The sequence below is a fragment of the Mesoplodon mirus genome (assembly GCF_964341445.2).
Source record: "Mesoplodon mirus genome assembly, chromosome: 11".
In the NCBI taxonomy this organism is placed as follows: domain Eukaryota; kingdom Metazoa; phylum Chordata; class Mammalia; order Artiodactyla; family Ziphiidae; genus Mesoplodon; species Mesoplodon mirus.
This window is the reverse complement of record NC_138987.1, coordinates 34,410,033-34,696,041: the sequence shown is the minus strand read 5'-3', so window position 1 is coordinate 34,696,041 and position 286,009 is coordinate 34,410,033. Positions and strand designations below refer to the sequence as shown.

Sequence of the window (286,009 nt, the reverse complement as noted above, 5' to 3'; positions counted from 1 at the left end):
CCGCTGAGCCTGCGCGTCCGGAGCCTGTGCTCCGCAACGGGAGAGGCCACAACAGTGAGAGGCCCGCGTACCGCAAAAAAAAAAAAAGAAGTGGTGGCAAACAGAAAAGCAAGACCTGACTAGGTCACTCAGACCTGGAGGCGTTAACGTGAAATGAAACGCCACGAGTCGGCAAATAATTGTCTCACAGGAGAAAATTATAGGTGGGAAAAGTCAAAACTGAAAAGTGAACAGAGTGGCTGGCTGTCGAGGAGTCAAGTAAAGAGGCGAGTTGAAGCCGCCTGTAAAACGGGGTGAAGGTGAGACGATTGCATCAAGGGACGCAAGGCAGAAGGATGCGAGCGCGGTGATTTTGCTGAGGATCAAGGGGGTGAGAAAGCAGCAGACGGGTGTTCTGCCAGGGCGCTGGGTGACGGAGGGAGAATCAGCGTGAGATTCTCAAGGTGGAAAAGGTCTTGCAGATGAACACAGCGTGGTATCAAAGGAAGCCACGCAGAGCCACCGGTGGGGACGTGGGGAGGGTGCAGGAGAATTAAGGACGGGCACAGAGAGCGTCCAGCACCCTTGGGGGCCCGGGAGGAACTCCAGAATAAATTCCCCATGACCACCTTGTGAAAGGTCCAGGTCTCAGACATGAAACTGTGACATAGATCTTTAGTTTCCAGGTACCAGTTTGTGGGGCTCTTCACTAACAAAGGAAAGCCGAGGAGATGGAGCCGGTGGGTATGAGACGGGCTTAGAGGAGCCAGTGGCTGTTGCCGATAGACTTAGAGGAGAGGCCCTGGGAAGATGGGCCCGCAGTGGTCGCACATGGGTTACCAGGAGGTGGAGGTGGAAAATGTCACTTGGAAATGGGCTTCAGGATGGCAAATGTAGCCCCTGACGTTTTGTTTCTCCTAAATGTAGAAACCCACCCAACTCTCCCCCTCTCCCCCCCACCCCAGAAAAGTACGCAGGATTCTCAGGATGGACGCTGTAAACTCAAAGTGATTCCGTTAGGGAGCTGAGCCTGTAAGTCTGTACCTGGTCACACTTCCTTACCTTCAAGACTTCAAAGTAATTTCAAGTTTGAAAGGGACAGGTTTTCCCCATCGGGTGTGTTTCAGTGGAAGAGTGTCAGTTCTATTTCCAGTGCTCAGAAGCCCTCCTTCAGCTCTGTTACCTTCTGGGTGGGTTTTTGTAGATGAAAGGATTAGCCCGGAAGAAAAGAGACTGGCCGTCATGGGTTTGGAAGATCGGTCTCAGGACCTGCTGCCCTGCCAGCGACCCCGGAGCAAGTTCCCATGAGAATCAAGCACCTTTTCCCTGAGAACTCATTGAGGTTTTCGGTTTCTAGACCAGCGTTCTGGAATGGGAGAGCCTCCAGTCAGCTTAGGATGAAAGTGGTGTTTTTCTTTTACTCTGACCTCACAGGAGACCCAACAGTGGGCAAGACCGCCCTGGCCCAGATCTTCCGCAGTGACGGAGCCCATTTCCAGAAGAACTACACCCTGGTGAGATGTGGGCGTCGTAGGCCTGGCGGAGGCTTAAAGACAAGTGATCAGATAACCCTGGGGCAGTGACTTTCCAAATGTCCTTAAGAAGCCCTAAGAGGCCTGACCGTATGGCCATAAGCCACGGGGCACGGGGCAGTGTGTGGAGCAGACTGGCCGGTGGTCGGCTGGTCACCGTGTACAGCTCGCTCGTGGGCAGGGGGTTGGACGAGACTAGAGCCTCTCTGACGTCCACACCAGAAGTGAGTCCAGAGCACAGACACTTGAGCCGGGGACATGCGTCCCCTTGGGACCCCTGACGTGCGTGTTCTCCCTTTGCCTCCACAGACAACAGGGGTGGATCTGGTGGTGAAGACAGTGCCAGTCCCTGACACAGGGGACAGTGTGGTGAGTGGTGCCCTCGCCCCAAGGGGGCTCAGTGCTGCCCCAGCTGCGCCCGAGGGCTCCGTGGTCACTGTCGTCCTCCCTGGGAGAGAGGCAGTGCTCTCACCTCGGGGACAGCGATTTCCTCAGTCCTTGCCTTCCCAAGGGAAAGATTTCAGTCAAGAGACATAGAACGGTTTTAAGTACTCAGAGTTTTATTAAGCAGAGTGAAAGTACACTCCCAAGAAAGAATGAGAGTGGGCTGTCTGGAAACCAGAAGCAGCCCGCAGTGGGGTAGGGCTGGGCTTTGTAGAGTGGTGGTCCCTCCCTGTGTCCTGCGTCATTTGACTGACAAGTTGATTGACAGCTTTAGGTTCCGTAACTTTTCTCCTAGGGGACAGGCGCTTTGCGCACGAGCACCCAAACCGCAATGCTAATGTATTACACATACGGCATAATGAACCCCAGGTTACCTTGAGGCACCTTTTAGGTCTTGGTGCACCTGCACCGACCTGTGCTGGTCGGTTTATCTTGCTTAGTTCTGATAAGGCTGGTGGTCCTTGACTAGAAGAGGGAGGATCTCTGGGTGGGTTCTGATCACTAGTGTCCAGGTTGGGGAGGGGAAGATGACCCCGTCCAGGATGGGGCGAGACCCACTCATGTCTGACTAACTACCTACAAGTGCCAGGACTTGGCCTAGACTTGTCTGAGCATTCAGGAACAGGCTGGGGGGAACACGGGAAGCATTGTATGGAAGGGATAAGGAAGAGGAAGTGAGGAAGACTGGGCTCTGGGTCTTACCCTCAGAACTTACCGAGTATTGAGGTTCCTAACCTGGGTCCCTCTGTGGGAAGCCTCGACCCTTGAAGTTGAATTGCAAGATGCTAGGTTTGCATGTGCTTTTCTGGAGAGAAGTCTTAAGAATTGCTAGATTCTTAAAGAGGTCCATGAGCAAAAAGCAATTTTAAGTACCTCGGATACAGTGAGAAGGGATAAGATGAATGCACCAACAACCAGTGTGCAAAGCAAAGGAGGTCGCTGACCTTCAGACAGCGTGTGCCAGAGGCCAGAGCCAGCGGGAAATTAATGGGGCAATTAGGGGAGACTTCCTGGAATGGCAGCATTGGGGAGGGGCTCTCACCTGGGCCGGTGAAGGTTCGGACACGGGCAGGAAGGGTCGTCCTGCGCCCTCTGCTAGAATCACACCTCAGCGATCCAGAACCATGACAGACTGTCCTACTTTAAATGCCTTCCCCAGGCCTCCTCGGTGACCTCCTTTAAAAAGGATCGTTTTAAGATTTGAAAATCAATTTGGTTAACAAAGTGCAGAATGACCTTTTGGAAAACAGCGCACTTGTCAGCCTGTCTAGCATTCTGTTCTGCCAGGTGGGAAGTCAGCTTGTTCCCGGTATTTTTGCACTCGGGGTTAGGAGAGGTGAGATGCCACCCAGAAAGAGCCAGTTGGGGTGGGAAACCATTGTACTTGAGCTCGTTCCTCCTCCCACCGTCTTCCTCGTGCCTTGGCCAAAAGACAAATGTGTGTGCACGTGTGCCTGCGTGTGTCACCCCGAAGGTGCGCTGGGAGTCCTATCGGGGATTTGCAGCCAGGGGTTTCCCCGTGTGTAGGCTTTCCTGGGACCTGTCTTTCTGATTCCAGGAACTCTTCATTCTTGACTCGGCCGGCAAGGAGCTGTTTTCTGAAATGCTGGATAAATTGGCAAGTAGCATTCAGTCTTTTTCCTAACAATCACAACCACCTCCTTCCAAAGGTTTGCCCCTTAACAATGCCCTCACAGAAATTTCACTTCACTACAGCCACCAGGAGAAGCTACCATGGCAACGTCCTGTAAGGGGCATTCCTCCCAGCCTTGGGGTTTGTGGCCCCTTGGCAGGTAGGAGCAGCTCTTGCATGTGATTCGTGATTGCTTCCCCCCAGCCCTGGAGTGGCTGGCTCCCAATGCCCCAGAGCTGTGCACCTCGGTCCTCGCAGCCCTCCACTCCGGGGCCTCCCTTCTCTGGAGCAACCCCCTCCTGGGGGTGTTCTTTCAGCCCTCCTCCACCTCCTGGGTCTGGAGCAAAGATTTCCTTCCCCGCTAGGGGGTGCCCTAGAGGCCCCACAGTGAGGCTCACCTTCCCAGCCCACCCCCTGGTCCCACCTAGGTTTGCTCTGGGACCTGCCCCTGCTGCCCCCAGCCTTCCTCTTAGGATCCAGCTTGCTGTACCTTCCAAGGTAACCGCTCCGCTAATGTGGGCCAGTGAGCTACTTAGAAGGTCTGAGATCTCCAGAGCCCTCCCCTGCCTTTCCGAGAACAGCTACATTTTAATAGAAACTGTTTGCTGCCACCCTTTTTTTTCGCCTAAGAGAAATAGATCTAATGATGGTAATTTCACACAGGGCTGACCTCACGCATCAGTTCTTGGTGTTTTCCCACGCGGCTCCCATGTACACTGTCTGGCGCTGCCCAGCAAAGGAGATGATGTGTCTGGACAAGTCAGGGTCACACGCTGCCCATGCTGGGTCCCCTCACTGGGGCCTGGAGGAGGGAGGTCTCTCCTGCATGTGCACAGGAGTGGTCAGTGTGACTCTAGCTAGAGCTCTGTAGTCTGTGGAGTGAAGGTGTGAAGGGATCATCAGTTTAGTCCAAGCTCCTCCCATCCTGGGCACCTCCAGGAGGGGAGCCAGTGTTGCCTCAGGGGCAGGAGGGTGAAGCCTCCAGAGCCAATTCTGGGCTGGCCTTCCAAGGACAGCTGGAGGGAAAAGGATTCTCCCTCACACCCTGGGAGGTGACAACACCCCAGAGATGAACCAGGCTCTAATTGTGCAGAATGGGGGTCCCCAGAGACCAGGGCATCGCCAAGAGTCACACGCACCAAGACTAACCTCACAGCCTAAGCAGGGCTGCCCCGCGGCCCTGTGCCAGGCAGCAGGATGGCCCAGGAGTCTGAGCAGCCCCTGAAGGCACCAGCCCCTGAGAGCATAGCCCTGGTTCTTAATTGGGGCAGCGAACCCTGTCCAATTGCTGGTCTGGTTTGGATTAGGGCTGATACACTGCAGGAGAAGCAGAAAGTGCCCTTTGCCTTTTGAAAAGCCGGCCCTTATTAGGAAAATGTAAGCAAACCAGCTTCCAGTGAGTGGCTAATGAAAAAAGGATGCTCTTTCAGGCCTGCAAAGCAGAAAAGCATATCACCTTGCATAATAGTGGGCCTTCTATGAGAATGAGTAGAAGAATGAGTTAATGGAACCGGGGCAGGCAAAGCGTTTCTGGGTAGAGAAAAGCCTCAGCCCCGCCCTGGTGTTTAAAGCCTGTGTGACCTGGGCAAGTCAGTTACCCTCTCTGAACTCAGTTTCTTCAGCTACACGGTCGGGATCTTCAGACCAGCCCTGCAAAGTTGGGAGGTTTCACGATGATGCACAGAAAATGCCCAGCAGAGAGCCTGGCACGAATGCGAGCTATTGCCCTCGCCATCACCATCCCGGACCTAGGCCTTCCCCGCCACTTCGCCCAGCCCTCCCATTCATTCCTGTGGGTGTATCGCTTTCTTCTGTGGATGTGGCTCGGTTTTCTGATTCACATCCCCTTTAGAATTTTTCACTTCCCTCTGCCCACGTGTCCCTTCCCTTAGAAGGCCACATTTCCTCCCAGTCTAGAAGTCACTTTCGCTGTCAGTGACGTGTCCCCATCCTGTCCCCCTTGCACAGTGGGAGAGTCCCAACGTCTTGTGTCTCGTCTACGACGTGACCAACGAGCAGTCCTTCACCAACTGCAGCAAGTGGCTGGAGAAGGCTCGGTCACAGATTCCAGGCGCCACCCTCCCAGGTACGAGCTGCAGGCATCCGGGGTTTCCAGCAGCACCTCTGACCTTCAAGTTCAAGGGCACAGGGTCACTGCAGACATGGCTGTGGGTGCAGAAAAAGGGTGCCCTGGTCTCTGAGTGTGATGGTCTAGACCATACCCTGGCTCTGCCTCAGCAACCACGGAAAGCTCAGTGAGTTGCCCCACCTCTGTGAGTCTGTAAAATGGGCCTGCTGACGCCCCCCTGACACGGTTATGGGGTGACTCAAGATAATAAGGGGGAAGGTGCTGTGATAGGAATATGAGTTGTTATTTCCGGAAAGCTAACCCCAGGGAAGCAGTCCTCATTTTCTCCTGTATGTGGGGCACCAGTAAACATGCAGGGCCCGTTCTCACTTCTGAATGCTCTCAATCAGTTTATTTTTCATCCCTATGTGAGATCAACAAATTCTCCTCATTAGAGACCAGGGAAAGCGATCTCCAGAGACAGGCTCAAAAATTAGCCACAGCGGATGCAGCTGGCAACAGAACCAAATTACCCCTGAGTGCCTGATGCTGAGCCCAGCCCTCAGATTAGTGTTAATGAGCATTTTGAAAGTTTGCTCCATGAGCTAGGAATGATCGCAAATGCTCACATCAGTTTGGTCCTCGCCTTCACGGTTTGCAGCCATAGGGAGAGGAGGCGGACAGGTACCCAGGAGGTCTAGCAGAGGGGCTGAGCGAAAGCTGCAAGTACAAAGCGCCGGCCTCCCGCTCTGCTGCGGCCCTCGGGGGCCCGTGCAGGGTCGGTGCAGGGTCTCTGGTCATGCTCATCACCTCGGATCAGGGAGCCCCTCTCAGATGAGGTTTTACACACCTCAAAATTAGGCTGCTTGCTCTTTTATCTCTCCAGCTGTCCTCCCAGACGGCCACGGTTAAATGCGATGCTCCGATTGTTTCTCTCGAGTAGGTGTACTGGTGGGGAACAAGACAGACCTGGCCAGCAGGCGAGTGGTGGAGTCGGCCCAGACCCGGGCATGGGCACTGGGCCAAGGCCTGGAATGCTTTGAAACATCCGTGGTAAGTATTTCCGCCTGCACCGTAGCCAAGTCTGGAGCAGACCTCGGCTGGAAGCGGTTTTTCACATGACCTCACATGCATCGAGTTGTTAGTCCACCATATGCAGAGCCTAATTTGGAGCTGATGTTTACATCCTTAGCCCAAGATCTCTTCTCAGTATAGCAAGAGTCACTCGTGTGTTACAAACAAGCAGATCAGCCAGCCAGCCAGCCCTGGGAAAAGCTGGATCTCAATTAGTAAGAAACACAAGTGTATTGTGTTCAGTTACTGTGACACTTGATGTTGGCATGAGACATCTTGGGTAACGGTGTTGTTGGCACATTATTTCATAGACTCTCAGAATCAGCCCCATGATCCAGGAGCTGGCCCCCCTTCCCCACTTTGTGTTGGGGTGAAGTGACTGGCCCGTGCATCACGTTGACTCACGAAGGGGTGAGCCAGGACTAGGATCTCTGACTTCTGGTTCCCGTGCTCCCTGCCCCTACCTTGCCGCAGCCCCGGGGTGACACCAGGCCATAGAGTGTCCTCTGGTCTATTCATCAAGAACCTTGGGAAGGGGGACGGTCAGAGGGGTTTGTTCCCGGCCCCTTCAGTACCCGATAACCATGATTTGGGCATGTTCACGGTATTGTGGGAAGCTCCCTCCTACGTGGGGAGTTCTGAGGTCCCAGCCTCCCTGCAGCCAGGGTGCAGGCACGTGACCCAGGCTACACCAATCAGAAACACTCGTGTGCTACTGTGGAAGGGGGTCAAGTGAAGACACCCCCCTGCGGGAGCCGCCCAGAAACACCCACTTCAGAGCCAGCAGGGACCAAGGTGCCAGCCGCAGTGCCCCTTCCTGGGGTTGCTGGGGAGACTTGCCATGTCTGGCACAGCCTGAAACATCCCTGGTGGTAACTTGGACTTCATTCCTGGCCTTGTGGCCTCTGGCCCCGACTGATTCCTTGGTCCTCCCAGAGAGTCAGTGCGCTAGTTAATAAATAGCCCTGAGGTCGTTTTCTACTCAAACTCTCCTTAAGCCACAGGCACTCTTGTTGTTGCATCTGTGAAATTTGGCCAATGCTGCTATTCAGTTGCTGTATGGATGTGAATTTCTTAAACCCCCTCAAAGCGGCATGCTTCTTTAGGGAAAGGAGCGAGTGCAGGCAGGTGCTCTGACCTCCGACGGTGAATTGCAGGACTAGCTGTGGGCCGCTCGGTGTGTTACTTAACCTGTTGGTGCCCCAGGTCCTTCACCTATAAAGTGGGGATAGTAAAATATATCCCTCATTGAGTAATAAATATGAGAATTAAGTCAGATGGTGAATATAAAAACACTTAGCCCGAAGTCTGAGGCATAGGAAACGCTCAGTCAATGTTAGCTTTCTTAAATATAAACATTCCCTCTAGTCATCTCATTTATGCTATTATTACTCACTAAATCCTTGTATTGCTAGATTGTGCAGAGATAAATGTCAGTTTTGCCTCTGGTCCAATGATCACAAATGCTAAATTAGTGAAGTTCCAATTAGCAGGCTTTTACTATATAGAGGGTTGCCCATCTTGTATGCAGGACGCCTTTGAGCAAAGCAGTAAGCTGTACCACCCACAGCAAACAGTATCTTCCTATTCCCCCCTCCTCCATTCACATTTATGAAGTTGCCTCCTTACCCCAATATCCCACGTTCCCTGGAGCTCTTGACGGAACTCAGAAATTCACACCCACTCCCAACACTTCCATCCCCAAAGGCCACTGGGCTGCATGTTTAAACTCTGGTCAGGTGCTTGCCACTACACGATTGAAACGGGAGGGTATAAATGATGTCTGACGAGGCTGCAGTTAAGCGCTTGGTATTAACTGTGCAAGTTAACTAGTCCCCCACTGAGTTGATGCCAACAAAAGCAGCACCCGCAGCTCGGTTAAGAAAGCTGTAATTAAAAAGGAGACATAACCAAATGCCATTTGAGACGCAGCCAAGTCCTGACACCAAGCCCATCTCCTCCTTTCTTTCTAAATGCAGCCATAATTGTCCTGCAGACCTAAAGGAGATACCTACATGGCCATTTGACTTTCTTTTTTCTTTATAATCCCATCCCCAGAACATACTCATTTTAAAACTTTGACCACTTTCACCCGTTTCTCCCACCCCCATCCCCACCGCCCCTGACAACCACCAGTCTACTCTCTGTTTCTGAGTTTGTTTTTTGTTAGATTCCACACATAAGTGAGAACACAACAATATTTATCTTTCTCGGCTGGCTTATTTCACTTAACATAATACTCTCAAGGTTCATCCACGTTGTCACAAGTAGCAGGATTTCCATCTTTTTTATGGCTGAATAGTATTCGTGTGTGTGTGTGTGTGTGTGTGTGTGTACCACATTGTCTTTATCCATTCATTCTTTTTTTTTTTAATATTTATTTATTTATTTTATTTTTGGCTGTGTTGGGTCTTCGTTTCTGTGCGAGGGCTCCCTCTAGTTGTGGCAAGCGGGGTCCACTCTTCATCACGGTGCGCGGGCCTCCCACTATCGCGGCCTCTCTTGCTGTGGAGCACAGGCTCCAGATGCGCAGGCTCAGTAGTTGTGGCTCACGGGCCCAGTTGCTCCATGGCATGTGGGATCTTCCCAGACCAGGGCTTGAACCCGTGTCCCCTGCATTGGCAGGCAGATTCTCAACCACTGCGCCACCAGGGAAGCCCTATCCATTCATTCTTCAGTGTACACTTAGGTTGTTTCCATGTCTTGACTACTGTCATGACTGTTGCCGTGGCAGTGAAGATGGGGATGCAGCTATCTCCAAGGAAGTGATTTCGTTTCCTTTGGTTACATACTCAGAAGTGGGATTGCTGGATCATATGGCAGCTCTATTTTTAATTTTTGAGGAACCTCCATACTGTTTTCCATAGTGGCTGCACCAATGTTCATACCCACCAACAGTGCACAAGGGTTCCCTTTTCTCCACGTCCTTACCAACACTTACCTCTTGTCTTTTTGATGATAGCCATCCTCACAGGTGTGAGGTGATAGCTCATTGTGGTTGATTTGCATTTCCCTGATGGTTAATAATTATGGGTACCTTTTCATGTACTTGTTGGCCGTTCAAATATCTTCTTTGTAAAAATATCTGTTATTCGTCCTTTGCCCATTTTTTAATCAGAGTATTTGTTTTTGCTGTTGAGTTGCACAAATTCCTTGTATATTTTGGATACCAACCCCTTATCAGATGTGTGGTTTGCAAATACTTTCTCTCTGCAGGTTGCCTTTTCATTTTGTTGATGGTTTCCTTTGCTGTGCAGAAGCTTTCTGGTTGGTGTAGTCCCACTTATTGATTTATGCTTTTGTTGTCATATTCATAAAATTATTGCCAAAACCACTGACAAGGATCTTTTTCCCAATGTTTTCTTCTAGGAGTTTTTTTGGTTTCAGGTCTTAAGTTCAAGTGTTTAATCCATTTTGAGTTAATTTCTGGGAGGTGTAAAATAGGGATCCAGTTTCATCCTTTTGCATGTGAATATCCAGTTTTCCCAGCACCATTTATTGAAGAGATTATCTTTTCTCCATTGAGTATTCCTGACTCTACTGTCAAATATTAGATGACCATATATGTGGGGCAATTATTTCTGGGCTCTCAATTCTGTTCCATTGGGCTTCGTGTCTGTTTTTATGCCAGGACCGTATTGTTTTGATTATTATAGCTTTGTAATAGGGTTTGAAATCAGGAAATGTGATGCCTCCAACTTTGTTCTTTTTCAGGATTACTTTGGCTATTCGAGGTCTTTGTGGTTTCTCTTTGACTTTCTAACACCCCTCAATATTTGACATTTTCACACCAAAAAATTTAAAAGCATTTCTTTAAACAGCAGTTAAAAGTTTAAAATGCATTGTTTATTACTGCAAGAAGTTGGACAGTATTAAATAAAAGCGAGTTCAGGAAAGATCCATAGGGATGGCTTCCCTTGCAGGAAGGTGAGGGGAAGGGAACTGATGTTTGTTGAGCACCTACTGTGTGCTAAGTGTCTTGTACACATTATCTATTTAGGCTTCCAACAGTCCTGCTGCTGTCCATATCTTACTGATGACAAACAGACTCAGAAAGACTGCGTTGCTTTCCCTGGTTGCCCAGCTAACGAGCAGTGGAACCAGAACTAGAACACAGGCCAGCCTGTCCAGCTTGATAACCTTCTAGAAGGGGCTCTGGCCTCCCACAGAGCCTACTTTGGGAGTCTCAGGGGCAGAATTCTAGGCCAGATTAAGCACTAGTCTGAGCCTGCTCTAAAAGATTCTTCACGCAAAGCAGACCTACTCTACAGCTGTCAAACTATGTCAGCAAGATTATGATTCATCATTTAACAAAAGGGTTCCTATCATTGGCAAGCCTTCCTAATGCATTTGGAAAATGGTTCTGTTTACATCTGCTATTTCAGGAGCACTCCGTGTGTATAAAGAGACTTGCCTCCATTGAATTCCCCACTTTTTATGTTGCGTTCTCCGAAGATCTGGCTTTCAAGAGCTTTCAGATTCAGTTAGAAATCCTTGTGCATGTGCTTTGCAGGCCTCATTCTCTTCCCATTCAATGCTTAACTATACTTGCAACCGACGTAACGTTTTGCTATTTGACTTTGGCATAGCCTAGGATGTTATGCTCTGTACAGTCAAAAGTGTCTTGCAAATATAACTGAGTTATTCTTCTTATGTCCGGCTGAAGAGTGACAGCCTTCCGGTCCTTGGCAGTCATGAGTTGAGTATAGACACTCGTCTGGGCCACCAGCTGTCCTCTCATTTCTCAGCACCCTCTCAGCACTGCCACCTCTGGTTCTGCTCTTGGTGACTTGTCTCCTCCACTTTTGGGACAGGAAGTCCGGTAACTTTCTGCAGGAACTGGTTTCCTTTTGCGCGCTTCTGTCACCCCAGCTGGCAGAGTGAAAAGGCTGCTCTTCTCAAATTTGGGGCATCTGAATTCTAGACTGGGCTCTGCGTAAACCAGCTGGGCCACTGCACCCCTGGGCCCCAGACTGCTGTCTATAAAACAAAGGCACTGAGCTTGATGACTTTGTTCCATCCTTTGGTTTGGAAATCCTTCCGTTTTGTTGGGGATATTTCGTTACCTCTTATCAAGGCTGCACTTTTGCCACCAGCTACGGATTGTTTGAAAACAGGTTCTTGTGCATTCATAGTTTGAGCTACTGTCTTGAAAGTAGTGGGTGCTTTCTTCTGCCAACTTATTTCTTTAAAAAAATTTTAAATACCCATGGATGCACACAGAGAGAGTGAGAAACGATAGCTAAGTGGAGAGGGTACCATTTTCTTTCTCCCAGAGCCTGTCAGGCTCACCCTATAGGGCTGGTTCTTCCTACCAGATGAAGAAAATCTAGGGCAAGTTCCAGAACTTTTCTGATCTCTCTCAGATAATAAAAAAAAATCCTTTGGTCACGTTTAGTCACAAAATTATTCATTATTTCACTTATTAAAATGCCCAGTCCTGAGTGACTGTCAAAATTCGTAAAGTCAGCTTCGCCTCCTGAGCCTGCTGTGGGAAGCAGGGCCAGGCTGCTGCATCTGTGTTTCTGGACCTGTGCTTCCGCACCAGCTCACTTCTGTTGGGACCTGCTGTGGCCCCTCTGGACTTGCCAGGTGTCAGAGATGCCCTCCCTGCCCCCAGCAGGGGTGCTGTCTCCCCTGCGGCTTCCACCTCACAGGTGGCACCTCCTCACCTTTCCTGCAATCTCAATTCCGGGCCGCCCATTCTGGTTGGGACCCATCACCCTCCTGGAGGCTGTCCCCGCGGAGTCCCTTTAATACAGCTCCAGGCTGGGCCTCCGCTGGGCCCGCTGCCGGTCCAGGGAAGCGTTGCTGCAGCCCCAGTTTGACAGAGGAGGCGTTGCGGGCCATCCCCCGTCTGCCCTCTCCTGCTTGGCCATCTAGACAGCCAACCCCAGCCTCACCTTGATGCTTCCCAGGCCCGGGTCCAGCACTGGCCTAGGTCCCCGGGCTGCAGGCTTCCTCTTGGGACCCTCCCACTGACCTCAGGATGAGGGAGAAGCACCCGCATCCTGGGGTAAATGCCACAGCACTCCCTGACCTCCATCCTGTCTGGTCCTCCCTCCAGAGTGTGGAGGTCCTTGCCATCTGTTGTTTTGCTTTGACCTTTGGGGCCTCAGTCAAAACTAAGCAAGAAAGAGTCTCATTTTAACATCCCGTCACACACAGAGCAAGAGTGGCTAAAAGTACAGGCTCTGCAGGAACAGGTCTAGGTTCAGACCCAGCTCCATCACGGGCAAGTGTGTGGCTTTCGGCACGTGACCTCAACCTCTCCACGTCTCAGTTTCCTTCTTGTAAAACGGGAGGAATGGTAGTAGCTGCCCTGAGTGGTGGGGGTGGTGGGAAGAAGTTGGGGCAGAGGGCGGAGCACCTGGCAGGAGGGAAGAGTGGGCGATGCCAGCTCTCTGTGACAGTCCTAAAACCAACCAACCGACGTCTTCAATTTGTCTCTCCAGAAGGAGATGGAAAACTACAAAGCCCCCTTCCACTACCTGGCCAAGCAGTTTCACCACCTGTACCAGGAGAAGCTGGAGGTTTTCCAGGCGCTGGTGTGAGGGGCTGGCTGGACCATTCCCCGCGATGGAACCTGGCCGCGGGCTCCGTCTCCTCGGGAGATGGGAGAAGATAGAGTTGCCTGGATCCTTCCAATCTATCGTGACAGCTTTAAATAAAATGAGAAAAATGGAGAAGCAGCAGCTCATTCCGTTCTTGGTCGGGGCAGCCCTGGTGCCATTTTACACTTTGGCTGCTGCTTCCAGAGCAGCCTCCAGTGGTGGGAGCTGGTGCTTGTGACAGTGGGTGTCCTGCCCTCCCCGAAGGACCTCCCCGCAAGAGCCCACCCCACAACTTGCCGTAGTTGAGGTGCTCAGCCTGGAATCTGCCACATGGCCAGGGGGCTGATGGCCCTCTCCTTATTCTAGCAGATTCGACTTTGCTGCCTGTCCCGCTGTCCACCTTGCTCCTTAGCCAGAGCTCCCTGGTGATGACTACTGTCCCTTTGCAAAACAGTGCCCTCTGCCGGCTGCCCTGGGTACCTCTTCTTGATAAAGACCCAGCCCCTCCCAGCTGCCGGGAACCCTGAACTTGGCACCCAGGGAGCCGAGAATGAGGCCACTTTCCTTTAATGACCCTCCTCTCAGCAAGCCGGGAAGCAGTCATAATTCTTTGCACTGAGCTTGACTGTTTTCCATCCTGTCTCTGCTGCCAGATTAATCTTCCTAAAACACCACTTTCATCATTTCACTCCCCTGATTAAAGACCCACGGAAGTTGCTCATTGTCCCCTAACCTCAGGGCTGCGGGCCAAGGTCTGGCATTGAAGCTTGCCTCTGTCTGTCACCCTCACCCGGGGGTCCAGTTTCTTTCAGCTCCAGGGCCCCAGAGGGTCATCACCCTCTCTCAGTCCCCCTCTTGGTGGGAGTTGGGGTGCTGTGCAGGGTGCTGGCTTTGGCGGTAGGCAGATTCTGGGTCTGTCCCAGTGATAGCAGTCATAATGGAAATTAACTCTGGTTGCTGTTTATGACCTGCCATGTCTCTACATGAGCTGAGCACATTACACATATCAGCTAATTTAATCCTTACAACGTGGAGTCTCGCTGCCCCACTTTTACAAATGAGGAACCAGAGTCAGAATCATGGACGCCAGAGCCCGGCCCACAGCTGCCGCCCCCCTGCGTCCACCTGAGCTTGGCCGGGAGGAGGAGGAGGTGATGGCTCGGTTGCCCCTTGAGGTCACTGTGAGAAGTGAGATAACATGAAGGGCATCGGCCACGTATCGACCACCTTGGGCCCCTCCCATCCCCCCTTCCTGTCACTTCTCAACACAAACTCACTGTAGCCACAGCCATCTTCCCAGTGAGTCATTTCTTTCAGAAGATAGGGGCCTGCAATTCGCCGGGCATTTTCCTGGGCACTGGTCACATCAAGCTGTGGGTCTCTTGGCCCGTGTTCCGGAAGGGAAGATCTACAATAAACAACCAAGGAGACACGGAGGCCCCAGAATTGGTTACTGGGACCCATGGCTGTGGCCAAAGAGATGCTAAGAAACCCACTTCCTAAAGAGATCACAAAAGGCTGGGGCCACCTTCCCCGGGGCATCCTGGAGGTGCCCCGCCCCTCCACTCCTTGCTCTTTGCTGTTTATATAAGAAAATCGAGTGGTCAAGAGGAGGAGGGAGGGCTTCCCTGGTGGCGCAGTGGTTGAGAGCCCGCCTGCCGATGCAGGGGACACGGGTTCGTGCCCCGGTCCGGGAGGATCCCACATGCCGCGGAGCGGCTGGGCCCGTGAGCCATGGCCGTTGAGCCTGCGCGTCCGGAGCCTGTGCTCCGCAACGGGAGAGGCCACAGCAGCGCAAGGCCCACGTACCGCAAAAAAAAAAAAAAAAAGAGGAGGAGGGAGTGAGGGTGGACAGTGTTGGTGGATGGGTACCACTCCCTCTCCGGCCCCACCCCCAGAACCAGGCACTGGAGACCCCAGGAGAATCCTCCTAAGAAGAGACAGAGGACACTGCCAAGAAGAGGAGGCTGACACCTTGCTCCCCAGCTGCATGCTCGTAGAGCTGCAGGAGCCTGGTGCCAACTGCAGGGACAGGGTGGTGAGGGCGTCCTTGGGGGAGCTTGGCACGCATCCCCTAGCCTTGTGCCTGGCTCCCTCCAGGGGGATCGGGGAGGGGGGATGCAGAAGCCTGTGCCACCAGCAGGGGGAGCAGGTGCTCCCACCTCCGCTGCTCATGGCCCCCAGGGGGCTCACGTGGGGACCCACACAGAGGGTGGGACGCTGAGGGCAAAGTGTCAGTCCCTGTTCTGGGAAATGGGGACTTGGAGAGTAAAACAAAAAGCCCTACCCTCAGGGTGCTTACATTCTAGTGGGGTGAGAAAGAAGTTCACTTAGGGAAATCCGGCAGTCTGATGGATGGTAACAGAGCAGGGCATGCAGAGGGTGTGCCAGGGAGGGCGTAGCGGTATGAAATAGGGAGGTTAGAAAAGATCCCCCTGAGAAGGGGACAGTTCAGCAAGATCTGAGAGGGCAGAGTGGCCCCTCTCGGTGTGGTTGATTCATAGGCCCCTCTGAAGTGGAAAGCCCGCCTTCCACTTTCTTTACCTGGCGGCTGGCACTGGGTCTGAGCTGTATGTATGGACTTTGGGGGGATCTGGAGATGGATGGGACTCAGTGCCTGCCCTAGAATCACCTACAAGCCATAGAAGAGAAAGATGAGCCAACACTTCACTTCTAAACCCCAGTGGAACCCCAAAAGCATAGGCACCATGGTCCCCCACTGCTGTGGACGAGCACAGGAGCTGAGCGCTTCTCCTGCTGTCTTTGGGACATTCCCTGTCCTCCACGGTTTCCTTCTTCTGCGAGGAATGGTCTGAGGCAGGGGCCTGGCCTCTTTCTGTTCACTCCCTGGCTCTGTGAAGCCGACCCTTCTGCGGTACCTTTTGCTGCCTGCTGGCATCACTTGGGTTCACCGACCAAGAGGGCAGAGAAGCCTGGGTGAGTGGGAGTGTGGGAACACAGCGGGACCCATTGTGTTTTGGAGTGGTCGCTTAGAAATATAGACCCCAGTTCCAACATGGGCCCTCAGGCACTTTCCAGGCCGAGTTCTTTGTTGGGGTGCCTCCCTGGAAGAGTTCCCCATTCAGGTGTGGATGGCATGTGAGGCAGCCCCAGGGGCGTGTCCTGGGCCCAGTGGTTCACCCTGACACTGTTTTTGCCATGAGCACCAGCCCTTAGTTTTCCATGACTAAGGAAAACTCTCCTCTTCTGTGAGGAGACTCAGAGAGCAGGAGGCTACCTGCTGTAGCTAAAATACATGCATTCTGGTGCTAAAATGTGTATTTTAAAATGGCATATTGCAAATTAAAAATTTCCTGTCCCAAACTGGGATGGCAGTCAGAGCAGATTCAGTGGAGCCCAGGATGGGAGCTGAGAATCATGCTAACCCAGATCTCTTGGAGGAGTTTTTGGTTTTGAGAGAAGCTTTTGGTTTTGCACCTGTCAGTCCCATCCCTGGGTCCATCTTGGTGCAGGGGCCCTGCTGCATATCGGGATGGCTGAGGCTGTGCCCTCAAGGAACTCAAGTCTCACAGGCAAGAAGGGTTTCCAGGGACCTCGCAGGGAAACACCCAGTGTCAACCAGGGAAGAGCATTCCAGACAAAGGGAACCACACGTGCAAAGGCCCTGAGGCATGAAGCAGGGTCCCCCTTGAGGAACTGTGCGTGAAGCACTGGGTGAGGAGTGAGGGGTACCCAGCTGGTGAGAGGTTGGAGAGAAGGCAAAACAAGAGCATGGAGGTTTTGGTACATAGACCAGAGAAGTTGGACTTTTTCCAGAAGGAAATAGGAAGCTTTAAGGGTTTTAACAGAGGTGACTCACCTGGATTTCTGCTTTAGAAAGATCAGCCTAGGGGAAAATCAGTGGAGGCAGTGGGAGAGGAGGTGCTTGGAGATTAAGGAGACCAGTTCAGAGACGTCCCAGTATTCTAGCCGAGAGCTGATGGGGAAGATGTGGAGACAAGGTTTCACCCATCTCCAGCATTAACAAAAACTTTGTATTTTCAGCCCAATTTAGAATTGTTTTCTCCCCCACCCCACCCTTTTTCTCAGAACACCAACTGATTTTTTTTAACACTTTATCCTTTATTTACTTTAGAGACAGAGAAAACACAGAGAGAGGGACTTCTTTGGGTTGCAAACTGTTAGTGATGGAGCCAGGATTAAGAACTTCGGCTTAGGGCTTCCCTGGTGGCGTAGTGGTTGAGAGTCCGCCTGCCGATGCGGGGGACACGGGTTCGTGCCCCGGCCCGGGAGGATCCCACATGCCGTGGAGCGGCTGGATCCGTGAGCCATGGCCGCTGAGCCTGCGCGTCCGGAGCCTGTGCTCCGCAACGGTAGAGGCCACAGCGGTGAGAGGCCCGCGTATCGCAAAAAAAAAAAAAAAAAAAAAAAAAGAACTTCGGCTTGCCAGGCCTCGGCGGATTTTATGATATTTATGTATACAATGCCCGCTCACTCTTTTGCTCTGCCAGTAAACAGAGCTGATCAATATGAAGAGGACAGCAACGAAGAGCTCGTTTCCATCCTAAAAAGGCAAGAGGACTGGGAAGATTCATTAGGAGAAAATATCGAACAGCCAGTGTCTGAGTTTTACCTGTGATGTGACGGGGGAGAAAGTGCATTTTTGCGGAAGCCATTATGTAACTGTCCTAGGGACAGAGGGGGTGACTCCAGAATGGAGCATGGTGGCAAGCAACCAGGAGAGCAAAGACAGTGTCGGTTCCTAGCAGGCAGGAACCACATCGGATACTCCTTATTGGTCCTCTAGAAGCAACTGGGGTTTAGTGGAAAAAGCAATGGTTTCATGTCAGAAGAATGGAATTAGAATTGCTGCTGTGTGTCTGTAGGCAAGGCACTCACCCTCTCTGATGGCCAGCACCAGCTTCCCTATTATCAAATGGGAATGACAGCATACCTATTATCGTGTGTAGATTAAGATGTGTAAAACCTCCTTCTACAAAGCATGGTATATTAAAAAATCCAGCTGATTTCCAAATTTTCTTTACTGGCTTTTTTATGAGCATAAAAGTAATGTATGGTTATTGCCAAAATAAGGTCAGAAACTATTACAAAATATAAAGAAGAAAATGGAAATTACTCAACTCCTTCCGTCCAGAAATAGCCACCATTAACATTCTGGTGTGTGTACTTCCGTCCTTTTTCCTCTGCATATAAAAATACACACATATTTTTTTAAACCAGAAATGTGATAATGCCATATATGCTGCTTGAAATGTTTCTCCTTTCGCTTAAAAATATCTTGCGGACATCATTTCAGACCAAAAAATACAGTTTTATGTGATCATTTTATTTCTTTTTAAATCATGAAAATTTTAAACATACACAAAAATAAAGAGAACAGTATAAACGGATGCTCCTTTACCCATCAGCCAGATTCAGAACTTGTAAGATTTCGCCTCCCTTGCTTCATCTTCTTCCCCCTTCCATTATTATTGTTGTTATAACAGTTTAAACCAAATACTAACCCTCTTGCAGTGTGCCTCTAAACCCATCTCAAGGTCATTATCACACCTGACAAAATTAACAGTAATTCCTTAAGAGTACCAAATGCCCAGTCAGGATTCAGATTTCTCCAGTGAGCTCCAAAAGGTTCTTTTCCAGTTGGTTTATCACATGATCCTTTTTAATGACCCCCTGTGGATGGATACCAGCTTTGCAAGTTGTCACTCATGAAAAGCACGGAGGGCAACATCTTTTTGCGCATATTCGCGGACCCCTGTCCAATTATTTCTACAGGACAAATTCCTAGAAGGGGACTTTCCAGGTCAAAGCCTATGCACTTTTTTTTAAGGCTTTTAATAGCATTTGACAAATTGCCCTACAGAGAAATTGTACCAATTTACACTCCCACCAGCAGGGACTGGCACCCTGGACGGCTTTGGGTTGTTAAGGAAAGGAAATTAAGAGGAGAGAAAGCAGGTGGGGAGGAAAAAGGGAAAGGAAGAGAGGCCTGGAGGGAGAGGATGCAGAGAGCTCCTCGGAGCTCTCGGTGGCCCCCAGGGACCAGCCCTCCCGCGCCTGAGAGCAGCTCGGAGAACCCAGTGTCCCAGCCCACTGGTGACTGCACCAGATTAAGTCCTAAAGCAACGATTCAGTCGAGACGGAGAATAAAGCTAGAGCAAAGACTCTTCAATCCATCCTAATTAGGAGCTGCCTTTCCAGAGAAATCAGGAATAGGCTGCCACGGCTGAAGGTGGAAAAAAAAAAAAAAAAAAGAAAAAGGAAAAAAAAGCAAAGCTGCAGCCCAGCTGTGCTTGAAGCTTGTCTGTTTTCCGAAAATCCCAAGAAAGAGCTCCATCCATTGTGCACACAATCCAGGGACCCTGTACTGAAGGTTACAGAATTCAGCTTGAGCCAAGGAGTTCCATCCCCAAAGGGTGTGCTGGGCAGGGGGCACTTTCTGTTCTTGCCCTTGCTAAGGGCAGGGGGAGGAGGGCAAGGAAGTAGTAGGCACTTACCTTGTTTCTCCTTCATTTTTGCTGTAGCTTAAAACCTACAATCTATTTCAGGTTTGAGAAGAGGAACTAAATTTAAGATACATTTGAGGCCTGGCTCTACATGCAAATATGGAGACCAGGCTGGTTCTAGTTCTTGCAGCCTGGGTTTACAGTGGAGTTTTGCTCGGTAGGTGGAGGTCATGAGGCTTTGCTTGCCTTTGACTCTCCCCCTCCCGTTTGCACTATGCTCTTCCCATGGCCAGTACAAGCACTCAGAGAAGGACTCGTCCAAGGGTCAGCATTAGCCAAGCTTCAGTGACAAAGCCATTCCAACTGTAAGCACTGAGCATCCTAACATAAGGACTGCAGTGAGTTCAGGGTCCAGAACTTCCTCGGATGCTGTATCATTTGTAAGATGGTATTTAAATTAAGAGCATGCAGGATCCAAGTCATGGTGGATTCTTGCTGATATCGAAGGATGTTTTCAAGCAAAGATCAAGAAACAGCTTCCCCAACAACATATCGGCAATTCACATACATCTCAATTTTATTTTGTGTGCCCACTCTTTGAAGCGGATGTTTTGCCCCCAACTTCACATGAATGTGACATGATCTCCTGGCTGGCGGGAGTCAAGTCTTGAACCTGCCTTCCTTCCACTCAGGTCTCTTTCCATGACCTTGGGCTGCCTTCTCGGCATCTGTGAGCCTTTTTTGTCCCCTCAAGGGTGCTGGGGCTCTGGAGCCAAGAGGAGAGCCTGGTGGGGAGACAGCCCTGTGAGCCCCGCTTGGTGCCAGGATGCCCCCAGTCCCCTTCAAGCCCGTTTCCTCTCACTCAACCTCCACACAACAAACCAGGAGGCTGAGGCAACGTTCCAATTTCACAGCCGAGGTTACCACAGGCCTGTGACCTTGGTTCTGAATGCAGATTTCCAGGAATGCCTACAGCTGCTTTCGGGGATCTGTGAATCTCAGGATACATCTTGGGGAAGCTCGGGTCCCTCCGATCATGCTTCCTTCAGCTGTTCTAACAGCTCCCTCTTCTAACAAGCAGAGGTGGTAACAACTCCAAGAAGCAGAGTGTGCAGCCGTGCGCCTGCACACGGCATTCTAGGCTCTGGGTTCAGGTGTCCACTCAGGCACTTTGTCACAGAGTGACCCTGGGCAAGTCACTTCACTGCTCCAGGCCCTGGAACATCACCTCCCCTTGGATGGTTGCTAAGGATTCACAATATGGTGGTTCTTACAAAACGCTCAGCCCATGTTGGAACAGTACCTGTTCAGGCTTTACTATTACTGTTGCTGTGTGGTCCCCACCATGGGTAATCCTGGGATGAAGAAGTTGAGTCTGCTGCCCCCCGACCCTTCATCCAAAGGAGCTCTGGCCCTGGGAGGCCTGGGTCCCCTATGCGTGAACCCTGGGAAATGGCCGGCCATGGCCCAGAGAAGACTGGAGAGAGACTGGACCAGGGTGGAGGGTGCTAGGAGACCTGGGTTCAAGTCCACCTCTTCCCTGCACTGGACTTTGCCCCTGGGGCATATGTGATGACAAGGTTGGGCTAATGATCCCTAAGAGGATTCGCTGTTCTAACTTCGTTGGTTCTCCATGCCCAGCAGGCAGGCGAGAAGGGCTTAACAACCGCTCTGGGCACAGAGCTGATGCATCTCAATCAGCCCTGGCCTTCTGAGTACCAACCAGGTGCCAGGCCTTGCTCTCGGTGCAGGGTCTTCAAGGCTGAACAGGAGATGTTAGGCCCCTCTCCTTGCCCCATACAGTCTAGTGGGGGAGAGAGGCAATAGGCAATAGCACGTTTATAAACACGTATATAACCGAGTTGTAAAAGCTGCTTAAAGGAAAAGACCAGAGCCCTCTGAACAAAACTACAAAGGAGGCCTATTTTAGGTTGGGGAGAAGGTTGTCCAGCAAAAGCCTCTCCGCCAAAATATGAAGGGATATGAAGGGGTAGGAGCTGGGCGTGAAACAGGGAAATTGTGTGTCAGCCAGAGGGAGCAGCATGTTCAAAGGTCCTGAGGCAGAGAGGAGCAGCAGCCCCAATCCCCTAGCACATCTCAGCAGAGCTTACTTCTCGGCCCTCACTCTCCCAGGGTTTCCACATGGGGGGGACCCTCACCCCCGAGAGAATCGAAGACACCAGATATGGAACAGGTGCTCAGATATGGGCCTTGAGCTAAGGTGGCGGTACCCACTCTTTCCTTTATGGCATGTGCAGCCCTGGGGCTCCACACAGGACTGACCCAGCACCAGGCCCATGCACAGGCTGCAAAATCAGGCCTGAGGGAGGACTCTGCTGAGCCTCAGAGGTGAGAGAGAGAACCACATGGAGCAGGGGAGGCTCCGAGACCCCCAGACTCTAACTGGGCAGGGTGGGGAGGCACCTGCATCAGCCCAAAGCTCCCATTGCATAGATGGGAAAATAAGACAGGCTCAAGTTGCTCCAGCGCACAGCCCAGGCAGCTCACACACCATGCTGCCCTCCCTTCCCTCCCACCCTCCCTGTGAGAGGGCAGGGCATGCGCATTTGAGGACCAAGGAAATCAAGGCCCAGGGAGATGAAATGACTTGTCCCAGCCCCACAGCCAGCCAGGGGGGAAGGCAGAGGAGCCCCCAGCCAGCACCTCCTCTGTGCCTGGCATCTCGCATCCTTCACCTCTCTTAATCCTCAAAACCACCTTTCCAGGGGGGTGTGGTTTGGCTCATTTTACAGGTGAGGAAACTGAGGTTCAGAGAGATAAAGCCAGTGACTCAAGTTCAGCCAGAAAGTGGAACCCACATAGAGCCTGTGCTCTTTTTGTCACCAAGAAGCAGCCCCGGTAGGCAAGCAGGTACCCAGGAAGGACACCGTGGCTAGGAAAGTTTGAGGACAGGCCGGCAGGGAAGCAGCTGTCCTGGAGAACTTGCAAGGAAAACCCACATAATAAACACTGTGAGCTCTGGGAGCTGGGGAAAGGCCCCCCAGGAAGGGCAGAGGTAGAGGGGATGAAGTGTTGGAGAGGGGCGGGTAAGAGACCAAGGTCACACTTACTGAGGCCCGGGCGCACAGTAAGGTCTCAGCAAACCTGAGTTCCCTTGACCGCCCCAAGGGAGGTCCGGCTGCCACCACAAGCCACCCACTGAGGGTCATGCACTCCCTGAGGCATCTGTAGGGTGGCCCACACCCCGCCCCGCACCCCGCTCCTCCCCCCGCACTCTCCTGCCACCCTCCCACCCTCCAGTCCTGCGTCAGCTGCCCCAGAGCCCTTGGGATCCACGTCTCCTACACCCGGGACTGCTGGGCATCTGGGCCATGTCTCATCACACCTCACCATGCTGCGCAGTCCTGGGCAGCCGAGCTTGTCGGCTTCTCCAGGACAGCAGCAAGGGCAGCGGAGCCCAGCGGAGGCAGAGACAGACAAGATGGGACCGGCAGACCCTCCTGACCCCATTCAGACAACGCTCATTTCCAAGACCATCTGCTCAGCCAGGCGCAGGCCACGCAGGGCACTGGGGCAGAAAGAGCCGGCACCAGGCTGGCCATGTGCTGGCCTCCGGGGCCTGCCCAGTCAGAAGGCCCGGCTGGCCTTTCCTCTGCAGCTGCCAGCACTGGCCAGCCTGTAGGGGCGCCAGGCTCCAGCCCAGACCCTCCCTGACAGAGGTGCCGGGGGTGGGAGGCAAGGAAGGACTCTGTGACCTAAGAGGGTGGGACAGGGGCCTGGGGAGGGGTGGAGCTGAGGCACCAAGTGTGTGTCCCCCCCGTGAGAGATGAACACTGCAGGCTGGGTGCAGGGAACAGAGTCCCTCTGATGCCCAGATACTCCCTGGCCTTCAGGGTGACCCCAGAGCTCCAGAGACCGATGAGTGCCCCCCGAATGACTGCCAGAGCCCCCACCCCTCCCCTTTCATCTGCTCGAGCCCCTCTAATCCTGGTTTGCCTCAGTCACCATGGTGACACTGTCCCGGCATCAATCAGAACATGTCACCCCATCTGCATAAAGCCCTTCAAAGGCCTCCTATGTCCCTAAGTTAATGACCCAAATCCTTGTCCTGGCCTGCACACCCATCTCAACTTGTCCCATCTTGTCCCATCTCAGACACACACACACACACACACCACTGTTGGTGTTTTAGTTTCAAAGACCTTTTTTCAATTCTACGTTTGCAATTCTTCCGTGCCTCAGTTTCTTCACCTGTTAAATGGGGTACTTAATAGTGTCTTAGTTTTGGTTACTCCAAAAACAGCCCTGGAGACAAGTGTTCAGGAGCAAACAGTTATTTTCGAGGCGACCTCAGAAGCACAGTGTGGGGAGGGGGAGTGAGACAGGGTGGGAGAAAATCTGAGGAGGTGCACACTGATGGCGGTACCCCTGCGGCATGGGGCGTCCAATCACCTGGGGCTTCTGAGAGGCAGTGTCAAGCTGCCTCAGAGTCGCCCACTAATGGGGAGGAAGCCGGGATATTTATCCTCCAATTCCCATCAGTTATTGGCGAAGGCAGTCCTGGGAAGTGTAGACTCTCTGGTACCTCCAGCCAACAGAAGCTGCCAGCAAATATGAGAACTGTCCTTAGAGGACCCCTGGGGTGGGCAGAAGGAATACAGGCAGGGCATTCATGGCTTCTGCGATTGGGAATATCTCTCTCATAGCATTGTACAAATTAACTGACATAATACTTATAAAGTGCTTAATACAGTGTCTGGCACATAGTAGGTACTCAGTCTGAGCTATGATAATATTAATGTCATTATTGTTGTTGTCACGACTGACATAAAACTCTCTCTGACCTCAGGGCCTTTGTCCAGGCTGTTCCCCGTGCCTAACACACTCTTCTCTGCTCATCCTCCCTCCACTTGATTAACACCTGCCTTGCTTCAGGTCTCAGCCCAAATGTCACCTCCTCAGGGAAGCCCTCCCTGACCACTGGATTAGATCGGGTTCTCCCTTAGATGTGCTCAGAGCACCTACTCTGCCCCTTTCTTTCAGGGGGTTTAATTATTGTTGTCACTTTAAATTTATTTGCACGACTGTTTACGATTCTCTGATTCTCTGCTCATTGCTGGTCTCTCCCGTTGGACTGCAGGCTCCCTGAGGACACAGGCTGGGTCTGTTTCGTTCACAGAGACAACCCCAGGGCCTAGCACAGGGTTCCTGCACAAGAGATGCCCGCAAACAAACTGGTGGAGTAGAGAGAGGAATCTGAGTGGGGAAACAGGTACAGAATGAGTAAAACACAATGATGTCAGTGCCAGACCAGAGGTATTTACGAAGAGCTCTGGGAGTGTGCACAAAAGACAGATTCATTCCTTTCTTCAGTAACTGTCTCTAGAACACCTATTCTGTGCTGAGCACGGGGCAGGTGGTGCTAAAGAAAACAGGCACTGTCCCGGCCCTCTGGGATCTTCCCATCCCATGGGGGTAGGGGGCATTCGTGCAGGGAGCAAAGCGGAGTAGGAAAGGTGTGGAGGGACAAGGCTGTGTGCTAAGCCAATCCTGCTTCATCTTCCTCCTGAGCACCAGAAAGACTACATTTCCCAGTTTCCTTGCAGCTCGGTGGGGTCATGTGACTAGCTGTCACCAGTGGAATGTGGGAGGAAGTGAGGTGCAGCACTTCCAGGCCTGGCCCATAGAAACCTCCCTCCAGATCTTCCACACTCCCTTCATAGGCCTACAGAGCCCTAGAGCAAGGGTCAGCAAATGTTTCTGTGAAGGCCAGAGGGCAAACATTTTAAGTTTTGTGGGCCGTCCAGTCTTATGGCAGCTATGTAGCTAGTGGACGTGGCTGTGTCCCAATAAAACTTTATTTACAAAAACAGGTCCTCGTCTGCCAGCCTGTCTCAGAGGATGTCTTAGCCACTGGACAGAGGAACTGAACTCCCCCATAGCTGTGTGGAACAGAGCTCACCTACGTCACCCCAGCCAACTTTGACTCAACTGTGCTCTGAGTGAAAAATAAACTCTTGTGTGTTAACCACTGTGGTGTTGGGTGTATTTGTAACAGATAGCAAATACTAACGAACATGGAAGGCTTCACAGAGGAGGTGGCACTCATCTTTGTCTTTGACACTGGAGTAAGGCACTCTCCAGGCTGGCAAGATGAGGAAGGGCACTCTCAGGGAAGACAGGACCCCTGTGAGCCAACTCATTGAAGAGTGGAGTGTGAAGGATATCATAGGGCTTGTGCTGCAAAAGGGACATAAAAAGTGGTCCCAAGGGAATTCCCTGGCGGTCCAGTAGTTAGGACTCCGCGCTTTCACTGCCAAGGGCCCGGGTTAAATCCCTGGTCAGCGAACTAAGATCCCAGAAGCCACGCAGCGCAGCCAAAATAAAATAAAATAAGAAGAACTTCTCTTTAAAAAGAAAGAAAGAAAGAAAGAAAGAAAAGTGGTCCCAAGGGACTGAGAAGGAGGAACTGGATGTTTGGAGATAAAGCTAAGGGGAGAGGGATAGAAAGCAACCACACTCTTGGAGCCTTGCTGTTCCCTCCACACTGTGTGTTTCCCCCATTTCTGTGCCTTTGTTCATGTGGTACCCCTGCCTCACATGCCCTTCCTTCTCCCACCTGCTTTGACCCCACCCTTCCTTTAGAACTTAATGAAGTCCCTGGGTGCCCCAGTGTTCAAAGCGGCAACAGAGTTTCTCAACAAGAGTGCAGGCTTTTAGAACAGAGAGTCCTGGGTACAAATCCTGCCTCTGTCAATAAGAGAAGCCAAAGAACAGACTGTTCAATATAGAGGAGCCAGGACTTTCTGGGTTTGAAAACTTTTCTCATTCCCAATCTATCCACATGACAAATAATTCTCAAGGGAAGAAATGACACCCAGGCAAAGATTAAAGCCACCATCAGGAAAACGGTGTAAACATGAATCCAAGGTGTGACTATGAAGTCTTTTTTAAGACCTGAGAAAAATTTCGAGTGCCTCATAGACCCTCTCAAACCCACAAAGTCCTTCTGAGGATCTTAACAGCATATGCTCTAGACCCTTTCTGTTAAATAATCGAAATTTGAAGAATCTCAAGGGCAGCCTTGCCAGGAGCCCAAAGTAAAAAAGAAATTTGTAGGTGTGCCTTTTGTCAAATGGAATGAATTACAAATTGTTTCATAGGAAACCCACAAAACTTTGAAAGGAATTGTTTGGGCTATGAATGAGTGGGACAGAGAGAGCACCAAATGAAAAGAGAGCTCTTTAGACCCTCAAATCTCTATGGGTAGGAGGCAGGCTAAGAAAATTTCTCAGCTGCAGACCCTGGTCATTTCTTAAGGAAATACAAGAACGTCTCAGAGAAAAGAAGCAAGAACCTAGAGGGCAGCGTCAAGAGCCACAAGAATCATTCTCAGGTAGGTGGACTGAGCACTAATCAAGGAACTGGCAACATGTTCCCAGATGGATTTCAGAATTGCTATGGTCCAGTGACTGCTGTGTGCCTCCTGCATCCCTTCTTTTAGTGGGAGTGTCTATGATGGTTGTCCTATGCCTGTGTCACCTTTGTTTGCTGGCTGTGGGGCAGAGGGCAGAGAACTTGTTTCTTTAGCTCACAGATCTTCCTCTTGAGAGGAGTGGTGCTCAAGGATTTGTACCCAAGGAACTCCACCTAAGGAGACATGTCCCTACGTGCGCCTGATTTAGATGACAAGGTCTTGGGAGAGGAGAATAAATATTTTTTGCTTGTGGAGGTATGTATCAGTTTGCTATAGGGCTGCCACAACAAAGTCACAGACTGAGGGGCTTAAACAACAGAAATTTGCTTCCTCACAGTTCTGGAGGCTAGAAGTCCAAGATCAAGATCTTCCAAGGGCCATGAGGGAAGGATCTGTTCCTGGCCTCTCTCCTTGGCTTATGGATAGCAGTCTTGTCACTGTATGTCTTCACATTGTCTTCCTACTGTATGGGTCTGTGTCCAAATTTCCTGTTCCTATAAGGACACCAGTCAAGTCCTATTGGATTAAGGCCCACCCTAGTGACCTCATTTCAACAGAGACCCCATCTCCAAATAGTTACATTCTGATGTACTGGGCGTTAGGATTTCAACATATGAATTTTCCAAGTGGGGTGACACAGTTCAACATAACAGCAAGGAATATGAGTTGTTATGAATCATTCTGGCCAGAGGGTACATGACAGCACATTGTATTTTCCAAAGATCCTCCCACATGATCTTCCTACAGGTGATCAGCCAACTCCCCTACCAAGAGGTGGGGGTCTGTGTCCCCTCCCCCTAAACCTGGAAGGACTTTTGTGACTGCCTTAGACTATAACACTATTGCCAATAGAGTACAACATGAGTGACACTATGTGACTTCTGAAGATAGGTTATTAAAGGCAAAACAACTTCTTAGAACCCAGTCACCATGCTGTGAGGAAGCCCAAGCCATATGGAGAGGCCAAGTACAGGCATGCTGGCTGCCAGCTCCAGGTGAGGTCCCAGCCTCCAGCCATATGAGAGAGGAGGCCTTCGGAAGGACTCCAGCCGCAACCCAGCCACCGTTTAACTGTGACCCCATGAGACCCCAGGCAGAAACTACAAAGCCAAGCCCAGTCACCCCCAGAACCATGACAGATAATAATAATAATTAATGATTGTTTTTGTTTGATACACATCCTCCCACTAGGTGCGGGGTGGTTTTTAACGCAGCAAAAATAACTGATGCAACTGGGGGTGAATATAAGAATCAGGGCAGGGCCTCCCTGGTGGCACAGTGGTTAAGAATCCGCCTGCCAATGCAGGGGACACGGGTTCGAGCCCTCGTCCGGGAAGATCCCACATGCCATGGAGCAACTGAACCTGTGCACCACAACTGCTGAGCCCTGTGCTACAACTACTGAAGCCCACACGCCTAGAGCCCACGCTCCACAACAAGAGAAGCCACTGCAGTGAGAAGCCCGTGCACCGCAACGAAGAGTAGCCCCTGCTCACCGCAACTGGAGAGAGTCTGTGCGCAGCAGCAGAGACCCAATGCAGCCAAAAATAAATTAAATAAATTTATTTTAGAAAAAGAAAAAAAAAGAATCAGGGCAATAAGGAAGGGAAGAGGCAAAGATGGGAGGAAGGAAGAGGGAGAAAGAAGAAACTAGAAGTGCCATAGGGCAGGGATTTTTTGGGCCTCTTTCACGGAAGAGGCCTGGCACAAACTAGGTGCTCAGTTAATACTCGTCAACTAAATAAATGAAGGAGAAACTTCCCTGGTGGTCCAGCGGTTAAGACTCTGAACTCCCAATGGAGGGGACCCAGGTTCAATCCCTGGTCAGGGAACTAGATCCCACATGCCGCAACTAAAGATCCCGCATGCAGCAACGAAGATCCTGCGTGCTGCAACTAAGACCTGGCATAGCCAAATAAATAAATTAAACAAATAAATTTTTTAATAATAATAAATGAAGGAAAGGGAGAGAGAAGGACTATAACTCTGAGTGAGCTGCGTTTTTTTTTTTTTTTTTTTTTTTTTTTTTTTTTTTTTTTTTTTTTCGCGGTATGCGGGCCTCTCACCGTTGTGGCCTCTCCCGTCGCGGAGCACAGGCTCCGGACGCGCAGGCCCAGCGGCCATGGCTCACGGGCCCAGCCGCTCTGCGGCACATGGGATCCTCCCAGACCGGGGCACGAACCCATATCCCCTGCATTGGCAGGCGGACTCCCAACCTCTGCGCCACCAGGGAGGCCCTGAGCTGCGTTTTTTTATGCACATTTGGAGACAAACTCCAGGATGGACCCAGGAGAGACTATAAATTCCCAGACAGAGCCCTTAGCTGCACAAGATCCAATGTGTGAAGGTTGAAGAAGAGAGAAATCAAGCCCATAGTTGTGACCTGGGGCTCAGAGGGCAGATTGCACTTGGGCAACCAGCCATAGGACTCCCTGGACTGATGACTTCGGGCAGGATGGGGCAGGCATGGAGTCTGGGAAAGACCCCGTGGAGGAGCCAGACTCTGTGGGCTGGACATGCCTGGGCTGGGCTCCAACCCTGCCCAGTTCTCAGAAGCTGGTCCACAGCATCGCCCAGATCTTAGAGGCTGGTCTACTCACTCTGCCTAAAGACCCCAACTGCCCCGGACCTGCTCAAACTTGCTTCCTGTCTTGTTGACCAGCCCTTCCTCCCCAACTCTCTAGCCTTGAGGTTTTGTATACTCTTGTTCTGTTTCACGTTCTCTATTTCCAACAAACAGCCAATCCTATCTTGCCGGTGGTCTATTTCATCCACTTTTCATTTCTTTGTCCCCTTCATCCTATTCTTCCTCTTCCAACAACTTTCTTCCAGGACTCTGTCTCTTCTCTATTCCATCCACTTACTGTTCTTTCTAGGACTTTCCTTTTGTTCTTTTCAACATTTTAGTCCCTCTAACCCTGTGATCACCCTTGAATCTCTTTTGCTAATTTGCCTTCTCCCCCCTGTTTTGGCCCCTTTCTCGCCCATCCCTCCACCCTCGCCCTTTCAAATGCGTGAACATCTGCCTCACTCTCTCCCTGTCCCAGCTCCTCCCTGCATTTTCTCCTCTTTCTTCTCTTCCTCAAACTGGGTTGTGAATACCATCTGCCTCGGAGCAGGACACGCTGTAAAGCCGAGGTTCCCGGAGGGCCAGGTTGTGATCATTTTATTTTTACCACGTCCTTGGATAGATCGAGGTGTTTCTGCAGGGTGGGGTCGCATGCTGGTGGGAGGGGACCAAGACAGCGAATAGCACTTGAGATTAATATAGGTCACTTGCTGAGCAGTGTCCCGGGGAGAGGAGAACCTCGTCATCTGGCGCCGGCTCTGCAGAGGTGGCCGCAGCGCCGTCTCCAGGAAGATGCAAGGAGGGCCTCCTCCGATGGCTGGCGGGCGAAGGAGCCAGCCTGATCTCACAGCAAACACAGAGAACCCTTGTGCCCAGCTCTGCTGCTGTGTTCTTGGGCTAACTACTTAACTTCTTTGGTCCTCAGCATCCTCATCTGAAAAAATAGAACTATCACCCCCAGAGCCATCAGGGACATTTGTAAAATGCGGAAGAAGCAACATTTTATTTATAACTTTACTGTACCAGGTACTTCCATACCTTACCACATCTAACTTCCCAGCCTAAGAGGCAGCCCAAGTGACTCTCATTTTATAGATGATGAAATCAAGGTTTAAATGTCCTGAGGGCTGAGCTACATGAGATTAGAGATCTGAAAAGAGCTCTAGAACTACTCCTGGTTGACAACTGCATGATTCCGTCTCCTTGGCTCTTTCCAGCACAGGACTGGAATGGGCAGTTTCGGGCATCTTGGGGAAACGGCAGGAAACATCTTCATTTGTTTAACTGAAACTGTCGAGTGCCCATTGTGTGCCCGGCACCGAGCAGGGGGACAGGGCTATGATGGTGGGCAGAGCAGACAAGATGCCTGTCCTCACGCAGTCTCTGGAGAGACTTCCAGAAAAACCAAACCACATACACAAGTAAAAACACTATGACAGATTATACAGGGTTAAGGAAACATACGGAGTGCTGCAAGAGAGAAAAATCAGGGGACCTAATTTAGAGAGAAGGCAGAAAGAATCATCCCTGAGAAAGTTTCTGTTGCAGTCAGAAGGAGGAGCTGGTGTTGCCCAGGTGACGAGCATAAGAAAAGTATCTTCCAGGTTGAGGGGTGAGTATGTGCAAAGCCCCAGGGGCAGGAAAGAGCATAGTATGGTGAAAGAATTGAAACATGGCCAGGGAGCTGAAGAGAGAGAGAGCTAAAGGCAGGGGCAGTGACGAGAGGTGGGCCCTGGGGGAACAGGAAAGGCCACGTCACAGAGGGTACTGGGGATGTATGTGAGCCAAGCTAAAGGTTTTAAGCAAGGACTTGACATGAACTGATTTCTGTTTCAAAAAAATTCCTCTGGCTGCTGTGCAGAGAAGACGCTGCAGAGGAAGGAGTGAGAGCAAAAAAGAGAAGACCCCTAAGAAACATCTAAGCAGGAGATGACAGCAGCTTAAATAGAGAAAATACTCAGACCTTTACAGTTTGTAAATCTCTTTCACTTGCCCCTGGGGGAGCAGCATTATTGTGCCCATTCGACAGATGAGAAAACTGAGTCTTCAAGAGGTTAAAACGGTTCGTACAACATGACTCATCTAGTGAGTGCTGGACTGTGGATTGTAGGCCCAGGTATTCCCATGCCGTCCACACCCCTTTCCTTTCTATTGAAGAGTTAAATGTGTGCCAAGTGAGAGCTCAAAAATCAGCTGTTGGGCCTTTGCAATGTGCAGTCTCTGGGCACCCTCCTTGTTATTTTCATATGTTAAGCTTCCTAAGTCTTCCTAAATCTTGGTTTAGCCTGTGAGATAGGGATGATGACCTGCCCTTTCTTCCAGGGCTCTTTTGAGAATTCAGTGATAATGGATGTAAAGGACTTAGGAGAAGGTCTAGCACACAGTAGGTGCTCAATCAATGTCAGATTGTCAGATCTCCTTTCCTTTGAAGAGGACGGAGGGTCCAGCCTGCCTGGCTTCAAGAGCCGGTGACACATGCCCACTGTCATGCCACTGACCCTGGGTGATGGATTTGACAATCAGCCATGCCGCACGCCCAGCACAGGCTCTGAGCACCGGCGGGAAGGCTGAGTCAGTCCTCTGGGTGAGTCCCCACGGTCTGGCCATGAATTTATAGAGGAGGAGCCAGTCCTACAGCTGCCCTCCGGCCAGGATGTCCCTGCGCAGTCCCCAGCAGCAAGCCACCCATGGCTGGTTCCAGATCCCATCTCCTCCTAACCACACGCCCAACTCCTGGGTTCAGCCAACTGCCAGGTCTTTCCCAGGCCCAAGAAATGTGAGGAGCATATGAGAACAGGAAGCCCGTCCCTGCCCACAGGGGACTTGCTCATCAGGACGCGATGAGTCCACGCTTCTACAGAGCCTCGCCACAGAGTCTGCGGGGACAGGCTGGGTCAGGGGCTCGGAGCCTCCTGACTTGCCCTGTGCTCTACCTCACGTTCCTCGTCCATGACACCTCCCTCTCTCCCCACCCCCGCCCCTGCCCAGAGGCACATCCTCCCCTTCCCGCCTGGAACACAGAGCCAGGGTCAGTGACAGCCAAGTGGAAAGAGCCTGTGTCCCTGGGTGACCAGAGGGAGCAGAGCCCCCTCCCCCTCCTCGCTGCTGAATGGACTCTATGCAGTAAAGCAAGTAACACACACTCTCTGCGCTAAGCCACTGAGGCGTGGGGGTTTATCCGTTTCTAGAATTACCCCCAGCGAATCCCACTAGCAACTGCAGTCAAAGGAATAGAGAGCTGCTCAGGGAAGGTGGGTAGGTGAGCAGAGAGGGGGTCAGGGAGGGGCTCCTGGGGAGCACAGATGTTTACGGGATGCGCAGAGGATGAGCCATCTGCAAGGGAGGCTGGGATGGAGAAAGCGAGAGGGAGAAGGAAACCTCCAGAGGGTGGTAGCACGTAAGCTGAGAGAAGCAAGGGGTTCTAGAATAGAAGAGACATCAAAAGGTTCAGTGCTACCCAGAGCGCCAGTGATGGAGGTCTGAAAGCCGTCCAGTGGAGTTGGTGACCTAGAGGTAGCTGCTGTCCTGGCTGAGAGCAGCTTAGTGGAAGGATGAGGAAGTGAGTCTGCACGGAGACAATCGTTGAAAGCCTGGCTTGAAAGTGGTAGCTGCAGAGGGAGATAGAGTGGCAGGGGGCTTGGGGGTGCTCTTGTTAAGGGCTTGGGGGTGCTCTTGTTAAGACTGGGGCACGTTTACACACCAGCGAGGAAGAGGCAGTTGTGGGAAGGGGACGTGTCGTTTGAGGTGCAGGCTTTGTTTTTGCCATATCTGTGCCTTTCATCTCAGGCTGCCTCAAATCCTACTTGAAAGTAGAGTATAAATAAATGATCAAATAATAAGACATTGTTCATCCCCTGACAGCTGGTGACCTTGAAGGGTCTTCAGAGCTGTTTTTGTCCTCTCCTGACTTGTGTCAGATTTGCTCCATCGTTCGCAGTAAACAAACACTGACCAGGCCGCTGCCACGTGCCAGGCCCTGGGCCAGAGACACAGGACCAGAGCCCAGCCTCCACCCTCAAGGAGCACACGGTCTGATGGTGCAATGGACATGACCTCAGGAGACAGCGCGACTCCCGCACTGAGAAATGCACTCGAGGTACAGAAGTCATTTGGAGGGAGGAAGGAGTCTCTCAGGACTTAGGAGGGCGGGAGGGCAATAAAGGACCTCAGGGAAGAGGTAACACCTAACCAGGACTTTGAATGACACCCAGGAGTCCACGGGGCAGAAAGAGGTACTGCATGTGCAAAGGCCCTGAGGTATGGCAGAGCGGGAGCCTACAAGGACTTTGACCTTGGAGGAGCCTAAAAGTGAAAACCAGAGCAGATGAGATGAGCCTGGAAGTGGGGGCAGGGACCAGGTCATCAACCTTCCCTGCAGAATCACTTTGTTTCCTGGAGATTTTAACAGTATCTTGTCCAGTGGAATGAACTTATGCTCTCCAGTCCCCAGTTTTAGGGAGAAGGTTGAGGATCAGAGGAAAACTATAGGGATTCATCATAGAGGGTCCACTCTGAGTCAAGCTCTGTTCCAGAAGCTTGTGGGTGAGTAAAACAGGCAAAGAACTTCACCCCTGAGGAGTTGACATGCTGGTCTCAGGAGTCAGACAATACATGGCAATCTTAACTCACCTTAAGTAAATTGTGTAAGATGTCAGAAGGTGATCCTTGCAGTGAAACCAAGAAAAAGTAGGATAGGGTGAGTGGGACTGAGATTTGAGGGTGTGGGATGTGGGTGATGCGATCTTAGTGTGGCCAGGGAGGAAGGGGTTGTCCAGCAGAGATGCAAAAGAGGTGAGGGGTGAGCTACGTGTGTATCTGGGGCAAGAAAAACCAGCCAGTGCAAAGGTCTTAAGGCAGGAGTGTGCCTAGTATGCTGGGGGACAGCAAAGGGACCCGTCTGGCTGAGCAGGGAGGACAGCGGGGGGACTATGAGATAGGAGGCCAGGTCAGTGGCCCTGGAGGCCACTTCAAACCTTTGATTTTACCCAGAGTGAAATGGGGAGTCACCACCCAGGCTCAGGCAGAGAGATGACACAGCCTGACTTATGTCTTCGAAGGATCATTCCAGCTACTGTGTTGGGGACAGATGGAGGTAGAGCCAGGATGGAAACAGGAAGATCAGTTAGGAAGCTAAAAGGATGATCCAAGCAGGAGAGGATGGTGGTTCAACCAGGGTGAAAGCAGAGAGAAGTGATCAATTCTGAATATAGGATTTCCTAATGGACTCGATGCGGGGTCTAAGAGAGATTGGAGCCAGCGATGACTCCAGGGCTTATGGATGGAGCACAAGAAGGCTGGAGACACCAGGAATCAGGTGGAGGGAGCTGCAGGAGAGGCAGGGTTGGGGATGGAGGATACCCGAGGTTAGGATGTGTGGAGTTTGAGGTGTCTGCCAGATATCCCAGTGGCGAGGAGAAGCCTGTGGGAGGGAAGAGTCCAGAGTACAGGAGGGAGCTCCAACTGGACGTAGCATCATCCATGGATAGAGGGCATTGGTGAGGGTAACACCGTTTGTCCCCAAAGGATCCAGACGTAGTCCAGGGAGGAGGTGAGGTCCCCATTAGTATCTCAGAGTCAGGATAAGTTTTTACAAGGAGCAGAATCAAAACTGTATTAATAGGAAGAGTGTGTATATTTCTCATGTAGATCAAACTGTTGTCTCTGGAAGGATCAAATACTTCTGTGTTTGCCTTGAAGGAAATCAGAAGAAGCCAGGCACAGTCACTGTTGAAGGAGAGACCCTTGGTGGAAACCAAGCACCTTCCACATCTCCCCAGCAACATCCCTCAGCCTCAGCTTACTCATCCAAATTATGGGTGTACGTCTCCTCTTAGGAGTTCCAGGAAGAGTAACTGTGACAACATATGTTGCTGTTACTTCTATGACTAGGGTTGTCCTTACACTCATAAAGGCACATAGTAGGTGCACAGAACAATCACGAGTGTCGCTCTTAATAACCACGCTGATGATGATGTTGGTGACGAGGAGAATGGTGAGTCTGGCCCCTCCAGGCTGAGGCCCCGCCTGCCTATTCGTGAGAGCCCGCAGAACTGGGGGACAAGACAGTCGGCCCCCACCCTAAGGCCCCTGGAACACAGCAGCAGGGATGGCTTCCCACCAACACGCCCACCCAACAACCACCTGAGCCCACTGCCACGCCATAACACGGTCCATTAGTGCCAGCTGAGGTGAGTGGCCATCTGATGTGACACGAGCATCTGCCTGGTAGGAACTGAACCAAGATTTGTCAGTTCAGGCCTCAGGAGGCTCCACAACAGCCCCGAGGCCTGGGAGGGCCAGGTGTGGCCACACACCCTGCTTGGATCCCGGATGTGAACCAGAGCCCAAGAGGAGAACAGTAATAATAACGGCAACGGTCATTCACTGAGTGCCAGCCTGCACCAGGCCCCGTGTCCTGAGTGCTTTATAAGCCAGAGCTCACTGAGACACAGAAAATAGAGGGATCCCATCAGGCAAAGAGCAAAACCCCCCAACACCACCATGCTTAGGGTACCAGACAGGATTATGGAAGCCAACTGTGGCTGACTGCAGCACATCAAATGAGGGGTCCTGCTGTATTTAAAATGGGTAACCAACAAGGACCTACTGTACAGCACAAGGAACTCTGCTCAATATTCTATAACAACCTAAATGGGAAAAGAATCTGAAAAAGAATAGATACATGTATATGTATAACTGAATTACTTTGCTGTACATCTGAAACTAACACAACATTGTTCATCAACTACACTCCAATATAAAATAAAAAGTTTTTAGTAAGTCAGAAAGAGAAAGACAAATACCGTATGCTAACACATATATATGGAATCTAAGAAGAGAAAAAAAAGGTCAGAACCTAGGGGTAAGACGGGAACAAAGACACAGACCTACTAGAGAATGGACTTGAGGATATGGGGAGGGGGAAGGGTAAGCTGTGACAAAGTGAGAGAGTGGCATGGACATATATACACTACCAAACGTAAAATAGATAGCTAGTGGGAAGCAGCCGCATAGCACAGGGAGATCAGCTCGCTGCTTTGTGACCACCTAGAGGGGTGGGATAGGGAGGGTGGGAGGGAGGGAGATGAAAGAGGGAAGAGATATGGGAACATATGTATATGTATAACTGATTCACTTTGTTCTAAAGCAGAAACTAACACACCATTGTAAAGCAATTATACTCCAATAAAGATGTTAAAAAAATAAGAATAGAACATTTTTAAAAATGCGAGTGGAGGGGATTTAGTGGAAAGACGTTGGCTACTTCACTGAACTGTTAGGTGAACTAGGGTCTGGAAAAGGGCAGGAACTGCAAAGGTTCCATGATCCGGAGGCCTGAGCTACTTAACAGCTCATCAGACCGGTGCCGGAGTGAACAGGCGCCAGCCCCTCTTTATCATTTGCCTGTTGCTTTTTGAGGGGGGTTGGGGGGTGTTTGTCTCTGCATTTCTCTGTTCTAGACTGAAGGCCTGGACAGAGGGTCCCATAGAGTTGAGTTTGGGTCGTGTATCTAAGGGGGTGTCAGGGGCAGCTGAATTGACGGTGCCCCCAAGACTGTACCCAATGGGGAAGAGGTAAGTGCCCCCAAAGAAATCAGGGTGCTGTGACCAGAGAATGGGGAATCGATTCTGTGTGGCCCCAAATAACACATACCTACCACTTCTGGGCTTTGAAGACAGGCGGAGGCGGACCTGGGTGCAAATATTGCTTCTGCCACACACTGCCCATGCCGGTTTGGGCAAGCCATTTCATGTCTGAGCCTTGGTCTCCTCACCTGTAAAATGGGGATAATAAACCCACTGTGAGGGATGTGAGAAGCATCAACAGATAATGCTTATCAAGTACCTGGCGCTGTCTGGGTGCTCAGTAAACAGGACTGCATGTAACAGATGCCACGAGTCTAGGGCTCCCCAACCCACATGCCCTCCCTCCAATGGGCTCCAAATGAACATTGTGACTAAATTCTACAGGGCCATCTCAAAGAAGGTCTGATTCTTGGAGTCTTCAGACTTCCCATAGCCCCAGGGGCAGGAGACACCAAGCTGATAGGGCAGCATTTCCCAGCGAGAACTGCAGGGAAGAAGTCTGGGGATGGAGTGAAGAGTGTAGGCACAGCTGCCTCTCTACAAGACCAGGAGTGCCTGAAACGGCCTCATCTGCCCGCCTCCCCAGGTATGTCTTCTCCTCTGACTGTTCTGAGCCATTGAAACTGCAACGCATCCCGTGCCTCCAGGTTTGACAACCTCCGAGTGTATGGAGGAAGTGACAGAGGAGATGGCAGGGCAGAGCAGAGGGTGCCCACAGCTTGGTGTGGCAAAGACTCGTGGGCATCCAGTGGCTTGAACGGACATCAGAGTAGGTGGCAAGGATTTAAGTCAATGTGCTAACCCATTCCCAAGATCAAGGGCCCTGGGAGTCAGAGCTCTGAGACGGACTCCTACTTGCCAGGGAGAACCGAGAAAAAGAGGGAGAGTCTGAGTCTGAGATACATCCGACCAGCACCTGCTCTCTAGAGAGCCTGCCCTTGGGTACCAGCCTCACAGCTACTGTGTATAGGACAGAAATACAGGCAAAACCATGGTTGGGGGTGTGTAGCAAGCTCACCATCTCTGACACAGGGCTGTCTGCAGAGGGAGCAGTAGGTCTGAGCCACCCAGGTGGGCACAGCCCACTCACCAGATGCAATCACAGGACAAGGCAACTTTCTCCTGGACCTGACTCGAGATGATGCACACATGCACATGCGCACATGCACATGAACACACACGTGCACAGTCATGCACACACGTACACACACATGCAACCCCAGGGGGAGCACCGAGTTTCATATGAGATTGACAATTTAAAATGAACAGGATTGAGTCTTACTAACCAAAATGAAATTGTTCTTTTTAATAAAAGAGAGATTGGAAAGTTATGGAATCGGCCTGAGGTGTCCTGAAGGAAACCAGCAAGAAAGATGAAGCTCAGTAGAGCAGAGTGGGAGCAGTTATTAGAAAAAAAATACAACTTTTTCAGTTTACCTGACAAACTAAAGCTTGTCACACAAAGCGGCTTTACTAATTACTATCATCGCCCCATTTCAGGCTGGGAAACTTTCTTGCCATCCTCCCAGTACACAGAGGAAGCCTTCCTTAATTTGGGAAACTGATGTGTAGACCAAAAAATTGGTGATTGGGAGGCTTTTTCACTGCAGCCTAGTCGCTTTCATATCACAAAGTATGTTTACAGAAAAGTTCACCCATCTGAAGGTCTAAAGAAATTTTATAACCAAGTTTCAATGCAGGGGGCCTAGGTTCGATCCCTGGTCAGGGAACTAGAACCCACATGCATGCTACAACTAAGAGTTCACAAGCCGCAACTATGGAGCCCGTGAGCCACAACTATGGAGCCCTGGAGCCGCAACTAAGACCCGGTGCAATGAAAGAAAGAAAGAGAGAGAGAGAGAGAGAGAAGAAAGAGAGAGAGAGAGAAAGAGAGAGAGAGAGAGAGAGAGAGAAAGAAAGAAAGAAAGAAAGAAAGAAAGAAAGAAAGAAAGAATGAAAGAAAGAAACTTACAGGTGTTTTTATTTTGCGATCCCCTATTTTGTGCCTGGCTCCTTCCAGCTGTTTAGACACCCTGCTCTGGAGACCCCTGTGATAACAAATACTCCCACTTCATGATGAATGTCAGCAGTATTGCTCTAACAGCCTCACTGGGATCTGAGATCAGATCTGTCTGCCCTGAGCCTAGGAGCGCTCCTCACCTCCCTGGTCCAGCTCCGGATGCTAACAGGCTGGTTGAGGTCTCCATTAGCATGACCTTCATCTCTCTGGAAGGGACTATACTGGAAGGATGTGCCACTCAGGCGTTTCCTCTGATTACTGCAGGATGAGCCTTCCCCATTCTCTGATCCTCCTGACCATGAATCAAAGCTCGTCTTTTTTTTTTTCCCTCTGCTACCAGCCTTGAGTTTCCGATTTCACCATTAGCTCATTGAACGGTAGCAGCATTCCCGAACCTCATTCAGGAAGACACCATCTTCTGCAGGACACAGAGGGAGAGCAAGGAGGCAGAGCCCAGGGGACTGAGGTGGAGTCAGAATCAGACCACTCCCCCCGGGGCCACCCCAGAGGCCGGGCCCATGTGTGACTGGCTCAGCCTCCATGTCCTCATCTGTGTCGAGGGTCAGCATCCCTAAACCCCAGCAGACACTTCATGATGTATCCACTGTAAAGAACTAGAGGGGTGTGAGGGAGAGATATGTACTGTGTAGAATAAAGGGCTTTGTATGCTGTGAAATGCTACACCTGTGGCAGCCATTAGTGCTTCTGCAAACCCCAGGGAGCTACTGCGTTGTACTTTTCATGATGTCAAGAAAATGCCCCCAAGTGTGGACTTGGCCTGTGAGAGTGAGAGAGAGGGGTGATATAACTATTCCAATTTTGAGATCAAAGACACCGGGGAGTGTCTTTGGGGTCCCTTGTATCCCCAGTTGTGAGTTGTTATTAAATGAGGTAATAATGATGATTATGATGACCACTTGCCCTGCTAAATGCTATATATGCTTTCTCTCATTCTATCCCTGCAACAACACCACTCTGAAGGAAATGGCACAGTCCCCTCCATTTGACAGATGGGCAAGCTGAGACCTGGTGAGTGATGCAACTTTGCCAAGGTCACACCACTAGGGCGTGGTGATCCCAGACTCAGATTGGCCTGCTTACTCCAAGGAAGCCCCCTTAACCTCTGGCTGGTGTGGGGGGAACAGCCCAGAGAATGTGGCTTCTCTATGTTTCCTGCATGGGGGGACAGTGTACGGCTCAAGCAAAGGACATGAGTTTCGGAATCCTGACTCTGCTTTCCCTGGAGGTGGGCTTCAGACCAGGAATGGGGCTACGGCAGCCAGCAAGGCAGGGAGATGCCCACAACAGATGGTGGCAGCAGGATGGAGAGGAAAATGTGTATTCAGGAGACATTAAGGAAGCCCCAGATGTTTCAACAAAAAGAGTCCTGTGGTCACATGACACTGACACCCACATTCTACATCCCTCTCTTGGAGATCTTCAGAGCAAAAAGTCCTGCAGCCCTTGGAGCCTGTCCAGTGGCCTTTAATGCAGGTTCTCGAACTTGATTTGCCACAGAACCCTCCTGCTGTCATTTTCATTTTGACACCCTGGTTAACATCTGGTTCCACAGAATTCACTATGAGGAAGCGAAATATGGGAATAGACTGAGCAGAGTGAATACATGGCTCCATAGCACATGCCCAGCACATGGTAAGTGCTTATATAAATGTTTGTTGCAGGACTTCCCTGGTGGTCCAGTGGTTAGGACTCTGTGCTTCCACTGCAGGGGACGTGGATTCGACCCCTGGTCAGGAGATCCCACATGCCTCGCAGCATGGCCAAAAAAAAAATTTTTTTTTTAAATGTTTGTTGGATGGACCAATGAGCACAGATGAAGTCAGTGGCCACCTGCTGCTAAGGTCCAGGGCCCGATAAGAGACTTTCTGCCACCTCCTCCCTCCTCCCCTCCAGACCTTTTTCACCATGGCATTCATGGTGATGCCATTAGAAGTCTGAATGTGAGAGCTAGAAAGCCATTTTTGCTCCTGGGGTCTATGTTCTGAGAGATGGGGAAACAGAAACCCAGAAGGACCAGTGATTTGGCCAGAGTCGCAGGGCAGAGCCTACCTGGTTACTCTCCCACTGAAATTCACTGTGATTTTCACTTCTAGGAATCTACCCTAAGACAAAACCCAGAAACCATTTATGCACGAAGATGTTCACCTCAGTGTTATTTATAATCATTTAAAATGGAGACATCCTTAATGCCAACAACAGGGAAATTAATCATATTTTTCCCAATCAGACATATATTAGATTTGAGGTCATTAATCTGCTTTCTGCTTTTGGAAGACTCCTTGCCATTTTAAGCCTCTACATCTCTGCCTAACACCCCCTTCCTTTCATCTCTGTCTATTAAGCTCCTATCGCCCTGGCAGTCTAGTGGTTAAGACTCTGTGCTTCCACGACAGGGGGCACCAGTTTGATCCCTGGTTGGGGAACTAAGATCTCCACATACTGCATGGCACGGCCAGAAAAAAAACAAAAAAACAAAAACACACCTCAGCTTAAAATTACCCACGAAGATGAACAATTTATCTTTATATGCCTAGCACCTAGTTCAGACCTGGCAGACAGCACCACTCACTCAATTATCTATTGAACGAAGGAAGGAACGATCTAGTGAAGCAAAGACAAATATGTAGGTCTCTTGACTCTCTATCTAGAGTTGTTTATTCCTTCTGGCTTTTTTGCCTAACACCCAAAACCAAAAGACAAATTCTAATGTCTAAATTTATAGTTTGGCACGACCTTTCACCAAATATTTGGCCAATCTACCATCTTTTCAGAGCAGCTTCCCCTAGCATACTCTCCTTTGAGCCCTGTAGCCTTGTTAAAGCCGTGACCCATGTGGTCCAGGCCACAAAGAGGTGTTAGAGTCAAAGAATCAATCCAACAACCAAAAGCTCAAGAGGACTTAAGCGCCTTGATTATGTTTCTCAAATGCTATAAAGGGACACATCACCTGCAGGGATAGTTCATAAAATCCACCTTTCCATTCCCATCTGCCTCCCTCATCCCCCCTGAAGTTCCTCCAACATGCTTTCCTCCAACACCAGGAAAAATTCCCTCAGAGCTCCCAGCAGACAGCTCCTTGTCCATTTCCCTCTCCGCCTTTCTTGTGGTAGGTGAAGGCTACACTACAAATGTGCTTGTATCGCCAGCCATTTTTCAAGGGAAACTCTGTGCTTGGGTGCATTTTATCTACAGAATCCATTGAACTTGACATTGTCAGATACCTACAAATACAAACTAGGAGGGGCCATGCAAAATATTAAGCACACACAACATGAGTTTGATGCAAGCAGTTACCACCAGCTGCGCCTTTGAGAATCTGCACTGTGGATGCTCCTCTGACATTTGGACCTTTGGGCCATGGGTAAATTCAACTTATCAGAGGTCATCAATGCCTGGTCCACCCTGGTCCCCAGAAAACGCACAGTTTTCTGTCTACACTGGCTGTCAGCAGTCACTAACCACTTGCTTCCTCTGCTCCCGGTTGATTTGGCATTTTATAAGCAGCATAGATCAATTGGAAAAGTGAATTTTCCCCAGTTAGTGACTAATAATAAGATAATAATGTTATAACCATCCAAAAAAGTGTGTAGGAGTTGGAGAAAATGTGGCAAGAGGAGAAAAAATTGAATCAAGTTATGCAAAAATATATCAAAAATGGGTGACTTTGGGACAAGGCAAAGAGCGGTTAATTTGCCTTTGGAATTAAATTATTCCTCTGTTATAGATGAACTTAGCATGGCAAAATGTGGGGAAATGTATTTAAATGATCATTGAGCTAATAAATCCAATAAATCATTTTGATCTCACTGAGATATCCTAGTTCTTTTGTTTGAACCTGTAAACATTGTTTTACTACCGTCTGCAGTAAGGTCTGGTCGGCCACTTTGCTTATACGGCCCTTGTCTTCATCGGGTGGGCTCCAGCCCCACCAACCTATTTTGATCTCAGAGTCTTTGCATTTGCCAGTCCCTCTGCTTGAACACCTGGCCCAGATCTCCACACAGCCTCCCCATCTTCATCCTCACTGAAGGAGGTCCCCACCCCCTGTATCCTCAGTCCCACCTTCTCCCACTAACAGTCTTTCTCTCCCCTACAATCCTATTTTATATCTTCCATAGCCCTTCCTGATGTATGAAATAATGACGTGTGTGTGTGTGTGTGTATCTTTATTGCCCCAGATCAGAGCCCACTTCCCACCCTGTCTCTCTCTCTCTGCATTGTGAGGCCACAGTGAAAAGGCGGCCGTCTCCAAGACAGGGTTCTCACCAAGAACCAAATCTGCCAGCACCTTGATCTTGAACTTCCCAGCCTCCTGAATTTGTGAGAAATAAATGTCTGTTGTTTAAGCCACCTAGTTCATGGTATTTTGCTATAGCAGATCAAGCTGATCTAAGACAGGGCTATTTTGAGGATTGGATGAATTAATAGATGTAAGGCAATTAGAACAATGCCTAAAACAATGAGTTCTGAATGCCTTTTTAAAACTTTTTATTATGGACTATTTCAAATATAAATAAAAGTAGAGAGAATAGTATAATAAATCCTTATTAAACCATCACTGAGCTTCTATAATTATCAATTCACAGCCAAGCTTGTTTCATCTATATTTCCATCCTTTTCTCCCACCCCCTAGCTTATTTAGAAACAAACTCTAGACTTATATAATTTTAACTGTAAATATTTCAGTATTATCTCTAAAAGACAGGGACTCTTTATTTTAAGCATAACCACAAAATCATGATCACACTGAAAAATAATGAACATAATACCATTGTCACACCTTTAAAATCAAGTTTGTCTTGGCTTTGGCCACCACTATATCCCCAAACCTAAAATAAGGTCTAGTATACAATGGGTGTTCAAGAAATAGGCATTGAATACAGGAATGACTTACCTATTTGCTTCAAGGGTCTCAAATATGACAACCTTCCAGTGTCTCAATATCTCTGAAGCTTTCTCTATTTAGTTATACTTGTCCACTCTGTACACATTTTCATGTTAACTACTCTTGGTCTGAATATTACTATTCAATACCTCTTCTAGTCCTGGCGGAAGAGAGATAGGACACATTAGGGAAGGAAAAGAACAGCAACAACATTCAACAAATATCTCCTTTCTCCAATCGAATGTTTGACTCCATGTAAGTTGCTGAGATCCAGTGGTGACTAAGACACCACTGAATAAAATAATTTCAAAGTTTGTGTAGAAGAATGAAGACACAGCAATAACCAGATCGTACTGGGGAAGAACTTGGCTTATTAGAGATCAGAACATATTAAGGCCTCTATAATCAAATCCAAATGCTGCTGGCAAGGAAGCAATAAACAGATCAGTGGAACAGAACAGAGAGATCAGAACTAGATCAACATAGCCGTGAGAATCCAATATGTGGCAGAGATGGCATTTCAGTGCAGTTGAAAAAGGAGTAATGGTTTAATCAATGAAACTTACACAACAGCTAGCTTTTATAAGAAAGTTGAAACCTGATTTTACATTATATACATAAATAAACCCCAGATGGATTAAAGAGTTAACAGCCAAATAATAATAATAATAAATATCTTGAAAGAAAATGCAAAGATGACAAGAGCAGTCTCGAGCATTAAAAAAACAAGAAAATCATATTTAAAAAGAAAGACATTTTACTCCACAAAATTACCTTCATGGCAACAGACATCATTCACAAAGTCAACATAAAAACAAAAAATTTGATTATGATATTATTTGCAACACAGATGTCAAAGAAAAGGTTAATATCTATCATATGCAAAGAGCTCTTACAAATTAATAAGAATTGAATGAAGAGTATTGGAGTCAAGCAAAGGATAAGATTAGGCAGGACATGGTGTAAATTCAAATGACCAAAGGATACAAGGAAAGTACACAAGCTCACTAGTTATAGAGGAACTTGAAATTAAAGTAACTATGAGATTTAATTTTATCCCCATCAAACTGGCAAAAACTAGAAATAATACTAACATCTATTGCTGGAGTAGATGTGGGGAAATAGTAGACTCAAGAATTGTTGGAGAAAATGTGACTCATTACAGCATTTTTGGAAAGCCAACTGGCAACACGGACTGAAATTTAAAAATACATATACGCTTCAACTGAGCAATCCCACTCCTGGGGATATAATCCATCAAAATAAAAACGCCATTGGAAAGGATGTATGTACAAGGATGTTTATTGCAGCACTGTTATAGTGGAAGCGGGGGTAGGACCAAGAAATAAAGTGAATGCCTGTCAGTAGAAGGCTGGATGAAGAAATGACAGTAATTATTCACTATGAAATATTATGCTGCCATTAAAAGAATGAATTAGAGCTATTTCAGCTGACTCAGAGAGAATCCCATGAGTGTTACTGTTTGAAGAATAAAGCAAAATGAAGAAAGGGTGCCTCATAGATTTCCACTTTGCAAAACAATGACCAACCCCATCCTGTGAATGTGCATATGGGTAGATGCAGGTGTGTGTTTACATGCGAATGTTATCTGCATGTGTATTTTATTTACAATTATATGAACGCGTAGAAATACACAGGTTGTTAACATGGGGATGAAGGAGATGGGAGAGTGATCTATGCAGGGAGGAGGGAGACAAGCAAAAGAGAAAAAAAGAAGGTCTGGGGACTTCCCTGGCAGTCCAGTGGTTAAGACTTCACCTTCCAATGCAGGGGGTGTGGGTTCGATCCTGGTTGGGAGCTAAGGTCCCACATGCCTTGTGGCCAAAAAACCAAAACATAAAACAGAAGCAATATTGTAACAAATTCAATAAAGATTTTTAAAATGGTCCACATCAAAAAAGAATCTTAAAAAAAAAAAAAAAAGAAGGTCTGAAAGGGAACTGGTATGTACTGCTTTATCCCAGTTATGCCCTTTTGCAGATTATCTCCGGGTAGATCTACATAGAAACACAGAGGAAAACATGGGAGAATGGATAGCACAAGAGAGCATGGCTTGTCCAGAGAAAGAAGAGGAGTGTGGCTGGAACAGTGTGTATGTGGATATGGGGAGAGTAGGACAGAGGAGAGGGGGAGGGTGAAACAATGGGTGAGATTGGAGGACCCAGGGCCACGTGTCACAAACCGCGTGTAGATTCCGGTACTCCGGTACAGGTTCTAAGCAGGGAGATGCTACGACCTCATACCTTTCCTGAGTATCTATGTACCATACAGTCCTTGGTGCTCGATATAAATTAACCCATACTCTACTGAGGGCATCAATATTAGTTTTCCCATTTCCCAGATGAAGAAATTGAGGCTCCGGGGGCGAAGCACCTTCCCAGGGTCTCTGGGACTCTAACCAAGTCTTCTCACTCCAGACTCCACATTCTTTCCACTAACCATTCAGTTTGGCTTCCACAGCTAAATATAATCCCCTTAGTGGAGGGGGCGGGCCTAGGTGTGAGCCCCGAAGTCCCCCGTGGGAACAGAAAGAAGACAAGAGCTCAGCAGATATCTATTTGACACTGAGTCTCAAGCAGAAGGGAGCAGGCAGCTGACCCACAGAGACTCTCCCCACTCTGGGGTCCTGATTACCTACTGGATGAGGCTGTGCAGGCAGGCAGAGCTGTGTGTAAACTGTGAACCTGCTGTTTGCTGACTGTTTGGCTTGGCATGTTTAACCTCCCTGAGCCCCAGTTTCCCCAAGGTTTCTGCAGCATTAAAGGAGAAAGGGCCCTGGCACGTGATAGGCGATCAGCAAATATGGGACTCTAGATCATGAGAGCCTCAGGGCTGGAATTGACTTTGTCCCCTATGAGCTGTGTAGCCTGGGGCAGAGTGCTTAACCTCTCTGTGCCTTGGGTTCTCCATCTGTGAAATGAGAGCCATGGCAGAACTTCCCTCGAGGGCTGGCTGGGAGGATTACCTGAGTTCAGACGATGTGAAAGTTACCTGCAAACATCACGGGGAGTGGGTGGCCAACAGGAGTCCAGTCATTAAAGAAAATATTATGGGGCTTCCCTGGTGGCGCTGTGGTTGGGAATCTGCCTGCCAATGCAGGGGACACGGGTTCGAGCCCTGGTCCGGAAAGATGCCACATGCCGCGGAGCAACTAGGCCCATGAGCCACAACTACTGAGCCTGCGCGTCTGGAGCCTGTGCTCCACAACAAGAGGGGCCGCGATAGTGAGAAGCCCGCGCACCGTGATGAAGAGTGGCCCCCGCTCGCCGCAACTAGAGAAAGCCCACGCGCAGCAACGAAGATCCAACACAGCAAAAATAAATTAATTAATTAATAAACTCCTACACCCAACATCTTGTTTAAAAAAAAAGAAAATATTATGACTTTTTCTCCTCTTCCCTCTCGTTCCGCTCACCCCAGCCCATTTATCAATGAACATGTATCGAGGGCCTGTTCTGTGCCAAACTCTGGGCAAGATGCAAAGGACACGATGAGGACTACGAGGGACAAGGACCCAGCCTCTCAGAACTCAGGGCTTATCAGGAAAGACACGCAACAACATTTGAGGCACAGGAGGGTGAGGCCCAAGGAAGGAGGTTGAGGGAGCCCAGTTAGGGCACCAAGCCTGGCTGGGTCTGGGGGCAGGGCTCCACCCAGGCCTTCGGAAGCCCCACATCCACCTGGGAGACAGTGAATTCCAAGCAGGCCCTTGGGGCGGGCTGACCGGCTGGTGCCCAGTGAGTTACTAGGCTTGGATCATAGACAGCCCACAAAAGTGCAAGAGACTCCAACTGCCCCTGAGGGGGTATTCAGGCACCCACGGGTTGTTGAAGAGGAACCTGTTTTAGGGGAAGAGGAACTTGGCACCCTGCAGAACCCCTCAGGGGTCAGTAGACAGGGTCATTGTCCACCATCATCAGGCCTGGCCAAAGCAGGGCACAGTGCTGGGTCCCATCCTGCAGGTGCTCAGAACCTGGCTACCCTCCCCACCCACCACGGAGCCCCTTCAGCTGTTTTGACCACTTCCATGAGGAGCCGGGTCAGCCACATTTATGGAATTGGTGGTGTACTTAGCAGAACATATTAACAAATCACTTGTAATGAAAACTTAGGAGAGGAGAGACTCCTCCACCCAACTCAGTCCCCATGACTTCGACAGCCCCATGAAGCCACCATGACGCCCATTTTACAGATGAGTAAATGGAGGCACGGAGAGGTCAGTAACCTGTCCCAAGCTCACATAGCTTGGGAGGGAGGTGTGGAGCCAGGATTGCTAGAGCCCCTGGCCCCATGGTCAGCCTGTCTGTTCTTCCCACATTCTGGTCTTTGGGTCTATACCTCCATATGATGCCAACAGCTCCTTCACTTGCATCCCAGGCCTAGAGAAGGAACTCTGCCAGGCTCAGAACACTTTGCTATTGAGCCACCCTCAGGTACGACTAATGCCCCTTTAAGCCTGCAGGGTGGGGAAGGCTGGATCCTGAAAGCCAGGATGGTGAGCTTTGGGACTGCTATTCAATTGAAGAGGCAAAGATCACTTCCTCCAGGAAGTCTTCCCTGCCTTCCCTGTCCTACTGTGCTCCTGTCACACCATGGCCCTCCCTCTATCACTCCACATTCAGTCTTTGGTTCCTGCCAATAGCAGACTTGGTTTTGTTCATCTTCGTATCCATCGCACAGAGCTTGGCACACAGTAGGTACTGTGCCTGGTGCAAGGTCCTCCCTGACCTGCCCCACCTCCCTTTCCAGCCTGATCTCTGCCAGTTCCTCCAGGCACGTTGGCAAAACAGAATTACCTGAAGCTCCCAGAAGTGCACTGTGGTTGCAATTAAACAATCAACTGTGTAATCAATGACTTGATGTCTGCCTCCCGTGCATGTGTGATCCTGGTGGCACCGGTTTTGTTCACCGATGTGCCTTGACACATAATAGGTGCTCAACAAACTTTTGCTGAGTGAATGTTCACATCCCCTATCTTTGCATCTACTGTTCCCTCTGCCTAGAAAACCCTTCCTGGTCTTCTCTGCTCCTTGTCTTCTGCTTCTCCTTTAAGACCCAGCTCAGCCCTCACCACCTCCTGGAAGCCCTTGCTGAATACCCGGAGGGCATTCCCTGCCCTCCTTCCACTTGCAGGCCTCTCTCCACTCTGATGATTGCTTCTGAGCAACATCTTTTTCATTTTGCAGTTTAGTCAAAGCACATAACAGTCAGTAGGAGCTCAACATGTCGCTAATAATTATTTAGGGCTTACTATGGAGGAGGTACTGCAAATGCTTTTTATTTCATTTCATTATCAGAACAGCATCTCAAGGCAAGCATGCTTCCCCATTTTCCAGACAGGCCAGCTGAGGATTGGGAATGTTTGCTCACTTGCCCGAAGCCACACTGCTAGGAGGCAGCAGAAGTGGCACCTGATCCCCTGTGGCCCAACCCTGCCACCTCAGCAATGCCTCCTTCTCCCTCTGCCTGAAATCCACGTGGAGAGGAGTGCCCTCCCTTTTCTTTCCTACTGGTCACCTCCCCAGGCTCCACATTGCCCAGAAACCTCTGAAACGTCCTCTATTCCTCTCAGAAACCTCCAGCAGCCTCTTCTGAAGATACTGTCAACAACCCTGTGCAGAGTTCCAGGCCAGCTCTCCCAGGATGTCCCAATCAGATGGTCCCCATTTCCTTCCTGCTCTTGCCTGCTTGAGCTTCCATGTTGCTCCCTACTGATCCGGGGATTTTTACTGTGCAGTCCACACATATTTGGTGAGCACCTACTATGTGCCAGACCCCATGTGAGAGGCAGGGAATATAATGCAACACAACCAAGCCCCTACCCTTACACTATAAATAAGAAAATAGGGCTTCCCTGGTGGCGCAGTGGTTGAGAGTCCGCCTGCCGATGCAGGGGACATGGGTTCATGCCCCGGTCTGGGAAGATCCCACATACCACAGAGCAGCTGGGCCCGTGAGCCATGGCCGCTGAGCCTGCGCGTCCGGAGCCTGTGCTCCGCAACGGGAGAGGCCACAGCAGTGAGAGGCCCGCGTACCGCAAAAAAAATAAAATAAAATAAATAAATAAATAAATACATATGTGAGGTGAGAGGTGCTGCAAAGGGTTAAGGAGAGAAATTATACAGGTAAAGAATGAGGATGATGGAAGAGGGGCAGGTGGGCTTTTATTCAGGTGGTCAGTTGAGCAGACTGCTGCGGGAATAAAGGATTGAACCAGCTGCCAGAAGATGAGCATCCCAGGCAGAGGAAGTGTTATGCAAAGGCGCTGGGGTAGGCGTGGGGGCCATGGGATCCAGAATAGGAGTCTGACTGCAGGAGACGAAGGTAAGAAGGGAGAGCATGGAAGAGGAGAAGCTAAGAGGCGGCTGAGCCTGGTCAAGTAGGACATTCAAGACCCATTCTCTGTCCCCTCCCAAACTTACTCACCCAAGTGCACTACCTTCCTCTCACTTTCTCCATCCCCCGTTGGATTCCTTCTCCCCTAAAAGTCACTGGAAATCACGTTTTCTCCCTGCCCTTTAACATTCTGTTTCTTGCTTCTCCTCTGCATCTTTATGTGACCTCTGTATTTTGCTCTATTACTTTATCATCAATTTTCTATCATAATTTCCTTTGCTGTAGCTCAGTTCCTGGTGAAATCCCACACCAACCCCAGAGGTGGGAGGTGGGGGGGAAGAAGCATCGGACTGATTCAGAGCTCAGACCGGGGGTAGAAGTCCCAGTGGGAAGCTACCTCTCTGTGGGAATTCTTGTCACGGGCGCCTCTATGCATGGATTTTCAGCTTCCGGTTCTCACCAGGCTCAGAACTAACCATGCAGCCATGCTCCACTCTCCCAGCCCCTCCAGCAGCAGACACCGGGGTCTCCCTGAGGCTTCCTCGGCTGCTCTCAGCTCTGCAAGGAGTAAAACCTGCCTGCTGTCTCCTAGAATCTCCTTTCCTCCCCATCCCAGAGCCTGACATCCCCATCAGGGCATCTCTGCAGCAGATGCCCCAGTGTGGGGCTGAACAGCAAGGCGGGCTGGAAGCTTCTGGTGATCCACAGCAGGCTGGATGTGCGGACGAGAGAACAGAGCAGGCCCAGGAGGGGCAGCGTGGGGGAACCAGGCCAGTGCTGGCCTCCCAGGTCTGACTCTGGTACTGCCTTATCTCTTGTCTGCTCCCGGTCCTCTCATAATATCTTGGGGCACCTTCACCTTTCCCAACCACACCCCCACCTGCCAAGCTCCAGGGGCTTTTAGACACCTGCTCCTACTATTTTCCAAATGCTTATATCTTGTGTAATCCCCACAACCCTAACCTTATTCATTCATTCAAAAACCATTCACTAAGCACCTACAGTATTCCAAGCACTTTCTAGGCATCAGGGATACTGCAATGGACGAGTATCATTCGAGTATCACACATGTGCTCTAACATCCCGGGGGAAGTGGGCGGCTGGGGACAGACTTCAGATAATAAATAAGAGAATGTCAAGTTGCAACAAGCACGGTGATGAAAACAAAACAGGTCAATGTCATATAGAGTGACATTTTAAATTGTGTGACCAGCAATGCCCCTCTGGGGGTGATATTTCAGCTAAGACTTGAATGATGTGCTAGGGGACCAGCCTTCAGGGCGGACAGCATCCAACAGAGGGGGCAGCAAGTGCAAAGGACTTAACTTCAGGTGGGAACAATCGAGACACCTATCACCCCATTTACAGATGAGGAAGCTCAGAGGGGATTAATCCCAGCCCAAGGTCACACAGAGAGTAAGCAGCAGAGCTGGGATTCAAACCCAGGTCCATCCGACTCCACGGCCTGTTCTCTTCTCACTTCATTGCTCCTGCCAGGCAAGGACGGTGATGCCAATGGATGGCTCGTTACCCCACGCACGGCAGTTTCTCTGGATTCAGCCCCAGCCTCCCTGTCCATCCCCATCAGTCATTCCAGCCTCCTTGAGATTCCTCATCCTACTTCAGGTCTCTGCATTTGCACGTGCTGTTGCCCTGCTTGCAATGCCCTCCTCTCTTCCTTGACCAGTTGTGAGCTTTTCTCCTGGCCTTTGAGGGTGAGCTTGTCACCAAAGCCTTCTGGGACACTGCAAGACAGAAATAAATGTTTCTTGCCCTGGGCTTTCACAGCACGTCTTCATTTTGTTCATTTATTCCTCAGATGTGTACTATGGACCCACTATGTACCAGCCATTAAACAGAAATTCCAAACCCAGAGAGAAGTGCCACAAAAGGAGAAGGGGAGTTGTAGGAGCACACAGAAGGGAATGCCGGACACCCCAGATCTTCCTGGGCCTGGGTCGCAGTGTCTTGGAATTAGCTGTCTGCTTGACGATCTCCCTGATTTGGGTATTTTCATCTCATCTGCCTCCCTAGCACCTTAGCCCATTGCCTGGCACAGAGCAGGCATGCATTTGGATTTTTATATCCACCAAGTAGTTTGTTTGTACAGGGTGCCTGCTCTGTGCTAGGCACTAAGTGTTGGAAATATGAGAACACAGCAGACCAAAATCCCTGCCTTCGTGAGGCTTCATTCTAGCGAGCATAGAATGTAATTGAATGAATGATTGCCATTCTCGATTAATTCATTCACGTGCTGAGAAGACATAGAACGGGAGCAGGGAGTGAAGAGGCAGTAGCGTGGAACAAAACTGTGCACGTGGCCAAAGCAGAATTGTCAGTTTCCCCCGCTCCCCACAGCCCACTCATGCTCCAACCTGCTTCTTCCTCAGAGCGACATATCTCAGCCATGGACACCAATATTCATCAGTTTTCACCCCAATACCCCAAATCTCTCAATTTCTTTCTGTCCCCATTGCCACATACTGGTCTAGCCCACCATTGTCTCTCACTTGCGTCCCAGCCACAGCTGCCTTACTGTCTCCATGCCTCCAGGTTTGCTTCTCACACTTCCTATCCCCCGGTCTCCTCCGGGTGGCTTCTTATGCTTCAGCCTCCCTTCCATGGCCTCCAGGCTCTTAGCCTAAAACATACCCCATCATTTTTTTTTTTTTTGCGGTACGCGGGCCTCTCACTGTTGTGGCCTCTCCCGTTGTGAAGCACAGGCTCCGTATGCGCAGGCTCAGCGGTCATGGATCACAGGCCTAGCCGCTCCGCGGCATATGGGATCTTCCCGGACTGGGGCACGAACCTGTGTCCCCTGCATCAGCAGGAGGACTCTCAACCACTGCACCACCAGGGAAGCCCAATTTTTCTTTTTTATATTTATTTATTATTCATTTTCCTTATTTATTTATTTTTTTTTTTGGCGGCATCAGGTCTTAGTTGTGGCACACGGGATCTTTCGTTGTGGTGAGCAGTCTCTTCATTGTGGTGCTCGGGCTTCTCTCTAGTTGTGGCACGTTTTTTTTTTTTTTTTGGTTTTTGGGTTTTTTTTTTTTCTCTCTCTCTCTCTCTCTAGTTGTGGCGCATGGACTCTGTAGTTTGTGGCACGTTGGCTCTCTCATTGAGGCGCGCGAGCTCAGTAGTTGTGGCACGCGGGCTTAGTTGCCCTGCAGCATGTGGGATCTTAGTTCCCTGATTAGGGATCAAACCCCTGTCCCCTACACTGGAAGATGGATTCTTTACCACTGGACCACCAGGGCAGTCCCCCCCTCATTATCTTTAAATTGCTTAGCATCTTTTCTCTAAAACTGGCCAATCCTCTTTTCCCTCCTGTGCACACTTCTGCACCTTTGCACAGGCTGTTCCCTCAGTCTGGAATGCCCTTCCTCTTCTCAGCTCCCCTCCACCCTCCCACCCCCATCTTAGCTTAGCTGAATCTGAGTTAATCTCAGTTTAAATGTCCTGTCCTCCAGGAGGATGTCCCTCACACCCTAGTTTGAGTTTAGTCTCCCTGACCCATGGCCCTACGGCATCCCTCATCTAACATTCTCCTCACTTTAATGTGGCTCTTCCTCACCTGTCTCCTCCTTCTGCTTGTCTTCAGGTCCTTGGAGGAAGGGACCATGTTTGTCCTACTCAACATCCCCGGGAAATCTACTATGTGTACCTGACACACAGTAGGTGCTTGATTTGTTGAACGAATAGATGAACAAATGAATAAACTATGAAACTTGGATCTAATAGAACTTGAAGCAATGCAAAATGTTCAAATCTCTGCTGTTCCGCCTAACTTGATATATGACCTTGGGACTCGATTTATGACCTCTCTGACTCTCTGTTTCCTCACCTACATGATAAGATAGTAATATGCATTTGCAGTGTTGTTGGAATGGTAAGTGTAAGAACCTGTGTGACAATTTGTATGGAAAAACAAAAGACCCCGAATAGCCAATCTTGAGAAAGAAAAACGGAGCTGGAGGAATCAGGCTCCCTGACTTCAGACTATACTACAAAGCTACAGTAATCAAGACAGTATGGTACTGGCACAAAAACAGAAATATAGATCAATGGAACAGGATAGAAAGCCCAGAGATAAACCCACACACCTGTGGTCAACTAATCTATGACAAAGGAGGCAAGGATACACAATGGAGAGAAGACAGTCTCTTCAATAAGTGGTGCTGGGAAAACTGGACAACTACATGTAAGAGAATGAAATTAGAACACTCCTAACACCATACACAAAAATAAACTCAAAATGGATTCGAGACCTAAATGTAAGACCGGACACTATAAAACTCTTAGAAGAAAACATAGGCAGAACACTCTGTGACATAAATCACAGCAAGATCCTTTTTGACCCACCTCCTAGAGAAATGGAAATAAAAACAAAAATAAACAAATGGGACCTAATGAAACTTAAATCTTTTGCACAGCAAAGGAAACCATAAACAAGACCAAAAGACAACCCTCAGAATGGGAGAAAATATTTGCAAATGAAGCAACTGACAAAGGATTAATCTCCAAAATTTACAAGCAGCTCATGCAGCTCAATATCAAAAAAACAAACAACCCAATCCAAAAATGGGCAGAAGACCTAAATAGACATTTCTCCAAAGAAGATATACAGATCGCCAACAAACACATGAAAGAATGCTCAACAACATTAATCATTAGAGAAGTGCAAATCAAAACTACAATGAGATATCATCTCACACTGGTCAGAATGGCTATCATCAAAAAATCTACAAACAGTAAATGCTGGAGAGGGTGTGGAGAAAAGGGAACCCTCTCGTACTGTTGGTGGGAATGTAAATTGATACAGCCACTATGGAGAACAGTATGCAGGTTCCTTAAAGAACTAAAAATAGAACTACCATATGACCCAGCAATCCCACTACTGGGCACATACCCTGAGAAAACCATAATTCAAAAAGAGTCATGTACCAAAATGTTCACTGAAGCTCTATTTACAATAGCCAGGACATGGAAGCAACCTAAGTGTCCAACAACAGATGAATGGATAAAAAGATGTGGCACATATATATAATGGAATATTACTCAGCCATGAAAAGAAACAAAATTGAATTATTTGTAGTGAAGTGGATGGACATAGAGTCTGTCATACAAAGTGAAGTAAGTCAGAAAGAGTAAAACAAATACCCTATGCTAACACACATATATGGAATCTAAAAAAAAAAAAAATTGTCATGAAGAACCTAGGGGTAAGACAGGAATAAAGACACAGACCTACTAGAGAATGGCCTTGAGGATATGGGAAGGGGAAAGGGTAAGCTGTGACAAAGTGAGAGAGTGGCATGGACATATATACACTACCAAACGTAAAATAGCTAGCTAGTGGGAAGCAGCCGCATAGCACAGGGAGATCAGCTCGGTGCTTTGTGACCAGCTAGAGGGGTGGGATAGGGAGGGTGGGAGGGAGGGAGATGCAAAAGGGAAGAGATATGGAGACATATGTATATGTGTAACTGATTCACTTTGTTATAAAGCAGAAACTAACATGCCATTGTAAAGCAATTATACTCCAATAAAGATGTTTTAAAAAAAAAAAGAGTCTGTGTGAAAATATGTGGAACCTAGAAGTTACTCCCTTAAATCCTTGCCAAATCTGTGGATGAGAAGCAAATAGCATTGGTGTAATATCCTTATTCAGAAAGCTTATATCTTGGGTCAAGGCACAGAGGTTAAGACCTAGGGCTGTTTGCTGGGCTTCTGGGCTAGAGCTCTGCCACTCACTCACTGTCACTCACAGCCTTAGGCTAGATATTTAAACCATTATGTGACTCAGGTTCCTCATCTGTAAAATGGTTCCTCCCTCATAGGACTGTTGTGGGACTCAGCCTAGATCAGTGCCTGGCATGTTAGCTATTGTCATGGTTATTTACACATAACACTGACAACCACACTGCAAGGCTTCTGCCAGTGGCCCTCCTGACAGATGAAGAGAGATTTCCAGAGAGGTTAAGCGACTGCCCAAGGTCATACAGTGAGGAAATGGCAGCCTTGTGCTTCAAGGCCAGGTCTGCTGCGCCCAAATCCCATGTTATTTCCACTCTATCAAAGAAAGAGCTCAAAATAGGCCTGTGGCATTTCAGCTAATTTCCTCTAAGCCCTTACCAAGTCACCAACTGCAGGCTCACAAAGCTGCTCCCCTAAGAGCATCCATTCAGCAGCTGCTAAGTATGTGTGCCTGGTGGATCCAAAGCATCTAATGTGCTTTGCGCCAAGCCAGGTCTTCCCAGGTAGCCTTGCCGGGTCTGCAGAAGGGACCGCAGGAGTAGAGCTAGGCTGGGGAGGGGGAAGGGGAGTGGTACACGAGCTAGATGGAAGAAGAGGCTGGAAACCAATCTGGATGTAAATGGGGGAAGGAGAAACGAGAGGCAAGCCACATTTACTGAGTGCCTACTACGTGCCAGGTACACCATTTAAAACTCACTAGAATCACTCAGCCTTTATTTATCAAGTATCTAGTATGTATCAAGCCCTGCACTAGCTCCCAAAGATACAACGGTGAACAAGACACAGCTATTGACCTCAAAAGGCTCGCAGGTCAGTGAGGAGCTGACACAGGCACAAAATAAAGTGCTACAAATGGGATGGTAGAATCTGAGCAGGGTGGCCGCTGTGAAAAGCAGGGAGTAACTGGGAACAACTTCAGAAAGGGGGAGGCAGTACTATGTGCTTATTTTACATGTGGTGAAACTGAGGCTCTCGGAAGCTGACTTGTTTGAATCCTGCAGTTACCAAGTAGCACAGAGGCAAGCTGTGCCCCCAGGCCTGTTCTGTCTCCAGAAGTGTCTGTTCTCTCCACACCATCAACCTAAAGCTCTTACGTGCCCCCGCACCCACTTTCCTTTACTCAATGATTATCTGGCTAGAAGATTAATCAAATGCTGCTAAAGCTGCAGCCACTGTCAGTGGCTAAGATGTTAGCTGCTTCTGCAGTCAAACAGAAGCTTTTGAGCCTCTGTTAGTGATTCTGTTAGAGCAAAAGATTCAGGGGTTGGTGTGAAAGGGATGGGGGGCTAAGAAGGAGGGTTCTATCTCCAGTCTGAAGGGAGTCCTTGGACAGGTCAAAGGCAACCAAGGTGACAGGGGTAAGTGAGAGCAAGCTTCTCAGGCTCACGTGACTGCGCCCAAACCTCTCTCCACTCCCCCCAAAAGGCCCGTTTAAGAAGGCTTCCTGCTTGCCCCTCACTTTTTTCTCAAGGAAGGGAGCCAAGAAAATCACTCCTCTGAACCCCTGGCTGAACTTGCTAGGCTCCCTGCTGAGTGAGATCAGCATATCAGTGCCTCTCCCATCCCAATTCCCATCCCCATCCTCAAAGGACGAGAAACCAAACAGGAGAAATCCTCGGTCCGCAAAAGTAGCTCTTACTGTATATACCCTAAAGGTACCTTAGCAGAGGTTGCTGTAATCTTGGTCTCGTTCTCCGGACACCAGGACCCTCTCCAAGGTGCGATTACCCCTCACTGGAGTGCTTCCTTTCTGAGAAGGGAAAAGAGAGCGAGAGAAGGAAGTTTCATGGAGGATGGAGAAACAGGTAGTTTTTCTACATCAAAAAAAAAAAAAAAAAAGTATTGGCCATAGCTTCAGACCAACTCTGAGCTAAGGGAAAGACGTTAGGCAATACCAAAGAAAGTCTGTTCTGAATTCAGTCACCTTTTATATACTCTTCGATAATCACCAGACCACTAAGAAATTGTCAAGCAAATTATCTCCAGACAAAAACGGAAGAAAAAAGAAGAAAGTATAGAGTAGTTGAGCTATGAAATTGAAACATCTCTAACCCCCAGCTGACCCATCAGACTCACACCTCTCTCTAGGCTCCTCCCCCCACCCAAAATTAAAAACAGTGCACCTACTTCATGCCTCACGTGCTCTCCCTCACCTAACTAGGAAACTGATCAGAGAGAAATATAATCAGTAGCAGCAGGAATCTGATGGGATTCTTTTTCCAGGGGTCACATTAAGGAAAAGTTGCACAGATAGAAACAAGAGGTGACGCTGTAATTAACACAAGATAACCTTTCTGCTGAGGAAAAGGAGAGAGTTATGATGTGTTTCCTTATTCACAGCAGGGAGGTTTTTATCTCTTCCCATCCAGTTCACAAATGACATGGGAAACTTAGAAGGACTCACATTTCACCCACTTCCCCTGCAAACATGTTTATCCTTGAGATGAAACTCATCGCCCAAGCCCCAGCCGCCAGTCACCCTTTTGCACCCTTTTCCATGAATAATCTTTCCAAAATGTCTGCTTGTAGGAGCAAGATTTGGGATTTCACGGAAAACTACAGAGACACACATACACACCCTGTTAGCTAGAAAGAGACAGAGACGAGACAGAAACTACCAAAGGGAAAACAGCTAACGTGCCAACAAAATAAAACAGATCCCCCAAACAGCAAAGTGCAAAAGATGATTTAAAAAACACATAGAGACCGTGTTTGTAATTACCCATCCAGGTCATATTTTCAGGGCTTCCACGCAAAGAAACGGCTGGTTGAAGTTTTGTGCCCGTCTGACTGTGACGGGAGGGTTGTATTTGAAGCTCTGGGCACGTAGAGATGGAATGAGAAGGAGGCTGAGCTGGAAGAAACAGAGAGGGGGAAGGGAAGGGGAGAGAGTGAGAGAGAGAGAGAGAGAGAGGGAGAGGGAAAGGGAGAGGGAGCGGAGCTATCTCTAGCTACGCCTTCCTCTAAGCTCCGGGAGCCCAGGAGAGCGCTCATTTCAGGATCTGGGAGAGGGGTAAAAAGAGGAAAGGCAGCCCCCGCTCTGCCCTGGCCTTGCCGCCCCCGAGGGAAGGGAGGACTCTGGCCCGCGCCCCCCTCCTGGCGGGCCGCCGGGGGAGCCGGGGAGCGCGCGAAGCGGGCGGCGCAGGGAGCTGTCCACTTCAGCACCACCCGGTAATGCAGTAGGTGTGGGAGCGCCTCCGCCGGGGGCTGAGCCGGCGGGGAGTGGGGTGGGAGGGGGCAGGCGGGCGGCCCATCCTGCAGCAAGACGCCGGCTCCCTTGTTTCCAGGAGCTTTGCAGATAGGGGGAGGGAAACCCGCCTCGATTCTCTGGGAGAAACCCCCTCCCTCCCCCACTTCGCCAACACTACCACCGCCACCAACAACAATAACCGCCGCCGCTGCTCGTCCTGCCACCGCCGCCGCCGCCGCCGCCGCCGCCGCCGCCGCCGCGCCTGCCCGCCCTGCTGCTGCAGCTGCCGCTGCCGGGGCACAACCATGGAAGGCGAGACCCCCGCACCTGTTCAGCTGAAATCAAGGGCTTACAGAATACTGGGAAGTCTGGTCTGAAACGAAAACGCCCGAGACCCCCCCACCCCAAGGAAGAGAACTGGCGAAGCAAAGGATTTTCATGGCGCAGGCCGCAGAGCCGAGAGCGAAGACGGAAGGTTGCATCTCGGCTTTTACAGTCTCTAACTGTCTAGGTCCCGACCATGAGAGATTGTGTTGAGAATGCGGCTGATCCCTGGTTCACTGTGGAAGCCCTCTCCAAATTAGCTATCACATATGGAAACTGGAGACCAGAATTTTAGGAAAAGAGATTAAGGCATCTCACTTGGGGGGGTGGGGGGTGTCTTTTTATTTTTTCCTTTTTTTTTTTTTTAATCACTGCAACTGGAACAGTTTCTGATCTCAAAAGGCAAGCCTCTCTTCCCGTGTGATCTTTATAATTTACACTCTTTTCCGTGAGCTTTCTTACCTCCCTTTTTTTATATCTTTCCATATCCCCTATTAACACATATATCCATTATATTCGTAGTGGAATTATTTTTATTTTTATTTTTTGCTTTAGTACTCGCACCCTCACACACACTCTCCCGAGAACCAGAAGTCGGTTGGGTGTTTATATAATGAAGAATTATGGGGCTGTTTGATCGAGGTGTTCAAATGCTTTTAACCACCGTTGGTGCTTTCGCTGCCTTCAGTCTGATGACCATAGCTGTGGGGACCGACTATTGGCTCTACTCCAGAGGGGTTTGCAAGACCAAAAGTGTCAGTGAGAATGAAACCAGCAAAAAGAACGAGGAAGTTATGACCCATTCTGGATTATGGAGAACCTGCTGCCTAGAAGGTATTTGATTTCCCATCTCCTCCCCCTCTCCACCCCCCCTCCTCTTCTCACTCCCCCTCCCCACCCGCCTCCAAATAAGTTCCCTTTACATTCCACCATTTTCTTACTTCACTCCTTCCACCACAGATCAAGGTTGGTTGGGTTAGTTTCAGAGGAAAGAAAATCAATAAGCAAAAACCATACTCAACTCTCAAGCCTCCACCCCCCCGCCTTCCTTCAAACCTCTTCATTGAAATAATCTATGATATGATGAAAACAACAAGAGATTGTCTTTAAAAGTCAAATGTGCTCCACCTGCTTTGGAATCATTAGGATTTGCCTTTTGATGTAGTATGGCCATCGATGAGGGGGTAGAAAATAACTGCCTCTCTCAACACTGCTCCTCTTTTCGTAATGAAGAATTCCAAAATGCTCTTCCTTTCCCATCCTCCTCCCCTTACTCCCCAAAAGTCCCAGACACCTCATCATCTGCAAATCTCCTTTTTTAAAAAAAATCTGTTTTTTCTAAGAACCCTTATTTGGTAAATCCTAATTATTCCAGGATCGCAAGCTGAGTTCAAGAGCATTTCGTAATGTCTATGAGCCACACATATCGTTCGAGGCGACTGGCTGTGTGTCTATGTGTGTTTTAACGTTTACAAAGTCTAAAAACACGTACGTCTCTCACAGGAAACAGACCCAAGTTCTAATAAACAGCAATTCACTTGCAGGTTAGACTGAGAACCAATTCACTTCCACACAGAGTGACATGTCTATTATCCAGAAGCGTGTAGAATCAGCACTGCAGCCAGCTTGGGAATGAGACATCGTGCAGGGAGGCTGGGAGGGAGACGAGGGCATGGGGAGGTTGAGGGGAAACAGTAGAGAGCAGTGGGTCAGGGGTGTCAGCTGTTTGCCTTGATCTTGCAGGGTCATTGGGACACGTGTGCCTGTGCATATGCTGTGGGCAAAGCGGTCCCCACGGTGGAAAGGCTGGAAGATCAGGGTATGGATGAAAGCATGTGCTTTGAGACACATTAATAAACACAGGGGGGAAAAACTCCTGCAGGTCATACAACCTGCATTTAGCAACAGACTTGAATATGAGGGGCTGCATTTGAGCAGCTACTTACGTCTGTGTGTACAAGCTACAGCCACCCATAGGAAGACATGCACAGAGAGATACATGTTTCTGGGTGGAAAGAAAAGCTTATGTGCTTTGCTTCGGGTATGAACCAATACGGAGGCCGTTGGAGGCAGCGTCGGGAAGCGGGGACTGCAGGATTGTTTGTTAAGCTCAACATGGGATGGTGATGCAGGGAGTTGAAGCCAGGAGATGGGGGAGAAGAGAAGGAAACAGACAGGGAGAGGGAGAACTGATGTGGCCCCAGAGTCTAACCCAAACTGAGCAAAAGCTGCTCTTTGGGAAATGTTTACATCTGGGAAAGAGCACCAATTCCATGTCCCCCCCCAACAATCTTGGTGCAAGTGGTTGAGTGACGGCTGAACATGTTTTGAATAGCTAAGTGACTTCACTGAGCGATGTTCTGTTTGACGCATACTGCATTTGGTGCCCTTTCTCAATCCAAGCCACTGCCTTGAACATAGTCTGCAGCGGAGCTCTATGCTGAATACTATATGCTCTTCCCCAGCCAGAGAATCAATATCAGGAAATTAATAGGTACTGTTTTAAACACACCCCTCCCTTAAAAAAATGAAGAGGCTTTCATGCAGCTAGTCACTAACCGTGGAAAGACTTCCATTTAATTAAACATTTATGGCACGCTTTTATTCCAAAAGAGAAGAAAAGCAAAGTGAATGAGGATTGCTTTAGGGAAACGATCATAGTAGCAATTTGCCTTCCTTGGATTTTAGTTAGATGGATGAAGATATGCAGCCAAGAGATTAGACGAAAGACAGGACATGATTTTAGGAGAAATATTCCCAGAGATTGATGAGTTGGTATAAATATACTTTATCAGGGTTTTATGGGCAAATTCTTAATACCATGATCTTTTAAACATTTTCTAATTCCCTGAAGGGAAGAGGACTAGACAGTGGCTTTGGATCACTTATGCATTAAAAGGCTTAAGTATTTTCATTAAAATTCCATCTGTTTGGTGTCCACATCCCCAAATGTGCTGCCCGCCCCCTTCAGCGTTCTCTCCAAGCCGTACCCACACCTCCCTCCCTGAATCATCCCTAAAAGGGTTAGTGTTGCAACACTTCCCAAGGATTGTGTGATTCGTACAGGAGCTGTGGGTTTGGCTCTTCTCCCCAGGACTGGGGCCTCCCCGCAGTCGGGGGTGGGGGAAGCCTGGGCCAGGCTCCTTTAGGATTGTTGTGCCTTTTCCACCTGTAGCCAAGGCCCAGGCAGGAAGGGTGGGTACTCAGGGCCCCTGGCCTTTCATTTCCAAAGCCTCTGTCCATATGGAGTTTTGAGGGCCTCAGACTCCCCCTTAGGAAGTTGGGCCTTGGCCACTTAAGAAGTGGTTTGAAGGTTCTAAAGCCACATATTTTCAAAGACTGCACTGATTTCCAAAGATTATAAATGCACTTAATTCTGCAGGTTGACACAGATGGTTCTTGTGGGGCGTTCATGTGCTTGCTTTATTGAGCATTCAAAATAAGGTTGGCCTTTATGGAAATCAAGTTGCCAGGTTCCCCCAACCTGTGTTTTTTGTGAGAAACTGGACTTTCAGAAAAGATTTCCCATCACCCCTTTACTGTGTTTCCTGCCCGTATCCAAAAAGTTGTGAACAGATTTCCAATCTTCTCTCCAAGATGCTGCTAATGACTCCACATGAAAAACAACCCTGTCTTCTTCTGATCTCTTTGGCTCTCCGGTTTGCATTAGGGCTTTTTATCTCCTGAGATGATTTTGTTGTTGTTGTTCACTTCTTGATGAAAATAAGAATCAGAAAACATTCCTTTGCCTCTATGGCTGTTTTTGAAATGAATTCCTCTGTTGAGGAATGAGAAGAGAACAGGACCACTCGTTAGGGGTAGACACAGTGGGAAGGGGAGAGGAATCAAGAAGAAACCACAGCCTTTGTTTTCTCCCTCCGCAGAGTAAAGAGTAGTAGTGTCTCTGTGTGTGAACTTGAAACCCCTAGCAGACTACTGTCCTTAGTGGGATTTGAGGGCATGGGGGATGGTCTGCACATGGATCCATGTAGATGGAAAGTGATAGGAAAAGTTCTTGAACTTTTCAGGAAAGCTGCTTTAAGAGCCTCCGAATGGAGAGATGAATTGGCCCTTTCAGAGAAGAATTCAGTAAAATCTACAACAGGACATTAAAACAGCTTGTTCCAGGCGTGCTGTCTCTGGGCCACGCGGTGACTTGCTGTTCAGTATATTAACCTCTGTTGTCACCAAAAGGAATCATCGTCTCCAGGGGCAGCAAGAAATTCACTCTTTGTGTTTATTCTCTCCTACACCTTCCTCCCCTCTGTCTGGGCTCCATGTCCCCCCCAGAGGATTCCCAGCCCTGCAGAGGAGGAGCCAGCGGCAGTACAACGTGGTCCATAGCAGAAATGCACCCTCCCTTCTCTCTCCCTCTCTCGCCCTTTTCCTTGCTGTGCGGCAGAGCAAAAATCTTTCTCTCTGTCCAGATTGTTCAAATCCCTCTGCTGAATTTCTGAGCTCCTCTTCTTCCTGGCTTTTCCTCTCTTCTCCTCCACAACTTGCTTACTCACAGGGGCTCTGCCATCCATTCTCCATCTCTGTTCTCTTTGAGTAAGAGGTGTCTGGGTTTTCCTGAACTATCTTTTCCAAGTTCGTAATTGCATAGCTTTTGCTTGGCCTGCAAGGTGCCCAGTGCCCCATGCCGGGTTCAGCCATGGCTCTCTTGTTCTGCAGAAGGAAAGTATATCTCTTTTATTTTAGAAAGGCGAACTGCCTTCCCTGGACACTCTTGTCTTTACATGTGGAAGAGCTGAGTTTAGAAGTTACTAATGGGCCTTCATACTGTGTACCTATCACTCCATAATTCCCAAGATAATTTGATTCTCTTTAGGTCCTTTGCACACAGTAGGTACAGAAAAAATATCTATCAATGGATTGATTCAGAAATTCTTAAATTATTGAAATTAATTCAAAGATCATAAGGACATGCAACAAGCAAGTAGTTGAGAGAGAGAGAGAGAGAGAGAGAGAGAGAGAGAGAGAGAGAGAGAGAGGGAAGGGGGTGAGGAAATCAGGATGATTTGTTTGTTCTTCCCAGAATTTCTTTTTTATTTTTTTAATTTAATTTTTTATCTTATATTGGAGTGTAGTTGATTTACAATATTGTGTTAGTTTCAGGTGTACAGCAAATTGATTCAGTTATACATACACATATATCCATTCTTTTTCGGATTCTTTTCCCACATAGGTTATGGAATTTCTTTTTTAAAAGAATGAGTCATGACTTCATTGTTGTAAAATGAGAAAATTCAAAAGGAGTCAGTCATTGGGTTGCACAGCTCCTAATTAGCTAAAGAAAAATTATCAATACACTCAGTCTCTATGGGGAAGAAAAAAATTAACCCACTGATTTTCTTCCCTCTTCAGCTTTTAAAGGATACCAAAATCTAGTTTGATCCTAATACTCACCAGAACAGACACTATGGGCAGAGAGCAGGCATCATGGACCCTCCCTTTGTAGCTTCCCCAAAACCTTCCCCAGAATTCTTTACCAAACTTCCCCACCCAGTTCCCAGGACCTCGAGAACTTTGCCTAAGGTCTTAGGTTCTGATCAGCAGTTTTCCATGGAGCCAGGCCCCACTTTCCTAGCCCTTCTCACCTTGTAAGACAAACCTGATTCCTTTATTGAGGAACCAGCCCTGCAAATCCCAGCCCATTCACATTGCCCTCCTGCCCCTCCCTTTACAGGTGCCATGTGTGACACCTCACACCAAGGCCACATGGGCAGGGGATGGCAGAGGGAGAACTTGAATCCAGGCCTCTTGTTTCCACCCTGCAAACATCCAGAGGGCTCTAGGCGTGAACCTTGGCCTTCTGTGGTCTTGTGTTCAGATTCACTGCCAGCACTGGATTCTATTCTGTCTGCATCAGTGTCCTCATTGAGTGCCCAACCCAAGCATGTCAGGACACCTGAGCTCTGACCCACCTGACTCCCCTACATGCCCCTCCCTCCAGCTGCCTGCACCTTGCTGGGTGACAACTCTGCCATAATCTTCTCACTCCCACGAGCCCAAGGGAACAAATACTGAACTTCAGGCTGGACCCACCACATGCCTCTTCGTGTTTGCCCTTTCATTTTGGAAGTATCCTCAATGTAAACTCTCCATGAGTTTTATGTTGGCAAACAGTTTTCAAAGAATAACAAATTTATGTCCCCTGAAGTCACAGAAGTTTTCAGATGCAGCTTTGTTGCATGTGGTACAGTGGAAAGAATTTTGCAGCCACACAGACCTGGGTTCACTTCAAGCACTGCAGCCTTATGAGCTGTGCGATTTGGGGCAAGTCATTTAACCTCTCCAAGCCTCGGTTTCCCTTTCCACAAAAAGGAGGTCTAACAGCCTTCTCACAGGGTGATTCATTGGGATTAAACCAATGAGTGCCACCTTCTTTCCTGATCACCTGGTTTGAAATTACAGTCAACAACCCCTACTCTGTACCCCCTCATAAATCCTCCTGGCCCTGTTTTTTTTTTTTTTTTTTTTTTTTACAGAGTACATCCCACCTTCCAGCACACTATGAAATTTACTCATGCCATTTATTGTGTGTCTGCACCACCAGACTGTCTGCCTCAGGAAGGCAGGGATCTTTGTTCTGCCCATTGCTGTAGCCGCAGCAATTATGATGGTGTAAGAATCAACCCACCTTTGTTGGCAAATGAACAAACCGCCACTGCCCACTACAGGGTGAGCATTGAGAAATAATGATCCCTTCATATCGTCAAAGGATTGTTCTTTAAATTACAAACCGCGAGCAATGGTGGCAGAAGCATCTTTCTTTCTTTTTTTTTTTTTTGACATCACAAAAAATAAATAATGGACTCAACACAGAGAGAAGAGAGAAGGGAAGGAGAGAGAGTGTTTCAACACACAAGGGACAGTAACAAAGATAATAAGAAAGAAAGTGTTTGGAGAGAAAATAAATGCCTGAGAAGAAAGTGCTGGGGGGTGAACATCCTCTAAATAGATACTGGCCATGCTTTCCTCTCTCCACATCATCCAGAGCGTCTGTCACAAAGATCCTCGGGGAGAGTTTCCCATGAGTGTTTGCTTTCAGGTCAGTGGGGGAGGAGGAGATATGTATCCAGACTGATAATGCAGGAGATTTTTAAATGGTTCAAAAATGCAATGGCTCCTTTTAGCCTTGACTATAAGTATTTGGCCAAAAAACCATATTCAGGTGAAATATGCATTTTAAGTTTCCAGGTTAGTTTACAGCCACAGATCAAGCAATTCCTTCACTCATTTATTTTATTTGTTAAATCTTTGATGAGCCCCTGCAACGTGCCAGGTGCTGGGCCAAGTGTTGGGGTCATGGTGGGCAGCAACTCCCTTCAGGATCACTGCCCTCAGAGCCTTCTGGAAGAGACAGACCTTACTTTAAAGACTCTCACTTAACATAATTGTAAAGTAAGTTACAACTATGCTAAGTCCTCTCAAGGAGAGTCACAGGAGACTGTGAGTTTATGATATTAAGATCGTTCTAATCAGAGAAGCCTTCCCTGAGGAGGTGAGATGTGAATGGCTATATGAAGGGTGCATAGAAGTTAACTAGGTGAAGAAGAAACTTTCCAGGTTGGAGGGCAGCAAGTGCAAAGATCAGTGAGGGAGAGAAGGAGCAAGTCCTGAGAGGAGGCCAGGGTGGCTGGAGGACCCAGAGGGAGGGGAGATGGGGGAGGGGATGATGCTGGAGGGTGTGGGGAGGGGGATGCAGAAATAGTTAGCACCCAAGGGTGTGGGGCCTTGCTAGTCTTGTTAAAGAATTTTGCTCTTTGACTTCTGGCTTCTTGCTTATAAGCTGTGTGACCTTGAGCTAGTTAATTCTATCTCTGTGCCTCCTTCACACCGTCTATCTAATGGTGCTGATGATGCCTGCCCCTAAGGCTGTTGTGAGGATTAGAGCACTCTTCCCTTCTCTTTGTCATGCTCTTCCTGATTCCACCCACATCTGAGTGTGGTGGTCTCTTGGGCCTCAAAACTTATGACAGCACAGGGAAGGGAAGAAATAGATTGATTCAACTCCAATCAACAAAATTCAAACGATGCTTAGTGGAGGTGTTGATGGTAGGTTCCAATCCTGCAGTAGACATTGGGAGGCAGAAGTGAACAAGACCCACCCTCCCTCAGGACCCTCCGGGTGAGCCCGAGCAGGGAATCCCAAAGAACAGGCACCTCACAAAATGACTGTGTCTCAGGCCAGACACTCGACACAGCCTGCTGCCACCTCGCCTTGTCACCCTCCCCCCAACTCAGAGAGCTTCCCGGCGTCTCTTACGATCAGTTAGGATCTTTGAGGATTTGAGCTGGAATGGCAATGAGGCTCAGTTAAATCCGCCAGACTTTTTGAAAATAGGAATGAGAGTAGAGGGATGTGAACTGTGCTCCCCAGTGCCAAGAAATGCATGTCAGCCGTTGTGGGATCGTGGCTGAACTCTATGGCCTCGCCGGCATCCCGGTCCTTTCTCCTGGGTATATAAAGGGCTCTAATCTCCCAGTTCCATCTTCCCTCAGTTCTGATGCCATTGATTATAAAAATGAACTATCTACTTAAACAGCTTTCAAGACAGGGGAAAACAAATTTCATGTACATATCAGTTGTAAAACATACTCTAATTTCAGAAACCTTAAAAACTTAAAATTTGCGCCTTGGAATCAAAGGAAGATGGAAAACTATCTTGCTGGCAGAGAGAAATGCAGGCAGGGTGTTGAGAGAGCCCAAGGGATTTCTCCAGGTCTCCCTTAGTGCGTGTCCCGTGACTCAGGAAACAACATGGGGGAAGTGTGTGGTCTTATGAGAACCTTTCTTGACAAAGAGAGGGTGATAGTTGATCTTTGTTCCACAGCTTTCCAAGTCCTTGCCAGGTGCTGGGTGAGAGTCTAGGACAGAGGCAAAGTCTCCATCTGCCCTCAAGGAACTTCTAGTCTAGTAGAAGACAAACCAGTGAACAGACGATGCTGATGACACAGTGGGAAGCATAAGCCCGGGGAATTCTGGGAGCAGAGAGACTGGGGAGGAGGGGATGCCAGGGAATATGGGGTTCTGAGGGTGCATAGGGGTGAGCAAGCTGGGGAGATGAAGCGCACTTCAGACAGAAGGAACGGCATGTGCAGAAACACAGATGCCCAAGCAGCCATGCCAATGGTCCAGTGAGGCTGGAAGGTAGAAGGCAGGGAGGGGGAGTGTGGGAGGCAGTGGAGATGGGATCCCAAAGGGACAGAAATGGCTCTCACAGAGCAGTTTGTGTTTCGGCGTGGGAGAAAAGGGGGGTCCAGAGAGGTGGGAAGCAAGGGAGGGGCGCACCTGGCTTTGTCCATTAGTGAGATCACTGGCTGTTCGGACCCTGATGGATGGGAGCTGGGGTCGCCGGAGCTGGTGTGATTTAACTGGGAAGAGGCTAGCACAGGACGCTGTGGCAGTGACCAGGTGACTCGCCCTAAGTCACTTGTAGTGAGCAGAGAGTAAGAGGGGGAAGGAAGAAGATCGTAAGCGATACACAGTAGAGGTGCTTCAAGGCGCTCCCTTCCCAGCAGAACGAGCCTTTATTGGCCACACACAATGAGCTGGGCGCTGGGGTGACAAGGATGCAGACAAGTCTCTGCTCAGTACCACCGTCTTGAGGAGCCTTCCTGACTGCCCCGTCTAAAGTAGCTCCCTGTCCAGTTACTCGATTTTATTTCCTTCTTTAACATCTTAACATTGACTTCTTTTCTTTTGAGCATTTATTTGCTTATGGTCTGTGTCCCCCTAGAAGACTGTGAGCCACGTGAGGGCCGGGGCGTGTCAGCCTTGGCACAAAGAGTGTGCTTAGGAGCTAAATGTGCAGTGAACGAGTAAGGCAGGGGTGCCTGGCCTCAAGGAGCTCCCATCAGGGGAGGGAGGTGGGCTCTTAAAAACTCCCTCCTCTTGACCAGTCATCCCTCCAAAGTGTGGCTGGAACCGCATCTGAAAGATCCTTGAGAACAGGCAAGGGTTTCCCTGGCACCCCGCAACCTGGGATGCTCTTTGGGTGCCTCCTGGGCCACAGCTTTGCCACAAAGCTTCGGGAAGCTGATAAGCCCCTGCGGGCCTGTTCCCTCCTGGGCAGCCGTCACCTTTTCTCTCAATCCAAACCCTCATATGTTATCGCCTGGCTCAGAGGCACTGACTTGGGAGCCCTGAGTCGGCCTCTGAGGAGCCGCCTCCCCTTTCTCCGTGTTGACACTATATTTATTCCTTCTTCTCTGAACGTCCTCGACCTTGGGTAGTCTTCCAGCTGCTAACAGGCATGCCACAGATTAGGTACGGGATCCCAGGTGCACAGTTGCCATAGCCTCATTGAGTGGGGAATTGGCACCTTGCTTTGCTACACCATCCACCATGCAATGTACATGCCCCAGTGCCAGCCTCTCTCTGGCCTTGTCATCGGGAAAAATTCACTGGTGACCAGAGCTTGCTGAGCCCCAGACCTTGCTTTTTTTTAACTTTTTATTTTATATTAGAGTATAGCCGATTAACAATGTTGTGATAGTTTCTGGTGTACAGCAAAACAACTCAACCATACATATACTTGTATCCATCCCTAGACCTTTCTTTTCTTTCTTTTTTTTTTTTTTTTAATCAGATTCCTAACTGCTTAGAGAAGGCTGTGACTGATTTTTTTTTCTTTTTTGATGTTGGGGGTAGGAGTTTATTAATTTATATTTTTTTGCTGTGTTGGGTCCTCGTTTCTGTGCGAGGGCTTTCTCTAGTTGTGGCAAGCGGGGGCCACTCTTCATCGCGGTGCACGGGCCTCTCACTATCGTGGCCTCTTTTGTTGTGGAGCACAAGCTCCAGATGCGCAGGCTCAGTAGTTGTGGCTCACGGGCCCAGTTGCTCCGCGGCATGTGGGATCTTCCCGGACCAGGGCTTGAACCCGTGTCCCCTGCATTAGCAGGCAGACTCTCAACCACTGCGCCACCAGGGAAGCCCCCTAGACCTTTCTTTATCCCAGTTTTGCCCCAGGCTGTTTTTTCTCACTTTCTCTGCATAAAGGATCATTTATTCATTTCTGCCACATTTTCCCCTCAACCTGGATCTCTGTCTGCACAAGTCTTATTCTTTATCCTTCTTGAATTCTCCCTATGGTTGAGAAGTCTCCTCCCCAATTCTCCTCCAACGTATTTTGCAAAGAAAGCAACCCTGAAAATGACTATTCTGGCATCATTTTAACACTAATAATATGATAATAATAACTAATCATTCATTGAGTGCTTCCTTTGTGCTGAGCACTGTTTAGATGCTTTCCAGGGGTTAACTCTTATTTAATCTTTACAATTCTAAAGGTATATGCTATGATATCCAGTATGTCCATCATAAGAGGCTCAGAGAAGTTAAGTGACTTGCCCAAGGTCACACAGCAAGTAGCAGAGCTGGAGTTCTAACCCAAGCCTGTCCAACCCAAAACTGTGCACAGCCTTCTATTACATGAATTATATTTACAATTTTCCCCTGGCCCCAAAATCTATAAATAAATTTCTTTGAGAATTTGAAGGCAAAGCTAAGCAGAAATTGCTGTTTGTGTTCTACGTTTGATGAAGTTTTTAAAACTTTGAAGCTTCAGTTAGGATATGCTCCTTACCCAGAGAAGAGTAGGGAAAAGTGGAGGGGCTACCAGGTTTTCCCACAGCTCTGAATACAGAAGGATGCCTCAAAATGCATAGACATCCCTCTCTTTGTAGTTTGTGGAGGGGGAGGAGGTGAATACATACATATATTCCCTCTCCCCAGCCCTCTGCCTAGAGGGCCATTTCCAACCACATTCCACTTGTCTTCAGGACTCAGATGAATTGTCACTTCCCCCAACAGCTTTGCCCCCTCCCACCCTGCTCCCACCTGGCTCACGTTCCCTCCCTCTTTCCTTCCACAGCATCTCTGCATGTCTCCGACGCAGCATCTTCCATCTTTTTTGTTGCCTGTTTCCATTTCTGTCTCCACCTCCAGACCATGAGTCCCCCTGTCCATTTCTTCAACAAAATGTACTCAGTCACTGCCATGTGCCAGTTACCATCTTAGGCTCTGGGTTTACAAAGGCGAAAAGACACAGCCCCTGTCCTCAAGGAGCTTATGCCCCAGTGGGGGATTGGAGGACCCATGCAAGCACATCTAGGGGTGGAGAGATTCTTCCAGGAAGAGGTGTGAGAGAGCATGCGATGTTTGGGGGACCACACAAGTTTCTAGTATTGCTGGAGGATCAGGTGCAGGAAGGGAGGTTGGGGAAGGTGTTAGTCCTGAGGGATGAGGTTAGACAAAGACCACGTCATGAAGGGATGGTTCATGTGTAAAGAGTCTAAAGAGGAGAATTTTGAGGAGGAAATGATATGATCAGATTTGCATTTTAGGAGGATGGCTCAGGAAGCCATGGGAAGTAGAAATGGGAAGAAGAGGAGGACAGAGAAGGGAGTCCAGGGGGGAGATGGTTGCCCAGCCCAGCAAGTGATGAAGCAGCTGACCCAGGGCAGGGGGCAGGGGGGCTGTCGAGCAAGGGAACAGAATCAGAGGATCCACAGGATCCAGGACTGTCACTTGTGTTGAGCAAGGTGTGACAGTGAGTGACCTTCACTGAGACAGGGGAAACGGGAGAAATTTGCAGGAAGAAGATGGTACCTTTAATCTTGGGTAGAGTGATTCCACACCTGTGTTTCCAGGGCCTGGCAAGTAGTAGCTGCTCAGTCAGTATTGAATGAATGAATAAAGAAAAAAAAGCTTTACATTTGAGATTATGATGCATATTGAATCTCAGATTTTCCCCAGCATCATCATAATGAAAGAATGCATTATGTTCTAGCCAGGCCTGTAGTTCGTGTCAGCTCTGGCATCTGACAGCCTGGGTTCAAATCCCAACCTTATCACTTACCAGTTTTGTGACCTTGGACAAGGAATGTCACCTCTCTAAGCTGGTTTTCTCGTGTCTAAGTGGGGAAAATTGTATCTCACGCATGGGTTGATTGTGAAAGTTTAGTAAGATGCTCCATGCAAAGTGCTTAACAAGATGCTGGTACATAGTAAACACTCTCTAAATGCCAGATGCTGTTACCCCTAGCATGTTTATTATTGATTATATCAACAGTTGCAAACAGTGACCTGTGAGTTGTCACTGTTTGGCAACTCAAAATATTCTACAAATCGAGAACTTTCCTATTTAAAAAAAAGCCCTGTCTTTGGCTTCCTTTGGGGGAAAAAATCAGACTTTTGTAACCCTGAGCCCCCTTCCTGCTTGGCAACATCGGAGCAGGGCAGCCGATGTCCCTTCAGGTATGGAACAGGGACATCCTGTATGGCAGGTACGGCAGGTTCTCTGCAGTTCCCCAAAGTCCCCACCGCTCCCCGAGTATCTTTGGAGGCTGCTGGGCTGCTTTGGCCTTCCTCTGGCCTCTGTCGGCATCCGAGTTTGCAAACGCTCCTCTCTGCCAATGACAAATTACAGGTGGAGTCTCTGTCTTCCAAGGGCTGAAAACGTAAGCAAAACACCACCAGCCCAGGCAGAGTGTAGCAGCTAACAGAGTGAATAAAGCCATGCATCTGGAAATACATGCATAAACATCCAACATTCCCAAGCAGTGCTTGCTGGTAAGACTCAGGTGGAAGGCAAGCTCACCTACTTTTTACTCAGCAGCTCTAGGGTACGTTGCCGCTTTTAAAAAAGAGAGACTCTCACCCATTTTATGCTACCTTCAGAGCTTCTCTTTTAGAAGTTGACATTTTCTGACCTTGACCCCAGTTCGGGGAAATGCACCCTGTCGTGCTGACCACGTGGTGTGCTTTATTCAATAACTAAATGGCAGACGCCAGGGAGATGGTCCGCGTTGTCCGTGCTGGCTGAAGAGAGAGAGGCAGGGGATTCGCTGGAGAATGGGGGATTCTCTACTTTAAATTTTTACCTCGGAAGACTTCATAGAGAAGAGGGGAATTTCAGGAGTTTCTTGGTAGGAAAAAAATTGCCTAGCAATTGCTCGGAAAGGACATGAACTTAAAGACATGCAGTTTGATCTGGGAGAATGGTCAGATCTGATCCAATCTGACAGTTTTTGAATGTTTGATATGTCAGGCTCTATGCTAATTTGTGGGGCACAGAAACAAGTCAGCTCCTACGGGGGGTGGTCTGCCCTGATCCCCCCCAGCTGACAGCAACCATCCTCTTCCCAGTCTCTCTTTTCTTCATTTCGTGTTCTCCTAATTTGTCTACAGTGTTTATTATTTCTTTCCCAACCAGAATATAAGCTCTGAGAAACCAGGATCTTTTCTGTCCTATTTACTACCATAGCCCCAGGACTAAGATCAGACCTGGCACCTAGTAGGGTGCTTAGTCAGTTTCAATGTTACTTGGATGACAGAAGACATACCATTGCTCCAAAGGAGATCAAGGCCTAGAAGAAGAGATAGGCATGTACCGAGACTATTACCAGTGAACTCACGCACTGTGAAGGCCTGTGTAAGGGCCAGACAAAAGAACAACTCTATGTGGGGAGGTCCGGAAGGGGTCCTAAGGAAGTGTCCTCTGCAGTGGGTTTTGGAGGATGAAGAGGAGTTTGCCAAGTAGAACAGAGGGGAAAGGCACAACACAGATGAAGGAAATGACATCACTGGAGGCTGCCTCCCAAAGAATAAGGTCAAGGAGATAACAGAGCATTACTGGGTCTAGAGCAGCACTTCTCAAACTGGGATGTGTACCCTAATAACCTGGGGATCTTGTTGAACTGCAGATGCTGATGTGGGGTCCAGGTGGGGGCTGAGCCTGTGCTTCTAGCTCCCAGGTGAGGCTGATACCACACTTGGAGAAGCAAGCTTTTGCAGCATGGCCAGTGGGCTCTGGTGAACATGGGTCTAAATTCTACCTCTGCCACTGGCAGACTGGGCCTGCTTTCTCACCTCTAAAATGATGATGACAACTTTTCTCCCAGACACTGAATAAATTCAGAGTGCGTGAACTTGGTAAAGCCATCAGTTCAGTCCTGAGCACTTCATATCAATATGTTTCAGCTATTATTGTCATTAACGGCTAAAGGCGATTGTATAGAGGTGTGAGAGGAAGGGATGATTTTCCCTGAGAGCTAATGTTGTTTGAGGGTCTCCTGTGTGTTGGGCCCTGTCCTATGGACCACTCAGTTGTCACCTTCCTTAAACCACACTGCACTCTATAACATAGGTGTTATATGATTCTCACTTTGCCAGTAAGAAACCAGAGGAAATGTGTTCATTTCCCATTGCTGCTGTAACAAATGACCATAAATTTAATGGCTTAAAATGACACAAACTTATTGTCTTACCATTCTGTAGGTCTGAAGTCTGAAATTGGTCTCAGTGGGCTAAAATCAAGGTGTCAGCAGGACTGTGTTCCTTCTGGAGACTCTAGGGGAAAATCTGTTTCCATGCCTTTTCCAGCTTCTAGCGACTGTCCACATTCCTTGGCCAGTGGCCCCTTCCTGCATCTTCAAAGCCAGCAGCATCAGACAGAGTCTTTCACATGGTGCAACTCTGTAATGCTAATTCCTCTGCCTCCCTCCTCCATTTCTAACGATGTTTGTGACTACATTGCCCAGTGCCTGGATAATCAAGGATAATCTCTCTATCTTAAGGTCAGCTGATTAGCAACCTTAATTCCATCTGCAACTTTAATTGGCCCTTGCCATAACATGTGAAACATATTCACAGGTTACAGGAATTGGGCTGTAGACATCTTTGGTAGGTTATTATTCTGCCTAGCACAGGGAGTGAGTACTTAAAGAATTCCCGTAATATCACAAGCTCAGAATGGCTCCCCTGGAAGGGATTTTTTTTTTTTTTTTTTTTTTTTTTTTGCTGTACGCGGGCCTCTCACTGCTGTGGCCTCTCCCGTTGCGGAGCACAGGCTCCGGACGCACAGGCTCAGCGGCCATGGCTCACGGGCCCAGCCGCTCCGCGGCATATGGGATCCTCCCAGACCGGGGCACGAACCCGTATCCCCTGCATCGGCAGGCGGACTCTCAACCACTGCGCCACCAGGGAGGCCCTGGAAGGGATTTTAGAGCTTGTTTCAGGAAGGATTAGATTTGACAACAAGCAACAGAAAAAGAAAATTAACAGTGGCTTAAATAAGCCAAAAAGTTTATCCTTTCTCAAGGAAACCAATCTGGAGACATGAAATACAAGGCTGGTCCGGAGGCTCCACAAACTGGTTAGCAAATGCAGACTCCTACCAGCTCCCTGCCCCACCATCCATAGTGTATGGCCTTTAACCTCACATCTCCAGTGTGACTGCCAGAGCTCCCGCCACTGTCTTCACATTCCAGGCATTAAGGTGGAGGATGGCACAAAGAGACAAAGGCAAAAGGCACCTGTTACATGGCTCTTAAGGAGGTTTCCTGGAAGACACCACACAATATTTTTGCTTTGGTCTCATTGGCCAGAAGTTTGTCATGTGACCACACATTAAAGATAAGGAAGTCTGGAAAATAGAATCGTATTCCCAAGTGACCACATGCATGGTGAAAAATTAGGGGTTCTGTTGCTACAAGGAAAGGAAAAAAGGAAAGCAACTAGCAGTGTATCCAGGGAGCTCACCTAGTCCAGACCCTCACCTTATGACCCAAGAACTTGAGGTCCAGAGAAGGAAGGGAGCTGGTGCCATGGAGCCAGCTAGCAACAATGCTGGGACTAGGACCCACGCACCCCAGTCCCAGTCCAACATTTAGCCTCAAGCACCTAGCACGGTGCCTGGCACATAGTAGGAGCTGGGTTATGCTTGTGGAACTGAAGAGAGTTTGCCATTCCACTGCACCAGACGTTCCCCTCTGGACCATACACTCTGTTGCTGATGCTTTAAGGCAGATGAAATCCCACCTTTTGGAGGCCCAGCCGACTGCACTCCTGGGTCTCTTTATCCTCCTTCCTCCCAGCTTACATCCCTGCTTGTACCCTCAGATAAGCTCTGGGCTTCTCTATCTGTCCCACAAAGTCACATGAAAGGGCAGTAGGATTTGGCAAGAGAGAGGCCTCAAATAGCACTGAGAAATGGACAGTTTTCTCCTCTTTGGGATTTTCTCTATGACAGGGAGACGTCTGCTTAGAGATGGGGCTTTATATCTGGGGTGGATTGTGACAAGAAACCATTTCTACTGTCTTGGCATTTCACAGTTTTCGTTGTGACACAGTGATAGGAGGGATGGGGACTGATCAAAGCCAGAAGCCACGTGGCAACTCTCAACTTTTTCCCACGGGCTGCAAACGTCAAAGGAGCTCCACAGTCGGGCATTTTTCACTCCGGCCAGTTCAGACGTACAAGATCTGGGCACTCTCTTGTACTTTGTTCTCAAACCTTTGTCCCTCCAATGGGACAGTAAGGGTCTTGAGACAGGAGGTGTCGGGTTTGCCTCTGTGCCCCTTGCCTGGCATGGTGTCCGGCACGTGGCAGGCACTTGGTTAAGAAATGGGGGATTGGTCGATGCGTCAAAATGAAGGAGCTAAGGCAGTGTCTGGCACGTGGTGGGCTCTCAGCACAATTTTTCAGTGAAAGAAGGGAAAAAAAAGAAAAGAAGGACAGCTGGAGGAAGGGAAGGAGAAGGAAATTGGTTTGAGTCTTGGCTGGACGTGGAAGCAGCAGCTCCCCAGCTCTCCCGGCCTCGGTTCTGGAATAGCGAATCCCTGCCCGCTGAGTTCACAGGCTAACCAGAGACCCTGGCCCCGAAGTTCTGTTTCAAAGGGCTTCCCCTCCAGCTTGGGAGCACTGTGCCTTTCAGGCTTCCCAATGGGCCTCCGTAGCCACGGTACCTGGTGCCAGGGTTACAGGGATGTGGCCAGAGGTAGAATTGGTGGGGTGGCTGGTGTGAGGGAAAGCGGGATACAGAGGGAGAGGAACTCACCCCCATCCCACATCGAAGAGAGGAGACAGGGATGGGCAGAGGCTGCCTGGGCACGGAGGCTGCCCCCTCTCGGAGCAGATGGAACTCAAGGGCCAGAGAGTCCATGACAGTTGGTGGGAGGGAAGAGGACCCGCAGCAGAAATCAGGGAGGGGCCTGCCTCCTGCCCCGCCCCCCAGGCAGGAACAGACACGCCTTCCAGCCCCAGGAACACTGCTGAAGGAGAACTCGATGAGGACCTGGAGATCAAAGAGAACTCCCCGGTAGGGGAGTAAATGCTTGTGGACTGAGCGAGGAAACCGCAGAGCCTGTGGCCAGGACTCGGGCTAAAATTACAGGCCAGATGACAGGACCACACACCGGGGCAGCCTAGGACCACAGATTTTCCCTAGAACCCAACCACTGCCTGCCCTAGTTTCTTCTGGATTGATTGGGCAGCAGGATCCAGGAGAAAGAGCCCCTTTTGGACATCAGACGGGCTTGGGTTTGAAGACCGACTAGCTCTACAACCTCAGGCAGGGTGGTTAATCTCACTGAACCGCCGTTTCTTGCCTGCAACAGGCAAGAAATAATATTGCAAGGAATAATATTGCTTATCAATCAATGTGTTATAAAAATTAAAATAATCTGTATAAAGGATTTGAACACAGAATAGGGACTCAAAAGCTGGCAGATGTTGTTTTAAATCGAGATTTCCCATCCTTCAGTATTGGGGTACCACCTGCATTATTTTTGCCATATCCAGGGACCACCTACATTGTTATTAATCAAACACATATCTTTAAATTGATCCCATTTTAGCCTCATCCTAAGCAATAATATCTAAGGAATCACTGATTTAATGCACTGGTTAAATTTTTGACACTCATTAATAATACTCAGCTTACATTTGTTTAAACATTCATCCCTCTACCAACTAAATTCATCTCAGATACCACAAAAAGCCATCATTCACTTTGCCAAAGCGCCATCGTGACTAATAAACCATCCACTGGATTTGAAAGAGATGCAGAGACTGGTGTTCCTCCATCCCCATTACTCATCAGCTTTTTTCTTTAGACGATAAAAGGGCAGTGGGATGGAAAGTGAAGAGAAGGTCAGAGGCCAATCCACAGAAATTGCTTGGACTCCAAGAGCCGCTCTGCGGCATCAGGAACTCTCGGCTCTTGGTTATAATTTGACAGATTCTTCCATCTAGAAAGGACAATGGTGTGGACTACAGCCCAAGGAAAGGGGTAGTGAACACGTCTCCCTTGTTGACATGCTGGCTTGAGTTGGAGGGTTTTCCCTTTGTCTTCCTGCAGGGTCTTCAGGAGATGCCCCTTCCCAAGACCACCAGAGTGAGAGCAATTAGCTCTTTCCACTGCATCTACCAAAGGGGAAGGGATTTCTTGCTCTATGCTAGAGTCTTTCAAACCTAGAGGGATTTGCCTCTAGTGTGAAGAGGTACTATGAGATTTCTCAGTAATGAATGTGCCCCGGCGGGGGTGGGGGGGGGGCAGAGGGGAGGTGAAAAGTCAGCCTTTTAATAATAGTAATGACTATCTCCCATGACAGTAATGGCAGAAAGGATTTGGGGAAATATAAGAAGGGTTTGACATAAGGTGACACACAAGCCCAAGAGTCTCAAGGGTAAGGAATCCAGGTGTTGGGTCCGAGCGGAGGAACACAGGTATTACTTTCCCTACCTTTGTTCCTGACTGAGTCACTTCGTTTCGTGGGCTTCAGGCCCCTCAGCTATAAAGCATGCTCTGAACTTAAGTGTTGAACTTCACCTCAAGCCTGTTTATCGTGAAGATCCAGCACTGTCTCGTTAGAGCCTAAACCGCTGAGAAGAGACAGTTATTTCTTAAACAGTTGAATGAATCAACACATTATTGAGATATAAACTAATTTCTGGGTATTAACGTGGGGGGTTGGATATGAATCACAGGGTCTGTGCAGCTGTGAATGGAGAGGCCAGGAAAGAAAAGCAGGATGCCTCAAAGGAAGAGTCGGGAGCAGCACACCTTCCTTTGGAGGGTCCTGAGGTATCATGAACTCGTCGGCTCCGAGAGCCCCCTTTGGGATGGCAGGCAGGGGGGAAGTAAGCGTTCTCGCAATGACGCTGATGGGATTTTAACAGCCAGACAGATGGTCTGAGAAAAAAGGAAGATTATTTTTTCAAATGAGGGAAAACACTTCCATTGCTTCCCTTCAATTAAAACAAAGTGAGAGCCCTTCGTGTTGGGAAGATGTATCACCATTATTAGCATTGTCAGTTTGGAGGTCTTCTTTTTAATAATTGAATGATTGAGCATCAATAATGAGCTAGGGTGGTATTTTCAAACACATTAGAGGGTGTATCTGTCCACTGACTTTCAATGCAATTATTATTACTTTGGTTTCATTTGATCTCACAGTTTAATAATGATCCCCAATAATTCTGCTCTGCTTATTTATGCAATCAAACATGTATCACTTAATGGATTTTTTTAGTGGCCATTGTCCTAATGACTGCAGGTTCCATACAAGCCACTCATGAGCACCCAGCATTTCTCAAAATCTGTATCATGAAACCTGGGAGGAAAGGGGAATACATAGAAAAGGAAATCTTCAAAAAGAAAGGGGATAGAGAGGGAAGGAAAAGGAGAAAAACAGCATCTCTTGAGCACCCCCGTGGGTGCCAAATGTTTTTATTTTATCCTCAGAACAACATGCAGAATCTGCTTTAGGATCCTCATGTAGCTGATGAGGAAACTAAAGAGCTGAGAGATTAATACCTTGCCCAAAGTCACAAAGCTAACAAGTGCAGAGGTAAGAGTCAGGTTCAGAACTCCCTCTTTGCCCTCCACTCCAGCATGGGGCTTCCATCTTTAAGTATCAGCAGGCTGTGGAAACCTGTGGAGATGGGCTGTCTCGTATGGCTCCTGCAGTGAGTAAAGGGACACCAAATTCACATGGGAATTCTGCCTCCTGGTCTGTCTATGTCACATGTCCCTCATCCAATTATCAGAGTTGCCTAATGGCTGAGCATCGTAAAGATAAGCTGATGGTAGAGGGAGAGCTGATCCCCAAGAGCATGCAACCCAGGCATCCTTTGGCTGTACCAGAAATGGACACCACAGAGAGAAGAGGAAGCAATATTCCACATGAAATGTACAGGTACTGAGCACACACCTACCATGCACTGAACACACTGGGAGCTACCGTATAGACCTTATTTCATTCCATTTCCACAACATTTCCTGTATGGCAGTGACTACCATTGCACAGATGAGAAAACTAAGAACTTCTTTTGAAGTTAAATGACTTTTTTCAGGCTAATCATTTGTGGACTTGGAATTTAAACCCTAGTCCACCCAATGGATTCCAAACATTAATGGTTAATTTTACTTTAGCATCTGGGTCATGAATTTTGGTAAAAGACAAAAGGAAGAAGTGGGAGAGATTGGGGATATGACCTGAAAATAAAGGATTATGACTGAGAATAAAGTGGCCCAAGGGGCCATGGATTTAATTCCCTTCCTGTGCAAAAGCTGACACTCATTCAATTCAACAAGCATTCACGGGATGTCACCAATGTGCACATCATGGTGCTAAAGTACCAGGGGCTGATCAAAGATCTGGATTTACTGCCTTCTTCCATTTTAGAAACCTCTTCTCTGAATAAAGAGCTGTACTCTTTTTCCCACAAAAAGATAACGGAATTTAGTTACTCTTCACCATGCTGTTTCTAAATATGAACAGTCTGGTATCTCTACTAGGGCGCTGGGAAGCATTTTCTATATTTTCAGGTGCTGTGTCAATTACTTTAGGCTCTGAGATCTAAACCAACTGTAAGTGATGGTGGAGGAATGAAGAAAAAGAAAAAAGGAATAGTCACAGAAATACAACCAAATATGGAAAGAAAATGATTAGATAGATGATAGATAGAGAGATAGAGAGAGAGATAGAGGCAGGTCTTGAGCTTCTAACTTACTCACGAATAAAACAGATAAAAATTCTTAAAATAAAATAATAGAAAATAGGAAATGATTTTTCATTCTTATTCTTTATAAAGGATAAACTTATAGCTAAAGAGTTTGACAGGAGAGAAGAATTTAAGAGGTAAAGATCAGGATCGGAGTTGTTCAGATACAGTGGTAGTGATCATGGTGGTAACGATGAAGATTGTGGTGAAGATGGTGGTGGTGATGGCGGCGGTGGTGGTGGTATTGGTGGTGATGACAAAGGTGATTATAATTGTGATGAAACTGGTGGTGATGAAGTTGGTGGTGATGATGGTGACAGTGATGAAGAGGTAATGATAAAGATGGTGATAATGAAGGTGGTGATAACTGTGATGGTGATAGGGATTGACATCATAACAATGACTACCATTTGGAACATTCTTCACGGTATCCGAAGCCTTTCAACTTGCATTACTTCATTTTAGAAGAAAAACTCTGTTCACAACAAGATGCTAGATTTTTCAAAACAACAACTATTTCTAATCCTAGTTCCACCCTGAGTGTCACCCCAACTCAACCAAGTTCAGAGAAAAAGGAGTGTGGTGGGCTCTTTCCCCGTCAAACATAAGCGGACAGTTAGACAAGGATGAACGGACAGTTATGGAAACTAGGGCAATGCCACAAAAGCCCTCTCCAGTCTTCCCTCAACCAATTGCTCCTGCCCCAAGGTTATACATCCAAATTAGTGCCCAAGGGCTTCCCTGGTGGCGCAGTGGTTGAGAGTCCGCCTGCCGATGCAGGGGACGCAGGTTCGAGCCCCGGTCCGGGAAGATCCCACATGCCGTGGAGCGGCTGGGCCCGTGAGCCATGGCCGCTGAGTCTGCGCGTCCGGAGCCTGTGCTCCGCAACGGGAGAGGCCACAACAGTGAGAGGCCCGTGTACTGCAAAAAAAAAAAAAAAAAAAAAAAAAAACAAAAAACAACACAAATTAGTGCCCAAAATTAATAGTACATAATGCCCTTGTCACCTGATAGCAGTTTTGTAGCTTTTATAAAATGCATAAATGATTGTGGTCCGGTTCCAGTGGATGAATAAAAATCATTTGTGATAACTGAAACATATTTACTTTTCAATTAGGTAGCAGCAAAGAACGAGGAGTCCGTGGAGATCCAACTCCCATAACCTCTTAAGGAGTCCTAATCACATAGCGAGAGGGGTGCTTGGTGGCTGATGCATTTATTTGTTCTTTCCCACATTTTCCTACAAAGGCCTTTAGCCCTTGACTGTCAGTCCACTCCACTTCACCAGAACTATTCACACATCATAGTTTTTTAAAAAAGAAAATTGAAAATGCTGACAGATATGCTGTCAACACAATAATTTCTTTAAAAATAACCTAATAACTGAATATCAGATTAAGGCACAGGCAGCTGTGCAGTTTCCTCTGGCCATGCCAGGTGCCACAGTAATTGCCTGCTCTGGGTTGTGCTACAGACTTTCACTGGGAATGTTGACTGTGTCAGAGGGCTGAACATTCTGGCAATGACACAGACACAATGTCCTTGGGAAGAGGGGGTGTGAGGAGATGGATGACCTGAGCAGGGTTTGAGGAGTGGGAGAATCAGGTCACATCACATCCCTGCGCATATTCCTGAGGGGAGAAAATGTTGCTGTGCAGAAGTTGAAGCTGTGTCTTCAGTATTTTTAGAGAAGGGGCTGCTGGCCCGTGTGCAGGATGAGAATGTAACGGTTCTGGCTCTGGTCCGTTTGGGGTGGAGGGTGGGGAACAGGTGTGAATGACTAGCCTGGAGGTGGAAATTAGGTCAGATCTGTAGTGTGGGGAGGTGTAGGGGGAATGTTATCGCATGTGCATGGGGAAGGATAGAGGCAAATTGGGTCATGTCTTTGTGGAAATGATGAGAGAATTGGGTCAGAACTGTGGGGGAGAAGGCTCGAGAATTGGGTCGAGTCTTTGGATAGAAGGGGGAACTGGGTCAAGTGTGGATGTGTGTGGAGGGAAGGTAGTAGAAGGTGATATAGAGAGTGGGCTGATTCTCTGAGATCGGAGGGGAAGGGAAATGAGGAAGCAGCTTGCACCCACATAGGGGTTAAAACTTGAACTTCTCTGAGTTATGGTCATTGCCTCTCAATTCCATTGACTTGCAGGCTTCCTTCATGTAACGTTAGACAAAGTAAGGCTTTCCTACTCCTATCCCAAATTAGGTGTCCTATGTCTCCTCCAAGACAGGGTGTAACTCATTCTTCAGCACTTTGCTAGCCAACCCAAATTGGCATTTGGGGAAGTAACAGTTCCATAACTTGATGTGGCCTCATTTCACCCAGGACGTAAGCCCGGTGAGCAACTGCCCTCCCTTTGGGTTTCCGCTCATCAACAAAGTCAGCACCAATTCTCTCTTCTTCCCAACCACTGGCATCATTGCATGATCACCACGTGATGTGGAGCCTCAAAATATATTTTGTAAATAAGAGCTGAGTAATACGTTCATTTGAGTGGCCTTCAAACTGACTTTGTTCAAATCTCTGGTATTATGAGGCCATCAAACCACAGCAATACTCAAAATTGAACTTAAAAGGAATGTACTTTTATTAATTAACTGTGCTCCCATTGGCTACTTGGTTGAATAGAACTACTCTCAAAGCCAAAACAGAATGTGCAATTCACAGCTCTGTCTGCTGTGACACTCTACAGAGAAAATTGATTAAATTCACAGAAGTTTATTACGATTGAACAGAGCCACAGGGCCAGCATACACCAGTGTATATTCCTCTGGTAATTTCAGCTTCATTTATGCTCATGTGGGTTAAGTAGAGGTTCTGTTGAAGCACACAGTACACCCATGACTTGCCATGTCCTTGGAGACCTATGTAAGGAGCTACAATGAATCTGCTCAGGGCCACATTGTTTAAATCTGCATTTCGGCTTCTTCTGAGAATTCCCTTCTATTGATACGGATCACAGTGATTAATGGGATAAGCCTGTAATAGGCTTCTGTGGCATATGGACCACACTGACCCATCCCAGAGGGAGATGCATGTGCAGGCAGTACAGTGGTGAGGAGACCATATCGTTCCCCATGGACCAGAGAAAGCTTCAAGGAGAGACTACAACATCAGTGCTTCCTATTCTTAAGGTGAATTGGTGGTATTTTGGAATTACCAGTATAGATACCTAACAAATACATTTTTAGATCAAGTAATTTGACTCTGGTTTTTCTTGACTCTTGGAATCTTTGGATGTAGAAGGATCTTGCAGATTCTGAAAGCCTTTGCCAGGAAACGAAGAGAAAGAAGAACTAAAAGGGAGTCATTCCCTCTGCAATTCAAATCAGACCTTCAGTTTCTTCAGCAGAGTTATTTTAAGTCATTCATTATTATTTTTGCTCTGAAGCGGAGGCTGTTTGATACTGCTAGATTTACCAGAGGGAGTAAAGAGGACACTGAAGTATTATTCCTGCCGCAATTTCAAATGAATTTGGTACTGACAAAAGATTTTTTTAATACACACATGCATGCATTTGTGCACACACACACACACTTCATATTAAAAGAAGCAGAAAGAGAAACGAGTCTTTCAACAGGCAGCTGAGGGAAATGAGGTCCCTGCCGTTTTTCCAGGGTACTCACCAAGGCTGTCCCAGCAGCTGTTCCCAGCAATGGGGTAGAAGAAGTGGCACCGGATGTGAAGGCAGAGAATCTGGGCTAGAGGCGGGTACATCTTCCACTTCTGAGCACAATGACCTTGATCAAGTCTCTTCACCTCTCCAAGCACCCATTTCTTCCTCTGCATAACAGAGGGAGTGGATAACACCTAACGTTTCAGGAGCAAGTCACAGCTTCCAAAGCCCCTTTCCAGGTAGCCCCTCACGTTAAGCCCCATAGAAGCCCCATGAGGAAGCGGGTGTTGACACAATACTCTAAGACCTGGGTGGGTCTGAGAATTGAATGACTTAAAATAGGAGCCAGATGATGACCTTAGGCCGGTGGTTTAGCCCCTCTGAGCCTCACATTTCTCGTTTGCAAAATGAGTGCTGTTGCTGTTTCATGAGATCCTGTGGCACATAGTAGGGACACATAAATGGCAGCCATGTGCATTAGTTACAGATGGCAAATGCTCTTCTACAGAGAGGGTCATGGTCCCAACCAGAGAAGGATCTGCTGCTTCCAAACAAGATTTGGGTTTGGAGGGACTTCCAAGACAGTCATAATTAAAGGTCAAAGTGCAGCTCCAGGGAAGGCAAGAGCAACTGTGTCTGTGAAAATGCACATGGGGCAGCAAATGTTCTGTGTCTAGCCTTCCCAAGAGGTAACGTGGGATAGAAGGTTGGAACCACCCAGTGGCCTTGAAGTCCCACAGGCCAGGTATGACTGGTAAGCATCCACCACTGCCCAGCCCTGTGGACACAAATCTACTTCACCTCTCTGTGCCTTCTAAAATTAGGGGTGTGGCCACGCCAACCTCCTAGGGTGGTTGCAAAGATTCAGCTTGATCTTGCCAATGGCACACTTCCGTAAAAATAGTGGCTGCTCCTATCACCCTGTTATAATTGTTGATAGTCACTGTTGTTAGCGGTAGTAACAGACTATTACAAGCAGCTTTTCTTTTCTTCCCTCTCTGTCTTTCTCAAATATCTCCCTATGGAGAGAGAAAAGGAGGAAGAGGATGCTATAGTAACAAGGAAATAGGTGGAAGGCAAGAGAGAGGCACAGCAGTACAGGAGCTGTAAGCTGGGCACCTCGGAACCCTGGCACTGCTGTGACAGCCATGCCTTCCACTGGCAGGGTGACGTCAGAACTTTAAGGTAGCCCAAAAGTCCTATGGTTGTTTGATGAGACGTAATTCCTACAACCATTATCCATACAATGAGACTCACCATCTTGGAAGTACTCCCAGCTCTTTGAAAAAAGTCAACATAAAAAAGTGGAGGGCTTCCCTGGTGGCGCAGTGGTTGAGAGTCCGCCTGCCGATGCAGGGGACACGGGTTCGTGCCCCGATCCCGGAAGATCCCACATGCCGCGGAGCGGCTGGGCCCGTGAGCCATGGCCGCTGAGCCTGCGCGTCCGGAGCCTGTGCTCCGCAACGGGAGAGGCCACAGCAGTGAGAGGCCCGTGTACAGAAAAAAAAAAAAAAAAAAAAAAAAAAAAAAAAGTGGAGTGTGTGCGTCATAGGATGAAATTCACTCCTGCCTGGATTTAGCATCGGATCAGAGCTTACCTGTTGGTTCAGAGAAGAAAGACAGGGGGAAGGGCTATTAATTTTTGATCACCCACCTCATAAATTTATTCCGTCCTCCCACCAAGCCTATGAATAATAAGAGTGAGAATTTATCGAGCACATTCTATATTCCAGATACAGTTCTAAAGGACTTATTTGTGGGACCTCACTTTATTTCTCAGAATGACTTTTTAAGACAGTTATTATAATTAAACTTGCTCTACAGATAAGGAAACTGAGGCTCAGGAAAATGAAGTAACTTGCTCAAGGTCACACAGCCAATTAGCAGAGAGCTGGGATTCAAGTCTGGATCCAGAGCGCCCACTCGGAGCCTCTATGACCCCCCTCCCCTGCAGCACGGCACAGCGGATCAGAGCATGGTCTAAGGACTCCAACTTCCTGTGTTCAATCCATCTCTCTGAGTGGCCTGAGCTAGTGTCCCCATCACAGGCGTGATTTAAGAATTAAATGAGAATGAGTGAGTGTATCGCAGATTTATCCTGAGGAAGCAGGTGCTGGAGGAGGTGAAGTAGCTTTCCCACAGTCACCCTCCCCCTGCTCAGAGGTGGCAGAGCCAGGAACACAGCCTGGCCTGAGCCTACCACGTGGCACCATCAGCCAGGACCAACATTAGCCCGCAGCCATCAGCCGCAGTGTGGGGACCAATCTCTTCTATCTCTCCTATCACCAGGGCAGACTCAGCCAAGCACGGGGACCCCCAGACCTGTTTCCTACTTGATCATGAAGGAGGGACAGCCATCAGCTTCCCCAAGCCCCACGACCCACCAGCCGTCAAGTGCAATCTGCAAAGATTCACATGGGACCCCATTACCAGATCACCCTGTCCCCCTTACTCACAAGCGTGTCCACCCTCTGGATGTGTCTCCAGATGCTGCCACTTGTCCCACTCGCCTGAGTGTTTTCACCTCCTGGAAATGAAAAGCAGAGAGGATGTAAGTGACAACTCCATAAATTGTTAGGTGCACTGCTCATGCATGGTCTTGGTACGGAGGCTGGCACCCCTGGATGGAGTCCATGCACTTCTTCCCCTACCTGCACTCACCTTTCTCCAGTCTTTCAGCAACAGTGCAGCAGAAAGGTGGCCAGCTCCCCTCTTCCCTCTTCCTGGACTTGGGGCCCAAACTTCTCTCCCCCGTCCTGCCTCTCCATCTGCCTATCCTGCTCTGGACTGTTCTTTCCACTGGAATGACCTCTCCATGGAGATGCGTTTTCACAGCATTTAAGAATTTGTAAAGGAGATCAATATGTATGTCCTGCAAGATGTCTTTCTCATAGGCAGGCTACCATCCACATAGAAGTTTTACCACTGGTTCTGACATTATTAGAGTTCAGAGAAGCCGGCCACCAGCCTTCTCTCTCTTCTCCTAATCCTTGCAGTGTACTCAAATTGATTGATCGCCCCCTTTCCTTCCCCTGGACCACCTTCCCCGCCCCCATCGTCTTTGCTTCTACAGAGATTCACGAGGTCACTCCTTCAGTGTGTATCTATTAAGGTCCCATTAAGTGTCCAGCCTTGCGCTTCAGAATAAGAACAGTCAGCAAGGTAGACGCTGCTGAGCCCACGCACCAAGCTTACGGTCCTCAAGTTTGCCTCTCAGACTTCAATGTGCATGAATCACCTGGGGTCCAGTTCAAATGCAGATTCAGGTTCAGTGGGTCTGGAGTGGGGCCCTGCTGTAGGGAACCCAATGATGTACGTTGACAGTGATGACGCAGGAAGCAGAGGGTTTGCTGGGAGGCTGGGGAAGGAGGACTGATCGTGTGAACTGAGAACTGAAATTGCTCCCAGGTTCAAGGTCACCCGAACAAGCTGGGGAATCGGACATCTTAAGACCCAGCTAATTCGAGTGGCTGCTATCCCCACAAACCCTGGCTGAAGCCAGCCTGTGGAAGAACCCTCATTACCTGTGGTTTCTCAGCCTCCTCCCACCCTATTCAGAAGGTAGCCCCACCTCGTGCCCCTTCCTGGCTTCCCTTCCACGCTTTCCCAACAGGTGTAGCTTCGAGGCCTGTGTTCACCTTCTCTCTCTTACCTTAGGTCCGAGGAAATGTCTTTTCCCTTTCTGAGAATTGGGTCTGTTTCTTTCTTCCCATCATTGCTTAGTGCCCCTCCTCATTCTTTTCTGTTGAAGTTACCACTGTCTTACCCCTCCTAGCCCCTCCCCCCATCCCTAACCTCTTATCTCCAGGAGTATACCTCTTTTCTCTTCTCTTCAAAAAGCCTGGCCACTTTGCCCATAGGGGAAATTTCTATCCCTGACAAGTGGCTGGTAGAAACTGGAGTCCCCCTCCTTAACTGCAGAAGGTCTGAGTCATAGTGAGCCTCGAAAGGTGACAGAAGCTCTGAACTAAAGGACGAGAAGGCAGGGGTTCCACGTAGACCCTTGGAACAAGCAGCTCCAGCCAGATCTGTAACTTAGAGCACAGATGTCTCCAGGTGTCCCAGGAAACATGGTCAACCCTCTCCCTTGGGTCGCAGGGAGGCTGAGGATACACATATGTTCAGAATATCCAAAAATTGCTTTACAGAAGGGTGAGATCCTAACAGAGATTTGCCTTAAGATGCTGGGGGAGGTGACAGTTTGCGCCTCTTTCTGGAACATGTCAGCCTGTAATCTCCCATCAGTCAGAGCCCTCATCAGGCAAATGCCAACTCCAAACAACAGGTCTCACGAAAGGCTACGAATTATTTAAACCAATCAGCTGTCAATGAGTGGAACAATTAGGGGGGTCAAATCCAAGGGGAACAGAGTGGTATTTTTCAGCCTGCTTGGAGATTGTTAGAATAATGTTCACTTATTTATTTCTGGCCTTACAGAAAATGTATTACTACAAGGTCAAACTATCTCTCTGCGTCTATAATTTTAGAACTCAGAAGTAGAGAGAAAATAGACTTTGGACCTAGCCTGCAAATCCGGCTACCCTGCCCCTTGGGCAAATGATGTAAACTTGCTGAGCCTCTGTTTTTCCTTCAGAGTAATGGGTATGAGGACGCCTGCCCTGGGAGGGTGTTCTGGACATTAAACACATTGTAAGTAAAGCCTATTTTAAAAGCTCAATTATATAGCTATTATGATAATTATTCTTTCATCACAGCCCAGCAAGATTGTCCTGTTATAAAGATACATACTTAAAAATATATCCCTCCAAACAAGCCAACTAGTCAGAAGATGCTGAGCTATATAATCTATATGTCTATTTCATATTTAATTTTATTTGTAACCGACAGCATCATTTGGTGTGTCAGGTCAAATTTGAGACTGTGGACCTTTGGGTTTCAAAAATTGCACGGGCACTAATCTATTGGATTTTCCTTAATTCCCTTTTCACATCACTCATCAACAGTCAATCACGGTCTAGTCCAGCACCCCAGTGCAGGGTGTGGTGTCTAGTATACAGTAGGTGTTTAATAAATGTTTGCTGTTGATTTTTTTAATGAATGAAATCTGTAAGGAGAATCTTACAGTTAGATCAGTGTTCTATTGAAGCTGAGAGGCAGAGACTCGATTCCTACATCCATATGGTTTATAATCTCAACATGGAAAGAAAGCGATCCCACGAGCATGCACACACTTGCACATACATGCCCACTCAGGCGCGGACAAGCATGCACACCACCCCTGGACCACCAAACGTTAAAGCAAGTGGTTTGGGACCCGAGTGCAACAGGAGTACAGAAAGTACTTTCTGGCAGAGTCTAGACAAAAGCCTTGCCTTGGAGGATGCCTGGCGGGGTACAGACTGGAGACAGGCGGGCATCCTGGGGCAGGCTTGCGAGAGCATAGGGAGCCAGGGCCCCAGAACACCATCACCCTGGAGCCTGGGCTCGTACCTGGGAAGCCACATGCCCCACATGACCAGGATGAGGAGTGAGGGTAGGGCCTGGGAAACAAGAATGGGGAGGGAGAGGGGGTCTGAGAGCCACGCAGAGGTGCCAAAGGCCCCGGACCAGGGAGCCTCCATTCCCTGCCTGTAACCTGGTGATAGTAGTATCACCTGCCTCCTAGACCGTGCAGGGATCTGAGGAGTCCGTGGGCCACTTAGAACGGCGCCCAGCCCCGGGCTGGAGCTGGTGCGCTTGCTGTCTGGTGGCGTGGTTACCATCATCCCTGAAGTCTTGAGAAGTAATGGTGTGGATGGACTTTTTTAGGAAGGCGAGTCCGGCAAAGCAAAAAACCAAGATAATTACCGGATATTTAGGCCAGAAGAGAACTGATTAGCATAGCTCTGTAAGGCACACTTAACAACACCCAGTGACCTAATTTCTCGAAGGAGAAACACCAACCTTCGCTTTATTCCTCCCAGTTCCGGAGGCGATGTGCCCGCAAAGGCAGCCTTCCCTCCCCCGGCTCTTCGTCTCAAGGGGTTTTAACCAGGGAAATAATCTGAGCAGCTTTCAAGGTTCTGTGTGGACTTAACATTTCCCCATCACTAGGCATGTGCTTACTTTATAGTAATAACAGGTCACGGAGGCCCTTCTGGCCTGCACTTTCTCCTTTTTTAACAGCCAAATCCATATTCTGCAGCTGCTGACTAAGGCACAGTGCTAAGAACTGAGCAGAACAGGGAGTTCAGGTTCGGCCGAGCCTGGACCCTAACTGTGGAGTGGTGGAGGCGGTCATGTGAACATCTCAGAACAATGAAATCATGAGGGGACTGGGCCAGAACCTTGGAAGGGCTCAGTACAGGCACAAGGGAGGGAGCAGTGAATTCCAGGGTGGACGAAAAGGGTCAGAAAGTTCTCTCCGAGGTGGGAGCTGAGTCTTAAAGCTGACTCGTGTTGCATATGGGCAGTGGGGGGGTGGGGGGAGCCGGGGGGAGGTCCCTGCAGAGGAAGAAGTACCAGCAAGGCCCAGACGGGGAAAGAGCAAGGTGCTGGCAGGAGCTGTTGGTCACTGAGTCCAGTGGGAAGGCAGGGATGGACAGAGGGAGCTGTGATACAGAAAACTAGATGGGCCAGCAGAGGCCAGATCTCAAAAAGCCTCAAATGCCAGGGTTTCCTCTGAGGGCAACCAAGAGGCTCCACCCATGGTTTTTAGAAAGGTTGTACTATACATAGATTTAAAACAAAGACCGCACCTCACTTTAATTGAGCGCCTACCACATGCCGGACACTATTCTAAGTGCTTCGTGCACATTCTTTCATTCCATCTTCATGACAACCATGAGTCTGGCACTACTTCAAGCCTCACTTAGAGATGAGGAAATGGGTGCCCAGAAGGGGCAAGTAATCTGCCCAGGGTCACACAGCATCAGAAGGGACACAGTGGGCTTCAAAACTAAGCAGCTTGGCTCCAGGGTCCACATGCTCATCACCAGGCTCTACTGTTGACAGAAAAATCACTCTGCCTGCCTGTGAAGGTGGACACTGGAAGAACAAGCAGGAGACTTAGAGAGGGTCGAGGAGGTGTTTGAAATAAATCCAGCGGGTCATCCAGATCTTCACTATCGTGTGCCTCCACCAACTCTCCTACCTTTTAACAATTCTCTTCTCATCAGCCTCTCTGCTCCATCCTGATATCCTTCCAGTGGGACCTCCCATCCTTGGCATCTCCCTCCAGGCACCAGCCTGGTCTTCCGTGGCATGCCAGCCTCTCAGGGCACCTGGCACCCCTTCATCAGTGCTGAGTTGTATAATCAGGAATCGATTTCTTCTGGGTCTATTCTCTTTACATTTCAGCCTAAAACACATGCTTTCTCCCTGGAAATTCCAATCTTAATTTTGCTTTCTTGTTCTGTACACATTAGAAGATGAAGCTTATGAGAGAACTCCGTTTTATTACATTGCAGTCTAGCAAACATAATCGAATTAGGAGATGCCTTATTTGAGCGCACTTCAGCCGCATTCTTCCTCCCAGATGGCCCAGTCCCTCTCAGCTCAGTTTTCTTAGTCGGCTTTGAGCAATGAGTAGAAAGAGAAGGGGTCCAGAATCTAGAATCAGATTCCAGGTCCACAAACTTGGACAAGCTGACCTCCCTGAGCTTAGATCCCTTGTCCAGAAAGTGGGGATTCAGGTGGTGTCCGCACCCATTGCATAATAATGTGGCTTTAGTGAGATTAACTCTGTGACATCCTGGCTCCTGGAGAAACTCTCCCACTAGAAGACTGAAATGAGTTTAAGTTCTAGTGCAACAAGAACCTTAGCGGTCCTGTGCACTGCTGGACCCCCAGTGTCCAAAACAGTGCTTATCACCGAGTGGATGATCAATAAGTATTTTTGAACAAATGAATGTCAAAATATGCCTCTCCATTTCTCGGTGTGTGTGTGTGTGTGTGTGTGTGTGTGCGTGTGCCTGACCCTGCAACATTCTTGGTTCCTGAGTTATTACTGTAAAACTTTTCAGTTCTGTTGTGCTTTCTTGAAACTACCTTGCAATTCCTGACTCACTAAGTCAGTGGAATGAGGTCTGCATGATATCAAGTTACAGATTTTTTTGGCCACCCTCCTGCCATGGCCAGCCACAGGGAAGGAGGCGTGGGAAGAAGCATTTAGCCAGGCAATGAAGAGCAGAGCTGTGGGTGGAGATGAGGGTGCCGGTGATTGGGTGCGCTCCTTACTGAACTCAGGCATGACCCCTCCTAGGCATGATTTGTGCTTGTCCCTGCAATGAACAGCCTGGTTCCTTCTAAGCCTCTTCGGGACATCTGTGCCCTTGGTTAGAAGCGGGCCCATGTGACTGAAGCCCGTGTCCTGAATTTCTCTTGTCTTCCAGCCCCCCACAGATGGGAGCTGGGTTAGAGCTGCCTTGTTCTTGCCCAGGACACAGCGGGTCCCCGTGACGTGGCCCTGCTAGACTCTGAACAGTATCAGACAGTCATCTAAGGCACCCAGGGATGCTGAGGACTGCAAGCGATGCAAACTCTTTGGATGTCTGCTTCCCACGGCTTGCGGGAGAGGCCCCCTTGTGATACATTAATAAAGATTAAAGGTCCCTCTAGTCCCTGTGATCTTCACCATGTCAAAGCGAAAGAGTCATTTTTCTAGGCTTCTCTCTGTCATTTATTAATATTGCAGGGTTTTGCTCTAAAAAGGAAAAACTCAGGATGTCTGGGGAAGATGGGTATTCTGAGCGCTGTAACTTTCATACCGCTTCGTCATTTCATTTCTTGCTTATGAAATGCAGCAGTCATCAGAACTCTGATTTCTCTGCCTTTGGGGAGAGTAGCGATCTCTCTTTCCTCTACGTATCCCTTGGCATAAGCCAAAGATTGTTGGACTCGGGGGCCTCACAGTAGACTGGATCCACAGACAGCAGAACCATCTAAGATTTCACACATGAGGGAGAAACGCACCTAATTATCAACTCCATATTTCCTGAGCACTTCCTCTGTGCCAGGCACTGGAATAGACATGCATCTGCCCTCCCAGGGCTTACCCTCCTAATAAAACTTGTCTTAAACCAGCCAGGAGCCTAGGAACAGGGGATACTTAACTGAGATCTGCTTTTTTAAAAAACTATGATTATTCCAGAAACACATCGTGAGCGCTCAGCATTCATTCAGTAACTATTGTTTGAATCCCTGCGTCTCTACATGGCATCTCACAAAGACATCCGCAAGAGGGATATAGTTATGCTCATTTTCCAGACAAAGAAACTGAGGCTCGGAAAAGTTAAGGGTCTTGTCTGAGGCCCCACAGGGAGTGAGGGCAGAAACACTGTTCAAATTCAGTCAGTCCAAGTCTCAAGCCCATCAGGCCACTTTGAATCCAGTCCCAGAAGTTTCATCCTCCAATAAGTTCTGGACCAGGTCCTCCCAACCTAGGGGACCATCAATTTTGGTGTCCCTTTCATTTGGTGGCATAAAGTGGAGCTCGTTCCAAAACAGCTCTGCCTCCCACCGGGGATACCCCAGTCCTTACGCGGGAGAACTCCGGGGCTTCAGAATGCCAGCATCACTGGTTAAGGTGCTGCTCTCAGGAACAGAACTCGGTTTTAAACTCCACACCCCAGGCTCCATGCTAAGCCTCTGACACACAAGACCACACCAAATCCTCCCGACTCCCTTAGTGTAGGTGCAGTTATCAACTTGATTCACAGATGAGGACGTTGGCGCAAGAGACGTTGAGTCCCCTGTCCCAGCTAACTCAGCTCAGAGGTGGCAGAGGTGCGATGCCAAGGCAACATTTTTCCTCTTCATCGGATAATATCCAACTGAGTAGGCAATATGTTTCCAAATGAAATATGTTCTCAGGAACCCAGCATTTAAGGTTTCCTCGAAGGCTTCCCCGGTGGTGCAGTGGCTGAGAGTCCCCCTGCCGATGCAGGGGACGCGGGTTCATGCCCCGGTCCAGGAAGATCCCACATGCCGCGGAGCGGCTGGGCCCGTGAGCCATGGCCGCTGAGCCTGCGCGTCCAGAGCCCGTGCTCCGCAACGGGAGAAGCCACAACAGTGAGAGGCCTGCGTACCGCAAAAAAAAATAAATAAATAAAGTTTCCTCGCTATCTACATGGAAGGACAGGAGAGAGCCACACCTAGGCCAGTCCACATGTCAGCCCAGCCCCTCATGCCATTCCTCAACACTGGAGACTTCATTCAATTTGCTCTCAAACTGTGTACCTGGGAGGGTCTGAGAACGAGAATGATTGGTTTCACGGCCATGGGGTGTATGGCCGAGGAACATAGTGCCCTGCGAAGCCCTGAGCTCAGAGAACACTTGCTAAGGCTGGTACAGGACCTCAGCATCACAGCCAACAGCTCCTGAACACGCACTGTCCACCAAGCACTGTGCAGAGATGTCACTAGGTCTCTTTTTCTTGCGGGGTGTGTGTGGGGGGGGGGAGTATGAGGACATTCATTATGGCTTTATTTAAAAATGAAAAATGGAATAATATTCTTTTAAAATCATGTTCTTAACGTTTAAATATATGGAAAACGGGATCTATACAAGTGGGAAAAAAGTTTACAATACAGCATATATAGTATTGTTGCAAAGTACGTAAGCTATAGATATGCATACATTCTAAAGACTATCAGATATAAAACAAGTATTAAGAGTGGTTATCCCTGGGTTAAAAGTTGACATATTTTATTTCTTTATACTTTCTGTATTTCCCAGTTTTCTCAATAAACATGCATTAATGTTACATTCAGAAAAAAATAAATGTTATACATTTTTTGAATTGACATTTTATTTTATATTTACAGTAATTTGCAATCACATTACATTATAAATGTACATTACAATACGTTTCCATTCTTTCCTTTTGGTCAAGTAAAGTAACTTTTTGGCACCATCCTACCATCATGTTAACCATATCTCATTTAATCCTCATAACCATCCCGTGTTATGACGCCTCCATTTTCCAGATGAAGAAACAGAGGCACAGAGAGAGTAGATTATTTACCCCAAGTCACACAGCAAATCAGAAACTAGAAGGAGGCCTGATTTAGAAAACCATGGGCGAGGGGGCATGAGTAGGGATTGGGATGTGGTGACTGACAGGATTATTCCCACTGGGCAGCTCACGTCCATGTTTATTTCACAGCCCACACCTCCCGACCCTGGGTGCACCCACCATGGGGCACCATGTGGGTGAGAACTGGGCCATCCAGGCACACACGCTGCCCCCTCTCTTCTGGGCAAGGCTGGAGGACCAGGCTGGCAGAGGGAAAGAGGCCACCGAGCTGGAAGTGGCAAAGTCTTTGTCTGTGCAGGAACTAGGGGTCATGTGCTCGATTCTGCTTGAATCAGTTGGCAAGAATTCCAGGAGCAGTGTGGAGTTTCCTTGTGATTTTCCAAGACAGAAAGTGAGAATGGGCTGGAATAAAACCAGCAGTCGAAAGCATCAGAAGGAAAACAATGCTGAAATGTGGCAGATGCCTATGCGTGCTTTGCATGGAGGGCTGCTGCATCCATTGTAGTGAGCACAGCTCACAGACTCGGTGATCACGGGACTCTGTCTCTACCAGGATCATCCCCAGGCAAGGATGGGGGCGATTTCCTGTTCGATTCAGAAGGGAATTCAACAAATATTTGCTGAGCAGCCCCTACATTGTGCCAGGTCCTGTTGTGGGCACTGGGGACAGGAGATGACTCAGGCGCATCTCTGCCCTGCAAGAGCTCACAGCCTAATGAGGGTGACACGTTAACATACAACCACATAGAATAAAGCGGTACAGGTGTGTGCTGGCGATTAGAGGCGACCTGGGAGGCTGAGGCTTCTGCAGGTACCAGGATCAGAGTCGTGATGGGATTGTCCTGGTCTGTCCCCCAGAGGAGGCTGGGCAGTAAGACCAGGCTGGGGAGGCACGGGGCCACCGGGCCACTGTCCTCCCTGCAACTCCAGTGGCAGGGAGCCAAGGTGAATGAGTCAGGCTCTTCTGGGGGACTGCTTACTCAGGCCGCCAGAGGGAAGAGAAGCTGTAGGGGCTTGGGCGGGGGGGGGGGGGGGGTGGCAGGCGCGGGGAGGGGCAGCGGGGGAGTTGGGCTCTTTAAGATGCTCCCTTTAGCTGCTAGATTCTAGCAAATGGCACAGGGGCGATTTGAACACAGGTCTCTCTGATCCCGAAAACAAAGTCCACCCCAGCACACCAGAGTTGTCCCCTCACCACCACTCCCTGCCCCCCCCTAGAATGACCCCCAGGTCCTACTCCTCTGGTCCCGTCCCGCCCCAGCCCACCTGATCCGCTGCCCCCCAGCCTGGTTCACAGGGAAGAACATGGGTTTGGAGTCAGGAAGACATTCACACCCTTAGTAGCTGAGTGAGCTCGGGCAAGTTACTTTAACCTCTCTGAGCCTCAGATTCCCCATGTGTAAGACAGAGACAGAGAACCCTCTAGGAAGTGAGGCACGTGAAACAGGTAACACAATGTTCAGGGCAGAGAAGCTTTGGCCGGCGTAACCTCCCTCCCCCTCTCCTTTTCTGGTCCCTGAGAAATGCCATCGGGATCTCCATGGTGGGTGGGCTCCCAGCCACACGTGGCCCCCAGCCTCTACCCACCCCCACGTGGCTCCACCCCAGCCTCGTCTCTGATTTGGGGTCAGAGCTTGTGCTGTGGGAAGACAGGTTATCATCCAGGACCTCTCCCTCCAAAGGGTGGAGCCCCTGTTTCTGTGGCCTTAATAATGCATTAGGAAGCTCTCAGCGGCACTGTGTCTACACTTACAGGAAAACAGTTGGTGTTTTCCCCCCACACCATCCCTTACATTTCCAGAGGCCACAGGTTTCCTACCCACTGTATAAAGTGGTATTTCCTCTTCTGACTGGACACCCTCTTGCGAAGCCACCTGCTAGCATGAGGAGTGCATGCGCTTTGGAGGAACACCTTCAGACTCTCCCTCCCCTCTGCTCACTCCTCTGCCGCCCCCCAGGTGTTCTCTTGGCTCCCATGACATAAAATGGCCTTCCCTCCCAGCCCTGCACCCAGCCCTTCTCATGCTGGGCTCCATCTCATCTTAAGTCTCTGTAGAAGCTGGTCCCTGACCTCTCAGCCTAGGGAGGCTCCACCCTCACTTTCTCTCCCATCACTGCACCCTGTTTTCCCTTCACAGCAGTCACAGTCTGTGACTGTCTCACTGGTTTGTTACTTTGTTCGCTGTCGACATCTCCTCCATTGATTGGAAGCTCCACGAGGGCAGAAACATTCCTGCCTGGGCCACTGCTGGCTACCCAGTATCTGAGCAGGGCCTGACACCCAGAGGGCATTGGATATGAATGTATCAGAGGAAGGAAGGAATTAAAGAAGAGATGGAAGAGAAAGACAGGCTTAGGTGCGAGCCCCAGCCCAACATTTAGAAGCCATGAGACAGTCAGTAAACTGGTTTCTGAGCTTCATTGCCCTAATCTGTGAAATGGGGATAATAATAAGCATTTCAGGATTTCTAAGGTGCTCTCATCTGTGAAATGCTTCGTCTGTAGTGAGTGCCACTATCTGCTCATCTCCCCTCCCCCAGGTCCCTTAACAGTCTCCATCAGTCTGTCCGCTGGTACCTGTCACTCCCGTGCCCTTTCTGGTGAGGCAGCACGTTCCCTTAACGTCAAGGGAAGCATCTGCCCTGATCTTGGTTCTTGTCCTGCTTTGAAATTCACAGCCCAGGTCCCATCTTGCTCCCAGTCAAGGTTAGGCTGTTTTCCCTTTATCCCTGCCTGCACTTGGGTTCACTGGCCAGTTTTTCTTTACTCCTGTGGCTACGTGAGGTCTTTGTTCATAAATGTTGCCCCTGTATTTGTTCAAACGACTTAAGGATCCCCATGGACCACGCTGGCAGCCCTACTGCAAACCAGTACATGCTGTAATACTCCAGGGTAATACGCTTATATCTGACAATCCGGAGGAATGTGCTGGACAGCCCTCTAGGAATACCAAGTCTACAGGCTCATCTCCCGAAACACAGAGTCCCTGCTGGCCCACTGTCTCAGTAAACCTCTCTAGGGCCTCTGCACTCAGAGCAGTTGGACGTGGACAAGGATTAGAGAACGGCTTTGAGCCCCCAGGCACCAGAACCACACCAGGATTTTACCGCCTGCTTGGTTCACTAGAGCCCCAGAGCCCTCTGTGCTGCTTGATATTCTGGAATCAGAAGCTTCCGGTCCCTGGGTCATGGCAGAGGAAACGCACAGACCTCAGGACATCCTTCCTCATGATGGCACTGCCCATTCACAGGCCAATCTTTCTATGTCCAGCAAAAAAATGTTTTAAGATTTACGAAAATGAAAACTTTATACGGGTAAAAAAAAATTATAGGCAGAGTGTAAATCCAGTGTCCAGCCCCATCTGATTTAGAAAACAGAATCTTATAAAGATAAACTACACAATCCAGGGAACATTCATCCAATAAAGGCAATACCAGCCGAAGGGTCCCACAGCCTGACTTCTAGAGCAGCTTTCGCACCCCTTCTCCTCCCAGGCAGAGGCTTCCTGAGCCCAGGCCAGGCTTCTCTGTCCTTGACATGTGAGCCACATGTGTCTTCCAGGGCCGGTGGTTCTTTTCCTCTGAGGCTGGGTTCTGTATATCCCCAAGTCTAACCATAAAACATAACCTTCACTGGTTTCCATCTCCTATTGAACTGAAGATGTGGACACCTGGGTTCCCTTTTGCTCAGCTCTCCTTGCATGCCCAGAGCCACTTGATCTCTCCTGAAGAAAGCACAAAGGCAAGAATTAAACATTCATCCACAGTAATTAAGCCACAGGCATTTCACACATATACACAATCATCTCTGCATGATCGTGGCAAACCTCAGAAACCCAGGCACATGCCACACGGAAGCGACCACCCATTGCTGGTGAGAGCTCTTGGCGTTTATTTCACAGACACAGTCAGGCACTCCTATGTGCCAGACACCATGCCAGGTGCTGGGACACAATAGTGGACAGAGAAAACAAAAGTCCTTACCCTCATGAAGGGCCCTCGTTCTACTGAAGATAGACAGTCAATAAACAAATCAAAAAGCCAAATGTAGGTCAGATGGAAGTAAGTGCTATGGGGAAGAATTCAACAGGGAAGGGGGCCAGGGAGGGTGGGTGAAGGACCTGCAATTTGTAGGCCAGGGAAGGAAATGAGGGAAAGAGCCACAGTGATATCTGGGCCTCGAGTAACAGGAGAATAAAGAATGTGCTCAGTGTGTCTGAAAAGTGCAAGGAGGCCAGTGTCCCTGGAGCTGGGGAGGTCAGGCAGGCAGCAGGGGCCAGACTTAAAAGACTTTCTTTGGTTTTTCTTCTGAGCATGTTGGAAGCCATTGGAGGGCTTTGAGTGGAGGAGGGTCATGATCTGGTTGGTGGGAGGGGAACAGACCCCAGGGGCCAGAGTGCAAATAGGGAGACCACTTAGGAGGCCATTACAATAGTCCGGCTAAGCAAGGACGTGGCTTGGGTTAGGGGGGTTGGGAGGAGGTGATGAGAAGTGGTTGGATTCCGGCTACACATTGAAAGTAAGGCCCACAGGATTTGTTAGGGACCGAATGTGGGTTAGGAGAGGAAGACAGGAGTCAAGGATGAGTCTAAGTTTGGGACCAACTTAGTATCACTGACAAACTCATGAATGCATAGTCTCTACTTTCCCTGAATCATTTTTTTTAACATCTTTATTGGAGTATAATTGCTTTACAATGGTGTGTTAGTTTCTGCTGTATAATAAAGTGAATCAGGTATATGTATACATATATCCCCATATCTCCTCCCTCTTGAGCCTCCCTCCCACACTCCCTATCCCATCCCTCTAGGTGGTCACAAAGCACCAAGCTGATCTCCCTATGCTATGTGGCTGCTTCCCACTAGCTAGCTATTTTACATTTGACAGTGTATATATGTCCATGCCACTCTCTCACTTCGTCCCAGCTTACCCTTCCCCCTGCCCGTGCCCTCAAGTCCATTCTCTATGTCTGCGTCTTTATTCCTGTCCTGCCCCTAAGTTCTTCAGAACCTTTTTTTTTAGATTCCATGTATATGTGTTAGCATACGGTATTTGTTGTTCTCTTTCTGACTTACTTTACTCTGTATGACAGACTCTATGTCCATCCACCTCACTACAAATAACTCAATTTTGTTTCTTTTTATGACAGAGTAATATTCCATTGTATATATGTGCCACATCTTCTTTATCTATTCATCTGTCGATGGACACTTAGGTTGCTTCCATGTCCTGGCTATTGTAAATAGAGCTGCAATGAACATTGTGGTACATGACTCTTTTGAATTATGGTTTACTCAGGGTATATGCCCAGTAGTGGGGTTGCTGGGTCATATGGTAGTTCTATTTTTAGTTCTTTAAGGAACCTACATACTGTTCTCCATAGTGGCTGTATCAATTTACATTCCCACCAACAGTACGAGAGTGTTCCCTTTTCTCCACACCCTCTCCAGCATTTATTGTTGGTAGATTTTGATGATGGCTATTCTCACTGGTGTGAGGTGATACCTCATTGTAGTTTTGATTTGCATTTCTCTAATGATTAGTGATGTTGAGCATCCTTTCATGTGTTTGTTGGTAATCTGTATATCTTCTTTGAAGAAATGTCTATTTAGGTCTTCTGCCCATTTTTTGGATTGGGTTGTTTGTTTTTTTGATATTGAGCTGCATGAGCTGCTTGTAAATTTTGGAGATTAATCCTCTGTCAGTTACTTCATTTGCAAATATTTTCTCCCATTCTGAGGGTTGTCTTTTGGTCTTGTTTATGGTTTCCTTTGCTGTGCAAAAGCTTTTAAGTTTCATTAGGTCCCATTTGTTTATTTTTGTTTTTATTTCCATTTCTCTAGGAGGTGGGTCAAAAAGGATCTTGCTGTGATTTATGTCACAGAGTGTTCTACCTATGTTTTTCTCTAACAGTGTTACAGTGTCTGGCCTTACACCTAGGTCTTTAATCCATTTTGAGTTTATTTTTGTGTATGGTCTTAGGGAGCGTTCTAATTTCATTCTTTTACATGTAGCTGTCCAGTTTTCCCAACACCACTTACTGAAGAGGCTGTCTTTTCTCCACTGTATATTCTTGCCTCCTTTATCAAAATAAGGTGACCATATGTGCGTGGCTTTATCTCTGGGCTTTCTATCCTGTTCCATTGATCTATATTTCTGTTTTTGTGCCAGTACCATACTGTCTTGATTACTGTAGCTTTGTAGTATAGTCTGAAGTCTGGGAGCCTGATTCTTCCAGCTCCATTTTTCTTTCTCAAGATTGCTTTGGCTATTTGGGGTCTTTTGTGTTTCCATACAAATTGTGAAATTTTTTGTTCTAGTTCTGTGAAAAATGCCATTGGTAGTTTGATAGGGATTGCATTTAATCTGTAGATTGCTTTGGGTAGTATAGTCATTTTCACAATGTTGATTCTTCCAATCCAGGAACATGGTATATCTCTCCACCTGTTTGTATCTTCTTTAATTTCTTTCATCAGTGTCTTATAGCTTTCTGCATACAGGTCTTTTGTCTCCTTTGGTAGGTTTATTCCTAGGTATTTCATTCTTTTTGTTATAATGGTAAATGGGAGTGTTTCTCTTTCAGATTTTTCATCATTAGTGTATAGGAATGCAAGAGATTTCTGTGCATTAATTTTGTATCCTGCTACTTTACCAAATTCACTGATTAGCTCTAGTAGCACTGATTAGCTTCTGGTAGCATCCTTAGGATTCTCTATGTATAGTATCATGTCATCTGCAAACAGTGACAGCTTTATTTCTTCTTTTCCTATTTGGATTCCATTTATTTCCTTTTCTTCTCTGATTGCTGTGGCTAAAACTTCCAAAACTATGTTGAATAATAGTGGTGAGAGTGGGCAACCTTGTCTTCTTCCTGATCTTAGTGGAAATGGTTTCAGTTTTTCACCATTGAGAACGATGTTGGCTGTGGGTTTGTCATATATGGCCTTTATTATGTTGAGGTAAGTTCCCTCTTTAGCTACTTTGTTGAGGGTTTTTATCATAAATGGGTGTTGAATTTTGTTGAAGACTGTTCTACATCTATGGAGATGATCATATGTTTTTTCTCCTTCAATTTGTTAATATGGTGTATCCCATTGATTGATTTGCATATATTGAAGAATCCTTCCATCCTGGGTTAAACCCCACTTGATCATGGTGTATGATCCTTTTAATGTGTTGTTGGATTCTGCTTGTTAGTATTTTGTTGAGGATTTTTGCATCTATGTTCATCAGTGATACTGGCCTATAGTTTTCTTTCTTTGTGACATCCTTGTCTGGTTTTGGTATCAGGGTGATGGTGGCCTCGTAGAATGAGTTTGGGAGTGTTCCTCCCTCTGCTGTATTTTGGAAGAGTTGGACAAAGATAGGTATTAGCTCTTCTCTAAGTGTTTGATAGAATTCGCCTGTGAAGCCATCAGGTCCTGGGCTTTTGTTTGTTGGAAGATTTTTAATCACAGTCTCAATTTCAGTGCTTGTGATTGGTCTGTTTATACGTTCTATTTCTTCCTGGTTCAGTCTCAGAAGGTTGTGTTTTGCTAAGAATTTGTCCATTTCTTCCAGGTTGTCCATTTTATTGGCATGTAGTTGCTTGTAGTAATCTCTCATGATTCTTTGTATTTCTGCAGTGTCAGTTGTTACTTCTCCTTTTTCATTTCTAATTCTATTGATTTGAGTTTTCTCCCTTTTTTTCTTGATGAGTCTGGCTAATGGTTTATCAATTTTGTTTATCTTCTCAAAGAACCAGCTTTTAGTTTTATTGATCTTTGTTATTGTTTCCTTCATTTCTTTCTCATTTATTTCTGATCTGATCTTTATGATTTCTTTCCTTCTGCTAACTTTGAGGAGTTTTTGTTCTTCTTTCTCTAATTGCTTTAGGTGTAAGGTTAGGCTGTTTATTTGAGATGTTTCTTGAGGTAGGATTGTATTGCTATAAACTTTCCTCTTAGAAGTGTTTTTGCTGCATCCCATAGGTTTTGGGTCATCATTTTTTCATTGTCATTTGTTTCTAGGTATTTTTTAAATTTCCTCTTTGATTTCTTCAGTGATATCTTGGTTATTAAGTAGTGTATTGTTTAGCCTCCATGTGTTTGTATTTTTTATAGATTTTTTCCTGTAATTGATATCTAGTCTCATAGTGTTGTGGTTGGAAAAGATACTTGATATGATTTCAATTTTCTTAAATTTACCAAGGCTTGATTTGTGACCCAAGATATGATCTATCCTGGAGAATGTTCCATGGGCACTTGAGAAGAAAGTGTATTCTGTTGTTTTTGCATGGAATGTCCTGTAATATCAATTAAGTCCATCTTGTTTAATATGTCATTTAAAGCTTGTGTTTCCTTATTTATTTTCATTTTGGATGATCTGTCCATTGGTGAAAGTGGGGTGTTAAAGTCCCCTGGTATGATTGTGTTACTGCCAATTTCTCCTTTATGTCTGTTAGCATTTGCCTTATGTATCGAAGTACTCCTAGGTTAGGTGCATAAATATTTACAATTGTTATATCTTCTCTTTGGATTGATCCCTTGATCATTATGTAGTGTCCTCTTTGTCTCTTGTAATAGTCTTTATTTTAAAGTCTATTTTGTCTGATATGAGAATTGCTACTCCAGCTTTCTTTTGATTTCCATTTGCGTGGAATATCTTTTTCCATCCCCTCACTTTCAGTCTGTATGTGTCCCTAGGTCTGAAGTGTGTCTCTTGTAGACAGCATATATACGAGTCTTGTTTTTGTATCCATTCAGCCAGTCTATGTCTTTTGGTTGGAACATTTAATCCATTTATATTTAAGGTAATTGTCGATATGTATGTTCCTATTACCATTTTCTTAATTGTTTTGGGTTTGTTATTGTAGGTCTTTTCCTTCTCTTGTGTTTCCTGCCTAGATAACTTCATTTAGCATTTGTTGTAAAGCTGGTTTTGTGGTGCCGAATTCTCTTAGCTTTTGCTTGTCTGTAAAGGTTTTAATTTCTCCATCGAATCTGAATGATATCCTTGCTAGGAAGAGTAATCTTGGTTGTAGGTTTTTCCGTTTCTTCACTTTAAATATGTCCTGCCACTCCCTTCTGGCTTGCAGAGTTTCTGCTGAAAGATCAGCTGTTAATCTTATGGGGATTCCCTTGTATGTTATTTGTTGCTTTTCCCTTGCTGCTTTTAATATTTTTTCTCTGTATTTAATTTTTGATAGTTTGATTAATATGTGCCTTGGCATGTTTCTCCTTGGATTTATCCTGTATGGGACTCTCTGCACTTCCTGGACTTGATTGACTATTTCCTTTCCCATATTAGGGAAGTTTTCAACTGTAATCTCTTCAAATATTTTCTCAGTCCCTTTCTTTTTCTCTTCTTCTTCTGGGACCCCTATAATTCGAACATTGGTGCGTTTAATGTTGTCCTAAGACTGTCCTCAATTCTTTTCATTCTTTTTTCTTTATTCTGCCCTGTGGTAGTTATTTCCATTATTTTATCTTCCAGGTCACTTATCTGTTCTTCTGCCTCAGTTATTCTTCTATTGATTCCTTGTAGAGAATCTTAATTTCATTTATTGTGTTGTTCATCATGGTTTGTTTGCTCTTTAGTTCTTCTAGGTCCTTGTTAAACGTTTGTTGTATTTTCTCCATTCTCTTTCCAAGATTTTGGATCACCTTTGTTACCATTACTCTGAATTTTTTTTCAGGTAGACTGCCTATTTCCTCTTCATTTGTTAGGTCTGGTGGGTTTTTACCTTGCTCCTTCATCTGCTGTGTGTTTTTCTGTCTTCTCATTTTGCTTAACTTACTGCATTTGGGTTCTCCTTTTCTCAGGCTGCAGGTTTGTAGTTCCCATTGTTTTCAGTGTCTGTCCCCAGTGGCTAAGCTTGGTTCAGTGTGTTGTGTGGGCTTCCTGGTGGAGGGGACTGGTGCCTGTGTTCTGGTGGATGAGGCTGGATCTTGTCTTTCTGGTGGGCAGGACCACATCCGGTGGTGTGTTTTGGGGTGTCTGTGAACTTTTTATAATTTTAGGCAGACTCTCTGCTAATGGGTGGGGTTGTGTCCCTGTCTTGCTAGTTGTTTGGCATAGGGTGTCCAGCACTGGACCTTGCTGGTCATTGAGTGGAGCTGGGTCTTAGCATTGAGATGGAGATCTCTGGGAGAGCTTTTGCCATTTGATATTACGTGGAGCCTGGAGGTCTCTGGTGGACCAATGTCCTGAACTCGGCTCTCCCACCTCAGAGGCACAAGCCTGACAGCCGGCCAGAGCACCAAGCCCCTGTCAGCCACATGGCCATGTATGTGGGGGACTTTCTTGCCTTTTGGGAAGTCTGAGGTCTGCCAGTGTTCAGTAGCTGTTCTGTAGGGGTTGTTCCACATGTAGATGTATTTCTGATGTATTTGTGGGGAGGAAGGTGATCTCCACATATTACTCCTCTGCCCTCTTGAAGGTCTCTCCCTCCCCTGAATCATTTATAAGAAACAAAATTAAAGGGCCCAACACTGTTTCCTTGGAACACATTTCCTAATTTAAATCAGCTCCCAGAAGTAATCAATTAGGGTCTATTCATCAGACCACTCCATCCTTTGCTGCCTGAATATTTTCAGTAGCCCTTGATGTGAACCTAGTTAAAGAGATTTGAGAGGCTTAAGATTTGAGAGGCTTAAGTCAATCACATCCATTGGGAGCCTCATTCATTTGTTCAACAAACATTTACTGAGTGTCTAGTATGTGCCAGCAGCTGTGTTCTTAGCTATGAGCTGAATCCATAAAGAGCAATAAAACATAGTTAATGTCTCTTTTCCAGAGCCTTATGGCCAAGGAAGGGAAACAAACATAAATTGATAAGTTGCCATACAGGGGAAGAGGAACGCTACAATAGAACCAAAAACAAACTGGTGTGGGGGTGTCAAGAAACTATCTAACTGCAGAGGAAGAGAGGAACGCTTCACTTGATCCAGACTTTTGTCACTTAACTAAGACCTCAGGTAGAAGAGTTGATATTCTCCTTACAGGCACTATATTGCCATAAACCCACTAACCTAAACTTGTGTAACCCTAACAAATAATAAAGCTCCAAGTGGTTCAGCTCTGCAAAGAGTCGCTATCAAGAAACCAGCCAAAGAGTAACTGAAAAAGAATGTCAATCCAATCTCTACTCATGATCCCTAAAGAACATTAAAGAGGATCCAATTCAGGGACTATCCCTGGTGGAGCAGTGACTAAGACTCTGCGCTCCCAAAGCAGGGGGCCCGGGCTCGATCCCTGGTCAGGGAACTAAATCCTGCATGCATGCTGCAACTAAAGAGTTCACCTGCTGCAACTAAGAAGCCCACATGCTGCAGCTAGGACCCAGGGCAGCCAAAATAAATAAATATTTTTTTAAAAAAGAGGATCCTCCAATTCATAACCCACAGAAACATTTCTCACTTCTAGAGCCTCCTACACCAAATACCAAAATCTTCCAGCCCCAGACCCAGCCTTCTATTCTCTCCTCTCCCAATCACCTTTAGTTGAGATGACCTTGGGCTTCCTCGCTAATCCTGTCCCCTTTCTGTTTGCCTCTCTGATTCTCTCAACGTTTTTCCTCATTCTGCATCACAAAGACTCAGACCCCAGTTTAGCAAAAACTAAGTTGAGATGGGGAAGAGGAGGAATATGTCCCATCACATTTGTGTAAGGAGGTTGAGATCCTCCCTTGATAACCAGAGTGCCCAACACGGAGAAGAAACTCAAGCATCTAAAGTTCTAAGAGGTCCTTCTGAAATTCTTCTAAATGAAGATCACTCTGACACTATAACAGGTCTGAATTAAACTAGAACATTTTTTTAATGCTGAAGTTAAGACAGCACTTCTTAATGGACTGTTACATCTGGTTTTTGACTTTTGATTTTTGAAAGGCTTGGCTTTCTCCAGTCTCTCCAAATACACGTAACAATGAGCAGTGCCCTAACGCAGACTTCTTCTAAGTATGGGTTTTAAAATCACAAGAAGAGGGACTTCCCCGGTGGCGCAGTGGTTAAGAATCCGCCTCCCAATGCAGGGGACACGGGTTCAAGCCCTGGTCTGGGAGGATCCCACATGCTGCGAAGCAACTAAACCTGTGCACCACAACTGCTGAGCCTGCTCTCTAGAGCCCGTGAGCCGCAACTAGTGAGCCCGAGTTCCACAACTACTGAAGCCCTCGTGCCTAGAGCCCGTGGTCCACAACAAGAGAAGCCACTGCAATGAGAAGCCTGCGCACCGCAGCAAAGAGTAACCCCTGCTCGTCACAACTAGAGAAAGCCCACACGCAGCAACGAAGACCCAACGCAGCCAAAAAGAAAATTTTAAAAATAAAAAATAAAATAAAATAAATTTTTTAAAATATCACAAGGGGCTTCCCTGGTGGCGCAGTGGTGGAGAGTCCGCCTGCCGATGCAGGGGACACGGGTTCGTGCCCTGGTCCGGGAAGATCCCACATGCCGAGGAGCGGCTGGGTCCGTGAGCCATGGTGGCTGAGCCTGCGCGTCTGGAGCCTGTGCTCCGCAACGGGAGAGGCCACAGCAGTGAGAGGCCCGCGTACCGCAAAAAAAACAAAACAAACAAAAAAAAAACATAAAATATCACAAGAAGAAATGGGAACATGCAGAGTAAAGCAAATGCAAATTCACTTCTTAGTACCAACAGATGGAAGAAGAAATGAAAAACACTCCTGAAAGAGAAAAGTTAATGCTCTTCTGAGAATACAGGAAACACCATTCATATGACGCAGGTATGAGTTTGGCCCACAGCTTTTGCATGTAAAAAAGCTGTGTTACTATATTTGTTCTAAAATAATTAAATCTAACTCTCAATACATGCAAACACACTGTTCTTGGAGCAACCAAAAAACAAAAATTCTGATATCTGTCACATTTTTGAGAGGCCCCTTTTCTTTCCCTGTCATCATGTAAGAAACCTTGAGGTCTTATACCATCAAGAACCTCTAAGAAATGGCCTGTAGTCTTCAGGTCATCTCCTTGTCTGGGTCCTCCTGGTCCTGAAGGTGGGCAGCTCCATTGCTTCCACAAGCTTGGATACAGGGGACTGGCCCAAGCTGGAAGTTCAGTTTCAGGGTCCCCCACGAAGCCCAGAGCCTTTAGAGTCTACGAATACCTCTGGCCTCTCCAGGTTGTGTCTCCTTGACCTCTCACAGCCCTTGGAGCCCTTCTCATTTTAGATAACGCAGCTCTGTGGTTTCCATAAGCCAAGGCTGGATGCTACCACCTCCAGTACTCAGAAAGGCCAGATGGGTAGCGTAATGGAGGAAGCATTCCAGGTGGGGACTGCGGGCAGCTGCAACACACAGGACCCAGCCAAAGCAGCCCCAAGTCAACTCCAGTCAGCTGACGTACTGCAGGCCCAAAGTTGCTGGATCTTTCGATTTTTCAGAAGAAGCCAAATATTCAAATTTTTATGCTAAACCTCTCAGCTTCTCAATGCTAGCAACCCGTCCAAATTTTTTGGAAGGAAGGAAGGAAAGACCATGTGGGCCAACTCTGTGCTTGCCAAACAAAGCATCTCTGCATCCCAGCCCAGGCCCTCCAGCATGGGGGCAACATTGCATCTTGGCCCTACAGCCTAATGCCATTGCCCTACCCCTGAGGTGTTTCTGCCTCCTTGGGATGGAGTGTGAAAACCAACTACCCAATGAAGATTCAACCTAAATTAATTGCTCAGCAGGGCATCCTGCCACACGTCACTCGCTCAAGAGCCATTGGAGGGTTTGGAGTGGAAGCATGGCCTAAGCTGACCTGTGTTTTAACATCATGACTCCAGACTCTGAGTTGAGAATTTAAGGAAGGGAGATGATGGCAATGGGACAGAGAACAAGTAGAGAAACAGAAAGACAAGCTGAGAGGCTATCCGCATCATCCAGGCAAGAGTTGGAGGTGGCTTTCACCAGGGTGGTCCCAAGAGAAGCTGTGAGAAGTGGTCAGATTTGGGGCACCTTCTGAAAATGGAGTTGACAAGACTTGCTGGTCGATTGGAAACAGGGTGTGAATTAGAGAGAGGAGTCGAGGTGACTCCAAGTTTTCTGGCCTGAGCAACTGGAGGGATGGAGCTGCCATTTCCTGAGAGGCAGAAAGCTGGGGGAGGGACAGATGGGGGGCTGGAGGGGATCAGGAGCTCAGGTGAAGACATGTCAAGTTTGCGAACCCTGAAGTGAGGATGTTGAGTTGGGAAGGCCCTGAGGTGGGGACAGCAGTAAAATGAGAAAGACAAGAACCAACTCCCATAGGGCTTGGGAGGTCACAGAGGGGAGCCTGAATATGTTTCTTTGTGAAATTGGAAACGATAGAAGAGTTTTAAGTACTACCTAATGTACTTTCAGAAGATGATGCTGACCACTGAGGTGAGGTGGAGGCAAGAAGGCTCATCGGGAAATCTCTGCAGAGAGGATGATGATTACAATTAGGACAATAGAATTGGAGAAAAGGAACAGATTTGGGACAAGATTTGTTGATGAATGGGATATGACTGCTCTTGGAGAGAGGAGAAAGAAGTAAAGGTGAATCCCAGGGGTCCGTCTTGAGCAAATGCGGGGGTAGATGGGGCCATTTACTGAGATGGAAAAGGGGAAATTAAAACTGCAGTTGGATATGGAAATGTTGGATAAGGTGTTACTTGGGCAAGGAAATGATAAAAGGATGCTCACCCAGGGGATCCTGGAGATAGAAGCGTGAAGAGGGAGGAGGGAAAAGGCCAGACAGTTTGAGGCAGAGGGAACCACGTGTTTTCAGTGTGGACTTGTTTGGGGCACTCTGAACAAGGCTGTGCTAGAATATAAGATATGAACAGTGGATGGCAAGACAAGCTAGAAATGCCAGCAGGAGCCTAGTGAAGGAGAGTCATTTATTTCATGTTACCGAGAGCTATGGGTCATGAGGACACTCTACATCAATGGATTCTTCGTTATCTATTTCACTAATAAAAAAATCATCATTGTTTTAATATATGGTACTATATTTTTCTGTTGCTTGATTTAGAAATCATATGGTCTTTTCAAATTTTTTATTTTCATTTCACTATGGGCCTCTTGGACACTTGCCACGACTTGATGGAATCATTTTATAAAGGGCTGAACTTACACTGGGAAAAGAATTGCATCATTTCTCAGGTTGATACCAAGGACTTGCTGATAGTAGAGCTGGGTGATGCTGCTACCTGGGTGATGTACACCTTCCCGGCAATTGGAAAATAGACTTTTGAGCATACAGATTTCTCCTCTGGTTTTTGCTTTATTAGATAAAGATCTTAAATTTATCCCAGAGTTATTCATTCATTCATTCAACAAAATTTTGTAAAACCCTACTTTGTTCCAGGGGAGCCTGAGCTCTGGGGATAGAGTGAGGAGCAAACAACTGAGCCGGTTCTTAACCTCATGAGGCTTAGACACACACACACACACACACACACACACACCTACAAACTGTGCTAAGTGTTATGAAGGAAACGTACTGGGAGTTAGAGAGTGTGTAACCAGAGATTTAGCTAGCTTTAAGGGATGACATGGTAATTAGGTGAAAGGTGAGGAAGAAAAGAAAGTTTTAGGCAGAAGTAACAGCATATGCAAAGGTCCTGAGGCAGGAGAGCAAACTGAGACAAAGACCAACAAGGAAGGCAGAGTGGCTAAAGCAAAAAGTAAAGCAAGACTTGTGGAAGGCAAAACCAAGGCAGATGTTTATTTTTATCCTTAGAGCAATGGGAACCACTGAAAGGTCTTAAGAAACTGAGGATTGATGTGATAAGCTTTGCATTTTAAATGGTCCCTCTGGGTACGTGCAGATGAAGAGATAAGAAGGAGCAAGAACGAATGAGGGCAGACCTGTGACGAGGCCACTGCAGCTGTGCAGGTGAGGGATGATGGTGGCCTGGACAAGGATGGTGAGTAGAGAGGGAGAAAAGTGGAACGATTTGAGAGGTAAATCAATAAGACCGAATGCAGTTAGGTAAGTGACAGCATCCATAGGAATTTTAAATGAAGATATGCCAGACTCGGGGCTTCCCTGGGGGCGCAGTGGTTGAGAGTCCGCCTGCCGATGCAGGGGACACAGGTTCGTGCCCCGGTCTGGGAAGATCCCACATGCCGCGGAGCGGCTGGGCCCGTGAGCCATGGCCGCTGAGCCTGTGCTCCACAACGGGAGAGGCCACAACAGTGAGAGGCCCGCGTACCGCAAAAAAAAAAAAAAAAAAGATATGCCAGAATCATTTGACTTATTGATCATTTGCAATAAGGCTAATCCACTAGGAACAAAAGCTTTCTGGAGCTATTGTGAGCCTATAGTGACTGGATGGTTTGAATAAACAGCATCATTGCCTGCCCCCTGCAATCAGACCACCATACCAAAGGCTATAAGAAAATATAAAATGAAGACCCCCCCCACCTCATGAAGTAACACCCAGCTCATTCATCTATTCATTTTTTCTCTTGTTTACTATTATTGTGAGAAATCTCATAAGATATAAAAGAGTATGGAAGCCCAGAGGAGAGAACACCAAGGTCTGGAGCTGGGAAGGGTGCGGCAGGGGGAAAGAAAAAGTAAGGAAAGCTGATGAGAATCCCAAACGGAATAAAAAATCATAACACTGGAAAATCTAGGAGGTGTGTGGTGTGACTGGAGCTCAAAGTGTTGAGGAATAAGAAGAGGGCCATTACTCTAGATATGGGTTTTACATTTTATTCATAGAAAAGAGATAATTATTTGCTCCATTTTACGGACTAAAATAGGCTTCTTAGATTTTATGGGAGTTTAAAAAGCAAATGTAGCTGATGGCAAATCAATTTTTGTGAGGCTGTGGATAAACTTAGCTGAGGAGCTGCTAATAGCAACAATGATAGGATTCTTATCTGATTCGGGTTTCACCACCACTTGAACAGCTCCCAAACAAAGTCTTATGTTCTTCCCCTCTGTAGTGCTAAAGTTTACCTCCAGTGAAACTTCTTTTTGCAGTATGCCAGGATTGATGTCATTATCTCAAACTTGAGTTAGGAAACAGATACCTTAAAGTAAATGGATAAGTTTCATCTAACAGTGGCCAACCATACTTATAAAATAAGTATTTCCCTATAAAACAGAGGGAAATAGATAATAAAGGGGAAAGAAATGCACGTATAACCATGGAAAGATCTTTCTGAGATGTGAGCTTGCTATCAGTCGTTTCACACTTTTTTTTAAATAAAATCAAGCCCAAGCCAACATTTTTTATTCTTTTCAGGATAAGAAGCCCAACACCTAATTTTAATCAGTGTTTACGTCTATCCTTAATTCCTTTGTTTCCGCTTTATATTTTTATTTCAACTTAACGTTGCTCAAACTTTAGCATAAATTAATGGGAAGGGTGTTCTATTCAGAAAAAACTGACTCTATAAAGGAAATTTTATGTAGAAACATGTATTTGGGCTTCTTAGGTTTGGATACACATGGTTGCTTCTTATAATGTTTCTTTTCACATTTGTTATACTGTGAAATAGGAGTTGAATGAGGGGGAGGGTACAAAAGTGAAAGAAGAAATGCTTTATGTACATTTCCCATTATGAGATTCCTGTAACTCTAGAGATACAATGTTTCCATAAAGTGATTTAACATCCATAAATGCCAGTTGACAGAACATTATCCACTGCCATCAAGGAAAAAATATATTCTCCCTCTTTCCCTACCCAATAAGTAAATTTTGAAAACAATTACGAGTACCTGTAATGATAACACAGCAACTTGCATTTCTATAGCAACTTTCACTAGAGGATTTCTCAGCGTTTTGCAAACAGAAATTAATTAGACCCCCTAACATCCCCATGAGGGAGCCAAGAGATGTGGGTATGCGTTAAACAACTCCCAACACTGACTCGCTGTCATCTCTGGGGTGGATGAACAGCTGTTGTTTAAAAACTGTATAGCAAACAGAATTCAACATTTTAGAAAATTATTGGAGTCAGAATTCCAAGATGCAACATAAAATTGGATTTGGTGCATGATTTTTGTCTTGTGTAAGTGTGATAAGAGGCATGATAGCAAGATATTGTTTTCTATGTCATCTGCCATCACTGCATCCCCTAAGGCTAGATTCACCTCTTGGCATGAAGTAGCTCTGCCAGGTTTATCATCCCAGAGATGACCCCATTACCAAGCAATTTTGCCTTAAGGAATGTAACAGACTTTCTTAACAAACACATATACAGAACTTTTTGGGGGCCAGGCACTGTTCTAAGTGCTTAGTAACTTATAACTCATTTGATCCTCACAGCAACTCTTTGGGGGATTGTTGTTGTTGTTACCATTTTACAGATGAGGAAACTGAGGCATATGACCCAAAGTCACTCAGCCAGTGAATAACAGAGCCGACATAGTCTGGTTCCAGAATCCTTTACGCTACCTCTCAGGGTTGACATCACTTGAAATAAACTTGAACTCTTGAAAATTGGCACATTTTCTCAACTTGGTCATGCAGGTTGTATCTTTTTTCAAGGAGTTTTTTTGGTTGGTTGGTTGGTTTTTTTCCCCCAGTCATATGGTTACCAGGAGTAGTGATTCAGAGGCAAGAACCCAATCTGAGAGAAAGAAAAATAACCTCAGCTTGCTTCAGCACCTTGGAGAGTGCCTTCCGAGTGTTTCCCCTCCAATACAGCAGCTCTTGGAGGCTAATGAGGTTCCATGATAACAGGGTGAGCCTGAGTATAGGCAGGAGCCAAGCTAACGGGGATTGTTTTTACTCCTTTTTCTTACTAAGATCATCCCTTTAAGACAACAGAAAATAGGTGCAGGATTGTCAGGCCAGTTTAGCCCCGGTCATTTCGAGCCTGGGACCTGACAGCTCTGGTTTTCCCATTCATGGACTACTGGGGTGTCTTGGGCCTAAAAGCTGATGAATTTCATACTTAACATCCAATTTTCCCACTGCATATGGATTTGCTTCTCTCTCTCTCTCTCTCTCTCTCTCTTTTTTTTTTTTTTTTCTTTTTTCCTCCCAGATCCCTGGCAGGAGACTATCTCCCCTGGCAGATAGGCTTTTGCCCAAGGACTATTGATGTGCTTTTTCAGATTACCCTGCAGGAAAGGCAGTGAAGTATATGGTTAAGAGCACAGGCTCTGAATTTAAACTGCCCAGAAATTTACTTCAGCCCTGCCACTTTCCAGTTGTGACTTTGGGCAAGATCCTCAACTTTTTTAAGGCCCAGTTTTTACATCTGTAAAATGGAGCTAATAGTGGTCACTGAGTCACAAGCTTGTTCTAAGGCTTACATAAAGTAACATGATTAGATAACAGATTTTATTATGTGGAGAAATAGGGAAAATAGTGATGTCTCTTTCTGAACAATGAGATTCATGTCACTGACATACTTTCCCACTCTGCCCTGGCTATCAGGGAGCTTTGGGCCAAAGTTCTCACTTGTCACTGGCAACTTTTTAGGACCCTATGGACTGCCCATTGGCATTTCTTTTCTTCTCCTCTTGTGCTGATCTTCCCTTCTGACTGACCTATTTTTGATCCTGATTCTTGTTTTGATTTTATTGTCTGTGTCATTTCAGGTCACTGCATAAGATGGGTAGAGAGATGTAGATCATTAGACTATAAGCCCCAAGTGAGCAATGAGTTTCGTCTGCTTTATTTGTTGCTATACTTGCAAAAGACTAGGACAGCACAAGGCAATCACATCTGCCTATAACTGATGCTTAGAATAATCTTTTTACTTGGATTACTACAATCACTAACCCAATAACTTTGCAGTGGTGCTGGGTTAGCTGGCTGACACAACTTCACTAATTATCCATGATTCCAAGAGCCCTTGCCAAGCACACAAGCTGCAGGGGACTTTTCGGTGAAAATGCTATCCACAATACAGTCTATCTTTCCCCTGTTGTTTAAGGACATAAAGTGAGGAAGCAGAGTAGGAGGCTTGTTATGGAAATTCCTCTTTATCAAGGTAACTAATACTGAGATCTCAGCTGATGCAGGCTCTTTCCCTAAAAAGCTAACAGGATTTAACCAATGAAATAGAAACAACAGTAGTAAAATCAGTCACAGCAAAAACTTGCCCTTCTGGCTCAAGAGACCCAGTGTGTGGGCCGGGATGTGACATATCTGTGATGGCGAGATTCCCCTGGGAAGCGCTGGATCCTTCTTTGTGACACAGCCAAAGTCTTCAACACTGTTGCTATTTGGGACAGATTATTAGGCAACCTGAATGCACAGGGGGGCTGAGAGAGGAGAGACATGGTCAAATCCCCATCCACATCACAGCAGCTAACACAGCCTCCAAACCCTCACAAGCTAAATTCAGTTCTAATTCAATTGATGTTTCTTGAGTGCTTACTATGTGCCAGGCCAGGGAATTACTGGATGCAGCAAATTTTCAGGCATTTGGTTTGAACATTAGGAATTGGAAAAGATGCTCACACATTTCCCTCTCTCCTCCACTTCCTCCCCTTTGTCTGTCAGCCTTGGTCTTAAGATATTAACACACTTCCAAGTTGGAATCAGCTTCCCTTCTGAGTTTTGGAAGGAATCCAGTCTACCCTCTTCTCTCTCTCAGCAGGTATTATACACACAGCAATTCCAACCAGGCAGGGAACGCTTTTCTTTCTCCCTCTTCAGGAAATCTTCCAGTTCTGGTCTTGTTATAAGAATCTTGCATTTGAAGCCGCCCTGGGAATAAACACACATTTCTGATAACTCTAAAGATTAAGCCAATGAAATAAAAATTCATTTTTGAGACATAAACTGTAAATGACCAGGATTTTTCACAGAAATATTGGCACTTTGGTAGAGGCACGGCGGCCCTCAAGTTGACAGTAATTTCCTGCAATGTGCCAGGCAGTCCTGAAGTCGTTCAATAGAAAAGACATCATCAAATACCACATCTGAATTCTGTTCATATTATTAGAATGAAAAGGGTAATGCAATTCAATTGCCTGGAGAATCATTGTACACACAGACATAAACAGAGCTGGCCAGAGGCAAAATTGCTTAGCGAGTAAAGTTCGTGGAGCCCCTGGCTTGCCTTTCTTTACCCTCCCAACCCAGGCCTCCCTTTTACAGGAATCCCATGTGAATTTAAATCAATGTGCTGCCCCTCCCACGGGTATTTGTTTTTTTAATGTTCTTCCTAGTTTGATAACGAGGGGATTAAAAACTCTCATTTATCAAACACCTACCATGGACCAGGCACATTTTCACAAACAATGTTAACTCTGGTTGCATATTATGCAATTGTTCATTCAAAAAATACTTACTATTTACACCGAGCCAGACATGCAGTTGGGTACTGGAGATCCAGCCAAGGTAGAAAAGTCAGACCCTCCCCTCATGGGCTCTACACCCTAATGGGAAGAAAGAAGTAATAAAATAACAAATACATAAACATTTGTCAGGGGCTGATAAGTGTTATGCAGAAAAATAAAGAAGCGTAGAGGATTTTGACAGAAAGGGAATGCTCTACGAGATAGGGTGGCTCTGGAAGGCCTCTCAGAGGAGGTGACACTTGAGCAAAGCCCTCAAAGGAGATGAGTGAATGAGCCATGTTGATATCGGGGCCAAACACCTTCCAGGTTGAGGGAATGGCAAGTCCAGAGACCCTGAGATGCTCAGCATTTCCAGATGGAGGCAAGTGGAAGAGAGCAGAGTAAATAAGGGGGAAATGGAGGGAAGTGGGGCAGAAAAGAAGTGGGGGCCAGACGCGGAGGTCCTTGTAGAGGCTAGGATGAGGATTTCACACTGAAGGACATCGGAGGCCACTGGAGGGTCTAAGGAAAGGAGCGACATTCCTTGTCTTTGGGTTTTCAGAAGCTCACTCTGGCTGCCGGGTGAAACATAGCTTGTATGGGAACAAGTGTGGAAACAGAGGCCAATTAGGATAAAGTTGCAGAAACTAAAGCAAGCAATGAAGGCAGCCTGGACAGGAGTGAAGCAGGGAGGTGAGGCTAATCAGTCAGACTTAACCCTCTGATGTGGGGAGGATGGTCCCCATCCTGCAGGTAAGTAGACTGAGGTACAGAAAAAGTAGGCAATTACTCATGGCCAGTTGGTTACTAGCCAAATCAAGTCCTACAGGCTGCCCAGCTGCAGAGGCCTGACTCCCTTTAGTCTGCCACAAGCTTCTCTGTTACCAGGTGATGAAAGGCAATCCTCCTTGGTGAATAAACTTTATTCAATATAGAGCAGGAAGAAGCAGGATTTGGGGAAGCTGAGGATTTTTCTGGGCCCTTGTAATCTCACTCTAGTCCTTGCTTTAAAAGGGCTCCCCCAAGAGTCAATAATAATACTCAACACTTACCAAGCTATTACTATGGACTCGGCAGTGTTCTATGTGCTTCTCGCTTGTTACTGCACCTATTTCTCACAGCAGCTGCCATAGAAGAACTATCTTCATTCCCATTTTACAGATGAGGAAATGGAGACACAGCTATGTTAACTGGTCCAAGGTGATGGAGTGTGGATGTGGACCCTGGCAGTCTGGTTCCCAGTGCCCCCACTCTTGAACATCATACTATTTCTTCCTTGAAGAGATGTTTACTTTTCAGTACTTTTGTACTGAATTTGGGGCTCGGAGACTAAAATTCACACTACTGACGCACATTTGAGCTGACGTCCATTGACATGAGCTCGGGGGTCATTGGAGATGTCCAGGCAGGGGTTGAATGCCCCTCCTCAAGAGTGCTGCCAAGGGCTTCCTGTCCAGGGTGAAAGCTGGATGAGGTGGCCTCAAGGCCCCCATCCATCTCCAAGTTGTTGACAAATCTCTCCTCGTGGATCACTGGCCTGTCCATCCCGGGGCACAAATCTTCCAGATGTTGGGAGAGAAGAATTGAGTAGTCATTAATAAAACCACAGCTGCCAACTCCCAATTTTATTTGATGGATGACAGACATGTTTCCAACCCTTCTTTCTTCCCAGTTTTAAGGGGAAAGAGGTAACTAGAGGTACAAGCTAATACAGGGAGGACAAAAATGGGAACAGGGTTGAGAGTCAGGGAGGAGGAATGGATGGGGGGGGAGGGATTCCCAAAAGACAAACTGAACTATTCTGGGAAGGAGAGAGGGAGAGGGAGAAATGGGAGAATGCTGATTCTCAAAATACCACAATCCCAGACTCCCCCAGAATACCATTTTTGCTCTCACTCCAAAAACATTTCCTTCTTTATCTACCTTCCCTCAAGAGCATTTACTCATTTATAAGAGCCTCCTTAATCACCCTCCTTAGGTAGAACTGACCAAACTCCTCTTTATGTCACATCCAAGTAATAAAAGCAAACAAGAATAACAACATTTTCTCTTTATTGAGCTTTGCTTTTAAATACTTTATCTCATTCAATTTAGCGTCAAAACAGCCCTGCAAGATGCATGTCGTTATCTCCATTGTACAACGAGACACTCAGAGCTCAGAGATATGCCGTCACTTGCCCAAGGTCACACAGTCAATGAGCTGAAGTACCAGTAATCCAAACCTGGAGCAACTTGACTCAGGCCTTTGCCCTCCCATGTTTCCACATCTACCCTAGTTCACCCCCAACTGAGTTACTGGAGGGATGGCACTTTTTCTCATTCCCTTTTGCATCCTCAGCACCCAGTTGGTACTAAGTAAATATTGATGGAGATGATTCACAGATGAATAAATGGATGAAAACGGAGTTACAGTGAACTGGCTTCTATAAATATGCTCATATGTACTTACATTGCCAGAGACAATGCCAACAGTTTTTGAGAACCATTTATTCATTCAACAAATTTGAAAAGTGCTTATTGGAAATCTACTGCATACTGGGCTGGTGAGACTGTGGGGAACAGAACCAGCCAGGCCCCTAATGTTGAGTTGCTCATAAAGTAAAGGGGGAGAAAGACCAAAGACAAGCTAACAGCCAATGATGTCACAAAGGAAAAAACACTTGCAAATTGATAAAGGGAGAGTACAGGATACTAAGGACAGGGTTATGGTTAGACAGGGACATTCTCTGAGTAAGAAATACTTAAGGTTGAGTAAAAGTCATCCAGGACATATTTGAAGGTCCTAAGGCAGGACTAAGAGATTAAAGCCTTCCAGAAAGTACAGGAAGACCAGTGTAGATAGAGCCAAGAGTAGAGGAGATGGAAGGAGACAGAGAAAGAGACACAGACAGGGCCTTGTCGGCCTCATTAAATATCTTGGATTCTAGCAAAATGGCGATGGGAACCCTTTGAGGGGTGTGAAGCAAAGACGTGACATCTTCAAATCTGATCCTGCTATGTGAACGTGGGGACCAGAGAAGGAAGCAGAGAGACTGGTTAAAAGGCTATTTTAGTCATGCAGATAGGAACCACTGGGGCCAGGCGTAGTGAAGAAAAATGGATGGATTGGAGATCTCCTTTGGAAGCAGGATATTGAGCACACAAGACAATATTTACACAACTTGGTCACTTCCACGATGAAGTAAAGGACCCACGGTGTACTATAGGCAGTGTGGACTTAGGAAACAGGCAAGATTCTAATCCACCATCTATCTTTTATGGTTATGTGGTTGTAGGCAGGGCATTGAACCTCTTGGACCCTCAGTTTCCCCAACTGGAAAATGAGGATATTCCGGAGAAAACTCTAATTCAAAAAGATACATGCACCCCAATGTTCATAGAAGCACTAGTAACAATAACCAAGAATGGAAACGACCTAAATGTCCATCGACAGATGAATGGATAAAGAAGGTGTGCTATATATACAGAATGGAATACTACTCAGCCATAAAAAGGAATGAAATAATGCCATTTGCAGCAACATGGATGGACCTAGAGATTATCATAATAAGTGAAGTAAGTCAGACAGAGAAAGACACATGTCATATGATATCACTTATATGTGGAATGTAAAAAAAAGGTACAAAAGAATTTATTTGCAAAACAGAAACAGATTCACAGACATAGAAAATAAGCTTATGGTTACCAAAGGGGAAGGGGGAAGGGATAAATTAGGAGTTTGGGATTAACATATGCACACTACTATATATAAAATAGATAACCAACAAGACCTACTGTATAGCACAGAGAACTATACTCAGTATCTTGTAATAACAAATAATGAAAAAGAATAGATTTTTAAACTTTTTTATTTTTTAAAGATTTATTATTTATTTATTTATTTTATTTTTGGCTGCCTTGGGTCTTAGTTGTGGCACGTGGGATCTTTGTTGAGGCATGTGGGATCTTTCGTTGAGGTGCACAGGCTTCTCTCTAGTTGTGGTGTGTGGGCTTTCTCTTCTCTAGTTTTGGCACGCAGGCTCCAGGGCACATGTGCTCTGTAGTTTGTTGCACGTGGGCTCTCTATTTGAGGAGCGCGAGCTCGGTATTTGTGGCACGCAGGCTTAGTTGCCCCGCGGCATGTGGGATCTTAGGTCCCTGACCAGGGATCGAACCCATGTCCCCTGCATTGTAAGGTGGATTCTTTACCACCATATATATATATATATATATATATATATATATATATATATATATATATATATATATAACTGAATCACTTTGTTGTACACCAGACACTAACACAACATTGTAAACCAACTACACTTCAATTAAAAATTAAAAAATAGAAAGAAAGAAAATGAGGATAAGAGAACCAGCATCCGGAGAATGCTGTCATTAAATGAGACATGTGACAGTGCAGAATGTGATGACCCTCCCCCAACAAACAAGCATCCCTTCGCCACCTCCAGATACTGGTAGTCTGACTTCCCAACACCCCTCCTTGATTATTGGGCTCTACTGCCCCAGTAAATATTTTTAAAGAAAGAATTAATCCCTGTATACTCCATGCCAAACAGAAAATGCAGGGTGGCCTTGCATCAGCCTGCCAACCTCATGCCACTGATACTTGTCACTGACCACAGCCTCTCATTGCCTTAGCAGTAACTCAATTACCAGTTCCTGGGCACCTTCAGGCACAAAGCCTCTCCCATGGGTCCTCACTGTTTTCCTGAGAAGCCCAGGACACAAGTCAATTTCTTGGTCCTAATGAAAGCTTTTCAACACCTTACAGTAGCTATTGAGCACGTGCTAAGTGCAGCCTTAAGGCCACCCAGGCTGCCTCCCAAGACAGAGGTCCTGGCCAGCCAGAGGGTGTGCAACAGGGGCTCTGGCATCAGAGCCTCACACAGCAGATCTTGACACCTTCAGTGCCCCAATTATGATGTTAGCGCCCTGGACATTAATCCCTGGGTCCTTGCCAGCCAGGACCTGCTCGGCTCTCTGGTTTAAAAACACAAGTCCTGGGGCTTCCCTGGTGGCGCAGTGGTTGACGGTCTGCCTGCCGATGCAGGGGACATGGGTTCGTGCCCCGGTCTGGGAGAATCCCACATGCCGCGGAGCGGCTGGGCCCGTGAGCCATGGCAGCTGAGCCTGTGCGTCCGGAGCCTGTGCTCCCCAACTGGAGAGGCCACAGCAGCGAGAGGCCCGCGTACCACAAAAAAAAAAAAAAAAAACAAAAAAAAAAACACAAGTCCTTTGTGGGGATCAAGGAAGAGTCTTGGGAAAGCCATGCTTTCAACTGCTCAGATTCAAAGCCCCATTTCTCCTCTGCATCATATTCAAGGCCTGAGTCAATGCCCAAGGATTTCAGCAGCATGAATGCCAGCCCTGAGCCACCACAGGGCAGTCAGCAAGGATCGTTATTGCAACAGAGACCCAGAAAATTAAATGTCTTACTCAAGGAAATAAAACACATTTGCAGGAGTTCCCTGAATACAAATTTGCTTTCCCGATACCGGGTTTTTGAAATGTGTTAAGTAAGTGGTAACTTCCACAAGAGAAGGGGAAATAGCAGAGGGTCTGGCACATCATAAATATTTTTGGCATAAATGACCAGCCCTGATTCAAATTCAATATCAGAATTATGCTCTACGGCTTGACACTGAGTCGTATAAAGGAAGAATATCCAGTCTGTATCATCAGTGATGAGTGTTTTTTTAATTTCTGGCTCCTTACCATCCAGAAGTCCCTGAGCCACCTTCTCCTTTGCCCGTATAAGCTACGAAGCAGGTCCCGAAGGAACCTGACCTAGATGCAGGACCATGGACAGCATTTTTGAAGTCATTGAGTCTATGAGATCTGGAAGACATGTAGACATGAACCTGGCAAGGGTGCATTTGGAGGCAGAGGAGTGGGTTTGGAAAGTGAATTCTGAGCAGAGAGAACAGCTGTCCCATATCCTGTGGCTAGATTGTGGAGAAGGAGGTAGAGAAGAGTAGAAAGGGTGGAGAGACAGGCAAGGCTCAGACAATGAGGTTTTCAGTGGGCCGTATGAAGAACTTTGGTCTTTATTCTAAAAGCAGTGGGAAGTCATTGTGGAGTTTGGGGGGTGGGGGGGAGGAAGAGCAGAAGTGACATGATCAGATGTGACCTTGAACAGACTGAAAAGGAACCTAGTTTGCAGATGGGAAGCTAAGCCACAGTCCAGGTGAAAGGAGATGGCAGCTTTGAACAACGAGGCGACAGCAGAGATGAAGAGAAGAATATGGATTTAAAGATATTTAGGACCTAATAGATTGGATAGGAGATGAGAGAGAGAAAGATCAAGGATGATTCCCAGAATCCTGACTCTCACTACCGGAGATGGTGAGGCAGGAGATGCTGGAAGAGGGGCAAGTTGGAGGGGTGGGGAAGGGGTGTGAATCATAAGCTCAGGTCTGGGAACACTGAGTAGGAGATGTTTTTGAGACATCCAAATAAATACATCCTGTAGGCAGCTAGAGACATCGGTCTGGAGCTTGGAGAAATCAGGGCCAAAGTCATAATGCAGGGGTCATTCTGTGCAGGTGGTAATTTAAACTGTGGACTTTGATGAGATTTCCTAGGGACAGATTACATCTAAAGAGTGTGCCCTGATTTACTTAAGCATTCTCCCCGTATTGAACATTTGGGTTGTTTCTGATCATTTGACATTATAAGTGTCCAAGTAATGAGCATCCTTGTCCTAATTTATAGCTTTCTCCATATTCTAGGTTAATTTTCTAAATAGCCTTCCTTGCTAACATAGTTAACAATGGATAACTGCTAAAGGAATGAATATATCAAGTGTTCCAAATGAAACAGAAATTCTGTTTTGATTGCCCACTATTTGTGGCGACCTATGTAACTGCTCTCTTCTGATATTGACTATTGTCTTCCCTAACTAGCCCAACCAAAGGGACCTTCTTTCTCTGAATTCTACTGATTAATACTAGAGACACTCCCTCCATTCTTGTCCTTCAGAGGCCTCACATTTTAGGATACAGATACACATGACGGGTAATTGTCTTCCCCATTGTACGTATCTGGAACTAGAGATCTGGGACTATATTTTACACTCCTTATATCTCCTTGGGGTCTAGCAAAACCCTCACAGGGTCAATGTGTGATGACTATTGTAGATTAACTAGGCAAGAGGATGGTAAGAACCAATAGCTATTAAACCCCTGCTACATACCAAGACATTCTGAGAGCTTTAAACAAAATATATATCAACCCCTCCAAAAAAATCTTTATCCCCATTTTACAAAGGTATTAGGGTAATGGTATCTGATATAACAACTAAACACTCAAATCCCAGTGGCTTAATACATGGAAGTCTATTTCTCACTCGCATTTGTTTTTCACTCTGAAAGTCCAAAACAGACAGCTCTCCTCCAAGCACTGATTCAGAGACATATGCCTTTCCACCTGTGGTTCCACCATTTTCAGCACATGGCTTCTGAAAGCACCAGGCTCCTCTGCCTCAAACCAGAAGGGGAAGGAGCATGGCAGATGGCCCAGGAGAGGTTCTTATGGTCTAAGCTTGGAAGTGACACACATCACATTCGTCACATTCTACTGGCCAGAACTCAGCCATGGGATCATGCATAGCTACAAGGAGGGCTGAGAATTACAGTCACGCTGAATGCTAGACTACAGGCAAAACAGATTTGGGTGATCATAGCAGTCTCTGCCATGTGATGATAGAAACCAGAGTCCAGAGATGCTAAGTAACTTACCTGATGTTACTCAGTCTATACACAAGAGAGCTAGGTTTCAAACCCCAGTCTGTATAACTCCAAAGTTCATGCTTTCTCCACCATGTCCTGCTGATTGACAGCAACAATTGGGGTGCTGTCCTTCCAGGGCCTCTAAGATGCGTCTATTTGACTCACTTTGGCAATTGTTTGATTTCACATAAACCCCAACTCAAATGGCAGTGATAGTGACAGATTCACCCTAAACCCAATTTTCAGGGGTATTTTGCAGATTCAACTTCTGTTACTTCCAAATATGTTACTGGTGCCCTCCTTCAGCAGTCAATCAACTAGCTGACATGCCCTCACATTAGATAGGAATATATTCCTGTTCTGAAGTCTTTGCCTTATAAACTTGACATATCCAGATGCTATGGCTCTTATCATGAGTAAATTAAAGCTCTTAAAGTGTCAGAATGTTTTTGTTTCATTTGACATTCACCATAGGTCAAAATGCCTCCAAAATACACGTGCCTAAATGGCTGTCTAACCATATCGCTCAGGATGGCTTTTCAGGAAGTCTAGGACATCCAGGAGTGTGGTGATCTGAGGCTCTTTAGCATCAGTAATTCTGTTTGGATCTTTTCCCATATAAGCAATTTACAGAGCATCCACTGTGCTACAGATCCTGGGCTAGGGAACCTGAAAGGGATCTTGGGAAGTCACTGGCTCTCCCTCTTGCTTTAAACCATAGAATCTTAAAGTTGGGAAAAATAATGACATTAGTAATAACAGTAGCTGTAACCCTCAATGAATGCATTCATTCAATAAATATCTATTGAGAGCTCACTTTGTGCTAAACACAGTTGTAGAAACTGGAGATAGAACTGTGGATAAAACAAGATCCCTGTTCTAATGGTGTAAATGCACAAATATATATATAATGCTTTGAATGGTGCTGAGTGCTATGGAGATAGATTAAGGAGAGATGATGAAAACTGATAAGGTGTGGGTGCTCTGGGGTTATACGAGGTGGCTAGGGACAGTTTCTCTGAAACAATGACATTTGAACAAAGACCTGAAAGAAGTAGGGTTGTGAGACTCTAGGTAGAGGGGATAGTAAGTGAAGAGGCTTGAAGGGAGAGTGTACTTGGCATTTTCCAGGAACAGTAAGGAGACCAGGTGACCTGGGAGAGTGGTAGGAGAGGTGCCAGATCAGATTGGAGAGGGGGAAAGATTGGCTAAAGCCTTATAGCCCATGATAACGATGTTGGGCTTTCTACTTGAACTGGGATAAGGAGACTTGAGGCACTCCATGGTTCAGGGAAGATAGGAAGAACCAGCAAATATCCTGAGAAGGAGTAGCCAATGAGGTAGGAAGACAGCCAAACAAGGGAGTGCCCGAAGGCAGTGAAGAAATTCAAGGAGAGAGTGGTCAATCAGATCAAACACCACTGATTGGTCAAGTAAGGTAGGACAGAGAATAACCATCAGATCCGACAAGCAGAGGTTGCTGGAGATGAAGGCCTGATGGGGGAGAGATGAAGAGAGAATAGGAGAATAAAGAAGCTCTCTCTCTCTCTCTCTTTCCCTCCCTTCTTCCCTTCCTGTGTTACCCGTACTATTTTCTGGACACAGTGCAGGATTTTTATGAGTTTCCCAATTTCATTCACAGGACAACCTTTTTTTCCTCCATTTTACAAATGAGACTTGGGGAGACAATGCAGCTCCAACGTGTGAAAGCTGGACTTGACCTTCATGTGTGCCAGATCCCAAAGCTCCCATCTTTGTCCTCTGGGCTAGCCAAATCCCTTAGAGGTCGTCTGGGGCAACCAACACAAAATGAATTCCCACTTTTTAAAAATCTCAGAAAATAGGTCATTCAGCTTCTCTCTGAACAGTGTCTGAATCATTTTAATGATTAGCATCTCTCTTTTGGATTTTTAATAAAAGAGGTTCCATAATCTACCTCTGTACACTACCACACCATGGAATGTGTTCTTCAAGTACATTCTTCCTTTCATTACTCCACCTCCTTCCTTGTTTTAAAAAAAGAATAAAAAAGCCTTATTTGGGTAGGAAAACCATCCTATTAATACCAACTCTCAGAAGAGTGTGAGCATTAGAGTTCTTTGTCCATCTCAGACCACAGCCTGATCTCCAGGTCTAGACAGAAAGCCCATGTGCCTGCTGGAAATCTCCACTTGGATGTCCCACTGCCCCTTGTGTCAGTTTAGATGCTCTGAGCTGCAAGTAAGAGAAAATACAACTCAAACTGGCTTCAAAATATGGAAATGGGCTGCTCACATAACTGGGTTGCTCCAGCCCATTTGCCTGTTTCTCTCAATATCCTCAGGGTGATAGTGAGACAGCTACAGTGATTTAGGGCTACACATCCTCAAAGGACAACACCCAGAGGACCAAAGAGAGTCACTTTCAGGTGCTTACAGGGTAAAAGCAAGGAAGTTGCTTTCCCAGAAGCACCCAGAAAACCTCTCCTCCTATCTCCATGGTCCAGTCAGTCACATGACTGCTCTCATGTTAATCATTGGCCAGTGGTGGGTTACCTGCCTAAACACAAGAACCATCCCTGGAGCTGAGGGTGTGGTCAGCTTCCCCTGAAGGACATGACTGTACGGAGGAAGGGGAGGGAGGCAGTTGTGAACAAAGTCAGCACTCAGTGAGGAAGGAGGAAGGGCCGATACTAGGGGAGCAGCACACCGTATCGATTACACTGGAGTCCATAACTGCACTCTTCTTCTCCTCAACCTTCCCCATGCTCTACTCTGCATTGCAGTGAATGGAAACACTATCTGTGAACTTAGAAACCTAGAAAATAAGACTTCACCCTCTCCCTCATCTCACACATGTGAGAATGGGTGCCTGGAACACAATAAGAGCTCAATATACGTGTTGAATGAATGAATGAACACATGGTTATTCTACCTGTCTGGCTTAAATGCTTATCACCTGGCCCCTTTTACCTGCCTAACTCCTTCACATCCTTCAGACTCAGCGCTGCCAGTCATCAGCTTGTGCGCAGGCACATGCTCACACACACACATACATACACAGAGTTGCCTCTCCTCTATCTCCCACAATAATAGCCAGCATTTGCCCCATCACTGTATATAACACCCTGAATTATAGCTATGGCTCCTCCCCCAGTGCTCCAGGCTCCTTGGGGATGGGTCCTTTCACTCTGCATCTCCATCACCCAGTTCACACCCATCACAGAGAAGGCACTCAGTGACTATCTAGTAAATGAGTGAAAGAATGCATTCTTCACTGATAGTTAGGGCTTTGATTGTTCCTTAAGAGATAAAATTAGACCTGTATTACTCATTTCTCTCAATCAGCCTCCAAGTTTGAGATTTGGGGGGCATCCTAAAGTTCCTCCCAATGGCCCTTTCAGTCTATACTCTTGCTGTAACAGGCTAACACTTCTCTGAATTATTTGGGAACTGGAGCCTCCCTCGACATTGTATTTCTGATTGGCTGCTATTTGTTTTGACAGCTGTCGGAATTTTTTATTTAGACCAAGCTCTCTCTGGGGTTTAGTTTACTGGATCCTCTCAATCTAACACCTAGAAAGAAGAGAAAATGACTTAACTGTAAATCATTTTTTATTGAAGATGTACCATAAAACAGACCTTCTTTCACCTCTCCACTCTCTCCTGAGACTTAAGGATTCTTGGTTTTTATTGTTGTCTTTGCCACTCATTTGGAAAGGACAGAGCAGTGGGAGGCTGGAGAGGCTTATTAGCTCCACCCAGGAGGGACTGGGGCTCCCAATCTCCCTGCCAGTGGACCCAAACAGAGGGAGCTTTCAAGGGAGTTCTTGACAGTTTCTTACCAGAAACACATACCAAGCTGAGGGAATGTACTATATGACACACATCCACAGAGCCAAAATTACAGGCCATTTTCTCCTACCTGTCTCTTCTGTTTGATTTCTGGCAGATGTCCATGGGCAAAACCATCAGTTTCCAATGGGAAACTGGGGTGTCTAAAGAGAGAAACTTTAAAAAAAAATTTTTTTCTTTACTTTTAACATTTTTTGGCTGCTCTGCATGGCATGCGAGATCTAAGTTCCCGGACCAGGGATCGAACCCGCACCCCCTGCAGTGGAAGTGCAAAGTTTTAATCACTAGACCGCCAGGGAAATCACGAGAGAAACTTTTTCTTGCTCATTTTAACTGGTGTTTCCACTCATAAGAGATGGTGCAGAGTTGAGGCATTTGCAGGAAAGAAATATTTCACAAACTCAAACATACTCCCTGCCAGTTCCTCCACCCCAGCCCCCAATATCCATCCAGACTAGAACGTTGATTAAGGTCAATGAGAAATTGCTTAATACTCAGCTTCATTTTGTCTCTGCACATACAAGTCACTGTGTATTTCGAAAATATCTCGGTCCCAAACATCTATCTTTTTTGAAAATAGCATGTATTATTCTTTGTCGAAGCAAAACATGTTCATTACAAAACTTTAGTAAATACAGAAAAATATAAAGAAGACAATTAAAATAATTCACCCAGAAATAAACAGATAACATTTCAGGAAAAATACTGAATTTCTATGTCTTTTTTTCTGTGAATGGGATATCTCCTTTTATTAAGGTATAATGGATGTACAATATTATATAAGTTTCAGGTGTACAGCACAGTACTTCACAATTTTTGAAGGTTATATTCCATTATAGTTATTATCACATGTTGGCTGTATTCCCTGTGTTGTACAATACATCCTTGTAGCTTATTTATTTTATACATAGTAGTTTGTACCTCTTAATTCCTACCCCTATCTTGCCCCTCCCCCCTTCCCTCTCCCCACTGGTAACCACTAGTTTGTTCTCTATTGTAGATACATATCTTAAGCAAGACTCAGATCACATTGGATACATACTTCTATGTTCTCTTTTTTCGTAATATCATATCAAAACTTTTCCCATCTCCTTAATCTTTGAAAACATGACTTTTAATGGGCTAATTTTCTTTTGTTAGCTTTACAGTTCTTCTTAGATAAAATAAACCCAAAGAAGTTATCAGGTGACAACAACCTGGCTATCCCAAAGTGACAAGTGAGTTTAAAATTTGAAAATCAGAGTTATTCATGTTAACTGTTTTCTGGAGGCAACTCACCAATAGGCAAGACCAAGGTGAGTCTATGGTAGCTAAACCTGGGAATGTAGAACTCAAAGTCCAGCCGTGGGTCACAGTTATCTCTAGATTTGGGGATAATAGGCTGTTTTCACTTTCTTTTTTATTCCTTTCTGTACAGACTAAATTTGTTACCACAAGCATGCCTTGCTTTTAAAATCAGAAATAAACCATAATGCTATTTTCATTTTGGAAATAGACAACACCTAATTATATATTTACCCTGGTTCTCTCATCCTCATTCTCTCTCTCTATACAAACACACACACGCACACACACGCAAGCACAGCCAGGAACCCCATTCCCACCTCCCATTTTCCAGGTGCACAACCTCAACCCCTCCTCATCCCTCCTCCCTCCTCCCTCTCCCCTGCCCCTCCAGGATCCTGGGCAGGCAGGAATGGGAGTAGGGGGCTTTCACCTGATCCCTCAGTCTTGTCCTGTCTGGCTCCAATCCACTCATCTGGAGCCTGATGTCAGGAGCCAGCATTGCTCAGCAGAAAGGAGACAAACTTTGATGGAAATAAGCTTTTGATGTCAGAAGGGCTGTGCCACTTCCTGTCTGTATGGCCCTGACCAAGTCACTTAACCTCTCTGAACATCAGTTTCCTCATCTGTAAAGTGAGGATGATATCTAGTTTGCAGGATTATACCACAATTAAATGATGTAATCTCTTTATCATACTAAGTGAAGTAAGTCAGACAGAGAAAGACAAATGTCATATGTTGTCACTTATACGTGAAATCTAAAATATGACACAAATGAGCTTACCTATGAAACAGAAACAGACTCACAGACATAGAGAACAGACTTGCAGTTGCCAAGAGGGAGGAGGTGTAGGGAGGGATGGAGTGGGAGTTTGGGGTTAGCAGATGCAAACTAGTATATATAGGATGGATAAACAAGGTCCTACTGTAGAGCACAGGGAACTATATTCAATATCCTGGGAAAAAACATAATGGAAAAGAATATAAAAAAGAATGTATGAATATGTATAACTGAATCACTCTGCTGTACGGCAAAAATTAACACGACACTGTAAATCAACTATACTTCAATTTCAAAAATCTCTGACAAAAGCTTGCACCACATATATGCCTTCATCATAGGCTCACTGACCACCTCTGGGGCCTTAGTTTTACTCTGAACTTGTCCATCCTTCCTCAGGCCAAGGCCAAGCCCAAGACCTCCTTAATCAGCCAGGACTTTTCTGCTTGGAGAAAGGGATACATTTTAACGTTGCAGCTGGAACTCTCACAAAGGGCTGGGAATCTGGTTTTAAAAGCAAAATATTGAGTAGATGAGAACCAAAATATCACTCGACTCTTAAGAATGCTCTCTCCTGGTTGGTTGAGGTTCTCAGCTTGCCTTTGCAGTGAAATCCACAAAGCTCTTCCTTAAATATTGCCTTCATTGATAAAGAAGGGAACAGACCAACAAAACCCTGACAGTTTCTCTTTTCTAATCCCACATTTCATCCAATAGAAAAATAAGAAAGAAGAGACAGGGTAAAGGAGGAGAAAGAGGAAGGAAGAAGAGGGGAAAATGGGGAAGAGTGATATGGATCTCTTAGATGAGTCTTTAAATGACAAAAAAGTGGGGATGGGGAGAGAAAGAAACAGTGCATAAGAAGGAAGTAGGTCGGTGCTGTCATCTTGTGCCAGAAGAGCAAACTGGGGCTGAGCATTTAAATGACTCATTCAGAGGCTAAGACAAGTCAGGATGAGAAATAGCATTAGAATTTGGAGCTCTTAGTTGGTCTGCAAGTGACACTAATTTTAAAGATGTCAATGAAAATGTATAACCAGGTTTTAAGACGGCCAGCTCACTCTGCTCAATTTTTCCTCTTTGTACCTTTAAATTCCCAAGCAGCATTGCCTGTTACTGAGTAACACTTGTTTTCATTGTTTGCTTTTCTCCAAGAAAAATGACTGGAGGTAGAAAACTCCAGATTGTCAAATTACTTTCAGAAGGTTTTACTAGAAATTATTTTTTAAACTGTAGTTAAAGATAAACACAATGTCTCCGAAGCTGAGCTATTTTATCAAGTCAGACAAAACAGAATACAGTTGTTTTTTTTTTTTTTTTTTTTTTTTTTTTGCGGTATGCGGGCCTCTCACTGTTGTGGCCTCCCCCGTTGCGGAGCACAGGCTCCGGATGCGCAGGCCCAGCGGCCATGGCTCACGGGCCCAGCCGCTCCGCGGCATATGGGATCCTCCCAGACCGGGGCACGAACCCGTATCCCCTGCATCGGCAGGCGGACTCTCAACCACTGCGCCACCAGGGAGGCCCTACAGTTGTTTTTTTTAAGAACCCAGATTAGCTGCTATCGTGGATGATTATCTGGATGTAATACGTTACCATGTGCAGAATGGAACAGCCTACTAGATACATTTGAGGCATCATTCATTCATTCTACAGTACTGACTGAACACAGAATTTATGAGAAGTGCTGTCTGGACCCTGGAAACACTGACCAAGGCAAAGGAGGGGTACTGGTGCCCTTCTGGAAGGACCCTGCCTTCCAGCAAGGGGGTGGGCAGGTACACAAGCATTTGGAAGGCAGAATGTGATCTCCAAATTGTAGAACCAAGAAGGATCATCTCATCCAACCACTGTTTAAAATGAGTCCCAGAGAGGGGAAGGGACTTGCCCAAGGTCATACACAGAGAGTTACTGGGGGAGCAAGAGGGGGTTTTCAGACTCCATATCCAGTGCTCTTCCTCTGTATAAAGAATAGATTTGAGTTTAATTTTTGAAATGTGCTATAACCCCACACCTGGGATTGTACAAAGCCTAATGGAGCTGCAGAGATTCCCCTGTTAACAGATTTTAGGACCCTCGTCTCAAAGAATGTTAGATCCAGAAGGGACCCCAAGGATCATCTGAACTTGTGTTTCATAATCAAGAGGACACATCACCCCAGAGCTACCAAATCAGAGTCTGGCGGTTGGGTGTCTTCACTGCTTCTTAGTACCTTGAAGGTGCTTATCAGATCTTTCCTGGGACACTAAGAGCAGGTTTGGAGAGAGGCCAGCAGAGTGAAGGGACAACTAGGAATCAGGGGAAAGTGGAAGAAATAAACATGGAGAGACAGTTTAGGGTGGTGGTCACTAATATGGGCTTGGGACACAGACAAGCTGGGGTTCAAATCCTGTCTCTGACCCTTGAGCCAGGTGGCTTTGGGTGAGCAGCCTGACCTCTCCGGACCTGTTTTCTCATCTGTAAAAGGGACACTTTCTATGTCCCTCCATCATAGGCTCGCTACACAGGCTCAGGGAGCCCAGGGGGATGTCGTGTGGCATCTGGCAGGCAGTCAGCGCCACATAAAGAAGGGCCATTACTTCCACCACCGGGTGGGCAAGAGAAGGTGCCAGAAACCACTACCTGGTTCACAGCTTCATCTCAGGCCATCCTGCCACCTCCCACACAGAGGTCCAGAAGTTAAAAGTCCTGCATGGTTTGGGAATGATTCGTGAGGTGTCTAGAATTCCAAATCACAAGTTCCAGGGCGCTTGGCCCTTTGACACCTGAAGCTCGAGGGAGAGGAGCTCCCGGCTCTGGGGATCCCAAGGCTTTAAGAACTGATGTGTCTTAATGATACGGGTTGAGGAGCCACCAGGTAGGAGCAGCACAGCCCTTAGAGAACATTGAGGCCAACCACACCTTGGAGGCCCAGAGAGGTCAGGCAACTCACCCAAGGTCACACAGAGTATTAATGAGGCCAGGGAGAGACTCAGTCTCTCCCTCCTGAGAGCAGAGGTAATAACTGCGATTACTGAGAGGACACAGTGAAATTTTGCAGTAAAGCATTTTGCACATGACTGGCCCACAAATGTCTCAATGAGCAATACCAGTATCTATTATTATTATTATTATCATCATCATCATCATTATCATCAGTATTATTACCATGTGTTTTTAAGCAGTTCCCCAGCCCCCAGACTCTCAGTCCAGTTCCCTTCCTGCAGCTTGAACCTCACTCTTTCAGTCTTTCTGTGCTAACTACCCATTAACAAAGTCATTGACAAACTTCGGGCTAGGCACTGCTGTTCTAACTCACTTGGCCCTCACAGTGAACATTTATAAGGTAGGTCCTCTTGTCACCCCATTTCTCAGACAAGGGAACTGAGTACAAGGCAATTACATCCCATGCCCAAGATGACATGACCAGGAAGGGGCGCAGCTGTGACTTTTACTGAGCTGGTCTGGCCCCAGCATATGAATGTCAAGTGTTCTATACTGTTAACACTTCAAAATCTTCTCCAAAGTTATGCCTCTGTTACTTCTCCAAATTCTGAAGACTGAATAAGGAAGATGTCTTGCCTTTGAAGTAGTGTAGTGTCAGAGCAGGGCTGGCATATAAGAAGGGGCTAAAAATTGTTCATTCTTCCCACTTGAGTTCCAGAGCTGAATTTCTGTTCTCACTGGACAATTTTTGGCCCCGGCCCAACCCACCGATAGCTTGTGTCTACATACATTGCTAGTATCGCTTTTCCTATTCTAAGAGTGAGGGAGAAAGATTTAGACCAATGGCTCTCAGAGTGCATCCCCAGACTGCCAGCACCTGGGAGCTTGTTAGAAAGGCAGATTTTCTGGCTTCACCCCAAACTCACTCAGTCAGAAGCTCTTGGACTGGGGTCCAACAGCCTGTATTTTGACAAGCCCTCCAGGACATTCTGGGGCACACTGACGATTGACAGCTACTGATGGAGTGATTTGTACCACACCTAGACTGTGCCCAGTGCATAGTGGGGACTCGGGAAACATAGTCTGAGCCAACTGGCCAGGTCTGAATCCCTCACCTGCACTGACTAGCTAGGCAACCTTGGGCAAGTCACTTCACCTATGTTTGTTTCCCAGTTTCTAAACAGGGGGTGATAGTAGCGCCTGCTTTATAATCATGTTTGGAGGGTTAAATGAGATCATAGGTATAAAGCATTGAGTAGAGTGAGCAGCAGATAGCAAGTCCTCAGTAAATGTCACCCGCTGTTTAATTGCTGTCGTCGTTGGCAAATACATGAACCAACATGCATATTTAACAAGATGGAAAACACTGTGGCTTGTCTTGCAAACCTGCAAGTTTGTCTTAAATGGCTGGAGCACCAGTTGTCTTTTTAATTCAGCTCCATTCAAGAAATATTTACCGGGACTTCCCTGCTGGCGCAGCGCTTAAGAATCCGCCTGCCAATGCAGGGGACGCGGGTTTGATCCCTGGTCCGGGAAGATCCCACATGCCGCGGAGCAACTAAGCCCGTGCGCCACAACTACTGAGCCTGTGCTCTAGAGTCCACGAGCCACAACTATTGAGCCCGTGTGCCACACCTACTGAAGCCCGTGCACCCTAGAGACCGTGTACCATGACTACTGAGCCTGTGCCTAGAGCCCGTGCTCCACAAGAGAAGCCACCGCAATGAGAAGCCCGCACGCCGCAACAAAGAGTAGCCCCTGCTCGCTGAAACTAGAGAAAGCCCGCGCACAGCAACAAAGATCCAACGCAGCCAAAAAAATTAATTAAATAAATAAATTTAAAAAAAAATTTTTTTTAAGAAATATTTACTGAGCATCTATTATTTGCCAGTACCTTTTCGATTCTGTGATGCCAGGATGAATAAGACACTGTCCCAGGAGACAAATGCAGCTGTACTGTGGGGAAAGGAGGGAGACAGGCATGTGTCCCAGCACCTGTGGGTGTGTGGAGCAAAAAGGGAAAGCTCCTGGGGGGGCGGGGTGGTGCGCGCACATGCACGCACGTGCACAAACTCTACTCAACCTTTGATTTTTTTAGTAAAAAGCACACATGGACACTAGGGATGGAAGTCATTCTGTTCTTATGACTTCTTTTTCAATTTCAAGAATGATTTCAATACCTATGCCATATCATTATTAGTCATTAGGCTGAAGCCAAAAACAAAATCATCCTTGCCCTCAAAGTGCTCCCATCTCATAAGATGAAAGATTCTTAAAGATAAAATATGTGACCAGAATAAACAAACTTGGACTGGGTGGCAAATCCAGCAGCCAGGAGTGGGCTTGGTGAAGAGAGCTCTCACCCCGAGCTTCCGGAAGTGGGGAAGGCTTCCCAGAGAAGGTGCAACACAACTCAGCCATCTTGAAGGATAAGGACTTGAACAGTAAATACTGTATTCCTTCTTTTTGGAGCTCTTACTGGCCTCTGGCCAGATAAAAGGTGGTGAATAATGCAGATGTGATCTTGCACTGGCTAATGGACTCAATGATACAAAACCACACACTGAGTATTTAATATTCATGCCTCTTGTGAGCTCCGTAACAAACCTGGTAGGTGGCTACACATTACTATCAGCAGCATTTTACAGATGAGCAAAAATAGGCACAGAGAGGTTAAGTAACTTGCCCAAGGTAACACAGCCAGTAAACAGCATTGCTGGCATTCAAATCCGGGACACCTCACTCATAAGTCTATACTCTCAAACACTCCATGACATCATAGAACAAATGAACTGGCAGAAGAGGAGATTTTGTAGGTAGCAATTGTTTAGTTGAAGGAAAAGAGAAAAAATTTTAGAATCCTTTTCCTCCAAGTGCATCCATGTGAACACATTCCTTTCCATACTATAAGCCTCACTCTGCAGTGAGAATTGTGCTATCACTTGGCTGAGAATCATTCAGTTGCCTCCAAGGGGACCAAGACCACCTGCCTTAAATTCTCCTGCCAGTAAGGGAATGCTTCTCTGAGCCACTTGCTGTCTGCAAACAGACTGGGAAGATTTCTGCTGAAAGGTGAATGTCCCATCACTTGTCTTTACTAGTCTAATCTGAGCTCAGTCACAGGGGGCAGGGGAGGATTTCCCAGAGTGAAGTCCTTCCTAGACTCACGGTCCAGGCTCTGTGTGTGTGTACGCCCACACTCGTATGCATTTTCTAGCTGATGATAATCTTTTAAAATCCACTTATGCATAACTGGCTTATATGGATCTGAAGAGGCCCCTTTGAACACCATTTCAGTGCTGGAGCTTGCCTTTGTGTTCACACAAAGCAACCACCCCAAGTGACAGCATTTAACTTTTTTTTTTTGTGGTACACGGGCCTCTCACTGTTGTGGCCTCTCCCGTTGCGGAGCACAGGCTGCGGACGCGCAGGCTCAGTGGCCATGGCTCACGGGCCCAGCCGCTCCGTGGCATGTGGGATCTTCCCAGACCGGGGCACGAACCCGTGTCCCCTGCATCGGCAGGCGGACTCTCAACCACTGCGCCACCAGGGAAGCCCAGCATTTAACTTTTAACAGGTTGATAAACATGTCCAGCTGCCACTAGAGTGGCAGGTATGTCCAACTTTCAAGCGACAACAATCGGCCGTCAGGATGAAATCTTTTACATTACAAAGACTGAATTTCTCTCTTGCTGTGGTCTGTGGCAATGGCAAATCAGACTCGTAGAGTATCGCTTTCACCTCTTAGATTATTTGATAAATTTAATTTTACATCACAAAAGTAGTATCACTGGGCAGGAAATTTACTGCCTTAATTGTCACAGACTAAGGAGAAAAGGACAGAAGCAACGTGGATGACAGGCTCCTATGAACTGAGGTGACATGATGGTGGTCTTTCTTTTTTTTAAGTATAGTTGATTTACAATGTTGTCTTAGTTTCAGATGTACAGCAAAGTGATTCAGATATATATATATATATATATATATATTCTTTTTTAGTTGGTGGTGATATTTACATGTTAGGGTCTTGAGTTAATTCACAGTGAAAACATTGGTAGATAAACAGAGTAATCACTTGGCACGTACTGGCCAAGGCATAATGAACTCAAAAGAGACTCCAGCAAGATAACATCATTCATCACATTAAATCAGTGTTGTTCATTTGAATTCAATTAGTACAGTACCTCTGTATTTCCTTGGTAATTTTGTTTATGGTTTAAAATTGTATAAGAGCTCTAAGCTTATATGCTGTGAGCATAAGAAATTTGTTTTTACATTATAAACATCAGAATTTTTTTATTCTGTCATCCTACAGAGCCATAAGAATTATATTCACTTAATACACCCCCTACGCTACTCAAGTTTGAGAAATCCTGACGCAGTGGGATGAGCACAGAATTGGGAGGTGGACAGAACTGAGTTTGAATCCTGGCTCTGGCCCGTGGCTGCTGTGTGAGCTTGGGCAATCCCTCATCAACCTTTCTGGTTCTCAGTTTCCTCATCTGAGTGGTTGGCTGTGAGAATTTTAAAAGATCTTTTATGGAAAGTGCCAGGCCTGTAGTGGGCACTCACTAAAAGTGAATTTCCTGCCCTTTTCTCTAAGTGTTATCTCCCTCTGCATGTCATTCTGTTGTTTGACTCCTTTCAAAACTGGAGGATAGTCCTAGGAGAGCAGCCACATCCACTGACAGCGACACCTCTTGCTTAATCACGCCCATTTCATTCTTTCTGGTTTGTCAGGAGCAGGAAGGAGCAGGCAAGCCTCCGTGGCCATCAGGATGACAGAGAGGTGGAGAGGGACCAAGAACACATAGCTGCCACCTGCCTCCCCAGGAAGGGGAAAGCCAGTCACTCGTGTGAGGGCAGAGAGCAGACCTGGCAGCAAATCGGGGCAGCCTCTGCAGCCTGGGATGTGACAGTGGAGCAGCTGCCTCAGAGGGGCCCCTGCAGGCACACTTGGCTGCTTTCCTCTGGGTTCCACCCAGGTTCCAGCCCAAATGAAGTCATGGCCATATGGCAGCGGGCTCCTCTTCGGGAAGAAAGAGGAGGAAGAAAGAGGAGGTCAGTGCTTCCAAGACCCAAGGGAGCAAAGTCACAGGGGAGAGACTGGCAGTGTCCCAGACCCGAGTCCTGGGACCCATCCAAAAACCACCAGGTGTCACCAGCACACGACTCAGAATTCACCACCCACCCCTCCCTTCTGCCCTCTGCCTCTGCCTAGGACGGAGTGTAGCCACGTAAAATCAGACAGTCGTTCAACACATGTTAATTCGTCAGCTACTATGGCCAGATAGACACTACAAGGCCTTCATGTTTATACTCTTGGCAAACAGCTAAAACATGTCAGGCTTCTACGTTTTACATTGATGACTAACAGAGTTACCAGACCCTAGAATGGGATAGGTGTTCAACATAAATTATCTTGATGAATCTTCTCAGAAATCCTCAAAAGCAGAAGCTATTAATCCATTCTATAGGTGAACAAACAGTTTCAGAGAGGCGATGAACACAGAGTTCAATCCTTGTCTGATTCCCAAGCCCATCTCCATCCCACCACACGGTATTGCCTTTTGAACTGAAGAGGGACAAGAGACTGATGTTTTATTGAATACCTTCTAGGTGCCAGGGATAGGGATTTTACATAGATTTCTTCCTTTTATCTTCATAATATGCCTATGAGGTAGATATGATTATACATCTTTTTTTGGGGGGATGAGGAAATTGAGACTCAAATGGGTTAAGTAAGTGACAAAGCCAAGGTTCACACCAGGTGTGTCCACTTCCAAAAGGCCGTGAACTTCCCCTCCCTTGGGTCCAATCTCTGAGCAACTTCCAGATTACAACCTTTTCAACATGACTAGATTGATATAATAATCCTACCCATCATCAGCTAACTTACATTAAGCACCTACTTTGCTTTCAGCCCTATGCTAGGCTCCATAATAATTTTTTTAAAAATAGTTTCTGCTCCTAGTCCCCAAGGAACAGCCATCCTGGTAGGTAGATAAGACATGAAGCCTGAAGAGTGATAAATACACCAGTGCTCTAACAGACTTGATGATGGGGAAATATCAGTCTCCCCTTTCCCTGCCCTCTGCCCAGCTAGTTCCTGGTCATCCTTCAGGTCTCCACGTCAACACAGATTCCTCAAGGAGGACTTCATTGAACACCCAGACTGAGTCATGTCCTAGTTACACATCTCTAGGATTCTCAGAACTTCTCTTTCCCTATACCCCCCACATGTACCATCACTCAGTCAATATCTCTGTGCCCCTCCCCTGTGTATGTTGTGAGCACAAGGATGGTCCCTGATTCATTCCCTCTGCCCCAGTGCCTTGCATCCCTAATGCCTAGCACAATGCCCAACACAGAGTAGAAAATAAACCATGATCGAATAAATGAATAATGGATTCATCAGGACAGACTTCATGAAGGAGGAGGGATTTTAGTTGTGCCTTGAAGAACGTGGGAGACTCAACTAGATCATGAGAAAGGAGATGCCAATCCAGGCAGGGAGTACCTTATGAGCCAAATAAGCAGGACTGTGCCAATTGGATACTCAAATGGGGCTGTGCAATTGGATACCCAATTGGGGACCAAATGTATCTCAACCCCTACCTCACACCACATGGGAAAAAAATCAATTGCTAGCAAATTGCATATCTAAATGAGAAAGGGAAATGTAAACTTCATCCAGGTCTCTATTAGCAATACTCTATATTCTTCAGGGACTTACATTCTCATCGGGAAGACAGAGCAACAAGAACAACTGGAAACAATAAAATCCAGTGCACCATAAAGCCCTGCTCAATATGGTGCAGCCTCACGAGGATAGCGCTCAAAAATAAAAGACAACTGTTTAATAGAAATCTTACCTACAATACAACTGCATGAAAAATACATCCGAAACTCAAGGATAGAATTTTAATAAGGGAGAATTTCAATTATAATTCAGTGTTAAAATGGCTCAATAATAATAACTAACAGTTAAAGGGTTCTTGGAATGTGCCAGGCACTTCCCTAAGCACTGAACCAAATTAACTCCTTCACAGCAACTCAATGAGGCATTTACTTTTCTTATCCCGGTATCACAGATAAGGAAACCAAAACAACAAGAGGTTAAGTAATTCGAGGACATTGTCATTCAAGGGATATGAGGTTTGGAATCTTCGGGGCAAATGACTTTATTTTTCTGAGCCCTGGGTTAGAAAAATAGAAACTGAAAATTCCCCCTACCTCCTAAGTAGTTGTGAGGAATAAATGGAGGAATGAACATAAACACACTTCCTTACCTTTCAGTGCAGTTTGCCAGTTAAGGTCTTGGTTTTTTTACCTGATACCCACTGTGACATTGTTTCTTTAGAAAGAAGAAGGCTAAATCAAAGCAGGCAAGAGATTTATTCAAGTAATCCGTCAGTATTTGTCAAGCACCTTCTATGTGCCAGGCACTGATTTAAACACTGGGGCTGCAACAGCGAACAAATCAAAGCCTTGCCCTTGTGGATCTTCTATTCTAACAAGAGAGACAAATTAAAATGTGATGAGACATCAGCTAGTGATTAAATAAGAAGAAAAAATAAATCCTGCTAAGGGGACATAGGATGGTCATCGGACGATTTTTGTTCAGAGACCTGAATGAAGTGAGAGAGGCAGCCACGTAGATGCTGGATAAGTGCACTGTGGGTGGGAGTCCCAAGTGCAAAGGTCTCAAGGGGGAAGCCTGCCTGATGTGTTTCAAGACAAACTAGGAATCTTATGTGGCTAGAGCAGAGTGAATGGGGGAGGGTGGCAGTTAAGTGTAGCAGTCATCACAGACTAAACCAAGCCTGGTACCTATGAGATATACAAAATGTGTACACTGGGCAGCAACTCATGCAGTTTGCTCACTGGTCTTCTCTGTATGAGATTCCAGCCAATCACTACAAACCTTGTGCATGCACTTTTCCTCCTACGCAATCCAATGGAACCTTATATGCTGTAGCGGTCATATGGCTGCGAACACATTCATTAAATTCATTCATTCTGCAGAGCACCTGCTATAAGCCAAGACCCTCACTGGGCACTGGGAATACATTGTGAATAAAACCTCTACAGTCCCTGCTCTAATGGTGGGCATCCTCTTGTGAGGGAAACAGGAAGTAAACCAAGTCATAGTGCCTGGTGACAAAGACCCTTGCTGCCAGTCTGGCATTGCTCAGCGGGTGAGGGAAGGCACAAGAGAAGCTGGGAGAGGAGAAGTCAGTTCTCCCTCCAGGTTCCAGAGCCCCTCTCCCCTGTGCAGCAAGTCAGGCCATATGTCAGTACTGTCAATTCCACATCACAGCTGGTAATGGGCAAATGGATTGTTGCAAACTGCAGAAAATCCCCAAACCTCATTTAAGTCAATAGTTGCAATCTCTTCCCTCCACAAGCCTTTCGCTAGCTACATGAACACAGGGAAAGTGATTGTGGCATCATAGTCCCCACTACCTGCTGCTCCCAACTCCCTGCTGCGCCCTGGCAAGGGCTGAGATGGTGCTTGGGCACATCTGGAGACACGAGGAGGTGGGCAGACTGCCTTTTGCCTAAAGACATGATGGTAAACCCAGCAGCTCTCTAAGAGGCAAGGAAACAGGCCAATGTACCATCTCAAGGTGGTGTGGGAAGTGTTACCAAATGGGAGAGCATGGTGGGCTGTGGGAAGAAGAAGAGGGGTCAGCCCATTCTTTGGGGTGATGTGGAGGCCGGAGCAGACTTCAAGGTAGCCTTCCTAGAGGAACTGATGAGTAAACTGAGAACTGAAGCACCAGTAGGAGGCATGGGGGCGGGGGGGCAGAGAGGAGGGAGTTGTAGGGAAGAGGGAAGGGAAGTACGTGCAGAAAGGATGTGGGGAAGTTCGAGGTAGGAGCAGGCACGTGGAGTGGGAGTCAGGGCAGCTCAGGGTGGCTGGGGCATGGCTTCTGGAGAGGGCTGAGGCTAGAGATTGGAGAGGCAGTCAAATTGTGCTGAATCCTGGAGGCCTTGCCAAAGAGCCCTATCCTGTAGGAATGGGGAGCCACTGAAGGTCTTTAAGCAGAGAAGAGGCAGCCCAGATTTCACCTTTTGCAAATCACAGTGGCTGCAGGGTGGAGGGTAGATTGGAAGTGGTTAAGAGGAGAGCAAGGAAGCCAGTTGGGTGGTGGAGGGTGTTGTAATAATGCACAGAAAGTGGGTAGTAGTCTGCACTGAGGCATGAATGATTCAAGACGTGTTAAAGAATTGGCAACTAGGGCTTCCCTGGTGGCACAGGGGTTGAGAGTCCGCCTGCCGATGCAGGGGACGCAGGTTCATGCCCCAGTCCGGGAAGATCCCACATGTGGCGGGGCGGCGGGGCCCGTGAGCCATGGCCGCTGAGCCTGCACGTCCGGAGCCTATGCTCCGCAACAGGAGAGGCCACAACAGTGAGAGGCCCGCGTACTGCAAAACAAAACAAAACAAAACAAAGAATTGGCAATTAGACAAGAGTGAGGATGGAGAGGTAGAAACCAAGGATGACCCCGAGATTTGCAGCTTGGGAAACCGGCTGGATGAAGGCATGGTTTATTCAGAAAGAGCCTCTGGGAAGAGGGTCTATGTAGACAGTGGGCAGTAAGTTCAGGTTGAGGTGCAGACATCTGTGAGATGTGTGTGAGGGGAAGCCAGTGCACCATAAAGTCAAAGGTAAAAAGACAGGTTTGGGTTGGACATAGAGACTCATGGGTGATCAGTATGTAGATGAAAATTGAAGCCATGAGATGAGATTCTTGGAGGAACTTACGTAAAATGAAAAGAGAAGAGGGTCAAGGGGAGAGCCCCAAGGACACCAAATGAACAAGACAATCAGAGGAAGAGGAGCTTGCACAGGAGTCTGAAATGAGCAGGAAGAAAACCAGGCAACCATGGGGTCCCAGGCATGACGGGAAGAGGGTGCCTCAGGAGGGAGGAGTACTTGGCTGGGTCAAATGGTGCCAACAGGGCAGAGCAGAGGCGGGATGTTGTAGGGACATGTGTAAAAACACCTCCCGTGCTAGCACTCAAGGAAAAAAAAGGTGTTGGAAACCTCTGTACTCTACTTTTTCATTACCCTCTGCTCTGCATGAAAGCATAGGTGTAAAATCCAAGATTCATTTAGTGCAGTGTCTCCCAAAGGACAATCTAAAGGATCTAAAGAATCTGCCCCATGATATGAAACACACACACACACACACACATCTCTATTGAAATGAATTTTTGGAAAGGTTGTGTACTATGTTCCCAAAGGTGATTTTGAGAATGCAATTAGCAGAGTAAAGCCTCAGAAAAGCCCTACAGTAAGGAAACGTATTTAACCCCATTTAACCCAGCATTGCCCCAACTTAAAGGAACCCCATCATGATGTATCTCTTACTAGCATCTCTTGGGCTGGCATCAGCAAAACACACTTTGGAAATCACAATATTCATGGAAAAGGGCATGTCTAACTGATGAAATGTCTGCAGCTGTAAACCACTGGTTAAAAACATCCTCTCCCAAGTTTAGGATGAAAGACTTCCTTGATCCGAATTCCCTCATTATTCATTGATTTTAAATTTATTGGTTGCCTACTAAGTAGCAGCATAGCCTGGAGGGTGATGGACATGCTACTTTTAGGGGAACAGGATAGAGGAGACCTGGGGGAGGGCATTCTTTGGACCTGTAGGCTTGTGTTCATTATATTACGAGCCAAATAACCTGGCAGATGCTGGCCAGTTGGGAGGGATGAGGGAAGAAGCATCACCATGAGATGGTCTTCTCTCTTCTAAGAAGTTATGAGGTTTGGGGGAACAAAAGCCGTGCAAAACATTGATACAGGCAGTGAAGAATACTGGTAAGGACCATTCTCAAAAGTGGTTGTAGTTGTTACCATGTATTAAGCACTTATTCTATGCCAGGCATTTACATAATATAAATATAGTAACATTTACTGAATTCCTACTCTGCACCAAATTCTCTCCTAAGTCCATTAGCTTATTTACCCTTCCAACAACCCCATAGATATTTATGATCTCATTTGCCAGATAAGGAAGCTCAGTGAGAGGTGACATTTCTTGCCCAAGATTGTGGCTAGTAAGTGGCAGAGCTGAGATTTGAACCTAGACAGTCTGCTCCAGACATTATATTCTTAAACTATACATTCTACACCCTTTAAAAACATCCCACTGATACTTGAACTTGGATTTCTGGAGTATGAATCTAAAGTGCTAACCATTATACCCAGGAACCACCTACACTATTTATGTTCTTTGATTTTTACAGCAATGTTTTGACGTAGGTGTTATTAACCCCCTTCACAGAGAAGGCTCAGAGAACTAACACAGCTCATAGGCAGCAGTGCTGAAGCTCTTGAATTCAGTGGGCTCTGACTCCGAAGCTCCTACTACTAGGTCTGTAACCTCTTGCCGCCCAGACTGCTGTCCCTTTTAAGGCTGAAACTGGGGTGATAGCATTTTGCATGACTGCTGAGACCTAGACCCTGACCAGGCAGAACGGAGGCTGGCCATGGCGCTGGAACAGCATCTTGGAGACACCTGCATCAGGCTCCAACACTTTAGTAGCTGGTTGGGGAAACAGTCCAGCAGATCCTAAAGGGGGGCCAGTGTGGCCAGGCAAGTGGGGAGAAGGGGGATTTGGGGGTGTTTGGACAGTATTCTCGTTACTAACCCACATATGACAACCAGTCTAGTTGTATCAGTACATATCTGCAAAACATCAGCCCTGGCTAGGATCGAAAACATGATTGTTTACCAATGTCCAGCAGCCTGGACCTTCTCTGCCCCTGGGGTCAGGGCCAAGTGGGCTTGAAGACAGTTCCTCAGTCCAAGGAGTCCTCGCCTGACCTGGGGTCATGACCTTGAACCTCACATAGTTTAGGGTTCATTTGCGGCGTTCTACGGTTACTGCTGCAGCCCCAACCCTAGCAAATGTAGGTTTCACACAGAGTGGGCTGGAACCCTGCATTACCTCTACTACAGCTGCACAAAGCAGTGCCCTTGAACTAGAATCTGCAAATGGCAGACCTCAGACTTGAAAGTGCCATCCCAGCCCATGCAGTACCTCGATGGCGCTGGAGATTCATCAGAGCAGACCCCGAAATAGGTCCTAATTGAAGGGCTTGAAAAACCCTCTGTGCTTTGTTGATCTAATTAAGTTCTGACATTATATCAAACTGAATCCTTTTATTAAACATTTATCTTCAAATTCCAGAGTGTCACAACACCACATTGTTTTAAGTGACAGAAATGCAAATGGCATTTGCCTTCCCAGTAGCAACCAAAGTGCTGCTCTTAGCAGCCAACTGCAGTCAGAGGCACTGGCAGGGCAGATCTTCCCAGAGCCCACTCTTCTTCAGCGGGGTGGCAGAGGCTTTGGTGGTCCACCCACTTCAGGAGCTTGCCTCCATCTCTTCCATGCACACCTGGCAACTGGTGCAACCAGCTCCGCCTGATCCTTGTCCTCGCTGAGCTGTCTGGGTCAGCTACAACTTCTCTCAGTAATTTTCCTCATCCCTCAAGAACCCCTTTCCTCTTGCAGATTGTGGTGAAAAGGCAGAAGGCAGGCAGCCTGGCTGTCTTGTTTGCACCTCTCTGAGTACAGGCTGGCTTTGTGGGGCTGAGGCTCACTGGGTCCACCCCTCCCCCAGACTACGAAGGCTTCAGAGCAAAGATTCTGATTTTTTCATCCCTATGTGCTTCCCTAGCAGAGTGCCTAGTACAGGGAAGTCTGCCAACATGTTTTTGATCAATCAATTAATCAATAACTGAAGACCAAGTCTTGCCCGCAGCTTTGTAGTTTTTGTTTTGTTTTAGTTTTTTAATTCTAGAAATAGTTGCTCAGGGTTTTTTTTTAAATATTTATTTATTTGGCTGTGCCAGGTCTTAGTTGCGGCACGTGGGATCTTTAGTTGCAGCATGTGGGGTTTAGCTCCCTTCACCAGGGATTGAACCCAGGCCCCCTGCATTGGAAGCTCGGAGTCTTAGCCACAGGACCACCAGGGAAGTCCCAGCTTTGTAGTCTTGAAAACTCTTTTGGCAATTTCCCCAGCGGTAATCAAGTTCTGGGGGATGGATTCCTGCCAATTAGACTCATGAGATACTCACGTTTCCATTTCTACAAATGGCTTCTGGGCAGGAGTCTCTCTCCCGGGGAGAGGGACAATTCTGAGAAAATCACAAGCTCTGACAGTGAGTGGCCCCGTCTTCCCACCTGGATGACTGGTCCAGATTTATTTAAACTCCGGGAAATACTAAGACTCGCATTCTGATCATTCTTTTTTCTAGATATGACAAGTCTCACCACTCTTTTGATAACAATGACAATAGAAACTAATAACAGGTAACATGTACTGAAAGCTCATGACATGCACTGTTCTAAGAGTTTGACATGCATGTTAACTTATTCAACCCTCACAGGAACCTGTGAAATTGGAGATGTTATTATCCCTTTTTTTTTTTTTTTTTTACTCCTGTGGCATGTAGGATCTTAGTTCTCTGACCAGGGATAACTTAGTTCTCCGAACCCGTGCCCCATGCATTGGAAGCACAGTCTTAACCACCGAACCACCAGGGAAGTCCGTATTACCCCATTTTATAGTGAGGAAACCGAGGCCAGAAGCACTTAAGCAATTTGCTGGAGGCTGCATACCCAGGCAGTCTGATAGCATCAGTCCTGAGTTTCTATTAAAAAGAGTAGCTGATATTAATCAAGCTCTATGAGCCTCCAGTTTCTCATCTGTAGAATGGGCATTAACAGAACCTACCCAAGGGGTTGATGTGATAATTGAATCAAGTGAGGTGTAAAGTATTGGCACAGAGAAGATTTTTAATAAACATGAGAGAGGTTCCCTCACCTACTGAGAGAGAGAACAGAAAGTGTACAGTTCAATCCTTTTCCTCAATGCACGTGGAACGTTATTAGGAAAATGACACATACACTTGTGAAATTTGAAATGACAAGACGGCAATACCAGAGCTGTCATGAGGCAGCCTGTGGTTAATTGCCAGATGAGTGATCTTGGAGGTGAAAGCAGAGTTGAAAGAAAGGAGAAGCAGCTCTGAGCTGTGGGATTAGGGAGGGCTCCGTAAATCCTAGCTTCCAGAGGATGGAAGACCTCAGAAGCGCCTACTCTACCTCCCAGCTAGTACAGAAATTACCTCTTCAGCATCCCTAAGAGGCAGCTGACCACCTTCTGATTGAACCCCTCCAGTGACAGGGAGCTCACTACCGTGGGAGTTCTGAAAACCACAACACCCACCCAGGTACTAATCTGACATCTCCCCTTCACTGGGCCAGGCTAGGACAAACTGCAAAATTGAAGGAGGTGCTCACTGCACCTGCACGACCCTGAGGGTGAGTGCCTCCTTAAATTGGACCCTAGGCACCTGACCCTAGTCCCGGTCCTGCCTGTACATTCCTACCCTCTGGAGTGAAACGGACATTGTTTCAGATGGAGAAGAGGGGAGAGCTTGGTTCAGCAGGGAAGGAAAGTGTATGCAATGGTGAGGAAAGGAGAAAGGCAAATGTTCTCCTGAGTCCAGCGTAGCTGGGAGACAAGAGTCAGAGCAGATAAGGTGGGAAGCTTTGGGTCCAAGTGGACACGGCTGAGAATCTGGCTCTGCCGTGATGTCTGCCCTTTGTGCTTCAGGTAATGGGAGACTTGAAGATTTCTGAGCATGTTTGGTTTGGACACAAGAGTGTGGTTAGATGGGCATCCCCAGGCCTATGGATTCTCATCTCATGGAACATTTCCATCCTTGTGGGCCAGTGGTTTCGATGGCATTTGACCACTTTGGCCTGGATCTCTGCCATGAAATTGAATACACCTAAGCAGATGAAAATGAATCAAAGAGGGTTGGGGAAACTGGTGGTCAAAAAATCAAGGCAGATTATGCAAAGCGGGAAAGGCCATTGGCATTTTCTCATTCCATGGAGACATGTGGGCAACATGTTGAAGACCTTCACAAGATGCTGCCTGTGGGACGCAGTCTGGCAGCCAGGCCCTGTGATCTTTGTACACAGAGTAGTGGAAGAGATACTAGCTCTGGAAAGATTTTTTTTTTTCTTTTCTTTTGCGGTACGCGGGCCTCTCACTGCTGTGGCCTCTCCCGTCGCGGAGCACAGGCTCCGGACGCGCAGGCCCAGCGGCCATGGCTCACGGGCCCAGCCGCTCTGCGGCATGTGGGATCTTCCTGGACCAGGGCACGAACCCGCGTCCCCTGCATCGGCAGGCGGACTCTCAGCCACTGCGCCACCAGGGAAGCCCCTGGAAAGATTTTTATTTCCTAACACTTCCTATGTGGCAGGCATAGTGTCAAGTACTCTGCACCTTATCTTATTCATTTTTACAACATAAACACTTTTACAAAGGAGAAGATAGAAGTTGAGAGGAGGGGAAGTGACTTACCCAAGGTGGCACAACTAGTGAGTTTTAGAGCAGCAGTTTGTCCAGGGAATAGGAGGTATATATATGGAGGGAGAGTTGTTTGGCCCCATCTCATTCACTGAAGGATAACTGCGCTAATCAACCTGCACCTCTGCGCAGAGTTTTGCAATTTACCAAGTGGGTTTATTAGCTCTCAATTTCACCTCATTTCATCTATTCAATTACACCCTCAGGAAAGCAGAACTGGCCCATTTCCCATTTTACAGATAAATAAATCTCAACTGACTTCATATCCACCCACATCTCTCTATCGCCACCGTCCTGACCCTGCCTGAGCCACGTCCATCTCTCACCTGGACCACTTCCATCGCACTGATCCAGGCAAGAGATGCTGGTGGCTTGGACTGGCCTCATGGTTTCCAGGCTTGTCCCTCCAGTCCACTCCCCATGCAGCCACCAGGCCCATCATCCTAAAGCACAAGTCTGGTCACATTAACCACCTGCTTAAAAGCCGGTGGCTCCCCACTGCTGCTAAGTCCATACTTTGCATGGCTTATTAGGTCCCAAATAATCTGACCACAGCTACTATCTCTCTGGACTGGTTACACACACAGGCTTATATCCAGCCCAACCATCTGTCCTTCAGACAGACCAAAGCTCTTGGCCGCAGGATCCCATCTTCCCTTATTGGTTAAACCTTGCTCTTCCTCCCAGCACCTCCCCACCCTCCCGCTCCTCTGCCAATTTCTACTTATCCTTCGTGGCTCATCTGAGATGGAGCTTCTTCCAGGAAGCCTTCCTGACAACCCACCACCACCCAGACGAAGCCAGGCACCCTCCCGCCCACCCTCCACCTTCCCGTGCTCTGCTGTAACAATGTCACCTAGTGGTCACTAGAACCCCACTGCCTGGGGTCAAATCCCAGCTCCTTCGCTCACACTGTGAATCCTTCAGTGCATGTCTTCACCTCTCTGTGCCTCTATTTCCACACCTTTAAAGTGGAGACAATAATAAAAGGGTTTTTTTAGGATTAAGTGTAAAGTGCTTAGCCCAGCACCTAGCTCGTGGCATCTTCTCCAAGGGACCAAAACTGTGACCATCCCCGCCCTTGCTGTTGTTTTCACTCTGGGTCAGATAAGTTGATTATTTGTCTCAGTGTCTCCTAGACACCATTCTTGGGGATGGCGACTCCTGCTGTACTGATCCCCTCTCTACCACGGCACCCAGCTCAACCACCATAGCTAGTGGGCACTCAGTAGATGTTTGAGGACCAGCTGAAATATTGAATAAATCCCAGAGTGAATGACTTGCCCAAGATCACATGGCTAAGACGTGGCAAAAAGACGGCTCAAGCACCAGCTCTCTCACTAAGTGGCCCAGCCATCTTTCCACTATGCCACCAGCCTCTCAAGAAGAATTTAGAGCTGATGGCACATGGCAGTATTTATTCATTATCCGCCTACTCCTGGGGCTCTGGGGTTGACAGAGTCCTTTGACCAGTCCTGTTCCAGAGGATCTATGCCTATCAGGTTCCCATACTCCCTGGGCCTGCCTCCACCTGGGAGCAATCTTGACATCGGAGTGTAATCACTACTCTCTCTGACTCGTCTGTGAGCTTCTTGAGAGCAGAGACTGTGTGTAACTCATCTGTACCCCCAGCATGGGGCCCAGGCAGTAGCACCGGACTGGTGCTACTTTATTGAGCACCTCCTGGATGCCAGGCACTGTGCTAAGCCCCCTCAATTCAGTGTGTTATGCAATGCTGACAGCCCTATGAGATAGGTCTACTGTCTCCCCATCTTACAGATGAAAAGACTGAGGTTCAGAGAGGCTCAGTGGTATAACTGGGATATGAACCCAGGTTGCCCACCTCCAGACTCTGAGGTTAACCACTGACCTTCGCTATCTTTCTAGCAGCAGGAGTTGAACTAATAGAATTGTATTTGGGAGAGGTTTCCTCACGGCTTATGACAACACCCAAACCTACAGGCCTATTTTATAGAGTACATTTTAGGTTGACTTGTAACCTCTTTGGAGTATCCTTAACCTCATCGGGAACAGGCTTTCAATCACATGGTGGTGATTGTGGGTCTGAGGTCTTCCTGTCCCCGGGAGCCTGCTCCAGTGTCAGCACTATGGGGTAGGGGGGACAGAGCTGCGAGGCTGTGATGAAGGGGCCTTGACGTTCAGAACCCAGATCCTTCCAAGTTCTCAGTCTTTGTCAGGCTCCTATTGATCCACCAGCCAATGAGGACACCCCTGCCTGTGACACCCAGAGCCCCCAGTGTAAGGCCCTGACCAACATCTCTGGGGCCTTGTCCACAACCTCTAAGCACTTACAATCCTCGTTCACTTATCTTCACTGGGATCCATTCACTCTTCCTGTCTGAAGTCAAACCCACTGTCTTGCACCTCCTTCCTGGCTCCCTTGTCTAAGTTGACTTTCTCCCTTGCAAGCTCATTCTCAGCAACGCCCCTGCCCACCTCTTCCCTTATGTACAGGCACAGCCAGCACTGAACCAGAGCAAAGTTTATCCTGAACAAAGGGGTTGTGAGGAACATTGAAATAATTTTTTTTTTTTTGCGGTACGCGGGCCTCTCACTGCTGTGGCCTCTCCCGTTGCGGAGCACAGGCTCCGGACGCGCAGGCTCAGCGGCCATGGCTCACGGGCCCAGCCGCTCCGCGGCATGTGGGATCTTCCCGGACCGGGGCACGAACCCATGTCCCCTGCATCGGCAGGCGGACTCTCAACCACTGCACCACCAGGGAAGGCCATATACACATATTTTGATACTGTCAAATAAGCTTTTAATAAGAGAGGTACAAAAGATCCTGGTGCCCCAGGGATTCTAATAGTTGTCCTAATGTTCATCTATTCAGGAGAATGGAAATGTATAGAACACCCTCTGCCCACACAGGCACATACACACACACACGCACACAGATTCATTTGTTTATTTGTCCATTTGTTCAATAAACACTTGTTGTGTAGCCATTATCATTAATTATGAGACACACCATCAAAGTAATAATGATTTTTCAGGAGAAAAGAGACACATGGCAGTAAATGAACGCATCAATTGTAAGACATAACCCAATTTCACTGAAATGTGCATGTGAGCATCTTGGAATCAAGGGAAATGTGGTATGTTCAGGAAACTCTCTAGAAGAAATTCTGCCCTTGAGAAACTTACAGATTTGCAGCCATTTGTTCCTAAACAATGACACCAGAACAAAAAATAGGATCAAAGCAGATACAAAGTACTCGAAAACCAACCCAAAGTGTGGTCCACCAGGGACCGTGCAGCATCAGCCTCACTTGGGAACTTGTGAGAAATGCAAAGTCTCAGGCCCCACGCCAGACCCATTGAGTCAGAAGCTGGTTTAACATGATCCCCCAGTGACTCCTATGCCCATTAAAATCTGGAAGCACTTCACAGAGGCATAGAGGAGGGAAAGAGTTTTTCCAACTAAGGGCAATCAAGAAAGGCTTCCTGAAAGAGGCATCATTTGAAGAAGAAAGAGAAAGAAGGATTACATTCGTTGAGTGCCTGCTCTGGGTTAGGAATTGCACAAGGGGCCTTCACTTCTGTTATCTTCTTGAGTCCTCAGAATCTCCCCAGGGGGCAGAGATTAATATCCCCCTTTGACAGCTAAGGAAACAGGCACAGGGAGGTCACATGACTTGCTCAGGGCCACACAGCTAATAGCTAGCAGAGCCAGGCTTAGAAGCTGGAACTCTCTGAGTCTGGGGTCCAATCTCTTCCCCACATCACACTGAAAGGACTAAAGAAGCAGCTGACAAGAATCAGGACAGGATATACTCCCAGAGGTTGTGTGGGCAAGTGCTCAGTGCTGTGCCCAGGGCTTCTGGAAGGTGAGAGCTCAGGGCACAAGATAGGGCAGAATCGAGGAAGGCAGGCATGCAGAACAGCCTTCTTACCCCACTTAATCCGGCCCAGTGCCTGCACGGGGACCTAGCACGTAGGAGGCATTCAAAACAATTCAGTGAATGAATGAACGGGGAATGAGTGAACTTATGGGCAGCCACAAAGGCTGTTGTTTCACACCTTCCAGCAGCAGCCCGTGCCAGTGCTGTTTGGGGCCTGGGGCTCCCAAGAGGGACGAGTCAGGCCTCGCCCACCTGCCCCAAGGTCTCCTTAATCCCTGCGGTCAGGGAGGGCCCTGCCAGCTAAGCAAACAGCCAGGAGCAGAACAGGTCTAAAACACAGCACAAGCAGCTCCCAGCAAGCCCTGTCTTTGCTTCACTTAAAAAATTACTTAGCCGGGCCTCCCTGGTGGCGCAGTGGTTGGGAGTCCGCCTGCCGATGCAGGGGACACGGGTTCGTGCCCCGGTCCGGGAGGATCCCGCGTGCCGCGGAGCGGCTGGGCCCGTGAGCCATGGCCGCTGGGCCTGCGCATCCGGAGCCTGTGCTCCGCAACGGGGGAGGCCACAACAGTGAGAGGCCCGCGTACCGCAAAAAAAAAAAAAAAAAAAAAAATTACTTAGCCGATCTCCTCCCCACGCATCGACCGGCCCCCTCCGTGCACCTCCCGGCTCCGAGCTGCTCTTTCAGACTCTCATGAATATGTGGAAAATAAAACAGTGTCTGTTCAACCCTTAATGACCAGGTTTATGAAGAGCTTATTGCATCTCAAATAAATGAGACGGCAGTTGGTGCTGTGAGATATTAATGTGCTTTTCACAAAGCTGATGAAACCTCCTTTTAGACTACTTAATACCTGCAAGCTGAAACTTTCAGTCTGAAGCGGGAAATTCCTGGAGGCAGAGTTGTAGCTGCCTCAGGCACAGCCCTTGGCCTTCTCACCTCAGCTTGGCCTGAAGTCCCTGGGCTCTGGGGTTGGCGTGGCATCGCTGGCCCTTCTGGGGTGGAGGTTCAGTAGAGATTTCGCGGTGATTAGAATAATCCTTTATATAGTTCATGGTGGGAGAGTCCCCCCACCTCTTCATCCTCCAAAAGCTCAAAGCCAATGCTTGTAGGGGGAGTGGACGCTGAGATACCCTCTCCTCAGTTCAGTCTGGACCACAAGCCCCTGCGGGAACTGGCCCCTGCCCCTCCCCAGCCATCTCCTGCCCTCACGCTGACCCATCCAGCCCTCTCAATGGGACCAATCTTTCTGTAAATCTCCAATCCCAGGAAGATGTCACGTCTTTGCACCAGCCAAGCCCTCATACGGGATTGCCCTTCATGCAAGGGTGTCCTGGTAAATGTTTAACAGCTGGCTCTCTGGGCAGGGAAAGGGGACCTTGATTTGTAGTGTTTGCCGATTCCCGTGGTGCAAATACTACCACCATGGCTGATTTCAAGCTACTCACGTGAGTTAGGAAGAGACACTAACAACCAGCTCCCCTGATGTAAGCCGGCTCCAGCACACCGCTGCTTTCCGGCCTCCCTGTTACCCACAACTCTGCCCTGGACGACCTGCCTGACCCCTGAGACACTCTGCTCCCTCCTGTGGGCCCAGCAGTTCCCTGACTTTGCTCTTGCTGGCCCTTCTTCCTAGAATCCCTTCTCACCCTCCACCGCTTCCTCACATGCCCCAACACACACACACACACACACGTGCGCGCGTGCACACGCGCGCACACACACACACATCCCTACCTACCTGCTTCACCTGGCTAACTCCTCCACCTTGCAAGTTAAGAGGCCTGTGTCAACACCTGCATACGCACACACCTGGATCTGCAGCCCTCTGTGTGCTCCCAGACACGTCCTGCTTTGTCACAACACACATCCTGCTACCCCACAGCCTCTGTTCTCTGTCTCCCATAGATGGCATGCTCTGTGGGAGAAAGTATATTTTTTTCTTTGTGTCCTCAGCAGATCGCACAAACATGGCATACAGTTGGTGCTACATAAATGTCAGCTGAACAACTATGTTCCCATAAGGCCCTATACATCCCTCTAATATACGACGTGAGACATTACATTCTAGTAAATTCCGTGCTTTCTGTCTTTCCTCCCAGACTGTGTGCCCCTGAAGGGCAAGAATCAGGTCAGATTTCCCTCCACCACACCAGGCCCATGCACGTAGTCAGCCCTTAGTCTCTACCCTGGGGAGATAGGAAGGATGATCAGAGACGGTGAGAGACACCAGATTTTTAAGCACCTGGATCCATCTATGCCTGAAGCTGTGTCAACTCCTGGGCTTGATGACCACCAACCAGAAAGAAATACAGCAGAACTCTAGGCTGGCATCAGGAAAACAAGATGACACCCCTCTTCGCTCTTGGTCGTAACGTCTGCCGACACAGATGTTCTACCAAACTTAAATTCCACCAAAAGTGACGGGGTACCACTGGTAGCACCACCTTAGTCAGACTGAGTCCTGGGCCACAGAGCCCCCAGTGCTGCTGGAGACCCCTTATGCTTCCAGCGGACACTCACAGCCTCGTCATCACCATCAACCTCAGAGACCATTGGGACCAACCCTGCCATAGCCTGAGTTCCAGGTTACCTGGGTCTTTCCTCACTACCAACCGTTCATCCCTCAGAGCTCTGACCCAATCTCCAGCTCCCCCAGCCCCACAAATCCTTGCTCTGGGATTTCTGGAATTTTTCCTGATGTTGGCAAAATCCCCCATGTTCTCAATCTCTTCTCTTCTTGCTCTGATGGAAACCTGTCCTCGCCTGAGGACACCACCCCCTGCCCTCCCCCACACGGGGGTGTTTTATCACCCACACCCCTGGGCCTGGGGGTGGTGGGACCCTCCCTGCTGTTTCCATCTCCCGGCCTCTCTCCTAAAATCCTTTCTCCCTGAAGTTCATCCCAGCCTTCTCTACCCTGACTCCCCCTCGCCTCTATTCTTTGCCTCCCGGCCATTCCCCCCACCCATTCTTTGAGACGTTTACCACTTGCTGCTCCCTCATTCCCTAGTGCTACTCCTGTGGTCCTCTGGGAGATTTCACAAGCAGGCAGAGAGCCCTCCCAGCACCTGGCCTCTCCCCCACGCCCAGCCAGCCCTTACAAGTCCTGCATCATTGCTTGTTTAATACTGAAACCCCATAGCATCAATCAGCCCCACCAAGTATGGGGAAGAGGGCTGAGCAGGGTTGTGACAGGCAGAGAAGGAAGGGGCTGGGACTGAGGCCTATGGCCTCTCCCCACTCCCCAAGGATGGATGGAGGGTGAGCTCTGTGCCTCTACAGGCTCCGGTACATCTGGCTCTGCAGGGGGTAGGCAAGGACCCAAGAAGAACAGAACCTTCGAAGGGCCCTGAGTGGCAGGGCCGGGCTGTGCTCACCCCACTGCCCACAAGAGCACCGCCTCTTGAGGTTTCCGTCCTTCTCACCTCCACCACCACGCCCACTCTACCACTCCCAGCTCTGGCACTTTCCAGGACAGAGAGCTATTTTCTCAGAGAAGTCCTCACCTGAACTGCAACAGGCAGGTTAGGAGAAAATTCTGTATCACAGAGACAGGATGACTCTTCCTCTAACACAGAAAGGCCAGAGCATCTGGTGTGGTTCCCTGTGTCAAATCTCGGTCCAGACAGGGCCATCATTTAGCTTGTAAGAGCCTCATCATCAAAAGATCACACCAATAATTTCTAAAAACCAACCATTGATTGGGGTTTATTAGAATAATTTGATGAATCATTTGCATGTCAACATTTAACTTGGTAAGCAGTTTTATAATATGTAATTGATGTATATAGGAAATAAAAGCAAACATTTAGTTTTGTTTTATGTACAAAAGTTATTTAGTTTTGTCTTGTATATTAATTTGTATGAGCTTTGCTAAATGCTTTGAATGACATCCCTACCTCCACCCGACTTGAGCCACCCGGTTCACGGTCTTATCATTGACCCTGACGTTACCAATAACCATGCCCCTTCCACAATCTCAGTCTTTTGCATCTGCTCTCTGACTCCCATGCCCCACCCTTCCAGCTCACTCCCACCACCATCCCTTGACCCTCACCTTACGTTTCCAGTACATTGATCGCACCACCTTTTCACTGTCCCCTTTACCAGCTTAGGATCTGATCCATCTTCAGAATCACTGCCTTTCTCCCCTCACCTTCTTGCGTTCATCTCACTGACCCTCATCCTGGTTAAAGGCAACTCTCCAGCTAGACTGCAGCCACATTCTAAATGTGTTCAGGGAAAACCACAGAATCTCAAGAGGGACCTTCAAGCCACCAACACCCATACTTCATGTCTCAAGCCTGGCCCATTCCCTCTCCCACTCTCATGGAGAAAAATTTCACTTTCCACTCCCCTCAAATCTCCCACCCTTCCTCCCCTTCATCATTCTCAGTTGACGAGCGTGCTTCCCATTTCATCAAGAAAAGGAACCAGAAGAGAAGTGTCACAAGCACCCACCACGCCTACTCATCCCCTGCATCTGTATCCACAGATGCCCCTTCCCTCCCGGTGCGGTGGACACACCATCGTCCATATAAGGCCAACCTTGCACTTGTGTCCCAGACCTCATCCCCTCTCACATTACTCCTGCATTGCTCCATCCCCTCCCTGGGTTATCAGTTCTTCCCTCTCTACCAGAACATTCCCACCAGCAAGCATCATTCATGCCTTAACACCTCCCCCCAACACAGAGCAGCCAGCATAGGGGCAGACACCCCACTAGCACAGTGCAGGAGGGCCAAAGAAGGTTGAGAGAGGGACAACAAAGGATATGATGGGGGCACAGGAAGGTAGGCCAGCGTGTGCAAAGGCCCTGTGGTAGGAGCAAGCATGGCAGGAAGAACAGCAGAGATGGAACATGCACCAAGAGGGAGGTGAGAACAGACAGAAGTCGGGGTCAAGCCCAGTTAAAGATGTTGAGCTTTTCCCTAAGAGCATCGAGAAGCTGTTGAGTGTTTCAAACTGGATGTGGCTTGAACAGATTTGCATTTTCAAAGGTTCACTATGATTACTCTGTAGAGACGGATAACCGTGGGTACAAAATGACCAGTGGGGAGCCTACCGCAGTCATCCGGGGAAGGAAGCACCCACCTGGCAGTGGGTGTCACTATTGTTGGAAAGAAATCGATGGGTTTGAGAGATACTGAGAGCTAATACAGACAGGACGTCGTGATAAATGGAGCCTGCAGGGAATAGGAGGAGATGTTGGCAATGATGGCTAGGCTCAGTTTTCACAAGGGAGCGATGGTGAGGCATTGGCTGACCTAGTTGGTGCCTCCAGAAGACTAGGCTTGAGGGACAGATCATGAGTTCCAGTGTGGACCTGCTGAGTGTACAGTGCTTTTAAAACATCCACCAGGAGACATCAAACAAGCAGCTGGATACCCAGGTCTGGACCTCACCGGAGAGGTCTGGCTGCTGAGTATTTGACACAGCCTCTCAACAAGCATCTCCGGAGTGCTTCTCCTGCGCTAGGCACCATGCTGGGACCCAACGGTCCAAGGCTGACGGAGGCACGGGCTGGGGCAGCGGGACAGCCAGGCTGCGTGGGGAGAAAGTTCAGGTGTGGTCCACCAGCCCGAAGGGTGGGGCCCTTAGAAGAGAGACGTGGAGGCACCACCTGTGATCCCTTGGTTGGGGGTTGAACACTGCCCCCAATTCTTTAGGAGCCTTGGGGCACGTCAGTACCGTTCTCCGCGCCTCACCTCCTGTACGGATTCCTTGTAAAGATGCCGGGCACCAAGCTGGCACTGACGAAATATTTGTCAGACCGAATTGAGGGAAAACGAAAGTGCTCTGCAAAGTGCTTTGTAAATACACCGATTTGTACTTTTAACAATGGGGAGGCTATGTTATCTTCTTAGCAGCGGGTACAAAGACTCTTCTCAGGAGAGAAGAGTGTGTGGCTGGATGGAGGATAAGCTAGTAGGGGGAGCGGGAGGTCTCCAGTTAAGGCAGCAAGATGCTGAGGGCAGAGTGGGACGTGATCAGGACAACAGAGGAGGGGGAGACAGCAAGGTATGGGGTGGGGAGGGTGCTGAGCAAGAGAAGAGATTGCCCACCACACTTGGAAGACGCCTGCCCTGATGGGAGCATCTGCAGTGAAACGCTGTGCTCTTCGGATCCTACAAAGCTGCAGTGAAGCTACCTGAAGTTCCGTTATGCTCTGGGGAATTGTTTTTCTTGCAAAAGTTGGGAAAGGAAGCGGATTTGGTACAGAGACAGTTAAGGGGGGGTTGGAGAGTAAGGATCAACCATCTCTGTAATATGTAGTATAGAATTACCTACGTAACATAATAACAGCAAGAAATACCTAAAATACTTAGTTATATAAGCACACCTGTATCCTATGTATACAGCTATATGTGAGATACACAGGTCTGTGTACTAATGCCTTAAAATTCCTAAATAATTTCTATAGTACATGATAAAACCTACTCCATGGGCTACAAAGGCTCAGGATTCTATAAGAAAAGAAATTGCTCCTTCGGGTGGGGGCGGGAGTGTTAAGCTCCGTGCCAGCGGGCTGGAAGTCGTTCCTGAAAATGGGAGGTCTGTGGCTTTCGGGCCCTCCAGAGAGGAACTTCCCTGGAGGCGCAGTGGTTAAGAATCCGCCTGCCAATGGAGGGAACATGGGTTCGAACCCTGGTCCGGGAAGATCCCACATGCCGTGGAGCAACTAAGCCCGTGTACCACAACTACTGAGCCCGCGAGCCACAGCTACTGAAGCCCGCGCACCTAGAGCCCATGCTCCGCAACAAGAGAAGCCACCACAATGAGAAGCCCACACACTGCAACGAAGAGTAGCCCCCGCTCGCCGCAACTGGAGAAAGGCTGCATGCAGCAACGAAGACCCAACGCAACCAAAAATAAATAAATAAATAAAATTGAAAATAATAATAATAAAACTTCTTTATACAATGGAACACTACTCAGCCATAAAAAAGAAAGAAATAATGCCATTTGCAGCAACATGGATGGACCAAGAGATTATCATACTAAATAAAGGAAGTCAAAAAGAAAGCCAAATACCATATGATATCACTTATATGTGGAATCTAAAATAGTACATAAATGAACTTATCCACAAAGTAGAAACAGACTCACAGACATAGAGGACAGATTTGTGGTTGTCAAGGGGGAGGGTGTATGCGGGAGGGATGGAATTAGCAGATGCAAACTATTATATATAGAATGGATAAACAACAAGGTCTGTATAGCACAGGGAACTATATTCAATATCCTGTAATAAGAAAAGAAATTGCTAACACGTATTGGGGACTGTATTAATTAGGTTACATTAGCTACCATCACAGGAAAATCCTGAATGTCAGGGGCTAAATGTAGTCAAGGTTCATATCTCTCTCACGTCAATACCCCCAGCGCATTTACTAACGTGCCAGGTACTGCTCTGAGCGCTTTAGACATGTCAACTCGTGTAATCCCCATGACAATTGTGAAGGAAGAATTGCTCTGATCTCCAATTTCCTCTGAGAAAACTGAGGCGTCTTCGTGAAGCTGAGCCAGACCCAAGGCCCGGGCAGTCCAGCCGCAGAGCCTGCCTCTCACCCGCTGTTGCCATATCTCCCTACACAGGTCCGAGGGTTCAGTCATTCAGAGAAAGTTAAGCAATATCCATAGTGCCTATGCTGGTGTTGGGGATACAATGTGAATAAAACAGACGAAGTCTCTGCTGTCACGAAGCAGCCATGCTTGTAATTCTAGTCTCCACATGTGTTTTTATGAAGTTCACATTCAATAGTTCACTCATTCATTTAGTGATCACTGCTGGGGGCCCACTGGACACTGGGCTAGGGGTTTTCATCTGAGCCAGCTCTCACTTTCTCAGCAATCACCAAGGAAATTTTTAGAACCAAAAGGTCTTTGCTTGAGCCCTTATTCCATCATTTCCTGGCCATGAGTACTTATTCAGTCATTTAACCTCCCTGAGCCTCAGTTTCCTCAACTGTAAAATGGAGATGTTAGTACCCCTCTCACAGGTTGAGTCGTAGTCCAAGAGCCTGGCAGAGGGGGGGCTCAACCCTAGGGGTATTTCAGAACCTTCAGGGGCTCCATATAGTGAATTCTATGTAACTGCCAGTGAGAAAATGCTTTGCAAGCTCATCTAAAGGTCTGTGGGAATGTTCTCCAGCCCCGTCTGGGGTCGGCCTTCTTTGGAAAGCGATCTGCTTTCTCGCATGTAAGACACGAGGTGACTCCCAGCCGGGCTGGGGCGCAGAGGCAGGTGTACTGACATTCACCAGCTTCCTCCGTGACAGTCCCCAGCACAGATTCAAACCTCCACTGCCCGCCATGCCTCAGCTAATCCTCAGAAGCCCTGATGCAGAGATGGAAGGCTGGGTTTTGAAGTCTTAAGCCTTAGATCCTCTCCACAGCACCGCGGGTGTGTGTGTTTTGATTCACCAGACAGATGTCCAAACAGACAAAGCGATACCTTCCTCCGGGGATGAGGGAGAGGGCTGAGCCAGCTTCAGAAGAGCGAGAAGTCTGGAAGAGGCCGGTGGGCTCTGAATCCCCGGAGCCTAGGATGTCTGACGAGCTCTTTCTTCCCTTGTTTTCCAGGGAACTTCAAAGGTCTCTGCAAGCAAATCGATCACTTCCCAGAGGATGCAGATTACGAAGCTGACACAGCAGAATATTTCCTCCGTGAGTGCATGCAATTTTTTTTTTATCTCCTTCCTCGTGGTGGGTCCTGCCCTTCCATCCTTCGAGAGTCAAAGGCCAGGACTATCTAGAGGTCCCTGTCACCACAGAGGGCAGGAAAAAGCTGAGCCTCCCTCCTCCCCTCCTGCCCAGTGGCCAAACCTTCATGCATGCTGTTTCCCTCTGCCTGCAACACCCTTCTCTCCCCTCTCTGTCGGCAAGTTCCTACTCATCTTCCAGGTTTCAGCTGAAATACCACCTCCTCCAAGAAGTCCTCCATGCCCTTGAAGGGGTTCCCAGAACCTAGCACCTTTATCACACTGTGGGGTCCTTGTCTATTTGAGCAACCAGCTCCCTCACAGTGCTGCCAACTCCACTAGGACTCTGATAGACTCTACTTATCTCGTTCATGATTGTATTCCCAGCCCAGTGCCCGGCACGTAAAAAGCACTCAGTAGCTATTTCTTGAATAACCCAGTGAAGAAACTCATCAGGCTGTGCCAGACTGGAACTTCTACTGAAACAATGAGATTTTTTTTCTTTCCCCACAAGTCAAGTCCAAGTTAAATCCTGATGTAATAGCTGTGATCTTAAATCCACCTGAGACATATTATCAAGAGAAAGTATTTTGAGACCCAAAGGAAATCTCTCAAGAATCAGCAAAAACTAACAAGGCAAAATGTTCTGGGAGAAAAGGATTTCCAGGAGAGGGGCTAAAGGTCCTTGATGCCTGGTACAGCAAAGCCGCCCCGAGCAGAAGTGGTTGAAAGTTCTGCTCCAGGCTCTCAGGCAGCATTTCCTGAGGGAGTTTACCCTCCTCCCAGGAGCATTGCCCCCCTCTTCTGCTCCCAGGTCCCCTTCCCGGGCCAAAGCCTCCTTCCCATCCCCCCACAGCATCGGTTAGTATTACCCTTGGATCACTTTTATGAAAAATGTAGGGGGCATTTTATTGTATGGATCATCCCTGTCGCTTTCAATAATTACTCCTCACATAAAACCTAACTCTCAGGTCAGCCTGAAATCTGGGTTTCATTGCAAGCCCATGGAACACGAAGCCAGCCAGGCGGCTGGGAAGAGAAGGGAAGGAAACATCACGTCATTGACCACTTTATTTTTAAAGGGGGGAAATATCTTACAGAGCTCATCCTTTCCCTGTATGAATTCCTGCAAGATGCTGCTCTTAGATGGAATTCCTAAAGGGTCATTTGGTCGTCATCCCCATTACCAGGTCTGGGGCTCTCAAAGGAGCCTGGTGGTGGCATAAAGGCAGATTGAGCGCCTTCTGTATGCCAGAGGCCGTACTCAGCGCTGTGGTGATCCAGAGGAATGAATGAGACACAGTCCGTGGCTGCAGGTAGAGCACAGCCTGGCGGGAGGACCCTCTGAGAACAGCTGGACTTGGGATGCAGGGGCCGGCAGAGACACACCCGAGGGCAGAGGTGGAAGGAGGGGCGAAGCAGAGCCAGCACCCAAAGCTGCACTGGCTGAACACAGTGAGGGCGTGATGCTTTATCAGCCAGATGCCAAGTGCTTGTTGGGACAGGACCCTTGTCTCATTCTTTGCTCTGTCTAGAACAGCTCTTGGAATATAGTAGGTTCACAATAAATGCTATTTGTTAAATAAAAGAAAGATATAGGATTCTTCAGTGGCTATTCCTACCTAGTCTATACCTCCATTTCCCTAATTTTATTTTTTTATTTTTTTTTTTTTTGCTGTACGCGGGCCTCTCACTGCTGTGGCCTCTCCCGTTGCGGAGCACAGGCTCCGGACACACAGGCTCCGCGGCCATGGCTCGCGGGCCCAGCCGCTCCGCGGCACGTGGGATCTTCCGGGATCGGGGCACGAACCCGTGTCCCCTGCATCGGCAGGCGGACTCTCAACCACTGCGCCACCAGGGAAGCCCTCCCTAATTTTAAAGAGAGAATTGCTTAGAGTGTTTGGTTCATTTTGGTGTCTCCGGACAGAAGACTTGAACGTACGTTAGCAGTGCAGGTTTCCGAGGGTCTGACTTGAATTGACTTAATCCAACCATATTTTTTGAGCATCTGTAACAGAGATTGGCAAACTTTTTCTGTAAAGGGACAGATAGTAAATATTCCAGGCTTTGTGGGCCATACAGCCTCTGTCCCAGCTCCTCATACCTGGCCTTGCAGCACAAAAGCAAATACAGAAGCACATGAGCGCGGCTGTGCTTGCTCCACTGAAACTTAACTTCACTTACAAAAACAGGCAGAAGGCCTCATCTGGCAGAGTTTGCTGACCCTTGATCTGTAATATGCCAGTCTGGGCCAGACAACAAAAGTGACTTTTTTTTTTTTTTTTTTGCGGTACGCGGGCCTCTCACTGCTGCGGCCCCCCGCGTCGCGGAGCACAGGCTCCGGACGCGCAGGCCCAGCGGCCACGGCTCACGGGCCCAGCCGCTCCACGGCGCGTGGGATCCTCCCAGACCGGGGCACGAACCCGTGCCCCCCACATCGGCAGGCGGACCCCCAACCACTGTGCCACCAGGGAAGCCCAGAAGTTAGTTTTTAAAGCTGGAAGATGTGAGTTCCCATCATCCTCCATTAAGCTCTAACTTGATTGGCTAGAGAAGCTAGAAGACAGAGGTCATTCTTCTGGCCCAACGAGGTGGGCAAAGCTGGGGCCCAGCGAGGTGGGCGGAGCTTCTCCTGGAGATGGGTGTGCCTTTGGCCCAGGGAGGTGAGTGGAGCTGCACCCGGGTGGGCGGGGCCTGAGTCAGCTTCCGGTTCTGGTCTGTTAAACCTACAGCACACCTGCCACGAAGGCTGGACAGACTCATGAGCCTAACATAGACGCCTCAGGCAGGGATAGAAGGCAGTGTGGGGTGCTGAGGGAGCCTGACTGGAGGCGATCATTCCAGAAGGGTTCCCTAAGGAAGGTGGCACCAATGCAGAGACTTGGACTCTAGAAGCATTCATTCATTCATTCGTTCACTCAGGAGACACTCACTACCACTCACCATGTACAGGACACTGTTGATGGTATGGGAACCCAAAGGTGAACAAAACAAAGAAAGTCAGAGCCTTTGTGAGGGTTACATTCTGGTGAAGGAAACAAGCAAAAAGCAAGGAACCTGTTATAATCATCCAGACAAGAGATGACAGCAGCTTGAACCAAGGTGGTGGCAGTGAAGGAGGTGGGAAGGGGTCAGAGCCTGAAAGTATTCCCAAGGGTATGCATACAGGGTTTTCTGAAAGGCGGCATGAGGATTTCCAGGGACAGGAAGGAATCAAGGATGGCTCCGAGGTTTGTGTCCGTGGAGGGAGCAGGCTGGGACGGGGAAGGAGGGAAGCTCAGTATCAGCCACACTAAGTTACAGAGGCCCGCGGGGAGGTGTCCTGGCCTGAGACAGGAGTCTAAGAGCTGTCAGCATGGGGATGATATTTAGAGCCGTGAGACTTGATGAAGGCACCAAGGGAGTGGTGCAGAGAGAGAAGAGGTGCAGGAACTGAGCCTCAGACTCCAAGGCTTAGAGGCAGAGGAGGAGGCCCCAGGGAAGAAGGTGAGGAGGGGTGGCCAGCGAGGGGGCCTGGTTCACCCCTGCCATCCATGATCCACCAGCTGGATGCAGGATCTGGAGCAGAGGGAGAGGAGGGAGAATGCTAGGAGGGCGTGGCTGGCCGGGAGCGCAGAGCTTATCTCCTGGGCTGGCAGAGAAAGTGGGGCTCCCTTGCTCTCAAGCCAGCAGGCCAAGCTTCAGGCAAGTCCAGCGCCTCTTGGAGGATAGGGCAGAAGGAAGGTGCCGAATTAACATCTGATGGGACAAATGACTGACTGAATGAATGCATGCGTGCTCTTACTCCCCAGTCTCCATGAGTATGTGAGGAGGTCCGCAGCTTCTCCTGAGCTGCAGAGTCCAGGGAGGAACAGCTGTAGCCGGTCCCAATCATCACTCTGGGCCACTGGACCTCTGGCCCCAAGAAGATGTGGCTGATACAAGCCTTGCCCACCTATTGCTACCTTACCCACAAAGGAATGGTGACCAGCCTGTTTTTCCCAGGCGGGGCCATCGGCTGGGTCTGCGGTGTGTGGCGCCTCCCTAGCCCTCTCCCTCCTTACCAAAGCTCCTTACCTCAAGCTGGTGAAGCGCAGAGGCAGTGGTGACCAGGGTGTGACTTCCTATGACTCTCAGGGTGTGTTGGTGTGTCTGTGTCTTGTGCACAAGGGCGAGTCGGTACTGTGTTCCGTGTTTTTTGATGCCTGCATGTCCATGCGTCTGAGTGGCTATCAGTCTAAATGTAAGTGCCTGTGTGTTTGCATGTGTCCACTTGTGTGCGCATGGGTCTCTTCGTGGTGTGTGTGTGTGTGTGTGTGTGTGTGTGTGTGTGTGTGTGTGTGTGTGTTGCGTCCAGGAGATGGGAAGTGGTATTTCCCAGCTGTCCCAGTGAGATTTGGAGTGGGGAAGAAGATTCAGAAGAATTTAGTCTCCTTCCACAATCATGTCTTAAGCACCTACTGTGTGCTAGGCCTCAAAATCCACTGTAGTGTGGCCCCAAACTGCAGGGTGGGGTGAAGCTCTCCCCACCCCACAGTCAGAGCTTGGGGCTGGGGGTGATGGTCCCAGCAACGGCTACTGTCCCTGACACACTCTGCCCAGGGGGAGGGGAGGGTTTGGCCCCCATAGGTCACACGTTCATGTACACACACACACACACACACACACATACACATCAGAGTTGCAGTATCAGGGTCTTGCCATGCCAACTACTCTTTTTCCAGAGTCAGCAGTGGACAGAAGGGGGAAGGGAGGGAGGACTCTGGACAGGGCCTATTCCTCCCCGTCAAGAGAGATCTCACCTGATTACGCTTGAACTGGGACTTGACATCTTCCCAGAGTCACTGACCCCCTGAGAGCAAGAACAGGCAGGAGAGTTCCCTGGGGGCAGCCGTGTGTCAGGAACGGACACCTGTAAGGGAGACAGAGGGGCCATTTGTAAGGGAGGTGGAAAGCAGCCAAGGCAGGCAGGACCTTGAGGATTATTTGGGGGTAAATTTACAGAACTTTACCACCAGTAGGAGACAGGAGAACATAACGGCGGGCTTTAGCACACACTGCCTGGGTTCAAATCCAGCTCTGCCACTTCTCAGTTAACTCCCTGGTACTCAGACTCCTCCGGATGGGGAGGATGTTTATCCGTACGTTCGCAGGGTTGTAATGAGGCTTGAGTGAGTCAGCATAAGACAGCTCTTCCCTCCAGCCCAGAGCACAGTAAGCATTCAGGAGGCGTTAGCCATTATTGTCGGTATGTTACACAGTGAAAAGTACAAAGGATAAAGATTAAGGAAGGGAGAGAGGGAATGCGAGAGTTTTCAGTACAGTGGTCAGAGAGGTCCTCACTGGGGAGGTAACGTTTGAACAGGGACCTGAAGGCAGTGAGGGAGTGAGTCTGGTCCTGCAGATGCCCTGAGAAGAGGGTTCCAGGCAGAGGGAACAGCCAGTGCAAAGTGTCTGAGGCTGGCATGCAGTGAGGCAGAGGGTGTGAGCAGTGGGTGGGAAGCCAGGCCAGGACTTGTGGGTGTCAGCTTTACTCTGAGACTGGGGCACGAAAAGGTTCTGAGCAGAGAGGCGAGGACTGACATCCACGCTGACAGCACTGCTCTGCTTCTGCTGTAGAACTGACTACGGGGCCCCAGCAGAAACAGAGAGACCAGTAGGAGGTGATGGCCAGAATCCAGGCTGGACACACAGGTGCTCAGGCCAGGGCGGAAGTCGGGGAGGTAGATGAGAAGGGGGCCGGTTCTGAGGCCGGCAGGTGTTACTGACAGCCTGCATGGGGGGAGGTGAGAGAAAGAGGACTCAAGAGGACACCTAGGCATCCTGGCTGGGAGACAGTGGACAGTGCTGTCCTTCTCTGAGGCTGGGAATGTCGAGAAGGCTGGGTCGCAGTGGGGTGACCGCTCTGTTTTCCAGCCTGCACGTCACAATTTCTGTTACGGACTCTTCTTTCCCACTGGATGGTGAACAGCTTGAGGACACCGCAGGGAGTAGCTGCAAATAGGGGGTCTGCTCGCACCCCGGCCAGCACAGGGCCTGCCCCCAGTCAGGCCCGGGAGATGCTTGCTGAGTGAATGAATGAGGAAGCACCCTCGCTAGAGCCGCCTGGAACGTTCACCCTCTCCCCAGAATGAGGACTGAGGCGGATGGAGGGTCTCAAGCTGAGCCAAAGCCACCCTTCCCAGCCTCAGAGAATCCCCCTCCTCCCTGTTCCCCCTTCTCCACTCCCCTCTGCCAGTCCCACCAGGCACACAGCGGGTTCCTAGGTGGGAGGTGAGAGGGATGCCAGGAGTCAAGGTCTGAGCTTGGGACTTGGAGTGAAAGGTCCTGAATCCAAGGCGAGCTCTGCTCTGTGGTCTTGGATCAGTTACTCAACTTCTCTGAGCCTCGATGAATACCAGTCCCCCAGGGGACTCTGAGGATACACTGAGACAAGGGTTAGGGAGGTGCTTTGTTAGGGCTCCCCAGCTGCCCCAGGGGAGCACTGAGGGAAGTCCACCACCCCCTCCTTCCCACTAGAGTTGAGAAGTTCAAGGAGACATCCTTGCAGCTCCGGAAATGCTGGAGATAGACACGCCCCGAGGGTCACCCAGCCCCACCCTCCCATTAGACAGATGAGGAAAAAACCGAGACCCAGAGAGGGAAAGTGACTTACCCCAGCCCAGCACACTTTCTGGGATGCCATCTGCCTCTGTGATGGTTTTCCAGGCTGCGTGCTCCTGTCCTCTGCCCGGGACCTGAAGCCCCTTCCAGCAAACCTGTCGTGAGGGACATTCCCTCCAGAGATCACCACAGTGGGTGTGACCACATCCTGCAGTCAGGGAACATCTAAGCTATAAATCGTACTAACTCACATCCACGCAACCAGAGCGAACGCTTCTCGAACGGCACCTCCCCTTCGCGCCCTCCGCCCACTGAGACAGTTTCTCTTCTGTCCTGGTTCATTTATTTAAGTGCTGGATGCAGCTACCACCACGCTGACTCCACGACCTGCACTTTAGGAAACATCAGTGGAGGTAACCCCAGGCCCATGAGAAGCAGCAATAATACGCTCTGCTGTGTGAGAACTAACATCTCCTGTTGCCAGTGGGTACCAGGCACTGTTCTAATAGCCTCGGATGCATTGACTCAACAGCCCTCATTGCCGCCCTGGGAGCTGGGTGTGCTGATGGTTGCCCTGCAGCAGAGGAGATCACGGAGGCTCAGGGCGGGGGCGGGCAGCACAGCAAGTGAGATGCGCTCAGGCCATCTCTCCGGAGCTCGTGCGGCTGATCACCCACCCCAGAGACCACAGGAAGTGGGAAAGCATCCAGCACCTGCACAGGTGGTGCTCCCAGAGGAAGCTTGCTGGACACCAAAATCCCTTTCCCACGTCCGTAGGTATCACAAACGTTCATGGAACACTTGACTATGTGTGTGCCTGGCCTGACACTTTATAGGTTATCTGCATTCATCTCACAACAACTCTAGGAGATGGGTATTGTTGGTGTCCCCATTATACAGATGAGAAAGGAGAGGCACAGAGGCCACGCAGCCAGTGGAGGGACCAGGATGGGACCCTAAGCAGTCCACATCAGGAGCCCACGCTCCTAACCACCACTCAGGACGGCTCTGCCTCCCTCCCTCTCTCCCTCCCCCTCCTTTCCCCTCCTCTCCTCCTCTCTCTCCCATCACTCTCTCTCTCACACTCACACTTTCTCACACTCACTCTCGCATGCACTTACGGCAGTCTATCCCTTTTCACAGCATTCAGGAGGAGAGGGCGAGAGATGCCCCAGAGCCTAGAAGCTCCTCCCAACCCCAGCACATCTGCGATTCTATCCCATTAGAATGGATCGAATTCCAAATGGAATAACAGGCATAAAGTTAAATACGCCCAGATAATAAGGAGCCTGCCTTCTATTTACCTGATCATGGCAACTATTTTGATCAAAGGCATGACCAGCACCTGGCCAGCCTGGCTGAGTGGTCCCTAAGCAGAGGTCTGGGGGGCACAGGACCACCAGGGATGGATGCAACCTTAGGCGTCATCTGGTCCAACCTCATCTGAGCCAGACCTGAGACCCAAAGAAGGGAAAGCCCACACTCAGGCCCCAGGATGGGCCAGGCAAAGAGTGGGCCCCAGGAAGAGGTCTGCCCACCTCTCCCCACCCCCAGGGACCACCCCCGCCAGACCGAGTGAGGAAGTGGAGCCCCTGTGTGCAGCTGTCTGCCTGTCCTCCAGCTGTGTCCACCACAGCAGGACACCATAGGTGCCAGGCCCACAGGGCACTGGATCACGAGATGGTTTGTCTACAGAATTTGGCCAAAAAGAGGGTAAGCAAGGTTATGGCTGAGACCGCCCCCTCCAAAAGGCAAGATGTCATTCCCTCCTGGGTACTTATGACACTCTTCATTTCTGTCACCAGCATAGGAGACAATAAATTGTTCATAGTTTACCAAGGCTCTGTATTTTCAAAAGCTTCCACATTCTTCTTCCTAGTTAACCACTGTCACCCTGTAAGTTAGACAGAGTTCCAATTTTCAGCCCCATTTTACAGACAAGGAAGTGAAGGCCCAGGGACACCATGAGATTGGCCCAAGGTCTTCCCGAGCCAGTCACTGAACACTGGGGCTCCCCAAGCCTCAAGGTGAACCCTTGTACTCTTCCAAGCTCAAGCTCTGCTGTGCTCACCTGTGTCTGTGACGCCCCTGTTTACAGCTTCAGCCCAGAGTGCACCTCCACTTCCCAATCTTACACATTCGACTGTCCCTCCACACTCTACGTGTGTGTCCCCAAAACATCTCAGACTCCACGTGCCCCAAACCAAACCTTGATTTCCCTCCCCTCACCCCTTAGGCTTGATCCTCTCCCAGTTGCATAAGTGGTTGTATCCAGCCAGCCAGCAAACCTGAGACCCAGAAGTTATCCTCAACGCCACCCTCTTCTCCACCCATATCCACTCATCACCACGTTTTACTTCACCTCCTAAACATCCCTCAAATCCAGCCACCTCTGCCCACACTTTTTGTACCCACCCTGGTCCAAGTACCACCATCGCCTGGTCAGCAGCACCTACTCCTGGTGCCCTGTAGCTACCCTGGACCCCTTCTTAATTCATTTGCTTTGTTTATTTTTTTAAGTTTTCTTGGAGTATAGTTGATTTACAACGTTGTGTTAGTGTCAGATGTACAGCAAAGTGAATCTGTTATATACATGCATATATCCACTCTTTTTCAGATCCTTTTCCCATATAGGCCATTACAGAGTATTGAGTAGAGTTCCCTGTTCTATACAGTAGGTCCTTATTAGTTATCTATTCTAATACTGAGTGAAGTAAGTCAGAGAAAGACAAACATCATATGACATCGCTTATGTGTGGAATCTAAAAAAAGGGTACAAATGAACTTACCTACAAAACAGAAATAGAGTTACAGATGTAGAGAACAAGCTTGTGGTTTCTAGGGGGTAAGGAAGGTGGACAAATTGAGAGATTGGGATTGACATATTCATTTGCTTATTAAAATGCACATCAGATCATGACAGCCCTGTCGGCTTTAAGGCCTTTATAAATTTATTTATTTGTTTGTTTGTTTGTTTGTTTATGGCTGCCCTGGGTCTTCGTTGCTGTGTGCGGGCTTTTCTCTAGTTGCAGCGAGCGGGGGCTACTCTTTGTTGCAGTGCGCGGGCTTCTCACTGCGGTGGCTTCTCTTGTTGCGGAGCACGGGCTCTAGGCATGCGGGCTTCAGTAGTTGTGGCACGTGGGCTTAGTAATTGTGGCTCGCGGGCTCTAGAGCGCAGGCTCAGTAGTTGTGGGGCACAGGCTTAGTTGCTTCCTGGACCGTGGCTCAAACCCGTGTCTCCTGCATTGGCAGGCGGATTCTTTAAAGACGGCCCGTGAGTTCCTGTGTGGCCTGGCCCCAGCCTGCCTCATCTTCCTTAGAGCTCCCCAAGGCCCCGCACTGACTCTTTGTGACCAGCCCTTTCACGTCCCCAGATGAGCCATGATTCCTCCAGCCCTTGCTCATGCCACATCCTCCCTAGAACACCCTGCCTCTACTCTGCCCAATTAGCTTCTCTTATCCATCCATCTCAGCACCAACATCACCCTCTCAGGGAAACCCTCCCTGTTGCCCATGTGAGTTCAGAGGATGCTCTGAGAGCCAGGGGGTGCAGTTGTTAGGCACGCAGAGCCTGGACTCAGAATCCCTGGGTTCACAACCCAGCTCCTCCATTTCCTCGCTGGGTGGCCTTGAGTGAAGGCTTAACCTCTCTGAGCCTCAGTTTTAGCCTGTGTGTGATGGGGGTAATTACAGCACTTACTTCATGGAGTTGTAAATGAAAGCAGTGTACTATATGTACACAGTCCCACCATACTCTGATCTCTCAGGCAACATCAGCCATCTACAGGTGACATTAGCCTGTCCCTTGCCTTCACGGTGCCGTATGGGTACCTTTCTTCCTCAGCACTTCATCCTGGTTGGTAATTACATGTTCATCTGTGCTGTATCTCCCTCATGAGAATGAAAGCCCTATAACGGCATGGACCAGGCCTGGTTTTGCTCCCCTATGCCTTCTGTGCCCAGCCTGGAACAAGGCACGGTGATGGCCACTCAGTCAAGAGCAAAGCATCTCCCCGCTCTGAACCACACAGCTTTTCCCCAGTACAGTGTATTATGCTCTCCGCCTGGGGTGGCCAAATTGCAACGGTTAGGCTAAATTTGGCCTACCAACTGTTTCTATAAATAAAGCTTTATTGGAACACATCCACACTCATTTGTTCACATATTGCCCATGGTTGTTCTCAGGCTACAAGGGCAGAGTTGAGTAATTGCAACAGAGACCATATGGCCAGCAAAGCCAGAAACATTGACGATGTGTCCCTTTACAGAAAAAGTTTACCAGTGCCTGCTTTAGGTATTTGTAATCTCCTTTAAGCCAAGGCCCATGGCTCATGGGGTTGGTAGGAGGTTTAAGTGGGTTCATCCATGGAAGGTACTTAGCACAGGGCCTGGCACATAGGAAGAGCCCCAGAAATGTCAGTAGGTGTTAATATGCTTACTCATAGGAGATCAATAAATACTTGTGCATTGAATAAATGAGATATTTTCTGCCCCTCACGATAGATTTTAGCGGTAAGACCACCCCAGCCTTAGTGGGAAGTCAGGACAATTCATGTGTCTGGCATGAAGGGGAAAGGACATTAGAAATAACAAAAAGGGCTTCCCTGGTGGTGCAGTGGTTGAGAGTCTGCCTGCTAATGCAGGGGACGCAGGTTCGAGCCCTGGTCTGGGAGGATCCCACATGCCGCGGAGCGACTAGGCCCGTGAGCCACAACTACTGAGCCTGCGCGTCTGGAGCCTGTGCTCCACAATAGGAGAGGCTGCGATAGTGAGAGGCCCGCGCAGCGCGATGAAGAGTGGCCCCCGCTTGCCACAACTAGAGAAAGCTCTCACACAGAAACGAAGACGCAACACAGCAAAAATAAATTAATTAATAAACTCCTACCCCCAACATCTTCTTAAAAAAAAAGAAAAAAGAAAGAAAAATTGCTACCTTTTACTGCCCGCCTAGCATCAGAAACAATACAGATCTTATCCAATTTAACCCTTACAATAGTGCTTCTCAAATTTTCAGACACATACAAGTCTTGTTACCAGGATCTTGTTAAAATGCAGATTCTTTTTTTTTCAATTTTATTGAAGTATAGTTGATTTACAACGTTGTGTTAATTTCTTGACCAAGGTCACACAGTTAGTAAGTGACAAAGCCAGGATCTGAAGTTAGGTGTGACTTAACTCCAAAATCCCCACTCTGTCTGTGACATTGCCCAGCCAGAAAGACCTCTTTGGAGAGATTGTTTCAGTGTAGGGGTCCCTGCCTGCTCCAAACCAGCTTCCTGCCAGCCTGAATCTGGGTCCTGCGGACTTCGGCCTTCCTAGGCTTGGCACTGTTTACCAGCTTCCCCCGTCACCTTTTTTCTGGGCAAAGAGGCCTCTTCCAAGGGAGGCTAGCGTCTGGGTTGGCTGTGCCGGAGTGAAGAGGCTTCTGTTTATGTTGCCTGCTTGTCACCATATCATAAGCTGCTTTGGTACCTTGTGAAGTGGTCCTGTTTTCTCCACATTGCTCTCTGCTGGCTGCAATACAACAGACCTCTCCCTCCAGCCTCCCCGCTCTTTATCACGCACACACACACACACACACACACATGCCCATGCGCACGCGTGCACACACAGTTTCTCATCTCCCTCCACAGCTGGTGCTCCCTCTCTCTGCCGGCAGGAAGGCTGAGGTGGGACACCCAGGCTCCCACAGCAGACCAGACCGAACTGGAAACGTCAGGCCCAGGGCTGCTGTGAGGCATGAGCTCTGAGGACACAGTCCCAGTCTGCCAAATGCAGCATACTGTGGGCAGGAAGAACCTGCTTTCTTGGAGGGAGAAGGTCAGAGAACTTCATCTGCCTTGCTCATCTGAGCGGTCACCACTGCCCCTTGGAAGTCACACCAGTCTCTCTTTCTTTCTTTATGCTGTCGTCCCCCTTTCCAGTTGGTCAGAAATCATATCCACGTGGAGAGGGCAAGAGCATTAGAAATCGGCTAACGGTCCACACCCATTTTACACATGGGGAAACCAGAGAGGGCAAGGTATTTATCTCAGCCACACAGCAAGTGAGTGGCAGAGCTGAGATCAGAATCCCGATTTCTGGACCCTGCATGCTTCCCAGGCTCTTTGAAATCCCCAGAGAGAGAGTCCAGGGTAGTCCAAGAGTTGGGCTGACCTGGGCTTGAATCCTGACTTACTAGCTGGGTGGCTTTGAGCAAGTTACTTCACCTCTCTGAAACTCAGTTTTCTCATCTGTAAATTGTGGCAAAAAATACACCCTGCAGGGGTGTTACAAGGATTAAATTATAACATGTACATCAGACCCAGCATGGTGTGGGTGCTTCACCAATACTATCTCTTGTGCTTCAATACGTTCATACCATCTCTGTGTGCTTATGAAGATTGGCATCCAGGTAGCTATGAGTGTGCACGTCTGGGCATGCGTGTCTGTGCGGGGGGGTGTGGGCTGGGGGATGAGGTTGGGGATATAGCTTGTCATCTCAGAAATGACTTGCAGGAAGAGAACATCCGCTCGGGTCTGGGAGGGAGGCAGCACTGTCCTTGCCTGCAGTGGGGGAGGGGTACTGGATTGCCGAGTAACACAGCTGTCCTCCACCCTCTCACCACTGCTTCTATATGGGCAGCAAGGTCCCCCCACCCCGGATGCAGAACTCCACCCTTCTTCAAGGCCCCTCAAAACAATCCACTCATCCAGGAGCATCATTAGCAGTGTAGCCTTACTGAAGAAGATCCAGGGGGGAGAGAAGAGAAGGGTTTTACATCACACATCACAGCAAACTGCCTGAAACTCTTAGAAAAATTCTTCGAGTGCTATATAGAAAAATTCTCTTCTTCACATATCCTTCGTGGTCACACTGCCACCAAAAGGAACAGGGGTGGGGCACTGGGGAGGCACTTCCCCTCCAAAACATAGACCCCCCAGCCAACCTCTGGGCCGAGCCAAAGGGCCCTCTGTCTAAAAGGACTCAACTTCCTAGGTTACCATTCAAGCCACCCGAACATGTCAAGAAAGCATCCCTTTCCTTACACTAGCCTCCAGACACCTCTGTCTCCTGCCTGTCCATAGCTCCCAGGACAGGGAGTCAGGAGCCCTGAGATCACTCTCTGCCTATTTGAATCTGGATAGAAAAAAGTATTTTACTTTCCGGACACACTTTGTAGAGGACTCCACCCCTCTGGGTCATCTTTCAGACACTGTCCCCCCACTGTAGACCCTCTGCCGCCTTCCCTTTGCCCTCAGCCGTCCGTGCCCCTCTGCATTCTCATCCTCCCACACGCAGGAGTAAAATAGTCATTAAAATATTTTCTTCCCCTGCCTGTTAGCCCTTCCTTCTTAACTTATCCTGAAGGGTTTTTTAATTTGCTTTTTGTTTTTCTTTTTCTTTTCTTTTTTCTTTGCAATGTGTCAGCTTCTTCCTCTTCCTGGACCACCTCTCCACGTTTATTCACAAGGCAAGCTTGTATCAGAGGCTTACTGTGTCTTTGGCTTTGAACTAGGTGGTGGGGACAGAACGAATGAAGAGAGAGAACTGAAAAAACAGCTACATCCTGGCTCTCATGGGAATCCATGACCTATGGTGGACACATATATATATAAGCACATATTTACTATAATAACTATCATTTACCAAATGTTTACTATGTGCCTTCAGAGACTTATCTAAGTACATTATCAGAATTAACTCATTTAATCCTCACAGCAATCTTAGGAGGCAGGCACTGTCACCATCCCTATTTTACAGGTGAGGAAATCGAGGCACAAAGGTGAGATGACTTACCCAAACTTATCCAGCTAATAAACGCCAAAGCCAGCGTCCAACCACTAAAACACACTGCCTTTCCATGTGCCCCAAGTGCCCCAAAGTGCAGAGGAGAGAGCTAACAACTTTGCCTAAGGAAGTCAGGAAATGCTTTGTGGGGGGGAGGGGACTTTTGAGCTGGGTTTTTTTTTTTTTTGCGGTACGCGGGCCTCTCACCGCTGTGGCCTCTCCCGCCGCGGAGCACAGGCTCCGGACGTGCAGGCCCAGCAGCCACGGCTCACGGGCCCAGCCGCTCCGCGGCACGTGGGATCCTCCCGGACCGGGGAATGAACCCGCGTCCCCTGCATCGGCAGGCGGACTCTCAACCACTGTGCCACCAGGGAAACCCTTGAGCTGGGTTTTGATGGATGAATAGAAGTTTGCTGAGTGAAAAAGAGCAGGCAAGACATTCTAGGAAGAAAGCTCAGTATGTCAAAAGTCAGAAACGTGCATTAATGAGTCATGGGAAGTTTGCCATGGCTGGACGAGAGGGAATGTGGGGATGGGCAGAGACCAAGTCCCATGGGGCCCTGTGGGGCTCATGAAGTGCTGCGGTTTGATCCTTGAGGAAGTGGAGCGTCCCTGAAGGGCTGTGAGCCAGGCAGTGGATTGCTCCCTCTCCCTCCCTCTCTAGTGTTGCGAAACAACCTCCACTCTGGTCCTGTGTCCATAACCCACCCCCAGGCCGGCTCCTGTGGACTGCTCTCGCCCCTCCCTCCTGTGTCCTCCCCCCCAACCCCTGTCTCATAGCCCTGCCGTTCTCTCTCCCCCACCCCCTATGTTCTCCAGGGGCTGTGAGGGCCTCGAGCATCTTCCCCATCCTGAGTGTGATTCTGCTCTTCATGGGTGGACTCTGCATCGCAGCCAGCGAGTTCTACAAGACTCGACACAACATCATCCTGAGTGCCGGCATCTTCTTTGTGTCTGCAGGTAACAGCTGCTGAGCCAGGTGGGCCAGAGTCCAGGCCCACCGGTGGGGAGAAGGCTGAGGTTGGGTGCCCAGTGGCTGGGAGGACCTGGCACAGAGAGGAGGGGAGAGCAGAGAGGAATTTCCGGGCCTTGCAACAGGCTGAGCCGCAAGGAAGACAGGCTGTGCTGGGGCTCCCACCCCAACGCAATGCCCGAGCCCCCCATGGAGTCCTCCAGGACCATCCTCAGACCATGTCCTTTAGCCCAACAATGCATCTTTCTCCCACCTCCTGGAAAAAGGCCCCAATCTCAGGATCCTCTCAGGACACTAGGCTTATCCTCACTTGCCCTCTCCTCTCACTGTCCTACCCAGGTGGGAGCAGGCAGGCACCCAAAACCACATTTCTCAGCCCAGTTACGTGACAAGTCACATTGGCTTCAGATGCCAGAAAAAGAACATGGGCTGTAGTATGAGCCATTTAATAAGAACGACTAACGTTTAAGCAGCACCTACCACATGCAGACTTAACAGCTTTCATGTGTATTAACTCACATGCATCAACTCATATGTATTCAAATATATTAATCCTCCCCATGACCCGACAGGAGTAAGTAAGTCCTATTATTTTTTTAATAGATCTTTATTGGAGTATAATTGCTTCACAGTACTGCATTAATTTCTATTGCACAACAAAGCGAATCAGCCATATGCATACACATGTCCCCATATCCCCTCCCTCTTGAGCTTCCCTCCCATCTTCCCTCTCCCACCCCTCTAGGTCATCGCAAAGCACGGAGCCGATTTCCCTGTGCTATGCTGCTGCTTCCCACCAGCCAGCTATTTTACACTCGGTAGTGTATATATGTCGATGCTACTCTCACCTCGCCCCAGCTTCGCCCTCCCAACCCATGTCCTCAAGTCCATTCTCTATGTCTACCTCTTTATTCCTGCCCTGCAACTAGGTTCGTCAGTACAGATATGGAAACTCAAACAACAGTTCCTTTGCCAGAGGCTTTGCATCCAGACAGTCTGGCTCTAGGAGCCAGTCTTAACCCCCTGCTACACCAGCTTCAAATCCCTGTGCAGCCTTGAGCAAGTTACTTAACCTCTCTGCAATCTGTTTTCTCATCTGCAAACCCCTTGAAAAGCACTCAGCAGTGCAAGCAGGTAGTAAATGTTCAATAAACAATATTATTATTATTACTATTATTATTACTACTCAATACACTGTAGGATGCCCCTTGCTTCTTTCCCTTCTTCCCATAGCTCTGTTTCCATTAGCTCTTCCCTTTGCAGCTCTCTCCAAATGGAATAATAGGATAGTACGGTGATGCTTGCAACACCCCTCTAGACCGGCCCATCTGTTCTCCATGAAAACGCTGGACCAGGGAAAGACCCTCCAGCTGTTCCTCGTCCCTTCACCCTGCCCGGGGCCTGGCATCCTCCTTGGAAACTAACGATCCTTCCCTCTGCTTCCCTCCCCGCCCCGCGCCCACCCTCTGCCTGCAGGTCTGAGTAACATCATTGGCATCATAGTGTACATATCTGCCAATGCCGGAGACCCTTCCAAGAGCGACTCCAAAAAGAATAGCTACTCGTACGGCTGGTCCTTCTATTTCGGAGCCCTGTCCTTCATCATCGCCGAGATGGTCGGGGTGCTGGCCGTGCACATGTTTATCGACCGGCACAAACAGCTGCGGGCCACGGCCCGCGCCACGGACTACCTCCAGGCCTCCGCCATCACCCGCATCCCCAGTTACCGCTACCGCTACCAGCGCCGCAGCCGCTCCAGCTCCCGCTCCAGCGAGCCCTCTCACTCCAGGGACGCCTCCCCCGCGGGCATCAAGGGCTTCAACACCCTGCCGTCCACGGAGATTTCCATGTACACCCTCAGCAGGGACCCCCTGAAGGCCGCCACCACGCCCACCGCCACCTACAACTCCGACAGGGATAACAGCTTCCTCCAAGTTCACAACTGTATCCAGAAAGAGAACAAAGACTCTCTCCACTCCAACGCAGCCAACCGCCGGACCACCCCCGTATGAAGCTCCCGCGGGCCTCGCCGGCGCCGCCGCCGCCGCCGCGGTCCGGGGCAGAGCCGGGAAGCGGGGCGTGGCCCGCGGGGTGGGCCAGGGGGTGGGGGGGAGGGGGAGGAAACGAAAACATCCACGGGGGACAAACCTTCCAAAAGCAAAAACAACAAAAAAAGAGAAAAACATGAGTAAATTTTTTAAAAAAAGAACAACATATAAGAGGAACAAAGAAGCAAAACAATAGAAAATGTGCAAAACTATAAACGAGGGAAGGAAAAACAAACTTTAAAAAAAGCAAGAGAGGATAAAAATTAAAAATAGAAAATAAATCTAAAAGAAAATGCATGATTTCCCATGTACCATTATTTTAACGTTTAATAAAAACCAATTTAAATGAAAACATACAAGGGAACCAAGACAATATTAAAGCAAAAAAAAGGAGAAGGAGCAGAAAGGAAGGGAAATGTTCTTTGCATTTATCAGGGGTTTATGTTACTTTTTCTTCATGCGGAAGAGTTACTTTTCTGGTCCCTTTAACCCCAAGCTGGCTCTGCCGCCCTGGGTGAGTGGGGGGGGTGGAGACTCAGGGGCCCCGGGGCCAGGTGAGCCTCCCGGTCACTGCCAGGTCCCTGGAGCTTCTGCATGAGTGCCCTAGGAACGCTAGGTGGCTTGCAAGCTGGCTCCACCCAGCATTGATGGGGCAATTGTAAGCCTCCAGGTGACCCAAGAGTCCCTGGTCCCTCCTATCCGAAAGGTGCCTGGAGGGGGGTGCACCTGGGGCTTGTCCGGCCCCAGGGTTCCCAGTCCTTAATGGTCCTTAACCCACTGTGATGACTTCCTAGGCCTTGAGGGAAGGGAAGGAGAGGAGATGGCTGCTGGTGGCTTGCAGAGATGCCCGGAAAACCCCGGAATCCTCAGGGTGAGCCTCTTGGGGTCACTGCCCCAAGCTCCTGTCCTTGGGGGCAGGAGATGCCCACCCCCCGGGGGATATAAAGCATCTCTCCCTCCTCACCCCTCACCTCAGGGCCACGCGATGACCCTGGGGCGATGGTGGACCCCCAGACTCAGAAGCCCCCAGCCCCTTGGGAGGGGTTTCACAGACCCTTTGGGGGTCCTTGGACTCACTGAAGCCCCCTCAGGGCCAAGCGGGTCCAACAATGACACTGCAAAAAGGTTTCTTTTTACAAAAGAAAAAGGAAAAACAAGTGGTGATTTTTTTTAATAAAAAAACCACAGACTATAAATAAATGTAAATATATAATAAGTGGATTTACTTGCAAGAAAATCAGATAGTATTTTTCTTTTAATTCTTTTCCAGCTTTAAACTGTGAAAACAAACAAAAAAATGGGGTGGGGTGGGGGACTTAAAATTTAGCAGGGAACTTGTAAAGAGAAAACAGAAAACAAATATACAAATCCATTTTAAGGAACAAACAAACAAGCTGCTGTGAGAGATGAGAGCTGGGCTTCAAGCAGGAGGGAGAGGAGAAAGGCCCCAGGGAGCTGCACGGGGCTGATAGAAAAGATCTCCTCCTTACTCCAGGAAAATGCTACTAAAGTGAAAGAGAGAGAATCAGTCTACACAAGTGAGATCGCACACCCCACTCTCACACAGACACACACACACACACACACACACACACACACATGCACAGTCCTCGAAGCCCAGCACTGGAATCACTCATGGGGACACACACTCAGTCCATATCCTTCCATCCCCTTCCCCAACCAGAGGCAGGATTCAGAGAAGACTGACTCATGCCCACCAAAGCCATTGACGACAAAGCTCTATATTGGCCTTTATGCTATGTGCGCACTCCCACCACACCACAGTCACATATGCACACGTGCGCACACGCGTGCACACACACACACACACACCGCTCGCCTGCAAGGAAAGGGCACCAGTCTAGAATCCAGCTCTGGATTCTGGAATCCCTGGCTGTGTGGCTTCCCTGGGCCTCAGTTTCCCCCTGTGTAAGCATGTGGATTGACCCAGATGAAACTCCAAAGGCCCATTCTTCTTCTTGGTGTCGATGACTCTTAAGATCTGCCACCTGCCCAGAGGAAGATGCCAAGGGATGACCAAAATAGCTGCCATCCAGCCCCCAGACATTGAGAACATTCCCAAAACATCAGCCACTCAGCCACACACACCACACACACCACACACACACCCCCCACACACACATCACACACACATCACACACACACAACACACACACACACCCCATATGCCTCCTCACTGTGCTCCCAACCCTCTGCCCCCACATCCAATGTCAAAGCAAAAATACACACATGTGAGCAAACGTCTTCTGCCGTTCAGAGAGGGAAAGGTACCAGAAGTCCCCAAAGCCACTCTTGATTTTGTGTCCCTTTTCTTGAATGCCATAACCCCGTCACAGAGAGCAGAGGGGACTTCCTTGGGAGAAGATCAGCCACCAGGCTTCCCCCACTGTCTTTAGAGGTCAGGGAAAAGGAGGGTCCTCCAAGGTTTGCTGGGAGGGGTGAAGGCTGAGGGATGGAGAGCAGAGATTCACAAAGTTTGGTCCCAGCATGAGGACCAACCCCCAAAGTTAAACTTAGACCACGGACTAAAGTTTGGGGGCATCCCATGTTGCTCCCCTTTCTTCCCAGAGCAACAAGGCCACTTCAGAATGAAAGAAAGCCAATCACTTTCCCAAGCTCAAATTTCAGCCCAGCCTGCCAGTCACTCTGCTGAAGGTGGGGCCCCTGCTGTCCCCATCAGCATGGCTTGGTTGGTCTCTTTCTTAACACTGGCCTGTCCTGAAGCTTCTTATGTTGAGCTCTGGGGAGTTGGGGGGAGTGGCTGGAAAAGTTTTGGGGGCTTGCCCACTCTCAGCTGCCCTTTCCATCTTTTGTCTGGGAAAGGAAAGCTCTTTTCTTAGGTCAGTAGCAGCTGGGACCCTAAATCCAGCCTGAGCCACAAGACAGAACATCTGTCTGCCAGCCCAGAAGTGCACGGGAGGCCCTGGGAGCCCCAGGACAGAGCCATGGCGGCCAATGCAGGTGTGGTGGTCACCCAGTATTTCTCAGTCTGGGCAGAAATCACAATCTCTCCCTCCCCACTTCAACCTTGCCCACTGCCCCCATCAGATCCCAAACCTGAAAGGATCAAGGACTAGAGAGAAGGGAGAAAGAAAGAAAACAGCAAACGCACGGGCATGGTCCAAAGAGGAAAATTGGTCCCAGTTCTCTGAGTTCTGGCAGAGTGTCTGGGATGGCAATCAGCGTTTCTTCCCAGGCCATGAGACCTGGAGCCTGGGTTCCCTTGAAGAAGGCCAACCAGGTGTGGGGTGAAAGGGCTAGGGGGCCTGGAGGGAAGGAGCTGTGTTCAGGACTGCAAAGGCGCCGCTTGCCAGGGTGGACAATTGCTCATGTCCAGCTCAAACCAGTTCAAGAAACCAACCTCCATTTTATTTTGTTGGTGGGTCCTTTTTTTTTTCAAACTGTTAACAGAAAAAAAATTTTAAAAAGCTGAAAACTAAAAAAAGAAAAAAAAAAGGAAAAAAATCCTGGTACATGAAATAAAGATTTTTTTTATAGCTTGGTCCTCACTTTGGTGGATTTCTTTCATTGCTTTCCCAACTTCTGATATCTCATTTAAAACCATCCTAAAGCCGAAATCTGAGAACTCACATTCTCAGATTTCAGTTGAGGGATGGGAGGCTTAGAAGCCAGGCAGTAGAATAACCCTAGTCCCCAGGTCATAAGTTTCCTCTTAAATATCCCTTACTGATATTTGCACACCTCCAGTGACAGAGGGATCACTCCCTCCTTAGTCAGCCCCAGCCCGTGCAGGGTAGTGCTCATTGGTAAAAGTCTCCTCCCCACAATGAATTTCAATCCACTTCTTCCTTTGACTCCAGCAACAATGAATGAATCCCTTCCCTTTTTAGCACAACAGTCCCTCGGATATTTGAAGGCCATGAGCATGACATCCTTGAGTTTTCAGTTTTAGAATAAATCAGCCCCCATCAAAATTCCAGTGACACTCCAGGGTTTCAGTTTTCCCCGTGAAAGTGTGCAGCCCGTAATGGACATGACCCTGCCGCTGTACTTAGATGGCTCCTATACAGGGGTGCTCCTTGGAGGGGACTGTGGATTGGGAGACAAATGGGGAGGGTCTAGCAGGGGGCCCTGGGACTCTCCTAATGTGAAAGGCAAGATGGAATGTGTCTTAGTCTGCTCAAGCTGCTGTAACAAAGTACCACAGACTGGGCGGTTTAAACAACAGACACTTATTTCTCATTTATTTCTTAGACTTTCTTAGACTGGAAAGTCTAAGAACAAGGTGTCGGCAGATTCCATTCCTGGTGAAAACAATCTTCCTGCTTGCAGACGGCCACTTTCTCACTGTGTTCTCCTCACACCACAAAGAGCGAGCTCTGGGCTTTCTTCTTTTATTATAAAGACACTAATCCCACCGTGGAAGCCCCACCCTCATGACCTCATCTGAACCTAATTACCTCCCCAAAGCCCTGCCTCCAAATACCATCACATTGTGGGTTAGGGTTTCAATATATGTATTTTGGGGGGACACAAACATTCAGCCTTTAAAGGAGGCTAATCTCTCAGGAGGATTTGACCCTTGACATGAGAGAAAGGCCCCATTTGAAGGCAGCTAAAGAACTAACACACCAATATCCGGCCCTGTTCTGGTCAAACTGTCAGGGTCAGTTATTTGAAGGAAAGCTGTAAAAGAGATGGCACACAGAGCAGACCTGAGTGACACAGACCTAAGAGAAGGCCAACCCCACACCCGGGGGCCCTGGAAAACTCCCCTCTAGAATTGGCCAACATTCACAACTCCCTGCTCCTCTCAAAATGCATTAAATACATTTAATTTAGTTCATTTAGACTTTAAAAACTGTCATATTGGGTTTCCCTGGTGGCGCAGTGGTTGAGAGTCTGCCTGCCGATGCAGGGGACACGGGTTCGTGCCCCGGTCCAGGAAGATCCCACATGCCGCGGAGTGGCTGGGCCCATGAGCCATGGCCGCTGAGCCTGCGCATCCGGAGCCTGTGCTCCGCAACGGGAGAGGCCACAACAGTGAGAGGCCCCGCGTACCGCAAAAAAAAAAAAAAAAAAAAAAAATGCATGGAGGTCTCATTCATTACAATGGCTGGGATTCACTGCCCTGGTTATTTTAATATTTTCGTTTGGAGAGCCAGAAGTGTGATCTATGAGGGGTAACCAGGTCACCTTAGATACAGCCATAACAACACACAGTGATGGGGACCAGGGAGGGTCCCAGACGTCACAACCCCAGTCCTGACACAAACCAGGGCTTCTTCATGAGCTCCAGGAGGTAGGGTCTCTGGGGACAAGACATTGTCTAAGATGCAGGGCAGGAAGCTTAGTCATTGTACAGCTCTCCTTGGGGCTCAAGAGAAAGGAGAGGGCATGTAGAGGAGACCTGAGTAACACAGACCTAAGAGAAGGCCAGCCCTACACCCCGGGGCCCCCAGAAGACTCCCCTCTAGAATTGGCCAACATTCACAACTCCCTGCTCAATTCAGCCTTTGGGCAACACTGCCAAGCTTCCCATCAATCTCAAGCATCTCTTCCTCCAAGCTCACCCCTAACATTTGCTGGTCCCAGGACTTCCCTGGCAGTCCAGTGATTAAGACTCTAGCTTCCAATGCAGGAGGTGTGGGTTCGATCCCTAGTCATGGAACTAGGATCCCTCATGCCACATGGCAAGGCCATAAATAAATAAATAAATTTTTTTAAAATTTGCTGGTCCGAGAGCAAGAGTCAAATGGGGGCCCCCATACCATCAATCTAAATATTTAATAGCTACAAATCAAACTAACTGACTTTAAAATATGTTCTATCCTGACAAATCTATCTCCTTGATGACCTAAAGTACAAGGTTCGAATTTAGAATTCTTACCCCCCTCTGAATTCTGTTCCCAAAAGTGGCACAGGGCAAGCCCACCCTGGCTTGGAGCCTACCGCCCGGCCCCCTTCCCTTCCCATCTCCAGCTCCACCCGGCACATGCAGGGCCTCTCCTGCAAAGGGGATGCCCATCCCAGCCTGCATATCCAAGTTCCAGCTACAGCCGCCTGAAACAGCGACTCCTCGGCCACTGTTCAGGCCAGTCCAAACTCAAGACAGATGGTGGCCAGCCCTGGAAGCCAGCTCAGGAGACTTTGGGCAGAAATTCTGAAAAGCAGGCACCAGAGAGAAAGGGCTACAAGAGAGGTGTGGGCTCAGGGTGAGCACATCGCGTTGGCCTGTGGACTCTTTCCCCCACAGGGAGGGGCATGGTGGGAGGAGGGCCAGAGCAAGGTCCCCTAAAGCCCAGGGCCCCTCTTGTCCATGTCTGGGAGCAGCTTATCCTCTCTCTGGCTTTTGAATATAGATCTCAGGGTCCAATCCAAGGGCTCCTACTCCCGGAGGGTCAGGTAAGGGGATGCAGAGCTCAGAAGACCTATCCCTTCATGGGAAAAAGGTACTATTTAGAGCCCAGAAAAGTCAAGCAACTTGCAAACCAGACTTGCAAAGTGAATTGGCTTCAAGCAGGCTGCTGGCCCCAGAATCTGACCTCTGGCTTCCCCAGCCACCCCATCTGATGAAGGTTTGAAGCTTTCTTTCCCCCTCCTCCGTTCATGCTCCAAGCTTAGAGATTCCTCCTCGCAGGAGTGCTGACCTCACCAAACTCCAAAAGCTCTGAGAGTGTCTGCCGGGGGTGAGAGAAGGCTGCTGTTTTGGTGAGTGTCTAGACCTGCCTAACAAGGAGCATCAGTTTGGACCGGCTTCCAAGCCGATGGTGAGAAAGGCAGCTGGTAGCCAACGACTGCCCCGCTCCCCTGGTGCACAGGCTCTGGAAAGAAGTGTCTGTGGGCCAGCTTGCAGGGATTTCCCCCAGGCCAGGCCAGAGGAACTTGGCCCTGCCCGCCCTCTCCGCCACTCTATCACAGACAGAAATCCAGCGTGTGCAAGGGCTGCCTCTTACAGGCTCACACGAACCCACCACGTGCATCTCTTCTCCACTCTGAGTTCAGTGACAACACACTGGCACCCTGAAATTGGCTGTGATGGGAGTGTTTACACCACAGAAATGGGCAAATGTTACAAATCAGGCAATTCTTTTTTAATAGAGAGCTGATTGTCAAACACCAACATATCACTGCATAAGGCTGTAGCTATGGTGTGTGCATATATGTTCACTCATGCACACCTCTGAGGCACATTCATAGCCCCTAAAGTGGGTGTGCCTGTGAGCATGTGTGCATGTACGTATTCTTATGTGTATGCATGCCTGCGTGTGCAAGTGCACACAAACATGCACTTATGGAATTAGATCCACTCACACAAACATATCCATTCAGTCTGTCAACTTTTCTTGACCACATCCCCTCCACCAGGTCTTGATCTTGGTCCCAAGTGTACAGACATGACAAGGACACGGACTTTCCTGCAGGAAGCGCTCAGTAGAGACAGGATCATGGACAGGGAAACAGAGGCTTGCTGAGAAATGCGATAAGCTGCACAAAGGCGTGGCGAGAAGGGTGAACTAACATGGGTGGGCACACAGAGCAGGTGGTGCTTCAGCATGATGTGCCCCCCGCCGCAAGGATTTCTCTACGTACTTAATCTACATGCACCTGTAGACCCATCTGTGCATTTACAGGCACAGGTAAGTGCTCGCATCTATATGGACACATGTAGCATATGTGTATGTTCATGTGTCCATACGTGCTCAAAACATCGGTCAGAACAAAGGAACGCCACACTAGGTGAGATGGCCCATTTTTGTCACCAGGAGTACCCAGCCCTGAAGCAATAAGCCCAGCCTTCCTCCTCCTCTCTCTTTCAGCCTCCCTCTCTCTCTTGCTCTGGCTCTCCTTCCCCAAGTCTCCCTCGCTTTCTCTCCCTCCTTCCTCTCCCACCGAGTTACCCGTCTGTCTCACCTCACCCACACTGCTATGCAAAGGATCCCAAGGGAATAAGAAGCAAATGGTAAGATCACCCCAGGCACCTCTCTCCACCTCTACTACTCAAAGAAGAGAAGGAAAGAGGCCCACAGATGTGCTCTCTGAGGCAGCCCTCTGAGATGAGCCCGACAAGAGCAAGAATGTCTGTAATGAGGGGGAGAAGGAGAGTAGCCCTTCCCATCCAATTCAGGTCAGGAAGTCTGGGATGGCCTGTCATGGCCCTTAAACAGTTCAAGATCTCACGGGGGTGATAAGACATAAGGATGTGAAATTCAGAGAGCAACGTCAGGCAGGATGTAGTTAGCTGTCAGAGGGTGATTCCTGGGGGAGAGGAGGGAGGAAGCCAGGGGAAGGAAAGGGTAGGACTTGAGCTAAACCACTGCTTCTTTATGTCACTCCCTTACTCGAAAACCTTCAATGGCTCCCCAGTGCCCTCACAGTAAAGGCTTTAATGCCCTCCCTGGCCAGACTCCTGGTTATCTGTCTTGCCACAGCAAACTGGAATTTGGGGGAGCCTACAATGTGCCAGGCACTACCAAATCACATACTATTATAGGTTAGCAAGCAAGTATTGTCACCCCCTTCACAGATGTGGAAACTGAGGCTCAGAGAGGCAGAAAGTTCTGGGGGTTAAGAGGGTGGGCTCTGGAGTCACATTGCCCGGGCTCAAACCAGGCTCTAGCCACTTACTAGCAGCACAACCTTGGACAAGGTATCTATGCCTCAGTTTCCTCATCTGCAAAAGGGAAATAATAATAGCACCTAATACATAAGGTTAAGTTATGTTAAGGTTAAGTTATGTTAGGAAGTTAATGAATAAAAAGCATTAGAACGGGGCTTCCCTGATGGCGCAGTGGTTGGGAGTCCGTCTACCGATGCAGGGGACATGGGTTCGTGCCCCAGTCCGGGAGGATCCCACATGCCGCGGAGCGGCTGGGCCCGTGAGCCATGGCCGCTGAGCCTGCGCGTCCGGAGCCTGTGCTCCACAACGGGAGAGTCCACAACAGTGAGAGGCCCACGTACTGCAAAAAAAAAAAAGAAAGACTCATGTTCAAGTGGGGAAGAGGAAAAATTAGCAAGTTAAGAATCAAATAATTATATAATCACAAATCTCTCTGAGACACTGGCTTTCAGCTGAAATTTGAAGGGTAAGGAGGGAGGACCAGGAAAATGGGATGGAAGAGAGGGGGAGGCTCCAGGCAGAGGGAACAGCATGTGCAAATACTCATTTCTTAAGGCAGGAAAGAACTTGGCCTGTGAGTAGATCTAAAAGATGATCCAATCTTTATCCTAGGTGAGCAAGAGACAAGTGACACAGGAGGAGGTGAAAGAAATGGGCAGGGGTTGGTCCTCATGGGGCAGACCTTTGAATTTTATTCCAAGTACAAAGACAGCCCCTGACCCAGAAATGACATGAAAAATCACCACTGAGGTTTCCATACAAAATTCACCAAGCCAGAGCCACGGCTAGACACAGTGGGAGGGACAGATATAAGTAAAACACATCCCTTTCCTTAAGTTCATAGTTTTATTTGAGTTATTTACTGGTGATTTGTAATCTGCCCCTTTCCATTCAATTAATGTCTATTTATGAAAAGCTCCTCCCAAGGGTGAAAGAGCTTACAGCAAAAGACACATAAAGAAAAAGGATGTTAAAGGTAGAAACCCAAACCATGGAAAGGAGAAGGAAGCAATGTGACAAAAGTACAAGCTTCCTGACAAGCAAGGCAAAAAGAGAAACATCATAAATTCTGTAGCTTTCATGGTCAAAGTCAACACTTCAGTTGTTGTAGAAAAGAAAATTTTTTTCTTGATCTCACACTCTCTGGAAAAGAGAGAAAACACACATGCAACAATAATTAACAATCAAGGCTAAAAGTACGGAAGGCCAAAAGAGTGTCCCAAACAGAAACTGAGATGAAAGTCTTTGAATCCTGGCATCTGAGAGCACGCACCCCTTGAAAGGCAGCAGAAAAGGGCCGGCAGGAGAGCATTGGTAGAGTTAGAAAAGCCTATATTTGAAGCCCAGCTCCATCCTTAACCAGCTGCGTGACGTGAACAAGAAACAGCCTTGGACTTTCCTGGCGGTCCAGTGGTTAAGACTCCGTGCTTCCAATGCAGGGGATGCATGTTCGATCCCTGGTCAGGGAACTAAGATCCCGCATGCTGAGCAGCACAACCAAAAAATTAAAAAATTAAAATTAAAAATAAACAGCCTCCCTGAGCCTTTCATTTCCTCATCTGCAAAATGGGTTCAATGATCTCTATGTAGGATTAGTGGCTGGGATGCTCTGAGGAGGCACTGAATGTGAAAGCTCCTAGCACAGTGCCCTGAGGTAGCTGGTACTCAACAAAGAGTGATCATAATCATAGCTAGAATCTGTTGAGCTTTCCCTTTGTGCCAGGCTTTAAGCATTTTCCATGATAACGATAACAGCCACATGATGAGCTAGATCCTATTATTATCTCCATTTTATAAATGAGGACACTGAAGCTCAGAGAGATTAAGATATGTGCCCTAGGACACACAGCAACAATACGGTAGAGGCTAGACAGTAAGCCCAGCAGTCTGTCGACTCCAGAGCTCATGTCTTCACCCCTACATGAACTTACTTCTCCAGTAGTGATCTCCTCGCCCCCTTCTCTTTACCTCCATCCCCCAGTACACAACCACTCTGTCTGCTAGAGTGCTCACCACTGAATGGAAGCTCCCTCCCCCTGCCCCACTGGCTCACCTCACTCTCACCTCCTTCCCACACTGTGCCTCTCTCCTTGCCTTAGCTCTGTCCTGTGGAGTTTGTGAAATCCAGACTAAACTTTCTTCCACAGAACAGCCCTTTAGAGTCAATTGCTTCTGCTTAGGGGACTGGCAAAGGGTTAACAGAAGTGAGACACAAAGCTGGCCGTGAAGGATGAGGAGGCCTCTTCCCTGGGCTCCTTGACAGCAGAGACGTGACTCACTTTTCACTTGCTTGGCACATGGCAAGACCTAGGAATCTTATGAACTGAATAAAGGTGGGCCGAATTGAACTGAGCTGAATTGAACTGAACTGGACTGAACTAAATTGCAAGGTTGAATGGATGGAGCATGGGTGGTGGGTGGATAGCTGGCTGGCTGGCTGGATAGATTCATGGATAGGTGGAAAGATGGATGATTGAATGGATTGATGGATGATGGAGAGCTGGTTTGAGAAGTGGAAAAATGGATAGATTTTTTTTAGTTACTAAAATGATGGATGGATGGATGGATGGAAAGTAAATTCAGTGACCATAGCTGGTAGGGAAAGCTGGTAACTGAAGGTACAGAGGTAGGAATGTCCCAGGTATGTTTGGAAAACACTGACTAAACCATTGTGACTGGGGCAGGGGGCTCATGCCAGAGAAAATAGAAGAAGAGTAAACACCCACATTCCGCCTCCTGCAGGAACACATGGAGGCACTGACGAGGGTGCTGTGCAGGTTGTGTGTCGGTGGCTGCTGGGAAGGGAGGAGTTAACAGCAGGATGGCTCCCCGGCCAGCTGCGACCAGGGTGACACTGACAGATTACAGCGTGTCCTCCGCACTAATAACACTGCGGCGTTCTCCTGCCGCTCCCCGGCCAGCTTCGGCTCCAGTGGATCAATACCAAAAGGCACATATTGAAAATCCTCAGCCAACTCCCTCCAAGGCATGGATGCTTTAAAGGACTGAACTGCAGAGTAGAAGGGACCCTCAAGGCCAGCTCATTCCCTGGACTGGGCACTCCTTGGGCCAGGGGTGATGTCCCATTCACCTTGGCATCCCCTGTCCCATTAGAGGGCCGGACAAGGACAGCCCTCTCCAGAAGTTTGCTGAGTGGATGAATCAACCTCCTGGCCAATGCAGGAGTCCTCACAGAAACATCTCTATGGCGCAGTCCCTCAGCCTCCATTTGCACACCTCTGGTGACAGGAGGCTCTCCACCTCCCCCAAGCAATGACAGCCTTCTTTGTTGGACAGATTTGACAATGAATCATCTTCCCTATTCTGAGCTAACCTTCCCTCCTCTTTATTTGTCCATGGACTTCTATTTCCCATCTCCTCCTCTTCCCTAGCCTCCTCTCTTCCCCCCTCCCAAACTGTCCGGTAATCCAGTCCTCATTTCCTGGGATGCTGAAGTCACATGATTGAGGAAGGGCATCTGCATCCACTGAGCACCTGCTCTAGGCGAGACAAGTCAGAAATCTACACGTGTCGTCTCATGTAATCCCCCTGGATGTCCTGTGAGGTAGGTGCTATTATCCCCTTGTCAAAGACAAGGACCCCGAGGCTCAGAGAGGTTAAGTAATGCATGCAGAGTCACTCAGACACATGGCAGCAGAGCTAGGGCTTGAATCTAGGTCCGTGGGCTTCCACGGTGCCACTGCCGCCCAAGGGCACACAGTGTGAATATTTCCCACATCTTGTTCTCGGCCTCAGTCGAGTCTGAGAAAGGACTTAACTGGTCTTCTAATCCCCCACCCCAGGGGGAGCGGGAGGGACTTGTTCAGAGCTAAGGGGCTGCCCAGATCAGAGGCTCTTCCCCCCAGCACTTGCCACTTCCCTCCGTCTCTCCCCCTGGGGCCGTAGCCCCCAAAGAGCACTCCTCACGGGAGGGAACCAGGGCTCCTTGGAGAAAAGGCTGATTCCAGGACTGGGGAAGGGAAAGCACAAGATGAGTCTGGAACATTGTTCTTCCAGAAAGCCAGCGAGTTACCAGAGACTGCTGAGGGCTGGGTCACAAGGCTCAGTATCCAACTGGATGGGGCTCCAGAAGAGGAGAGGTGATAATCAAACAAAATAAAATCCACATGCATTACATGTTATTAACATATTACATACACATTAGCATAACATGTAGTATTCTATCTATAGGTAGGCTTCCGACCCTGCCTAGGAGAGCTCTAGGCACTGTGGACACTCATTCAGATGCAGCCTGGAAACCTCCAGAACAGGATCCTGAGCCCACAGCCTATCCCAGGCTGAGCATCTCCCAAACTCTTCCACTCCCCGTCCCCGACCCCACCTTTCCCTCCATAGTGAAAAACAGTAGGGGAGATAAACTGCTGTGAAGCGCTCACTGGCACTGACTCCTGGGGAGGGAAAGGATTTGCCCAGATTGCCCTGTGGGCCACTTGGGCCAGACCTCCAGGCTCCAGAGCCCACGGCCTCCCTGTCAGTCCACTGCCAGCATCTCAGCTCTGGTGTGTGGCCCGATGAGCTAGAACTGTTCCAGGAGTTCACACGAGGCCTCAGACACGGACTGTCCCGGCCCCAGGGGCCATCTCTGTCCCTCTTAGCGTACCTCCAGCCCTGCCAGACACCTGCCTGGCATGACAACCCCTCTGCAGCCTCTGTTCCCTGCTGGGCCCCCATTCAGTCTCTCTCCAGGTCCCACGGTCCTCCCTCCCTCATCTCCATTCCATCACCACACCGTCCCCCCAAGTCCAGCCCAGCACTGTCACACACACACCCTGACACCCCCTGCCCGCCCTCCAAGCCCTCCTGTCCCCCTGCTCAAATAATGATAACACTCTTAAAGCTCAGACAAAAAAGTCAGGATTCAGCCCCCTGCAGGCTGTTCTCAAAGCCCACGCCTGTGACTCACATGCACTTGTCTTTTCTTACCTTTTGTGCTTGAGTCTGGATAGAACATCTCTAGAAGGAAACACCAGAAACCAGTAAGAGTGGTCACCTCTGGGGAGGGAGAGCCGGAAGCAGAGATGTAAGCGAAAGCAACTTCACTGGGCATCTTTTGAATTTGGAACCATATACATAAAAAATCTATGTAACATGAGTGAATTAACTTTAGTAAAGGTGACCATTCAAAGGCCAAAATGACAAGCCTTGACTCCACCATGACTAGTTCTCTGACCTTGGACAACTGTACTTAAGTACTCCAAGCCTCAGTTTACTCATCTGTAAAATGGGGGTGATCACAGTATCTATCTTGCAAGGTAGGTGATAAACCAGTGCTCAGGAAGCACTTAGCGCCATGCACGGCAAACAGTCAGGGCTCAGGAAACATGACTGATGGTTTTCTCTTTGTCCACCTTCTCCATGAAACTCTGAGCTCCTTTTTTTTTGGCTGCACAGCGCAGCTTGTGGGATCTTAGTTCCCTGACCAGGGAGACGGTGAGAACCACAATGTTCCACTTTGGATCCCAGCTCCTGGCATGATGATTAAAACTCTTGAAACATTCCCTGACGGTTACGAGACACATTTCACTGTCCTGAGGATGGCTTTCATGGCCCCTCTCTGTCTGCCCCCCTGTCTTTCGGCTGCACCTCTTACCCAATCCTCAAATGCCCGATGGCCTTTGACAGCTCTTGTTTCCGTGCACTTGCCATCACCCCTGACTCTTTCCTTCCCTCCACCTTTGCACTCCCTTTGCCTGGTAATCTGCAAACTCATCTCATCCTTCAGGGCCTTTGCAAAAGTTCCCTCCTCTGTGTAGCCTGTCCTCCTGCCCCTGGTGGACTCAGTCACCCCCATGGCACTTAGAACAGACCTCTGAGCAACACCTATCAATCTGTATTCTTCACTATTTACCCTCTGTCTCCCCTACTGCTCTGAAATCTCCAAGAGGACAGCGGCTGTGTTTTTCACTTCAAATGTATGGATACATTTTCTGTATCCCTAGTGTTCAGCAGGGTCTTAGGAAATGTTTGTTGAATGAATAAATGAGTGAATGAATAAATGAGCAATTCCTGTCCCCTCGGCCACCTGGCAGCCGTCAGGGGGCAAATTATGGTGAGTCATTCATGCCCTGCCCATGCCTTGTGGTGAAAGCAGTGACCTCTCTTTGCAGTGTCTTCCACCAGCTCCAAGCCAGAGGCTGCATCTCTCAGCCTGAGTGCACCCAGAGAGCCTTCCAGGCCTGGCCTGGGAGCTGCAGTTGGCTGGCTGTTCAGCACTGCGGTTTCAGGGAGACTGAGCAGCCTGCAGGGAGCCCCCTGCTTCCCCTCTCCCTGCTGCAGAGTTCTGCTGAAGCCCTTGACCAGGCACCATCCTAGTATTGGGGCAGAAAGGCAGATAAGATAGTCCCTGCCCTCCCAGACAAATAATGGCATGGAAAAGATGGTTGCCGGGTCCACCCCATTCAATCCACCACCTATGATTCATCGAGTGCCTGCCATGTGTCACTCTGTGCCTTTATGCAAGTCCTGTCACCTCTCTGTGCCTCAGTCTCCTCCCCAAGTGGGGGTGAGGAGACCTACCTCACCTAAAATATCAGGATTATTTGGCAAAAGGAACGTATGAGAATTGCTCAATGAACTATGAAAATCTGTACCAATGTTATTATTACTGTTGTTATTTATATAGCTTATGATAACATTAATAAATAACTGAAGCCCTCTCCTCAGCAGCCACAGTGATTTGCACATAGTAGGTGTTTAATTGATCGTCAATGCATTGAAATGCAGTCCAAGTGCTGGTTAGGACTCTTCATGCCTTGGGGAGCAGCGCCATCCTGTGGCCAGAACTCAGAACACATGGACCTCCCGGTGGTCAACAGGGATCAGGCTGGGAAGGGATGGCTGGGAACCCATGGAGGTCGTTTTAGGACAAATGCAAGGAAAAATCAGTCTGACACCACAGAACAAGGAGAAATTTCTTCACCCTCAGAGGTGGTACAGGCTCAGAGTATAAACAGGGGCAACGAGGGTCTGAAGCAACACTGGATTATTTCTCTATGAAGAGGTCATTGGGAAAATTGGTGTGCCCAAGGAGCAGCCCAGCCACCTTTGCAGGTGGACTGGCCTGGCGCTGTGAACAACGCTGTCATTCCTTCATCTGAGAAGACTTGAACTTGGCTCTGTCACTCATAAGCTGTGTGACCTTGAGCAGACTGCTGCCCTCTCTGGGCTCCAGTTTTCTCCTCTGTGCAGTGAGGTCATAATCCCTATACTGGCCACCTCAAAGAGTTCTTGTGAAGATCAAATGGGATAAGAAAAGCACAACTAGTTCATAAATGGTAAAATCATGTACAAAAATGATAGTTATTACTATTTCCAATAATACTAATAACTGGCATTTATTGAACTTCTCACTGTGCTTAACCCTTTATGGTATAATCTCATTTAATTTCACAAAACTCTATAAGATAGGTACTTTTACAAATCCCATTTTGGGATGCAACTAGACATTATCATACTAAGTGAAGTATACTAGTCAGGAAGAGAAAGACAAATACCATATGATATCACTTATATGTGGAATCTAAAACATGACACAAATGCATCTATCTACGAAACAGAAACAGACTCACAGACGGAGAGAACAGACTGGTGGTTGCTAAGGTGGAGGGGGTTGGGAGAGGGCTGGAGTGGGAGGCTGGGGTTAGCAGATGTAAGCTTTTATACAGAGAATGGATAAACAACAAGGTCCTACTGTATAGCACAGGGAACTATATTCAATATCCTATGATAAACCATAATGGAAAAGGATATTTAAAAAAGAATGTATATATATGTATAACTGAATCACTTTGCTGTACACTAGAAATTAACACATTATAAATCAACTATACTTCAATAAAAATAAATAAATAAAAAGAATCCCATTTTGCAGGTGAAAACACTGAGGTTTAGGCATGTTTACAATTTTGCCAAAACACACACTCAACTAGTAAGGAGGAAGGCCAAGATTTGACCTCAGGACAAGGTGACCCCCAAATCGAGATAGTCAACCACAATGCTATACTGCCTCAATAGTTCCAGCCACTGACAAGGGGTTTCAAGGTAGCCCCTGATATGCAGGGGTAGGGGTCTTGAAGAAAATTAAGGAATTATTGACATTTCTCCTCTTTTTCCCAGGAAATTCTGCTTCCTTCCCATCTCTAGCTCAGTACCTCCTTTGACTTTGGAAGAGGGAAGCCCTTGGGCTCTGCACCCAGAGTCCTGCTCACAGCCAAGGTAAGAGAATCTCAAAACATTCCCTTCCTGGGTCCACACCTGGAAAAAGGCCATGCCTGCTCCCACAAGGCACTAGCAAAGGCAGATGGGGGACAGGTCCCCTTCAAGGTCTCTGTCAAAGAGATGGTGACAAATCTGTCAGGGGAAGGTGGCTAATTTGCAACAATTATAATGACCCTCATGTGTCAAGAGCCCTCTTGAGTGTATGAGTGTCCCCCTATCCATTTTCTCATTATTTGGCCCTCACGATGCTCCTTTGAGGTCAGAATCCTTAGAGATTTTTACAGATGAAGAAACCGAGGTTTTAGGAGATGAAACAACTTATCCAAGGTCATGCTGCAAGTAAGTGGCAGAGACAGGCCTCAAATTCAAGACTCCAGAGTACATAATGGACAATATCAAAACGCTGGCAAGGCATGAGAGAAGGGTGAAACTTCTACACTGGTAGTGAGATTTTTTAAATAATGCAGCCACTTTGGAAAAGGTCGGCACTTTCTCAAAAACTTAAACACAGAGTTACCATACGACGCAGCAATTCCATTCCTAGGCATATAACTAAGAAACCGTATGTCCACACAAAAGCCTGAACATGAATGTTCATAGTAGCATTATTCATAATAACCAAAGAACAGAAACAACCTGAAAACACACAATTGTTTAAAATTTTCTATTAACTACTGTATCAGTTCAGGGCCTACTATAAACAAATGTAAAAAAAAAAAAAAGAAGAAGAAGATTCCAGAGTACAAATTCTCCTGACACCCAAGGCCCCCAGCTATTTCTGGTTGACAGTCCTGGTTCTAGCCCTAGCTGTGTCATCCTCAGCCAGGCCACTTAGCTTTGGTTATGTCAGAGATCCCTGCCAGCTCTGCCTTTGTGTCCTCTGTTAGTGTCCTTGAGCCATAAAGATGAGGGTGCTCAGCGGTTTCTGCAGGTTTTAGAGAGAAGCAGCTGTGACTTCGCCTCCCTTGAGGAGCTCTTCCTGACTGCCCAAGGCTGAATTATCATCCCTCATCCTGTTCCCACAGCACTCACAGCATTGCATTGTAATTTATCTGCGAATTCCCAGGGGGCCAGGCAGCGCACATTCATGGGCATGAAGTGGGTCAAATACGATGCGATAAGGAATAGTGGGGACTGTGGTAGAGAGCCCCTGGTCTGTGGGCAGCCCGTATGCAGTGTCAGTTTCTTATCCTCAGGCAGAAAAGCCAACCCAGTGTTGCTCGATCTTAAGAGAAGCCAAAATTCTGGATTTTTATGTGAAATCTGCTTTTTAAAGGTAGTTCAAAATCTATTTCATTAAGCACTTCATAGGTATTGCAGCCCCTGGATTAGCCACACCTACTTTCCCACTAGACTTTGGGCTGCTTGAGAGCACAACTGGGTCTCTCTCTCTCTGAACTCTGAGTGAGCAGCCCAGGAACTGGTTCCCTACAAGTGACAAGAGACTGCTTTTGAAATGCTGCAATATCTTGCCCCAGTCAAATCCCTACAGGTTTCTGGTGACCATGCCAATCCAGCTGGCATGGATTAAGGGTTTACTGCACACCAAACACTGTTTAAGCACTTTACATATTATCTGACTTAATTCCCATTACCTACCTACTATGATTCTGTCTATTTTACAGATGAGGATGCCGAGGCTCAGATAGTCGCACAACTTGCCCAAGGTCACGTGGCTAGTGATAACCTAGGATGCAAATTCAGGCAGTCTGTCTCCACAAATTTCTGCTTGCATTGCTGTGATACCATACTGCCCCATGAGACGCCCCCCCCCCCCGCCGCTTTAAATATCACCTGCAGTCACTTATCGGGGATAAAGCTCTCTGGGAAGCTGCCAGGTATGGTTTCCAGTCTTAAGGACAGTGGGAGCCAGGGCATGAGGCAGAAACAGAGAACAATGCATGCACTGCAGAAAGTGGACCTGAGGTTCAGAGAGGGGTATGTACTAGTCCAAGACTATACAGCTAGATCAAGCCAAAGTCAGTGTTTACCGTTTACCCCAGAGCAACAAACCCCAGCTTCTAACAAAGGAAAATGTATAGGGCAGAAAGGAGGAGTCAGGAGAAGCCTGGTTCTCGCTCATCCCATTGAAACAGTCAAGCACTCTCTAAACTAGCTAAATGGTTCCGAAGGAAATGGGAGTCTATTTTGTCTCCTGTCACCAGGGCTGCAAATCCTGATATATCTCAGGCCACAGCAGAGAAGTGGATGGCTCAGCATTTGGAGAGATGCCCGCACCAGACAGGAAGTGGGGTGTTTGATTCAACAGGTACCTCTCTATTCTGAGAACCGATCCTGTGATGGGTGAGTGTACATCCAGCTGAGATAAAAAAATAAATTTGAATGCCAAACATCGGAACCTACAGCAAGCCTCCCTTTCTTCCAGGGGACTTAAAGCATCCTTTGGGATGCTTTAATCCTTCCAGGTTTTCTATTTTTAAAATTTTGCTGGGGCAACAAGGCTCTTAGGAGGCTGGGGTAGGCTGGTGATTCAAAGGCTTCCCTTCCTCCCGGCGCACCCTCCTACAGGATGATAAAATGCTGCGGTTCCACAGAGTTGGCCTGGGCACCACTTCCCCCATAGTCAGTCCTTCTCATCTGTAAAATGGAGGTAGTGCCCTTTGCATCGCTGAGACAGAAAAGTTTGGTGCAAGTCCACGATTCCTTATCTGAAACACTTGGGGCTCAATGTGTTTGCTAACAGAATTCTTTGGATTTCAGAAAGGTTTTATGGTGGATCTACTGTATATTACACAACATGCCCAGCAAGCTCTGGGGCAGTACTCCATAAACCCTTTCATACACAGTATAAACTCTTTAATATTCCTATACAGCAAAATGTATACATATTCATGCTAAGTGGGATAAAAGAAAGACTATAAATAACCTCACATCCAATTCACATCGGGTTTGTTATCAAATGCTTGCCCCAACCTCATGAGAAAGCTTTTGGTTTTCAGAGCTTTTCCGGACCTTGGAATTGTATATGAGTGCCAGCTTCGGTTTCAGGCACATCTGGGTTTCCATTCCAATTGCACCTTTACCAGCTGGCTGACCTTGAGCAAGACATTCCTTTTGACTGCACCTCTGTTTTCAAGTCTATAAAATGGGGTGGTAATCCCTGTGTTGGTTCCTAGAAGGCACACAAGGTTGTTGCACTGGAAGGGGGTGGCCACACTGACAGGTCCCCAAAGGAGGCCTTGGTGAGTCCATTGCAGTTTGGGGTAAGTCTGCACACAAGGCAGGGGCTTGCAAGGCTGACGCATAAACAGATGATCCATCTATTAATAGACAACACAAGAAATACAGCCGCCAGCAGGACCCGGCGCTTCTGTTGGCCTGACCAGCACATACTCCCCTTCAGTAAAAGCTCAGCGAGGATTCATGGTCATGATAGGAGGGAGTCCAAACAAGCGGCAGCGTTTTTCTGAAGAAGCATTCATCAGCAGAGGGAGCTTGAGGGGACATTCTTGCCCAGGAAATGGGGGTGACACTCCAGCCCCCTCGACAGGGCCAGCTCTGGCTCCAGGACCCTCCCCCTTCTACATCTCCATTCCCTCCTCCATTCCCTGTGATCAGTTTCCCTTGATAAACCATTCCAGGACTCCTTCCAGCCAGACTCGCTCAGAAACTCTGGCATTTGATGTGTCCCCAACTCTTCGGCCACACATTTGCAGACAACCAACTGGTGACTCTTACAAAAGGCCAGTTTACATCTGCGGCAGATTTTCTGCTCCTACCATGGCCACGATAGCATCTCCCACTCCACGTTCTCTTCTAGAACCTTGTGCCTTGACTCTGGGCAGGCCTGTGACTCGCTGGTAACCCAGGGAAGGGGTGGAATTGATGCTGTGTAACCTCTGAGACCAGATCGTAGAAGGCCATGTAGCTCCCAGATTACTAGTCAGAGTACTTCCTCTGGAAGTCTTCAGCCCCCATATAAGTAGTCTGACTGTCCTGAGACCACCATGTGGTGAGGAAGCCCAAACTCTCCATGTGGACTCACCACATAGAGAGACCCTGAGACGAAATGGCGAGAAAAAGAGAATTGTCTGGCCAGCCCCCAGCTACTCCAGCTCCCCCCACATCTATCTACCATTGGCTGAGAGACCCCAGGCCAGAAGCACCCAGCCAAGCCCTTCCCAAATTCCTGACCCACAGAAACCAAGAGAGAGAATAAACAGATTGTTGTAAAACACCAAGTTCTGGAGAGATGTTACACAGCAACAGATGACCAGAACAGAGGCCAATTTTATTTCCTTTCTGCCTAGGGTGACCACACCTCCCAATTTGCGAGGAACAGTCCCCGTTTATACCTTTTATCTGGCATAATTATTGATAGTGACCCCTTCTCTCCCAAAAAGTGCCCCAATTTGGATGGTAAATTATATGGTCACCCTGAATTTGGCCAAGTTCTCAGAGAATACTACAGATGCTGGCAACAACCTTCCACCTCACAGTCTAGAATAATCAAAATACATGAGATGCCACACACATAGAAAGCCTTCGAGAAATCGGTGCTGTCCTCTCGTCCCTTCCCCTTCTCCCAGTTCTGTCCTGTCTGGATGCTCAGCAGTTCTGCCAGGAGATGGCTTAAGGAGCAGGCTCAGCCTCCTCACAGTCTCCAGAGTGCCTTCCCCAAATAAACATACAACCCCAGTGAAAGCAGGACATCTGCTATGCAAACACAGCTTCAAGACAAGCCCGGGGCTCCCCCTTTCCACCAGATTGCTCTCACTATGCCCTTCCCATGGAGAAATTCTGGAGCTGCCACTGATATCCAGGATAAGAAGGGTCTGAGTAAATCAGAGAGCAGAGGCAAGAGACAGAAGAGTGGCGAGATAAAGAAAACCCAAACCTCAGGAAAGCCCTTCTCCACCACCCTGGAAGGGATGGGAGCTTTTTTTTTTTTTTTTTTGCGGTACGTGGGCCTCTCACTGCTGTGGCCTCTCCCGCTGCGGAGCACAGGCTCCGGACGCGCAGGCTCAGTGGCCATGGCTCACAGGCCCAGCCGCTCCACGGCACATGGGATCTTCCCGGACTGGGGCACGAACCTGTGTCCCCTGCATCAGCAGGCAGACTCTCAACCACTGCACCACCAGGGGAGCCAGGGATGGGAGCTTTTAAGGGTACAAAACTGCTCTCATATCCTAGTGCAGCCACTTACTCACTGGGCCAAGTACCCAACTGCGCTGAGCCTACTTCTCCCTCCTGCATGAATGTCTCAGAGAACTCTTAGAAAGAATTGAAGAGATGACGATTTATGTAAAGCTCTAGCACAGCACCTGGCATATAGTACGCACTCAATAACTGCTGGTTCCCTTTTTAGAACATTGGAGGTTCCTATTAGAAAATGCATTTGTTTTATCTGGAAGGGACAGGACAGAACAGAACAGCACAAAGGGCTGATCAGAAAACAGTAATAATGGTGCCTCTTGCTTCTAGACACAACGTAAGGGTATGAATGTGGAGGGCCTGGCAGACACCTATGTCTCCCCTTTTTAGTTTAGAAAATGCTTTTGCAGTCACTCCCTCGTCTAGAACAGAAGCTCTTTGAAGGCAAGACTCTCACTATTGATCATTATATACACAGGGTCCTGCTGCAAAAGTGGTGGTTCTTATAATGCAAGCTGAATAAATGACCTCACACCAATTTTGATCCCTTTATTCATTGATTTAGTCAACAAATTCTTACTGGTCACCTGCTCTATGTCAGACACTGTTCTAGCAGCTGAGAACACAGGCCCTACCCCCACCCCCTCGGGGTGCTCCATGTGACAGAAGAAACATACATGAACCCAGATTTACTCACGGCTGGCCTGGTCTCATCATCCCTGTGTCTGCTCAAGAGTTATCTCCTCAATGAGATCTTTGACCACCACTCCTAAGACAGCTGCTTCTCCCTCCATCCCTCTTCTCCCTCCAACTCTGCTTCATTTCTTCATAGTTCTCCTCGTGCTCTGAAATATTTTTGTTTCCTTGTTTAGGCTCAGTCATGCTTCTAGTGTCAGCTCCGTGAGGTAGAGGCTTTGCTGTCTCACCTAGAACAGTACCTGGTGACACATATTTGGGGAATTGTTGAATGAATGATGGGGTTTTGTGAGAATTAAATGAGAAAATGAATTTAGCACATTACCCTGGGCACATAAATAAGGACTCAGTTAATGATAATGTACTCAATATCAATAGTAAGTTGTAATATGTGCTAAAATATAGGGGGAGACGTACTTTTGCTGAATTGCTTGGATCATGTCTTTTGTTTTTTGGTGTTGTTTTGTTTTTGTTTTTTTTGCTGTGGGCCCACAGGCCATCTGCCAGTCTCTCTCTTGTGTCAGAGTTTCATCGTCTTTTCCATTTTGGCTGTGAGGTCTCTGCCCACCCCAGATGAAGAAGGATTTGGAGTGTCTGTCTCATTCTCAATTATGGGTCCCTGGGCTTGGGTGGAAGATCTTCCCTCCATTCCTTTCTCAATGGATGCCTCTGCTGCCTCTTTCTGCCTATCCAGTCTCCGCTGGATAGGAGGATGACCCTCCTTTACATTAAATCAGGGCATGACCTCCCTCCCTCCCCACTTCAAAATCCTTCAGTAGCTTACCTTTATCCTGAGGATAAAAGCCCATACTCTGTTCCATGGACTGCACATTTCTATGTGGCCACTTCCTCCTTCTGGGTCATACTCAGGCTCCTTCCTGCCTTGAGACCTTGTCACCTGCTGTTCCCTGGTGCCGGGAATACATCTCCCCTAGATTTTCACTAGCCTGTGTCCTCAACCAACCACCCCTCTGAGTAGCCTTGCCCTGTCCTCATTCACTCTCGCTCACCATGTGCCTGGTACCATTCCAAGAACTTACATTAACTCATTTAATTCTCATCACAGCCCTGTGGCATAAAAAGAAAAGCATGATTGGGAACTCCCTGGTGGTCCAGCGGTTAGGACACGGCACTTTCACTGCCGGGGCCCAGACTTGATCCCTGTTCGGGGAACTATCCTGCAAGTCATGCAGTGCGGCCAAAAAAAAAGCATGATAGCTAGCAGAGAGTGAGTATAAAATGGCAGGCTATAAAGATGATAGGTAGCCAGGACCAGACAGTCCACAGGAAGATATTTGTATTTTACTCCAAGTACGTAATGGGAAGCTGCTAGAAGGTTGTGAATAGATTACTTTGATCATCATGCAGAGAAGGAACCCTAGAAGGACAAGAGTGGACACTGGGAGTCCAAGCATGAGGCTGGAGATGGTGAGGGAAAAGTGGTGGCATTCACGATGGGTTTTTATTTTGGGGGGCCGCACCTTGAGGTTTGCGGGATCTTAGTTCCCCGACCAGGGATCAAACCCGTGCCCCCTGTAGTGAAAGCACAGAGTCCTAACCACTGGACCACCAGGGAATTTCCTCAAGACGCCTTTTTTTTTTTTTTTTTGCAGTACGCGGGCCTCTCCCTGTTGTGGCCTCTCCCGTTGCGGAGCACAGGCTCCAGACGCGCAGGCCCAGTGGCCATGGCTCACGGGCCTAGCCGCTCCGCAGCATGTGGGATCTTCCCGGACCTGGGCACGAACCCGTGTCTCCTGCATCAGCAGGCGGACTCTCAACCACTGCGCCACCAGGGAAGCCCTCAAGACGTCTTTTGAAAGAATAAAGAGGACTTACTGAAGGATTGAATGTGGTGGAAAAGGGAAAAGGAGCTACCAATAATGACTACAAGGTTTTGCAATGAGCACCATTCGCTGCATAGCATGAACAAAAAGTAGGAAAACTGGAAGATGAGCGGATTAGGAGAGAACTTATGGAAACAGATGCTGCTGTTAACATTTTCATTTTACAGGTGAATAAGGTTTCAGAGAGATCGTATAACCTGTCTAAGTTTGCCCAACTGGTAAGTGGGATTCCTGAGTATTTTCACATACATTTATCTTTACCCTCAAGGCACCCCCTTTTAATCTTCTCCAATTTACAGATAAGGAAACTGAGGTCCAGGGAGGTGAAGGCTACACAGCTAGAAAGTGGCAGAGCCAAGAATAGATATCAGATCTAACAGCAGATGTATTTCCCAATAAAGGAGACACGCTGGGAGACTAAAAAGGAAACCTCAGAGGCCAGGTAGAAAAGAATCTGAGGTTTGAACAAAAATCGCGCGCTCAGATTCTCTTTTGATGTTTTGAAATTCCCCAGTAAGACTCCAGGACAAAGTCCGTAAGCTGGGTTTCGAAAAGGACAGCACAGTTGCCATCGTAGGCAAGTGCTTCCTGGTCGCCACTTCATAATCACAGCTGCTCATTAAAATGCAGATTCTGGGCTCCAGCTAAGACATGCTGGTATAACAATCTATGGAAGGGAGACCCGGAATATGCATTTTTCAAATTAGCGCCCCAGAAATCTCTGTCAAATAATAAAGCTTGAGAACTGTGGAGGTATGGTTTGAACCCTGGCAGCCACCCACTACACTAGTAGTCTGATCTACGCAGGTCACTTTGCACCTCCTGGCCTCAGTTTCCGAAACTGTGAAAGAACAGCGCGTCCCGCCTGAGACACTCGACCTTCCCCTAGCAGTGAGAATCGAACACGATCGCTTAAAGAAGGCAGGAGCCGCGGGGCACTGTGGGATAGAGAGGTGCAGAAGCGGCCCGCAAGGCATTGTGGGACACAGGGGGGCTGTTAGGCACTCTCGGCCTCCAGCTTCGACTGCAGGGCCGCCTCGTTTCAAGAAACTTGAAAACCCTCTCGGAACGTCGCCGGGTGTCCCATGACGTAACTGTAAACATCCTCCGGTGTCTTGCAGGCTAATCACAACAGCTCGAAAAGAACAGTGACGAACTTCCGGGTTGCCTTTGCTTTACGACTCGTGCGTTCTGCCGCCGAACCGGAAGGAAGCTGGGGAGCAGTTTACGACAGCGCCGGTCGTGTTTACGGCGCCGGCCGCTGCGCGCGCGTCTTTCCTCTTTTCCCAGTTCCTCGGTCCATAAGTGGTGGTGCGGTCTCCGGCCTGGACAATCTCTCGCCATCGGGCCCGGCTAAGGCCGTTGCAGGTAAGCAGTGTGTTTTGTAGGGTTCCGCGGACCTCCAGAGCCGAGTTGGGCGGCTCCTGGCCTTTGGGGGCCTACCGGAAGAAACCCCCGTACACCCCCACCTGCCTCCGCGGGGCGGGGCAGGGCTCTGCCTTCGGGGTCCCAGGTCCGACCCAGGGCGGGGCAGAGCCTTCTGGCTGAGGTCTCTGGCCCTAGACTCCGTTTAGCGGCCACGGGCTGGGCGAATGTGATCATGTCACTTAACCCAGCTGGGTCTCAGTGTCTTTTTAAAGCGGCCCACGGCTCCCTGAACTGCTATGATAGAGGTATTGGGGGTGCCAAGCTGAGCGGTGTTCGGCCCTCTCTGAGGAGTTCACGGTCCAGATGTTTTCCTTTCCTTTCCTGTGAAATTGGAGGCCAGGATGGAGTTGATTGATCTCTGATCTGAAATTCTCTAACCCCCAGGAATTGATGGGGAACGACCTGCAGTGGCTGCCATAACATACCCAGTACCGTGGCCTGCCAGCCGGAAGGCCCCTTCTGCCTGCCCTTTTGGTGCCTCCTCATCCTACCCCTGTAGCCAGTACAGCTGTCACTCCGTTTTAACTGAAAAGCTTAGTTTCTCCAAGTGTGTTTGGAGATATCTTACTGTGTTATCAGTAGGGGCTGAAACCCCAGATCTTTTCAGGCCGCTGCCCTATTACTATAAAATAATAGGAAGAGTGTTGGACTTACGGCAGACGACCCTAGAAACCAAATCTATTTTGAAATGATGGGCAAGTCAACTGCTTGATTTGGCTGAACTGCACATTTTTATCTCTAAAATGGGGGCGGGGGTGGGAGGGTTAGTGGTGTTGCATCCGACACGTGTAGGAGCCTGATAAGTATTTAATGTGAATTGTTTTGGGACCACCACCGCTTCCCTCAGTCCGCTTCCTGTAGTGTAACTTAAGTTCAAGTTGGAGGATGGAGCTCCCAGGTCATTCCCTGTTGCTGTCACCCAAGTGTCCCTTGTGTAGGAAGCCTTAATCTCCCTATCGTTGAACAATGGAGAGAGTTTCCTAAATTTAGTACCCTGCACTCTTTGATTGCTGTCCAGACTCCAGAAATGTTTGTGTAATGAATTTTCCCCTGGGAACTCAGCTTCTGAGCATTTTCAGGGCATTACAGTGGATGATAAATGTGTAAGTTTTTGATAGGACCTGTCAGGCGAACATCTGTCTGGAGCCCCTGGTTTTTACGCAGAGTGTGGACCCTGGAGCCAGTTTGCCTGGGTTCAAATTTTTCGTCCATTAGTGTTGTGACTTTGGGCAATTTCTTGATTTCTCTGTGCCTCAGTTTTTTTATCTGGAAAGTGGGGCTAATACTGGCCCTACCTTGGGATTGTTCGGAGGAGTTAATGAATTTATGTGTGGTAAGCACTAAGAACATGCCTGGTACTCATAATGTTTATGAACATTGGCTGTATGGCCACTTTTATGAACTAAGGTTTTTGGTGGCCTCCTCAGCCTTCTGGCGGGCCTTTTGCCTGTCACTGTGTCTACTTGCTCTGCATAAGGATTTTCATTGACAGAAAATCAGAAGAACAACAAAGGAAAGTTACATTTCAGGATATATTCACGGACCCTTGTTTTCTTCTCAGCACTGTGTGTAAATATATTTTTACAAGACTCAGGAGTAATTGTGCAGCATTTTACAATGGAATCATTTCCAAATATGTTAATTAATACATACGGCTTTCACAATGATTCTCTGATAGAAATAAAACAAGGATCTTATATATTTTACAGATGAAGAGACTGAGGCGTAGGGATTAAATATTGTATGCCTGGTGAAGGTGAGAATGAGAACTACAACATGCTTATTACACTTGAAAAAAAGTTACTACGTTTCATCAAATATGTGAGATACCACTCATTTCAAGAAGCACAATTATTTCATGTAACACCAAGAAAGAAAAACTACCAATTACGATATGACACCCCATCAAGCAGAAGGTGCAGACTCATTTCAGAGGTGGTACAGCGGGAGAAAAATCAATGAAATATGATACATCAGTTTTGTTAGCAGTCTTCTGAGTTTTAAGTATTCACAATATTATTTACAAGAAGACATTGAATGGGGAGTAGCTCAACAGTTGAGGGTTCTGTTTTGCATTTTTAATTTTGTCATTCATGTCTTAGCTTACCTCAAATGGAAGGCTTTTTTTCTAGTTTGAGGCTTTTCTTCATGGAGCTACTTATATTATTTGTATTTTTAAGGTTTTAGAAGATGGCAAAGTTCATGACACCCGTGATCCAGGACAACCCCTCAGGCTGGGGTCCCTGTGCAGTTCCCGAGCAGTTTCGGGATATGCCCTACCAGCCATTCAGCAAAGGAGATCGGCTAGGAAAGGTACCTGCCTGTCAGCGGGGGTCTGAATCTTTTAACCTGTGGCTGCTCCTCCAAGTTTGTTTCAATTTTATTCTCTCAAAAGCATGAGGGTTATAAGTATCCATTATATAGTATATATAGTATCCATTATATAGTATCCATCTGGATACTTCCAGTGGTCATAGGAGAACTGGGCTCTTAAAAAGCCATCCTGAGCCAGTCCTGACACTTCCCCACCCCGTATCCTCACTTTGGGGGGGTTTCTGAGTGAACAGAAACCCACCTGGTTGACCTGTGCTCCATGTCTTCTTCCCTTGTTGCTCTTAATAGGTTGCAGACTGGACGGGAGCCACGTACCAAGATAAGAGGTACACAAGTAAGTGTTCTCCGCCTGACTGCCCGGATCAGGGCCTTGGGGGATTGTTAGTTTTTCTAGTAACCTCCACCTGAAAGCATTCTAGGATGGGAACAAAATGCTGATAATAATTCATAGTATTTCAGGGCATATTCTGGACTGTGGAAACAATCCACATTCTTTTTGGAAATAGCCTCAACTTAAACTGTTCATTAAAGGGGTTCGGCCTATTATAGTGGGTCCCCCCCACTTTTGGGGAACCACGGCCCCTTTTACAAATCTGGTGAACATGTTCCCATTTTTCATTTCATTGCAATTTATTGAACCTACGAGGCCAGTCAATGGATCCCAGTTTTAAAACTCCGGGTTTTAAGATCCTGATGCGGTAAATTGGTTTCTTCCCTCTGTGCCAGTTGAGAGAGCTCGAAGTGGCTCCCTGGAATACTGAGTTAAGATTATCTGAGTCTGAGGTCAGCAAGAAAGTCAGTCATAGCCCATTAGCCACGTGTGCCTTGGGCACCTGATGATGACAGTGACGATGCTTAGACCGCATACTTGCCTCTCCTGAGAGAGTAGATTTTAACTCATATTCTTACAGAATAAGGCAGAGAGTGAAATGGGCTTGTCTTAAGTTCCTCAGACTCTGTCTTGACTTAGAAAGTTCTTTGGACCAGAGCTTTTCAAACTTGAATGTGCATTTGAATCAGCTGGGGATCTTATTAAAATGCTGATTCTGATTCCGTGGGTCTGGGGTGAGGCTGTGAGTCTGTACATCTTAAGATGATCCCAGCCAATGGGTCAGGTCCTGAGACCACACTTTAAATAGCAGGGCTTTAGACCACCATGTATTTGTAAAATCTGTAGGCAGTGTTGTTACACGCTGTCACCTTTGCCTCCAGATAAGTACTCCTCTCAGTTTGGAGGTGGAAGTCAGTATGCTTACTTCCATGAGGAGGATGAAACTAGTTTCCAGCTGGTGGATACAGCACGCACACAGAAGACCGCCTACCAGCGGAATCGGATGCGATTTGCACAGGTAGGCCAAGAGCCAGCAATCTGACCGTCTTGGGGCTGTCACCTGCTGCTAAAAATGCTACCGTGTAGTACTGCTGCGAGGAGAACATGTTATTGTGGGTCTTCTAGTGAATTCCAAGTAGCTATTCAGTGATAATTGTGCTAAAATAAATGGGTACTAAGTCCAGGGATGCATTTAAATAGTTCAGCTTTCTGTTGACCAGTAGCAAGGACATCTGTGCTAAGGATGGATGTTAGCACAGGATTAACAAGGTGATCTGTGTCTGTTGCCTCACTTAATTGCTATGTCCAGGATTTATTAAGTAGATCGTCCAGTTGGGCTGCATCTTCTCATATAAAGAGGCAAACTCAACAACTCTAATAAGAGCCAGTAAACCTACTTCAATAAAAACTGCGTGTGGATATAAATCTAAGCTAATTCCAAGTACAAACATACCTCATTTTATTGTGCTTCGCAGCTTTTTTTTTTTTTTTACAAATTGAAGGTTTGTGGCAACCCTGAATCGAGCAAGTCTTTTGGCGCCTTTTTTTCCAACAGCATTTGGCTCACTTCATGTCTCTGTGTCACATTTAAGTAATTCTCACAATATTTCAAACTTTTTCTTTATTATTACATTTGTTACGGTGATCTGTGATCCGTGATGGTTCATGTTACTACTCACTGAAGGCTCAGATGGTGGTTAACGTTTTTTAGCAATAAAGTGTTTTTATAATTAAGGTGTATACATTGTTTTTTTTAGAAATAGTGGTATCGCACACTAATAGTCTACGGTGTAGTGTAAACTATATGTATAGCATAACTTTTATATGCACTGGTAAAGCAAAAAAATTGTGTGACCCGCTTTATTGTGATACTTTATTGTGGAGGTCTGGAACCAAACCCAAAATATCTCTGGGGTATGCCTGTGCGTACTTGTAAACCCCCAGATGTTGATTCTATGAAAGCAGAGTAAAATGTGCAATTTGGGTTTGCATCCTAAACTAACTCTAATGGCCTCCCATTAGGCACTGCCAATTGTAAGCCAGAGCTCCAAGATTTTATCATGGATATTTTTTTCCTGCTTCCCAGCGGAACCTCCGCAGAGACAAGGATCGACGGAACATGTTGCAGTTCAACCTCCAGACCCTGCCTAAGAGCGCCAAGCAGAAGGAGAGGTGAGGTGCCCATCCCACCAGAACAAGATATTCCTCCAGGACCGACTGCACTCTGACGGCAGGAGGCCAGAGCAGGAGAATAGTCGTCTTCCCCACCATTACAGGAAAACCAAAAAGTCTTCCCAGGGCCAGTTAAGCCACTGTCTCAGCCCTGGTGTCATTCTCGAAGAGCTGTTAACAGCAGGGAGCTTGGGCAGGAAACTGCTCACAGAGGATGTGACTACTGAAGGGAAACAAAGGCAGACAGGAAGCAGTTTGGGAGCTTACCTAGGCTCGGGTCTGCTGTGGCACAGCTCCAGGGGGCCCCATTCACGCTGGGTCCCGTGAGTCTCTGGAGCTGTGCAGGATGGTAGCCCTGCCCAAGCTGGGGCTGCCAGTGGACAGCTGGATAGATGGAGTAAAATATATGCGTAATACTGGTCAGTAGTGGGGGCGGTATGCCTCTAGCATGTCCGGTGTGCGCCCTGTTGGTCTGTTCTTTTGTTTAAGCCCCTGTTTTCCTTAAAAATCTGCACTGAAAGCACAGTTTTCCTGTCTTTCCAGAGAACGCATACGACTGCAGAAAAAATTCCAGAAACAATTTGGAGTGAGGCAGAAATGGGACCAAAAATCACAGGTAGTATATCCATATCAGAATTCTGTCCAGGAATTTGATTTTGTTTATTTGTTTGGTTTTTTTTTTTTTTTTTTTTTTTTTTTTTGCGGTATGCGGGCCTCTCACTGTTGTGGCCTCCCCCGTTGCGGAGCACAGGCTCCGGATGCGCAGGCCCAGCGGCCATGGCTCACGGGCCCAGCCGCTCCGCGGCATATGGGATCCTCCCAGACCGGGGCACGAACCCGTATCCCCTGCATCGGCAGGCGGACTCTCAACCACTGCGCCACCAGGGAGGCCCTATTTGTTTGGTTTTATAACAGCTTTATTGAGGTATAGTGCACACACTATACAATTCACCCATTTAAAGTGTACATTTCGGCGATTTGTAGTGTATTGACAGAGTGCTACAACCGTTATTACGGTCCATGTCAGAAGGTTTTCATCGCTCTAAAAAGAAGCCCAGTACCCTCTGCCAGTCAGCCCCTCTCCTCCCCAGCCCTAGGCCGCCCCTTATCTATTTTCTGTCTCCAGATTTGCCTGCCCCAGACATTTCATATAAATGAATCATAGCGGAATGATCTTTTGTGACTGGCTCCTTTCACCAAGCATCATGTTTTCAAGGCTAATCCATGTTGTAGCACACGTCAGCGCTTTATTCCTTTTTATCGCCACATTCCGTTAGATGGATAGACCACATTTTGTTTATCCGTTCACCACTGATGGGCACTGGGGCGGTTTTACTCCAGGGCATATTTTGAATGATGCCCCTGTGGGCATTCCTGTACAAGTGTTTGTGTGGGCGTGGTGAGACTAGAAGACATGTAAGCAAGCGTGAAGGTACAACTGTGGAAGTTACATTTTGCTGGACATGGTGCTTGCTGTAGCAGCAAGAATAAATAGCTGATACCCTGAGAGAAATATAAAGGAGCTGTTACAGCTCCTGTATAAAATGTAGGAATATGGAAGAGCTGATGTTCCCAGGGTGGCATCGTTACTGAGGAGTAGAATTCCCATTTGTTTCTGAGCTCTTGTCCCTTCGGTCCTCTTCTAGATTGTAAGCTCCTAGGAGTCAGGGACGCTGCTGGAAAACAGCCAGCACATAGTAAACGTTCTGGATGTATTTATTGAATAAAAGCCTTCGTACTGTTAACCTGCCTTTTGCTTACGTTTTGCGCTGGCTGTCATTTTTCCCCTCCGATGGTTTCCCCCAACAGAAGCCCCGAGACTCCTCGGTGGAAGTCCGCAGTGACTGGGAGGTGAAGGAGGAGATGGACTTTCCTCAGTTAATGAAGATGCGCTACTTGGAAGTGTCAGAGCCCCAGGACATGTAGGTGACGTCTTTTACTACTGTCCACCACCACACATCACCAGCTGGTGATGACTGTTGGCCTAAGCCCTAGTATTTCCAAAGGTGTTGCATAAGATTGACAAACGGGTTTTAAAAAGCAGTGCCAAGAGGGGAAAGCAGAAAAGTTTACTGATACTAAAACTTCATCTCCTCGGCAATTCCCTGGCGGTCCAGTGGTTAGGACTCCACACTTGCACTGCCAAGGGCACGGGTTCAATCCCTAGTCAGGGGACTAGAATCCCACAAGCTGTACGGCACGGCCAAAAAGAAAAAAAAACTTCAGCTCTCTTTGAACTTCCTGGCATTGTGAGCAAAAGAAGAATTAAGTGGGCTTCCCTGGTGGCGCAGTGGTTGAGAATCTGCCTGCCAATGCAGGGGACGCGGGTTCGAACCCTGGTCTGGGAGGATCCCACATGCCGCGGAGCAACTGGGCCCGTGAGCCACAACTACTGAGCCTGTGCGTGTGGAGCCTGTGCTCCACAACAAGAGAGGCCGCAATAGTGAGAGGCCCGCGCACCACGATGAAACGTGGCCCCTGCTCGCCGCAACTAGAGAAAGCCTTTGCACAGAACCGGAGACCCAGCACAGCTAAAAATAAATAAATTTATAAAAAGAAGAATTAAGTTATAGAACTCTTGTTGGCAGAAAGAAATTTGCTGTTAAACTCCAGATTTCTTTCCACTTCCTGAAATCCTGAGCAAAAGAAAAAATTAAGTTCTGTATCTCTGAGGACAGAAAGAGAAAGATAGCAGTCCTTCAAGAGTCACGAAGCTTTTGCTTACATTTCAAAGAGCTCCTTACCTCAAAGGGCCAGTAGATGGAAATACCTTAGTGGGGAGCTGGAGCACCAGGCCGGAGTCAGTGTGCCTGCTGGGGGCTCTGTAACTGCTCCTCTCCCTGTCTTGGCCTCAGCCTCCCTGTCTTTAAAATGGGGAGGCTGAGCAGAATCAGTTGTGTCCTCACTGTTCTGTGGAGCCGCATCAGGAGGTGAGGGGGCAGGGCCCGGAGCAAGCACTGAGAGTCTAGTCAGAGGATGTTTTCATCTCATACTCTAGACTTTGGGATAAGACTTTGGATTCCGTGGTTTAACAGAAAAGAAGTAGGTGGTCTTCTCCTTCACTTAGCGCGTGTTGCCTGCTCTCCCCTCAGCGAGTGCTGCGGGGCCCTGGAATACTATGACAAAGCCTTCGACCGCATCACCACGAGGAGCGAGAAGCCGCTGCGGAGCATCAAGCGCATCTTCCACACTGTCACCACCACGGACGACCCCGTCATCCGGAAGGTGGGCGCCCCCTGCCCCGCACCTGTCCGCCCATGGGGAGTGTCGAGGCCTCAGGACAGAGATGTGGGGATGCGTGTGAATCAGTTGGGCCTCGGAAGCCCCTGTAGATAAGACTCTTCTGAATCGACTTAGGATTAGATGAAAATAAGAGCACTTTGCTGGCCAGACCATAAGTGTTGACGTTAGGTGAAGCTGGGCCCGGGTCCCAGCTCTGCCATGCTTCCTGGCTTCACCTCTCTGAGGCCTTAGCTTTCTTACCTGTAAATTGGGGTAAATGTACTTACCACGTGCCGCTGGGGTGAGGGTGGAGGCATCGGGCAATGCTCTCCTGGGATATAGCAGGTGCTCAGGGAGCTGCAGTTCCTTGGACCCCAGGACACAAGTTCACTGGCTGGCTTGCTGCAGCCTTGCTCAGACAAGGGTGTGGGTGTGAACGCGCCTTACAGAGGAGTCCTCCCCCTGCTGTGAATGGCCAGTTCAACCCTGAAGTAGCCTCATCTCTCTTCTGCCCTCTGCAGCTGGCAAAAACTCAGGGGAACGTGTTTGCCACCGATGCCATTCTGGCCACACTGATGAGCTGCACCCGCTCCGTGTATTCCTGGGACATCGTCGTCCAGAGAGTCGGGTCCAAGCTCTTCTTTGACAAGAGGGACAACTCTGACTTTGGTAAGAAGCCTGTTGGGGAACAACACAGAGGTGCTGAGTGTCCTTGTTGGTTCAGAGCCATTCCCTGCTCTAGAGAATGGGTAGAAGAGGGTCTGTCTCCTCACAGGCATCAACAGCCATGTCAGAATCCCACTCAGCCTTCTCAGCGACAGGGGAAAGGGACTGTCACTGCAGTCCCTCTTGGGGCATCAGCCTCCGGAGTCCTCATGGTGCCCGAATACCGTACTTCTAGTTTTTACTCATTTGAATAGCACTTTCCTGACTTCTGTCATCTCTCTACACCACCTTTCGTACATACTTAATGTTTCTCTTTAGATTGATGCCTTTTTTACTTCAGCATATTTACGAAGGAAAAAATACGTACGCGTATGTCTTACACCATACGTGTGTGTATGTGCACACACGGTGAATGAAAACCACTCAAAAATAGCAGAGTGAAGCCAAACATGATTATATTGCTTCTCTTTGTTGAAACACTAATAAACTCAAACATTCTCTTGAGGAATCCAAAAAGAAGGAAAAGGTATGGCTTTCCTCCACATGATCGTGACTGCATTTAACGTTAGTGTCTCAAGTTGCCCAGAAGCGCACCCTGCTCCTGCCCAGTGTGTCCCACACTCAGGGGACCCACGTTAGCAGATGGCGGTTCTTTGGAGGAAAGGTGTGTGTCGTTTGGATCACCACTGCTCCCCGAGGGGCCACGCACCTCTGTGGTGACTGTTTCATGAGTGGTTGGCTATGTCACCGCCCTTGCAGACCTCCTGACGGTGAGTGAGACAGCCAATGAGCCCCCGCAAGATGAAGGCAACTCCTTCAACTCACCCCGCAACCTGGCCATGGAAGCAACCTACATCAACCACAACTTCTCCCAGCAGTGCTTGAGGATGGTGAGGCCCTGGGAGCATCTGGGAGGCCATTTTTAGCTTGTCGACTCCAGCTGCTGTTTATTGATCATCCACCGTGTTGTCAGCTCCGGGGTTGTGGGATTGGTTAGGATAGATGGGGTTCCCTGCCTGTCACAGAGGAGGTCCGAGCTTGGGCTTTAAGATCAGACAGCCTGACTTTGAACCCTAGATCCACCAGTTTTTAGCTTTGTGGTGCTGGGCATGTTTCTTCTCTGTAAAATTAGAATACCAATAATACTTGTTTCACTTAGATACGTTGTGACCTTTTCTTCAAATATCTGTGTACAAGGGCACTCACTGTTTCGGAGCTGGGGATACAGCAACCAGCCAAAGTTGCAACCCTTCAGAAGCTTTGTTACAACGGAGGAAGAAAGACAGTAAACCCTGAGTACACATATGTTGTGACAAGTGGCTGTGTGTGCCATGGAGAAAAACAAAACAGGAGGGACGAGATTGCTATTTAAATGAGACACCTAAAGCGCGTGGGCGACAAACATAAGCACGGGGTGAATGCGAGCTGTTACATCCGTTTTGGTCCGCGGGCTGCTTGCTTGCGCTCGGAAGGGGTAAACGATGCACAGCACGTAGTGATCCCAGATCCCCCTCAGGAGCCAGGGACCCAGTCAGGGCTGTGACAAAGCAGAGGTGCAGGGTCTGGCTGATTGCCTTGGCGACAAGTTGCTGCCATCTCGTGACACCTCTGTCATCCTTGCAGGGGAAGGAAAGATACAACTTCCCCAACCCAAACCCGTTTGTGGAGGATGACATGGATAAGAATGAGATTGCCTCTGTGGCCTACCGGTATGTCACCTCCCTGGTGCCCGTGCCCTGTGTGGGTGGTGCGTCTGAAATCCAGGGTCTCAGCTGACCTTAGGAGTTCCTCCTTCCTTGCAGTTACCGCAGGTGGAAGCTCGGAGACGACATTGACCTCATCGTCCGCTGTGAGCACGACGGCGTCATGACTGGCGCCAACGGGGAGGTGTCGTTCATCAACATCAAGACCCTCAATGAGTGGGACTCCAGGGTGAGTACCATCCTGTGTCTCTCTTCCCCTCGCCTCACTCAGAGAGCTACCGAGATTTTTTTTGTCTTCTGAGTTTTTCCCCTACTTACTTACTGAGAAAGAGATCGTGTGTGTGAGGTAATTACCTTCTTCCAGTGCTTTCTGTCCCTCTGTTCCATTCCCACCTCCTGTTGATTTCTGCTCTCTGCAAGCTGATTTTGATCTTTCCTGTGAGCCGGGCCGGCAGGTTTCCTGTAAGCCGCGCAGCTCTTCTTTTTGACCTGCTCTTTCGCTTACTGCAGCCCCTACCCGGTCTTCAACCTTCGGACGCCCTTTTTCCAACTCCTTCACTTCCTGAAGTCAGAGATTCTCAGATAAGCCCAGATTTGGCTCTTCAGGGGGCATCTTGAAAGAATCATGTGTCCTTCGCTTTTCCTCCTCTTTCTGTTCTCTCTCAGGCTGCTGCGCCATGATTATTGGGCTGTCATCCTTTCTGAAAGTACCTGGGCTACGTGCCTGAATTTGAAATGGGTGGCAGAGCTCCTCGGTGCTGCTGTGTAGAATAAAGGATTCTTGGTGCAAGGACAGGAAGGCCGGGCCTGTGTTGAACGAGGGTCCAGTGAGATGGAGTTTGGGGGCCGTTGTGCTCTGCTTTCATTAGAGCCAAGGGATTCGCATTCCAGGCTGCTGAGTCTCACCCCCAGATGCTCCTCAGCCTCCATCACCTGCTGAGAGCACACCAGAAGGTTTGCTGCAAACTTAGCTCTGGGCCAGTGGCCTTTTCTTAGACTTTACACCATGCCCTCCCTGTAGCATTTGGTGTCGTTATATTTGTATGGCTGTGCCCTCTGTGTTAGTACCTTAATCTAGTCTTACACGTTTCTCAGCTTCCTTCACGTGTTTCCTTTGCTGGTTCCCCTTGTTTTTGACCCCCAGTGGAGCCTTCTCTTAGGGTCAGTCCCCTTTGCAAGTCATTTTGCCATAATCACTTCTTTATATAGCATGTATTCATCTTTGGCTCCATAACAAAGTAACAGAAACTTGGAGGCTTAAAATGACATCCATTAGCTCATAGTTTGGTAGGTCAGAAGTCTAGCATCGTGTGGCTTGGTTCTCTGCTCAGAATATCCAAGAACTAAAGTTAAGGTTTCAGCAGAACTGAGTTCTCAGCTAGAGTTTCTGGAAGAAAATCCACTTCCAAGCTCATTCTAGTTGGCAGAATTCAGTTCCTTGCAGATTGAGGTCAGATTGAGGCCCCCGGTTCTCTTGCCAGATGTCAGCTGGGGCCGCTCAGCTCCTAGAGGCCACCCACATTTCTTTCCATGTGGTCCCCTCCACCTTCAAACCAGCAACAACATCAGATTCTTTTCGTGCTTGAAATCTCTGGCTTCCTCTGTGTCCGACCTCTACACCCAGATTTAAGAGGCTCGCATGGTTAGGTGAGGCCCACCCAGATGGTCTTTCTGTCTTAAGGGACCTTAACTCCATCTGCAGAATCCCTTTTGACATGAGATGGCATGATCGTGGGTACTTCATCATCCTCACACGTTCCATCCAGACTCCATGGTAGCAGATGCTGCAAGAGCGGGGTCACTGGGGGTCATCTTAGAACTCCGCCTACCCCGAGCCTCAGCCTTGAACTCTAAAAAGGATTCCCGAAATCTATTCTGACTCCCATTCCGTTGTTGGTTTTTTTCTTTTTTCTAAAATACCTTGTTCTTCCAGTGGCCTTGTTTGTCGTTCCCTCTGGCTTGGCCGTCCGTCAGCTTTGTCTCTCCTGCTCTCTTCGGCTCAGAGCCTCAAACATCTCCTCCTTTGCACTCTTGAATTCTGCTGTCAGGTGCAGTCTGTCTTCTTGCTCAGCTCTGGCTCTCGCTGACATCCTCCCCCTAGTTTAGGGCCCTCCTCTCCGTGATGCCTGTTATTAGCTGACCTCCCTAACTCGCTCCTCCCTCCCTTCAGTATCTCTGCCAGTTAACTGTCCGAAACACTGCCTCCTTGAGGAAAGGCCCTTAAAATGCCACAGCAAACTCACAAGGCTGCTGCAGGATAGTTTTAATTTTTGAAGAAAGCCCAGAGACATCTGTCAGAATACTGCCCCTAAGTGGTTTGGACCTAACTACTTAATAAAAGGAACTCTTTAGTATTTCTTCTGGCCTAGGGTTGCCAGGAACCAAGAAAGTTTAGGAGTCTCTGCCATGTGCCCTTCAGCCGGTCACTTCGCTCTGAGGCCAGGTTCCCACATCTGCAGAAGAGGTGGTTGGAGAAGGTGGTCTCCGAGGTCTCTCTGCTTTTTGTCTGTCTCTGTGTGTGTGCACAGTGCCAGACCCTGACCTCGCTCTCTGTGGGCCTCCACGCCCACCGGGGCTAAACCGGCCCGTCTCTCCCCGCATCCCTCTCAGATCACTCCACCTCCAGCTTCTGCCAATATCCTCCATGGGGGAGCTGCCAGGCTCCCATGCAAAACCTTCCTCTCCGCACAGCATGTGATAAACATGTGCCCTCACCACTTGTGTGGCACTTGTTTTTTTAACTTGTGCGCGTGCGTGTCCTGGTCTGGATGAGCTCTTGTGAAGGGAGGAGTCGCGCTCTGTTGAGCACCTGCTGCGCAAGGGACGGCCCGAGGCCTTGCCTCTTAAAAGCTAAGTCCGACCCCTGCTTTACCTGTGGGCTTGCCCCTCCCCAGTCAGGCCCCCTAAGGAGTTTCCTCTCTGCCAGAAGTGGCAGCAGGCCGTGGGCAGTGGGAGCCCGCCTTGGCCCCTGTAACCGGGCTCCCCTCCTGCAGCACTGTAATGGCGTTGACTGGCGTCAGAAGCTGGATTCTCAGCGAGGGGCCGTCATTGCCACCGAGCTGAAGAACAACAGCTACAAGTTGGCCCGCTGGACCTGCTGTGCTTTGCTGGCCGGATCCGAGTACCTCAAGCTTGGGTGAGATTCCTGTCCGGGTGCTCATCTTTGGAAGGGGGGGTCTGCAGGTTGGGAGACGAGGGCTGGCCTTTTCTCCTTTTTCTTGGGACAAGCATCAGGCCAGGTGTCACCATTTAAATGATACTCGACCCCAGGCGTCGCTGTGTCTCTGTGCCCGCCTGCCCCCCCCATAATACTCCTCTTCCCCTCGATAGTTACGTGTCCCGGTACCACGTGAAAGACTCCTCACGCCACGTCATCCTGGGCACCCAGCAGTTCAAGCCCAATGAGTTTGCCAGCCAGATCAACCTGAGCGTGGAGAACGCTTGGGGCATCCTGCGCTGCGTCATCGACATCTGCATGAAGCTGGAGGAGGGCAAGTACCTCATACTCAAGGACCCCAACAAGCAGGTCATCCGCGTCTATAGCCTGCCCGACGGCACCTTCAGCTCGGATGAGGACGACGAGGAGGAGGAGGAGGAAGAAGAGGAAGAAGAAGGTTTGTAGCAAGCCTCCCTCCAAAGTCTGGAGTGAGCGTGTGCCGGCTGGGGCCCAAGCTCTGTATGCATGGTCCTCTCTAACCTCGATGGAAACCTCTGGGAATTCCCTGAGATGTCACTTGGAGTAGCATTCAGTCTGGCTCCAGAAGCTGCTTCCAGAGCCTTTAGATCACAAGACGGGGTCAGGGAGGAGAGTGGTCTTTTAGAGGCTAGGGCAAGGAAGAAGCATCTAGAGGAAGGCACTGGAAGTCCCTGATGTTAGCCAGTGGTCTGAGGGAGGAAAGATGCTCCAGGTGAGTTACATGGGCTTTAACCTTTCTCTCACCTGCTTCACCAGTAGGTGACGGAAGGAAATGTAAGGATCTAAAAGGTTTCACTAATGAGTGGAGGTGTTGAAAATCATAAGCAACTCACCAGTTTGACGTGGCTTTTGTATCTTTCAGAGGAAGAAACTTAAACCAGACAGTGATGTGGAGCTGGATTCTGTGATTCTGCCGAGCCTAGGAGGGCCTTGGATACCTGGTGGAATGTTTGTCTGATCGTTGCTCTCTGCAGCTTGACAGTTGGAGTAAAGTATAAGTCTGTCTAGTCTCTTACCTTCATCGCGTGCCTATGTCATGATTGACAGCCCTTCTTCTCCGAGTAGCCCTTGGGAGAGGGAGGGTGAGATACAGCAGAGTCTCTGGAGTTCATAATCTGGGTTCCAGCCTTTGTTCTTGAGCATTAGTAGTTTTACATTCCTGTTAGGAGGTGAATGCCCTGAATTTTTTTGTTCTTGGAACCCCTTGAAATTATCCTTTCCTGGGGAGTGTTGTCCATTGTGAGTTCCCCGTAGGAAGTCCATTTCCACAAGCACGAGTGCCTGCTGGCTGCGTGCCAGCCCCAGCTGCTGCCTTCAGAGACACACATCACTGGTGAAACATGAAGCAGGGCAGTCTTTGAAGGTTGAGGTGGGGTGGCTGCAGGTGCAGGAGACTGCCTCGGAAGATTCTGATGGATGTTCCACTGTGTGGTGATCGTAATGGTTTGTAAATTGTTTTCAAGCTTGCCGCACGCGGGCTGGTGACGGGATCTCAAGCTGGCACCCTCAAAGAACTGTGTCATGAACAAATCAGAGCTACAGATGTTTAGTACTTGTAAACTTTTTATAAACGGACAGTGTTCTGTCCAATGTACAGAACACTATGAAGTAATATACGGTGCTACATGTTATACTGCATGTTCTATAAATATCTCATCAGACCCTGACACAGAACTGTAATGCTGGTGGAAGTCATACCATTATACAGATGAGAAAACTGGCTCAGCTTTTGGGTAACGGTCCTAAAGTTAACAATTTTAATCAAAATAATTGAGCCTCAGAAAGCAAGCAAAAACTTACTGGACTCTGTTGTCAGAGTTACTAGGAAAATAGAGCATAAGATGTGCTTCTTGGGGACCTTTCACTGTAGGTGGAGCGTTACAAAATTCACTTTAGTGTGACAAGTGTCATGGGGTTTCAAGTTCGGGCTGGTACTCCCCGAGCTGCCTCCTGCAGACCCATGATGCAACCCAGCAGGATTAGCTGGAGCAAGTGGGCAGGTGGAAGTTAATTTCAGTCTCATTCTCTAAAAACATCTTATATCAGCCTCCACATGCCTCATGTCTTTCATCTATCCCCTACTTCCATCTGGTCTTGCTTGGGGCCACCAAGTTGACTGCTGTAAATAGTCCTGACTCTAAACTTTCAATCGCATCCTGTGGCCTACAATCCAGGCTCAGCCTAGTCTGAAGGCCCTGCCGTATTTTATCAGTCCTAATTTCCCAGTACAAAATACAGCCAGCAGCTATTTTAAGTAATTAATTGCCGACACCCATTCTCATAATCTTCACAACTATTAAGTAGACCTCCCTAACTTCATTTTTGGTCTGTCTGGTTTCAGTGTTTATTCAACAAATTATTAAGGGCCTCCTGTATGTCAGATGCTGATGGAAGCTGTGAGGTCACTATAGTGAATAAGATCATTTCTGCTCTAATGGAGCTTTTCTCTGATGCTGATATAGGCTAGGGAAAAAATAGATAAATGGCATTCCTTAGGGTTAGGGGGTACTTAGGTCTGAGAGCTCAAGGAAGACTTTTCTAGAGAAGTCCCAGTGATGATTTTTAATGAGAAGAAGCTCCAGCCATGCAAAGCTGGAAGATCACAGGGTTTTTCCACACTAGGCACGGCTGCCTTCCCACCAGGACCCTCAGCCCCATCTCACAGGACTACTTTAACACCCCTTGAGGTTTCCTATACTTGCGCTGTGTTCTACCCATGTAAATCTCATGCAGGATCCACATCCCACCTCTGGAAAGCCAGCCCTGGTCATCCAGTTCACTTGAATGGCAGTTCAGGGTCATCCTGTCATCCTCCATGTTGCCTCCACTTTGGCCACCGTTGCTGGGCATGAGCAGTGGATTTGTGTTTAAGTGTCTTTACACTGAACTGTCGTAGGCCACTTTGTTTACATTACCAATGATGAAATAAAAATTCACATTTTAAGGCAAGACAAGAAAAATTTCAACATAAAACCTTTTCTCTGTCTTTCAACCTTCTCCCTCCCCTCTAGTGTGCATTGTGCATCCACATTATGCATTAACCAAACCTCCCCTATGGCAGAAATGCCTGCTCAACCATAAAGATCAATTTTTTTTCTGGTGCCAGCAATTCCTTGGAAGAAAACATTCATTTCTCAATCCTGTAAGGGGTCACAGTGACCCTCCACTCGCCCTGTAGTTGCAGACATCTTTGGTGAATTTTATGTACAATGCCAATATGCCATTTCCCTTAAAGACAGTGATGGGGGCAGAACAGGCTGGTCAGGTGACCTAGGGAGATAACGGCCTGCACCTAATGAAAGTTCTTAGCTTAAATGCTTACTTATGACCGTATTAATATTGCTAGCTATATTACACATATTCTGCCTATTTTATAAGGGTGTTGTTTCTTGCACAAATGTGTGACAGAGCCTCCGATAAAGATGATGACTAGGCAACTTGAAACAATTACAAACATACAATTCTATAAGATCAATGATTGTAATAGTCTAACTCTAGATATGGGAAGAAACAACAGGCGTGAACCATTTCCTGAACCATAATAGCCTAGTAAGACAGGTGGTCCAGAGGCTTTTGGCTACTGTTAACAGGGCCTAGTCCAGCAACAGCACATGGAGTGGCCTATCAGTAAATTTTGCATGGCCTGGGAATGAGCATTCCTAGCACCATGTGACAAATCAGTCACAGAATGCCTCCCAAACCTTGGTCGAAATTAAGACGGAAAGGGAAGCAATTGTAAAATAAAGAATGTAAGCTACCGCCCAGTTCTACAAGAATCAAGTCATTAGCCACTGCAGTTGCTGACCTACAACATACCCTGAAGGAATTGAGGATGAGGATTGGGACGAGGCGCTTTTTGCTCTAAAAGTGGCAGAACCAGCCTTCAGACAGACATTTTCAAGAGAAAATCTGAACCCAGTTTCTTGCGTTTTCCAGTACTTAAGAGAACTAAAACCATTAACTAAGCTGTTAATTCCTTGTGAACAGCAGCAACCTTCTACCAAGATGTGTGCTTGATTGCACATACCCCTTCACCAAAATCACATATATGCTGGCCTCCCCTACCGCTTCGTTACAGTCCTCGAGCTTTCTGGAAGAGCTCATAATTTGGAGTATAAATGGGGGGTTTCAATGTCACACTCCACTTAACTGTGTGATTTTAAGCAAATCACCCCTAAATTCCATTTGGCCAGTCAGCTATTTACATTATATTGGAAACAATCCCGGGCCTCCTTCTTCTGGTGGAAGATCCAGTCAGTCCTGTTTCTTAGTAAACTATAGACTGAATCATTGTAGCGAACACCAGTTAATTTGTTTATCCGTCCTGGCTTCATCAACCAGGTTTCCGGTCCCAAAGTACTGAGTACCCAACTAGTCTTTGGCTACAGTAATGGAGTGTAACAGCTGCGATTATCTCCAAAAGTCGTCTGCTCCCGTGCCTCCCTTACACGTGGAAAGACACAGCTTTAAAGAGCCCCAAGCCACTTGTCAGATTTGATCTTCAGTCGGGCCACCACCCGCCAGGGCGCGCCGGCCGGCGGAGCAGCACGTGCGCGGCTCTCGCGAGCGACCCGGCGCCCAGAACCCGACAGCCCAGCCCCGCATGACGCGCGCCGCCACGTGACCCCGCCCCCTGCCATTGGCGGGGCGGGGCCGCCGCGGTGGCGCGGGCAGGGCGATCGCGGCCTGACTTGGCTGCGGGCTGTCTACGGAGCGGCTGGGAGGTTCGAGCTGTGCTGGGGGTGGACTGGCGGGCCGGGGAGGCGGGAGCTGCGGGCGTGGGTACCGCGCACGCGTGGGGAGCGGCTCCCGGATTCAGCGCGCCCGAAGGAGGGTGGCCTCGCGCCGCTCCGCGGGCAGGTGTGCTGGGGCTTCCCTGTCACGTGACCGAAGAGACCCGGGTGTGGGACGGGGGCCGGCAGACCACACCTCCTTCAGGCTGGAGGCCGGAGCGCGGGGGCGTGGCCAAAAAAGACGTGACCCTCGAGGGTCTGGCCTTGGGAGGCCCTAGGGGGGTGTTGGGCATCCCTGGAATTAGGGGAAATTGGAGAAAACACCCAGCCTCCTATTACCATGGCAATAAGGAGTCTGGCGCCCTTGGGAACTAAGGTCCTGAGGGAGATGGAGGGGCTCGGGACTCCTGGGGGGAGCCCAGATCCGAGCTTGAAACGATGGAGTCGGGGCAAATGAGTTCAGAGGTCCTTGGGTTCTGGTCCTGGCTGCGCCCCAAGTCGCAGTGAGCGCTCCGGCAAGCCCCTGCCTTTCTGGGCCCCCAGTTCCTGGCTCACGTCCCCGGGCCTCGAGGGGCCTTCGTGGTCCGAGGCCTCACCTCTCTGGTCTGCCGTAGGATGGGCCTCTCCGCCGCGGCCCTGCTGTGGGGCCTCCCAGGGCTGCTCCTGACCATCGCCCTGCACCCGGCTCTCTCCCCGTGCCCCGCCCAGGCCTCGGTGCCCGCGCACCGGGACTACTGTGTCCTGGGTGCCGGGCCCGCGGGGCTGCAGATGGCCTACTTCCTGCAGCGGGCCGGCAGGGACTACGCCGTGTTCGAACGCGCCCCGGGACCGGGCAGCTTCTTCACGCGCTACCCCCGGCACCGCAAGCTCATCAGCATCAACAAGCGGTACACAGGCAAGGCCAACGCCGAGTTCAACCTCCGCCATGACTGGAACTCTCTGCTCAGCCACGACCCCCGGCTGCTCTTCAGACACTACTCCAACGCTTACTTCCCCGATGCCGGCGACATGGTGCGCTACCTGGGCGACTTCGCGGACCGGCTGGGGCTCCACGTGCTGTACAACACAACCATTGCCCACGTCACTCTGACCAAGGATCAGCGGGCCTGGAATGGCCATTACTTCATCCTGACCGACCAGGAGGGCCAGGCATACCAGTGTAGGTAAGGAACCGGGCTCCAGAGCTCACCTGCTGAAGCCAGTGCCTTCCCTGGAAGAAGGAAACCCATTGGTTGGCCCGTAGCTGTGGGAGAAAAGAGGCATTTCTGCCCATCCTTGCTCCCACTGAAATCCAGTGCTAAGAGGTTCAGTTCAGCCGTCATTTCCCAAGTGTTTCCTAGAAATGTATGTACTCAAAGATACTTGAAAATTCTGACCATTTCTTTCCTCCAGGATTTTTCAGTCTTCAGTATCTTCACATTCACTGAAGGACTCCAACATTGGGTATTGAGCATTGTCTGAGCTTATGCACCCACAAAACCCTTTTTGTAGAGCATCTCCTAGAACTTGTGTTCCCCAAAATACATTCTGAGAAATACTGGCAAGTGTCCAGCAAGTGTTAGACAGGCTCAGTAGGATTTCTGAACTGAATGAGAGGGAGGGCCAACAGGCAGTGCTGCCAGGATTCGGTTTTAGCTCGCTTTGACTTGGGATAAAGCTTAGCATAGTGTAGAGAACCCAAATTCAGAGTTATACGTTATACCGTGCTTGTCTAATCCTCACAAGGACCCTTTGAGGGAGGTTCACTGATCCCCATTTTATGGATGAAGAACTGAGGCTCAGAGAAGTTAAGTAACTGGTGCTGTGTCACACAGCTAATAAGGGGTGCAGCTGCCACCTGAGCTCACATCTTCCTGAGTCTGAAGCCTGTGTTCTTAACACTGTGCCCGACTGCCTCTCCGTTCCCGGCCGTCAGCCTAGCACCTGGCTCCAGGCAGGTGCTTGATCACGGTTCATCTTCTCATGCCTTTTGCCAGAGGCTCAACCTTGCTCCTTGCTTGTTACAGCCCAAGGAGAGAAGGGTTGGGCCAATTTGGACCCTCACATCTTAGGCAGCAGTGCTACAGTGTAGGGGATTCAGATGTGAGCAAGTGGACAGGCCAGAAAGCAAGGGGCCACAGAGGCTGACCGGGCCACAGAGGCTGACCAGGCCCCTTCTCCAGGCCACCCGGTCCTGTTTTCGAAACTACCTTGTGATCAAACCATTCCTCTGCAGGCCAGCAGGGTCCAGTTCCCAGCCTGTCCACCACAGGATTGTAATCCCCACCAGTAGAAAGAGCAAGACTCTGGAATTAGGCTGACCTGTGGTCAGATTCTGGCTCTGCTGTCTAAGGAGCTATGGAGGTCATGGGCCCACGTGGAGCCTGCATCTCCTCACCTGTCGAGCAGGCCGAATAACACCAATGCAGAGCTTCTTTGAGCAGTAAGATGAGGCAGAAAGCACTTAGTACAGGGCCTCATACAGAATCACCACTCAGCAGATTCTGCATCTGCCAGGCAAGTAAGAAAGGGGGAAGCAGAACGTCTAGTTTCATTTTCATGACTAGGGTTGTACTTGGTGAGGCTGCCATGTTCAAAATTATGAATTAGTCCATTTCTCATGGCGTCACCCTCTCCAAAGTCAGAAAGTAAAACTAATTCTCACATTTGGTATAATCCCAGGAAGGTGTAAAGGAAACTGCACCCACTGGATCACTCAGTGAGAGGCCAGGGTAAGGTTTCAGATGCACTGGGACAGGTTAGGAGTGGGTGAATAAATGAACAACCTGCTTTCTTTTAGGAGCCAGCAGTCTGGGTGAGGCGGGCGAGCCAGACAGCAGGTCCAAAGAGGGATTTTTCACTTCCTGGTCTCATAGCTAAGAGGCCAAGCCATCCTCCCTCTGTCCCCCCCCCACAGCGTCCTTCTCGTGGCCACTGGCTTGTCAGTCCCCAACCAGGTTGACTTCCCTGGCTCCGAATACGTGGATGGTTATGAGTCCGTGTCCGTGGATCCCAAGGACTTCGTGGGTCATAATGTGCTGATCCTGGGCCGAGGGAACTCGGCCTTTGAGACGGCGGAGAACATCTTGGGTGTCACCAACTTTATCCACATGCTGAGCCGCTCCCGGGTCCGGCTCTCCTGGGCCACCCACTACGTCGGCGACCTCAGGTATGCTGGGCAGGTACTGTGTGTGCTGTGCTGCCAGCCCCTGACCCCCGCCCGACTAACCACCCTGGCCCCTGAGGCTTCCTTACCCGGCACAGACTTCTTTCTCTCTCCTGACATTCCCCTTGGGCCCCAGGGCCATCAACAATGGCCTGTTGGACACCTACCAACTGAAGTCCCTGGACGGGCTGCTCGAGTCTGACCTGACAGATCTGGCCGTTGTGAAGGACCATGAGGGCAAGTTCCACGTCACCCTGAAGTTCTTCCTGGAGGAAGGCAACCGGAGTGCCGATGCCGTCCCCCTCCCCCAGGACGATAACGACAACTTCGCCTTGCGCGTGGCCTACGACCGGGTCATCCGCTGCCTGGGCTGGAACTTCGACTTCTCCATTTTCAGCAAGTGAGTCCGAACAGAGGGGAGGAGCTGGATATCTCAGCAAAGCCCTCTGGTCAAGGCCCAGGTGGACAAGGAGACGCCAGAGGGCTTGAACAGATCCTCCTGTGCCATCAGGTCACACAGGGACCCAGAGCCCAGCCTCCAGTGAGGCTTGAATCCTGGCTCTGTCCCTGACCCACCACCACATCTTTAACGTGAACCTCAGTTACTCTGTCTGTTAAATGGACATCATCATACCTGCCTCCTGAGGTCATGGTGTGGTTTAAATTTGAGCAGGAATGTAAGCACTTAGCTCAGTGCCATGGCTGTAAAAAGTGTTTCATACATAGCAGCGATTTTTATTCACAGCCCTTTCCACTCACAGGTCCCTCCGACTCTCTGCAGGGGGTGAGCTCAGCAAGAAGTACCCCCTGGTCAAAGCCAGCTATGAGTCCAAAGGGAGCCGGGGCCTCTTTGTCCTGGGGACTGCCAGCCACTCCGTGGATTACCGGAAATCTGCTGGGGGCTTCATCCATGGATTCCGATACACAGGTGAGCCCGGCAGAGAGGGCCGCTGTCCCCAGGGTTTGTAAAGACATGCCTGATTCCCTTAAAGCAGCCTTAACAGCAGTTGATTGTCATAAATTCTCTGTGGGGCAGGCAGCAGTGGGTTTTCGTGGTCTGAGGACACATCTAGAGAAGTACCAGATAAGGGGTAAAAGTAAGTACATCTGGGGGTGGCGTGTTACCCGCATCACCATGATTGGCAAGGATGCTGAGCTTGGGACTGCTAACCTGGGGAAGCAGCTGCATGGTCTCAGGGGTGAGGTTTCATAACCTCCCTAAGCCTCTGTTGGCCCTCCCAGATGTCAGAGTTGTAAATGAGGTGAATTCTTCACTCCATAGAGCTGTTGTAAGGACTAAATAAGGTAATATCTGGAGACCGTGGAGCTGTGAAGCATTACCTACACATAGACTCTTTGGGTACCAACAAATTTCAATAAAAGTTGCAACTAGATTATATCAGCTCTTTTTCAAAACTCTCAGTCTTAGTACTAAGGGTACCAATTTTCTGTGCTCTGGGTAGCCCATTGGATGGGTGCTTTATTGCATGACGAGTGTTACATGGGCCAGTTAATTTGACCATAAAAACACCATAAGGGGGCTTCCCTGGTGGCGCAGTGGTTGAGAGTCTGCCTGCCAATACAGGGGACACGGGATCGTGCCCCAGTCCGGGAAGATCCCACATGCCGCAGAGCGGCTGGGCCCGTGAGCCATGGCCGCTGAGCCTGTGCGTCCAGAGCCTGTGCTCCGCAACGGGAGAGGCCACAACAGTGAGAGGCCCGCATACCGCAAAAAAAAAAAAAAAAAACCATAAGGGTCCTTCATCCTGATGTTTCTGTATTTAATGTGATGCCTCACTTGCCTTAATGCTACTGTTTGCATTTCACTCTCCTTCCAGTTTGACAGGGAAAGATAATCATGCTTTGCTGTTGATTTCCAGGCGATATGTTTTATACCCTTTGCATGTTGTCAGGGAAAGAAACCGAGAATGTTAGCTGTCTGTTTACCAAAATATTTGCAAATGGAACACACACACATACACAGAATGGGAAGAGTCTGTCTCTCTAGCTGTGTCCCCAGCAAGAAACCCTCCTCACGTTCCCGTGCGTGTCACCCCTCCTCCACCTGCTGTCCCGACAGGTACTGCCCCATCCCTCTTGCTTCCCTCTGTCCTCTCATCTTGCCCCAGCTCACATTCTTAACTCTCCCAACAGCCCCATAAGAGACATCTTGTTACTTCAACTCCATTTTTCATAGAAGGAAACGGGGGCACAGAGAAGTTAAGTCACTTACCCAAAGTCACCCAGCCAGTGGATGGCAGAGGTGGCATTTGAATCCACACCTGTCTGACTTTGAGGCTCCCAGCTGACCACTAAGCTTCAGGCAAATGGGAAACAATCCTGGATGGACAGGCCACCAAGAGCTGTGGTCACTCCTACTAGCTGGGGACCCCACTAGAGGGAGGGGCAATGTGGCTGTACACAGTACATCCTGCCCGACCTTGCCCACCATTCAGCTGAAAAAAAGGTCCCCAAGGGAGACAAGTAGAAAACAGCAAGGCAGAGTAAAGCAAGATGAAAGATGGTAACCTCAGAAGGTAGGGCCTGCTGGGAACCCTGCCCCTCCCCCTCCTGTCTCTCTCCAGTCCATCCCAGCCTCACTTGCCTGACTTGGGACCTCTTGGTCTCTCTTGACTGGTCTTCCTGCCATTGGTCCCTCTGGCTTCCCAGCCAGCTACTCCGGTACCCACCAGAACACTGTTCTTTAAACAGAAAAACCTCCAGAGGCTCCCCAGCCAGGTCCTCAGCATGGCATCCAGGGTTTCGTGCAGCAGCCGGCACCAGCTCTCCTGCCCAGCCTGGCCCTCGCCTCCTTTTCAGAATGTGCCAGTTTCTCAAGGTTTTGTCTTTGCACCCATGCTTCTTTTGTCAGGCCCCCTTCCCACCCTTCCCTAGCTGTGTAATTCCTCATCCTTTCACAAAACGCAGCATAACCTTGTTTCCTCTAGAGACCCAGATGTCTGTCTGTCTGTCTCATGAGGCTGAACATCTTTCCTGTGACCGTTGGTCGACCCAGTCTCCCATCACGTGAACTGTCTGTGTCCTCGCTGTTACCGGATTTGGGTGTTGTGTTGATTCATTTCGAGGAGCAGGCACCTGTGTGTGGTGCCCCAGTGTCACCGCTGTGTAAGGGCAGCCCCAGGTACACAGAAACTGTCCCCCTGTTGTTTGAGATAGCTGTTGCTCTTCTAGCCTTCCAGAAATATACAGAGCATCTCAAAGTAGAACTTAGTAACAGATGTGGGTTTCGGCTGTGAACGAGAAGGAACAGTCAGAGGGTTTCCATTTGGAAGTCTCCCATAGACATGGGGACTGTGGGGTGGGGAGAGATGGCAGAGGAAGGCTCTAGGTCTGGTTTGGACGCATCACATGTGAGGTGACAGTGGCAGGACTTCCATAGGCAGGTGGCCTAAAGCAGAAGCGGGCAGTCTCGGGCCTGGGGACCAAATCCAGCTGTGCCCGTTCATTTCGCGGTCTTCTGTGGCTGCTTTCCCACCAGAGGCAGAATTGAGTCAAGTGAGAGAGACCGTCTGGGCTGCAAAGCCAGAAACACTTCCCATCCAGCCCTTTTCAGAACACACGTGCGGACCCTGCTCTAAAGGCACCTTCTTGGAGCCGTGCAATACAAGCGTGTCCTGAGTGCAGAGCTGGTGGGGGGGCTCTGCGTCCCCCCACCCACCCACCCCCCCGCCCCAGAGGTGAAAGATAGCATCTTAAGGGCAGCATGCCATTCCTCCCTCTGGCCATTTCAGTGCGTGCTGTCCACCGGCTGCTGGAGCAGCGTCATCACGGCGTCACCTGGCCCTCCACCGAGCACCCCATCACACAGCTGGCCAGTGCCATCGTCCGGCGTGTCAACGAGGCTTCTGGGCTCTACCAGATGTTCAGTGTGCTGGCCGACGTGGTCCTGTTGAAGGAGTGAGTAGTCCAGCCCTCGCCTTCCCACTGCCCCTCCCCCTCGCACGCCGTCGTGCTCTTCTCTTCCTGTTGCACGTGTGGAAGAGCCCAGTGGTTCTTTCCTAAGATGAAGATGGCAGGTGGGGTGGGCAGGGAGGGCGGGGATCAGTCTATTCTGGGGAAATCAGTGAAATCAGCACCACAAGCTCTACTGACAGACAGACAGACAGACAAGACGTGAGTGTGACTCTGCAGCTTTGCCACTGTCCACCAGTGCGATCTGGGGCAAGTTAGTTAGCCTCTCTGAGCCTTTCTCTCATCTGCAAAATAGAGCTAATAATACCTACCTTGCAGGACTGTAGGAAGGAGTAAAGGCAGCTGGTAGAAAAGCATCTGGTACCAAACAGATGAGCAGTGAACTGCGGTAATGACGGGTCGCCACCTGCGTGGGCTTAAGAGCTCCTTGGGCCAGACCATGTCGGCTCCTTATCAATCGAGTGGAGCAGCAGGTCACAGAGGATGCTCCCTGAGGAAGAAACCACGCAGAGCAGGGAAGGGGGAAGAGCTGGGGGTGGTGAGCAGTGGGGCTGGTTCTGAAAGGACACGGGGCAGGTGAGACACCTCAGAGGGAACAGCCTGCTGCAAAGCCGGTGAGTGCAGCAGCACATCGAGTTCAGGGACACGCGGGAAACTCAGCGGTGCTCAGAGCAAAACCCCCATCACCCTTCACTCCTCTCTCTTTCATACCCATTCACCGCATTCACAGCATCCGTAGGTCCCATCAGCTCTACCTTCAAACTGTGTCTAGAATCTGCCTCTCACTAGCGCCTCCCCCCACTGCCACCTTGGTCTGGACCATGAGCATCTCTCACCTGCACTGAGATAGCAGCTTCTCACCTTTGACCCCATGGTCTGCTCTCAACATGGTGGCCGGAGTGATTCTTTTTTTTTTTTTTTTTTTTTTTTGGCTGCTGGTGCATGTGGGCTTTTTCTAGTTGCGGTGAGTTGAGGCTACTCTTCGTTGTGGAGCATGGGCTCTCGGCGTGCAGGCTTCAGTACTTGTGGCACGCAGGCTCAGTAGTTGTGGCTCACGGGCTCTAGAGCGCAGGCTCAGTTGTTGTGGCGCACGGGCTTAGTTGCTCTGTGGCATGTGGAGTCTTCCCGGACCAGGGCCGTGTCCCCTGCCTTGGCAGGCGGATTCTTAACCACTGTGCCACCAGGGAAGATCCAGAGTGATTCTTTTAAAACTTGAATCACTAGAATTCAGTTCTGTTCACTATCTTCCCAAGGCCCGCAGCTTCTCTTCCCAGCCCAGATGACACCCGACATTCCCATCGTGGCACACATGGCCCTCCTCGACCTGCCCCCGCCGACTTCCCCTCCCCTCCCCTCCCCTCCCCGTCGGATCCACTCCAGCCACACTGGCCTTCTTCCTGTCCCTTGAACATGCCAAGGTGTTCACTCACTCCTAGGGCTTCTCCATCACTGGTCTCTCAGCCTGGCTCACCCTCTCCCTAGATACCCACTCAGGTTACTCAGCATCTTCTGTCTTCTCTCCCCAGTGTAAGTCAGGGCTCAGCTGTAACAGTAATACTCAAGTGAGACGCGCAGGCCTGATCAGTGTCTGTACGCTGTTTGACGGGCGCTTCTAGGCAGGAGAGGCAGGCGCACGCACACACCACACACACGCACGCACATGCCTGTCACCTCTGCCGCAGCACTGAGGGTCTTACCCCAGCCGTGTTGCCCCTGTCCCCAGGAATGCCACTGCTTTTGAGTACCTGGAGGAGTTCCCCATGCAGATGCTGGCCCAGCTGGAGACCATCACAGGAAGAAGGGCAAGGCACGGGCTCTTCGTCATCAATATGGAGTACGGCCGGAATTTCTCTGGGCCCGACAAGGACGTCTTCTTTTATGACCGCTCTGTGGGGCACACGGAAGACGCCTGGCTGTCTAACTTCCTCCATCCTGTTATCTACTACTACAGGCACCTCCCCACCGGTGAGCTGGGTCTCCGCTCTCCCCCGAGCGAGGGCACTCCTCGGACCCCAGCGCCATCAAGCTGTCATGCAGCACCCTCAGCTGACAGAAGGGGGGCCACTAGGGGCTCTGCCTAGAGCCTAAACAGGGCAGATGGTCCAAGAACGATAAATGCTATTCCCGGATTCTGGCCCCCACATCGACCTGGGCAGGCCACGTGTGGAGCGGCGTGATCGCCTCCAGGCACCACGTCGTCAGAGGGGCACTGTTCTTGCTGTCTCCAAAGGAGGCTGACCGTGGAGTGGGGAGCGGGGATCTGGGGACTGACTCTTAGAAGGAACAGGAAAGGGAAGGGGAACTGGTTAGCACAGGAGGGGAGCAGGAGAGCTGCGCAGTGTTCCCAGGGCCGTCCTTTCCTCGCTGTGTGACCTTGGACCATTACTTAACCCCGCTGAGTCTCAGCTTGCTCGGGTGTGAAATGGGGGTGGCCACGGTACCCTCCTTGTAGGATGAGGGTTAATGAGATGATACAGCACAATGCCAGCATGGTGCCTGGCACGGAGTAGCTACCGAATGATGACCAACCTGGGGAACACGACTCCTGCTTCCAAACTTGAAGGGGTGTCCCCTGGAAGAGGATGATCTAAAAATAGAGGTCGTGGGCTTCCCTGGTGGCGCAGTGGTTGAGAGTCCACCTGCCGATGCAGGGGACACTGGTTTGTGCCCCGGTTCAGGAGGATCCCACATGCCGCAGAGCGGCTGGGCCCGTGAGCCATGGCCGCTGAGCCTGCGTGTCTGGAGCCTGTGCTCCTCAACGGGAGAGGCCACAACAGTAAGAAGCCCGCGTACCGCAAAAAAAATAAAAAATAAAAATAAAAATAGAGGTCGTTCCAAAGGGCGGAGGTAGTGGCAACAGGTAGAAGTGACAGGAGCGCAGGCTGACGTTCACTCTAAAGGAGCAGCGCATTGTGAAAGCTGCTGAGGGTGGGATGGGCCACCTCCTGGAGCCTCCCGATGCAGGGATGGCCGTGGCTTAGTGCCCTGTGGCAGGGACACACAGAAGGGTACCCACCAGGTAGGAAACTGGACTAGAGGGGCCCTAAGACCCCTTGGATGCAGGACCCCAAGTCTCCTCACAGAAAGGCCAGTTTCAGAGCAGCCACAATAGACCTCAGCTCACGTAAGTCTTAGAAGCAAACCAAGTTCAAGTGACTGGTCTTAGTTCTGCCCGCTGACAGTGCAGGGTTTGAGTCTAGTCTAGTCCCTCTCCCTCACGTCCACCTTCCAGACATTTGGAAGGACAGCTGAACAGGCTGACCATGGCCCATGCTAGAGGTGCGTCAGGAAGGCTGAGCGCGAGGGGCTGGGGGGCAGGCACCTGGGATGTGGCCCCGGGAATGGAAGCCCCGCGCTCGGCTCTGACATGGCGCCCTTTCTCCTCCCCACAGAGCAGGAGGTGAGGTTCCGCCCCGTAGGCTGGCCTCTTCCGCGGCCCACGGCCATCCACCACATCGTGGAAGATTTCCTGACAGACTGGACGGCCCCGGTGGGGCACATTCTGCCCCTGAGGCGCTTCCTGGAGAACTGCTTGGACACCGATCTCCGGAGCTTCTATGCAGGTAACTTAAGTTTCCCGAAGGACAAAGGGGCTGAGCTGGAGGGTGAAGACGACCAGGTAGATCCGTGCCCTGTGGAACTTTAGGATGTGCGTCTAGAAACCCAGACCCAAGACTTGCATCTCCTACCACGGGAGAACTCGGCGTTCACAGAAACCCCCTCCCAGTACAGCACACCTGCAAACACTGAATAAAATGTCTTTTTTAAAAAACTGGCAGGAAAATAAGGGAACTCCCCAGAGGCCAAACACCAAGAAAAGCACAAACCCACCGCTGGATGAGAGATACCTGCTGGTTGTCAGTGGCCTAGAGCCCGGGTAACTGACCAGCACTTGGAGCTGGGAAGACGAGGCTGGAGCAGGGTAGGATGTCTGTACAGAGACCTTTAAATAGAGCTGGGATCTCAATAGGTAAAATAGAAGGCAGAAAGCACTCCCGAGAGAGAGAGAGGAGACGCACGCTTTTTGGCTCTGGGTAGACTGGGGGGATAATCTCTTCTGAGAATTTCCATCCACTAGGCCTCACTCATATGAGTTTGGGGCCAAAGTTCACACTATCGTTGTGGTGCAGAAATCACAGAAGTCAATGTGAGTCTTCTGTGAGGACACATACCTTAAAACTAGGCCTCAAAGAATTCCCCCAGATAAAGTTCCCAGGAACATGAACTCCCAAGCAGAAATCACTTAACACATAAGGATACAAACTACCATGAGGGAGTGTCAGCAGAAGCAACACACTGTAGGATGAAACCTACAGAGACTGTGGGAAATGGAATGGTCAGAGAGAGGATGTAAAGTATGTCCAAAATCTGTAAGTAAATAAAAGATTACTGAAAATAGAATGAAAGGGTAGGACTACCAAAATTGACTGGGCAGATTTGAGAAAGGTCCAAATGGAACTTCTGGAAATGAAAATATAAATTTGTAATTGGAACCTCAATGTCAAGGTTAGTAGCACATTAGACAGAGATGAAGGGAAAATTGGTGAACTGGATGGAAGATAGCTCTGACAGTCGAACCCAAAGAGGGACCTGGGGAGAGAAGTCTCATGATCCACAGGAAGAACTGACCAAAACAAGCCAAATTTTTGTCTTTTTTTTTTAACCCCCTGAATTACCAGGATACCCACTCCTTTTTTCTGTCCAGCAAACATCTGTTGAACAGTGACTGTATATCACGCACTATTCACATCAAACCAGGTTAGAGACGGTCAGTCCTCGGCCTACGGGTCAGAGAGCAAGTGTCCTTCTTTCATCCCTCAGTCTACCTTGAAATAAAAATGTATATATTAAGGGAGATGGCTTAAAACAACACTTTAAGTTAATAGTCTAAATGTGTGTAGATGCTCAAACGGGGGTAATTCATAGAGCAGAGCTAAGCAGCTTTGAAGTACTGGCATTCTGCAGACAGGAACTCTGACCGTACACGCACACGTGAAATTACCCGCTGTAGGTCTAGAGACCTCAGCTGCAAAACCTCTGTCTGTTTCTCGAGGTTTCAGGAGTACACAGGGATGCCAGTGCCTGTTAGGGAGTGTATTCCTCCCCTGAGTTACGGCTCCTGCCGACCCAGCATCACAGGCCCTGCAGCCTCCTGGCTCCTACTCCCTAGATAGACTCAACAGTACAAGCCACTGAGTGTCACTGCCTTGAACTTGAAGGAATCGTCCCCACAAAGGGCCAGCTGGCAGAGGGTGGGCTTTCCCTCCACCTGGTTAGTGGATGTGCAGCCGCTAGTTCTGGACCCGGATCTGCCGGGCTTCTCCACCCCCTGGCCCCTGCAGAAGGGGTGACGTATGTCATAGGAGGAGGTGCTTGCCGAAAGGCCACCTCACTGCCCCTCTCCGTCCTCTCCCACATCTGCTGCCGTCCCTGCTCAGAGAGGGTGGTCATGGACCATTCTGGCAGGGGCCCTCTGTACTACAAGTCAGAGGTAAGGTAGGAAATAGTTTTCCTGTGGCACCTCACAGCCTGATCACTCGTGTGAGCCTTACAGCATCCTTTGGTAATGTGCCCATTCACTGAGGCAAGAGACTCAAGATGGTTTTCTGACAGACACTCCATCTTCCCATCTTGTCTCTAAATCCCTTAGAAGATTGAGCCCACCTCTGTTTCATCCTTTCTATTCTTTAAGTCAAAGTTATATAAGTACTTGGCTAAAAGGTTTTTTTTACCCACTTCCATTCCCATTCCCCAGAAGGAATGACTTCTAGCTCTTCTGGTTGTCTCTTAATATTTCTGAATAACACATATCCACAGCTCTTTCTTCATTGATCAGATTTGACCTCCACACCAACCTTCTGCCGTGGCACAGACGAGGGTCTAGCGGTTTTATCTTTACGTCCCCCACAGTGCTTAGAATCATGCTTTACATACAGTATCTGCAGCTCAGACATTGTTGAGGGGATAAATCCTTGCAGGGAACTCTGAGCTCAAAATGGAACTGACCACCAAGTTCGCAGCCCCCCCCCCCGGGTGGCTCCCGGAAGAGAAGGCTGAGGGCTGCTCCTGGGTGGCTGAGCCCCCACCCCGCTGGCGCCATGCACAGCAGCATGCGGGCCTCCCACCTCTGGGAGCTGAGCCGTCTCTTTGGTTTGCTTTCCTTTGGAGCCTTGTTTTTCCAAAATGTTGAGGCGGCCTCCCAGCCTTGGAACCTCAGGGAGGGATGAGATCCACGGCTACCCAGGTCAGACGTGAGATACCCAAAAAAGTCAGCTCCCAGGCTCAGGGGATGGAGGGAACCGGGTGAGGCCCCTGGGGCATTGGCACCCCCTCCCCTTGCACCTCTCCCCACACCTCTCAGCCCGATCTCCTCTTGCTTTTGTGCAGAGTCCTGTTTCCTGTTCGCCCTAACACGCCAGAAGCTGCCACCCTTTTGCCAGCAGGGGTACCTGAGAACACAGGGGCTCGTGGGGACTGAGAGCCTCCGCCAGCACGGCGTGGAGAGCGGGCTCCTGTGGGACTATGCCACTGTGGGCCGGAGGGACAGCGGCCAGCAACCTGGCAACCACGGGCCAGGACAGCACCCTCTGGCTCCAGGGCCTCCGGTCTCGCCCTTCGACAGCAACAAAGAGGAGCTCTGATGGCCAGGCTTCTCCCGCCCAGGCCCACAGTCGGCCCTGCTCTTTCCCCACAGTTCAGTGCTCCCACTGACCTGATTGCCAGAGACACCTCAGATCATCGCAGTGACCGCACCAAAGCCACACGGAGGGCGCGTAAGGGCTGAAGGGCGGCCACTCGGTGGTCTCCCCTCCTGTTCGGTTCAGGGGTGCCTGGGAAGTGGGGTCTAGGTGAAGCATCTTGTGCCAGATGGAAGGGAGCTGCCTTCCACACCGGACTTGTCTGCAAATGAGCTGTCACGGAGCACCGGGCTGGCCTCAATTCTGTCCCCATCAAGTGCCCAGTGGTTCCTTTTCCTTCCAGTTGTTGACTTAAAAAATATTCACAACCTAAAAGTTGAGAGTTACGTTTTCTTCAGCGGGAATTCTTAAGACTTCAAACCCAGGAGGCAGCATCTCAAGTAACCCTGAAAGAACTGCTCCGACGAGGTGACGGGGGAGCCGGGTTATACAGAAGTTTTGCAACAGGGCAGGTGGTCTGAACATCAAAAGATGGTTAATTAAAGAAAACCAGATATCCCAAGTTTAGGAACTTAGTGCTTTTCTGTGTTTGGGAAGATGCAAGAGTCTGGGCTCACTGAAGTCTTTCCTTTGATCTGCACCTCAGCTGTCTGGGGCCAGTATCCTATGTTTTCACATCCTGAGTTTCCTCAGGGCTCACCAGCTCACGTCAGTGGTGGCTGCAATCACTGATGAGTGTGGCATCCTTAGTTTACTGATACAGTGGGAAATACTCCATTTCTCAGATCCTCCTCTTGTTTGGAAATTTGACCAATATTTGGGAGACGTTTCATGACCAAATTTTGTCCCACGGCACTGGGAGGCGCATCCCAGATCAGGTGAAAATTCTTGTTGATGTGTCTGTCACTCCAGGTGCTATTTTCCAGATTAGGCCCTGTTGATAATTAAAGATTCTCTGGATCGTCTGTCTTACTAGTCTATTATGATCCAGGAAATGTTTTCCCTTTTTGCTCCTTCCCGTACCTAGAATCACACTATTACAGTTATCCTATAAGAGTCATAAATGTGATCTGTTTCCTCAAGATGTTTAGCCATCATCAATTTTGTTGGAGGCCTGGTTACACACTGGGCACTGTAAGAGACAACAATCTTATAAAATAGACAGGATATAAGCAATGCAGCTAGTAATATTGACAAAGTCTTAGTGCAGCAGGGAGACACGAAGTATAAACAATTAGGAAACAAAGAACAAATTAAAACAATTATTAGTATAACTAGTTGTAATCCAGTTGCAATAAACCATCAAGTCCACAGGAGGGCCAGCTGGAGAGGCCAAATTTTGGCAGGAACAGGTAGAGAGAAAAAGATAAATGTTTCATCTTTGTTTACAAAGGTATACCTTATCAACTTGTACATCATAGCATAAGAGAAAAGGTTTTTTTTGAAAAACAAAGATTAAAGCTAGTATATTTCCCAAAGTCATAAAGTTATAAATCATATTCATCAGTTCCTTCAGTCCCATGTAATTGATTCCTGTTGATCTGGATGAAGTAATCAGGTTTTGAGTTTTGTCATTTGTTACAGAGTTCAGTGGTATTATCTAAAGGCCATCAGAAACTTATATTTGGGGACTTGCCTCCCTGGTGGCGCAGTGGTTAAGAGTACTGCCAGTGCCGGGGACATGGGTTCGAGCACTGGTCAAGGAAGATCCCACATGCCATGGAGCAGCTAAGCCCATGCACCACAACTACTGAGCCTGTGCTCTAGAGCCTGCAAGCCACAACTACTGAGCCTACGTGCCACCAACTACTGAAGCCTGTGCACCTAGAGCCCATGCTCTGCAGCAAGAGAAGCCACCGCAATGAGAAGCCTGCGCACTACAACGAAGAGTAGCCCCTGCTCGCCGCAACTAGAGAAACCCACGTGCAGCAACGAAGACTCAATGCAGCCAAAAATAAATTAATTTTAAAAAAAAGAAACTTGTATTTGTTTTTTGTGAGTCTTAAAAATCTTCATTTTGTAAAAGCATCAGGACAAAACTTAAAATAGCATGGTTAAAGATCTGAGTACAATGCAATTGGCAGGGAACTTGGATATTTCTGTGACATAACATTTTAGGATAATAGCTAGAATTATGACATAACATTATATCAGGGCATATCAGATGTTAGAGATTCCATATAAATTTTGGAATATCTATATTAATGACATTTATCCATACACTGTAACCTAAGGTTCATCTCCAGTCACTTGACAATGTCTCTGAAGTAAACATACCAGATAAACTTAATTAGTTTAACATTCATCTTTGAGATGTCTCAGGATGTTCCTTCAAAGCATCCCAGAGTCAGCCGTAGGCTAAAAGAGCTTTAGTTGGATTTTAATATTTGGGAAGTTTGTTAAAAATTTTAAAAATGTTTTAAAACACAACAGAATCACAGGTCACTGTGAATCAGTACTTAGTCATTTAACCAAAATCACAAAAAGATTTTTAAAAAGCCAAATACAGATCACTTAAGGGCACAAAACTCACACAATCTGTTATCAAAAAGGAGCACTCTAACAGAGAAATCAAATTCCAGTCTTGTATTAGCTTACTTAACAAAATCCATTTACTTAGCTAACTTAAATCTAAATTCAGTTAATCCTGACCACGCATAAACTTTCTCAGGGTTTCTTTCCACAACGGTTTATCACTTTCTGTATCCATATCATCCTGTCCCTTATTTTTCCATCTAAATAAAACCAACCGGCTCTGAGATATACTTACTTTTTCCTCAATAAAACATAATCCCATTCCTCATAACTTCTTTACTGAAAACACACATTCTACTTTCCTACTGTACACTGAAATGTTTCCATTTTATTCCTATTAGCTTTAATTATATGTTTAAGTTAGAATTCTCAACTCTTAAAAACCTTAATTTCTAGTGAAAACTAAAAAGTAAGCAATTCTGAACTGTCTTTTATGTTAGCATTCTGTAGGTTGGTGAACATAAATACCAGTGATAATTTCTAAAGACATTCATTTTCTTACAGAGAACATCTCAGGGTGGCACCATTTTTACTAATAGTCCTAAATGCCTTTAGTTTCCCTATTTAGTAATTGATGTCTCAGTATCTTTTTTTTTTTTTTTTGGAAATTAGCTATTCAAAAAACTTCCATCACTTAAATTAGCACAACTCTAGAACTTTAAGTTACCAAATATCTGGAAAGATCATCTTAAGCAGACATTTCTAAAATATAATTATTTTTAAAGAGTTTACCCAAAAGCTCTTATCATTTACATTTAAAGTCTCATCAAGTTATTTTTCTTGTAACAGATATAATAATGTCTTATTTGACTTCTATTAAACCTAGGTACAATACAGTATTATACTTAATGTTGGTGACTCTAAAGCAGCGGTCCCCAAATTTTTTGGCACCAGGGACCAGTTTCATGGAAGACAATTTTTCCACCACCTGGGGGTGGAGGGGGAATGAGAGCGAAGGGGAGCGGCAGATGAAGCTTCGCTCGTTCACCCGCCACTCACCTCCTGCTGTGTGCCCCGGTTCCTAACAGGCCGTAGACTGGTACTGGTCTATGGCCCCGGGCGTTGGGGACCCCTGCTCTAAACACATGTCTATATTGATTACATCAACAAACAAACTTTAATACCAGGAATCAACTTAATGTTGAATATTTCCCTAGTTCACATGAACCTGAGAGTCATTTTGGCTGGTTTCTCTATTTGTAAGCACTTTCTTTTAAATTAGAGCTCTTTATAAATTCAATTTTGATAATACTTCCCAGAGGTAGAGATATCTCATATGTATAATGTGTACACAGATATATGATATAGACAGGCAAAACGAGATTTCATGGCTTTACTTAAAAACTTAGTTATGAATCAGGTATTACAATATAAACTTACTAGTTTACAAAGAACAGTTGGAATACATTAAAGTTGCTTACTTAGATGACCAAGGCTTTACTATTTGTAAAGTTTGGCTGAGGGAGCACTCCTAGCGGTTTGAATTTTTAAATTGCCACTTTGTCATTTTTTCTTCCTTGGTTTCAGGTCTTGCCATGAGGCAGGAGATAGATGGGCTCCAGGTTAGACATTTACAACTGGCCTCCTGTTTACATTTCATAGGGCAGGAAAAGTGGACTTCAGCCTGGACACCTACAACTAGCCTCCTGTTTGCATTTCCTGAGACAGGAGATAGGTGGGCTCCAGGTTAGGCATTTACGACCAGCCTCCTGTTTGCCCTCCAAAATGGAAGTAACAACAGGAACGGGGTTAATAGCCCGGCTTGGTATCTTGTGGACGCCTTAAGACAGCAGTCATGGCAGGAACAAAGAGGGGCAAAACCTTGTCTGAGTAAAGCATCAAGAGATCACATATCCCGCCCCCGCCCGAGGCAAGGGAGACACTACACATGCGCAGAAAGGCTCCTTGGGGGTCCAAAGTCAGGGGACAATGCCAGGCCATCATGAGCCTTGCTTCTCCCAGACGCCTTTGCCTGGAGATCCATCTTGGCTGAGAGGTGCGTTTGCACCTGGGGGGAGGGTCCTGAAACAAATTAGCCATGGGGGGAAAAACAAGACGATTGGCCAGAAGGAAGACAAACACCCGGAAGAACTCCCTACGTAAATGACTTTACCGCCTCTTTACTGCACTCCTCCTCCTTACGGGGGAGGCCCACACCCCTTCTCTCCGGGTGTGCAGCTCTGCCTTGCTTCTATCTTAACTAAACTGTTTCTCTGTGTGCTCTCCCACTTGTGCTATGTCTCTAATAATAAACTTTGTACCTGATTTTACAGTTTTTGCCTCCGTGAGAAATACATTTTTCACTGGAGGCAAGAGCCAGGGAAAAATAGCTTCTAGCCTCTAGCCCTTGCTGGACTGGTGGCTAGAATTAGTGGTTTTCATCCAGGCTCTCTGGGATCAATTTCTGGGCAAGGAATTAAGATCTCGCTTCACGCCACTGCCTCTCGGAGATCAGCCAGATTGAGCTAGTTAGGCTCAGTCATCCTTGTGGCCTGTATTTACATTTCTGGTTTGTAGTGATTTGCAAGAGAAAGACCTGTTCCCCAAAGAAAAAGGTCTGTCAACTAAACTATACTAAAAGATTTTATCAGTGACAAGATTTCTAACTAAACAAATTTATTTTACGAGTTCTGTGTTCTAGAACTTGAGTTTAATGTATCATGCTTTCAAAGGTTTTTATAAGGCATTCAGCAAAGACCTTCATTTTGAGTTTACAAGTTAAACCCAGAGCAAAATCACTATATTTTTATTAGCCCTTGAATGTTAGTTCCCAGCTTTTACTTATTTGTATGACTCAGGTAACCCTATTGGTTTCCTTTAGTATGTTTAATATTTCCTGAGGGGCAATCTATATGCCTTGTCTTATAATACCATGCAGGGGAAGTATCAGTATTTCCTACTGAAACATGTCTATCCTGTAATATAATTAAACAAAAGAGATGTAACCATCTCATAGAAAGCATTTAAATATACCAATTTTATACACTTTCATCTCAATTCTGTCAACTTTTATACCTTTAACTTTATCTTTCATTAGGATCCAATCAACAAGCTTTGATCTTACAGGAGGAGGTCTAGAAGTTTTTCTTTTTATTTCCTGTCCATTTTATCTATTTTTACATAAAAGGCTCTGGGATTCGCAGAGGGGGGTTGAGCCAAGAATGCAGGCCCTTTGGCCTAACTGTTGCCCCAAATACTTGCTGGTCAGGTATCTCAGTGTAAATTTTCTTTTCTAGCCCCTTAAATGTATACTTAAAACTAGGGTAAATAGAATGGACTTGTTTGGCTTTTAGTACTGGGGACCAGTAGAGGGTCCCCTTTTGGCCCATTTAACCTTAGGTAATGTAGTAATATCAAAATCTTCTGTTTTGATCACATATATCTCCATTTTATTTATCCCATTTTAAATAACCATCCAAAGATTTCTTTATTCATTTGAGATAATTCCTTTTAAAATTTCTACCTTGTTGGAAATAGTATCTAGACTTTCCTTAAAGGATTTTTCCTGTTAACATTAATTATTCTAATGCTTTTATTAGCATCTATAAGACCCATTGAGGGAAAGCAAAGGCCACAAATGAAGCTTCCCAAACTAGTTTTTTTTACTTGTTTTAAACTAAAGACATTCATAGGTTAATCATTAGATATAACTTTTTTCACCTTTAATTTGATTTTTTATAGGTACCAATAAAACAGCTGTTTATAATGAGAGCACCCTAGATTTGCCAATTTGTTAGTTTCTCCAATTTAAAAGGATCCATCATTTGGCCATTAATAAAATATATTAATATTGATTCAAACCAATAAGACACAAGAGGCTTCCACATAAGAGTGGGGGAAAATGTAATCTAAGTAAAATCTAGAGAGTTTACTCTCAAAAAATAGCATGGCAGAGGTCAAGTTTTCAAAACACATACACACTCACACTCACACACACAGAACATCCTAGGAAGATCAGGTAGAACATTTACATCTCAAAGACACAGAGAAATGCAAGTTTCCCCCATAAAGCCTTTGTCTGAAGTCAGAATTCTGAAAAGATATTTTTCTCAAGCCAGCTTTTTAAACTTAATTTAACTGCATACACAATAAAAGAGTCCCTTCATTTTTAGGGTGAGATTTCCTTTAATTTCTAAGTAGATACTTGTAACTTTTGTACATACATAAACCTGGCTGGAGTATTAGCTGGAGGCCGGCAATCTGTTGTTTCTTTTTTTGTTCTGAAACCTTTATTTACCATTCTGAGGTCAGTTTGTCAAAATAAAATTGCTAGTGATGATCCATCGTGTGGTGGGCCAATGTACTGCTTGAAAGCTTGTTGCCAAAAAAAACCTTGGCTCTGTGCTCTGACGCCAAACAGAAATACAGAGACGGAGTTTTTGGAGGAAAAGAAAGTTAGCTTTAATTCTTTGCCAGGCAAAGGGGAAAACACAACAGGCTAGCACCTCAAGAACTGTGCCCCCCCCCCCCCCCGCCGACTGGGAATTTGAGAGAGATTATATAGCCTAGGGCTCATGGTCTAGGGTAGGTGATAAGGCTCAAAGTAATGAAGGTCATGCATTCCTCTTCTTCCTGCATTACTTCAAACGGTCACCACTGGTGTCAGGTAGCCCAGTAATTGGGTCTTTCTGTCTCTGGGTTACTGGCCTGCGACCTACATTCTTAAATGCAAAATGCTACAAGGGGTGATTTGCTACAAGGGAGTGCAAGGAGGTAAACACCAGGTGCAGGATGTAATTCACACAGAGTTAGGGGGTGACAGATTAGCTTTGTGAAAGACAAATCTAGTTACAGACTACAGATTGGTAAATTAAAATAAAACTAGGATTGATTAACTCTTTCAGGCCAGTCTATGTCTCTTCTCTAGCCTGTTCACTGTTTGCTTTATTTTTCCTTGTTATGAAGGAGAGGAAAAACCTCATTTCTATTTACGTTGCAACAAATTCTCCACTGCTAGTTCATGCCCACCATATCAATGGAGGAAGGGAAACAGGCATCATTCTTGTCTGGCTGAGGATAAAACTTCAGTTTTGCTCCACCTGACAAACACCAACTGTCTGGCCCAGGGGTCCATCTATCTCCTACCTCAAGTCACCCCTGAGAGACGTGAACCCCAAGAAATCTTTATTGGGAGGATGACAGATGACAGTCTGTCTCCTGTAGTTTCTTAAGGCTGGCAAGGGACTCATACGCCCCACCTATTTGGGGTCATGGAGCTCTCGCCCTGTTTTATTTAGGGGTTCCAGTGTGACTTCTGCTCTTATTTTGGCAGGAACTATCCTGAGAAGTGGCTGGAATCTCTGCATCACCATTATCTTGATGTGAACCTGTTGTAATCTGGAAGAGATAAAACTTAACAAGTAGGTTTAAAAAAAAAAAGGCAGAGGCTAAAGATCAGTAAAAGAATTATTGTAACCAGGGGCCAAAGCAGGAGTAAGAGCCAAGTTACCTTTGATAACAATTTTGATTGTGGTCCAGATAGAGTCAGTGCTTGGGTTATCCTGTCCAGAGGAATGGTGCCATTTGGTGTGGTCATATATGTTTTTGATGTCCTTTTTATTAGCCCAGTGTGACTGATGTCAGTGTAACAGACTCAGTTAGAAGTAACTGGAGTGACAACCTGAACATTAATAGACAAAATAGATCTTATTTCTTTTAGGAGAATAACCCTGAATCCTAATCTAGACCTGACACTTAGGGGAGAATTGTAGCCAGGTAGCCAGTTGTCTAGGTTTATCCAAGTAGGTTTTAACCTTTGATGTGGTATTAACATATAAACCAAAGCAGTTGTCGCTGTTAACAATTTTAGTGTTTTTTTCTAGGTACGAGAAGATGCAAGAATTGGGGCTCATGAGAATTTTTCTGAAAATATCTATCTGAAGGCCTGCTCTGCCAGTTTCCCCCAGAGCACAGAGGGCCTCATTCCTGATCTCCACCCTGAGCTGCTTTCAGGGGGTGTTGAAGGTCACCAGCTGCAGTGGCCATGATTTAATCTTTGTAGAGGTAGATGGCAAGTGCTAGTTTCTAGTCAGCAGGGCCCCTTCATGGTAATAAATTTGACCATGGTTTTGGGGCAGCATTTCATGACCATTTCATCCCATGGTGCTAGGAACGCTCATTCCCAGGTCTAGCGAAGATTTTTCTGATAGGCCACTCGATGTGCTATTACGGGACTAGGCCTTTACTAGCATCCAAAAGTCTCTGGACCACCTGTCTTCATAATCTCTTATGGTCCAGGAAAATATTCCCTCTTGTAGCTTCTTCTCATATCTAGAGTTACACTATTTCAATCATTGATCTCATATGGAACTATATATCATCGTTTTATCAGAGGCTCAGTCACACATTTGGCAATGTAAGAGACAACAATTTGGTAAAACAGGCAATATAAAAAATATAGCTAGCAGATTAGTAAGGCAATAAGTAAGAATTTAAGTCAAGAACTTTCATTAGGTGTGACCCAGTATATCCCAGGTCGCCTGACTTAGTCTGTTCTGTACTAATCCTTATATTTTAGGGAAATTATATATTGGCATTGTCCACAAGGCACCTAGTCCAGTTTTCTAGTGTTACTAGACTGACTGTCCTTAGTATGATTTAATTGTTCCCAGCATAGAGGAGCCTTTAAACTTAAATGACCATAGCCCGGTGTTAACTACATAAACCCATCCCATAATCGTGGGAGGTTTTATTTCTTGGCTGAAATTTTGCTTGTTGCTCTGATTGAACTTGAGTAGTAGAGAAAAATGTATATTTATGGCCAAGGTCAGAACAGGTATTATAAATCTGCCAGGTGAGGGGATCTCATCTAGTAATATCAATAGTGGCCTGAACATGACTATAATTTTTCTTTAAAATAAATTTCCTAAGAGTCAACCAATTAGAGCCTTGGAGTGGAGAAATTCACTCAGGTAAACCAGAAATACCAGACACAGGTAATTGGCCACAAACCCAACAATTAGATTGATTTCAAAATTAGCATAGGATCATGCCTATGATAGAAAAACATCTGATTCATATGCAAAGGTCCAAGAAGTCAAGAAAACATTATAAATGATCATACAAATCAGGTCGGGGATAGTTTTAAGGTGATTTTGAGATCAGGCATCCTCTCTAAAGGCCAGTCCAGTACAGGGGCACTTTGTGAGTGAAAATTAATCCAAGAGTTAATTCCCTTTAGTTACACTGTGAATGAGCTAGTTAAGACTATCTGATAAGGGTCCTTCCATCCAGGTTGGAGATAGTCCTTTAAATTATGTCTTTTCCAATATGCATAATCCCCTGATTATAAGTCTGGGGCATCTGATCTTCATCCAAAGATAGATTACTGAGATAAGCTTTAGAAACAAACTTAGAGTGTCATTTAATAATTCTATTAAACTTTTTAGCAGTATAACATAACAGCAAGGAGCTATCAGAAAGTGAGTCTTGGTAAACACAGACCTTAATTAGCAAAACTAGAATTTAATATTCAGTGAAGCATAATTTTTTTGTTTCCATTGTGAGGGCATTAACCCTGAAGCCAGGGAAGGCTTTAACCCATCACATAAAAATGAGGTTTGTCACGGAGCTGGAAAAAGCCAAGCAGCTGTCTTAGATTTTCCATAGCCCTGACTGTTTGATTTATAGCAATTTTTAACCCATTTTAAATTCTCTGACTTAGGAGTAGACCATTGCCATGTTACAAAGACATCAGGATAGCAAAAGTCTGACAATGGGGGGTTAATTTTTGTAGAAGCAGGATGAACTTTATCTACATGTGCCAAAATCTTCATAGGTCATTGTGAAATAATACTTATTTACTTTACCAAAGTAACAAAAGATTTTAAAAGCAAATACAAATCACTTAAAGGCAAAGAAATTTACATAGTCTGTTATTTAAAAACAGAATTCCAAGAAAATTTTGTTCTCTTAACAGAGAGAGAGAATCAAATTTCAGTCTGATGGTTTATATAATTGTAATCGATCATACAGGCTTTTTGCTCACTGAAATTTTTATAAGGAGTCTCAGACTGAACTTTTAAAAGGCCTCTCAGGGGGCTTCGCTGGTGGTGCAGTGGTTGAGAGTCCGCCTGCCAATGCAGGGGACGTGGGTTCGTGCTCCGGTCCGGGAAGATCCCACGTGCCACGGAGTGGTTGGGCCCCTGAGCCATGGCTGCTGGGCCTGCACGTCCGGAGCCTGTGCTCCGCAACGGGAGAGGCCACAACAGTGAGAGGCCTGCGTACCACAGAAAAAAAAAAAAAAAAAAAAGACCTCTCAGGACTAGGAAAGTCACACCAAGGGCTTGTCACAGATTTCGCTTACCAGATCTAGGTGAATTCCTTCCTTTTCAAGGTCCCCAAGATAACTTGAGATTTCTATACCTGTTAGTGATGTAGCCTTCCTAATTTATCTGATAAAGCTGTTGGTAACCTAAGAGTTTCCAATCTCTGGAGGGAGCAGGCAGAGAGAAAAGATAAATGTTTCAATTCTGCTTACAAAAGTATAATTTATCAAATTACTGTAAGCCATAATTTGCTTGATGGGAAGGTTTTCCTCACACCTGGAAAACATAGATTCAAACCAGTAATTTTTCAGATAGAAACCATAAAATTATAACTATATTCACCAGTTCATTTAGTCCTTTTGTTAACTTTTTATGAAGCCATCAAGTTTTTTCTAGAATTCTTCAATTTCTTACCCAGTTCAGTACAAGTCAGAAGCTTGTATTTCTCTAAAAGTCCTTTCTATAAATCTTCTTGAAGAGGAAGCGTTTTTGCAAAGGCATCAGAATAAAACCATAACTGTCTATAATGATAAAAGACTTAAGAAGACACATTTAAAATCTGATTACAATGTAATTTGACAAAGTAACTTGGCTACTGTTGTAACATACAACACCTTAAGATAATAACTGGATTTATGACTGATAACATTTTACCAGGACACACCAGAACTTTAGGAATCCCATATAATTTCTAGAGTATCTATATTAGTAACATTTACCATACAATATAACCTAAGAAGATTTATTACTCATTTGACAATACTTCCCATGTAATTTAACATACCCAATGAACCTAATTAGTTTAATATCTCTCCTTGGGATGTTTTAGTATCTTATTTTATTTGGAAATGGCCTAGTTATTCAATAAACTTCCATCACTTAACTTAATTTAGCACAACTCTAAATTTTCAAGTTGTCGAGCATCTGGAAGGATTATTCTTAAGTTGACATTCCTAAACCATACTTCTTCCTAAAAAGTTTACCCAGAGCTCTTATCTCGCTTGTATTTTCTTTTCTTAAAAATTTCTTCACATCAAGGTTACTTTCATTGCTGACAAATTTGCAACAGATATAATAGGATCTTATTTAGTTTATATTAAACCTAGGCACAATAAAACTATTTTACTTGATGACTCTAAAGACATGTCTATATTAATTTGATCAAGAAACATTAATACCAGGTATTAATTTAGTACTGAATATTTCCCAGTTCACGAGAACCTAGAATTCGGTTAGCTTAATTTCTCTTGTATTTAGAATTGTTTGATTTGTAAGCGCTTACTTTTCTTTTAAGTCAATGAAATAGAGCTCATTTACAAATTAACCTCAGCAATATTATCCAAAGACAAAGACACAGACTGAGATATACACACGTATCCAGACAAACACAGATCTCATAGTTTTCCGCTTGGGGCTTAAAATGTCTCTGCCCCTTTTTTTCCCCTCTCTTGAAGTTCTACTAATTAACCCAAAGCTGAAGTCTCAGGCAAAGTGGGTTGTGTTTGTATCTCAAGGGCATGATAAGAATTAACTTCAAGCTTTCTCCTAGGCATATTTGTGTTCTCTCAGGGTCAGGATTCTGAAAAAAAAAAATTTCAACAAGCCAGCTTTTTCTCATTGCACATGCAAAAAGAACTGGTTTTGCAATTTCAAAAAAAGTTTATTTTAACCAATTTTCTCTGGAGTCTAAAGAATATTGTGGCCAAACTGTCAAAAATCATCTTTCTCTTTATATAGTCATAATTTCATAGCTAAAATATAGACCAGATAGTGCTCAAATTGACCCTAATAACAGGGGCAGACTGGCTGATTAAATGTCGTAGCAGGGCTTGTTTCTCTGGGGAGGTGGGATCTTAGTTTGATGAGAAGATTCTGGAGGAGTGAGGGAACTTGCAGGAGTGGAGGAAGCTTCGTTCCCTCCTGAGAGTTGGTTGAAGTTGGAAGGGGATCATTTAGAATGTTAGGAGAGATTTTTTTTTTTGATTCCTCAGGCTTTTGATTGTGGAGCCACCTAGAGCAGTATTATAATAAAGGGAAAAATAAAGTCCTGAACATAAGGGAACCTCAGTCCATTTTCCCCATCCTGTGGCAATAAAGATCTAATAAGAGACCCATTTTTTCCCCCATTGGATCATAGCTATAGGTCGACCAGTCATTTAAATTTTTCTCCAAGTGTTCCCAGGTGGGTGTGGTACCTTAGAGGAAGCACTTCCCATTTTAGCTCAAAAAGTTAGTAACAGATGTCTGTGCTCTCAAACCAAAGTAAACAAACCAAACCAAAACCTCGCCAGAGGGAAGTCACAAAGTAAAACAAAGAGCAAAGGGATACCCCCAAAAGGATGGCAAAGAGATGCCCAGAAATCAAAAGCCAAACGGCAAAATGCCCCAAACGTGACTTCCAAGTGACGATTGTCCAAAACAGTGCCTTACAAACAGAATTTCCCTTCACAGCGAGAATTCCCCAAATTGGAACCAAAGTTCCCCAAATGGACAGAGTCAAAAGGCCTCAGCTGTGTGCCCTGGGGGACTTACCAAAATGCTGGAGGGTGTGTCGCGACTTAACAAATGCCCTCTTTCTGATCCTCCAAGAGGATCAAAGTCTTCTCAGAGGAGAAGTCCGGGCTGGCTGGTGTGGGGAAGGGAAGAGAAGGTGTCCTTAAGGCAAAAAAAAAAAAAAAAAAAAAAAAACAACCTCGGCAGCTGCTAGGGCAACGTCCCCCCTGTTCTCCGCCACAGCTTTGGAGATCTGCAGCCATGACGGCGGGTCGGGTGAGGTGGGACACGGCCCTGCAGCAGGGAGTCCCTGGCGATCTGGCCTCAGAGAAACCCCCAACCGTTCGCTCTCCTGAAGGAGGCTGGCAGGCTGGCATGGAGAGAGATCCCCAAGCATATAATCAGGCCAAGGGGCCCTGTGAGGCTGCCTGCCCGCGAGCATATCCTGGATGAACCCCCAAATTTTGTTGCCCCCAAAAAAACCACCTTGGCTCTCTGCACCAGCGCCGAACAGAAATACAGAGACAAGAGTTTATGGAGGAAAAAGAAAGATAGCTTTAATTCTTTGCCAGGCAAAGGGGAAACACAGCAGGCTAGTGCCTCAAGAACTGTGCCCCCCTTCTCTGGGGAATAGGGCAAGGTTGTAGAGCTGGGACTCGTGGTCTGAGGTAGGTGATAAGGCTCAAAGTAATTAAGGTTTTGCATTTCTTTCTTTTTTTCTGCAAATTTACGGCCAAAGCTGGCGTCAGGCGGCTCAGCAACCGGGTCCGGTGTCCCTGAGGTTATCTGCCCGTGACCTTTCTGAAATGAAGAATGTTACAAGGGAGAGTAGAGGGACAAGAATGCCAGGTGCCGAGTGTAAATTCATATGGAGTCATTAGCTTTGTGAAGGACAAGTCTAGCTACAAGTGTTTGTTAGTCTAACAGCTAAAAAATAACCAAGATTGCTTAACTCTTTCAGGCCTGTTTAAGTTGCTTCCCTAGCCTGTTCATTGTTCCCTTGTTTTCTTTGTTTATCAGAAAAGAAAACTCTCATTTCTATTTTTGCTGCAACAAGGGTCCCAGCCAGGAGTCCCCATCTGGGTAGCCCTTAAGCCTGTCCAGCTTCACCACACTGCCTCTCCCCACCCCCATCTCTGCTTTCAGGATCCCAGTGAGGCAGCCGGGTTGTCCTAGGCCCTCGGGCTGTTGTCAGGCAGAGATAGGACAGCTCCCTGCAGGGCTGTCTTATCTAATCAGGTCTCTCCCAAGCTGCTCTCTCCCCAGGCCTGCCCTCCCTCACTTGCCTTCCACCTCTGTGTTCTCTTCTCTTTCATCCTACTCCCCTTCCCTCTGGCATCCTGCACAGCGCCTCGCCTCTGCCCTGCCCGATCAAGTTTTGTAAAATTGTCAACGTGCTGTCTTTCACCGGGGGATCCTTTCAGAGGTGATTCACCCCACTGTACGGAGCCCGGCTCAGCGTGTATAAGAAATCATTTATAAATGCATTTGTAAGATAACAGTGATGAATTTAGTTTCTGGTTCCCTGAGCTGTTCTAGCTCTTTTATTGTCCTTCCTCACCAGCAATCCGTCCCTTCTTACTCTCCTATCAGACTTTTTTTTTTTTTTTTTTTATGCGGTACACGGGCCTCTCACCGCCGCGGCCTCTCCCATTGTGGAGCACAGGCTCCGGACGCGCAGGCTCAGCGGCCATGGCTCACGGGCCCAGCCGCTCCACGGCATGTGGGATCTTCCCGGACCGGGGCACGAACCCGTGTCCCCCTGCATCGGCAGGCGGACTCTCAACCACTGCACCACCAGGGAAGCCCTACTTTTTTTTTTTAAATCTATATTTGGCTGTGTTGGGTCTTCGTTGCTGCGTGCAGGCTTTCTCTAGTTCTGGTGAGCAGGGGCTACTCTTCCTTGCAGTGCATGGGTTTCTCATTGCAGTGGCTTCTCTTGTTGCAGAGCACGGGCTCTAGGCATGTGGGCTTCAGTAGTTGTGGCACACAGGCTCAGTAGTTGTGGTTTGTGGGTTATAGAGCACCGGCTCAGTAGTTGTGGCGCACTGGCTTAGTTGCTCCAAGCATGTGGGATCTTCCCAGACCAGAGATCAAACCCATGTCCTCTGTATTGGCAGGCATATTCTTAACCACTGCAGCAGCAGGGAAGTCCCTCAGAGAAAAATTTTAAAGCAGCTATTAAATATATACAAAAGGACATAAAGGAGAATATGCACATAATGAATAAATGAATAGAAAATCTCAATAGAGAAATAGAAACTATTAAAAAGAACCAAATGGAAATTCTAGAACTGAAAAAGTGCAATATCTGAAATTAAAAGTTCACTAAATGGGAAAAAAAATTCACTAGGTGGGTTTAACAGCATATTGGAGATGACACAGGAAGGTATCAATGAATTTAAAGAGAGCTCAGTAGAAAGCATTCAATCTGAAGAACACAGAATAAAAGAATTGGAAAATCAAAGAGCCTAAGTGATCTATGCGACAATAGGAAAAGCTCTAATATATGTGTAATTGGAGTTTCAAAAGAAAAGAAAAGAGTAATGGAACAGGAAAACATTTTTTGAATTTTCCCAAATGTGGTCAAAGACATAAATTTAGAGTCCAGAATCTCAGTGATCCCCAAGCAAGATAAATACAAAGAGAATCACACCCTAGCACATCATATAAAATTCTGAAAACCAAAGATAGGAAAAAAAAAAATCTTGAAAGTAACTTAGAGAAAAACAACACTTTGCACACATGTAACAACAAAACAGATAACTGCATACATCTCATTTGAAACAATGGAAACCAGAAAACAGTGAAAGGATGCCTTTAAATTGCTAATACAAATGGAAAAAAAAAAACCCTATCACTCATGATGCCATATCTAATTAATTATTCTTCAAGAATTAAAGCAAATAAAGACACTTTTAGATAAACTAAAATGCAGAGAACTGATTTCCAGCATATATAAACTATAACAACGGCTAAAATAAGTTATTCAGGCTGAAAGGAAATGATATCAGATGAAAACCTGGATCTCTTCAAGACCTGAAGAGCACCGGAAAGGGCAAATATATGGGTAAATATCAAAGATTGTATTTTCATCATGATTTCTTTAAAATATATATATGACAGTTTAAAGCAAAAACATCAACTATAGGATTCTTAGCCTGTAGATGTAGCACATATGAGAAAACAGCATAAAAGACAGGAAAGGATGGTAAATGAACCGATCTAGTTGCAAGGTTCTTACATTATTTTATGTGTACAATATTAACTATGGAAAATTAAGGATGTACACTATAATCCCTAGAGTAGCTGCTAAATATAATGCAAAGAGGTATAGCTAAAAAACCAATGGATAAATTAAAATGGAATTCTAAAAATACATATTCAGTTAACGCAAACAAACTGTGGAAAGGAAGACCAGAAGAACAAAAGACACACAGAACAAACAGAAAACAAATACTTGAAAACTAATAGTTGACCTAAATCAAAACATATCAATAATTATGTTAATTGTAAGCAAACTAAACATTCCAATTAAAAGGTGGAGATTGTCAAGATATGTAAAAAAGCCAGACCCAACTACATGCTGTCTATAACAGATGCACTTATATATAAAATCACAGGTAGGGCTTCCCTGGTGGCGCAGTGGTTGAGAGTCCGCCTGCTGATGCAGGGGACACGGGTTCGTGCCCCGGTCCGGGGAGATCCCACATGCCGCGGAGCGGCTGGGCCCGTGAGCCATGGCCGCTGAGCCTGCGCGTCCGGAGCCTGTGCTCCACAATGGGAGACCCCCCAACAGTGAGAGGCCCACATACCGGAAAAAAAAAAAAATCACAGGTAGGCTGACAGTAAAAAGATTGAAAAAGATATATCAGACAAACAGCAATCACAAGAAGGTTGGAATGGTTCTATAAATAGCAGATAAAGTAAACTTCAAGACAAAGAGTATTGCCAGAGTTAAAGAGAGACATTTCAAGATGAAAAAATGGTCAATACATTAGGAAGATATAACAATCATAAAGGTGTAGCAGCCTAATAACAAAGCTTCAAAATAGATGAAGCAAAAATTGACAGACTTAAAAGGAGAGTTAAAAGCAGACAGACTTAAAGGGAGAAATAAATTCACAATCATACTTGATTTTAACAACCCTCTCTCAACAACTGATAGAATAGTTAGACTGAAAAATCAATAAAGACACAGAGAATCTAAACAACATCTGTCAACCACCTTGACCTCATTGACATTTAGAGAACATGCCACAGAGCAACTATAGAATAGATATTCTTTTCAAGTATCCATGGTACATTCACAGACAGACCACAGGGTGGGCCATAAAGCAAGCCTCAATAAATTTCAAGATTGATATCTAAGAGCGCTTACTATGAGCTCTTTACTTGCACTATCCCATTTAATTCTTCACAATAACCCTAGGATATTGATAAGTATTATTATAAGTCCAATAATACATAAAGAAGCAAAGGCTCAGGAAACGAAGTCACTTTTATTCACTGGACTTCATTGTAACTTTTGGCAGCGACACTTTCACAAACTAAAGACAAATACACTTAACATCACACCTAGCCCCACCACATCCTTGTAGGTCAGTGGGAAAAACTTAGGACCTGTGGTCAAATGATCTGAGATGGTCCTGCCCTTGCCTCTAACTAGCTATGTGCCCTTGGTAAGTTACTTATCTAAAACTTGATTTGCACATTTATAAATGACATCTGAGGTACATACTGCAAGCTCCATTTTACAGATGAGAAAACCAAGCCTTAGATGGGTTACATCATACTGCATGTAAGTGGCAGAGCCAAGATTCCGATCCAGGTCCATCTGACTCCAAAGCCTATGTGTTCACCAATCTGGGCTCCACCAATCTAATGCCAGCACACCTGAGACATGTCTTCCCAGCACAAGTCTGAGATTTGCACTGCCAGGTGAAGCCTATGATAAGACCAAATATTTACAGGGAATTCCCTGGTGGTCCAGTGGTTAGGGCTCGGCATTCTCTGCCTGGACTGCCTGGGGTCCAGGTTTGATCCCTGGTGGGAGAACTAAGATCCCACAGGCCGCGTGGTATAGCCAAAAAAAAAAAAGACCAAATATTTACATTAAAGGGTAACCTTTTCAAAGAGTATTTACACATTAATTTTTATTTAAAGATAATATGAAAGACATAGTAGAGCTAAGTTGTTAAACATACATACACCTCCTGGGGCCAGTCTGCCTCGGTGAGTCTCGGCCCTGCCATCTGCTTGATTCATGATCTAGGGTAAGTTATTTATCCTTTCATGACCTCAGTTTCTCTCACATAAAATGCAAGTGTAACAGTATTTTGCTGTAAAATGTGACTGATGACAGTATTTTGTTTACTGTGAGGATACAATGAGTTGAAATGTGAAAAGTGCTAGAACATTTGGGAGGCATGTGTTAAGGACCACAGATGTGCTGGCCATTATTTCATTATTACGAAAGCTCTTAATCCTTCTGCAGAGTGATCACTGCTGGAGCCTCATACAGCTAAGGAACAATGCAAGAAGGGTGGACAGATGTGCTCAAGGGCACTCAGTGGGTTGGGGGCAGAGCTGGTGAAGAAGTATATGGTTCCAGTTCTGGGCCAGGGCTCATTTTTCTACCCCATATCTGCCCCTGTTAAAGGATTGGGAGCAGGAGAGCTCCGAAAGGTGAGGGAGGCAAAGGCATTTGGCCAAGAGCAAAGGTGCTCCTGTGGGTACCTCCGCCAGCCTCTCACAGCTGTGAGGCTTTGCCCAGCAGAATCTGAGCCACCAGGTGGGAACACGTGAGGAGCCTCACCCCAACAGGGGGCGGGACCCGGAATGATCCCTGGTGCCCCGGCCCGCATGTGTCTACTGAGGGCACTGGCGGGGGCCAGGGAGGTGACAGCATATGCCCCCCTACGTCACAGCCATGACACTTGGATCTACCGTCCCAGGAGGGAGCGGCTGCCAATCTAGGAGTTGAGGGTCATGTCACTGTTCCAGTGCCAAGTCTTTATGTTCAGAAAGGGGTGAGGGGACATTGTGTAATTGCTGGAAACACGGCAGAACATGAAACACAGGAAACCAGCTTCTTGCACAACGCAAATCATGGTTCCAATTGTCCTGCAACAGTGTTTCAAAACAAACCACAAAAAGCAGCAATTGCTATCAAGATGGGAACTGAAAACAAAGATACTCCGGGACAGAGCTCCCAACCTTTTTGGCACCAGACCGGTTTCGTGAAGGACAGTTTTTCCACGGACGGGGTGGGGGGGGCGGGGAGAAGGGGGAGATGGGGAGCGGCAGGTGAAGCTTCGCTCCTTGCCGCCGCTCACCTCCTGCTGTGCGGCCCCGTCCCTAACAGGCCCCCTGCTCTAGGAGCATTACCTCTTGAAGAGAAACTCACTGTCAGCTTACACGTGGCCCACCATCTCTTTCTCTCGTTTTTGTTTTTGTTTTTTAATGGCCACCCCACATGGCTTAGTGGGATCTTAGTTCCCTGACCAGGGATCAAACCCGGGCCCTCAGCAGTGAAAGCACGGAGTCTTAACCACTGGACCACCAGGGAATTCTGTGGTTTTTTTTTTTTTCATGTTTATATTTACTCTCAATTACATTTTTTAAAATAAAATTTTAAATTAATTTATCTATTTTTGGCTGCGTTGGGTCTTCATTGCTGCACACAGGCTTTCTCTAGTTGCGGAGAGCGGGGGCTAGGGGGCTACTCTTGTTGGGTGTGCAGGCTTCTCACTGCGGTGGCTTCTCTTGTTGCAGAGCACGGGCTCTAGGTGCACGGGCTCAGTAGTTGTGGCACGTGGGCTCAGTAGTTGTGGCTCACGGGCTCTAGAGCTCAGGCTCAGTAGTTGTGGCACATGGGCTTAGTTGCTCCGCGGCATGTGGGTTCTTCCCAGACCAGGGCTCGAACCCGTGTCCCCTGCATTGGCAGGTGCATTCTTTTTTTTTTTTTCCCCTTTTTGCGGTATGTGGGCCTCGCGCTGTTGTGGCCTCTCCCGTTGCAGAGTACAGGCTCCGGACGCGCAGGCTCAACGGCCACGGCTCACGGGCCCAGCCGCTCCGCGGCATGTGGGATCCTCCCGGACCAGGGCACGAACCCGCGTCCCCTGCATCGGCAGGCGGACTCTCAACCACCGCGCCACCAGGGAAGCCCGGCAGGTGCATTCTTAACCACTGCACCACCAGGGAAGCCCCCCTCTGTGTTTTTTTGAAGGTGCCTTCCTCCAGCCGTGAAATCCTCAGACACATGGTCACTGAAATGTACCCGTCCCACAGCCCTGTTCCCTGCAGACTTGAGGGACCTGGGTTGTGCCCAGCTAGTGGCCTGGCTTGCCCTGGAGGAGGCTGTGAGACCACACTGCCACCATGTGGGCACCTCTGCTTACAGCCACAGCTGAAAATCTCTGCTGCCTGCCCCGCCACCAGCTGCAAGGGTTTGAGCCCCACATTGCCCTCTGGTGGCCTAGATTGGCTGGCTGGCCCTAGAGGTCGGTGGGAAAGAGGCAGCAGTGTAGGGTCAAATCAGACCCTTGCTCGGGGATCTAAAGCACAACTTTAAGCTTCCGCCTCCTACTATCGGGGTGACCCTGGACAAGCTACTTATCCTCTATGTGTCTCAGTTTCTCTATCTGTAAGATGGGGGCTGTAACAGTAACAACCTCACAGCGTTGTAGGATTAAATGAGTTAATACATCGGGGGTTTGGAACCGTGTCAGATGTCTGGTAACTCTTCAGTAGATCAGTAGCTTTCAAACCCTTTGACCATGATCCACAGTAAGAAATACATTCTTTATCACAACCTAGGACACACAGCTATATATATACATAACACTAACAAATATTTCACAAAATAATACTTATAACATGCAACGTACTCTGACAATTCTGATTGTTTTTTTTAAAGCTGATCATAACTCAACTTAATTTCTCAAACCCACTGGTGGAGGGCTTCCCTGGTGGCGCAGTGGTTGAGAGTCCGCCTGCTGATGCAGGGGACACGGGTTCGTGCCCCAGTCCAGGAGGATCCTGCATGCCGTGGAGCGGCTGGGCCCATGGGCCATGGCCGCTGAGCCTGCGCGTCCGGAGCCTGTGCTCCGCAACGGGAGAGGCCACAGCAGTGAGAGGCCCACGTACCGCAAAAAAAAAAAAAAAAGAAAAGAAAACCCACTGGTGGCTCACGTCACGCAGGCTGAAGAACACTGCAATAAATAAGTAAGTAAGCATGTGAGAGATTTCCTGCTGCATGACAATATGGCTCCATCTTTGGAAGACGATCCAAAGGAAAGGTAGTTATGCAGTTAGGTAATACCCACAGAATATCTTGTAATAACCTATAGTGGAAAAGAATCTGAAAAAGATTATATATATCCGAATCACTTTGCTGTACACTGGAAATAAATCTTTATTGGAGTATTAAATAAATAAGTAAGTAAGTAAGTAAGTAAGTAAGTAAGAGGTAGCAGAAGCTTTACCCTAGCTCAGGCTGCCAGTCCTGGCTTCCTTCCCTTCCCCTCCCACCTGTGCCCTGAGCCTGCCTTGTAACTGAGCCGGAGCCAGGCCAGGGCAGCTCTGGCTGGGCAGATGAGCCACCACAGAGCTGAGGAGACCCTCTGCAGCCTACTGTGAGTGCAGCCTTCTCGCAGGTTCTCGCCCTGCAGGCGGGAAGGACATGCTTTCACTCTCATCAGGTACAAACAACATGGCAGGCCCTGTGCTCCATCCATCCTGCAACCTCACAGCCCTCTGTGAGGAAGGCATCATTCTTCCCATTTCTCAGCTGAGAAGCCTGAGGTCAGCAGAGGTGAAGTGACTATGGACTATGGATAAACAGGACTGGTCCTCCTTTGGAATTTGGAATGTGAATTAATCAGGGAAATTGACCTTCCAGAAAATGCTGTGAAAATGCTAAATAGGGTTAATTGGAGGCTCTGAAAGAGAAAGCACTGGAGACACAGAAAAACCGAACTGGAAACAGGCAGGGTGGGAGTGCCCCTGCCACATGGCATCTGGCATTAGCAGGAACAGCTGCACCAAAGGACACTGACCTCAGCAGGGGCAGGGGGACCGGTGTCCCACTGTGGATCACCACTGTTGGCTCCAGTCCTAGGCCGGGGCAGAGGCAAAAGCAAGAGGTCAGACAAGGTGGAGGAGACCATGCCTGCCCACGCCCTCCCCTGGTCTCCTGCCTGTGATGGATGAGGAACTCTATTTAGCGGAAGGCTGACCAGGGGATGTGAACCTGTTCCAAGGAAGTCCATCACCCCATTCCAGAGGAAGGTCCCTGCACAGCTGTGGCTGTGGCCCTGCCTGCCTGGGGAGTGAGGCAGTGAACCTGCCAGTTGGACAGAGGACAAACAACAGCATGATGTGGCCAAGATGAGCTGGAGAAAAACATGGCAATGATTTTGGAAGGGCACAATGGGCCCATGCAATGTGGTGGGGGAAATAGGATTTGGAGTCAAAGATGTGACTTGGGTCCCTGCTCTTTGTTCACGGAACAAATAATCACTGAGCACCTATTACAATGCTCCAAGCCCCAAAGTAAGCATTGATGCACTGGTGATAGAGTGGTGAGCATAGCTGCCTCCCAAGTAAGCAATGGAGAGACAGAGACCCCCAGGTGCTTATAGTGAGTGAGGAATAAAGAAACTGTAACAATCCAGGGTACTGAGTCTGGTGATTGATAGACACACAGGGGCTGTAGAAGCTCAGTGGAGGGAATCTACCCCTGCTCGAGGAGGATCAGGTTTGTGTCTCCAGAGATGATGCCTAATCTGGTACCTGGTAGCATTTTCTCAGATGAACAGTAGAGGGAAAAGCCTTCCAGTCGTAGGGAGTAGCAAGTACAAAGCGCAGGGATGGGAGAGACATTTAGGTGAACTATGGTTCTGTGATTCCCACTGGCTGGAGTGGAGGTGTGACATAGGGCTCTGCCAAGGTACCTGCTTCATGACCCTGGACAAGTCATGTAACCTCTCAGACTATAAACTGCTCCCTGGGATATCAAAAGATACTTGGTTTAATAAGCATCTATGGAACATCCTCTGTGAGACAGGCACTGTATCAGGTTGGTGCTGGGCATATGGAGATGTGTAAAAGCTACAAATCCCTACTCACAGGAAGCACATGGTCTCGTGGAAGAGACAGACACTATGCACTGTGTTACTAAGAGTCATGAACAAAGCACCAGAGAGAAGGAGGCAATTAATGCTGCTCAAAGAAGAGGTGATGAGTAAGTGTTCTACCAAGTGGACAGAGAAAAAAGCATTTCAAATTAAGCAAAGGCAAGGAGGAAGGAAAAGGCATTGATGTATTCATAGAACAGGTCAGGAATGGTTGTAAGGTAAGGTACAGGGTGCAGGGGAGACAAGGGGTGACTGTGACACCAGCCTGGGACACACAGGTGCCTGGACCCCTGTTGTCCATGACAGTGACAATGGGTATGAAAGCAAGGCCCAGGCCCAAGCAGGTTCACAGGTCACCACACTTTCTGTGGGGCCTCAAAGGCAGGCCCTCCAAGTACTACCACCATCTGGCATCTTGTCCGGGCCCAGTTCCCCAGCATTCCAAAGAGACAAGCTTGAGGAGCCTGGGTGGAGGACAAGCCCAGCCATTTATGTCACGTATTGGGAAACAGAAGCCCCCAGGGGCATGGTGACTTGCCCGAAACCACGAGGTTATACAGTCGCAAGAGACAATGAGACAAAAGGGTGCGATGCTGGCTGACATATACTGCGACAAGAGCTTGCAAACTACAGAACCAGCCCTCCCTCCCGCCCTTCTTCTCCAACAAGTACCTCCCTGTCGCTCCCTCCTCCTTCCCCTCCTCTTCCGGACCCTCCCCTGGGGCCCGCCGGCCTCTTCCGGTCCCTCCCCCTGAGGACCCGCCCCTCTCGCCGGTCCCTCCCCTAAGGGCCCGCCCCTCTTCCGGTCTCTCCCCCCAACAGCCCTTCTCTTCCGATTCCTAACTGAGGCTTCGCTCCACCTCCCGTCACGTTGCAGAAAGGCTTGCTCCAGGTAGCCTGTCCCCGGAAGTGACGCTAAAGGCCCGCCCCTGAGGAAGTGACAACAGGAGTGCCCTTGACCGGTGGGGAGGGCTGCGCTGTGCATGCCTCCGCTCTCGCTGCAGGGAGGTAGGAGGCCCGTGGGGGTGGCGCGAGGTGGTGTCGAGGCGGCTGAGGCACTCTGCCGGCGCGCTCCTGTGCGGGCAGAGACCCTGGGCTGGGGGAACCTGCTATCCGGGTAGCCGGGGTCCCTGGTCCCTGGTGGCGTCCAGTTCCTTCCCCACACACGTTCCTCCTTTTTTAGTTTCCCCCTCCTACCCCGTGCCTCCGTTCCTCCTCGAATTGTTGCGGTTTCTCTTTCCTGATCCTTTGACAGCCACCCTCTTTGTCCTAAATTTCCCATTAAAACACTTTGAAAAAGAGTAATCGATAGAGTAAGGACTTCTCAGACCGCCGTGGGTTCCAACGTTGATTCTCACTTAATAATTGGGTTATTTTGGACATGTCACGATTTACCTGAGCCTCGGAGTTTCCCATATACAACTCTTTTAATGGTGTATTGACTGCCCCTACCCTTCCTGCCTCTTACCCTCACAGATGGCTCAGCGGCTTCTCCTGAGGAGGTTCCTGGCCTCCGTAATCTGCAGGAAGCCCTCTCAGAGTCGGTGGGCGCCCTGTGCCTCCAGGGCCCTGCAGACCCCACAGCGCAGTCCTAATAACCTGACAGGGATACCCAGCCAAGCCCGGTCAATATACACCACCAGAGTCTGTACAACGACCTTTAACATCCAGGATGGACCAGACTTTCAAGACCGAGTTGTCAACAGTGAGACACCAGTGGTTGTGGATTTCCATGCACAGTGAGTCCTGGGAGTTGGCAGAAGACTGGGGTATCACTTGTTCAGGTATTTGTTTATTGAGAGCCTGCTATGTCTCAGTACTCCATTTGATTCTTCTCATACGTAGACTCATTCCAAAGACTGATGAGACCCAATCCCTTCTCTCAAAGATTAAGTATAGTGTGGCAGGAGACAAACTAGTAAACAGTCTTCAGAACTCACTGTGATTGGTGCTGCGAAACACTTATGTTCTGTATCTCACTGCCCGATTGGCCCCGGTCATCTTCAGCTTGGACCAAAGCAGGAAGAATATGACTCCAGCATCATCTGACTTCTGGTGTATACCAGTTCCTGGCCTGTTAGAGAGTTGATTTTATTTTAACATCTTGCCACCTAACCTGGGAAGGGCTGACAAAAAGTTATCAGTGCCGCCGCAGTGGTGCCCAGGCATGCAGGGGATGGGCAGGAGTTTCTTTCCAGTGCTGTGTGAGTTTGTTTTAGGGATATCTAAGTGTCTGTGGCCTTCTGATTGTTGGCCTGGCCTTCTTCATTTCCGGACCTTTGAGGCCTGGCTAGACGCCTGACTCCAAAACTACTGGACAAACCCCTCAGAATGCGGCATCCTGAAAGAAGCCAGCGTAGCCTGAGTTAGAAGTTGGAAGGCCTTTTGCGCAAACCAAACCACTGACAGATTCTTTTGCTTTCTTTCCCATTCTTTCTGTGACTCAGCCTGTTGCCTTGGGCAGGCCATGTGGTGTCCTTCTGCCTCCCTCTCTTCACTTTGATAGGAGATAAGGGCTTGCAGACTGGGTTTTTAGGTGTTGTGAGTTCATTGAAATCTCTGAATGCAAAGGGTTTAAAGGCTGAGAATAAAATAGGAGTCACCAGTCGGGGGTTCGTGAAAGGCAGAGCTGTCCTGCCCTCCTGGTCTGATGAGCATACCGGAGAATGCTTCTAAAATGGATGAAAAGTGGGGTAATGCCTTATCTTCTTCCCCAGAAAGGAAGCAGGGGGTGAGTTTGTTCATTCAGTGCCAGGCACTGTCCTTAGTGGCACATACTTAGAGATGACAGCCTAGGCTTACCACCTAGAGGGGAACACCTGTGTTAGTGTAGTGATGGCAGTTGACACAGGGCCTGGGGGATCACAGAGTAACCTGGGCTAAAAGAAGACACTTGGAACACAACCTTGGATGCAGTCCCAGACCTTGCACAAGTCTTATAACTTGTTTGGGCCTTAGTTTCTTAGGAAGACGTTTTCTTTTCCTTTGCAGGGTTGAGGGTTCTGTGTAGTAAAAGCCGAGAAGGTCCTGGCACAGTGGCTGGCAGTCATAGATACTCCCTAGCTACTGGTTTCCGTTCCCTTAGTTCTGAGTCCGTGAGGTTTTTGAAGTAACTCTGCAGCTTACAAAGCATATTTATCCTCATTGCCTTAATTGATTTCTCATCATAGCTTCTAGATCCAGTCTTGCTTTCAAATGAGGAAACTGAGGCTTCAGAACAATCAGCTGGTTGGCAGGAGCCTGTCTTTGAACCTAAACCTTTTAACTTCAAATCCCATGTTCATCTATATGACAGTGTATTTCCTTTAGATATAGTGAAATAAGTGAAATAACCTTTCTAAGGGTCTTAGGATGAGGCCCGTGTTTTAGAAATCCAGGACCTGTAAAAATTCCCCAGATGCAGAGTCTCCTGGAGTTACCTGGCATGTCAGCATTACAGGTTAATGTCCAGACACTGTAAGCAGAGGTGATGAGGCCAGACAGTCCCTTGGAAAGATGTGGGTCAAGGGAAGGTCCTGGGAAACCGTAGATTGATTGGTGAGCACTTTTGTGACGGGATGCTTCTCCTTCCCCTTCTGAGGTGGTGTGGTCCCTGCAAGATCCTGGGGCCAAGGTTAGAGAAGGTGGTGGCCAAGCAGCATGGAAAGGTGGTGATGGCCAAGGTGGATATTGACGACCACACAGACCTCGCCATAGAGTATGAGGTATGTTTCGGCAGGGGATGGCCACAGGGCAACTGGTGTGGGGATGCTTGGGGCCACAGGATAGCTGGAGACGTCTTGGGAGCCACCAGGGAGTCAGTAAGGGGGTGTCTTGATTCTTTCTAGAGATCTCAGGGGTTCAGAGCACTTCAGATGTGACTCCCTTGGTCCTCTGAGCCTCCTGTCTCTCTTCACCACCTTTAGGCAGTGGGATGTGTGACCCCAAACACCAGGTTTTTCTCAGAATCTTGGGAAATTGATGCCCTCCCTCATTCATGGATTCATCCATCCATCTGTGAGCCCTACGGCGTGCCAGGCGTACATGATTCTGGCGCAACTAAGATGAGCTCCTTGTCCCTGGGGTTGGGGTGGGGGAGTAAAGGGGATAGGGAACGTGTCCCGTTAGAGGGACCCTCTGAGCAGAGCCATGAAGGATGCACAGAGAGGAAGGCAGGGCCGAGAGCACAGCAAACACAAAGACATGAGCTGTTCTGTGTCTGACTGGCTTGTGCATTCCTTCAGCAGACATGTATTCAGAGTCCCTTCAAGGCCAGGGCTCTTACTTGGTGGTGGGGATGTGGCAGTGAACAGAGCTGACAGAATCCCTGCCTTTGTGAGGTCTACATGCTAGTATTTTAGATTGGGCATCCACAAACTTGTTCTCTAAAGGACGAGGTGGTACATGTTTGAGGCTTTGCAGGGCATTGGTCTCCGTTGCAGTACTCACCTGTCTTGTAGCACGAGAGCAGCCGTAGAAAGTATCTAAACAAATGGGCGTGGCCGTGTGCGGATAAAACATTTACGAAAACAGGCAGCGGGCAGCAGGTTTGGCTTGTGGGCCACTGTTCGCTGATCCCTGTTTTAGATAATAAGTGCCGTGGAGAAAAAGAAATCAGGAAGAGGGGGTGGGAGTGCTGGGCACAGGGCTGGGGAGGGTTTCCTTTTTTAAAGGGTGGGCTAGGGAAGGCCTCGCTGAGAAGCTGACAGCTGAGCAAAGACCTGGAGGGAGTAAGGACCGAACCATGCCGCTCTTTGGAAGAGCGATCCAGTGGAGCAGACATCCTTTGCAAAGGCCCTGAGGTCAGGGTCTCACACGTTTGCTCACAGAACCTCAGGGCCTGTGTGCCTGGAGCAGAGCTTGCCAGAGGAGGAGGAGCCGGAGATGCGTGGGATGTGGAGCATCCTCTGGGCCTTGGAGACCACTTCGTAGTTGGAGAAAGGGGAGCGGTCCATTGTGGCTGGACGGCCACGGTGAAGGGCCGAGCAAGCGGTGAGAGGACAGCCAGCTGGGAAAGCCGACTGCCGCCAAATTGGAAGGGGCCTGGATAGCATTATTCCAGAGCCAGGGTCGCCCCTGGTGGCCTGTGGGCCACATCTGGCTCACTAGCTTGATTGGTCTGGCCCTCAAAGTGTTTTTGTTTTTGTTTTAAAATGCTGAATCAGATGCTGTTATTTAAAACTCAGAAGATTTCACGGGAACATCCAGATTTCTGGTTCTCTTGAAATATCTAGATCTGGCCAGAGTGAACCTTCATCCCTCCCTGGTAATAAGTGACTGAAAGAGGTGGTGTCTCTCTTTCTCAGAGTTTGGAAGTCCAGGTTCGACTCTCTCTAGACCAGGCGAAGTAGAGATGCCCATCCTCCAGCCAGTCCCTGTGGCAGGAAGGGGATGGGGGCGGGGGGTGAGAATAGGCTGGCTGCCCTCGGAGCTGGGGCTGGGGGTGGTCACTCAAAGGAAAAGCCGGCTGCCCTGACCAGAGGCAAAGGAAAAAGATGCTGGGCAGGCAGACCCACGGATGACGACTGCAGGTGGTTGGGGGGATATTACCAAAGTAAGACTATCCATGGCACTGGGTGGCCGGGGGCCGCTTACAAGGGCTCGAGGGAAGGAATGAATTGTAGTTTGTTTCTGTTTTTGTTTTCAAAAGCTCTCCCACCGATTGCCCAGTCAAGGGGGTACTTGTCTGACCATTTAGGGGCGCCTAGCTTTCACTGCTTGCCCCTCCCTCCCCCAGAGACCCACGGCAGCTGTGGGAGTGAGGGTGTGGCCTTCTGGTGTGAGCTTAGGGCTGGAGCTTCTGGGCACCCCAGGGTGATGGGCAGGCTCCAGGTGTCTTAGGCTCCCTCCCTCCTGAGCTTCAGCTTCAGCCTCAGGCAGTGGAACTTAGGCCAACACATCCTGAGCACCGGCCGTGTCCCAGCAACTGTAGTAGCTGTAAGGATACAAAAGGAATAACCCAGTTCCTCCAGCTGTGGCCACACGGGTGGCGAGAATCCCCAAGACCACCCCACCTGCATTCCAGGGAGCCTGCATTCCAGGTGGTGTACGGCCGGGCCCCGAAGCCCTGTGGTTAAGCCTGGGAAGTGTGTGGTGGGGGAGAGGTCCTCTTGTGTAGGGTCTTCTCCCTCCGTCCACTGTCCACATAGTACGGCATAATATAGAAATTCCTCAAGGCTGCTGGGCCCACGTCCCCTGGACCCAGCCTCCTGGTTTTGCCAGGCCCTGGGCTGACGTCATTGCAGGGTTTAGGAAGCTCCAGTGGGGATTCTTCCTGACCCCTCCCCAACCCCTTTCCTTCCTTCCTTCCTTCCTTCCTTCACACCTGTTGTTTTGAAGAGAATCTGAGGAAGAAGTTTCAGCTAAGAGATCCGTAGTACCTCCTGGGACAGCTTCCTCCAAAGCTTGACGGCCTTTTCCGAATGGTGGATGGACTTGGAGAAACTGCTTTAAGTTTTTCAGGGAATATAATTCTTCCCAAGCTCTCCTGCCACCCCCAAGCCCAGCACACACCCTCAGGGTGAGTCTCCCTCCTCACACAAGTTCCTCTTCCCCTCCCTCCACACTCTATGCTTCAGTCAACTGTCCACCCTAGAATTTCACCATCTCCCAAAGGAGAGGGAAGGGAAAGCGGCCCGGGGCCTTGGGGTGCCCCCCCCCCCCACTCTGCACCGCCTGGCTTGGCAGAGTGAAGAGCTCTCTGCTCCCCCGTCACCTCAGGTCCTCTGCTGGGTGCCCCCCAGTCGTTCAGACCGTGGGGAGAGAGCAGATCGGGCTGCAGACCTTCACGCTTTCTTCTGGGGCTTCTGCTGCTCGCCTCACACTTGGAGTTTCATCCTTTTATTTCTCATCTTACAGAGAACGCCCTTTAAACAACATTATAAAAACAACCAAGTAGCAATAATCTTAGCATGGAAACAAACCACTGTCAATATTTGGGGTACCTCATTGGAATTTTTTATTTGAATTTTTAATGGTCCATATAACCTCATAGACAGTTCATTGAATAGTATTTCAGTATTGTTGAAATAATGCATAGCTGGAATGCACAGTACTTCCGTCATTACCATATTCCCTTATTTTGAAAGTTCTCTAAATCAGCACTTTCAAACATGAGTATGACCTGGGATATTGTTTAAAAGCAGATTATGATACAGTGGGTCCAAGAAGGGTCCAAGATTCTGCATTTCTAATAAGCTTCCAGGTGATGCCACTGCTGGGAGTCCAGGACCCAGCATCGAGGAGCAAAAACCCTGAAGCTCTGGGCCAGCCTAGGGGAGGCGCCGTCAGCAAGTGGGTTTGGACAAGTGGATAATGACTCGTATCCACCGTTACCGTCTCATACAGAAGAGTTTCACCATCCTAAAATCCTCTCTTATTGACCTTTTCCTCCCTTCTCCGCCTGAACTCCTGGCAACCACTGATCTTTTTACTATCTCCGTAGTTTTGCCTTCTCTAGGATGTCATATAGTTGGACTTGATTCTTTCAGTCATAGTTTTTCCGAGAACCCTCCTGTATCCAGAAGCTTCTACAAAGCATTTGGCCCTTCTCGTTTGAAGCCTGAGATCCTTTTAATGCTTCCCCCCACATCCTTCCCTGCCCTGCTGGGACTCAATGTTTTTATCTCCAATCCCTTGCTCTTGGGCCGAGGTATAGCACAGTTTGATGTCACGACAGCAAAGTCACACAGATCTTGTTTCAAATTCCAGCCCTATCGCTTAGTCACTCAGCCTTTGAGCCTCAGTCTTCTCATCTGTAAAACGAGCCCACCTTGAGGCAGGAGTTGATGAGCCAGCACACACAAATGGTCCGGGTTGTCCCTGACACCTAAAAAGCACCAGTATGTGGCTGCCGGGGTGACAGTGACCTTTTCCTTTGTGTTCTGCAATTGGCTGAGGAGGAGGTCACCAGTCTCCTGTGACAACTAGCACTGTGCCGGTCTGCCTGTCCCTCAGGAGGTCCTTCGCATTTCCCAAATGGAGGAAATTGGGGTGAGACGGGAGAAGACCAGGCAGGGACACCAAGCTCAGTGGCAGTGTGGGCTGGGGGGCTGCAGGTTGGTGGGAAGACACACACGCACACACGCACACACGCACACCCCTACCCCTCCTGAGTTCCCAGGGCCTTTAGCCAAGCATGGAAGCCTCCAGGTGGCTTCACGAGCAGGAGCTCAGCGCATCTTAGCACATCTTTTCATCTCTTCTCCGGCCTCTTGGTTCCCTCAGTGGCACCAGAATTGAGAGGGGAGCTGAATTCTCGCTCCACCACGATCCCCTTACACTTCCATCGCCTTTCCAGAAGAATGTGCCAGGGACCTATGTGCTTCCATTTAAGGCAGTCTTTACAAGCACCAGCCCTTCCAGATTTGTGAGCCGAACTCAGGGTCAGCAAAGCCACATCCTCCTCCTTGGGGGTAGGGGAAGTCCAATCACAACCCAGGTATCCCTGCAGTGTCCTAGAAGATCCAGCTTCTGGCAAGCCCATGACTCTGTGTGTGTGTCTGTCTGTCTGTCTGTCTGTCTGTGTGTCTAGGCTCAAACGTCAAAGAACTCCCTTGATCAGTAATGACTAGATTTTGGTTGTCATGAAAATACAGTTGCAGCGTGTGCTGTACACCCAACTACAGCATGGTCTGTGCGTGTGTAAGCACACGTGTGAGTTCACACAAATGCGATTGTAAAGGGAATCATCTAGAATTCTGGAGAAAAACTGAGTCTACTCCAAGCCACCTCAGTGAGCACAGCGTCCTGCTTAGAGGGAGGACGGTACAAACAATTAGACCACTGCTCAGACACTGAGATACAGTTTTACCTCAGTTAAAGAAGCACAGGACGGCATGGGATCCAGCGTGGGCGAAGTGGAGCACTTAGTGCCTGAGCCTTGGGCCTCAGTTCAGAGCTGCCGGATGTGAGGCCGCTGCCTCCACAGACCAGTAGAGGGCGCAGGAGACTGCATGTGCGGGCCCGGGGGCGCCTCCAGGGACTGCATCCTGGAAGGAACCTTTCTGGGCCTGCAGCCGGGGCAGCCATGTGCTCAGCCTCGCGCTTCACGCTATCACACGTGCCAGGGGCGCGAAGGACGGATCCAGTGGTGGCGCCATGAGCAGGGGCACACGTGGTGGTCAGCCCACCACCAGATGGGTCTGCCTGCACATTGCCTCTGGGAAGTATGTCAGCTGCCACCAACAGCAGCCCCAGGACAGCCCTTGAGGGGACCTGAAGGCACTAACAGGGACAGGGACTCTTGTCATCTTACCTGCTGTGTTTGTCCCCAAAGCCCACTAGAAGAGAGGTGCACAGCTTGCCACATACTGAGATTGGGCCTGTCTGGCCCGCGCTTCTGTTTTGTAACTGACACGTGCACAGTCAGAACGTTCCAAATCTTAGGTCTGGCTTCCCAGGGTGACTCATGGGCAGGACAGCACTCAGGACACGTGAAGAACTGGTACGTTTGTAGAAATCACCGTTGTTACTTTGTAGTTAACTTGTATGTAAGAAAAGTCTGTTTATATGGTTTTTTCAAACGCCGACAATGCCAGGTGGGGAGCCCAGGCAGCAGAATGCGCGCTGCCAGAGCAGGTCTTGGGCCTCATTTATGTACCACGTGATCTCTACAGGTCCCCTGGGGGACCTTGAGAAAATGCTTCACAGGCCAAGAATGTCCAACCCCCCTAATAAATAAATATAGGCTCACAAGGCTGAGCCCCTCCGCCCACACTGCCCAGTGTGTCAGTGAATTTCTGGAGCCTGTTAACCATCGTGGCGTGGAGCTGAAAGAGGTTGCGCGGGGCCCTGGGTTTTCCTTTTGTGACGTGCCCTCTGTGGCCTTCATTTGTTGAGTGCCCACTGTGTGCTGGGCACCGTGCCAGGTGCAGGGCGCTGTGCTAAGACTTGCAGAAATTAGCCCGTTCAGCCCCCATGCCCGCTAATATAAGTCCCGGTAGTATCTCCATTTGCTGATGAGAACACTGACACTTAGAGTGATGAAATGGCTCGCCCAGAATGGCCTGAGATTGGCTCAGCCGGCCCCAGAGCCTGAGCTCCCGACCACTCAGCTTTATATCCAAATCTTTAATCCCTGTCCTAGACCTGCACCGTAGAAACTCATCCCCATTTCACAGAAGAGGGCACCAAGGCTCTGAAGGTGGCGTGACCCAGCCAAGGCGCCCAGCTAATGAGTGGCAAGGCCAGGATTCCGATTCTCCTGGTCCGCGTGTGCCAGGCCGCCCCTCGGGGCGGTTCTCTTAGCCCCTCAGCTCCTCCCTGCCCACAGCCCTGGCCTGCAGCTGCACGGGTTATTTTAATCTCCTGTCATTCCAGCCAAACCACTGGGACAGTGAGTCAGGCACACAGTTGGGGGAGGAAGGGTGCTGCTGGGAGCCCACAGTGGAAAAGTTCCTCCAGGTCCGGACCTGCAGGCCCTGCTGTACCCCTGCGCAAAGGGAAGGGGGCCCACCTGCGGCTCTGGGCAGTCACTGCCCTGCATGAGTCACCAGCCCTCTCCCCAAAGCTTGGGAATAACGGTCAAGAAGAGCTCACCTCGGAGTGACCTGGCCTCCTTTGTCCCCTCCACCTAGGTGTCAGCTGTGCCCACCGTGCTGGCCATCAAGAATGGAGACGTGGTGGACAAGTTTGTGGGCATCAAAGATGAGGACCAGCTGGAGGCCTTCCTGAAGAAGCTGATTGGCTGACAAGCAGGGGAGCGTCCTGACTGCCCCCGCCCACCTGGGCCCCGTGTTCCCGTGGGGACCCCGGTAGAACTCACAGCCCTTCTGTGCCGGCCCTTCCCGCCTCCTCCCTCTGTCTGGCCCCTGTGGGCCCGTGCTTTGGAGACCAGGCCTCCAAACACAGGAGCCTCAAGTGCTCCCAACCCGGCTGACGGCCAGGGTGGCTGCCCAAGGAGCAGTGCCGCCGCCGAGCTGGGACAGATGTCTCCCCACCCACTCTGTCGGCTCCCTCTAGGGCTTGTCGCCATGCTTCTGGGATGCTGGGGCAGAGTCCCGGGGCCAGCCTGCAGTGACAGCTTGGTCTCCCTGCTCCCCTCTGACCTGAACCCTGGTGCCTGGCTCATCTGCCTCCTACATTTTTCTTTCCTGCTGCTGTTTTGTAAAAAGAAGAAGGAAAAAAGAAACCCAAACAAGTGAGAGTAATATACATAATTCCTTCATTTTTTGTAGGTCTGTAATAAAGAACTTTATGTGATCCCCTCTACCACCCGCTGTGAAGAACAGACCCTGGGCCCTGCACTAGCTTACCGTGTCCACCCCCACCCCCCACCCCCCAAAGAGCCACCTCCCTGTTTCCTCCCAGGCGCCGGGGCAGCGGACGTGTGTTGGGCTGGGGGCATCCTGCAAACCCTTGCCTCTGAAAGGCTCGAGACACTACCCTCCTTTACCATTAGCTGGCTCTTCGAGCAGGAGGCTTCACTGAAAGAACTGGACCAATAAAACTAGGGTTTGCACTGTCGACAGCTTCCATTCTGTCTGGGCCCTGGGAGCACCGTGGCCCCTTGCCAGGCTCTGCCCCTGTCTTCTCCTCTGACTCCCACCACCCTCTTGCCCTCGACCAGCCCCTCCTGTGACTAATACCGGTTTCAGTGGTGGCCACTGTTCTGAGGACGCCTTTACATACAAGTAAGGCAGAGGCGTGTTTGTTGTTACCATTATGCACGTGAGGACACAGAGGCTGTCAGGGTGCAGAGCCCAGGTTTCTACCCAGAGCTGGTTGCCTCTGCAGCCTGAGCTCTTATAACTGATCCTCGGGGGGCCTCTCCTGCTGATGGGCCCACACTCCTGCAGAAGCCTGGCCTGCCCCTCTCGCCACCCCAGCCCATTGGGAGGTGGGCTGTCCTTCCTGTGTGTGTGTGCACAGGAACTCCGAGGCCTCAGGGCCAGGCTCTCTGCTTCTTGTGCCCAGCCCCCGCCTTGGCCCGTGGAGGAGGGTGCCAGGCACACCAGGCTTGCCAGCTGGGAAAGCCCACCCTTCTTCCTCATGTGGCCAAGCTGCCCTTTGGCTGACTTGCCCAGCTGAGATACCCGCTTGCTGGGTGCCAGGCAGCAGGGGTATCCCAGCACCCTTCCCTCTGGCCCTGGGGTGCTGTGTGCACTCTTCTCAGTGTCCTTGGTGTACCTGTTGGAACTGCCTGTGTTACTGCAGGGTCTTTGAGGGGTCGGCCCCAGGACTGCCTTGGGAAGGCTGCTGTGACTGGCGCCAGAGGGCGGAGTTGGCTCAGAAGCAGGGCCTGTGGCCTCTGGAAGGCCGCAGGCCTGGGATCTGTCACAGGCATGTGGAAGGGAAGTAAACCAGCAACTGGCATTCGTGGAGAAAGGCCAAGAGCTATGTGTAAGATGAATAAGAACAGCCAGTGCTCAGAGGGCACTTCCTGGGTGCCAGGCCCTGTTCTAAGCACCGCCCACCCCAGCAGCCCCACAAGGCAAGCACTGATCATCGCTCCCGTTCATGCACGAGACCCACTCAGGGAGGGTGGGGACGTTGTCCAAGACACGAAGTCCACAGGCACCTGGGCTGGCCCTGCGCCTGCACCTCCCCTGTCGCCTTACAGAAGGTAGTGTGTGATCCTAATCTCAGCCGCTGGCTGACAAGGCAGGCAGCGTCAGCTCACGTTATAGAAGAGACACTGATGCAGAGTTGAGTAACTCAGAGACGCCCAGCGAGTAAGGGTTGGGGCGAGAATTCAGAGCCGGGCAGCCTGACTCCCGAGCCCGGGCCATTCCCGCTGTCCTCCTCTGCCACTCCTTAAGAGCTGCCCACTGCCAAGCACTTTGCATATGGACTGCCTCATTTAGTTCCTCTCTTGCGAGGCAAGAATTATTTCCACGTTACAAGTGAAAGCACTGGTTCCAGGAAATTGACTTGCCCAAGGTCACGTCTGAAAAGTGCCATGCTGGATTTGAACCCAGGTGGGGGTCTGGCCCCTGTACTCCCCGCCCCGGGCAGGTGTGGAGAAGGGCTGGCAAAGTCCTCTGAGCTGCCTGGAGCGCCCTCTCCTTAAAAGGTGTGCTGCGGGGCGAGGTGAGATGTTGCCGCCGCCTGAGCTGGCTTCTCCGCCTGTGCGGCTGGACGCGGCATGAGTCACTGGCTGTGAGCGCAGGATCCTCAGGGTGATCCCGTCTGACTAATTCCACTGCGCTGATCTCACCAGGACACCGCTGGCTCTGCATCGTCGGCCCCACCGTTGCCCTCTGGGTGCCTCAGGCTCCTGGGCCTGTGGAAGAGGGGTTGGCAGTGCAGCTGTGGGGCCTGGCAGCTCTGCTGGGGTCAAGGGGACACCCCCCGCCCCTCTGAAGCACAGATACGTGCAAAGCCCAGGAAAGGGAGCCACGGGCTCCCCCTCAGCCCCGAGACATCCTGGGGTGTGGCTTCTGTACACTTATTCTCACAATACCAAGTTTATCCAGTTGATCCAGAGGCGGGGGGCAGAGGTGGAAGCTTCAGTTTGTAGAGTTTATGTTCTCTCCTGTGACCCCTACAACTCCCCTGCCAGGCAGTTCTCCCCATTACACAGATGAGGAAACAGCGCTGAGTGACATCAGCGGAATGGCCGAGACCCTGTTCCAGATGGGAATGCTCACTACCAAAGAGCCTTAGCAGGTCTTAGAAACATTTGGATGGAAGAATGGTGGTCACTACTGTGGGTTCCCTCTACGCCGATGAACATGGGAGGGAAACCGACCACAGCCCCAAGAAGCTCTCGCTCTAAGACAACAGAGCAAAGGGCACCAGGTCACACTAAATGAATGTCAGAGCGCGAGGGGGCCTGGGGTATCCTCTAGACTCTCAGAAGGGCACGGGGAGGGGGAGGCTTGCCCAGATCGCAGCATGTTTGTGACGGGGACCTGAAGCCGAGTGCCCTGACTTCAGCCAACCCTAAAATGAAGATGAGTCACGGCCTCTTCTTCCCTGGGCTCCAGGAGCGGGAGTGAGGAGGGCAGCCGTGTCTCTGAGAAGGGCAGTCTCCGGGGTCAGGACCTGAGGTCAAGGGCATGTTATTGGGGCCGCGCCAGTGCCCTTCCCAGCACGCCCTGCCTGGGGCTCGGGGCTCGGGGCCAGCTCAGCCCCTACCCCAGCTGTCTGGCAAAGGCTTCTCCGGAAAGTGAAGGTAGTTTGGCCAGGCTGCCGGAAACCCCTAATGTTCAGCCCCTGGGCTGAGAGGGTCCAGAGAACAATGTCGGCGGAGGGCAGGATGCTGCGGACAAGCCGGGCTTCCAGGCATGCTGCCACAGTTCCTCTCCGCTGCCTGGAACACCGGCTGCAGGCGTGACCCTGAACCCCAGTCCCCAGGCTGGCTTCCATGTCTCTGCCGGAAATCTGGGAGCCTGCCCTCTTCAGCCACCTCCTGACAGCCTTTTGGAAGCTGGGGCCACCGTCAGCCAGTCCACAGTGGTGTAAGTAGGGCCAGAAGAATCATATCTGGGTTCAGACCCTGAACTTGCCACCCACCAGTGGTGGGCATCACCATTCTGAGGCTCAGTTGTCACTTCAGCAAAATGGGGATGATAGTGGCTAGTGCTCGCTGAGTGTGTGTCACCTGTGCCATCTCACCGAGCCCTCACAACCACCCAAGGAGGTAGGGACTATCATTATCACCATTTTACAGATGAGGAAACTGAGGCCAAGAGAGCTTAAGTAACTCGGCATGAACAGGTGTCAGAGCTCAGATCTGAACTCAGATGTGTTTGATTCCGAAGTCTCTGTGTTCTTACCCGTTAGCTATACCATTTTGTCTTTGGGGCAAAGTTTTCCAACATTTTGAGCCTCGATTGCACCATCTGCAAAGTGGGGCTAATAACAATCACCACGGAATGGGGTCATCCTGAGGATTAAACATGCTGGTATACCCAGCAGGCTCTTGAGAAATGTCCTTTGCTTTGCTTTTCCCCTCCCCCCAGCTTCCCCGAACTCTAAGCTACATCTTAAACAGGAAACACCAGATTTCCCGAGATAAGGACCCCAGCACCTCACAATGGGAGGGGTCGGTCGTGGTGCCAGGCCGTGGGTCTTGTATTTATTTGGCTCTCTGTCCTGGCTCTGACCCCCACCTCCACCCCCTCCTGCTCTAGAGCTCTGCTCAGTGGTGCCTGCGGCTCAGGCAGCCTGGGGAGCTAGGTGGTGACCTCACCCTCGGAGAATGCCCACTGGAATTCACCCTGAGTCTGGTCCCCTGTTCTCCATGCCTCCCGGCCACGTCTGACTGGCCTCTCGCTCAGCCTCTGAGCCAGCTGTCCACACACAGCCACGGATGGGAGCACCTTTTGTGAGCAAGGGCGCCACTGTTACACAGTTGCTGATTACTGACTGAGCTGGTTCCCCACCTTTAGCCGGCATCCCGGCTGACCACAGGCAAGTAGCTGTCCGTCTGTGGTCCGCTGCCTGCCTCAGCGTCCAGCAAGCAGGCAATCTGGCATCGGTTCCTTTGTGTCCCACCCTGCCAGGTGTGCCACCCACATCTAAGCCCCCAGCACCCACCTGAGGTAGCAACTCTTGTTTCCATTTCACATATGAGGAAACTGAGGCCCAGAGAGGCAGTGCGATGTGCCCAGGACACACCCTGGGAAAGGAGGGTGGGGTGGCCCGACCCAACCCCTCTGCCTCTCCCTTTGCCACTGTGCTGCCCCAGGGGGGGTCATAGGATCCCTGTTCTCATGCCAAGAGTGGGGACTTTGGGCGTCTCTTTCATCTGCCTCCCCCACCCAGTCCCCGGGAAGGAGGCGGAAGATTCCTTTGCTTAGGATCTATTGCTAAGGCTGGAATATTCTCTCCAGTCCCAGCATGGCAGCCCCACCCCCTAACCTCAGCCAGCCGGTGTGTGTGGATGCCTCTCTGGGCTGCCTGGTGCTAGGAGTTAGAAGTCAAAGCAGAGGAGGACACTGCCCCCACTCTCAAGAAGCTTACAGCAAGCACATGGATACAATGTAAAGTATAAACGCCACAGTAGAAACAAGTAACATTTACGTTCATGAAGATAAAGCACAGAATGACTGGAAGCCCTGAAAAGGAGCAAATCTGCAGGGCTGTCAGGTAAAGCATAGAGAGGAGGTGAGGTTCAAGAAGGGTTTTGTTGGGACTTCCCTGGTGGTCCAGTGGGTAAGACTCTGCGTTCCCAATGCAGGGGGCCTGGTTTCGATCCCTGGTCAGGGAGCTAGATCCCGCATGCATGCCACAACTAAGAGTCCACGTGCAGCAACTAAGAGTCTGCATGCCACAACTAAAGGTCCCACATGCCACAACTAAAGATCCCACATGCCGCAATGAAGATCCCACATGCAGCAACTAAGACCCAGAGCAGCCTAAATAAATGAATAAATAAATAAATGGTTTTGTTTAGGAGAATTGAATAGGAGTTAGCCCGAGAGGCAAGCAGTAGGAAGAGCATTCCAGGCAGAGGGAACAGCATGTGCAAAGGCACAGAGGTAGGAAAGTACATGATCTATCTGTCCAAGGAGGAAAGCTGGGGATGGAAGGGGCTGAGTGGGGCCCCACCAAGGGGGATGGAGCCAGGCTTTGAATGGGGTCTTGGAGTCACATAGACCTGATTCCAATCCTAGCCCTCCCCCTCACTAGCCAAGCCTCAGTTTTCTTCATCTCTGAAATGGGAGGATAGTACATAACCTCCTCATGGTTGAGAGATTGACATGCGATAATAAATGTAATGTTAGAACATAGTGCTGTTATGTGGTAAGTATCATGTTAAAATTTTCTAGGCATGTGCATTAGTGTGCTAGGGCTGCCTAACAAAGTACCACAGACTGGGTAGATTAAACAACATAAACTTATTTCTCACAGTTCTGGAGGAGAGAAGTCCAAGATCAAGGTGTCAGCAGGGTTGTTTCTCCTGGGGCCTCTCTCCTTTGGCTTGCAGACAGCTGCCTTCTCACTGTGTCCTCACAAGGTCTTTCTTCTGTGTGTGCATCCCTCATGTCTGTTTGTGTATCCCAATTTTCTTTTCTTATAAGGCTACTAGTCATATTGGATCAGGTCATTTTAACTTAATTGTCTCTATAAAGGCTGCATCTCCGACTACAGTCACATTCTTTTTTTTTTTTTCTGTGCTAGAGAAAGTCACATCCTAAGGTCCTGGGGGTTAGGGCCTCAACAAGATGAATTTGGGGAGACACAACTCGGCCCATAACAGCCTGTTTTACATAGTTTAACAGTAGTGACTAACACCCAGGGGTTCTAGACACTGTTGTAAACACTCTGTGTATTAACTCCTTCAGTGCTCATATAATCCTAGGAGGTAGGTCCTATTATGAGCTCTAGTTTATGGATGAGGAAACTGAAGCACAGAGGGCTTTAGTTCCAGCCTCAGGTCACACAGCTGGGAAGGGGCAGAACCAGGATGTAAACCAGACAGTCTGACTCCCCTGTCCCTTGCTCTCCTCCCGTACAGCCCTCCCACCACCCCACAGCTGCGGCTCTCTGCATTCCCATGACCACCCTTTAGTGTATCCCCAACCAGGGGATGTCACTCAGCAAGGGTCACACCCTTAACCTTTCCCCCATGGTCCAATATTTAGGTAGTTTTCAGTTAATTTTTTTATCCATTATAAATGAGGCCAGAATGAACATGTTTGGACACAGAGCTTATTTCTTCCTTTAAATTTTATAGATGTGGGACTCCCAGTTCAAAGGGAGCATTTTATGGTGGCTGCGAGCTCCAGAAGGAGCGTCCCCAGGCCTGAAACCTGAGCTGGAGCCCTCCACCTGCACCTCTCACCTGCTGGTTTACTTTGGGGGAGGGGAGGCCAAGCAACAAGAATGTCATCAGACCTGACCCACCTCCAGCCACCTTTTAGTCCCTGCCACCTTTGCCTTAGAAAGTTCCAAGCCCTGGAACTTCCCTGGTGGTGCATTGGTTAGGAATCCGCCTGCCGTTGTAGGGGACACGGGTTCAATCCCTGGTTTGGGAAGATGCCACAGGCCATGGAGCAACTAAGCCCATGCCCACAACTACTGAGCCTGCGCTCTAGAGCCCGCGAGCCACAACTACTGAAGCCCGTGCGCCTAGAGCCCGTGCTCCACAACAAGAGAAGCCACTGCAGCGAGAAGCCCTTGAACCGCAACAGAGTAGCCCCTGCTCGCCGCAACTAGAGAAAGCCCACATGCAGCAACAAAGACCCAGCACAGCCAAAAATAATAAATAAATAAGTTTATTAAAAAGAAAAAGTTCTATGCCCCAAATTCTGACATTTCTGAGATACCCCAAGTCCAAAGCAACCTTTTTCTTTTTTTGGTCACGCTGTGCAGTGTACGGGATCTTAGTTCCCTGGCCAGGGATTGAACCCGTGCCCCCTGCAATGGGAGTGTGGGGTCTTAACCATTGGACTGCCAGGGAAGTCCCCAAAGCAACCATTTTTATAAGGATCTGGTGATGGTCATGGGTCTGGGGTAGGACCTAGGAATGTGCATTTTTAAAGCCCTAGTGATTTAGATGCAGAGGATTGTGGACTAGGCTTTGAGAAAACGCAGCTGCAAAGATCACAGCCCTAAGCCCCTCCTGGTTCAGCTCTTTGAGCTGCCTTCCCTACCCACACCCTTTCCATGGGGCCAGGCACAGAAGAGGACTCTCCCAAGATGAATGAGTGAAGCAATGGATGAAGCGTGTCACCTACTGGGGAGCTGTTCCATGCCAGGCCCTGTGGCTGCTCTGGTCCTCATCCTCATCCCACCGCCCAGGCTCTATTACAAAGGACCCTCTCTCCTCACCTAGGAGGCCTGGCTGGTCTCCAGCACCTCTGCCACTTCCCATGTGACTTTGGGCACCTCTGTGTCCTTGGGCCACCGAGTACTCCCTCCCCATGAAACAGACGTATTTGTTGCTCTCATGTTATTTCCTGTATTAATCGTTCCCATCTCACAGGGACCCTGTGATGTTGAAATAAGGGAAGGAATCTACTGAGGCTGGACCAGGAGAGGGAGAGGGAGCCAGAGAGGATGGGGGCCTTGCCTGGGGTCAACCAGCAAGAGGAGAGAATCCAGAGCTGGTTCTGGGTTCCCACTGCCAGGTTTTTTTTTTTAATTAATTAATTAATTAATTAATTTATTTATTTATTTTTGGCTGCGTTGGGTCTTCGTTGCGGTGCGCGGATTTCTCATTGCGGTGGCTTCTTTTGTTGGGAGCACAGGCTCTAGGCACACAGGCTTCAGTAGTTGTGGCACGTGGGCTCAGTAGTTGTGGCTCACGGGCTCTAGAGCGTAGGCTCCGTAGTTGTGGCTCACGGGCTGAGTTGCTCCGCAGCACGTGGGATCTTCCCGGACCAGGGCTCGAACCCGTGTCCCCTGCATTGGCAGGCGGATTCTTAACCACTGCGCCACCAGGGAAGTCCCCCACTGCCAGTTTTGAGGTGGTTCTTGACTGAGGTTGGCAGGGAGGTTGATGGGGAGAGAGTATTTCTACAGGAGGGGAGGGGAGCAGGAAATAGTCCCCCTGGGGGTGCCTTCTCCCTGCCAAGTCCCCCCAAAAGGCCTTGCCTTCCATGTCCGCATTTGCTGGCCCTGCTGAGTACCACGTGGCCCAGGGGGTAGGGGGCTTCACGGTGGCCACAGGTGGGGGACCAGCTGCCCAGCGGGCCTGGTGTTCGCTCAGCCTTTGGCCCTGACCACCCAGCCATAGCCAGGCCAACGTCAGGGCTGCGGGTCTCAGGCCACAAGAGTGGGCGTCTCCTCCTCAGCAAGGGGAAGGAGGGCAGGCTGTGTTGGGCCAGCCCTGGCCCTCTGTGTCCCGGCGCTGGCCCCAGGGCCTCTGGGGAACCAGCAGAGAAGCAGCTGCCCTGGACAGTGGTCCAGGAGGATGAGGCCAGGGGGTTGGGAGCTGGGTCTGCTCGGGCTGGGGCAGCCTGGGAAGATGAGTCTCTTTGCACATGTGAGGCCCAGGCCGGGCCCTCACTTGCTCAAGAGGGCTTGACCTCTTCTGGCTCCTCTCTGGGGGCTGCATTTCCCAGCACTCTGCTGGCCCCAAGTCTAACCTCAGGGCGGGAAGGCCCTCAGAGACCAGCTCCCTTTCCCTGGTTAATAGAGGAAACCAGGCCCAGCGAGGGGAGGGGAGGAAGATGGGGTGGGAGCCAAAGGCCAGCTGGGGAGGAGCCAGGTCAGGGGGTTGCACATCAGAGACCCTTCTCCAGCTGGCCAGCCACCAGACTGATGCCACAGGTCCACACGTCCCTCTCCCCTGCCAGCCTGAGAGCCCTGAGGAGCCTCCTTCTCCAGTCACAGGAATGGCCATGAGTCTGTCAAAGTGAGCTGAACTCCTAGCCCCAAGTCTGCGCCCTTCTCTTCCCCCCCACCCCGGTTGTGCTGTGAGTTTGAATTTTGGAGTGAGTAAGAAAGAGTAAGAGGGAGACTGATTTTTTTAGCAGCCCAGGCCCTCTGGACTGGAGGGCATTGTCTCCTCTTCAGGAAACTCATTAAAAAACTTGGGAACAATGACACGGGCCCAGAGGAGGGCGGAGGTGGGGTTCCTCACAGACTAGGGTTTGGAACTTGATGTGGAATGACCAACCATCCTGGTTTGCCTGAGACAAGGGGGTCCCCGGGACACAGGACTTTGAGTGCTAAAAGGGGACGCAACTTGAGTCCGCCTCTCACTGTGTAATTTCACCTCTGCGTTCCTCAGAGGTTCACCTGGACACAAGGGGATCAAAAGCGATCCTACACCCCTCCTGGGGTGCCCTGAAGCTCCCCGGGGAGGCTGTGGAGGGAAAGTCAGAAGATGCTCCATCCCAGCAGATGCGTGGTCTACTTTTTCAACGTGAGTGGTGGCCATTCCGGTGAGGGACTGCCTCCACCCCTCCCCCCACCACCTGAAATTCACTCATTCACCCCCGAGAACAAAAAATCAGGCGCAGGATATGCATGGCGGAGAAAGAAGAGCCCAGCTCTCGTGGAACTCGGAGCACCAGCGTGGGTGAACACAGTCAGATGAATTTGTTCAACACACTGTCTTGAGCGTTGTACGGGCATTAACTCATTGGACCCTCACAATAACATAGTGAGGTGAGCATTAATTTATCCTCATTTTGCAGATGAAGAAGTTGAAGCTCAGAAAGATTAAGTAATCAGTAGAGAAGTCGGGGGAGGACATTAAGAGGTAACTTTTTGAAGGATGAGCATATGTCTGAGTGTGTGCAAAGGAAGGGTTTTCTTGGAGGGAAGCATGGAACAGCATGATGCCTCCAGGGAAATGCATTGACATAAGACAGATTAACAGAAGAACGAACAAAAGTTTAGTAACATGTATACCTTCTGTATACGTGGGAGATTCCCAGGAAACTGAGTAACTCTTCTGGCTGGACAGACTGATGATTGGCTGCAACACGGGATGTGTGTGGCAGGGATGGCACTGGTGCGGGCCTGGAAGCAGATGTCCTGGTTCTACTACCAGTAGCTGCCGGTCATGGCACTGTACATGCTGGAGCCCTGGGAGCGGACTGTGTTCAATTCCACGCTGGTTTCCATGTGGGGATGGCACTATACATGGGATATGTCTTCACGCCTCAGCACATAATGGCGAGACTGCACTACTTTGAAATTGTACAGTGACCAAGATGTGACCGAAACCAAGAGGTTCCTTAGAGAAGAGCCGCCATCTGAAATTGGAATGAGACTTCATCAGATGTCATAAGAAACTCTACTAGATGTCAACATAACCAACCCTATGAATATAAAGACTAAAATTCTTGAGTAGAACAGGAAAACAGTCCTTACTCATATGTGTGTTGTGTTCTTTATTTTTCATTTTAAAAGAGGCTCTTGTATAGTAGTTTTTGTCTATTTTAACATTGTAATCATTTGCACTTTGATATCAGTATTTTCTTAACCTTTGTGACTGTTTCAATATTACCCAGTGAAAGCTTTTCTTAATGTAACTTTGAGTACATTTTAATTGCTTTCTATTTCTAAAACTCAAACTCATTTGTTGGGCTTTACCATTCTTGTTGTTGTATGGCATATACATCTGCCTGGTTATATTTCTACTCTTGACCAAAGTTTTGTAAGAAAAGACCCAAGATTAGGAGCAAGGGGCTGGGGAGAGAGAATATTTTATTGAGAACTATTTACAAAAGACGTATGTGTAACCTTAAACTCAGAATTACAGTTTTAGCTATCTGGACTCTACTCTTAACAGCTTTTGCTTTAAAACTCTTAAAGTGTTTCTTAACAATGAAAAAGAAAGATCTTGCTAAAGTTAAAACAAGGAACGTTTCACCTTTTAAATATTTAATTCTTTTGTGGGCTCATTTCCAGAAAACTTTGGTGATGGTTCTTGTGAAAAATGGTGATTAAGTAGCATTATTACGTAATGCTTATACACTGTAGAGTTTTTAATAGAAGGTAAATCAGTTTCCTCTGAGGGCCATTAGTAACAATGTACTTCCTTAAATTTAGTTTCATGATTGTAATGGGTGCTGCAAATGCATTTGCATATTGCAATATGATGAGATGAATTGTTAAAAACCATAGCAGGGCTTCCCTGGTGGCGCAGTGGTTGAGAGTCCGCCTGCCGATGCAGGGGACGCGGGTTCGTGCCCCGGTCTGGGAGGATCCCACATGCCGCGGGGCAGCCGGGCCCGTGAGCCATGGCCGCTGAGCCTGCGCGTCCGGAGCCTGTGCTCCGCAAAGGGAGAGGCCACAACAGTGAGAGGCCCGCGTACCGCAAAAAAAAAAAAAAAAAAAAAAAACCATAGCAAAAAGAAATATAATATTGGTTAAAATCCCCTTACTCTCTGTATTGCTTTTTTTTTTTTCTTTCTTTTTTTTTTTTTTTTTTTTTTTGCGGTACACGGGCCTCTCACTGTTGTGGCCTCCCCCGTTGCGGAGCACAGGCTCCGGATGCGCAGGCCCAGCGGCCATGGCTCACGGGCCCAGCCGCTCCGCGGCATATGGGATCCTCCCAGACCGGGGCACGAACCCGCATCCCCTGCATCGGCAGGCGGACTCTCAACCACTGCGCCACCAGGGAGGCCCGCTTTTTTTTTTTTTTTAAGATTTTTATTCCTTAAATGTAAAATGACTACCTAATTTTTTGATGTAAACTCATTAAATTAAAAAAAAAATGTTGGGGCTGAGAGTCAGTTATGGGAGGTGACCATGAAAAGCACAGTAAAGGCGGGTAAGGTTGTTATGCAGATTTAAGTCCTTACCTTCTCCTTGGATAAGAGTTTCTAGAGATTAAGAGCCATCCTACTCTCCCTGGTACAGAGAGGGAGACACCCTTACAAATAGAGATTTCTCTTATAAATGTAAACTTTTCTTCCAAGAAGGTAACTTACACTCAGTTTTCAGACCTTCTCTCATGTTTCATATACCGTATTTTGGGGTGGTATATTTTGCTCCCCTTTCAACACAGCCGGTGGGCACCTGGGAGTCTGTGAAGTGCTGTAAAGAGTGGAGGTCCCAGAAGAGCAATTGGACAGATTAGGGTGGTAAAATGATCTGGGCAGTGAGGAGGATGTGGAGGGAGAAGACAGGAGGTCAGGTAACCAGCAGGCTGACTGATGCTGGACGCTTCCTCTTAGGTTTGGAGGCTTGTCCCACCAAGAAGGGCTCAGTCAACCAAACACTTCCGATGGATCAATGGCTAATGTTTAGCCAGACCCTAGGCTGAGCCTGGGGTTACAGAGACTTCCTTAGTGCGAGTTAGGAAAGGCATCCACTTGGGACAGACCCGGCCGGGAAGGCGCACCATCTGACTTTAAGATCCGGTGAGTGAGCGCGCCAAGATGCGGTCACTAAAGCTACCCCCGTCGCCCCCCAGGTACCCCAGTAAGGACCTGCGACCTCGTTGAGGTGAAGAAGCCCGCCCACAATCACAAAGGGAGACAGTCAAGTTCAGCCCGTGTGAGGCGGGGTCGGCGCGGGCCTCAGCCTGGAGACGGGCGCGGGGGGAGTCCCGAAAGGGACTCTGGGCACCAGGGGGCATCACTGCACGAGCCCACCCTTGCAGAAAAGTTTCCCGCAGAGGTTCTTTTGGCTTAGGGGCGGGGCCCGCAGGGTAGGACGCCCCGCCCCGCCCGCGCCGCGCCGCGCCTGCCCATATAAGGTGAGCGCGGGCTGAGTGCCCCGTTGAAGGAGGTGTCGTCACCTGCGTTCGTCTGCTGGTCTCTCGTTGCAGCCCGCCCGCCGGGGGCAACCTTCCAAGGCCGCGCCCCTCAGCGCCTTCATGCCGGGAAGCGTCGCCCCGCCTCGCCTCGCCTTGCCGCCGGGGGCGGATGCCACGGGGCTCCGGCTCCCTTTGGGGCGCGCACGACCCCCGGCCACACCCGTCCCAGGCCCGGGTCCCGGGCACCTGCACCGGCTCCGTCCCGCTCGCCGGAGCCTTGGACCCGCGGAGCGAGCGAGCAGGAGCGGTTGAGGCAGAAAGTTGGGGAAGGGGGTAGTGCTGGGCTACCTGAAAGCCCGTGTGGGGTGGGAGGAAATCAACCTCCTTTCAAGGACGGCCCAGCCCGCCGGGCGCCTGCTGAGTGCCTGGCATGGAACTCAACTTTTAAAAAGTCAGTGGCCTCCGCCAATTTGAATGGTATAACTCAGTAAGAGCCAGCACTCAAGAACCACACGACCTGGGTTCGAATATAGCTACATTGCTTACTGGCTTCGCGTCCCCGAGGGTCGCCGGTAACCCGAACCCCGGTGTCTGTGACTCTGAGTTCAGCCTTAGCCCTTGGACTTGTGTGCCAGTGTTAGGGAGTATGGGTGCAGTTTTTAAAAACAACGAGGTGCTTCTTTTTCACGTTGCAGTAAATCCTGGTTAGCGTCAAGGGGAGTGTCTTTTGCCAGATTTCTCTAACACTTTAGCAATCTCTTTTTTTAGCAAAGGAAAGACAGGTCTCAGACTTGGAGCCTTGGGCAAGAGATAGGAGTTAGGTAAATTTAAACACATGACTTGTGTATGTGTATGTATGTGTGTGTGTGATGATGATTTAAGAGTTTCCATCGAGAGTTTAGAATGACTATGGCACTTGGCTTTCCATATATACATGGTGGTGACATATTTGCTTAATGTTTTTGGTATGAAAATGTTCACACATACAGGGGCATAGAGAATAATAGTACAATAATCCTTCATACATTCCTCTAATGTTCACTTTAAAAATCCATGCATGTGGTCTTCCCTGGTGGCTCAGTGGTTAAGAATCCGCCTGCCAATGCAGGGGACACGGGTTCGAGCCCTGGTCCGGGAAGATCCCACATGCCG

At 48.4% G+C, this 286,009-nt stretch overlaps 5 protein-coding genes and 1 pseudogene across 9 annotated transcripts in view; all 6 read left to right on the top strand.

The window, feature by feature from the left end:
- The window catches only part of IFT27 (intraflagellar transport 27), a 19,540-nt gene extending 6,132 nt beyond the window's left edge, over window positions 1-13,408 (top strand). The window contains exons 2-7 of one of the 2 annotated variants that reach the window (XM_082636156.1): window positions 1,414-1,493; window positions 1,821-1,880; window positions 3,514-3,573; window positions 5,557-5,674; window positions 6,600-6,709; window positions 13,186-13,408. In XM_082636156.1, coding sequence (XP_082492282.1) covers window positions 1,414-1,493; window positions 1,821-1,880; window positions 3,514-3,573; window positions 5,557-5,674; window positions 6,600-6,709; window positions 13,186-13,284 — 527 coding nt within the window. In that variant the 3' untranslated portion in view covers window positions 13,285-13,408. Of the gene's footprint in view, window positions 1-1,413; window positions 1,494-1,820; window positions 1,881-3,513; window positions 3,574-5,556; window positions 5,675-6,599; window positions 6,710-9,946; window positions 10,523-13,185 lie in introns of those variants that run through there. The other variant, XM_082636157.1, reaches the window with a different exon arrangement.
- Window positions 13,409-60,270: 46,862 nt separating this feature from the next.
- CACNG2 (calcium voltage-gated channel auxiliary subunit gamma 2) lies at window positions 60,271-179,902 on the top strand. Its single transcript, XM_082636152.1, has 4 exons — window positions 60,271-60,699; window positions 161,895-161,978; window positions 177,186-177,326; window positions 178,816-179,902. Exons 1-4 carry the CDS (start codon window positions 60,489-60,491, stop codon window positions 179,349-179,351), a joined length of 972 nt encoding a protein of 323 aa, XP_082492278.1. The 5' UTR covers window positions 60,271-60,488; the 3' UTR covers window positions 179,352-179,902.
- Window positions 179,903-205,103: 25,201 nt separating this feature from the next.
- Window positions 205,104-219,949, top strand: EIF3D (eukaryotic translation initiation factor 3 subunit D). Of its 2 annotated transcripts, XM_082636144.1 has the most exons (16): window positions 205,114-205,250; window positions 207,020-207,066; window positions 207,491-207,623; window positions 207,933-207,978; window positions 208,857-208,993; window positions 210,062-210,147; window positions 210,691-210,763; window positions 211,957-212,069; window positions 213,240-213,372; window positions 213,891-214,038; window positions 214,795-214,925; window positions 215,659-215,744; window positions 215,838-215,967; window positions 218,732-218,874; window positions 219,069-219,352; window positions 219,797-219,949. In XM_082636144.1, exons 3-16 carry the CDS (start codon window positions 207,501-207,503, stop codon window positions 219,808-219,810), a joined length of 1,647 nt encoding a protein of 548 aa, XP_082492270.1. In that variant the 5' UTR covers window positions 205,114-205,250; window positions 207,020-207,066; window positions 207,491-207,500; the 3' UTR covers window positions 219,811-219,949. The 2 variants fall into 2 exon arrangements, with proteins under 2 accessions (XP_082492269.1, XP_082492270.1); XM_082636143.1 differs by lacking the exon at window positions 207,020-207,066 and having other exon boundaries at window positions 205,104-205,250.
- A 3,638-nt stretch (window positions 219,950-223,587) lies between these two features.
- FOXRED2 (FAD dependent oxidoreductase domain containing 2) lies at window positions 223,588-239,440 on the top strand. Of its 2 annotated transcripts, none has more exons than XM_082636142.1 (9): window positions 223,588-223,658; window positions 224,282-224,830; window positions 226,564-226,815; window positions 226,949-227,212; window positions 227,574-227,740; window positions 230,565-230,730; window positions 232,469-232,710; window positions 234,138-234,308; window positions 237,133-239,440. In XM_082636142.1, exons 2-9 carry the CDS (start codon window positions 224,283-224,285, stop codon window positions 237,384-237,386), a joined length of 2,064 nt encoding a protein of 687 aa, XP_082492268.1. In that variant the 5' UTR covers window positions 223,588-223,658; window position 224,282; the 3' UTR covers window positions 237,387-239,440. The 2 variants fall into 2 exon arrangements, with proteins under 2 accessions (XP_082492268.1, XP_082492267.1); XM_082636141.1 differs by lacking the exon at window positions 223,588-223,658 and adding an exon at window positions 223,665-223,794.
- Window positions 239,441-261,704: 22,264 nt separating this feature from the next.
- TXN2 (thioredoxin 2) lies at window positions 261,705-272,010 on the top strand. Its single transcript, XM_082636158.1, has 4 exons — window positions 261,705-261,828; window positions 262,297-262,559; window positions 264,401-264,524; window positions 271,377-272,010. The coding sequence occupies exons 2-4, from the start codon at window positions 262,297-262,299 to the stop codon at window positions 271,488-271,490; spliced, it is 501 nt and encodes a 166-aa protein (XP_082492284.1). The 5' UTR covers window positions 261,705-261,828; the 3' UTR covers window positions 271,491-272,010.
- Window positions 272,011-282,151: 10,141 nt separating this feature from the next.
- LOC309812413 (serine palmitoyltransferase small subunit A-like) lies at window positions 282,152-282,357 on the top strand (annotated as a pseudogene). The gene has a single exon. The product of its transcript is annotated as a serine palmitoyltransferase small subunit A-like (transcript).
- Window positions 282,358-286,009: the final 3,652 nt, after the last annotated feature.

What these genes read in the sequence shown, in the direction of transcription:
- CACNG2 (XM_082636152.1), top strand. Translation starts at nt 60,489, where the DNA reads ATGGGGCTGTTTGATCGAGGTGTTCAAATGCTTTTAACCACCGTTGGT. An exon ending in CACAGCAGAATATTTCCTCC is followed by an intron (nt 161,979 to 177,185) that starts GTGAGTGCATGC and finishes TATGTTCTCCAG; the next exon opens with GGGCTGTGAGGGCCTCGAGC. An exon ending in CATCTTCTTTGTGTCTGCAG is followed by an intron (nt 177,327 to 178,815) that starts GTAACAGCTGCT and finishes CTCTGCCTGCAG; the next exon opens with GTCTGAGTAACATCATTGGC.
- TXN2 (XM_082636158.1), top strand. Translation starts at nt 262,297, where the DNA reads ATGGCTCAGCGGCTTCTCCTGAGGAGGTTCCTGGCCTCCGTAATCTGC. An exon ending in GTTGTGGATTTCCATGCACA is followed by an intron (nt 262,560 to 264,400) that starts GTGAGTCCTGGG and finishes TCCCCTTCTGAG; the next exon opens with GTGGTGTGGTCCCTGCAAGA. An exon ending in ACCTCGCCATAGAGTATGAG is followed by an intron (nt 264,525 to 271,376) that starts GTATGTTTCGGC and finishes CCCTCCACCTAG; the next exon opens with GTGTCAGCTGTGCCCACCGT.
- EIF3D (XM_082636143.1), top strand. Translation starts at nt 207,501, where the DNA reads ATGGCAAAGTTCATGACACCCGTGATCCAGGACAACCCCTCAGGCTGG. An exon ending in AGCGCCAAGCAGAAGGAGAG is followed by an intron (nt 210,148 to 210,690) that starts GTGAGGTGCCCA and finishes CTGTCTTTCCAG; the next exon opens with AGAACGCATACGACTGCAGA. An exon ending in TCAATGAGTGGGACTCCAGG is followed by an intron (nt 215,968 to 218,731) that starts GTGAGTACCATC and finishes CCCCTCCTGCAG; the next exon opens with CACTGTAATGGCGTTGACTG.
- FOXRED2 (XM_082636142.1), top strand. Translation starts at nt 224,283, where the DNA reads ATGGGCCTCTCCGCCGCGGCCCTGCTGTGGGGCCTCCCAGGGCTGCTC. An exon ending in CACTACGTCGGCGACCTCAG is followed by an intron (nt 226,816 to 226,948) that starts GTATGCTGGGCA and finishes CTTGGGCCCCAG; the next exon opens with GGCCATCAACAATGGCCTGT. An exon ending in CTACAGGCACCTCCCCACCG is followed by an intron (nt 232,711 to 234,137) that starts GTGAGCTGGGTC and finishes TCCTCCCCACAG; the next exon opens with AGCAGGAGGTGAGGTTCCGC.